Below are 225,484 nucleotides of genomic sequence, written 5' to 3'. Positions count from 1 at the left end.
AGTTGAAAATTTTATGTCATCCATTGAAGCGTATGTCCTCTCTACGACAGGTTCACTTTCCTGAGAAAAATCAAAGGACATTTCTGCAGAGAAATCCGATAAGAGGTATACACTGCATCGTTCGCATTTTAACAGCTGCTGAGCATCAAGCATAATTTTCTGCACCAGTTGCTGAAGACGTGTTTGTTCCTCGAATATCCCGCGCGCTAGATTTAGCAAAAGCTGATTCCTCTGGTATTCTTTAATGGACATCTCAAAGAGTTGTGCATTCATAATGCCAATCCCACAAAAGGTAAGGTACTGTTTGAAAATGTCAATATCTTTTGCAACAAACTCGTGGGAACCATAAATCTTGTTGATGATCTGCGCAACACCAATGACGTCTCCGTGTTGGTTTAGGATGGGCATACACAAAATGCTGTGTGTACGATATCCAGTCTTTTTGTCAACGGCTTGATTAAATCGTGGATCGTCGTACGCTTCTTTGATGTTTACTGTTTCTTTTGTTAGGGCAACATGGCCAGCAATACCTGTTCCAAATGGAACCTTAATTTCAGTTTCTTCAGTATGAAGGGACTCTTCAAGAGTTGAAGTCTGCGTGACATCAAATAGCTTAGACACTAGGTATTTGTTGTCAGCTGTGCCTCTTGCAAGAAACAAACTTCCTCTATCACTCTTGGTAAGCAAGCTGACATTTCTGAGAATCTTGTGACAAAGAACATTAACATCCAGTTCGCTAGCGATATCTCGCACGAGTTCCATGAAAACGTCATTTTCGTTCATCCCATCAAGTTTGCTCGCAGCAATTATGTTGGAAGCAGCTTTATTGATTTCTCTATCTCCATTCAAATACTTCTTCAAAAGTTTACTTGCCATGACATTTTTGGCAACTAAAGATAACTTGCCTGGGTCGCTGGCCCTTTTCAGTCCAAGACTGTTTACGACGTCATCAGGCGCATTTGCAATGTACTTTGACAGGAACGAAGGGTTGGAGTCCAACCACTCCCCCACATTTTTATCCGTGAGAGACATTCTCTCTGTTGATTATAGTATCTGTCTGAAACATATATGATAATATGCATCAGGCGTTCACGTCGACATGATATACAGAAGTGATATTTCGGATCTGCATATAGTTAAAATGTCATTAAAATATGTACTGTCAAATTCTTGTTAAAATCTTGCATTAAACCATAAAACCAACGCATCATTCCGGATAAAGCGTAATGTTTCAGACCAGTTGATATTCCATATACACTAAATTATGCCTGATGGTATCAGTTATGACTGAGTGAGGCGTAACAAAGTAAAACAAACACCATGCTGACATGTAATGAAACAATGTGGCGATGAAATAGAAATGTCGCTTTTCAAAGCCAAATGCAACAAAATAACAAAATAGTGTGTTTGTAATGATCGTATCGTTTTGTTACTTTGTTTCTCAATACAAATTGACAGTTATTACCAACATCAGTGTTTTTCTGGTGATAAAGCAAATCGACCAAAAGTACATAAAAAGTCAGAATTGGTAAAATGATACTGTATGAAAATGAACGAAAATGAAAATACACGTGCATATCGGACCAAAACTTCCAAAGGAAGCGAGTCCCAAACCAAATGATGATAATTGTTTCTCAAAATAATAATAAGTGAATAAAAATAAATAATAAAATAAATGAATAAAAGGAGTTAGCAAGCACCTCAATCTTGTTTCATTCTGTGGAGATGAAACCTTTCCGGACTACATAAATGTACGCGTCGCGTGTACAAAGAAAGTAGCAGATGTTTCATCTTGTATTGAAAGAGGTTTTACTAACCTGTGGGTCAATCTATAAACCTGGTATCTTTATCCGATGCTTCGACCACATTGCTATTCGCGTTCGCCATTCGCCTGAGAAGCAGAGGAAGCTTCGGCCGAAACACCATCACTATGGCCGTTTGAGACTCGCCACCTGTGACGTCATGTCATTATGACGTCACTTCCCTATGTATTGTTTGGCGTACAAGGTAGCAACGTTCGACATAATATGGTCCACTGTTCCCCTTGCACACTACGAGAGACGGGTCCATCTTATATTCACATGCTTGTTCCAATGAATATGGCTTTGTAACACCATTGACAGTAAAATGCATACTAGGAGCAGGCATTTTACCACTGGCGTGATGTAGATTTGTCGATGTTGAATTACATTTACTATACAGAAGTATAGAATTCACTCTCACCTTGACATGCATGTACCCAGTTTCACCCACAAACAAGGATATATACAGTAGTTACTGAACAATGAAGTCCAAACAGACTGAAAGAAGGAGTTGGGTTTTACGCCGCTTTGGGGAATGCCCCTGCAATATCACGGCAGGGGAAGCCAGAAATGCACTCATGGGAATCGAACTCTGGCCTTAGGCGAGACAGAACGCTTTAATCACAAGGCTACCCCATCGCCCCAGTAAATAGAAGCCATTGTGGAAAGAGAGCATACAAAGATGGTTATACTCAATTTTACACGTCGACATTTACACATCGCCTTAACAAAGTTGTCAGTGCAAAGTATTCATATCATGTACATGTTTTCCATACGCTCCAAAAGCTGTTTTTCATCCCTTCAAGGGTTGAGTGATGTAAATAATCTGTGTAATGTACCAGCAGGTTTCAAGTAAAAGACATCCCTATCCTGCAAATGTGGAAATATGCATGTCTCCGTGAACGGGTTTCCTTTGTTTGTTCATCGCCATCTTTCCAGATATAAGATAGAATCTTTGTACTCAGTACCAATATTTTAAGATTTAAACGTAGTGTAGAACTGTGTCAAAAACATAAAATAGGAAGTTGATGTAAGAATGACAACTTCTTGGAAATGTACGGTCATTTTCAATACTGCAGTTGACAAAGTTCCTTGCAGATATATCACGGTCCGATATAACAATCGAATCTGGGCGTGATAAACCAGTGGTTCTACCATTCAACTTCTGGGCCTACCTGCACAAAGCAATCTTAGCGCTACAATAATTGTAACTCTCTTTCTGCAACATTGGTTTAAGATAGTTGATATGATACTGATATGGATAAATGGAATGAAACCTGACACTCAACAGAAAGAAACTCCACTTCCCATTCTTGTACTTTGTTGGCGTTTGATTTGTGGTAAAATGTCAGTGAAAGCAAGGATGGGTAATCCGCTATCGCGAGAACTTGGGAAATGGATAGATTGGTTAGTGTGGGTTTAATGAAATGAGATCGACATGTAGATCGATATAGAGGGGAAAAAAATCAAGTTTCGAATATGGCTGCCATAGCAGCCATTTTGTACGGAAGACCAGAATTGCATGACACATTGCCTGGATCACAATCATAAAATTCCAGTTTCAGGCACCCAGATTATTCCTCAAAGATGTTGAACAAGCGGCAAAAGTGGATAAAATGCAATTGCATAGTGTGACGGACAAATATACAATTAAAACTTGACTTCAAATGGTGTAGACACACGAAGAGAGGCTTGCGAAAGGGGAACATTACGTATTTCATACCCTTGTATGATATTTGAGCAAACGTGATCGTAACTCCTTGCCTTAACATAGACTTACGACTGTCGCACTGTTAAGGCTGCTATATGCACTGACATCCAAAACATTTAACATATGGGAAGAGTGTCCAAAACCACAATAGATGGGCAAATTGTCGTAACTTTCAGGCGTCATCTTTAAACTGTATGGGCGTCTTGGGCATTTTGATTATATAGGTCTAATGATTGCTGTGACAACTTGGCCATAACAAAAATAATTATAATGATGATTATGTGGATGTTAATGCAGTGACGGATTCACTGAAGGATCTCAAGCGCTTCAAGATTACTTTGTGAACTGACAGTATGAACATGAAATCCACACTCAGCTCTATGGGGAGTGTGCCACCGAGGCTGTCTTCCATGGTGCAAGGTAGCTAACAACCATATTACCGTCACTCATGAAATCCGGGTATAAATAGATCTTCAGTAACTCAAGCTTCAGGTGATCAAGTGGTCAGGCTAGCTGAAAAGGTTGATACATGTAGATTGATGCTCATGCTGTTGATCACTAGATTGTCTGGTAAAGACTCATTTATGTACATAATACCTTTATATAGCTAGAATATTGCTGAGTGTGGAATAAAACTAACTCATGCTTAACTTCTGCTACTTTGTTACACCTGTATAACACACTGACTCCCCGCTCAGTAAATTTATTGCAAAACTGAGTGAGTGAGTGAGTGAGTGAGTGAGTGAGTGAGTGATTAAGAGATTTACACCATTTGTAGCAATATTCCAGCATTACCTTGGCAGGGGACACCAAAAACAGGCTTCATTGTGCCCATGTGACCAATGGAAGCGGGTCTTTCCTGTGAGGGGGCAAGGCTACAACACCATACTGTTCAAACTGAACATCACCTTTTCTTTTGACACACAGTCTTCAGTTGACAAAACACATCTGAATAAATATTAAGCAGTTTTATTATCAAACAATTTTCTTTTGAATCAAAAAATTGTACACATATTTGTAAAACAATGAAAGCTAACAGTACTAACATCTGATAAAATTCTTCACACATATCAAATAATATCATGTCATGTTTTTACCAAAACAAAAAAGTGCAGTGTAGTTCACCTTTTATTTCAACAGCTGACAGCATACAGCTGACAGCATACAGCTGACAGCATACAGCTGACAGCATACAGCTTGCAGCTTGCACAACACATGAAGTTAACACCTACCATGATTATCATAGTCAACAGACCCTTGGCAACTTATCGGATTGTCAACTGATAAAAAACATCCTGAAAATAAATTGATCATTTATATTCCAAACAAAACCATCCTGTGAACATCTAGAAAACCTTATATGTACACATTCATATTTTCTGAGACCCACTTGCCATTTCGTGTGTTGGACATGTGTTTAGCAAATACCTAGGATGAAGAGATTGACTGATGACGAATCCCAGAGGGTCCAATGGTTACTGAGCTGTTTTGCAACTATCATGAAAAACATATATTTCTGCCTGTCACAAATGTACTGAAATACTTGGAAAATCCATTTCATATTTTGTAACATTGGAAAAATGTCCATAAAAATGAGATTAAGCAGTATTCAGTTTTTGGTCTATCTGATCTAATCACACAAATAAAGTAGTTCTTAGTTTTAAGTCAAGATATGTTTGAACACAATGTGGGTTTGAATCTCATGAGTTTTCAATAAAATTTGAAAAAAAATCTGCTTTTTCAAATTTCCAGTTAGGATGAAAACATGTTTTCATTGTTTCAGAACAGAACAAATAATGAAAACTTTATATTCATAAATATAAAAATAAGAGACCTTATGTAAAGTAATTGGGGAAGAACTGTTGACTAAGTTATCATTTGAGCCCAAAAGGACTATTGTGAACTAAATCAGAATTACTGGACAATAACAGATAACATTAAAGGGGCACTGATGCAGAGCGAATAATGTTTCTCGCCAATGGTCTAATTACGGAACCAAGCTGCAAATTGGTCAGCACCCGCTCCCTCGACCGTGACGGTCATGGGGACTGGGATCCTGCCCGCATTAGCAGAATTTCTTCACCCTTAACAGTGAGGATGACCATCACATGCCATTACATGAAATTATCCCTGGTATTCCTTGTCTGTTGGTAATAAAATATCCCAGCAGTGTAGTTATTTCTGATACCTGGATGGTATAGTGACTGATCCAATTTGATCCCATTTCCGTGTTTTTGACCTCGATATTTGATCATGTCATGTAAAAATATGATGTCTATAGGCACGTAGCTAGCAAGCTATTTGTTTCATACAAGTCCAATAGATTACAAAACTTTATATTTAAATAGTTTTGAGGACTAGCCCAGCTGACATAGCAAAAATCATGTGTAAATTTGGGTAGCTGCGCCCCTGGTTTATTATCTGTGATAATAAAAACACATAATTAATTTATTTGAATTGGTAGAGAAATCTGAAAATTTCTGAAAAAAAAAATGATTATACCTATTTACCCAAGTACATAGCAAATGCCTATATGTATTTCTTATGTAACAACGAAGTTCTGTTGGTATCCTCAAAACAGTTTTGGCCCATTAGTGTAGGTAGTGGTAACCCCACTTGGATTACCTGACAGGTGCCCATTTGGCATTCCTCTTGTCTGGAGTAAATACTCAACATTTTAAATTAAGGTCCGATGTGGCAAATGTATTGCATGTTATGTAATATGTGCATGTAAGTGATGCAAGAGGGTTTATCAGCTGAGTTACAAAAACAAAAATTGATCTAAGGATTAACTGATAACACACTGACTGATTAATTACTTCCACAGTGGATTTGTCAAAAGGTAGTGTTTAAGTGTGTGGATTTACTAATCTATACTGACAACACCCTGTCTTAAAGTACGAGTGTAAAAACAATATCCTTACTTCAAAGAATTGACTGCCACTACCCTGATTGATTGATTGATTGCTCATTATTGGCTAACTAATGGCAGACATCATGCAATTAGTTGACAGGTGTGCTATCTTACCAATGAGACTATAGTGTGAAAAATTCTCAAACAATGTGTCACTTTTTCGCATATTAGACAGTTGAAAGACACATAGAGCAGGATCATATACCAGCTGCAGATGAATATCATTCTTGCATGTGGATGTTGATGGATACATTCCTGAACGAGGTAACAGCCTGACATTGTTGCTATAACTTTAGTCTCTTTTAAATTTAATATCTGCATTTTGTTTCAATTTATTCGTTGCAGCATTCAGCATAATCTGTGTTACAGAAAACATGCACTAGGTCGCTAATAGCTGGTGTGTGAAATATGATTCACGTTAGCTATCTATACAATGCTTAGATATTACAGTCACGTTATAAATTCACTATAAGTATAAGCCGAACATGTGGGTTTTTTTACTAACTTTCAAAATACATACAAATGTATTAAGAAACTAGTTATGGTTATAAGACAAACTATTAATATGTACACAAAATATTTGAAAGCTTTTAGAAGTTGTGGAATCCCTAAAGATGAAGGTTGTATACAGTCAGCAAGTGAGTGAGCATGGTTTTTATGCTGATATTTGCAACATGACGTGGGACACCAGAAATTGTCTACATTTATGTGGGAAATCAATCCTGAGTCTTCAGCTTGACGAGACTAACACTTGGTGTCTGAATATATACATTTTTTATGGCAACAAACAAACCCATTTCAACTGAAAAGAAGCCCCACTGAGATGGGAGATTAAAACTTGCTTCATTTAAGGCTTTAGCATTGCAGGGAGAGCTAGGCAGTAGAGAAAATGTGTGGGTCAGTGATTGAGTGACAAACTAGTATACCACCTTACTGAAAACCATGATTGTTAACAAATTGGAAAGATCATATTTGTGATTCAAACATGCGATCACAGATTTCTGATATGCCCAAGGGAGGCAGTTCTATACATTCCTTTGAACACCTGGGACAAGTGTGGCCACAACTTGCTGTGTTAATGTTTTAGGACAAATATCATCCAGTTGATGTGGGATTATTTGTTCAGCAGCTGGGCTGGTGTCATTGATTGAAACTGAATCTCCAGCCCTTCACAAAAAAATTTACTGGGAGGAAGACAACTGTAGCCAGATGTACACTCTTAAATTTACAAACAAGTAGCAATTAGTCACAATGTTGCAACATAATGCTTTAAATGTACCCATATTATAAAAGACTACAGATTTTTAAACTTTTTCAATCAATACAGCAAATGTATTGATATGTTACTAAGAGCAATTGCTAATGTGATCACATCTGAAATTATACATTGCCATTCACAATACAATGCCAATCTTGATACTGGACTGAAGTAACTCAAAATGATAAAATGGGACAGCCTGTCCTGGAACGTATGTTCTTTATAGACAGACATGAAGCCGCCATTGCCAATCCATGTATATAATCAACACTACATGTATGACAACACCTGTCAACAACACACTCATTCTCTAAACGGACATATCCAAATAAGCTGTCGAGTAGCACATAATGTACATGCATCATGTTCATCAAGCATAATAAATACAGCACAATCACTAGTCACATGTTAACAAAACAAGGTTAATCCCTGAAAAAAATTTTGAACACATTTTTCAGGCACACAGAATCCTGGGTCCCAAATGTTTGTAACATTACGACTTGTCGTAGCTCTGTAGTTTCCCACAGACTTGTGAATGTTGTAGCACTACAAATGTTTGTAACATTACGACTTGTCGTAGCTCTGTAGTTTACCACACACTTGTGAATGCTGTAGCACTACAAATGTTTGTAACATTACGACTTGTCGTAAGCTCTGTAGTTTACCATAGACTCGTGAATGTTGTAGCACTACAAATGTTTGTAACATTACGACTTGTCGTAGCTCTGTAGTTTACCACAGACTCATGAATGCTGTAGCACTACAAATGTTTGTAACAGACTTGTCGTAGCTCTGTAGTTTACCACACACTTGTGAATGCTGTAGCACTACAAATGTTTGTAACATTACGACTTGTCGTAGCTCTGTAGTTTACCATAGACTCGTAAATGTTGTAGCACTTCAAATGTTTGTAACATTACGACTTGTCGTAGCTCTGTAGTTTACCACAGACTCATGAATGCTGTAGCACTACAAATGTTTGTAACATTACGACTTGTCATAGCTCTGTAGTTTACCATAGACTCGTGAATGTTGTAGCACTTCAAATGCTTTGTTGATCGGGACCCTGATCTACCAAGCACTACAACAGTCCATTATATACATGTACTATAATGCTACGATACAGTCACTGAACCACCACGTTAGGACAGCTCATAGCAGACTGGCATCCTGAAATATTCATCTGTTCTGTAACAAAATGGAATACAAAAAAACACATTCAGCTGTTTCCTACAAATTACCATGGCCATGAAAATATATACAGTAGAGAGCATAATGTTACAATAGGTAATAGGGAGTGACAAATAATAATGCATTAATAATGATAAAATTGATTTGTCTCAATTACCATATGGAAATCAACTGTATAATGTATTAGGGATAAATGATCCACTGCTCTGCTCATCAAAGCCATCTCACTACATTGGCTTAAAACTGTTTAATGTTTTATGACAAAACTAGGTTAAAGAGTCAGATGTGACAAAAGAACAATGTAGAGGCATTAGATGTTAAGGCATTCAGTGTGAAAATAAAGAAATCATTAAAATGGCAGCAGTATTTACTATCATACAAATAAAAGCATTAACATGTCAAAATGTGATTCTTTATATGGAGGAAGGGAGAGGGGATGATCTTATCATGCCCAGTTCATTTCCTTCCTAGATGTCAATCAAAACAAGATGTACCGTGAGTGAATTAACTTATATTGCACACTCAGCAATATTCCAGCTATATTGTGGTGGTCTGTACATGAAAGTCTTGACCAGACAATCAAGTGATCAACAGCATGAGCAGAGATCTATGCAAATGTGATGTAATGACATGTGTCAACCCTCAGTGAATCTGACCACCTGATTCCACTGATTGCCCCTCATGACACCCATGCGTTACTGATGATCAATTCTAACTCTGATCTTCACGGGTCCAATCTAGCTTGAACCCAAACACTGGATCTCATTGAGTTGGAACACATAGTCTCACAACACAGTGTTTAATGGGCACCTCACGCAACTGGCATTATGGCATTATGTGCAGAGAACGTGACTCATTAATCAGTTGAAATCCAACACAATGACTAAATGATTGAAAATATACATATAAACTCTGCACATCTAGTCATTTTGTTGCAAGATGCAAGAAAACTTTATGCACTAACCCTTTTCTTCTTTCAAATAAGCCAAACGGTTCACTTCACACCCCTGCTGCTTTATCACAGCAGTTGAAATGACTGCTGCACTGAATGGTGCCATTGCACCCTGATGACATACACAAGGTTACAAGGCAGTAGACAAAATAATCCTGCCACAACAGCTTGATTCAGACACACTTCAACAGTCTTCAACTGCCACTCTGAGAGAATATTTGCAGTCTTTATTAACAGTTCTAAAGACAGAATAACTGAGCTGTATGGCGACAGTCTGTAAATAATTGAGTCTGGACCAGACAATCCAGTGATCAACAACATGAGCCTCGATCTATGCATTTGGGATACGACGACCGGTGCCAACCAAGTCAGTATGTTTAACCACCCGATCCCGTTAGATATCTCTTTCTACAAGCATGAGTTTCTATAGATCAATTCCTGGACTTTCACAAATCTTCCTCTGCTGTGAAAATGTCATCTAGAAAACATCAACAAGTATGTAAATATTAAAACTGTTTGCTTTTTCAGCATCATGAAGCAAGATTAATTTTAATTCAGTATTATCATGGCACTACTGAAAACAGAAATACAAAACTCTTGCAGTGTCAGAAAAGGAAAGCATGTGTAAGGTTTGCAATTTTTCACACACAAAAAATAGCAATTCAGTACCTGTCTCAGTTGAAAAAAAAAATACTTTAGCTCCAAAATATCAAAAAACAAAACCAGAGATGATATTACGGAAGGACCCATCTGCCATTGCTGGTTAGTGTTTAAGTGGCTGAAAACAAACGTATCACCTCATGTACAATGAGGAACAATACTGCCGTTTTTCATAGCTATCATTTATGTTTTGATATCTGAAAATATATGACAATATACACTTCAGCTAGATTAGCACCATCTTTGAAACACACAAATGACTATTCTAACACAAATATGAAAAATATGTTACCATGGTTACAGGAGAAAGGTGGGTCATATGTTTGTACCATTATCTGACATGAACAGTTGGTTTGCAAACGATACATTATCTTACATAATATCTAATTATTCTACAGATACTTATATTCCACATGCTTCAATCAGATACACATATTCTTTTATTCACAAAGTGTAAAAAGGCAAGCAAAACAAATGATGAGTGCTAACGTATCTATTTAGTTTGCTGCTTATGACAGCACTCAGCAAAATTCAATTTGTATAACAACATTCTGTAACTGAGCCTGGAGTTCACAAACCAGTGATTGACATCATGAACATGAACAACCAGCCCATACAAAAATAATGAAATACATATGTACAGGGTAGAAATGCTAATGTTTAAATAATAAAACAAATGTCATTGATTTAAATTTATATTTCATTCTCCTCACATTTACGGCAGATAGTCAGTTTTAAATTACTAAAACAAGCACACAACTCCATCACAGAAATAACCCATATTTAGATTTTAATGTTATCCTATCACCCTCATGCTAACAGACCAGTGATATTTGAAAGATCTAAAACTGACAAAATTGTTCTGTAATTCACAGGATTCGTCCAAATGAAAATACCTAACCTTACACAGGTTCTTGTACATTCAATAACAAATCTACCTAAAGGTACCTAATTCTAGTTACCATACTGAGACACTCGCTCAAGACCTTGGGAAAAACACTGAAGTTAGCAGCCATGTGTGTAATCATAGCATACATGACCTTTTGATATGGATTATAAGTTGCTAGGTAACAGAAAAGGCAACATATTTTGAAGAATGTGGGTTTAGTTTTATACCATATTAAGTAGTGTTCCAGCAATATGATGGCAGGTGACACCAGAAATGGGCTTCATACACTGTACATATGTGGGGATGGCACCCCAGGTGTTTAGTGTCAGATATTGAATTGATCACAAATTTTTGCTCAGCTTGACAATGTTATAAGGCCTTTTTCTTCATTAGTTGGTTTATAGATCCGCCAACCCAGAATGGGAACAAAATGTGGAAAAAAAATGCTCTTACATTTTTTTGCTATTTTATGCTGCCAAGCTGATAAAACACAAAGAAAGCAGAAAAAAGGGATAATATAGCAAATTTAAATTTTAAAATATTCTATTAAACTGAGTGGAAAAGAGACTAGCTGTTGAGCTGGCATGCTGCGCCTGGCATATATGATATACGCAAGTGTGTTAAAAACATCTCCCCTCACTACTCACCATATTTTTTGTTAAAACATCTGTAAACCAGGTAATTAGAAAAAGGTATAACGACCTCGACAAAAAACACACCATAACAACACAAAGTTTACATCCATAAAAAAAGTTGCCTTCACAAGGTATTCATGCAAGCCATTCTGTAACTTTGTAAATCAAAGTTTTTGTATACTTTAAGAAAACCTTATCATCAGAATTTTTATAAAATACTGCTTTCTGCAATAATACAGCAGTATTACAAAAGCTTGACTGACAGACTGACCAAGATGGTTTGTAGTACCAGAGTGCTATCACATCTGGTACAGCGATCACATATCTTAGATCACAGAAATGGCAAATCAGAGATTTTCAGTAAGTGAGTGAATGACTGACTAGTCTATTAGTTCTGAGTCATGTCATTTATGGTCTATCAGACTGGCATTTAGAATCTGAATGGAAGCAATGAAGGCACACTATTACTGATGGCAACTTCTGGACTCCGACATAAAAATGACGTAAGGATATAGACATGTATGTATATCAATACTGAAATGTTGCATCAAATACAATAAAGGAGTTGTCATGCATATAGTATCTTGCCTTTTGTTGATTATTCAGGGTGGTGGTGATAATGGTGATTTGGTGAGTGAGTTATAGGAAGCTGCCACGGTCACCTATAACTATAATCATAAACTTAAATCCCAAAAAGTAGCTGAGGCATGCTGTGCTTTAGAGCTATTGTGTTTGGGTTTACACCACTTTTAGCAAAGTTTCCAGTCATACAAAGGCAGGGGACACCAGAAATTGTCTTCACATTGCACCCACATGGGGAAATGAGCCTAGGTCTTCAGCATAATGAATAAACCTCGCCATGAAGCTATCCCACCAACGCCACTTTTAGCATGTGTTTTGAGTTCTTCGCAATGTTTCTGTTCAAATGACTGTCTGGAAAAAGTAACTTTAAAAACATTTAGACTTGAGGTGAAACTTTGTATAAGAAGATAGTTAACTACAATATTTCACAAACTTAAATCAAGTCAACAGGTTAATATCAAAAACATCAATTCCCACCTTCAATGTCTAAATATCACATCTAAACACTTGAAAAAACTAACATCAATTTAGAGCTTGTGGTATTTAATCAACAAATATATTACAGAGAACATAATACCCCCCTGAGTCTCCTGCAAAAAATGAATAGTGTTGAAACAGTGTACGATCGATGTCCCCAGTCTGTCTTTTGTTGACACAGAACAATAGGAGTCAATATGCTCTCAGCCAGGTGTGTGTTGACATGCAGCCCCATGACAAGTGCTTAACTCTCTTCACAGAAATAGGTATTAGACAAAGGAAATGCTTTTCTTTTCACTTTCGCCAAAGGGTTCAATAGGGAGTTTTACATCATCATCATCATCCTCCTAATATTATTTACAAAATTTTATTCTTTATTTCATTTACAGATTCTGTGACCTCCCTAAATGTAGTAAAAAGTATAAACTCTAAAAAAAAAGAAGCAAACTCTAAAAATAGATTGCATACATAGTCTACTAGTAAGAATCAGCCAAATGGCCGCCTTGATAACAATATAAACAATGACTTAAGTAAGTATGTATCGCAAATTCTATAATAATGCTGTTGATCTAGGGAAAATTCTCACAGAAAATATGAAAATTAATGCCTCCTTTCACTGACAAGAGGGACGTTGGATCTTACCTTACCTCACACATAAATGTTGTTTTCTGATTTGCAGGGCACTTTTCTATTTTTTTCAATATACCATGCTAACAAGTGAGTATAGGTTATACACCCAGTTGAGAATGCCAAACTCATTTGGTACTTCGTTTTAGAAATTCTTTATCTCAAATAACACTGAATCACGTATGATGCATGGAAATTACCAATATTTTGCCACTGTACATTGATGGAAGGGAGAAAACTCTAAATCTGTTTTCCTAGATGTCTACAAAATCTATCGATGGTTACAAAAAGACTTATACCCATGCCTCAAACAATTAGCATTGAGGTATTCAGTAAGATAAATACATTGCTCACTGGTCCTTGGGTTGATGTACCCTCGATGTTTGTTTATGTTCCCCTCGTCTTTTGGGCTCAGAGAACATTAACAAACATCGAGGGTACATGAGCCCATGTTTCCCTCATGACCAGTGAACAAGTTATAATGCTGATAGGAGACAGTCTTTGTGTACACTGAGTGTGTTACAATCAGGGCAACATATACATGGGTCACTAGACATGGCTGTGTAGTGATGTTGCTGGTCATGTTGAAACGGTCACACTCTCTGATGTTGTTGGTGCAGCATGAAGTATCATACTAGCTAAGTGAGTGAGTGAGTGTGTGAGTGAGTGAGTGAGTTTAGTTTTGTGACGCTTGTAGCTGTATTTCAGCAATATCACAGCGAAGGACAACAAAATGGCCTTACACATTGAACAGGTGTAGAGAATCAAACTCTAGTCTATAGCATGATGCTTAAACCACTAGGTTACTCCAACCTCTAATTTCCATAAAGCACAGGCGAGGTTTATGCCAGTTATCTGTTGTTGAAAACTGTTTACAGTAACTTGGCACATATACTGGTATACATAACCAGAAATAAATCTGCTTTGGTATTTACATGATAATATATGAATATTCAACACATGACATGTTTTTTTGATTATTTCCTAATCTATTCCAGCAGTCAAACACTACAGTGTCAGGCTTACAGTTGTCTGGAAGTAAAAGTTTGGTCCCAGTGTTGGGTTGCCTTGAATCTCTATAACTTGATGTATTGTCCTAAGTCACTTCATCATCGACACAATGGCATTTGACTGCATTTTCCTTCAAGAACTAAACTCATAATAACATGATAATAATAACAATTAAAGCAAAATGCCAGTATTAATGTCACATCTTGTGACGAAGATTAATCTGACAGTGCAAATGGTATCAACATGGTCATCGTGATATGAGAGAGGCCATGTTTAAATGGCCGACATCCTACTCAAGGCTTATTTAGTGCAATATCAATTTGACTAAAGCATTATCACAGAAAACAATTTTAAGAAAATTCACGCCACCATAAATTCTGGCAATAATGTTTATACAAAACAAGAACATAGACTCCCATCCCCACCCCAGTCCCAATATGATTAAATCCGTCCATTATCAGGGCTACAATCAAATACATTTTTGGCCCTGAAAATGAATATTTCAATGTTCAAAGTTAATACTAAGATGATGAATGAGACCAGCCTCTTAAAACAAAACATAACATTGACATCTGACGGAATGACTATGATGCACTATCCTTTTGGTGAACTGTATTTTTAGAGTCTACAATAACATTTTTATCCATATGACTTATTGATTTACTTTCCATACGTTTATCTACTTTAACATCTATGTGTTGATGTTGTCCAGACGGGGCAAGTTGTTTTGTGTGTTGTAACGGAGGCTCAGCATCCACCTTGGTCAGCTGTGCCTGTTCCTTGTTGTCGGGGCACTGCTCCACAACACTGATACCAAACGGCTTCAAGTGGTAGATCATGTACTCCATGATGTACATCATGTTGGGGGAGACGTAGTGGAAGGTGATGGCGTAGTCACTGCAGCAGTCCGGGCCCTGTAGCAGTGAGTGAGTGAGTGAGTGAGTGAGTGAGTGAGCGAGCGAGCGAGTTTTGGGTTTGGTATAATGCTGCTTTCATTGAAGAAGTGAGTTAGGTTGTATGCTGGTCTTATCAATATTCAATCAATATCATGGCTTACGACACTAGTAACAGGCTTCATCGAGTATTTCAGCAAGTGAGTTTAGAATGTGACTGCTTTGAATAGCATTCCAGTTATATGTCATCATATTGTTTGGTTTGTTTGGGCATGATATGTGGCTGCTTTCATCACTAAGCTACCACACATGAGAGGAATGCATGATGTCAGCACTAGCATGAGATGCTAGGCTATATGATATATGCTGTGACAAGATGTGATAGATGTGACAAGAAATGAGAGTATGTGATACATGATGTGAGAGTATTTGATGCATTATGTGAAAGTAAGTGATGCATCAGGTGACAGGATGTGATGCATGATGTGAAAGTATGGGATACATGATGTGAGGGTACATGATACATGATGTGAGAGTATGTGATGCATGAGGTGAGTATGTGATGCATGATGTAACACACACAGTTACTCAAACCAGCATTTTGTTTTTATTCCAGTCTGTCATCTTGCAGAAATGTAACCCTTCATAGTACTTTTAGCAGCCGTTGTTTAATTGGTTAATTCCATTCCATCTCACAGGACAGTCATAAGTTGCTCAAGGGTTAGCTGCCGCGAACTTTGTTTGTTTGACTCACCATTTACCAGTGTTAAAAATAATACATTTACTTAGACTTGATGTGATGTATGGTGTGACAAGATGTGATGTATGGTGTGACAGGATGTGATGTGTGAAGTGACAGGATGTGATGCATGTTACAGGATGTGATGTATGATGTTACATGATGTGTTGCATGATGTTACAGGATGTGATGTAGGATGTGACAGGAAGTGATGTAGGATGTGAGGATATGATGTGTGATGTGACAGGATGTGATGTATGAAGTGACAGGATCTGATGTATGATGTTACAGGATGTGATGCATAATGTTACAGGATGTAATATATGTATGAATGAGTGAGTGGGTTTAGTTTTACTAGGCACTCTACACTATTCCAGCTATATGGTGGCAGTCTGTTGAATCTGTTCCAGATAATCTAGTGATTAGCATCACTGTGGGTAATTGGGAACCGATGACAGCAAGCCTGACCACCCAATCCCATTAGTCGCCTCCTACGACAAACACAGTCATCTTTAATGGCAAGCATGGGTTGTTGAAAGTCCATTCTACCCCGGGACCTTCATGGGTCTGTGATATATGATGTGACAGGATGTGATGTATGATGTTACAGGATGGTATACATATGATGTGAGAATGTGATGTATGTGACAGGATGTGATGTATGATGTGCCTGGATGTGATGCATGATGTGACAGGATGTGATGTATGATGTGACAGGATGTGATGTGTGAAGTGACAGGATGTGATGTATGATGTTACAGGATGGTATACATATGATGTGAGAATGTGATGTATGTGACAGGATGTGATGTATGATGTGACTGGATGTGATGCATGATGTGACAGGATGTGATGTATGATGTGATGTGTGAAGTGACAGGATGTGATGTATGATGTTACAGGATGGTATACATATGATGTGAGAATGTGATGTATGTGACAGGATGTGATGTATGATGTGACTGGATGTGATGCATGATGTGACAGGATGTGATGTATGATGTGACAGGATGTGATGTGTGAAGTGACAGGATGTGATGTATGATGTTACAGGATGGTATACATATGATGTGAGAATGTGATGTATGTGACAGGATGTGATGTATGATGTGACTGGATGTGATGCATGATGTGACAGGATGTGATGTATGATGTGATGTGTGAAGTGACAGGATGTGATGTATGATGTTACAGGATGGTATACATATGATGTGAGAATGTGATGTATGTGACAGGATGTGATGTATGATGTGACTGGATGTGATGCATGATGTGACAGGATGTGATGTATGATGTGACAGGATGTGATGTATGAAGTGACAGGATGTGATGCATGTTACAGGATGTGATGTATGATGTGACTGGATGTGATGCATGATGTGACAGGATGTGATGTATGATGTGACAGGATGTGATGTATGATGTGACAGGATGTGATGTGTGAAGTGACAGGATGTGATGTATGATGTTACAGGATGGTATACATATGATGTGAGAATGTGATGTATGTGACAGGATGTGATGTATGATGTGACAGGATGTGATGCATGTGAGGATGTGATGTATGATGTGACAGGATGTGATGCATGATGTGACAGGATGTGATGTGTGATGTGACAGGATGTGATGCATGATGTGACAGGATGTGATGCATGATGTGAGGATGTGATGTATGTTACAGGATGTGATGTATGATGTGAGGATGTGATGTATGATGTGACAGGATGTCATGTGTGAAGTGACAGGATGTGATGTATGATGTGACAGGATGGTATACATATGATGTGAGAATGTGATGTATGTGACAGGATGTGATGTATGATGTGACAGGATGTGATGCATGTGAGGATGTGATGTATGATGTGACAGGACGTGATGCATGATGTGACAGGATGTGATGTGTGATGTGACAGGATGTCATGTGTGATATGACAGGATGTGATGTATGATGTGACAGGATGTGATGCGTGATGTGACAGGATGTCATGTGTGATGTGACAGGATGTCATGTGTGATGTGACAGCATGTGATGTTACATGTGTTCATGTGATAGGATGTGATGTGTTAAGATGTGATGTATGATCTGACAGGAAGTGATGAATGACGTGCGGATGTAATGCATGTGACAGGATGCGATGTATGATGTGACAAGATGTGATGTACGACATTATGACGTGATTGGATGTGATGCATGATGTGAGATGTAAACTTACCTGTTTTGCCGGGTAATAGCTGTAACTCCAGTACCACATATCAGCCGGCAGAATCCCCGGAATTAGGTGATGCTCCGGAACAAACGGATGGAACCTTTCACGCCCAAGCTCATCTCGTGTGTCCTCAGCCAACACCCCAACTTTCTCCAAACACCGCCCCATCTCTAGATCTTCAGCCCCGCCATTGTCATTCCGGCATTTACCTGGATCGTTCACGGCTTTGTCGACAAATCGTTTCAAGGCATCTTTACTAAGGACATACCCAGCCCCTCCACTCATATAACCTTGGCTAACATATGGCTTAAACCTTCTGCCATAGTACAGCGGTTTCTGTGTATCTTTATCGCTTAAAAAGTGTCGTAAATTTTCCAGAATAACATATGTATCATCATCAGCTTTCAGAAACCAGTCAGCATCATTAAAATGGTTGGTGTAGACATATTTAAATGCTTCTTTCGTCTTTGCCCAGAGGTTATTGCGACCTTCAGAAACAGGAAGTTTGATAGCAGGTAGAGTGGCGTCTACCTCTGAACTCATAAAGAGCAACACGTTACAGCGCTTGCCCCAAGTGGCCTTAACATGCATGGCCTTGGTTTGGATGTTGGATGGGTTCGTCATCACCCAGCACAGCACACGGATCTTCACTGCCAGCTCATGGGCGATGGCACTGGACTGCTCTGAAATACAGGGACATGATTTATTATCTGTCAAAAAGTGCATCAAATATAGTGTGGACTATGTGGAATATAAAAGATCATTTTTCTTTTAAAAAATGTGTCCCCAGACTTTGGACAATATATAGATAATAGTCCAACCTCAGAGTCAAACCATGTATTCAGTCCCTTGACAACAGAACCTGATGTTCGTATTACACATCATATTCACCATATAGTGCATTTGTTACAGCTCCAGCACACAGACAAACAGACAGACAGTATACCTTGACACTGGATGGCCTATTTATCTCCATTCACTGATACAAGAAGATTCTGCTTTTTGTATCATATTACAAAAGTCTAACTTTCCTAATATTACTGATTTACACATTAGGAAGTATTTTACTATCTAACTGTACTAGATAGTCACTTGGGAGAAAACATACAGTTTCATCTATGTAAAGATATGTCAAATTAGACACAAGTTAAGATGTAAGCATGGTGAGTTTCTACTGAATTCCTAAAGCAAAACTCATTAGAAATTGAAGTCCACTTCATTTCATTTGTGACTAATGAATTGCTCACTGACAAAAAAATTAATATTTGTAACAAAACCAGATTTTGCAATCATATGAAATCGTCAAACTCTCATGATCTGTCTCATAATTTTGGAGATGGAATCCAAAAGTTGTTTAACAAACAATCACTGTTTTTTATGAGGAGGAATAAGTTGCTTGCAGATGAGCTGGTGTCTCCCCATTTGTGAGAACACCTAGATGTGAGACATTAATTAATGGTTCAGTGCACATAGGTGGTGCTTCCCCATCCCTACAACGAAAGTGGGAACAGCCATGTTGCTATAGGGTACCCATAGGTGGCATAGTTCATTAATGAGCTAATTAACACAGAAGCCATCCTTCGCTGATGAGCACTTATTTTTTTCTATTAAAAGCACTGTTACAGAAATAATGAAATAGATTATCAAAGATATGGAACCGCTTGGTCAACATCGGTCCTTGCTAAAGGCCTGAGCTGAAAAGGTTAAGAAACAGATTTCCATAAATTATATGGTTACTGCAATCAGGTTTTATGATCTACAGTGAATTAGATAGATATCACAACTGTACATCCATAAAAGTAAGAATTATATCAAACTGAACTAAAACTGGACTAAAATGTTGTAATGGCAAATTAAATACCATTTCCTTGTAATGTCATGTACAATTTATATTCTTCAAATGCTGTTGTTGATTTTCCATTGTTATCAAGTGTCAAGCGTATTGTAGCCTATCCCAACGGGATACTGGATTGTATTGTATTTCGCTCACCCAATATATACTTAGCACTTTTGGCTTAAAAATAATGTACGATCAAATCTCCTTGATCAGTTTAAGCAGTGAAAGGTTATCACTATATACTGTATAAGCATTCGCTTTGTAGAGCTTTATTTGTTGCAATTACCTTATTACTATAGACATGGGCTATCAGTGAAGGGAAGTGTCCACTTACAGGTGGTGAGATGGGGTGAACAGCTCTTAACAAATACCTCCACTAACGTTCAACTCATCTGTCCACCGTCAGAGATAAGGATTTCGCGTCAAGGAAAGGGAGAACAATGCTGCCGAATCAAGCACTCTGACGTGAGGAGCTATAATGGCTGTATTGTATCAGACTGCAAATCTGGATCAGACAGTACATATCGAGCAGTTCGCCATGGTCACAAGGGATCCTTGACTTGCATGCGTTGGTACTTTAGCAACTCCATCGACACCTGCAGATGTGCATCTTTCCCAACTGTATCAGCCACCTCCCTAATCGCTTCAATGAATAAAGTTCTACCTGATCAGGGAACAGTCAGAACAGGTCAGTGAGGTATGTATCCTCCCAGGAGGATATATGTGAGGACCTCAGTGAATGGCTGTCATATAGGAGAAGAAGTGAGCCAGCTGGTTGAGGATGGATTGAAATTGCTCAATCATAACCACTGTCACTCGAATATAAACCTGCTGATGTGAGAATGCCTTAGCAACCGCTTTAGATGCTGTCAAGATCATGTTCAGAGGGGCAATAACCTTCCTGATAGCATCGTCCAAATGTAAAAGCTCCCAATCTTCAACTAAAAACGGTGAATATACCCACTGTTTGGATCCCAACCAAGCAATGTCATCATCTACTGGAGGGGAGACAGTCAGCGATGAGAAGCTGTGCACATGCACTGCAGCCAAACCATCTTTGATCTTCCAAAGCTGCGTAATGTAAGGCCGTGGAGGGAAGGTAATGAACACAAAGTCTCCCAATCGCATTCCAAAGCAGGAGAGTAAATCAGCAGGTGAAGTGCTTCGAGGAAGTGGAAGATTGTTGGCGATCCATACTAAAAGCTGTGGTTTGACCACTGCATCAAAACTAGCATCAGAGGCCACTGTACAGTCTGGGGAAGGAGATGGAGTAGCCTGATGACATGTACGAGGGGATGTCAATAAGTTTTGAGCTTTGAGCATTTTTCATACCCAGGTGTCACAGCCTATGGTACGACACTGAACCTTGGGGTGTAGCTGATGTGATATATAAGTTTTGGTATCCTACTCTCAGAAGTTATTGAACAGCTCACATTGGCAGAAAGAGACCCCCCTCACGGCAGTGAAAATGAATAAAACTGAGTATAGAGCAGTAATGAAGTTTTTAGTTCTTGAAGAAAGACTTTCATCAGTTTATGGGAAGTCTTCCCCTTCATCTGCTACCATCAAACGATGGGTCAATGAATTTAAGCATGGTAGAGAGAGTCTTGAAGATGACCCCCGTCCAGGTCGCCCAACAACAACACTAGTCAGGAAAACATTGACAGAGTGCATAGACTTGTGCTGGAAAATCGTCGAATCACACTCCACTAGTTAGAGGAGACCACAGGCATTTCACACGGATCCATCGAGACAATTCTTTACGAACACCTCGTCATGTCTAGGGTGTGCGCAAGATGGGTGCCAAGAATGCTTACAGATGAAATGAAGCAAACAAGGGTCACAATAAGCAACTCCATGCTAACCAGATACAACTAGAATCCAGAAGGTTTTCACTTTAGGCTAGTAACCTGTGATGAAACCTGGATCCACCATTATGATCCTGAGAGCAAACAAGAATCCATGGAATGGAAACATGTCACTTCTCCCAGGAGCAAAAATTTCAAAGCCTCCAGATCAGTGCAGAAGGTAATGGCGACAGTCTTCTGGGATAGCAAAGGCGTCATCCACATAGATTACTTACCAAAAGGAAGAACAATGAATGGGGAATATTACGATAACTTGTTGAGGCAAGTGCGACAGTCAGTCAAGGAGAAGTGCCGCGGCAAGATCAGACTTGGTATTCTTCTAGTTCTACATCAAGACAATGCTCCAGTACACACCTCTCGCGTTGCAGCTGCTGCTGTCCAGGAATGCGGGTACGAAATCTTGCTGCATCCCCCCTACTCTCCAGACCTGTCACCAAGTGATTACCATCTGTTCCCAAATCTCAAGAAACTGTTGCATGGGCGTAGATTTCAGGATGATGACCTTATTGCTGCTACTGAGGCTTGGTTTGAGGACCAAAATGGCACCTTCTACAGAGATGGAATCAGCGCCTGGCAGAGAAGATGGAACAAGTGTCTTGACTCACAAGGGGACTATGTTGAAAAATAAATGTGGTTCATACCAATATTTTGTGTTTTTCTATGCAAGGCTCAAAACTTATTGACATCCCCTTGTACTTTGAAATAGCTTGCATAATCAAGTGTGAATCATACCCTCGTAAATTGTGAAACACCACTGGGACATGAATAAGATTGGGGTTTATGCGTAGCTTCAAGTTACATGCATTGTGAGTTGCACCTGTGTATTTCCCTGTCACATGACAGTGGTCTCGCACTGAATTTGATGTGGGCCTCCCTATCTGCTTGGGTCATGTGTATCCTTTTTCCTTTATTAATTCAATGAGCTCAGATTTCCTCATGCATGAATACCCTCTCATACCACGCTCACATGCTTCTTTGATTAGTTCTTTCACAGTAGGGGTGGTTTTATATTTTACCCCTAATAAAGTTAACAATTCAGACTTTCTCATACGGGAATAACCCTGCATACCACTGTCACGTGCCTTTTCAACTCACACACTGTAGCGAGGGTTCATACTATATGTGAATCATTTTTCTAATTGTCATTTTATCGATCGTGCATGATACCCAGTCAGTATCGATTGATTCACATTTAGACATTTGATTAGTCTAGTGAATAGGCCAGCCCACAGCAGTCAGTTGTCTGCTGTGGGTTTGTGTGAAGGCAGACGGGTTGTGTTTGTGTTACGGGATTTGTAAAAATGGGGGGGTATAGATACATGTTATTGACAAATATAAGGCTTGTATAAGATATGGCAAAAAACCACCATTACTAATACTACTATATGCAATTATCTAATGTTGACAGCTGGGGGCGGAAACTTTGCACCAGGTAAACTGTAAGGAAATGCTGAAAATGTGTGCATGGATCTTGGTGTTGTACTCGGAAGCCGTGAATTGTGAAGGGAAAGCATGGCACTGGAAGTAACTAGTGCTCCAAACAAAAGCACAGCACTAGGAGTAAGAGACACATTGGCTGAAGGTGCTGCACTGGGAGGGAGCAACACACTGGTATAAAGCGCCGCTCTGAGTGTAATCGGCAAACTCGCTGTAGACGAAGTGTATGGGTCAAATGGCACTCCAACATCATGTGCAAAGGTGATCACCGTTGAAGAAGTAAGTGTGGCACTGGAAACAGGTGGATCACTCAGTGGGTGCAAAGCATTATGAAAAAGCTGTCAAGTCACTCAGTCCCCCCTCTAGGTCGAAGCGCTGCACTGAACTACAGAAGCAGAAAATGTCGCAGCAGTCTCCGATGCATATGTCCTGATGACAGACAGCAAAAGTGGTGGATGTTACTGATCAACCACAGGTGATGGCCGGGAGTGAATCTCCACCAAGAATAAAACCACCACTCGAGCAGGCAATGGATCGTTGAAGGGAGTTGGAGTTAAAGAGAAAGAATGAAATAACTGCCGAAGACTTTCACTCAAGTCTGAAGCTGCCTCCAAAAAATCTCTGTTTGAACAATGAGATTTAGATTGATGGGCTGTCAATTCTTGCGAGAATCTGACTTTGCCTTCTTGGAAGACGATAGACTGTCATCAGTTCTTTGTCAATCCCTGTCAGCCAGATTATTGATGGCAATCATTCAGGAATTGGCTTCACAGCTCCTTCGTCCACTGAATGGGTCCATCCACCCACATCGCTGTGAAGTAGTCCATAAATCTGATGATAGCAGTGCCTTGAGAAGCATCGGCAATGGCCTGTACCCAAACATCCTTAACTTGATCAACAGGCGGTAGAGTAGTGAATCTAACATCCATGTAGTTGTGGTGTAGGAAACATTGTTGACATGGCGTTGTGGGTAGCCTTCTCAAAATCCATCTGAATGATGTCTGGAGAATGCTCAGGTATATGTGTCCTTTTTTTTGTCAGGCAGAACGAAAGTACACGAGTGAATAAATGTGGCCTTGAACTGCAGTATGGAAAGAGTACAGCTGGCGAAAAAAAGGTCAGCAGAGTAGAAAATTCCATTAGCACAGATAACATCTGAGTCGCGCAGGAACTCAATATTGGTAGGACTGTAACTGTTGTCTCCATCATCACTTATGAGGAACTCTTCTCAAGACTTCAGTCTGGCATCACTCTATCTAAAATTGGATGGTGACTCCATTCTTGGGTGAGCTAGGGAATGGTCTTGTGCCTCGCTTGAAACATGGATGTTCTAACACTGTCAAACAAAGGAATGTGCTGTAAGATATCTGGCAGGGACTTTGCATTTCTTCGGATCAGTTCTTTATCAAAGATCACGTTGATGGTTGTTGTTTCGGTTTTGGACCAGTGAATCACTGAATGAGCATAGACTTGAATTGGTTGACATGAAGAAGGCATGGTTGTGAAGATGGTTTCCAAAACTGGATATGACATCATCTCTGGTCTGAAGGGTAGCCTTGCACATTTTCTCCACACAGCACCAGTATGTGACATCATTCTTTTCCTTGTTCTTCTTGTGCTTGTAACCTCCATCAAGTGAATTTCTATGACCGTAGACGTTGTATGAGAAGGTAACCTGAACTTGCCATATTGACATCATTTATGTTACTTACCTAGCTTCCGGAGTTTCATACGTACCTGTGAGAAGGAAATGTGACAATTCTCATATAAATCTAGTTAATGTTTCGCATTTCAGCAACAGCTGTGTACTTCCAACTGTATCTGTACCTTGGAGAGGAAAATGTGACCAATCTAGTTAACTCAAACTCTTAGTAGGATCCTTCTGCTATTCGCAGGATCATGTTCTCCAAGTCAGTCAACACTCCAGGTGTAATTAGGGGGTATGCACAACAGATTAGTGAAGGATTATCCCATTACCCACCAGAACATGTTGGTGGACAGTTCTCACCTTGTCATGTTGGTGGACAGTTCTCACCTTGTCATGTTGGTGGACAGTTCTCACCTTGTCATGTTGGTGGACAGTTCTCACCTTGTCATGTTGGTAAACAGTTCTCTCCTTGTCATGTTGGTGGACAGTTCTCTCCTTGTCATGTTGGTGGACAGTTCTCACCTTGTCATGTTGGTGGACAGTTCTCTCCTTGTCATGTTGCTGGACAGTTCTCTCCTTGTCATGTTGCTGGACAGTTCTCTCCTTGTCATGTTGCTGGACAGTTCTCTCCTTGTCATGTTGGGGGACTATTTTCCCCGAACAATTATAATACAATAATATGCAATTAACAATAATAAGCAATTAACGTTTCCTATAAATGGGTTCATTTCCAACTTTATGGCTCCAAACCTTACCTGATATGCCACAATACAACTGATGTCATCAAGTGACCAACTACGTCACCACCACTTGGATCGAAGGTAGTCTCCCGATGACATCATAGAACCATTACCTGACCCTCAGCCCCAAAACCAACCACAATTTGGAGGGTTGGCATGGGCAAGTTAAGAAACTTGTTGAGCAAGCCCATCCTAACGCATTCAAGCTGATTGACATTTTGTTGAATGGACATAAGACAATAGAAGACTACCAGGACATGCAAAGAAAGCTGGATGAAACTAGGTTGGACTCCCAAGACCTTGCCGTCTTTGACTACACTTTCAGACTCAGAGCATCTTATGCCCTTAAAGTTGCTAAAATATTGTGATCTGTACATTGTTTAATGAGTATATGGTAAGAATATTTGCAGATGACTCTTCTCACAACAGTGCTGTTTCTCCCTATTTATCACCCCGATATCTACGGACACCAACACTCCCACCCGGAGAGTCTTTATACCTTCTTTAAATAAATACAAACAAATACTACAAGATATGTTTTATTCAAGAAGTGTCACTGTACAACGTTCTCTATATAAAGGCACGCACTCACACACCCTATCTTTGTCAGATGAGCACCCCCTCATATGAAACTCGTAACAAGATACACTCCACACCGATATGGCCCTGTGTAGTCGCCCTAGCATTGCACATTAGTTTAAGAGAAGTTTGGTTTTTAACCTGTTCGAATTATCCTCTCGCCCTTATCGAAGGCGCTTAAACAAACACTCCTATTGTTTGTGTTAACTGGGAATGGACCGCTATTCACATGAATGGCGAAGACAAAATTCGCTCAATGTTTATATATCCCAAAAAGATATGCCTTCATGCGAATAAACAGTAATTAAAGTGGTGTTGAGCATTGCCACGCTCCACTGTTTTTCGACAGTCTGGGTGTGTATTCGATAAACATAAAATATTCAACAGTCCAGGCGTGAACCATTCAACCAGCAAAGTTCTCAAATAACCGAACCTCAAAGCAGAATAAAGTATTCTTACACTGGGACAAAATTTGATACCAATCTACAACCAGTCTCATCGCCACCTCCTTCATTTAATACTTAATGCCTTACTCTATGATCTGAAGTCTTACATTCCACAAACTAACAGTGTCTAAGACAAGCCCCACTGATGGATGGTATCTGAACACACTGTGTATGTTACTGGCTAAATCGTGGGACGTTAACTGGTTATCATCATTTAATACATGGAAAACAAAGGGGATTTAATCTCAGAGAATCAACACATAGTTTAGTAGCATGAAGAGTTTAAACTACATTCTATAATAAACTTGATGAACTTGTTTGGAAACATTTTTTTCACATGAAAAAGATTTTTTCTCTGTCCATTTCAACATTTGCTTGTAGAAACTTACAAGATATGTAAATGTATATATGTGAATCCAACATGACTGGTTTGGTTTTCCTCTAAGTCATAGTAAGTGTTTATCTGCAACTGTTTTGAACATGGCTGAAAGATAAAAACCACATGAACATTATGAATAATTATTCTTTGGATGCACGCTGGTCCCTACATCCAGTCACAGCCTAGCAGGCAGTCTGGGTGCTGCAGGCAATTATGTTGTTGAACTGCAAAAATGTAAACTATCAATAACACAATATATTTTTGTAACGGGCAAATGACACGAACTGACTTTTTACAATATTTACATATATATTAACAGACCATGGGTCAAAATGATTGCATTTATAACTGTCACAGTTTCAGTCAACTGGTTAGAATTTGTTTCCCTAAGGTTTGTCTTGGCATGTTTGACTGTCCTTTGTTGATACAATCTTTCATATCACTTTATTTATTTTCAATGCATGGCTTGTTTTAGTGATGATATGGCTGAAATATTGATGATGTGACAATAATATCTCTCACTCACTCATTCACGTGTTAAGCAGATAATCAACTTGCCAAATGTTAGGACATGGTATGTTAGACCATATATATACTACCCATCAAAAGTTTAGACTCACTTAAAACATGCACTGTATGTTATGTATATGAATTGTTACATTGAAGATAGATTTCTCCACTAACTAAGGGGAGTCAATGGCACACCTTGAACTGCACTAGGATCATTCATCAAATTGCTGAAAAGCACATGCAAATACAGTGTTCCCAGAAATTATTGAGAAAATCTTTGTTTTTTTTCTAATGATGCTAAGATTGGAAAAAGGGCTTTCACTATGCACTAAGCATACTAAATAAGGGAGAAAACTCTTGAAGGCTTAGAAGGCAGCTCATTACATCAAGAGTTATCTCCCTTGTCTGAGCAGACGGCTTCCTGTGTTGACATGGCAGAATTTACAGCAAGAGAGATAAGAAAGCTCATTCTAGATGATTTTGAAAGGGGTGAGGCTGATGCTAAAGTGTTAGCTTGTAGACATGGTATTCCTCTGTCTACAGTATACAGAACTTTGAAGAATATTCAAACAGGAACCGGGATAGAGCACAAAGCAGGGGCAGGTCGGCCTAGGAAATTCAGTGTTGTGGATCGCCGAAGACTTGGGCAGATTGTGAGTAGGGGCCAATTGAAAAGTGTTGAGAACATCAGAAATGAAATGATTAGCAGAGGAAGTCCTCAGGTATGCAATGAAACAGTTAGGCAGGAATTACACAGAGACTTAATTGGGTGAAAAAAGCGTGGAATTCCCTTGCCGTTGATGAAAGATGCACAAAAGGAAAAACGTTTAAACTGGTGTCAGGCTCATGAAAATCAAGATTGGGATAATGTTTTCTTTTCGGATGAAAGTTCTGTTTGGCTTTTCCCTAATTGTGTGAAAATTTGAACCAAAGATACTGTCAAACCTATCTACCAGCGACCAAAACATGAGAACTGAGAAATATTGAAGGTATGAAGGCCGAGGTGGTCCAATATTGGGATACCCTGTCACACGATTACCTACAAACTTAGATTGGGTAGTGTGCCTAGGCGTATTCAGGCATGCATTGCTGAGCAAGGAGGTCTAACAAAGTATTAAAACAAGACTGAGGCTGTAAAAGGATGATGTTTTAACATGTTTATGTAAGTAAAACGCCAGAAGTTAATAAACGTAATGAGTTACATGACGCAACATGATTCTCAATAATTTCTGGGAATACTATATTATGCATGTGAACAGGAGCGTTTTGGTATGATGTTTTGTTAGTTAAGAATTTGCCAATTTTCACTGATTTTTATCATGTATTTACCTCATGACAATAATCTTTTAATGTTACAAATTTATTTTACAATACATTCATTTTTAGGTCATGTGTAAAACAGTGCCTTTAAACAGTTGGAAAATTTTGCAAAATTTAGTTCAGAAGTTGCCTTAAGTACTTGGCTATAGTTACACTAACGAGTTGAAACTTTTGATGGGAAGCATGTCATACTGCAAATGAATCATTCAGTGCGATGCTATTTTTTTTTTATTCGACAATTTCTCTCAGATAACCGTTTGAGTACAATGAATATAAAAAGAGGCAAATACCTTCATGAATATTTTATGGTTAAGATCTATTAATCAAAAACAAACATGTCATGCAATTGCTCATGTTGAAACATTAGATGATATTTTCTTTAAAAAGTACTACATTACTGCCATATACTCTAATGATGGTTAGATCACAGGGCAGTGGCAACATGAGTTATACTACTGCAATACCTTGATATATTCCATGAAGTATGTCTTGTGTAGAGAAACAACAAAACTAGTTCCTAGGAAAAACACTCTCTTAAACATATTCAGCAATATATTACATTAAGGTGACAACAAGTAATGAACTGTGTTTGAACTCAACAAGTCAGTGAACCCATTTCAGTTATTAAAATACCTTCAACCAAGAAGACACAAAGTGGAAACATTTTATATGTTGTTTCACATTTTTCATATCGATCCAACTGACTATACTTTGAACCAGTTGAAAGGATCACTTACGTTCTATTCCTTTATTCCTTTGCATGGTCTGATGCTCAATGAATGCTTGTCACAGATAACTGAACCCATGATACACATTATCTAACCTCATGTAAGAATGTCGAGTTTTGATTGGTCCACATGACTCTGATAAAATACCAGGTACATCCATAACGATCCGCGAGCGGGAGTATAACAGTCGTGTACTCCCGCTACGAAAGTCATATCACCCTGCTACGCCTCGGTGATGATGCGAAGGGAGAAAAGCATGCATCGACAAGCCTTTAGTATTGAGGTCAAACGATCAGCTGGAGTCAACATGGCAGCAAGTCGATTCGATGCGTGTAGTTTTGTTTTGATTTAGTAAAAACATTCAGCTAGATAAATGCGTTATCACATCGTGTCGAGGGAAATACAGGGTTTTATCAGTCCCGAGTAAGGTTGGGGAATACAACCTTACTCGGGAATGATAAAATCCCATATTTCCCTCGACACGTTGTCATAACTCACATTATCAAGCACACAACAGGGGCGCTAGAGTAGCCTAGTGCCTAAAGCTTTTATCACGCCATAGACCCAGGTTCAATTCCCCACAGGGGTACAACATGTGAAGTTCAGTGCTGTTGTTCCCAGTCATGATATTTGCTGGAATATTGCTATTGTGTAAAAGCTCACTTACTGACTCACTGACTCACACAACACAACAGCAAGTTCACCATGACACTTGCAAGTGGAGCATGAGTTTTACTTTGTTTGTTGATTAAAATTGTCATCAATTCTCAAGAATGGTCACCTCTATTCCCACTATTTGATTCTGAATGACCATTGAACCTCCATGTGCAATATATCTGTATATATATTTATGTTTCAGCAATGTATACTCAAAAACTACTACATGTCCGTGAATCATGTATTTAAGGGGGAAAAAAATCCTGTGATCAACATCATGAGCATCAATCTATGCAACTACAATACAAGACATGTAGTCAAATAAAGTGATCCCATCAGTTGCCAACTCTAACCTGGATCTTCACCATGAGTTTATGGTACTGAACCATCATGCATAGATCTAAAATTTGTTAGTGATTATACATATGGTCACACTTTTTGTAATCCAGATCTTCATGGGTTACAAGCATCTATGGAGCACCTTATCTATTATTAACCTGAGTGGGATTGAATAAGTTTATCAATCCACATTTAAGAGCTGCTGGAAGCATTGACAATGAACGCATGCTGATGGCATATTAACTGAAGTGTGGCAAGCTGGGTAATTACTGATTGTATGTAAATTGTAATGTATTGATCAATACTGATTGGGGTTCACTACAAAATCAACCTTTGTGATTAAGACTCAGAATTAATGAAGGCCACGGGGATGTTGTCTTCAGGGATTAAAACACAGGGTAGTAGTGGTGGGAATTGGTTAAAAACTCAAAATGGTTCATTACAACCAATCAATTATCCAAAATAATTGGTTCATTTATAAAATTTTCCATGTTGTTATTACTATCAGTTCACAAATAACATAAAGAAAACACCCCATAATTCTCTGAGGTTCTTCCAGCAAATTGCATATCTTTAAATTATGTCTAGTATGTTAGGAACATAAATATCTTGGAACAAGCATAATGTGTTCATGAAATGTACCAGACAAATCCAACCTTGTGAAAAATATTGTTAATGCAAAAAGTGATCCAGAATAGTTTGTGTTTGATTATGAGAAAACATGACTAATTGCTTGGTTGTTTAGTCACTGCAACCAATCTTTGATTATCTCAAATAATCAAACCACCACTACCGAGTAGTGAGAAAATTTGAAATGTATTAAGAAAGAGTTAACTCATTAAAATAGGGAGTTTGACTTAGAGGTATATTTCAGTCAAACTGGGAACTGGCTTAAATGAGGATTGAAATTACAGGGAGTAAAGCACTTACATTGGGTGTGAATTCACTTAAACAGGGAGTAAAGCACTTACATTGGGTGTGAATTCACTTAAACAGGGAGTAAAGCACTTACATTGGGTGTGAATTCACTTAAACAGGGAGTAAAGCACTTACATCGAGTGTGAATTCACTTAAATAGGGAGTAAGCACTTAAATTGGGCATGAATTTGCTTAAATAGCACATGAATTCATTAACTGACTTCAATGAGGAATGAATGCATTTAAATAGAGGAGATTATTTAAATAAAGGAGATACTGCAGTCTCACATTTTTACAGCAAATGTTACACTAGTGTAGTACCGCTAGACGCATGACGTCATAACGGATCAGAGTTGTGACGTCACAATGCTAATGTCGCTGTCACAATAGCACTGGACCTTGTTTGACTCGGGGAAAACTGGGAGTCCTCACACTGTAGCTGCAGTTTCTATCAATTTGTGTTGGAAGTAATAAACAGAATACTAAACTCGCTTCCGTGAAGTACCATTTTCCTTAAACTCGTGCAAGATTTCGTACCAACTCGCTTTCGCTCATTGGATATCAATCCTTTCACTCATTTAATAAAAATGGTATTACACGTAAGGTCGTTTAGTATCCTCTATGAATGCATTGAAATAGGAAGTGAATACACCTATGTAAGGAGTCAATATACCTAAATAAGGAGTGAATAAACATAAATATGGAGTGAATACACCTAAACAGGAAGTGAATATACCTAAATAGGAAGTGAATAGGAGGGACAATCAACAATATTAACAAAAGTGATTTTATCACAAAATATCTCAAACATATCTTCATAAAATACACAAACAAGACCCTGTCAACAGAAAAGTTCTTTGAGATGTTGTCATGCTGATGAACAGACCAGAAGATCCATAAAGTTGATCCAGTTCAGAACACTGCTTGACTGTGTTGAGATGAAATAAAGGGAAGTAACTGCAATGTGGTATGCTGAGTGCTGATTTTCAGTTCAGTGAGTGAGGATGGTTTTATGCCACCTCTAGCAATATTCTACAACACAACGGCTGTGGACATCAGATATGGGATTTACACATTGTACCCTTTCAGGGAATTGAACCCTGGTCTTCTGTATGATGAGCAAACGCTTTCACCTCTATGCTTTCTCCCTGCACCCTTTCAGCTCAGCATGAAGGCAGAAGAGCAGATTATGAACACAGATCTAAAGAATTTGAAAGGCCATAAGCCTGTGTTACTACAAGTTGTACTGTGAAAACACACCTTTAGTGACAGACCAACTTGAAATCTGTAAGAGCTGAAGTCAGTGATAAACGCAACTAGGATATAATGACATGTGTGAAACAAGTCAGTGTGTCTGACCACCCAGTCCCACTAGTCACCTCTATTGACTAGCATGGGTTGCTGAAGACCATCTGAATAACCGTATTGCTCCAGAATTTATTCAGAAGAAATTACACACCTTGTCGATCTGGGATACTACTGCATCAAAAGAATGCTAACATACTTACAAAAATCTCTTCAGAAATCTAACAATGAGTTTTCAACTGACCCTGAACTTTGTACAATAAAGTGTGGGTGTGTATATCTCTGAAGACACATTCACTCACACAAAGTTCCACACATGAAAAGTACTCCATGGTTGAACAACTTGGCTTTCTCAAGGACTCAAGGAATCTGTTCTGTCAACCAGTCTTGTCATAAAGTAGAGGTGAAATGATACATTCTTACCATGGTTTCTCTTGGTTCGGTATATGACTTATTTATGAGTTGTGATCAAAATCAAAAAGCACAAATGACCAGAGCCTTAATAAGATGGGAAAAAATACCACACTAAAATCTTTGTTACTTTGAATGAACAAAACTGTCATTTTATGACTATTTAGAATGACAGTATGAAAACTGAAAATACTAAATGTTTCTACTGCAATATGTTATATCAAACCAAAGCCAAACGTTGCTGTTAGACATTCCGCGGTATCTCATTTTTTCACCCCCTACCATTCAGCCTGATTACAAGCTGGTGCAGCCACCGAGTAACAGGACTTCTGATTGTACAATGTCTCCTGGTGTACATGAGAGGTCCTCAGTTAATTCTCCTTACTCACAAGCCAGAAATTATACATCAACAATTGCAATATATATTTTTTATAAAGAGCAACTGAAAACAACTACCGCATTAATAGTTTTTGTAAGGAATTAGAAAATTAGAAAAAAGCACAATGATCAAGCCTGGTGTGCCTGTTACAGAATATTAAATCATTTATTAAGTTAATTTTCTGTTAATATGTTTCTTTCCAACAGAGACCTGTCCTGGGATATATACTTGAGCAATGTTAGGGCATTTAAGTCAAACAAAAGGAAAAGAGCCCAACTAACAATGATACACAATACGACTGCAAATTCCCTCCAAGGTGAATATGATACATATCCTGAATATTGGGAAATAAATACAGTAGCTGATCAAAAGTCAGCAGTAGATGTAATATTTAGTATATCTAGGGGAACAAGTACAAATACAGTATTTGACATTGCTTTTACTAGGGCTGGGACGATATACAATGTCATGATATGATACATATTGCGATATTTTACCTGCAATACAATACATATCATGATACATATCCACCTTGTCATGACACAATATTGACATTTAACATGATGATTTGTGTGGAACATACACAATGCTGCACTAAACAAACAAGTAATCCTATCATACTTGCATGTTTTTTGCTAAATAAGTACTTAAACATGTTTAAGAAAATACTGTTTTTAAAGAAAGTCATGTTTCGTTTTGTATCAATACAGTAGTCGCCAATATGAACGCTGAGAGAGGCTTGTCTTGAACATTGTGATAGTTATAAATAAACTACATATGAAGTGACAGGAAGTGGTGGTGTAGCTTCATTTTGTTCAGTGATAAACAACTGAAAATCATAGAGTAATAAGGTTACCCAACAATATTCCCAACCATATGTCATATACACATACAAATTACAAACATATGTCATATACACATACAAATTACAAACATATGTCATATACACATACAAATTACAAACATATGTCATATACACATACAAATTACAAACATATGTCATATACACATACAAATTACAAACATATGTCATTCTCAACAAGCACTTTTAGAAAAGATTAGTCATGTGGTACTGATCCTAATATTTTTAGTAGGTTCAGAAGACAAATTGGGAAATTACTAAAGATGAGCATAAATCTTCATATATGTGTGCTTCATGTTCCCAAATCACAACTTTCACCATTTGACTTGAATCACATGAATGAGAGATGAAGCATTCATAATGGCAGATAGTTTGTTGACAATATGTAAAATGAGATGCCAAGAGAACAATAAGTGATCACTGAAATATTTGGTTCTTGACATAATTAATAAAACTGAGTAAGTAAGATCACTAAATGAAATTGCACTAAACCTTGAGTTTTGACACCTCTTGCAAACCAATCAGAACATACATAATCTAAAGTGGAAATGTGGAACAGAGATTATCCCAAAATGACCTGCTTTAGGGTTCTCAAATTCCAAATGTATCTGTTCTGAATAAAATGCAGTTTACAGGTATCAAATCTATGCTATAAACCCCTAAAATGAAAAACACAGCAGCTGTTACACAATAGTTCAAACCATGATTTGCCTGCAACAGTGCTCGGCATGTAACCCAAACATCACTCTATCTCAACAGATAAAACAGAATACCTTTGTTCCCCAGAAGACTTGAGATTAAGATAAGTAATCATTAAGTTATCTTTCTTCCAGTAAGTATGGACTAAAACTGACTGTTACAAACAAGGGCAGGATAAAACTACATTGTTTTTTTAGTTTCAAAAATGAAAAACACAAATTATTTATAGGGAAAATATTTTTCAGTGCAGAACTAGTTTACAGAGGCTTATAATGCAAAAACCCCCATCAAGTTATATATCGTCTTTGACAGGGATTGTAAGAACCGTCTGTAACGGTATATTACTTGATGGTTTAGAGTTACCTGCACCCGTGGTTATAGGACATATCGTTGCTTTTGTAGATGACGCCAATCCGGATTGTAATAATCAGAGATGCTGCAAAACCTTTGATGATAATCTCTACATACAAACAAGTCACTCAAGATTGAGAGCAGTAGGTGCATTGACTAATACTATGGCTCCCTAACTGTCCTTGGCAACAAGCCTCACACATATTTGTCTTCAAGTTGATTCAAGCACATTTCAATGCAGAGCAACTTTAGTCTGATGCTTAGTCTCCGATTATTATTTAATTAATAATGACTGATTCATAATCAAATCACTCCGAATATTTTGTTAAACGGTATAAAAACTCGTTAAGTTATCACAACACAGCACTATGACAAACACATACCTGTAATACAACCGGCATTGTTTCACAACCTAAATACGCTCGACTACCTTATCGTGTATACGTCTTTTTAAAATGCACACACCCACGTGTCCTCACAATGGAAAATACTGGAAGGTTTTAGAAAATTCACCATGGCAAGTTTGTCTGTTTTTATTTACCATTTTCTAAAACTGGCTTGACTGATAATCAAAGTACGGAGCCCTACCGGTGTGTCTGTGAGAATGCTCATCTGCCCAGTTCACAGACTGATCGGGGCCCTTCACGTTGTCCATCTCGCCATGACTGTGTGGGCTGTCTGGTATCAAACCTCCAGCGTATGATACCTTCTGTCGGGGAGAAAACTTCAGCCGGGTAGATATTGAAGTTGATATGGTAAACATGTAAGTTATGGCAAATCCAAACAGTAATCCAACTGCGAAAGTGATGATGCCTCGCCGCGTTACAGCCATGTTTACCAAAGGGACATAACTCTAATTCGAGGTGCCAAAACTTAGTATCGATTCCACTCAATGTGGGCTTGTAAATGTTGGGAAGCTTACGTAATGTTGTATAAGCGTCCGACTGGTTGATTGGTCCACGCCCCAAACGAGATGTTTATTTGTGTTCTGCTTTGCGTTTTGCAAGATAGCGTCCTTCTCTGTATCTTTTCTTTTAAGCACGGATACTCAACAACACATATATAGGCTCCCAGTTGAAAGCGAACAATATGCATGCATTCATGAAAAAGTATACGTAAAAAGCTTATTCAGATAAATATTATTCCTGCACATTCACAAACCGAGTTAGTTTGGGAGTGCGGTTTTACGCCGCTATTAGCAATCACGACGTGTGAAAAAAGAAAATGGGCTTCATGCATTGCACCCATGTGGGAATCGTACCTGAGTCATGGAGAGACGAACGAGGACTCTTAACACCATCACAATGCACTTTTATAAAATACCTTATTTTCTTTGATTTTCTTATAAAGATGTAAATCAGTTAACCAACGTTTAGATAGACTATATATATATATATCTATCAGAAGGGAAGAATAGAAATAGTCTGCGTCCGATATTACATCGCAAACAAATGGGTATAACAGAAAGAACTGAGGTGTTTCATCTAACCGCCGTTGTTCAGCATATAGACTCAGACTCTTGTTTTAATATTATTGAATTATTAATTTTCAAGAAAATTTCAAGTTATTATTATGTTGATGTTTATGCTACCCGGAGTGTTTCAGAACAAACATAGGCGTTTAATTAGAAGAGTGACAAAGGTAAATGAACGCGTGCGTGCGTACCAGCCGTGTACATGACCTGGTCACTCTGCTGTCTGTAGACAGCAGCAAAAGCAACATAGGTAAATGCTAAAAATTCTGACATTTCTTTCCATGGTTTGAATGACCTCGGTCACCTTGTCACGTATGTGTTGCGTTTGCACATGTGAAACCATTTAGCTTTGATCACATGACATGCGCAGGATAAGTGACTGCAGAACACACCCTTTTAATGTCCGTTTCGTAAATAAAGTGAACGTCACTTCATTGATGAAAGTTGGCAACCCGCCTTGTTTGACCGTTGTTTACAAAACTGTTTAATTTAACCTTGCATATAGCACATGTCTGCTTTGAAATTTGTTGTTGAATGCTTGAACTCACAGCTCTACGGAAGCCTACTAGGGCTTCTCTCGCTGTTATTGGGCTTCTTGTATCTTGAAAATTCAACATAGTAGCTCCAGCTATGTGACGGCACACTATTATTAATCTATTCTGGACCAGACAATCCAATGATTGACATGGAGAGCATCGACCACGCTGTAGTCAGTACTATGAGTGAGTATGTTTAGTTTTGCGCCGCACTCAGCAATATTCCAGCTATACGGCAGCGGTCTGTAGATAATCGAGTCTGGGCCAGACAATCCAGTGATCAACAACATGAGCATCGATCTGCACAGTTGGGAACCGATGGCATGTGTCAACTAAGTCAGCGAGCGTGACCACCCGATCCCATTAGTCGCCTCTTACAACAAGCGTAGTCGCCTTTTATGGCAAGCATGGGTTGCTGAAGGCCTATTCTACCCCGGGACCTTCACGGGTCAGTCAATACTATGACACAGTACTTTTGGTATTATGGTGATCATGAGTTTTATGGTGTGCATATACAATGTGAACGACCCCATATGATTAATGTACACCCCCTTAAAATCATCACCACCCCACCTTACCATAACTTATGAACAGTGAGTGAGTATGGCGTTACTCCGCTTTTGAAAATATTCCAGCACCATCAGGGTAGGAGACACCAGAAATGGGCTTCACACATTTTACCTATGGGGAGAATTGGGTTCTATGACATGACGATTGAATGCTTTAACCACTTGGCCACTACCACCTCCATGTCGAAAGATAACAAAGCATGATCTTTATATTGCTTTGTACTAGCGATGTTGATTCAGTCATATGGAAAGCAGGAAATTGAAGGGCAGACATATTTTAAATACGACTGATGTCATGACAACGGGATGATGATGTATCACAATAAACGGTGGGTACATAACAGAGAGAGCCACCATTCTTAAAGAATGAGGACTGTCTTAATGGATATACAATTTTTTGTTCTTATTCAAATCAATTAGAGAGCTTTGAGGATAGTTCTGGGTTACTGTAGTCAAAGGATATTAATTACGAGTTCTTCAAAAATGTTTACTGTCAACCTTAGATTTGCAGCTAATTTGGACTTGTTTATAAACACCTGTAAATATTCTGGTTAAAATCAGTCTTCAGCAATCCATGCTCTTGTAAAACGCTACTAAAGTAAGGAGTGGTCAGGATTGTTGACTTGCTTCGTATCCCAGTTGCGTAATTGATGCTCATGCTATTGATCACAGAAGTTTAAGATCCTGACTTGATTATTAACAGACTGCCATATAGCTGGAATATTGCCGTGTGCAGTGATAAACAGAACCCTTAACTGTCTTTTGGAAACAAACCACGAGTAGTCAGAAGAAAAAGGATTCGTAAGAATAATAGTTGGACTACTCCTGAGAGCTGGTTAAAAAAAAGAGAAACCTATTATGGTTATTGTCATTTTCCAAGAAGAGACCCCACTCGTGGTTTGTTGGTAGTCGGTAACATTTTCACTGTAAATCTTCATTGTTTACCAACCTAACACTGAAAATGAAGCCCAGAAAGGTTATGTTGGTTTGGGTGTGGTGTTGACAAAAACCTTTCATGAAAGCTGTCAGTTTGTTAAGCAAAAGCAACATAAACACCTTTGATCATATTTATTTGTGTGACAACAAGTGACATAAAATGATAACAATCAACATTTACAAAGAGACATGAAACTTCCCTTAGCACAGTGACCAGTAAACATAATATCTAACAGGGCAATCTGAATTCTAACCTGGATCTTCACCTGTACTGAATACAGTGAATTTTGTCTAGATTTACTCATTGCATCTCTGTCAAATTCTAGCTACATCAGACCATGATGATCCTCATCTTCAGTAACCAATGCCTGTTGTGATAAGAAATTTACGGATCGGGTGTTCAGACTTGCTGACTACATGTCATGTCTGTGGAGATCGATGTTCATGTTGTTGATCACTGGATTGTCTGGTCCAGACTCAATTATTTACTGATCGCTGTCACATAGCTGGGATATATCTGAGTGGGTTGTAAATCTAAACTCACTCACTCTAACAGTGCAAGGGGTGAAAAGTATCATAAGTACTTTCATAGGATGGGACTGAACAGGAAGTATAGACATGTTTATATATCAACTTAAAGTTGTATATCTAAATCTCCATAGTGCTGTAAAGATACAGTATCAGCTTGACGAGTATTATTTTGGCCATCTGCACAGCCATGTGCTGGTCAGCTGCGTGTACTTCTACCTAAGGCCAGTCGGCCTGGGAATTCCCATTATGAAGGAGATAGGCTAACCACAGACATACCATAGTACCACACAGGTTTGCCTCATAGTCAGTATTATGCATGTATATGATAAAGTCTAGTTGTAAGAGGACACCTCGCACAGCAGCAATTCACAACAATTCACCTCACCGCTGTCTGACCTGGTGTCTGCAATACTTGAATGTAGTTTTATATGTAGATGCCAAACATAGTGTTGTGGACCCACTGATGGACTTCTGTATTTGAAGAGACAGTATCTCAACTATCACTGCTATGGGAGCTCACATGTTTGATGATGTGTCAACTTGCTGTTTAGGCTTAAAACTATATGATCTATCACCAAACCTGTGACCATCCAGATTAGAATAGCAATCCATGCTAAGAGGGCACTAACAGGAAGTCAGACTCGCTTGGTTGACACATTCTATTGCTTACATTGATGCTCATCACTGGACTGTCTGATCCAGGCTGGATAATCTACTGACAACCGTCATACAGCTGGAATATTGTTGAGTGCAGTGTTTTAACAACAAACAAATAAACAAAGTAAATTATTTGGATAGGAGGTGGTAGTCACATGGTGTTGTTGCAATGTAAAATAACAAGCAATGAAATAATGATGCTAGACACCAGCAATACTGAAACAACCTGGTTGGAGAATTTCAAAATGGCTTCCTCGCTGGCCTTGTATATTCGTGGTTAAAGCTTTCACTTGTCCCGAAGATCTGCGTTCAATTCCCCACATGAGCACTATGTGTAAAGCCCATTTCTGGCATCCCCTGCCGAGATACTGCTGGAATATAGCAAAAAGTGGTACAAAACTAAACCCATTCCCTCACTCACTAACATGACGAATTACCAAAGACTCTGGACTACCCTACCACTCCAACTGAGTGAGTGTGGTTTTATGCCACTGGAAATACAGCTGGGGACGCCAGAAATGAACATGGGCTTTATACATTGTACTGTCACAGGATCTAAACCTAGTCCTTTGGAAAATGACCAGCAAACACTACCCACCAGGCTACGCCTTAATAACAATATGACACTAAGAATCAAAGCCTGAAAATAGCATCAAAGATATAGTATGAACAGAAATTATTAAGAATTTAAAGACTGTAAATTTTTAATTTTTTAAACTCATTACTCACAAATTAAATGGGATATCAGCAAAATATAACTCCCGATTCAAAGACAGGGGAACAGTTAGTATTTTGACAAGTCGCCATGGGCAGCAATGCAGACTTCAAAGTGGCAGGGCATATTACTGATAAAAAAAGTTCGAAAGTCTTGGTGCATGCTGTCCCAATATCAGACCACACCCTCTTTCATCTCAACAATATTTGTCAGATTTTTCTAAATGACACTTTCCTTCATAAGTCGACTCATATTTTCTACTGGATTTAGGTCAGGGCTACAGCTTGGCCAGTATATTAATGTCATATTTTGGGTCCAAAACCCAGTCTGTGAATGCTTTGAACGAGGTTTGGGGTCATTGTTCTGCTGGAACATAAAAAAAATCTTCATAGAATACGAGGCCAGATGGAAATAAATGTCCCTCGAGAATACCTGTGTACCACTCTCTGTTCATATTCCCTTCAAACACACAGAGAGAAATTGCCCCTAACACAGACATGCCACCCAACACACTAAATTTCAGACTGTACTTTGGGTGATACAAAGGTTTTTTCCGTTTGTTTGGTCCATAATTTCAGTGTATTAGGAAACAGCCACACAGAACATTCAGCTGAGAAAAAATCGCATTGTCCCAGTTATATGCTATCAGCACCAGGTTCAACCTTTGCTATTTTGGTTAAGGTTACTGATTGGTAATATAAGTCCTTGACTTTTCTGCCAACCCATTGCATGCAGCTGAGTCCTAATTGTCACCTTACAGACAGCCACAGTTCCTGTATCAGTCATATCCAGACTTAAGTTTCCTTAACTCATTTGTTTGTTTTTAGAAACAAGAATACCAAGCCGCCTCCTGTCACTGACAGTCAATGTTCTGGGCCTATCCGCGCCTCCCTAGCTGGTGCTCAGTGCCATATCTATGTGCAATTTTTCCAAAACATGATAAACAGCATTCTCTTCCCTCAGTGGTTACCTGTCACATCTTCCTACGTAACCTCTGTTCTAATACGACCCTTTCATGGTGCGAGTGTTCAAGACAATCAGATTCAGTAGTGCAATCAGCGACCTTGTTTCAAAAGTGATCATTCGAAAGATCTCGGTAATTTCCGGATGCATCTTGAAAACTAGAACCTCTTCCCGAGCACGATACTCAAATGTTTCTTCTAGACAGAACTCAGTCATGTTATTTTTGTTTCTCCACATTGCTTGCATTGGTCGAGTTGAATCTAAGTTGAATCAATGTAACACCTGTTCTGATGGGACAGAAAAGAGGGAGATAAATCTGCTGCCATTTTTTGCCATTAGGGGATTTTATGAGAACCGCGAAATATGGCTGTATTAGAACAGAGGTACATAGGAAGATATGACAAGTAACTTCTGTGGGAAGAGAATGGATAAACAGTGGACAAAGGGATGCTTGAAATCACTAACGCTGATCTGATGTCCTTTTCATAATACTCTAAAATCAACTTCCTCTTCTCTAAATCATCCATACTAGGGATCACTGGAAACTAAACAAAGGGGGACAACTCTAAACAAACTAATGAAAAAGGATTAACAGAGTTATCTCTCTTGAATGAAACCACACACTTGATAACTGGTCAAGGTTGTTTATACTAGAAATCCAATTAAACATATTCCTCAAATTCTCAATAATTTCTGGTCACACTCTACATATCATACAAACTTGTCCCATGTTATATAATGCAGTTCTGACATAAACATTTACTTCATAAAATAATGTCACATATAAAAATGCAACTTACATGGTAATTATTATTCTAAAATATGCTTTCTAAAAATATGAAAACTATATTTTCAGTTTAGACAAATCAAGATAAATTGTGTTTGTGAAAAAGATACAAAAGAAGAAGTCAAAACTATCCTATATCATGAGTTGTTTGTGTGTGAAAAGTATGCATGAACAAATTAAATCCGAAAACCAATACTATAAAAAAAGGTGCAAAATTGCTCAATGTGTCCACATCAGCTGCATAAATATACATCCCCAACTACTGAATGAGGACACTGAACGACTGCAACTGGTTTATTATGTATATAATTGTTTAACCTGAAAAATAACATGAAATAACATACTGCATGTTTAACAAGATATCTGAAGCAACAACATATTACAATCACTTGTGCATTATAAGTTTATTTAGTCGCGAGTGGCCATGGGTTGATGTACCCTCTATATTTGTATTAGTTCCCTCTGAATGTATTGGCTCTGATAATTTTCATTTGGAACTGCCTTACATATTTGGTTTCTGGACATAGAAATTAGCTATGCTGCTCTCAAAGTAGACAAACAAATAGCTTCTGAATACATATATTTTTGAAAGGAACAAGAAATTACATTTAAATTGAAAAGGAGCTCGAAGGAGGCATCCTCGATGTCTCCAGGGTATACGTTCTGATATGTCTCCACTATATCGTGGATGCATCTACAGGTCAACCTGATAATTTTATTACCTGCCTTTGCTGGCCACCATTACAACCGAGCTTGCAAGTGTCAACAAAGATAGCGATTGCAGCTGTAATGGTTTGTTCATGGTGCGACTCAAATTTGGGGGAAATGATACAGACAAATGTACAGGTCCGAAACTTTAAAAACATATACATAAGGACCCCTTCTACGTCTTTCAGAGAACCTCTGCATGGCTTGTGCTGCCAAGTGTAATCTGCTAGATAATTTAAAAAGTGAGTTGTGATTGCTATGTTCAACTTCCCAGCGTAGACACCTGATTGGTTGAAAAGCCACCCAAGGGAGGTAAAAACTTCATTGGACTTCAATGCATCCAGGGTATAGGAGAGATTCATCAAGACATATGCCCTGGAGATATTGAGGATGTGAAGGAGTGGTAGATTCAGAAACTGAACTTGAAGAAAAAATACACTAGTTTAATCTTTTGGATTGCAGAAATGGCTGCTTAGCTGGGAAAGTAATGTGGTTCAGAGATTGTGAGACAGACTTCTCTTAATAGTTCTCTGTCTCATACTGTCTGAAACACTGATTGCTTAACCAGACATGACCTGACGTGACCTTATTTTGTGGGGTTGTGGTATTCTCATGTTGACAGGTACTGGCACAGCATGGGTTATGATTTAAAAAGGATTCAATAATAATTTACTGCTAGAATAATCTAATAATGAAACTCCACTGATGAGTGACCAACTGTTCCAGTAAGCCCCAGGTTTGCTCCTTATGACAAACAAGATTCCCTCTTGACCAGGTTGAAAGGCTTTCTTTGATCACATTCCTGGAAGTCAATGCCAGCCTTCTTCACAGAGGGATAACGTGTATCCAGAAGATGACCTTGGAATTAGGTCAATATGACCCCATGTTGTTTCAGTGCAGACAATGCAAGGTCTGCGACAATCTCTCGAGATCCAGATGCGTCAACCTCGGTGCACGCTGGATCACTCATTCTCTTGTAAGCTTCACATAATCTGCATGCAGAAAAAGATATTATCTTAAACACCATTTCATTCTGAAACCTTGGTTCTGTGATAAAAAATCTACAAAAAAAAGTATCAAGAGGACTGTCAGGATGAGACAGATTCAAAAATATAAAATATCATGCAGTCTAATTGAGTAAGCAAGTAAGTGTATATGTTTTTATGGGGAGAATCGAACGCAGGTCTTCTGAAGTAAAACAATACACATGGGCTGTCTGATTTTGTAAGAGTAAGTGGGTTTAGTTTCACACCGCTTTTAGCAATATTACAGCAATATCATGGCAGAGGACACCAGAAATGGGGTCCACACTTTGTAACCATTGTGGGGAATTGAACCACTTTTCATTTCCTCCAGAAACTTCCAAAGAAAAAAACAGATCTATGAATGCCCTTTTGGTTGTGAATGCTACTGAAACTAGTCTCCTAAAATGATCTAACATATGTAGAAAACAAAGAAAAACATTTTGCTTTCCTAACCTCTGTCTGAACAAGGCATCAGTGTCAAGAATTTTTTCTTCGTATGTCATTGCTTCATCTCGAAAGTTCATCCTCTGTTTGCGAACTTCCTCTGTCACATTCAAGAACAAAACCACACTTGGCCGAAGTAGGTCACATGGCCAGTTGTAGGTCACATGACCTAAAGGAGGCAGATCACTCAAGGACGTCTCATTGGCAATACCATAGGCAGCAGTGCTGTGCCAGAATCTGAGGCAGAAGAATTTCCAGTGCATCAGACTGAAAGTACTTAATAGAACAGTGATTAAAGGCACAATTTCACACATTTTCAACAATATTTTGGCCAATATTAAAATATAGGAGCAAATGCACTCACTTAAACTTTCTATTGATGCAATAAAAGACTACTCCCTAAAAACTTTCCTGAAATTGATTACTGAAACTTTGAGGTGAACAGATTACAAACAGTCGAAACTTGATACTGTGCCTTTAAGTTAGTATGGTTTTACACAGCAACAATCCAGCAATATCACAGCTGGGGGTCACCAAAATTTGGCTTCACACACTGTACCATATTGGGAACCATACCTGAGTGATCTCTAAAATACCCCAAAACCACTTCTAGATTATTTAAATAACTTTAGTTCTTGGTTTTCCAGATTAGTCCAGCAATCACGGAAAAGTGCAGATCAACTTGAATTTTCCAGCAACTTGATATGCCATAAACATAGAAATGATGCAGGTTTATCTTCTGAGCATGTTACCTGTCCATGACAACAGCTTTTTGTTGACATTCCTTGGCAATCTGAATGGCCACGACATAGTTTCCCAGTGAGTAGTAAGCCCTGCGGACAATTTCCGGCATGGCATCAAAGAATTTCCTTAGATGTTGAATACATGGGGGTGGAGTGTGGTATCTCACTGCTTGCATCTTGCGTTCCAGAGTTTCTGTCAAAGTTGTCTTTCCTTGAATGCAAGAACAGTTAAATCAGCTGGTTGTTTCATGCTTACAATGCCATGCAAAGTTACATTTCAAGGTGCAGTTTTACCAATTGCACTAGTGTATGTTAGAAATGGCTGGTGCAGGTTACCTTCAGTAACAGGTTGCACTTAGAACATGTATTGAAAAAAATACATATATATCAAAACTGTTAATGATCATAAATGAAAGGTTTAAAAATATTTTCTCATTTAACCAAATAAAAAAAGCACCAAAATAACCCCAAAACCTAAGAATAGGAATTACAACAAATCTTTTTGGCTATATGTCTGTACCAGATAAATCATGTGATCAACAGTATGAACGTCAATCTTCACAACTGGGATATGATGACAAGAGTCAACCAAGTCAGCATGACTGACCACCTGTTAGTTGCCTCATACGACAAGCGGTTAGCCGAAGATTCTAACCAGTAACTTTGAAGGTCAGGTTAGGGAAGAGTACATGTAATTCTAAACTGGGACTTCACTGGCTGGACACACAAAGGAGGACCAGACAGTTCTTGAAGTACCTGCTGCATCCATTCCTTCCACCACAACAAAAGGATGCTTCAGCTGAGACTGAAGTGATTCAATGCTGAAGTTCCCAGGTAGTTCCTTTCTTCCAACTGCTAATAACTCCTGGACTTCTGGCATGTCAGACACCTGGCAACACATGATCATGTGTCAACTAGGGCTGTATCATCCTTGTCATGATAAATTTAGTTACATTTTCAATATTAATATTTCATATTTTATAACAGTCCATGAAAAGATCAATATTTTTTTTATTCTCTGACATTAAAAAGTCATAAATTCCCATCTCTGTGCATGAAAATTAATCATTTATAACTCTGATAACAAAAAAAAGAACCATGACACAATTGCAAAAATGTAAACGATACATAAACACATCTAAAATGATATCTTAAAATATCAATACAGTTTTGAATTTATTGATAATTTTATCATCTACAAAAAGTATTGATGCATCAATGCACATGGCTTCCCTGGTGTCAACACTTAAACATGGGATTCAGTCTCAAACTCATAGAAAATACCAGTGGAAATGTTGGTAAAAGTTGTTCTCATAGCACACTGACTGACATTTCCCCTTATCAACTCTAAAGGCCATTCAAAGAACAGAAATTCTAGAAATGCCAGAAAACAACATTTTTACGCCATGTTTTTGTTGTTATAACTTGCATTATGATTTCCAAGCCCCATGCTGGGATTCAAACCACAGACCTTGTGATCCGACCTGGTGATTCCACGCCCTGCTACTTACTCCAAAGACAACAAAAGGCATGTCCTGAGCTGCATTGCAGGGTACTGTGACTTGTTTTGCTCAAACTGAGTGAGTGTGAGTGATTATGCTTTTACACAGCTTTTATTTCAGCAATATCAGCACTATTTCAGCAATATGACAGTGGTGACAACAGGAATGTTCTTAACACATTGTACCCATGTGGGCAATCGAAGCTGAGACTTCACTGTGATGAGTAAATGCTTTAACTATAAGGCTACTATACTTTCAACTTTGGTAGATAATTTAGCCAAGTATATATGGTAACAACTTTTAAACTAACCCAATCACTTTCTACTAATCCTTAAAGGTAACTTAGTCATGTAAATGTGTTCTTTGTTGTCTAGCACTTAAGTATATCAACATTTCTCTTCTCTGGTAACTGCTGCTATTTTATACTAATGCTCAGTATATACTCATGGTAACAAATAAGGGAACACATGAATGTACAAGTGTTCCATTGTTCTTTCTTCACAAGGTATGTATTGGACTGTGGGAGAAATTTTGGAAATATATGAAGGAACACTTGTGCCTTCCCTTCTTTGTGTCGAAGAGTATATATAATTTTGTTAGAAACAAACAATGACTTCTATGTTGAAAGAGAGACCCAATAAGAAAGGGGAGACTCAGACTACACTTTTTTCATTTTGGGCTTTAGCATTTCAGAAGGAGCAAGGCAGCAGGGAAAATATAGCTGCTTGGCAATCGTGAGACAAATTCCTGTCTTCTCAACTATGTATGAGAGTCATTAGCAACGTACTTACTGCAGCTAATTTAGATGTCCTTCTTATTTCAATTTACAGGAGGTTAGGGTGTTTCGGTTAACAATCTAATTATTATTTTGATTGTATATCTGTAGAACAATGTGTAAATAAATCCACCAGATATGCAATGCTTTAAGTACATTGTATACTTAATGTTATGACACTGGTATGGATTATGATTTCTAATAACTCCAGTAAACTGTTAAAATGATTTGGTAGGCAGTGTCAGTCGTATTTCAGTATACTATCATGTTTGAGTAGATGAATTAGTGTGTACTTAGTTCTATATGTTTTACATATCTCTACAGACTTTCTGTAGTTATCAATATGAAAGTTATGGACACATTGTAGATAACTTTATGCTGTTGAGTGCATAGCTGTTCACGAATATTCCTCAGATTATTTAATTGTTAGTTTACTTTATACAAGTGTTATACTTAAACAACAAAATTCTGATAAATTGGAAGTATGTTTCTACAATTGAAATTAACATATTTTGAAACCTTCATTTGACTGATTTTGAAAATAACTAGATGTGAAATTCAGAAACAAGTTTTTTATGTGAGCGATGTATAATCATTGGATTCTTCTACTTTACAAGCAGAGGTTATCAGTAAGTGTACCTGCATTTTTCACTCATGAAAAACATAGTGGAGGGTAGGTGCAACAATGTAATTTTGAAGTTAGTCCAACTGATTTCCATATTTACTTGAAGGAAACTATCTTAAATGACAAGCATGGGTTTGCTGAAGACCAGTTGTAAGATCTAAGGGTCTTGAGAGAATTTGACAATTAATGAAACTTTATTACAAAAACAATGCTCCGTGATGTTAGACTGTTATGTGCTCCTCTCAGTATTCAGTCATCTCTATCTATGCATTGTCATTGAAAAAAACTGGTGGTCCAAATACAGAACCTTTAATCTCTTCAATGCATGTCTTATTATACTTACCCTGTTTAAAACATCCATTGTTCTTTCATAACTGTGAAACACGGGGCTAAACGTTGTGTTCCTGAACATGGGAGGAATGCGGTATTTCTTTGTACTGTCAGTTGTGGGACAGTCAAGACGAAAACAACTTTTGACGTCTGCTGCATCAGATTCCATTATCGTCTGCTCTAAAACGTTCGTCCGATCTCTTTGAACAAATCTGTAAACACGCAAATCTTCTGTTTTGCTAATGTCAGCGAGAGATTGGCTCTTCTTTCCGGGTGTATTCTGTTTAGAACAAAAAAATAAACACCTTTTGAGATCTGGAGATTTACTGCTGTCCTGTCGTGTTCCGAGAACAAGATAGTGATCGTCTGAAGAAATCGATCGCTTCAGTCTGTATAAAGCAATACATGATTTTATATATCCTGTGACTGAATCAGAACATTGCAACGTTGTTGTCTCCACAACAAGGAGAGAATTTTCTGTAACTGTGTCAGGTAGACATGACGATATTTGAATTCTAATTTCGTGCAATTCTGAAGCATGTCTCATGTCAGCACTTCCCGTTTCTTTCAAATAAGCAGGTTTGTCCGCAAATGGCGCGTAATAAGTAATATTATCCATGCTTAGACGATCATGCCCTGATTTTGCCAAGAGACACAGGCACCTGCATGATTTTTTAGACGCCCGACAGAAATTCGTAAACACATTCATTGACAGCCATATAAGGGGAAGTCACTCTCGTTTCTTGGAACTCGCACTGCAGGTTTTACATGGAAAGGCAATTTAAGCAGATCGTTTTCAGTGAATTCCATTGTTGAGTTTCGAACATTATTGATCATTTCAGTTTTATATTCGTTTCCATTTTCTATTGAGGGTTACCCCCCAAAAAAAATAAATAAATAAACAAGAGTTAACAAAATCTGAACAAAACGCACAAGCTGAATAGGGAATTTAAAATTAAGATGAAAAAATTCAGAGCAAATTAAGATGGGCAAGGGGGTCATTGCTTCCGGACATTGCATGAGTTGTGGGTGAGGGGTTTTACTTACTGCATACAGAAGTTTTAGTGTGTGTGTTTGTGTGTGCTCTCTCTCTCTCTCTCTCTCTGTGTGTGTGTTTGTGTGTGTGTGTGAGAGAGAGAGACTGAGAGATTCCCTTCTCCATAATAAACGATTTACCAGCAACAGTCCCACCCCTAGCCATAAATTATTATCGGTTCCTTAATGAACATTTACACATTTACTAGTGCATTCAGTCGATCGTGTCTCTATAGGGCCTTTAACGAAATTAATTCTCTCTTCCTCATTGTGTAATAATAATGTATTAGTTCTCGCTGAACAGTGTGTGTCTACGCTGTTGTGTGCAAAACCGATCAATGACCTACTTTTAAATAGTGGGAAGATTGCAGAGCAGCGTTCAATGCAACTGAGTATGGACTCACGTCGCACTTAGGACTGGTTCATCAATAGCACGACGGGGCACACCAGACATGGGTCTTCGCAAATTATAGCCTAACCATGCGGGGAATCGAACCCGGTTTTTGCTTCGTGACGAGTGAAAGCTTTATCACAAGGCTATCCCGCTGATCCAGTGCAACTGTGCGATGTGTATTTACCTGTGGCTGCTACATCGACTTGCTGCTGCTCTAGTTTTATGACCAAAAGCTTTTTTGCATCAACACACGATGACAGACAAACCGTTCTATTTCATAAGCCGAGAAGACCAAATACGTAAAACCAACGCTTTTCAGGTGCTGGAAGTTTCGCTTTCGGTTCCACAAAACATAAGGTATTCCCGTCATTCGGTAACCACGTGATCACGTTTCGCCGAACATGTCATTCTGCGATAGCATAAAACGTAAAATGCACACAACTAGCTGTCAGATGCAAGCTTGCCGGAAACATTCGTCGACAACATGACAGGTTTCTTAATAGTGATTGCATCTCTCTACATGCTCCGATCATTCATACAGCGGTTTTGGGAATGGCTTACGGGAACTGTAAACACGGGTAGACTAACCGACACGGCAGGAGGCGAGCCGGTGGCATGTTCCCGTCTCAACTCAACACTGACCCCTGTGAGCGTCAACTACCACTTCACGCGACGATGCAACTACAAATGCGGATTTTGTTTTCACACTGCCAAGACGTCGTTTGTTCTCCCTTTGGATGAAGCTAAGAGAGGACTCAAAGCTCTCAGGGATGCAGGTAGAATCAATGAATCAGTTTTACTCACATCAAAAATACAACCAGCAGTCGTAAAATTGTCCATTTTTAGATAATAATGGTGCTAAAAATACATTTTTACTCCATTATGTGACTGATCCTTCACTCATTTGCCTGCATTATGGAGGAATTAAAATACACTCCGAAACGTATGCATGTAGATATATATGTACGCACGCACGCACGCACGCATACGTACACACACGTAACCAATTCCCCGTAAAGTGCAGCATTTATTAATATTGCTGTGGCACTTAAACTGTAGCCTCAGGAGTTGGGATTTGTATTTAAAAATACGTTTGCTGTTAAATAGCAATCCAAGGGCATCGCAAACAAAGTTACATGACACACCTTCATGCTTATCTGACTATTCACAGATGTTCATATGGGCTGACTTCATGACAAAATGCTTGTCGCCAGACGAGGTACCTATCTGTACAATGCAGCCCACGATAGAGTATCCTGAAAAAGTCTTTTTAGTATCATTTATAAATATTCTATAATTTTTTTTTCTTTCAAGAGAAGATAAAGAATGGCGAGTAAATATACTTTTAAAAAATAAACTCATGGGCAAAAGAAACTTATCACCCGACATTATTTGTGTTAAAAACGACAAAAACAAAAAAATGTCAGAAAGAATGTTTATATAAGAAAGATAAGCCATTTACACAGCAAAAACTGTATTTGTTGATGCCCTGTCAATGTTCATGCATGCAGGAAGTGAGGTAGATGACACATGGGGTGGACGTGAAAGTTTACACAGAGGATTGCATTCACAGAGTGTGTGGAAAACTGAATCTTGGAAGTGTCTGAGCACTCAGTACCTAGTGTGTCCACCCCTTGAATCAATGCACGCTAGTACACGTCTCCGCATTGATGTCGTCAAACGCCTGATGACGTCAGGAGGAATCCTCTGCCACAGTTCCAAGAGAACTTGCTCCAATTGTTGGCGATTTGCTGGTGGTTGCTGTCGTTGTCTTAGCTGTCTGTCGAGATGATCCCAGAGGTGTTCAATGGGATTCATGTCTGGGGAACGTGCTGGCCAGGGCAAAACGTTGATGTTGGCGTTGTTGAGGTAATCTTCAACGATTCTGGCAGTATGCGGACGTGCATTGTCCTGTTGCAAAAGAACACCTCTTGGCTGTTGACGCACAAAGGGCAAAACAACTGGCCTCAAGACTTCGTCCCTATACCTTTGGGCTGTCAGATTTCCATGCAGGATGACAAGCTGTGTCCTCTGATCAGCACAAATCCCACCCCACACCATGATACCACCTCCTCCAAATGGGTGCACCTCTTGAATGCAGTTCCTCGCCAATCGCTCACCTCTACGTCGGTATACACGGGCTCGGCCATCATTTCTGTACAAGTTGAAACGACTTTCATCAGTGAAGAGCACTCTCTGCCAGTCACGTCGCTGCCACCGACGTACTGTTCGTGCCCACTGCAGCCGACGTTGACAATGTTGGCGGGTCAAGGGCATTCCACGGAATGGACGGCGAGCTCTGATACCAGCAGCACGGAGACGTCTTAGTACGGTTCGTCTGCTGATGCGGTGTCCCAAGGCTGTGGTCGCCGTTGACGTCGCTGTGACGAATCTGTTCCGTAGGTGTATCGTACGGATATGGCGGTCTTCGGCGGGCGTCGTAACCCTTGGTCTACCTGATCTTGGACGGTCAGTGGTCTGACCTGTCTGCTGAAAACGTCTCAGGAGGTTGCTGATTGTTGCCTGGCTGCAGTGGAATGTTCTGGCAATCTGAGGTTGTGACGCCCCCATATGGGCCATACCGATGGCCCTATTGCGTTGCTCCGATGACAGTCGTGGCATAACTTTGATATGCTTTTTGATAATGCATGATTGCACTGTCGAACAGCTGTATTTATGCAACCAATGTGCACGAGAACTTTTGGTTACACTCAAAAAACCTTTTTCACTGTTTTTCGTGCTTTCACGAAAATCACAATATCTCGGGTTTTTTGCTTGCTACTCAGCTTAAAAATGTGTTTTAGCGAATGTTTTCTCAGTATGTTTTACCTAGTTCAGTTTTGTTTAGAAGCGTAAATGGAAATTTTAAAGTGATAAGTTTCTTTTGCCCATGAGTTTAGATTACCATTTTCACATTGTCGCTGGTATATGCGTAATCTACTCTACTCTTGAATTAACAGTATTTAGAACACGCAGATACACGGTTAAAGTTAAAATGATGCGAAATAGCTGAAGAAGTAATTAGGAACATGTGTTAAAGCTAAACAGCCGATAACTCCAGATGTCTTTTCAATAAAAGCAAAGTTAGAGTTTATATCTTTCAGTTTTAAGGATGTAATCTATGTGACCTACAGACATAGATATACAACATAAAATTCCGGAAATAACCGGCAACAGCGGGTCAACTGCTTCAACGGGATGGCGCAAACTGCAGTAATATGTCACAGATAAAACACACAGAGAGTCTGTGACACTCAATACACGTAAATGTAATCCCTGTCATGAAATATACGTGATGTGATCCACTTGACAGCTACAATGCATTCTTTTCATAGACAACTAATACCTATCAACAATACAATACTGATCATACAAAGTCCGGCTAATGTTATATCAATGACTTTGCTAGGATATGTTTGCACGTTGTTTTGTAATAGTTAATGATAATCAGTCATTGTAAGCTACAGAGCTATTATACAATGACGGGTAACGTAGATGACCTACTGTCATGTTTCTGGAAGTTCTTCAGTTTCCTCATCTGGCGCCCTTTCTTAACAGGAATATTACATGGATTTCTGGTCAGTGGTGGATAATATTATGTGAAAGACACAATTTTATTCCAGACTTGCAATTAAAGAGACTAATCACTTCATCTAAACCAACATCTTGCTCGCTAGACCCACCACCCACAAAATTCCTATTGGGATTAGTGGACGTTCTTCTTCCCGTGATAACAAAGATTGTAAATACCAGCTTGGCCACTGGAAAGGTGCTATCATGCTTCAAAGAGGCAGTTATCAAGCCACAAATCAAGAAACCAGCTCTTGACGCTCTTGACAGCTCAGACCTTGAGCAACTACCGCCCGGTATCCAACCTGACATTCATGTCAAAGATTCTAGAAAAAGTTTTTAAAGCACAGCTCGTGGAACATCTTCAAAAGTCTAATCTGATGGACAACTATCAGTCCGCATATAGAGTGGCACTTAGCACTGAGACGGCTCTAAACTGTGTTATGAATAACATAAAAATGTCTGTTGATTCTGGAGACATCGCCATGTTAGTCCTGTTAGACTTATCAGTCGCTTTCGACACCATCGACCACGCAATGCTGCTGAGTCGTTTGGAACATGACTATGGCTTGAACGGCACTGTCCTGGAGTGGTGTTCACCACACCTTACAGATAGGAAACAGTGTGTCCAAATAAATAAAGCTATGTCCCGCTGTGAAGTTCTGGCCTGTGGTGTCCCTCAAGGGTCCGTGCTAGGTCCGATCTTTTTCACCATGTACACAAGACCTCTTGGACACTTGATATCAGAGAAGCATGTGGCTCATCATTTCTATGCCGATGACTCGCAGCTGGTAGACAGTTTCAGACCCACCTTAGCAAGTCAGATGGAATCTTTGCATAACATGGAAAGTTGTCTCAACAATGTCAAATCCTGGATGTCAACCAACATGCTTAAATTAAATGACGAAAAGACAGAGGCCATCATCATCGCTCCACCTTCTAGAAAGCAAAAATCCCGGCTAACCCACCTGCAAATTGGACAGTCTCTCATACCTCTCTCGCCTCATGTAAAAAATCTTGGTGTTTTTATTGATTCTTCTCTTACTATGGATAAGCAAGTGGGCCATCTCTGCAAAATATGTCACTTTCATTTGAGAAACATAGGATCAATCCGTCATCCTCTTAATGCTGAAACCACAGCCACTCTGGCTAGATCGCTCATACTTTCTCGTCTGGATTACTGTAACAGCTTACTGGTGGGAATATCAGGAGATCAGCTGAACAGACTGCAGAGGATACAGAACAAGGCTGCCCGTATCATAACCAGGACTAAGCTCCATTCTCACATCTCCCCAGCTCTAAAGTCACTGCACTGGCTCAGGATCCGTGAAAGGATTGACTTTAAGATCCTTTCTTTAGTCTACAAGTCTTTTCAAAACACTGCCCCTGTCTATCTTCAGGACATGTTTGCCCACTGCAAGCCCTCTAGAAATCTCCGATCAGCTGACCAACTGCTCTTGACTGTACCAGTATATAAATTTAAATCTATTGGGGCTCGATCCTTCTCACGTGCAGCTGCCTCGTTATGGAAATGTCTCCCATTTATCCTCAAGAGTGCACCTACGCTATCTTTGTTTAAATCTGGACTAAAAACATATCTCTCCCAACGCTATGCACAGATGTCATACGCGCTTTGAGCATGTCCCTCAGTGATGTGGAACTAGCGCTTTATAAATACCCTTATTATTATTATTATTATCTTACAATATAATAATTGAAACAATATGGTCAGGTAGATTACATATGGTGGTGACGCTGATTGCATGATTTCAGTTTTCTGCATTACCTACGTTCTAAGTTAAAAGCTGTATCCCACCAACTGATTTTGATGGAGAGAAATGTACCTTCTCTAGGTGAATATCAACATTACTGTGATTGCATTTATGTTTTTTCAGTATGTGCTGTTCGTTTTGTCACAGGGATTACAAAACAATACGATGTCTGTCTTCTTACGACTGTAACAATCCAAGGGAGTGTTCCCTAATCTTGGTTCTTGCACACCACTAAAACATTCACAGAAAGTCAAGACTTTATTTTTCAAAAATATGTATAGCTATTGGCTCCACTTTACCGAGAATTGGTGATGCATGTAGTAAACGGTAACTAATCCACACGTAGGTGGGTGGGTGGGTGGTTGCGTGCGTGCGTGCGTGCGTGCGTGATTTCCTCACAACTGCCCGTCAGCAACCACCGGTCAAATTAAGACCACCCATTAGCTCTACCTTAAGGTGATAGCCTAATGCTTACTCTCTGAAAAGGATCCCCAAAGAAAAGAGGCATTAAGACTAGACTTGCTTCATTTAGGGCTTAAGCATTGCAGGAAGATTGAGTGCGTTTAGTTTTACGCCGCACTTAGCAATATTCCAGCGATATGGCGACGGTCTTCTTCCTAAAATACTTCCTAAAAGCATATTCGCCTTTTGTTGTTTAAGACTTATTGTACAATGAGCAAGGCAGAAGGGAAAAGTATATGTTGTTCAGCAACCATGAGACAGATCATTACCCTCTTATCTCTGCATGATTGTCATACTACTGCACTTGAGATAGCACTGTTTGAGTATTAATATCTATTTAAATCTAAACATTTCATGGTCAGTAGCACCACTAACTTAGGAAAAAAGCGGAAAAATTAAAATATAATTCATTCAGTGAAGTTACTGTCATGATCAACAAGCATCGAGGGTACATCAACCCATGACCCCCTCACGATCATTGAACAGCTTATAATGTGTGTTGGTTGGTATGTCGTATATTTGTGTCGTAAACAGTTAGCTAAACATTCACATTACTGTCAGTAAGTCAACTGTGTAGAATACTCACCAGCTGGTACACTCCCTGCATATAACAATATGATTTGCGTGGAGCCCGTGCTGAATACGACATAAATGTTAATTGTTACACAGGTTGTAACCGAAAGTATGGGGAGCATGTATGGTTTCAACATAATGCTGGTTGCTAGCGTGCTGTGCTTTCAGCTAGTGCTGGATACTCACAGTGACTGTAATATTTGAATGTGTCCATGTACCGTCCGTCGGCCCTTATCCCGGAACCTACTGAATAGAACTCGGACCCGCAGCTTTTGTTTTCTGCGGGTTGTTAATTATGGCCGACAGTATTTGTTTCATCACCAATAACTAAGACCATTATTTTTCAGAAAATATCGCCCGGCTTTTTCTAGTTTTATCTGGATCAAATATACGCTGTGAAGGTAATGTTTCGTGGTTTGCTTGCAAAGTTATTCCACGAGCCATCCATGACCCTTTCCAGCTAGTCAGTGTGGCATAGCCGTAGTATTGATTTTGTGACATTGCTGGCTGACCTCTGACCCATATTGTACCGTCAGTGACAAGGACATAAGTATGCTGCTCGGCCATCTTGATAATGTCAGTATCAACCTATAAAATTGACAGGCTAACGTTATATTGTTACATTTTCAATTTTAGAAATACTTTTAACAATGCACACTTTCTTCTCGAATCTAGAGATCTGGTGAAAACCAGGGTTAGAGCTGGTCTTCCAACAACCCATGCTTGTCGTAAGATCCGACCAACAGATGTCGGTGGTCAGACTCGCTGACTTGGTGGACATCGTATCCCATTTGCCGAGATCGATGCTTATGCTGGTCATCACCGGATTGTCTGGTCCAGACTCGATTATTCAAAGACCGCCGCCATATACGTGGAATATCGCTGAGTGTTGTGTAAAACTAAACTCACTCACTCGTATCCGGAAACATGTCTTCAGGGAGAACCTGGACATTGTTGAGGCACCTGCACATTTCGAGCAGTATGTGGCCCGGCATCCTATAACTGCAGAATGGCTCCCTGAGACAGAGCACGTTTGAATGAGAATACCACCGGTTGGAAGAACCTCATATCGATACCTTTCTGAGTTTTAGGTTATTGTAAATGATCACGATGCACGTTTACTGATCAATGATGCCCCCCCCACACCATAACACAACCTCATCCACTGAGTGCCTTTGGACGTACCAAGGTGCCAGTCGCTCGCATCGATTTCTGTAGACATGGATCCATGCATCGGCATGATGGAATAAGGAATCATTCCACAGTTATCTCCCTTTACCAGTAGATGGCGCAGATGTCAACTCTTGTTTGAAGTCTCTTTTACGGTCAGAAACCGCTAAAAGGTCATAGTCATAGGACTTTGTCTCACCGGGTATCCATTGTCTGCTGGGTGAACAGAGGCAAATTTCAACAAACTAACTTGCTTAAGGTGAGACCACATGTTTCCCATGTGCTTCGTTGTGGTGCAGGACCGAAGTCCTAGAAACTCTCAGGAGTCGAACAGCCAAACACGGTCACCGTGTCTGTCCGAGCTCGACGGTGCGTAACTTCAACTGATGGTGACTTGCGCTCTACGCACAGGACCACTCGCCACCACATAGTGTTGGCATGGCTGCAACCGCACTTATTGAAGCATATTCGTATGAAGTCAAGTTAGGCAACAAAAGAAACAAAAATAGTGATAATCATCTTGTAAGGCGTAAACAAGAAGAAGAAGATATAATAAATACTGAAGTAAAGACCGTTTTAAGAAAGCTGAATCGTATATGGTGTCATTATATATATCTCTACTGCCAAGTTTATCACTGAGCCGCAAATGATGACACTGAGAAACAGAATCCCCACCGCGAAGATAGGCGTCCTCCCATGAGTGTAACACGACGTTACTTGTTTTTACCCTGCCTGGCGTTCGGTAGTAAACTGCAGAATATATCCCTCGGCTCGCGCCATATCGCTTCACGTCACCTTTTGTGACATGCATGGGTTTCCGAAGACCAGTTCTTACCAGGATATTCACGGATCATGTTCATAAGAACTATATCGCCGCACTCTGCAGCGATAGTCCAGCTATATGGCGGCGGTCTGTAAATAATCGAGTCTGGACAAGACAATCCAGCGATTAAGAGCATGAGCATCAACCTGCGCAACTGGAACCGATGACATGTCAACCAAGTCAGCGAATCTGACCACTGAAATCTGTTGGTCGCCTCTTACGACAAGCATAGTCGCCTTTTATGACAAGCATGGGTTGCTAAAGACCTACTCGTATACCCCTGACCTCCACGGGTTCATAACAACTACATAATTGCTTTCATAGTATATGTAAATCGGTTACTCGTTCACTGTTGTACTTTCCAGGCATGGAAAAGGTGAACTTCTCGGGGGGAGAGCCTTTCCTGGAGGACAGGGGACATTACGTAGGTGACCTGGTGACCTACTGCAAACGTGACCTTCGCCTTCCCAGCGTCTCCATTGTCAGCAACGGGAGTTTGATCAAAGAATCATGGTTCGAGAAATACGGTAAATGTTTGGTTTTCTCATTACTATTATCATTACTTGATCTTATTGCTGCTGCTGCTGCTATCAAATTTCGAATCTTACAAAGAGTGGTCTATAGCAGGAACGTCAGTCAATGCCAAACATTGCTGCTCCGACTGAGTCACGGCCAGGTTTTAGTATTAAGTGTATTGAGTGCGTGAGTGTATTTATACGCCACTACAAGTGGTCTACTTTAGTCTCATTCATAAGTATTTACGTGTAGAGTTTACACATTCCTTGCTGGTCTTTACACATTCTAGGCAGGTCTTTACACATTCCTTACTGGTCTTTACACATTTCAAGCTGGTCTTTACACATTCCAAGCTGGTCTTTACACATTCCTTGCTGGTTTGTACACGTTCCAAGCTGGTCTGTACGTATTCCACGCTGGTCTTTTCGCATTCCAAGCTGGTCTTTACACATTCCTTGCTGGTCTTTACACATTCCTTGCTGGTCTTTTTGCATTCCTAGCTGGTCTGTACACATTCCAAGCTGGTCTGTACACATTCCACGCTTGTCTTTTCGCATTCCAAGCTGGTCTTTACACATTCCAAGCTGGTCTTTACACATTCCTTGCTGTTCTTTACACATTCCAAGCTGATCTTTACACTTTCTACGAATATCTCCTGTCATCATATGTAATCATAAATTGATAGTTTCCACCTGGCGCTTAGCGTTGTGTGTATCATTTATACAACTGCTTGGCAAACCACCCAGAGTACCTCTAGTCACTAAAAATAATTACAGTTCTATGGGTCTTTGCAGGCAATATGAAACCCCTGTAAAGTAACTGTTTAGAGAGCTATGTGTTGCGATGATTTCTTTAGAGCCTGGGGTGCATCATTGATCATGTGGACGGATTGGTGAAGTGATGCAGATAGCTGCTCTGAGAAACTAGCAAACACGTAGCAAAGTCAGTGAATCGAACCCAGGTCTGCAGCGTTACAAGTGAGCATTTTGACCACTAGAGTACACCCCCACCCCGATCCACACCCCTGATTAGCTCCATACCTAAATATGTATCTTATCTGCCATATGTCTTCATACAAAGCTCGACCTTGTTCTCCCCTCAACTCGACCTACCAATCCCACACTTCGTAATTTCAAAATTAGATCTGTCTGACAGGGTCCCAGGGGTATCTACCGACTGTTCAGCTTCACATCAGTCAGGTGCGGCGGGCTCCTTGTCTTCCTTGACTGTTAACCTAACCTGAACATTTACTGACCCAGTCGTCAATGCGTCGCTCGTCACGCTGAAACTCCGGGTTCGATTCCTCACATGGTTACAATGTGTGACGCCCATTTCCTGTGAACGATTTTGCGTATATTGTCATAGCAAATATCTCTTTCTTGCAACAGATGAGTATAATGCCTTGATCTATCAACTCCATGAAGCTAAAGAAGAGAATGTTTTCCCAACAATATAAGAAGTAGCCCATATATGGACAATTTTGTTCGAAACATTATGTCAACTACTGATACAAATGTAACGTTAAGTTTGGCAAGGTTTCTGTATAAAGTTCTTAGGATAAGAAGTGTAGCATTTTGGATTTTGGTTATTAAGAGAGGTCCCCGGTCTTGTCCAGTGACCAGAGACCTGTAACAAGACCAGCTTGAGTAAATATGTGAAAATTATGTGTGTAATATAGACCATGAATACTGATATTATTCTGTCTGCCTGCCTGTCTGTCTGTCTGTCTGTCTGTCCATTAATGCCGAGCTTCAGGCAGGAACCAGCAAGTACCATATTTAAAACGTCTTTTAGTATGATATAGCCGGGTATCGAAGCCGTGACCTTCAGGTCTCCTGGTGGAACTACTGCACCACTTACGAGGTTCCCTGATATCAGAAATGTATCCAAAGCCAAGGGGAAAGGCAGCGGCTGGATTTTCCGTTGGATCGAGACTCGGGTTCGATTCCCCACAAGGGTGCATTGCGTAAAGCCCTTTTCTGGGGTCCCTCGCGGTGATATTGCTTGGATATGTCAAATAGTGGCGTAAAACCAAACACACTAACTCTGTGCGATCTTTTGTTTCAGGCGAATATTTGGACATACTGGCAGTATCATGTGACAGCTTCGACCCAGAGACGAACCAACTGATTGGTCGACAACAGGGAGGGAAGAGCCACCTAAACTCCTTACTGCGAGTCAGGGACTGGTGTTACAAGTACAAGGTGAGTGATGTGATTTTATGCTACAGTAGAGTGAGTATGTGAGTTTACGTTTAAGCTGTCTTAGCAATATTGCAGCAATATCAGGAATGGGTTACACCCGTTTTATCCATTCGGGGAATCGAACCCAGATCTTCGACGTGATGACTGAACACTTTAACCACTAGGCTACCCACCGTCTCGAGACTACACTAGAGGACATGCGGTGAAGCAAGTTGCTAAATGTCCACGCTTGTGGTTTCACTGGTGGTTTACACGCTCGGTGGCCTTATCCGTCATATACTGAGCAGCAAAAGAATCGCAGCCCAGGCTTTTATCAGGTTCTTACATGGAAGACATAAATACTTTTATGAGATTTCATTTCTGCTTTTCTTTTGTTGTTCAGTACAGTATAGAACATTGAGCAAGAAGCTCGTGTCTCTATCATCACGTATTGCCTTCAGTGATACCAGAATACTAGTATATATTCACTACTGTGAAGAGAATATAATTCACATCACGAATATTGGTCAATGGATGCAATAACACGCCAGCAGTTGATGTAGTGTTCATTATATACCGTCAACCAGGGACATAAATACATTATTTGTAGGGGCGGGTATTGCAGAGAATTTCAATCTTGTGATATATGCGTAAGCATATATTACGAAGCGTGTTGCAGTATATTACAAGACCTGTCGTAAAGCAAAAAACCAACAAAATCACATTGTGGCATTAGGAAGGGCGTAACCCCATCAAATACACTCCTCCGTCAGTGGCAAGGCTACGTTTTGGTTGCTCATGTCTTTTCCATATAGATGATAACTTTGTAGGCTAACTCCCTGGCCTGAAAATGAACAATTTGCTTCCCTATCCTGGACATGTTAATTTAACCGAAAATCTGCAAACTCTCAAATACTGACTCATGTCGTGATGGTGTCTTGCTGAACTAAATCGCTGTAAGAGACACGTGTTAAACAGTAGTATTGATTTCACGCCACGGTCAGCATGTATTGCACGTGTTTAATCTCCACTCTACCGGTAGCAACCAAGTGTATTCGTCCAGATTACTTGCCCCGCCAGCTTGTCACAAACGTATTCACTGGGTATCTTCCCATTATGATTACTCCCATTATGACTACTCCCATTATGACTACTAATTAAAATACACATATAATGGACCACCCCTGCACTTAATAATGAACTGTACCCGTATAGCTGATAAATACTCAACATTATAAAGCAAGGTTTGATGTGGCAAATGTATCACATGTTATGCAATATGTACGTGGAATTGCAGCAAGAGGAATTATCAGTCGAGTTTCAAACAAAGACAAACATCGGTACAAGGATTCGTTAATGAATGACGGACATCTTGCAGTTAGTTGGCTGCGAAAGAGACTATACACCACTGCGTAAAACCTGAAACGATGTATACACATATTAGGCTGGTTAAAAGACATATGGCATGAACAGGATTCTTTGTCAGCTGTAGATGGATGGCATGTCCTGTATTTGTAAGGATATTGATGGATACGTCCCTCCAGCAAGGTAATAGCCTGACATTGCCGGTTGCTATAACTTTTAATCTCTTTTAGTTTTAATACTTGCAGCATTCAACATGATCATTTGTATCGCTGCGACTGAGTGAGTGAGTTATAATTTAACTTCACATTTTTAACAGAAATGTTGTACCTAAACCAAAACGGCAATATTTCAGCCTTATAGTGAAGGGAAATGTTGTACCTAAACCAAAACTGCAATATTTCAGCCTTAGAGTGAAGGGAAATGTTGTACATAAGCCAAAATACAGTTAGTTACATAACCAGTCATCGACGGACGGAAAAATAACCAGAGTATCACAAAAATAGTTGAAACTTGCTAGACTAAGACTGACTATTGTTTGGTTTCCATGGTGAGCAAGTACTCCATTTGAGTTGATTTAGTCAAGCAGACAATGGGTAGATAGCTCCCCTACGTAACCATGTAACAAAACACTGATCGATTCCGGTCCTGGCGAGTTTTGTAAATGCTCACATCCTAAGTTGCACATACTTACCTCCCTTGAGGCTGTTGCTACAACGTAACTACTTTCACTTTACCCACGTCAAACTTTACTTGGAAGGTCAAAATAAAATTGTAATATACTCATGGAAAAATTTAAGGGAACGCATGTTTCTTTGGACAATTCAGTATTTCTGTTTACTAACTTCAGCGTCGTGTATTATCGTTTTCGTGAAGAGCAGTTCACTCAAACTCACCATAATGCTTTCCATGCATGTGCACTACATGCTCCTAAAGTTACATGCACTTAGATTTACACGTGACGTGTATGTGCACTGTCAAACACAACGGTTAAAAACATTGTTAACATGGCGAGACAGTACTTAACTTTGGCATAGAAATGGGAGGCAATTGGCATGGTTAATGGTGGAAGCTCATTACGACAGGTTGCAACAACTTTTCACAAGTCTGTTAGCGTGATATCCAGACTTTGGAATCTATACAGAGCGACTGGTGACGTCAAAATGAGGCGTGGACAGGAAAAGAAAACCACCCCACGAGATGACCGGACCCTACTCCTTATTGCTCTGCGAGACAGGTTCAAATCCTCCTCCAAAATCAATACGGAATTCAGGCGAAGAACAAACGTCAGAATTTGTTCACGTACAATGCGTAATCGTCTTAAATCGGCTGGTCTAAAAAGTCGTAGTCCATTGGCTAGAATCAACATGACTGAGCAACACAAGCGCTTGAGACTGCAGTGGGCACGGAACCGTGGAGGAAGAACCGTACGTCAATGGAGAAACACCATGTTTAGTGATGAGAGCAGGTACACCCTTGACCATAATGACGGTCGAATTCGAGTTTGGAGACGCGTTGGGGAACGTCACAGTGCCTGCACCATTAAACAGCATGATCATTTTGGAGGGGCTCTGTTATGGTGTGGGGCGGGTTTCCCTTTAACCACAAAACAGATCTTGTGCGTGTTGATGGCAGGATAACAGATGTACGATATCGTGATGAGATCTTGAATCCGACTGTGATCCCTTTTGCGCGTACAGCAGGTCGAATGTTCGAGTTCCAGCATGACAATGCCCGCCCTCATATCGCTCATGTTTGTCGGGACAGACTGAGGGCTGCAGGTGTCCGGGTGTTGCAATGGCCGGGTAAAAGTTCTGATCTTAACCCCATCGAACATCTTTGGGATGTTCTTGGCCGCAATGTTCGGGAAAGACCTGTTCAACCCAACAATTTGGCTGAACTTTTCGTGGCTCTCCAGGAAGAATGGCGTAGAATTCCGATTGGTACCATCCGTACACTCATTCGCAGCATGCCACGACGATGCCAAGCAGTTCTCCAGAGACATGGGGGACACACCCGATATTGATTTTCATCACTTGACATAAGCCTTTTCTTTTACTGTTTCAAAGATTAAAAGTCACAGCTATTTCATGCGTTCCCTTAAATTTTTCCATGAGTATAGTTTGTTCAGTAACTTTTTTTTCAGTTTGGAGACAAACGTTATAAAACTTACTGGTCTGATGTTTTTATTACAGTCTGCGTTGAAATGAATGTTGGATCATGAACCCATTTGGAGTTAGATTGTGAGTCTTTGGTATCATTTTTGACCCAAACAGACTTTTGTAACATCTGACGCTTTCCATTGTTTAGAGTAATGGTACAGCCAATCCCTTGACCCATTCCACAAAAAAAATATCACTAGTGAGCCTATGGCTAAATAACACCTGCAAATAAGATAAGAGTTCACAGTTACAACATTTAATCACCCCAGGTCCAACTGTACCAGGTTCTGGTGCTTTTCCACCACTGACAGTGTTATAGTCAATACCTTAAAGAATGTTACCCTTCGATATTCCACCGTTAAAAGTGATTAACGACATGATAACAAGTTTTGCCATCAATTTTTTTCACAAATTTATCAGCGTTATTGAGACCATCTTGATTGATGTACATACTTACGGTATTGAAAGCTGTTCCAAAATATGACAACCATTAAGTCGCTGATACAGAGTTTGATGTATTCCTTTTTGGTTTTGTCAGTTGTGGGAAATGTTGTGGGATTCCAACAGCTTGTAACATGCTGTGTTAGCCTGTTCCTCTGCATGTTGGTCTTCTTCAGACGACATGGATATCGACACGAGTTTCATAATAAACATTCAAGTAAGTCCAATATGAAGAGATTCAGTTTTCCTACACGTGTCCACGGTTGAGTGTTTATGGTGTTTTATGGTGCGCGAAAAAGCCAATTACTCGCTAGTCTGTGACTACTAAAATTCCATTCGGACCAGTAAATCTTCACAGTCACTACTCCGACCAACTAGTGAATTTTCTTGGGATGAATTTGTAAATGCATGTATATCACTCCGACTCGTCAAGTTATAGTACACTTTTAAATCACGCAAGTTTAATAATGTCGTTATAGTAATGTCGTTATGATAATGTCGTTATGATAATGTCGTTATAATAATGTCGTTATGATAATGTCGTTATTATGATGTTATAATAATGTCGTTATTATAATGTTATGGTAATGTCGTTATAATGTCGTTATGATAATGTCGTTATTATGATGTCGTTATAATAATGTTGTTATTATGATGTTATGATAATGTCGTTATAATAATGTCGTTATGATAGTGTCGTTATTATAATGTTATGATAATGTCGTTATAATAATGTCGTTATGATAATGTCGTTATTATTATGTCGTTATAATAATGTTCATCATATTAGCAGGATAATAACGAACACCGTGTTTATATTCAAATTTCGCGATAGCGAATTATTCTCGGGGCTAGTAACTTTCAGTCGTAGCTATTTTGGTCATTCCATACAATCAATAAACCTTTTCCAACCTTGGGTTGAACAGCAACACCTCACCTGCCATTACATCCCCTTGGTTAATAAACACAGCAACACCTCATCTGCCATTACATCCCCTTTTTAATAAACACAGCAACACCTCATCTGCCAGTGCATCCCCTTGGTTAATAAATACAGCAACACCTCATCTGCCATTACATCCCCTTTTTTAATAAACACAGCAACACCTCGCCTGCCAGTGCATCCCCTTGGTTAATAAATACAGCAACACCTCATCTGCCATTACATCCCCTTGCTTAATAAACACAGCAACACCTCGCCTGCCAGTGCATCCCCTTGCTTAATAAACACAGCAACACCTCATCTGCCATTACATCCCCTTGGTTAATAAACACAGCAACACCTCATCTGCCATTACATCCCCTTTTTTAATAAACACAGCAACACCTCGCCTGCCAGTGCATCCCCTTGGTTAATAAACACAGCAACACCTCATCTGCCATTACATCACCTTTTTTAATAAACACAGCAACACCTCGCCTGCCAGTGCATCCCTTTTTTTTAATAAACACAGCAACACCTCGCCTGCCAGTGCATCCCCTTGGTTAATAAACACAGCAACACCTCATCTGCCATTACATCCCCTTGCTTAATAAACATAGCAACACCTCATCTGCCATTACATCCCCTTGGTTAATGAGCACAGCAACACCTCATCTGCCATTACATCCCCTTGGTTAATAAACACAGCAACACCTCATCTGCCATTACATCCCCTTGCTTAATAAACACAGCAACACCTCGCCTGCCAGTGCATCCCCTTGGTTAATAAACACAGCAACACCTCATCTGCCATTACATCACCTTTTTTAATAAACACAGCAACACCTCGCCTGCCAGTGCATCCCTTTTTTTTAATAAACACAGCAACACCTCGCCTGCCAGTGCATCCCCTTGGTTAATAAACACAGCAACACCTCATCTGCCATTACATCCCCTTGCTTAATAAACATAGCAACACCTCATCTGCCATTACATCCCCTTGGTTAATGAGCACAGCAACACCTCATCTGCCATTACATCCCCTTGGTTAATAAACACAGCAACACCTCATCTGCCATTACATCCCCTTGCTTAATAAACACAGCAACACCTCGCCTGCCAGTGCATCCCCTTGGTTAATAAATACAGCAACACCTCATCTGCCATTACATCCCCTTGGTTAATAAACACAGCAACACCTCATCTGCCATTACATCCCCTTTTTTAATAAACACAGCAACACCTCGCCTGCCAGTGCATCCCCTTGGTTAATAAATACAGCAACACCTCATCTGCCATTACATCCCCTTACTTAATAAACACAGCAACACCTCGCCTGCCAGTGCATCCCCTTGGTTAATAAGCACAGCAACACCTCATCTGCCATTACATCCCCTTGGTTAATAAGCACAGCAACACCTCATCTGCCATTACATCCCCTTGGTTAATAAACACAGCAACACCTCATCTGCTATTACATCCCCCTGGTTAATAAACACATCGTGCTGTGTAAATTCAGAATTATATCACCAGTGTTTACATTGTTCCAGACGTCAATCAACTGCATTATGTCCAAATGCAATCGCTATCTAATGAATCGCCATGAACGCAAACATTCTATGTAGCAATTGGATTGGTGGTTTTGATTGTGTTCTTCCGCGTACACAGTTCTTGGTTAACATATGTAGAGCCGACACAGGTGGCCATGGAATAAACTACCCACGTGGATACTGTATCAGAAGGATAATGAATTGCATGCTAATTATAGAGGGACGACAGTGTAGTAGTCGATAGGACCGGAAGAGAATTAAAAAATACCCAGAAACTTTAAAAGGAGTCTTACAATTTTAAGTCAAGAGTTACTTCCCTTTCCATATTCAACTTTTTAAAATCTCTACAACTAGAGGCAGATCGAGGGCGTGGACAAGAGGCTTGTCCTGGTGCATCTGTAACTCTGGATCCGCAAGTGAAACCACCACCTTAACTAATTTTGTTTGTGGATATTCGTACACATGGATAGCAAGGGACCTGTTTAACCAACCAGGTCCCCACAGACGTAAAATCCATCAGAGGTTTGTTTCGAAGTAAACGAGGAGTGGAACCAGGGTCCCCAAAGACGTAGTTTATGACCGACATTAAGAACAATTGAGGGGTAAATTTATATTTACAGATGATTTTGTGGTTTAAAAGGTTTGTGTCTAAGAGAAAATGCTGCAACGTCTAAAAACGTGTGCATTGACTGAAACATTATTTTGTAAATGGTGAAAGTACCAGTGTCCTACTGTTCCTCTAGATGAGGTTTGTATGTTTCAGGTGGCGTTCAAACTGAACACAGTAGTAAATACCTACAACAAGGACGAGGACATGACAGGTTACGTGACAGCCTTGAAGCCATGCAGGTGGAAGGTAGGCGTGCTCTTGTAAGCATCTAGCTCTGAACACCACGTGTATGTCGGACAGGGGAGTCAGTGTATGTTGACAGACAGGCAGACAAAGTAGTGAATATACAAATCGATTACAATGACAATAGTGATAGAACATACGTATATACACACAGCAGGCCAGATGGCCACAGGGACACACTGGACAGTACCTGCATGAGATGTATTAAACATAAGATTAAAACACAAAACGGGCGCTATACATATGAAAGAACTAGAATACAATGACGTCAATATTATCGCTGTGGACATGTAATTTGAATGACTGTAGATAATCTGGTCTTGTTAAATCAACCCAGTGGTCTTTCGTCGGGGAAAGAGTAGTGAGGTTGTTTTAAGTTTTACACCGCTTTCAGCAGTATCAAGGCGGGGAGAGACACCAGAAATGGGTTTTTCACATTGTACCCTTATGGGGAATCGAACTTCGGCTTGACGAGCAAACACTTTAACCAGTAGGATACCCCACCGCCCCTTTCATTTCGAAACTCAACAACACAATAATGACTCTGTATCGGTCTTATATTAACTAAGGTGTGTGTCAGTGTATTTACTATAACTTGTTTGAGTGGCATTTTAGAAGTTGGTGTACAAATAGGACAAATTGTATGGATAACAACTTCTTCATTACGTGATTGCGACGTTTCGGTACAGATTCTTGTACCGTTGTCAAGCAGGAATGATGCATAAAATCCAGAACTTGTATAGATATATACTAATAAAAACAATGGGATAACATAGTATATAAAGAAAACACAATTGACAACCGGAGCAACATAGTGCCATGATTGGAGAAGAAGAAAGCTTGAGAAGCCAGTCGTAGACAAAGGATAGTGAATGGAAGCCAGACATGTACAAATAAAGGAGTTAAAATGAATTAATTACAATGGAGGATGAGATGTTTATACAATTGATTGGGCTTGGTAGAGGAGTGCATCATAAGCAGATGGAATGAAGTATCCTTGGTCACAGTTGATGGTGGGCTTGTGGCGTTTGATGTGAATGGCTTCGGTGAGTTTGCGTTTGGTGAAGTCCGTTTGGTTGTTGGCTAGGATTGTGATGTCAGACCACTCTATTTGATGTTTAGGGTTTTCTTTGATGTGGTCCGAGATGGCTGATTTGCTGTCCGAGTTAATAACAGAGGCGCGATGTTCTTTGACTCGGGTTTTGATGGGTTGTGATGTATTTTGTATATAACACATTTCGGGTTTTTCCTGCTTGACATAAAAAATTCAAAAACAATAAAAATATTGCTCCTTTCTACTTTCACCTCTCCAGTCTGCTGCATCACAACACCTTAACACAATACAACACTCACCTCCAATAGCAAGCTACATTCACCACCTCCCCCCACCCAAAACAGATACCACAACACAACACTCACCTCCAGTAGCAAGCTACATTCACCACCTCCCCCCACCCAAAACAGATACCACACTACAACACTCACCTCCCATAGCAAGCTACATTCACCACCTCCCCCCACCCAAAACAGATACCACAATGCAACACTCACCTCCCATAGCAAGCTACATACACCACCTCCCCCACCCAAAACAGATACCACACTACAACACTCACCTCCCATAGCAAGCTACATACACCACCTCCCCCCACCCAAAACAGATACCACACTACAACACTCACCTCCCATAGCAAGCTACATTCACCACCTCCCCCCACCCAAAACAGGTACCACACTACAACACTCACCTCCCATAGCAAGCTACATTCACCACCTCCCCCCACCCAAAACAGATACCACAATACAACACTCACCTCCCATAGCAAGCTACATTCACCACCTCCCCCCACCCAAAACAGATACTACAATACAACACTCACCTCCCATAGCAAGCTACATTCACCACCTCCCTCCACCCAAAACAGATACCACACTACAACACCACATACTAAACACAACCCCTAAACCTGACACTCACACTAAAACAAACATTATCCAAACTCACTTAGACACCAACTATCCCAACCACACACACATATATACAGACGCATCTATCTCACCAAACAAAACAACAGGAATAGGCATACATGTTCAAACAACCCCACCCCTCACCACCAACTTCCACCTTACAAACCATATAAACAATACCACAGCAGAACTACTAGCAATCCTTACAGCCCTCCACACCATCCCTACCTCCCAGCCTCCCACCTCCTCATCATAACCGACTCCCTCCCAGCCATAAATCAACTCCAAAACAAATTCTCTAAATCTCGCCCTGACCTTATCCACCAAATCACCCAACAAATCAACTATCTTCAGAAACACAACAAAATCATAACACTTCTCTGGATCCCTGCACACACAAACAATACAGGCAACAACACAGCAGACTTAACAGCCAAACTAGCAGCTACCCACCCATCCCCACATATACCTTTTCACACTTCAAAAACAGAAACAAAACAACTCATCAAATCATACACATCTACACTTAACTACAATCATAACATAAACTCAAGCAAGTCCATCTGGGTCAAATCCATCATCACAAAACCCATCACCAAAACGCCCACATTCTCAGACACCCCCTATCTAGACACACTTATAACACGACTTATCACCGGCAACACCAACCTAAACTACAATCTATACAGACAAAATAGACACCCAGATGGACTCTGCCCACATTGCAAAACAAAAGAAACAATATGACACATACTCACCGAATGTAAACAACAACACACCAACATCACACAACTACACAACTCAATCCCACCAAAATACCACTACGACACACACCAACTACTCAACCCGGCTAACCCAAAACCCATCTTCAACGCAATAGCAACCTTCATTCTCAACTCCTCCATAGCACACAAAATCTAAAACCGAAAACCCTTCTCCACAATATCTTTCACCTACGACCGCCATCTTACCTCTCACCTGTACCGTAAGCCACCTAACGGACCCACAAGCTGGCGCGAGGTCGTCTCCTCCGACGTCCGCGCCCGGCCACACGCTCTCTCTCTCACTCAAACTCCTCTACCGTCAATCTGCGTACCCCCTCCCGCACCCTCCCAAATCCCAAGCTCAGTTTTAACCTTTTTACCCATCCAAATCCCCTCTCTCCCTTTGTCTTAAATTATCTTATTTTATTCATACAATATATTTATACCAAAAACAACATTTTTAAACAAATTATTTATACCAAAAACATATCTTAGCACACACAACAAAGTGTTGTACACAATCTCACCACTCCCCCCCCCCAACCACTGTACATATACCACCCTAAACCTCTCACACCACCCCCACCTCATCTATACCTTATCTTATCATACACACCTATTTATATACCCAAAACATTTTAATCCCCACACCTCAACATCTTTAGCCAGGCCAACAACCCTATCGCCACAACCACCAACACCATAGGCCCAGGCCTTACCGTCCTTCTTTGCAAGTGGATGTTTTGTCAGACAACTTAAACACATTGTAAAATCCCCGATTTCATGTTTTTGTATGAAAGAATCTGTCTATGTTCCTGTCAAGAAAATAAACAGCAGAACGCTGACTGCTTGCATAGGGAGGGAGCCAATGACCTGAAACAGCGGCAGTGTTATATGTACTAAGGTGTGTGTCAGTGTTATATCTAGTATGGTGTGTGTCAGTGTTATATCTAGTAAGGTGTGTGTCAGTGTTATATCTAGTAAGGTGTGTGTCAGTGTTATATGTACTAAGGTGTGTGTCAGTGTTATATCTAGTAAGGTGTGTGTCAGTGCTATATCTAGTATGGTGTGTGTCAGTGTTATATGTACTAAGGTGTGTGTCAGTGTTATATGTACTAAGGTGTGTGTCAGTGTTATATCCAGTAAGGTGTGTGTCAGTGTTATATCTAGTATGGTGTGTGTCAGTGTTATATCTAGTAAGGTGTGTGTCAGTGTTATATCTAGTAAGGTGTGTGTCAGTGTTATATCTAGTAAGGTGTGTGTCAGTGTTATATCTAGTAAGGTGTGTGTCAGTGTTATATCTAGTATGGTGTGTGTCAGTGTTATATCTAGTAAGGTGTGTGTCACTGTTATATCTAGTAAGGTGTGTGTCAGTGTTATATCTAGTATGGTGTGTGTCAGTGTTATATCTAGTAAGGTGTGTGTCAGTGTTATATCTAGTAAGGTGTGTGTCAGTGTTATATCTAGTATGGTGTGTGTCAGTGTTATATCTAGTATGGTGTGTGTCAGTGTTATATCTAGTAAGGTGTGTGTCAGTGTTATATCTAGTATGGTGTGTGTCAGTGTTATATCTAGTATGGTGTGTGTCAGTGTTATATGTACTAAGGTGTGTGTCAGTGTTATATCTAGTATGGTGTGTGTCAGTGTTATATGTACTAAGGTGTGTGTCAGTGTTGCATCCAGTAAGGTGTGTGTCAGTGTTATATGTACTAAGGTGTGTGTCAGTGTTATATCTAGTATGGTGTGTGTCAGTGTTATATCTAGTAAGGTGTGTGTCAGTGTTATATCTAGTAAGGTGTGTGTCAGTGTTATATCTAGTAAGGTGTGTGTCAGTGTTATATCTAGTATGGTGTGTGTCAGTGTCATATCTAGTAAGGTGTGTGTCAGTGTTATATCTAGTATGGTGTGTGTCAGTGTTATATCTAGTATGGTGTGTGTCAGTGTTATATCTAGTAAGGTGTGTGTCAGTGTTATATCTAGTAAGGTGTGTGTCAGTGTTATATCTAGTAAGGTGTGTGTCAGTGTTATATCTAGTATGGTGTGTGTCAGTGTTATATCTAGTATGGTGTGTGTCAGTGTTATATCTAGTAAGGTGTGTGTCAGTGTTATATCTAGTATGGTGTGTGTCAGTGTTATATCTAGTAAGGTGTGTGTCAGTGTTATATCTAGTAAGGTGTGTGTCAGTGTTATATCTAGTATGGTGTGTGTCAGTGTTATATCTAGTAAGGTGTGTGTCAGTGTTATATCTAGTAAGGTGTGTGTCAGTGTTATATCTAGTATGGTGTGTGTCAGTGTTATATCTAGTAAGGTGTGTGTCAGTGTTATATCTAGTAAGGTGTGTGTCAGTGTTATATCTAGTATGGTGTGTGTCAGTGTTATATCTAGTAAGGTGTGTGTCAGTGTTATATTTATTAGGTGTGTGTCAGTGTTATATTGACTAAGGTGTCTGTCTGTGTTATATTCACTTAGATGTGTGTCAGTGTTATATTAAAAAATGTGTGTGTCAGTGTTATATCTAGTATGGCGTGTGTCAGTGTTATATTTATTATGTGTGTGTGTCAGTGTCATTTTCGCCAAGGTGTGTGTCAGTGTTATAGTCACTAAGGTGTGTTTTAGTGTTATATTTACTAAGGCGTGTGTCAGTGTTACATTCGCTAAGATGTGTGTCAGTGTTACAGTATGGTTCAAAATTATTGAGAATAGCTAAAGCATTTCATATTATTAAACGAGAACAAATCAGATAAAATTGAATGTATTGTGAAAGTGAACTGACCTTTTCATGTTGTGTAGGTAACAATTTAATATTTTATCAAGTCTCCTTGAGCTTCACGGCACAGTCTAAGACGGGTAGGCATACTTCCTATCAGAGAGGTTAGTGTCTCGTGAGTTATGCTGTCCCAGTATCGGACCACTTCTCTCTTCATGTCTTCAATTTTTGTCAACCCCTTTTGATTCACACATTCCTTCATCATCCCCCAAATGTTCTCAATGGGATTTAAGTCAGGACTATATGCAGGAAATGGTAATGCAGTCACATTTTTCTCCTGAAACCACTGCTTGGCATGTTTTGCGGTGTGTTTAGGATCATTATCTTGCTGCAAAATCCAGTCATTTCCATAAAACACATGTGCACTTGGAAGGAGAAAATTATCTAATATGTTAGTGTAGCGTTGACTTGTCAGATTTCCCTCAAACACACACAGCGGGGTCTTTCCTAATAAGGATATCCCTCCCCATACATGAAACTTTGGGCTGTATTTAGGTCGTCGATACAACGGTGCTGACGCAGACTTTGTCCATATTTTCACATTATTGGGATATACCCATATTGAGCTTTCATCAGTAAAAATCACATTTTCCCAGTCAAAGTTTTCATGTGCCAAACACCACTCAACACACCTGTCTTTATGTTCTTGTTTCATGAGAGGAGAAGGAATTCCAGTCTTTTTCTCCCATCCAAGATCAATCAAATTTCTTCTAACTGTAGATTTTGATACAACTATTGATCCCCTTTCTATCAATTCATACCTGATGTTGGAGATGCTTGTCCTTTGCTTTTTAGACGCTAAAATTCCCAGCCGGACGCGATCTGAGAAGTCCAATTTTCTGGGTCTCCCTGCTCCTTTCTGGTGCCCAAAATCCTTTCCCTCTTTAAAATTCTTCCTAATCCTATACACAGTAGAAAGAGGAGTTCCTGTTCTCTCTGCCAATGTATTTACATCATCAATTCCTTGATTACACAACTCAAAAATCAACCTTCTTTTATCTTCAGCAGACATTGTTGACAGTGCTGAGGAAAATGACGTCTGCTACAAATTCAGGGGAGGTAACTCTAATTGTACTATACTCAGTAGGCCAAGATGAGTTACCTCCCTTATACCATTACTTAGTTTTAAGTATCAGTGAATCAGTTGAGGTGTTAGGATAGCTCAAAGTAAGAAGAAAAATTCTCAATAATTATGAACCAGACTATATATCTAGTAAAGTGTGTGTCAGTGTTATATCTAGTATGGTGTGTGTCAGTGTTATATCTAGTATGGTGTGTGTCAGTGTTATATCTAGTAAAGTGTGTGTCAGTGTTATATCTAGTATGGTGTGTGTCAGTGTTATATCTAGTAAGGTGTGTGTCAGTGTTATATCTAGTATGGTGTTTGTCAGTGTTATATCTAGTAAGGTGTGTGTCAGTGTTATATGTACTAAGGTGTGTGTCAGTGTTATATGTACTAAGGTGTGTGTCAGTGTTGTATGTACTAAGGTGTGTGTCACTGCTATATGTACTAAGGTGTGTGTCAGTGTTATATGTACTAAGGTGTGTGTCAGTGTTATATCTAGTATGGTGTGTGTCAGTGTTATATTCACTAAGGTGTTTGTGCTTAATTTACTAAGGTGTGTGTCAGTGTTAGATTTACTAAGGTGTATGTCAGTGTTATTTTCACAAAGGTGTGTGTGTCAGTGTTTTATGAAGTTGTCAGGTTCCAATAGGGTGAAGTGAGTTTACAACGATCACGCTTACAAGGAATGGTGTGTGTCAGTGTTATATCTAGTAAGGTGTGTGTCAGTGTTGTATCTAGTAAGGTGTGTGTCAGTGTTATATCTAGTGAGGTGTGTGTCAGTGTTATATCTAGTATGGTGTGTGTCAGTGTTATATCTAGTAAGGTGTGTGTCAGTGTTATATCTAGTAAGGTGTGTGTCAGTGTTATATTTATTAGGTGTGTGTCAGTGTTATATCTAGTATGGTGTGTGTCAGTGTTATATCTAGTAAGGTGTGTGTCAGTGTTATATCTAGTAAGGTGTGTGTCAGTGTTATATCTAGTATGGTGTGTGTCAGTGTTATATCTAGTAAGGTGTGTGTCAGTGTTATATCTAGTATGATGTGTGTCAGTGTTATATCTAGTAAGGTGTGTGTCAGTGTTATATCTAGTAAGGTGTGTGTCAGTGTTATATCTAGTAAGGTGTGTGTCAGTGTTATATCTAGTAAGGTGTGTGTCAGTGTTATATCTAGTAAGGTGTGTGTCAGTGTTATATCTAGTAAGGTGTGTGTCAGTGTTATATCTAGTATGGTGTGTGTCAGTGTTATATCTAGTAAGGTGTGTGTCAGTGTTATATCTAGTATGGTGTCTGTCAGTGTTATATCTAGTATGGTGTGTGTCAGTGTTATATCTAGTAAGGTGTGTGTCAGTGTTATATCTAGTAAGGTGTGTGTCAGTGTTGTATCTAGTATGGTGTGTGTCAGTGTTATATCTAGTATGGTGTGTGTCAGTGTTGTATCTAGTAAGGTGTGTGTCAGTGTTATATCTAGTATGGTGTGTGTCAGTGTTATATCTAGTATTGTGTGTGTCAGTGTTATATCTAGTATGGTGTGTGTCAGTGTTATATCTAGTAAGGTGTGTGTCAGTGTTATATCTAGTATGGTGTGTGTCAGTGTTATATCTAGTATGGTGTGTGTCAGTGTTATATCTAGTAAGGTGTGTGTCAGTGTTATATCTAGTATGGTGTGTGTCAGTGTTATATCTAGTATGGTGTGTGTCAGTGTTATATCTAGTATGGTGTGTGTCAGTGTTATATCCAGTAAGGTGTGTGTCAGTGTTATATCTAGTAAGGTGTGTGTCAGTGTTATATGTACTAAGGTGTGTGTCAGTGTTATATGTACTAAGGTGTGTGTCAGTGTTATATCTAGTATGGTGTGTGTCAGTGCTATATGTACTAAGGTGTGTGTCAGTGTTATATGTACTAAGGTGTGTGTCAGTGTTATATGTACTAAGGTGTGTGTCAGTGTTATATCTAGTATGGTGTGTGTCAGTGTTATATTCACTAAGGTGTTTGTACTTAATTTACTAAGGTGTGTGTCAGTGTTAGATTTACTAAGGTGTATGTCAGTGTTGTTTTCACTAATGTGTGTATCAGTGTTTTATGAAGTTGTCAGGTTCCAATAGGGTGAAGTGAGTTTACAACGATCACGCTTACAAGGAATGGTGTGTGTCAGTGTTATATCTAGTAAGGTGTGTGTCAGTGTTATATCTAGTAAGGTGTGTGTCAGTGTTATATCTAGTAAGGTGTGTGTCAGTGTTATATCTAGTAAGGTGTGTGTCAGTGTTATATCTAGTATGGTGTGTGTCAGTGTTATATCTAGTAAGGTGTGTGTCAGTGTTATATCTAGTATGGTGTGTGTCAGTGTTATATCTAGTAAGGTGTGTGTCAGTGTTATATCTAGTATGGTGTGTGTCAGTGTTATATCTAGTATGGTGTGTGTCAGTGTTATATCTAGTAAGGTGTGTGTCAGTGTTATATCTAGTAAGGTGTGTGTCAGTGTTATATCTAGTATGGTGTTTGTCAGTGTTATATCTAGTAAGGTGTGTGTCAGTGTTATATCTAGTAAGGTGTGTGTCAGTGTTATATCTAGTAAGGTGTGTGTCAGTGTTATATCTAGTAAGGTGTGTGTCAGTGTTATATCTAGTAAGGTGTGTGTCAGTGTTATATCTAGTAAGGTGTGTGTCAGTGTTATATCTAGTAAGGTGTGTGTCAGTGTTATATCTAGTAAGGTGTGTGTCAGTGTTATATCTAGTAAGGTGTGTGTCAGTGTTATATCTAGTAAGGTGTGTGTCAGTGTTATATCTAGTAAGGTGTGTGTCAGTGTTATATCTAGTATGGTGTGTGTCAGTGTTATATGTACTAAGGTGTGTGTCAGTGTTATATCTAGTATGGTGTGTGTCAGTGCTATATGTACTAAGGTGTGTGTCAGTGTTATATGTACTAAGGTGTGTGTCAGTGTTATATCTAGTATGGTGTGTGTCAGTGTTATATCTAGTATGGTGTGTGTCAGTGTTATATTCACTAAGGTGTTTGTACTTAATTTACTAAGGTGTGTGTCAGTGTTAGATTTACTAAGGTGTATGTCAGTGTTGTTTTCACTAATGTGTGTATCAGTGTTTTATGAAGTTGTCAGGTTCCAATAGGGTGAAGTGAGTTTACAACGATCACGCTTACAAGGAATGGTGTGTGTCAGTGTTATATCTAGTAAGGTGTGTGTCAGTGTTATATCTAGTAAGGTGTGTGTCAGTGTTATATCTAGTAAGGTGTGTGTCAGTGTTATATCTAGTAAGGTGTGTGTCAGTGTTATATCTAGTATGGTGTGTGTCAGTGTTATATCTAGTATGGTGTGTGTCAGTGTTATATCTAGTATGGTGTGTGTCAGTGTTATATCTAGTAAGGTGTGTGTCAGTGTTATATCTAGTATGGTGTGTGTCAGTGTTATATCTAGTAAGGTGTGTGTCAGTGTTATATCTAGTATGGTGTGTGTCAGTGTTATATCTAGTAAGGTGTGTGTCAGTGTTATATCTAGTATGGTGTGTGTCAGTGTTATATCTAGTATGGTGTGTGTCAGTGTTATATCTAGTAAGGTGTGTGTCAGTGTTATATCTAGTAAGGTGTGTGTCAGTGTTATATCTAGTATGGTGTTTGTCAGTGTTATATCTAGTAAGGTGTGTGTCAGTGTTATATCTAGTAAGGTGTGTGTCAGTGTTATATCTAGTAAGGTGTGTGTCAGTGTTATATCTAGTAAGGTGTGTGTCAGTGTTATATCTAGTAAGGTGTGTGTCAGTGTTATATCTAGTAAGGTGTGTGTCAGTGTTATATCTAGTAAGGTGTGTGTCAGTGTTATATCTAGTAAGGTGTGTGTCAGTGTTATATCTAGTAAGGTGTGTGTCAGTGTTATATCTAGTATGGTGTGTGTCAGTGTTATATGTACTAAGGTGTGTGTCAGTGTTATATCTAGTATGGTGTGTGTCAGTGCTATATGTACTAAGGTGTGTGTCAGTGTTATATGTACTAAGGTGTGTGTCAGTGTTATATGTACTAAGGTGTGTGTCAGTGTTATATCTAGTATGGTGTGTGTCAGTGTTATATTCACTAAGGTGTTTGTACTTAATTTACTAAGGTGTGTGTCAGTGTTAGATTTACTAAGGTGTATGTCAGTGTTGTTTTCACTAATGTGTGTATCAGTGTTTTATGAAGTTGTCAGGTTCCAATAGGGTGAAGTGAGTTTACAACGATCACGCTTAGAAGGAATGGTGTGTGTCAGTGTTATATCTAGTAAGGTGTGTGTCAGTGTTATATCTAGTAAGGTGTGTGTCAGTGTTATATCTAGTAAGGTGTGTGTCAGTGTTATATCTAGTAAGGTGTGTGTCAGTGTTATATCTAGTAAGGTGTGTGTCAGTGTTATATCTAGTATGGTGTGTGTCAGTGTTATATCTAGTATGGTGTGTGTCAGTGTTATATCTAGTATGGTGTGTGTCAGTGTTATATCTAGTAAGGTGTGTGTCAGTGTTATATCTAGTATGGTGTGTGTCAGTGTTATATCTAGTAAGGTGTGTGTCAGTGTTATATCTAGTATGGTGTGTGTCAGTGTTATATCTAGTAAGGTGTGTGTCAGTGTTATATCTAGTAAGGTGTGTGTCAGTGTTATATCTAGTATGGTGTGTGTCAGTGTTATATCTAGTAAGGTGTGTGTCAGTGTTATATTTATTAGGTGTGTGTCAGTGTTATATTGACTAAGGTGTCTGTCTGTGTTATATTCACTTAGATGTGTGTCAGTGTTATATTAAAAAATGTGTGTGTCAGTGTTATATCTAGTATGGCGTGTGTCAGTGTTATATTTATTATGTGTGTGTGTCAGTGTCATTTTCGCCAAGGTGTGTGTCAGTGTTATAGTCACTAAGGTGTGTTTTAGTGTTATATTTACTAAGGCGTGTGTCAGTGTTACATTCGCTAAGATGTGTGTCAGTGTTACAGTATGGTTCAAAATTATTGAGAATAGCTAAAGCATTTCATATTATTAAACGAGAACAAATCAGATAAAATTGAATGTATTGTGAAAGTGAACTGACCTTTTCATGTTGTGTAGGTAACAATTTAATATTTTATCAAGTCTCCTTGAGCTTCACGGCACAGTCTAAGACGGGTAGGCATACTTCCTATCAGAGAGGTTAGTGTCTCGTGAGTTATGCTGTCCCAGTATCGGACCACTTCTCTCTTCATGTCTTCAATTTTTGTCAACCCCTTTTGATTCACACATTCCTTCATCATCCCCCAAATGTTCTCAATGGGATTTAAGTCAGGACTATATGCAGGAAATGGTAATGCAGTCACATTTTTCTCCTGAAACCACTGCTTGGCATGTTTTGCGGTGTGTTTAGGATCATTATCTTGCTGCAAAATCCAGTCATTTCCATAAAACACATGTGCACTTGGAAGGAGAAAATTATCTAATATGTTAGTGTAGCGTTGACTTGTCAGATTTCCCTCAAACACACACAGCGGGGTCTTTCCTAATAAGGATATCCCTCCCCATACATGAAACTTTGGGCTGTATTTAGGTCGTCGATACAACGGTGCTGACGCAGACTTTGTCCATATTTTCACATTATTGGGATATACCCATATTGAGCTTTCATCAGTAAAAATCACATTTTCCCAGTCAAAGTTTTCATGTGCCAAACACCACTCAACACACCTGTCTTTATGTTCTTGTTTCATGAGAGGAGAAGGAATTCCAGTCTTTTTCTCCCATCCAAGATCAATCAAATTTCTTCTAACTGTAGATTTTGATACAACTATTGATCCCCTTTCTATCAATTCATACCTGATGTTGGAGATGCTTGTCCTTTGCTTTTTAGACGCTAAAATTCCCAGCCGGACGCGATCTGAGAAGTCCAATTTTCTGGGTCTCCCTGCTCCTTTCTGGTGCCCAAAATCCTTTCCCTCTTTAAAATTCTTCCTAATCCTATACACAGTAGAAAGAGGAGTTCCTGTTCTCTCTGCCAATGTATTTACATCATCAATTCCTTGATTACACAACTCAAAAATCAACCTTCTTTTATCTTCAGCAGACATTGTTGACAGTGCTGAGGAAAATGACGTCTGCTACAAATTCAGGGGAGGTAACTCTAATTGTACTATACTCAGTAGGCCAAGATGAGTTACCTCCCTTATACCATTACTTAGTTTTAAGTATCAGTGAATCAGTTGAGGTGTTAGGATAGCTCAAAGTAAGAAGAAAAATTCTCAATAATTATGAACCAGACTATATATCTAGTAAAGTGTGTGTCAGTGTTATATCTAGTATGGTGTGTGTCAGTGTTATATCTAGTATGGTGTGTGTCAGTGTTATATCTAGTAAAGTGTGTGTCAGTGTTATATCTAGTATGGTGTGTGTCAGTGTTATATCTAGTAAGGTGTGTGTCAGTGTTATATCTAGTATGGTGTTTGTCAGTGTTATATCTAGTAAGGTGTGTGTCAGTGTTATATGTACTAAGGTGTGTGTCAGTGTTATATGTACTAAGGTGTGTGTCAGTGTTGTATGTACTAAGGTGTGTGTCAGTGCTATATGTACTAAGGTGTGTGTCAGTGTTATATGTACTAAGGTGTGTGTCAGTGTTATATCTAGTATGGTGTGTGTCAGTGTTATATTCACTAAGGTGTTTGTGCTTAATTTACTAAGGTGTGTGTCAGTGTTAGATTTACTAAGGTGTATGTCAGTGTTATTTTCACAAAGGTGTGTGTGTCAGTGTTTTATGAAGTTGTCAGGTTCCAATAGGGTGAAGTGAGTTTACAACGATCACGCTTACAAGGAATGGTGTGTGTCAGTGTTATATCTAGTAAGGTGTGTGTCAGTGTTGTATCTAGTAAGGTGTGTGTCAGTGTTATATCTAGTGAGGTGTGTGTCAGTGTTATATCTAGTATGGTGTGTGTCAGTGTTATATCTAGTAAGGTGTGTGTCAGTGTTATATCTAGTAAGGTGTGTGTCAGTGTTATATTTATTAGGTGTGTGTCAGTGTTATATCTAGTATGGTGTGTGTCAGTGTTATATCTAGTAAGGTGTGTGTCAGTGTTATATCTAGTAAGGTGTGTGTCAGTGTTATATCTAGTATGGTGTGTGTCAGTGTTATATCTAGTAAGGTGTGTGTCAGTGTTATATCTAGTATGATGTGTGTCAGTGTTATATCTAGTAAGGTGTGTGTCAGTGTTATATCTAGTAAGGTGTGTGTCAGTGTTATATCTAGTAAGGTGTGTGTCAGTGTTATATCTAGTAAGGTGTGTGTCAGTGTTATATCTAGTAAGGTGTGTGTCAGTGTTATATCTAGTAAGGTGTGTGTCAGTGTTATATCTAGTAAGGTGTGTGTCAGTGTTATATCTAGTATGGTGTGTGTCAGTGTTATATCTAGTAAGGTGTGTGTCAGTGTTATATCTAGTATGGTGTCTGTCAGTGTTATATCTAGTATGGTGTGTGTCAGTGTTATATCTAGTAAGGTGTGTGTCAGTGTTGTATCTAGTAAGGTGTGTGTCAGTGTTGTATCTAGTATGGTGTGTGTCAGTGTTGTATCTAGTATGGTGTGTGTCAGTGTTGTATCTAGTAAGGTGTGTGTCAGTGTTATATCTAGTATGGTGTGTGTCAGTGTTATATCTAGTATGGTGTGTGTCAGTGTTATATCTAGTATGGTGTGTGTCAGTGTTATATCTAGTAAGGTGTGTGTCAGTGTTATATCTAGTATGGTGTGTGTCAGTGTTATATCTAGTATGGTGTGTGTCAGTGTTATATCTAGTAAGGTGTGTGTCAGTGTTATATCTAGTATGGTGTGTGTCAGTGTTATATCTAGTATGGTGTGTGTCAGTGTTATATCTAGTATGGTGTGTGTCAGTGTTATATCCAGTAAGGTGTGTGTCAGTGTTATATCTAGTATGGTGTGTGTCAGTGTTATATCTAGTAAGGTGTGTGTCAGTGTTATATCTAGTAAGGTGTGTGTCAGTGTTATATCTAGTATGGTGTGTGTCAGTGTTATATCTAGTAAGGTGTGTGTCAGTGTTATATCTAGTAAGGTGTGTGTCAGTGTTATATCTAGTATGGTGTGTGTCAGTGTTATATCTAGTAAGGTGTGTGTCAGTGTTATATTTATTAGGTGTGTGTCAGTGTTATATTGACTAAGGTGTCTGTCTGTGTTATATTCACTTAGATGTGTGTCAGTGTTATATCTAGTATGGTGTATGTCAGTGTTGTTTTCACTAATGTGTGTATCAGTGTTTTATGAAGTTGTCAGGTTCCAATAGGGTGAAGTGAGTTTACAACGATCATGCTTACAAGGAATGGTGTGTGTCAGTGTTATATCTAGTAAGGTGTGTGTCAGTGTTATATCTAGTAAGGTGTGTGTCAGTGTTATATCTAGTAAGGTGTGTGTCAGTGTTATATCTAGTATGGTGTGTGTCAGTGTTATATCTAGTAAGGTGTGTGTCAGTGTTATATCTAGTAAGGTGTGTGTCAGTGTTATATCTAGTATGGTGTGTGTCAGTGTTATATCTAGTATGGTGTGTGTCAGTGTTATATCTAGTATGGTGTGTGTCAGTGTTATATCTAGTAAGGTGTGTGTCAGTGTTATATCTAGTATGGTGTGTGTCAGTGTTATATCTAGTAAGGTGTGTGTCAGTGTTATATCTAGTATGGTGTGTGTCAGTGTTATATCTAGTATGGTGTGTGTCAGTGTTATATCTAGTAAGGTGTGTGTCAGTGTTATATCTAGTATGGTGTGTGTCAGTGTTATATCTAGTATGGTGTTTGTCAGTGTTATATCTAGTAAGGTGTGTGTCAGTGTTATATCTAGTAAGGTGTGTGTCAGTGTTATATCTAGTAAGGTGTGTGTCAGTGTTATATCTAGTAAGGTGTGTGTCAGTGTTATATCTAGTAAGGTGTGTGTCAGTGTTATATCTAGTAAGGTGTGTGTCAGTGTTATATCTAGTAAGGTGTGTGTCAGTGTTATATCTAGTATGGTGTGTGTCAGTGTTATATGTACTAAGGTGTGTGTCAGTGTTATATCTAGTATGGTGTGTGTCAGTGCTATATGTACTAAGGTGTGTGTCAGTGTTATATGTACTAAGGTGTGTGTCAGTGTTATATGTACTAAGGTGTGTGTCAGTGTTATATCTAGTATGGTGTGTGTCAGTGTTATATTCACTAAGGTGTTTGTACTTAATTTACTAAGGTGTGTGTCAGTGTTAGATTTACTAAGGTGTATGTCAGTGTTGTTTTCACTAATGTGTGTATCAGTGTTTTATGAAGTTGTCAGGTTCCAATAGGGTGAAGTGAGTTTACAACGATCACGCTTACAAGGAATGGTGTGTGTCAGTGTTATATCTAGTAAGGTGTGTGTCAGTGTTATATCTAGTAAGGTGTGTGTCAGTGTTATATCTAGTAAGGTGTGTGTCAGTGTTATATCTAGTAAGGTGTGTGTCAGTGTTATATCTAGTATGGTGTGTGTCAGTGTTATATCTAGTATGGTGTGTGTCAGTGTTATATCTAGTATGGTGTGTGTCAGTGTTATATCTAGTAAGGTGTGTGTCAGTGTTATATCTAGTATGGTGTGTGTCAGTGTTATATCTAGTAAGGTGTGTGTCAGTGTTATATCTAGTATGGTGTGTGTCAGTGTTATATCTAGTAAGGTGTGTGTCAGTGTTATATCTAGTATGGTGTGTGTCAGTGTTATATCTAGTATGGTGTGTGTCAGTGTTATATCTAGTAAGGTGTGTGTCAGTGTTATATCTAGTAAGGTGTGTGTCAGTGTTATATCTAGTATGGTGTTTGTCAGTGTTATATCTAGTAAGGTGTGTGTCAGTGTTATATCTAGTAAGGTGTGTGTCAGTGTTATATCTAGTAAGGTGTGTGTCAGTGTTATATCTAGTAAGGTGTGTGTCAGTGTTATATCTAGTAAGGTGTGTGTCAGTGTTATATCTAGTAAGGTGTGTGTCAGTGTTATATCTAGTAAGGTGTGTGTCAGTGTTATATCTAGTAAGGTGTGTGTCAGTGTTATATCTAGTAAGGTGTGTGTCAGTGTTATATGTACTAAGGTGTGTGTCAGTGTTATATGTACTAAGGTGTGTGTCAGTGTTATATCTAGTATGGTGTGTGTCAGTGCTATATGTACTAAGGTGTGTGTCAGTGTTATATGTACTAAGGTGTGTGTCAGTGTTATATGTACTAAGGTGTGTGTCAGTGTTATATCTAGTATGGTGTGTGTCAGTGTTATATTCACTAAGGTGTTTGTACTTAATTTACTAAGGTGTGTGTCAGTGTTAGATTTACTAAGGTGTATGTCAGTGTTGTTTTCACTAATGTGTGTATCAGTGTTTTATGAAGTTGTCAGGTTCCAATAGGGTGAAGTGAGTTTACAACGATCACGCTTACAAGGAATGGTGTGTGTCAGTGTTATATCTAGTAAGGTGTGTGTCAGTGTTATATCTAGTAAGGTGTGTGTCAGTGTTATATCTAGTAAGGTGTGTGTCAGTGTTATATCTAGTAAGGTGTGTGTCAGTGTTATATCTAGTAAGGTGTGTGTCAGTGTTATATCTAGTATGGTGTGTGTCAGTGTTATATCTAGTATGGTGTGTGTCAGTGTTATATCTAGTATGGTGTGTGTCAGTGTTATATCTAGTAAGGTGTGTGTCAGTGTTATATCTAGTATGGTGTGTGTCAGTGTTATATCTAGTAAGGTGTGTGTCAGTGTTATATCTAGTATGGTGTGTGTCAGTGTTATATCTAGTATGGTGTGTGTCAGTGTTATATCTAGTAAGGTGTGTGTCAGTGTTATATCTAGTAAGGTGTGTGTCAGTGTTATATCTAGTATGGTGTTTGTCAGTGTTATATCTAGTAAGGTGTGTGTCAGTGTTATATCTAGTAAGGTGTGTGTCAGTGTTATATCTAGTAAGGTGTGTGTCAGTGTTATATCTAGTAAGGTGTGTGTCAGTGTTATATCTAGTAAGGTGTGTGTCAGTGTTATATCTAGTAAGGTGTGTGTCAGTGTTATATCTAGTAAGGTGTGTGTCAGTGTTATATCTAGTAAGGTGTGTGTCAGTGTTATATCTAGTATGATGTGTGTCAGTGTTGTATCTAGTAAGGTGTGTGTCAGTGTTATATCTAGTATGGTGTGTGTCAGTGTTATATCTAGTATGGTGTGTGTCAGTGTTATATCTAGTATGGTGTGTGTCAGTGTTATATCTAGTAAGGTGTGTGTCAGTGTTATATCTAGTATGGTGTGTGTCAGTGTTATATCTAGTATGGTGTGTGTCAGTGTTATATCTAGTAAGGTGTGTGTCAGTGTTATATCTAGTATGGTGTGTGTCAGTGTTATATCTAGTATGGTGTGTGTCAGTGTTATATCTAGTATGGTGTGTGTCAGTGTTATATCCAGTAAGGTGTGTGTCAGTGTTATATCTAGTATGGTGTGTGTCAGTGTTATATCTAGTAAGGTGTGTGTCAGTGTTATATCTAGTGTGGTGTGTGTCAGTGTTATATCTAGTAAGGTGTGTGTCAGTGTTATATCTAGTAAGGTGTGTGTCAGTGTTATATCTAGTATGGTGTGTGTCAGTGTTATATCTAGTATGGTGTGTGTCAGTGTTATATCTAGTATGGTGTGTGTCAGTGCTATATCTAGTAAGGTGTGTGTCAGTGTTATATCTAGTATGGTGTGTGTCAGTGTTATATCTAGTAAAGTGTGTGTCAGTGTTATATCTAGTATGGTGTGTGTCAGTGTTATATCTAGTAAGGTGTGTGTCAGTGTTATATCTAGTATGGTGTTTGTCAGTGTTATATCTAGTAAGGTGTGTGTCAGTGTTATATGTACTAAGGTGTGTGTCAGTGTTATATGTACTAAGGTGTGTGTCAGTGTTATATCTAGTATGGTGTGTGTCAGTGCTATATGTACTAAGGTGTGTGTCAGTGTTATATGTACTAAGGTGTGTGTCAGTGTTATATGTACTAAGGTGTGTGTCAGTGTTATATCTAGTATGGTGTGTGTCAGTGTTATATTCACTAAGGTGTTTGTACTTAATTTACTAAGGTGTGTGTCAGTGTTATATCTAGTATGGTGTATGTCAGTGTTGTTTTCACTAATGTGTGTATCAGTGTTTTATGAAGTTGTCAGGTTCCAATAGGGTGAAGTGAGTTTACAACGATCACGCTTACAAGGAATGGTGTGTGTCAGTGTTATATCTAGTAAGGTGTGTGTCAGTGTTATATCTAGTAAGGTGTGTGTCAGTGTTATATCTAGTAAGGTGTGTGTCAGTGTTATATCTAGTAAGGTGTGTGTCAGTGTTATATCTAGTAAGGTGTGTGTCAGTGTTATATCTAGTATGGTGTGTGTCAGTGTTATATCTAGTATGGTGTGTGTCAGTGTTATATCTAGTATGGTGTGTGTCAGTGTTATATCTAGTAAGGTGTGTGTCAGTGTTATATCTAGTATGGTGTGTGTCAGTGTTATATCTAGTAAGGTGTGTGTCAGTGTTATATCTAGTATGGTGTGTGTCAGTGTTATATCTAGTATGGTGTGTGTCAGTGTTATATCTAGTAAGGTGTGTGTCAGTGTTATATCTAGTAAGGTGTGTGTCAGTGTTATATCTAGTATGGTGTTTGTCAGTGTTATATCTAGTAAGGTGTGTGTCAGTGTTATATCTAGTAAGGTGTGTGTCAGTGTTATATCTAGTAAGGTGTGTGTCAGTGTTATATCTAGTAAGGTGTGTGTCAGTGTTATATCTAGTAAGGTGTGTGTCAGTGTTATATCTAGTAAGGTGTGTGTCAGTGTTATATCTAGTAAGGTGTGTGTCAGTGTTATATCTAGTAAGGTGTGTGTCAGTGTTATATCTAGTAAGGTGTGTGTCAGTGTTATATCTAGTAAGGTGTGTGTCAGTGTTATATCTAGTAAGGTGTGTGTCAGTGTTATATCTAGTATGGTGTGTGTCAGTGTTATATGTACTAAGGTGTGTGTCAGTGTTATATGTACTAAGGTGTGTGTCAGTGTTATATCTAGTATGGTGTGTGTCAGTGTTATATTCACTAAGGTGTTTGTACTTAATTTACTAAGGTGTGTGTCAGTGTTAGATTTACTAAGGTGTATGTCAGTGTTGTTTTCACTAATGTGTGTATCAGTGTTTTATGAAGTTGTCAGGTTCCAATAGGGTGAAGTGAGTTTACAACGATCTCGCTTACAAGGAATGGTGTGTGTCAGTGTTATATCTAGTAAGGTGTGTGTCAGTGTTATATCTAGTAAGGTGTGTGTCAGTGTTATATCTAGTAAGGTGTGTGTCAGTGTTATATCTAGTAAGGTGTGTGTCAGTGTTATATCTAGTAAGGTGTGTGTCAGTGTTATATCTAGTAAGGTGTGTGTCAGTGTTATATCTAGTAAGGTGTGTGTCAGTGTTATATCTAGTAAGGTGTGTGTCAGTGTTATATCTAGTAAGGTGTGTGTCAGTGTTATATCTAGTAAGGTGTGTGTCAGTGTTATATCTAGTAAGGTGTGTGTCAGTGTTATATCTAGTATGGTGTGTGTCAGTGTTATATGTACTAAGGTGTGTGTCAGTGTTATATGTACTAAGGTGTGTGTCAGTGTTATATCTAGTATGGTGTGTGTCAGTGTTATATTCACTAAGGTGTTTGTACTTAATTTACTAAGGTGTGTGTCAGTGTTAGATTTACTAAGGTGTATGTCAGTGTTGTTTTCACTAATGTGTGTATCAGTGTTTTATGAAGTTGTCAGGTTCCAATAGGGTGAAGTGAGTTTACAACGATCACGCTTACAAGGAATGGTGTGTGTCAGTGTTATATCTAGTAAGGTGTGTGTCAGTGTTATATCTAGTAAGGTGTGTGTCAGTGTTATATCTAGTAAGGTGTGTGTCAGTGTTATATCTAGTAAGGTGTGTGTCAGTGTTATATCTAGTAAGGTGTGTGTCAGTGTTATATCTAGTAAGGTGTGTGTCAGTGTTATATCTAGTAAGGTGTGTGTCAGTGTTATATCTAGTAAGGTGTGTGTCAGTGTTATATCTAGTAAGGTGTGTGTCAGTGTTATATCTAGTATGGTGTGTGTCAGTGTTATATGTACTAAGGTGTGTGTCAGTGTTATATGTACTAAGGTGTGTGTCAGTGTTATATCTAGTATGGTGTGTGTCAGTGTTATATTCACTAAGGTGTTTGTACTTAATTTACTAAGGTGTGTGTCAGTGTTAGATTTACTAAGGTGTATGTCAGTGTTGTTTTCACTAATGTGTGATATCTAGTATGGTGTGTGTCAGTGCTATATGTACTAAGGTGTGTGTCAGTGTTATATGTACTAAGGTGTGTGTCAGTGTTATATGTACTAAGGTGTGTGTCAGTGTTATATCTAGTATGGTGTGTGTCAGTGTTATATTCACTAAGGTGTTTGTACTTAATTTACTAAGGTGTGTGTCAGTGTTAGATTTACTAAGGTGTATGTCAGTGTTGTTTTCACTAATGTGTGTATCAGTGTTTTATGAAGTTGTCAGGTTCCAATAGGGTGAAGTGAGTTTACAACGATCACGCTTACAAGGAATGGTGTGTGTCAGTGTTATATCTAGTAAGGTGTGTGTCAGTGTTATATCTAGTAAGGTGTGTGTCAGTGTTATATCTAGTAAGGTGTGTGTCAGTGTTATATCTAGTAAGGTGTGTGTCAGTGTTATATCTAGTAAGGTGTGTGTCAGTGTTATATCTAGTATGGTGTGTGTCAGTGTTATATCTAGTATGGTGTGTGTCAGTGTTATATCTAGTATGGTGTGTGTCAGTGTTATATCTAGTAAGGTGTGTGTCAGTGTTATATCTAGTATGGTGTGTGTCAGTGTTATATCTAGTAAGGTGTGTGTCAGTGTTATATCTAGTATGGTGTGTGTCAGTGTTATATCTAGTAAGGTGTGTGTCAGTGTTATATCTAGTATGGTGTGTGTCAGTGTTATATCTAGTATGGTGTGTGTCAGTGTTATATCTAGTAAGGTGTGTGTCTGTTATATCTAGTAAGGTGTGTGTCAGTGTTATATCTAGTATGGTGTTTGTCAGTGTTATATCTAGTAAGGTGTGTGTCAGTGTTATATCTAGTAAGGTGTGTGTCAGTGTTATATCTAGTAAGGTGTGTGTCAGTGTTATATCTAGTAAGGTGTGTGTCAGTGTTATATCTAGTAAGGTGTGTGTCAGTGTTATATCTAGTAAGGTGTGTGTCAGTGTTATATCTAGTAAGGTGTGTGTCAGTGTTATATCTAGTAAGGTGTGTGTCAGTGTTATATCTAGTATGGTGTGTGTCAGTGTTATATGTACTAAGGTGTGTGTCAGTGTTATATCTAGTATGGTGTGTGTCAGTGCTATATGTACTAAGGTGTGTGTCAGTGTTATATGTACTAAGGTGTGTGTCAGTGTTATATGTACTAAGGTGTGTGTCAGTGTTATATCTAGTATGGTGTGTGTCAGTGTTATATTCACTAAGGTGTTTGTACTTAATTTACTAAGGTGTGTGTCAGTGTTAGATTTACTAAGGTGTATGTCAGTGTTGTTTTCACTAATGTGTGTATCAGTGTTTTATGAAGTTGTCAGGTTCCAATAGGGTGAAGTGAGTTTACAACGATCACGCTTACAAGGAATGGTGTGTGTCAGTGTTATATCTAGTAAGGTGTGTGTCAGTGTTATATCTAGTAAGGTGTGTGTCAGTGTTATATCTAGTAAGGTGTGTGTCAGTGTTATATCTAGTAAGGTGTGTGTCAGTGTTATATCTAGTAAGGTGTGTGTCAGTGTTATATCTAGTATGGTGTGTGTCAGTGTTATATCTAGTAAGGTGTGTGTCAGTGTTATATGTACTAAGGTGTGTGTCAGTGTTATATGTACTAAGGTGTGTGTCAGTGTTGTATGTACTAAGGTGTGTGTCAGTGCTATATGTACTAAGGTGTGTGTCAGTGTTATATGTACTAAGGTGTGTGTCAGTGTTATATCTAGTATGGTGTGTGTCAGTGTTATATTCACTAAGGTGTTTGTGCTTAATTTACTAAGGTGTGTGTCAGTGTTAGATTTACTAAGGTGTATGTCAGTGTTATTTTCACAAAGGTGTGTGTGTCAGTGTTTTATGAAGTTGTCAGGTTCCAATAGGGTGAAGTGAGTTTACAACGATCACGCTTACAAGGAATGGTGTGTGTCAGTGTTATATCTAGTAAGGTGTGTGTCAGTGTTGTATCTAGTAAGGTGTGTGTCAGTGTTATATCTAGTGAGGTGTGTGTCAGTGTTATATCTAGTATGGTGTGTGTCAGTGTTATATCTAGTAAGGTGTGTGTCAGTGTTATATCTAGTAAGGTGTGTGTCAGTGTTATATTTATTAGGTGTGTGTCAGTGTTATATCTAGTAAGGTGTGTGTCAGTGTTATATCTAGTAAGGTGTGTGTCAGTGTTGTATCTAGTATGGTGTGTGTCAGTGTTATATCTAGTATGGTGTGTGTCAGTGTTGTATCTAGTAAGGTGTGTGTCAGTGTTATATCTAGTATGGTGTGTGTCAGTGTTATATCTAGTATGGTGTGTGTCAGTGTTATATCTAGTATGGTGTGTGTCAGTGTTATATCTAGTAAGGTGTGTGTCAGTGTTATATCTAGTATGGTGTGTGTCAGTGTTATATCTAGTATGGTGTGTGTCAGTGTTATATCTAGTAAGGTGTGTGTCAGTGTTATATCTAGTATGGTGTGTGTCAGTGTTATATCTAGTATGGTGTGTGTCAGTGTTATATCTAGTATGGTGTGTGTCAGTGTTATATCCAGTAAGGTGTGTGTCAGTGTTATATCTAGTATGGTGTGTGTCAGTGTTATATCTAGTAAGGTGTGTGTCAGTGTTATATCTAGTGTGGTGTGTGTCAGTGTTATATCTAGTAAGGTGTGTGTCAGTGTTATATCTAGTAAGGTGTGTGTCAGTGTTATATCTAGTATGGTGTGTGTCAGTGTTATATCTAGTATGGTGTGTGTCAGTGTTATATCTAGTATGGTGTGTGTCAGTGCTATATCTAGTAAGGTGTGTGTCAGTGTTATATCTAGTATGGTGTGTGTCAGTGTTATATCTAGTAAAGTGTGTGTCAGTGTTATATCTAGTATGGTGTGTGTCAGTGTTATATCTAGTAAGGTGTGTGTCAGTGTTATATCTAGTATGGTGTTTGTCAGTGTTATATCTAGTAAGGTGTGTGTCAGTGTTATATGTACTAAGGTGTGTGTCAGTGTTATATGTACTAAGGTGTGTGTCAGTGTTATATCTAGTATGGTGTGTGTCAGTGCTATATGTACTAAGGTGTGTGTCAGTGTTATATGTACTAAGGTGTGTGTCAGTGTTATATGTACTAAGGTGTGTGTCAGTGTTATATCTAGTATGGTGTGTGTCAGTGTTATATTCACTAAGGTGTTTGTACTTAATTTACTAAGGTGTGTGTCAGTGTTATATCTAGTATGGTGTATGTCAGTGTTGTTTTCACTAATGTGTGTATCAGTGTTTTATGAAGTTGTCAGGTTCCAATAGGGTGAAGTGAGTTTACAACGATCACGCTTACAAGGAATGGTGTGTGTCAGTGTTATATCTAGTAAGGTGTGTGTCAGTGTTATATCTAGTAAGGTGTGTGTCAGTGTTATATCTAGTAAGGTGTGTGTCAGTGTTATATCTAGTAAGGTGTGTGTCAGTGTTATATCTAGTAAGGTGTGTGTCAGTGTTATATCTAGTATGGTGTGTGTCAGTGTTATATCTAGTATGGTGTGTGTCAGTGTTATATCTAGTATGGTGTGTGTCAGTGTTATATCTAGTAAGGTGTGTGTCAGTGTTATATCTAGTATGGTGTGTGTCAGTGTTATATCTAGTAAGGTGTGTGTCAGTGTTATATCTAGTATGGTGTGTGTCAGTGTTATATCTAGTATGGTGTGTGTCAGTGTTATATCTAGTAAGGTGTGTGTCAGTGTTATATCTAGTAAGGTGTGTGTCAGTGTTATATCTAGTATGGTGTTTGTCAGTGTTATATCTAGTAAGGTGTGTGTCAGTGTTATATCTAGTAAGGTGTGTGTCAGTGTTATATCTAGTAAGGTGTGTGTCAGTGTTATATCTAGTAAGGTGTGTGTCAGTGTTATATCTAGTAAGGTGTGTGTCAGTGTTATATCTAGTAAGGTGTGTGTCAGTGTTATATCTAGTAAGGTGTGTGTCAGTGTTATATCTAGTAAGGTGTGTGTCAGTGTTATATCTAGTAAGGTGTGTGTCAGTGTTATATCTAGTAAGGTGTGTGTCAGTGTTATATCTAGTAAGGTGTGTGTCAGTGTTATATCTAGTATGGTGTGTGTCAGTGTTATATGTACTAAGGTGTGTGTCAGTGTTATATCTAGTATGGTGTGTGTCAGTGCTATATGTACTAAGGTGTGTGTCAGTGTTATATGTACTAAGGTGTGTGTCAGTGTTATATGTACTAAGGTGTGTGTCAGTGTTATATCTAGTATGGTGTGTGTCAGTGTTATATTCACTAAGGTGTTTGTACTTAATTTACTAAGGTGTGTGTCAGTGTTAGATTTACTAAGGTGTATGTCAGTGTTGTTTTCACTAATGTGTGTATCAGTGTTTTATGAAGTTGTCAGGTTCCAATAGGGTGAAGTGAGTTTACAACGATCACGCTTACAAGGAATGGTGTGTGTCAGTGTTATATCTAGTAAGGTGTGTGTCAGTGTTATATCTAGTATGGTGTGTGTCAGTGTTATATCTAGTAAGGTGTGTGTCAGTGTTATATCTAGTATGGTGTGTGTCAGTGTTATATCTAGTATGGTGTGTGTCAGTGTTATATCTAGTAAGGTGTGTGTCAGTGTTATATCTAGTAAGGTGTGTGTCAGTGTTATATCTAGTATGGTGTGTGTCAGTGTTATATCTAGTATGGTGTGTGTCAGTGTTATATGTACTAAGGTGTGTGTCAGTGTTATATCTAGTATGGTGTGTGTCAGTGCTATATGTACTAAGGTGTGTGTCAGTGTTATATGTACTAAGGTGTGTGTCAGTGTTATATGTACTAAGGTGTGTGTCAGTGTTATATCTAGTATGGTGTGTGTCAGTGTTATATTCACTAAGGTGTTTGTACTTAATTTACTAAGGTGTGTGTCAGTGTTAGATTTACTAAGGTGTATGTCAGTGTTGTTTTCACTAATGTGTGTATCAGTGTTTTATGAAGTTGTCAGGTTCCAATAGGGTGAAGTGAGTTTACAACGATCACGCTTACAAGGAATGGTGTGTGTCAGTGTTATATCTAGTAAGGTGTGTGTCAGTGTTATATCTAGTAAGGTGTGTGTCAGTGTTATATCTAGTAAGGTGTGTGTCAGTGTTATATCTAGTAAGGTGTGTGTCAGTGTTATATCTAGTATGGTGTGTGTCAGTGTTATATCTAGTATGGTGTGTGTCAGTGTTATATCTAGTATGGTGTGTGTCAGTGTTATATCTAGTAAGGTGTGTGTCAGTGTTATATCTAGTATGGTGTGTGTCAGTGTTATATCTAGTAAGGTGTGTGTCAGTGTTATATCTAGTATGGTGTGTGTCAGTGTTATATCTAGTAAGGTGTGTGTCAGTGTTATATCTAGTATGGTGTGTGTCAGTGTTATATCTAGTATGGTGTGTGTCAGTGTTATATCTAGTAAGGTGTGTGTCTGTTATATCTAGTAAGGTGTGTGTCAGTGTTATATCTAGTATGGTGTTTGTCAGTGTTATATCTAGTAAGGTGTGTGTCAGTGTTATATCTAGTAAGGTGTGTGTCAGTGTTATATCTAGTAAGGTGTGTGTCAGTGTTATATCTAGTAAGGTGTGTGTCAGTGTTATATCTAGTAAGGTGTGTGTCAGTGTTATATCTAGTAAGGTGTGTGTCAGTGTTATATCTAGTAAGGTGTGTGTCAGTGTTATATCTAGTAAGGTGTGTGTCAGTGTTATATCTAGTATGGTGTGTGTCAGTGTTATATGTACTAAGGTGTGTGTCAGTGTTATATCTAGTATGGTGTGTGTCAGTGCTATATGTACTAAGGTGTGTGTCAGTGTTATATGTACTAAGGTGTGTGTCAGTGTTATATGTACTAAGGTGTGTGTCAGTGTTATATCTAGTATGGTGTGTGTCAGTGTTATATTCACTAAGGTGTTTGTACTTAATTTACTAAGGTGTGTGTCAGTGTTAGATTTACTAAGGTGTATGTCAGTGTTGTTTTCACTAATGTGTGTATCAGTGTTTTATGAAGTTGTCAGGTTCCAATAGGGTGAAGTGAGTTTACAACGATCACGCTTACAAGGAATGGTGTGTGTCAGTGTTATATCTAGTAAGGTGTGTGTCAGTGTTATATCTAGTAAGGTGTGTGTCAGTGTTATATCTAGTAAGGTGTGTGTCAGTGTTATATCTAGTAAGGTGTGTGTCAGTGTTATATCTAGTAAGGTGTGTGTCAGTGTTATATCTAGTATGGTGTGTGTCAGTGTTATATCTAGTAAGGTGTGTGTCTGTGTTATATGTACTAAGGTGTGTGTCAGTGTTATATGTACTAAGGTGTGTGTCAGTGTTGTATGTACTAAGGTGTGTGTCAGTGCTATATGTACTAAGGTGTGTGTCAGTGTTATATGTACTAAGGTGTGTGTCAGTGTTATATCTAGTATGGTGTGTGTCAGTGTTATATTCACTCAGGTGTTTGTGCTTAATTTACTAAGGTGTGTGTCAGTGTTAGATTTACTAAGGTGTATGTCAGTGTTATTTTCACAAAGGTGTGTGTGTCAGTGTTTTATGAAGTTGTCAGGTTCCAATAGGGTGAAGTGAGTTTACAACGATCACGCTTACAAGGAATGGTGTGTGTCAGTGTTATATCTAGTAAGGTGTGTGTCAGTGTTGTATCTAGTAAGGTGTGTGTCAGTGTTATATCTAGTGAGGTGTGTGTCAGTGTTATATCTAGTATGGTGTGTGTCAGTGTTATATCTAGTAAGGTGTGTGTCAGTGTTATATCTAGTAAGGTGTGTGTCAGTGTTATATTTATTAGGTGTGTGTCAGTGTTATATCTAGTATGGTGTGTGTCAGTGTTATATCTAGTAAGGTGTGTGTCAGTGTTATATCTAGTAAGGTGTGTGTCAGTGTTATATCTAGTATGGTGTGTGTCAGTGTTATATCTAGTAAGGTGTGTGTCAGTGTTATATCTAGTATGATGTGTGTCAGTGTTATATCTAGTAAGGTGTGTGTCAGTGTTATATCTAGTAAGGTGTGTGTCAGTGTTATATCTAGTAAGGTGTGTGTCAGTGTTATATCTAGTAAGGTGTGTGTCAGTGTTATATCTAGTAAGGTGTGTGTCAGTGTTATATCTAGTAAGGTGTGTGTCAGTGTTATATCTAGTAAGGTGTGTGTCAGTGTTATATCTAGTAAGGTGTGTGTCAGTGTTATATCTAGTATGGTGTGTGTCAGTGTTATATCTAGTAAGGTGTGTGTCAGTGTTATATCTAGTATGGTGTCTGTCAGTGTTATATCTAGTATGGTGTGTGTCAGTGTTATATCTAGTAAGGTGTGTGTCAGTGTTATATCTAGTAAGGTGTGTGTCAGTGTTGTATCTAGTATGGTGTGTGTCAGTGTTATATCTAGTATGGTGTGTGTCAGTGTTATATCTAGTAAGGTGTGTGTCAGTGTTATATCTAGTGTGGTGTGTGTCAGTGTTATATCTAGTAAGGTGTGTGTCAGTGTTATATCTAGTAAGGTGTGTGTCAGTGTTATATGTACTAAGGTGTGTGTCAGTGTTATATGTACTAAGGTGTGTGTCAGTGTTATATCTAGTATGGTGTGTGTCAGTGCTATATGTACTAAGGTGTGTGTCAGTGTTATATGTACTAAGGTGTGTGTCAGTGTTATATGTACTAAGGTGTGTGTCAGTGTTATATCTAGTATGGTGTGTGTCAGTGTTATATTCACTAAGGTGTTTGTACTTAATTTACTAAGGTGTGTGTCAGTGTTATATCTAGTATGGTGTATGTCAGTGTTGTTTTCACTAATGTGTGTATCAGTGTTTTATGAAGTTGTCAGGTTCCAATAGGGTGAAGTGAGTTTACAACGATCACGCTTACAAGGAATGGTGTGTGTCAGTGTTATATCTAGTAAGGTGTGTGTCAGTGTTATATCTAGTAAGGTGTGTGTCAGTGTTATATCTAGTAAGGTGTGTGTCAGTGTTATATCTAGTAAGGTGTGTGTCAGTGTTATATCTAGTAAGGTGTGTGTCAGTGTTATATCTAGTATGGTGTGTGTCAGTGTTATATCTAGTATGGTGTGTGTCAGTGTTATATCTAGTATGGTGTGTGTCAGTGTTGTATCTAGTAAGGTGTGTGTCAGTGTTATATCTAGTATGGTGTGTGTCAGTGTTATATCTAGTAAGGTGTGTGTCAGTGTTATATCTAGTATGGTGTGTGTCAGTGTTATATCTAGTATGGTGTGTGTCAGTGTTATATCTAGTAAGGTGTGTGTCAGTGTTATATCTAGTAAGGTGTGTGTCAGTGTTATATCTAGTATGGTGTTTGTCAGTGTTATATCTAGTAAGGTGTGTGTCAGTGTTATATCTAGTAAGGTGTGTGTCAGTGTTATATCTAGTAAGGTGTGTGTCAGTGTTATATCTAGTAAAGTGTGTGTCAGTGTTATATCTAGTAAGGTGTGTGTCAGTGTTATATCTAGTAAGGTGTGTGTCAGTGTTTTATCTAGTAAGGTGTGTGTCAGTGTTATATCTAGTAAGGTGTGTGTCAGTGTTATATCTAGTAAGGTGTGTGTCAGTGTTATATCTAGTAAGGTGTGTGTCAGTGTTATATCTAGTAAGGTGTGTGTCAGTGTTATATCTAGTATGGTGTGTGTCAGTGTTATATGTACTAAGGTGTGTGTCAGTGTTATATCTAGTATGGTGTGTGTCAGTGCTATATGTACTAAGGTGTGTGTCAGTGTTATATGTACTAAGGTGTGTGTCAGTGTTATATGTACTAAGGTGTGTGTCAGTGTTATATCTAGTATGGTGTGTGTCAGTGTTATATTCACTAAGGTGTTTGTACTTAATTTACTAAGGTGTGTGTCAGTGTTAGATTTACTAAGGTGTATGTCAGTGTTGTTTTCACTAATGTGTGTATCAGTGTTTTATGAAGTTGTCAGGTTCCAATAGGGTGAAGTGAGTTTACAACGATCACGCTTACAAGGAATGGTGTGTGTCAGTGTTATATCTAGTAAGGTGTGTGTCAGTGTTATATCTAGTAAGGTGTGTGTCAGTGTTATATCTAGTAAGGTGTGTGTCAGTGTTATATCTAGTAAGGTGTGTGTCAGTGTTATATCTAGTATGGTGTGTGTCAGTGTTATATCTAGTATGGTGTGTGTCAGTGTTATATCTAGTATGGTGTGTGTCAGTGTTATATCTAGTAAGGTGTGTGTCAGTGTTATATCTAGTATGGTGTGTGTCAGTGTTATATCTAGTAAGGTGTGTGTCAGTGTTATATCTAGTATGGTGTGTGTCAGTGTTATATCTAGTAAGGTGTGTGTCAGTGTTATATCTAGTATGGTGTGTGTCAGTGTTATATCTAGTATGGTGTGTGTCAGTGTTATATCTAGTAAGGTGTGTGTCAGTGTTATATCTAGTAAGGTGTGTGTCAGTGTTATATCTAGTATGGTGTTTGTCAGTGTTATATCTAGTAAGGTGTGTGTCAGTGTTATATCTAGTAAGGTGTGTGTCAGTGTTATATCTAGTAAGGTGTGTGTCAGTGTTATATCTAGTAAGGTGTGTGTCAGTGTTATATCTAGTAAGGTGTGTGTCAGTGTTATATCTAGTAAGGTGTGTGTCAGTGTTATATCTAGTAAGGTGTGTGTCAGTGTTATATCTAGTAAGGTGTGTGTCAGTGTTATATCTAGTAAGGTGTGTGTCAGTGTTATATCTAGTATGGTGTGTGTCAGTGTTATATGTACTAAGGTGTGTGTCAGTGTTATATCTAGTATGGTGTGTGTCAGTGCTATATGTACTAAGGTGTGTGTCAGTGTTATATGTACTAAGGTGTGTGTCAGTGTTATATGTACTAAGGTGTGTGTCAGTGTTATATCTAGTATGGTGTGTGTCAGTGTTATATTCACTAAGGTGTTTGTACTTAATTTACTAAGGTGTGTGTCAGTGTTAGATTTACTAAGGTGTATGTCAGTGTTGTTTTCACTAATGTGTGTATCAGTGTTTTATGAAGTTGTCAGGTTCCAATAGGGTGAAGTGAGTTTACAACGATCACGCTTACAAGGAATGGTGTGTGTCAGTGTTATATCTAGTATGGTGTGTGTCAGTGTTATATCTAGTAAGGTGTGTGTCAGTGTTATATCTAGTAAGGTGTGTGTCAGTGTTATATCTAGTAAGGTGTGTGTCAGTGTTATATCTAGTATGGTGTGTGTCAGTGTTATATCTAGTAAGGTGTGTGTCAGTGTTATATCTAGTATGGTGTGTGTCAGTGTTATATCTAGTAAGGTGTGTGTCAGTGTTATATCTAGTATGGTGTGTGTCAGTGTTATATCTAGTAAGGTGTGTGTCAGTGTTATATCTAGTATGGTGTGTGTCAGTGTTATATCTAGTAAGGTGTGTGTCAGTGTTATATCTAGTATGGTGTGTGTCAGTGTTATATCTAGTAAGGTGTGTGTCAGTGTTATATCTAGTATGGTGTGTGTCAGTGTTATATCTAGTATGGTGTGTGTCAGTGTTATATCTAGTAAGGTGTGTGTCAGTGTTATATCTAGTAAGGTGTGTGTCAGTGTTATATCTAGTATGGTGTTTGTCAGTGTTATATCTAGTAAGGTGTGTGTCAGTGTTATATCTAGTAAGGTGTGTGTCAGTGTTATATCTAGTAAGGTGTGTGTCAGTGTTATATCTAGTAAGGTGTGTGTCAGTGTTATATCTAGTATGGTGTGTGTCAGTGTTATATCTAGTAAGGTGTGTGTCAGTGTTATATCTAGTAAGGTGTGTGTCAGTGTTATATCTAGTATGTTGTGTGTCAGTGTTATATCTAGTAAGGTGTGTGTCAGTGTTATATCTAGTAAGGTGTGTGTCAGTGTTATATCTAGTAAGGTGTGTGTCAGTGTTATATCTAGTATGGTGTGTGTCAGTGTTATATCTAGTAAGGTGTGTGTCAGTGTTATATCTAGCAAGGTGTGTGTCAGTGTTATATCTAGTAATGTGTGTGTCAGTGTTATATCTAGTATGGTGTTTGTCAGTGTTATATCTAGTAAGGTGTGTGTCAGTGTTATATCTAGTAATGTGTGTGTCAGTGTTATATCTAGTAAGGTGTGTGTCAGTGTTATATCTAGTATGGTGTGTGTCAGTGTTATATCTAGTATGGTGTGTGTCAGTGTTATATCTAGTATGGTGTGTGTCAGTGTTATATCTAGTATGGTGTGTGTCAGTGTTATATCTAGTAAGGTGTGTGTCAGTGTTATATCTAGTATGGTGTGTGTCAGTGTTATATCTAGTATGGTGTGTGTCAGTGTTATATCTAGTAAGGTGTGTGTCAGTGTTATGTTTATTAGGTGTGTGTCAGTGTTATATCTAGTATGGTGTTTGTCAGTGTTATATCTAGTATGGTGTGTGTCAGTGTTATATCTAGTAAGGTGTGTGTCAGTGTTATATCTAGTATGGTGTGTGTCAGTGTTATATCTAGTAAGGTGTGTGTCAGTGTTATATCTAGTAAGGTGTGTGTCAGTGTTATATCTAGTATGGTGTGTGTCAGTGTTATATCTAGTAAGGTGTGTGTCAGTGTTATATTTATTAGGTGTGTGTCAGTGTTATATTGACTAAGGTGTCTGTCTGTGTTATATTCACTTAGATGTGTGTCAGTGTTATATTAAAAAATGTGTGTGTCAGTGTTATATCTAGTATGGCGTGTGTCAGTGTTATATTTATTATGTGTGTGTGTCAGTGTTATTTTCGCCAAGGTGTGTGTCAGTGTTATAGTCACTAAGGTGTGTTTTAGTGTGATATTTACTAAGGCGTGTGTCAGTGTTACATTCGCTAAGATGTGTGTCAGTGTTATATCTAGTAAAGTGTGTGTCAGTGTTACATCAAGTATGGTGTGTGTCAGTGTTATATCTAGTATGGTGTGTGTCAGTGTTATATCTAGTAAAGTGTGTGTCAGTGTTATATCTAGTGTGGTGTGTGTCAGTGTTATATCTAGTAAGGTGTGTGTCAGTGTTATATCTAGTATGGTGTTTGTCAGTGTTATATCTAGTAAGGTGTGTGTCAGTGTTATATGTACTAAGGTGTGTGTCAGTGTTATATGTACCAAGGTGTGTGTCAGTGTTATATGTACTAAGGTGTGTGTCAGTGCTATTTGTACTAAGGTGTGTGTCAGTGTTATATGTACTAAGGTGTGTGTCAGTGTTATATGTACTAAGGTGTGTGTCAGTGTTATATCTAGTATGGTGTGTGTCAGTGTTATATCTAGTAAGGTGTCTGTCAGTGTTATATCTAGTATGGTGTGTGTCAGTGTTATATCTAGTATGGTGTGTGTCAGTGTTATATCTAGTATGGTGTGTGTCAGTGTTATATCTAGTAAGGTGTGTGTCAGTGTTATATCTAGTAAGGTGTGTGTCAGTGTTATATCTAGTAAGGTGTGTGTCAGTGTTATATCTAGTAAGGTGTGTGTCAGTGTTATATCTAGTATGGTGTGTGTCAGTGTTATATCTAGTATGGTGTGTGTCAGTGTTATATCTAGTATGGTGTGTGTCAGTGTTATATCTAGTAAGGTGTGTGTCAGTGTTATATTTATTAGGTGTGTGTCAGTGTTATATCTAGTATGGTGTGTGTGTCAGTGTTATATCTAGTATGGTGTGTGTCAGTGTTATATCTAGTAAGGTGTGTGTCAGTGTTATATCTAGTATGGTGTGTGTCAGTGTTATATCTAGTATGGTGTGTGTCAGTGTTATATCTAGTAAGGTGTGTGTCAGTGTTATATCTAGTATGTTGTGTGTCAGTGTTATATCTAGTAAGGTGTGTGTCAGTGTTATATCTAGTATGGTGTGTGTCAGTGTTATATCTAGTGAGGTGTGTGTCAGTGTTATATCTAGTAAGGTGTGTGTCAGTGTTATATCTAGTATGGTGTTTGTCAGTGTTATATCTAGTAAGGTGTGTGTCAGTGTTATATCTAGTATGGTGTGTGTCAGTGTTATATCTAGTATGGTGTTTGTCAGTGTTATATCTAGTATGGTGTGTGTCAGTGTTATATCTAGTATGGTGTGTGTCAGTGTTTTATCTAGTATGGTGTGTGTCAGTGTTATATCTAGTATGTTGTGTGTCAGTGTTATATCTAGTAAGGTGTGTGTCAGTGTTATATCTAGTATGGTGTGTGTCAGTGTTATATCTAGTAAGGTGTGTGTCAGTGTTATATCTAGTAAGGTGTGTGTCAGTGTTATATCTAGTATGGTGTTTGTCAGTGTTATATCTAGTAAGGTGTGTGTCAGTGTTATATCTAGTAAGGTGTGTGTCAGTGTTATATCTAGTAAGGTGTGTGTCAGTGTTATATCTAGTATGGTGTGTGTCAGTGTTATATCTAGTATGGTGTGTGTCAGTGTTATATCTAGTAAAGTGTGTGTCAGTGTTTTATGTAGTATGGTGTGTGTCAGTGTTATATCTAGTAAGGTGTGTCTCAGTGTTATATCTAGTATGGTGTGTGTCAGTGTTATATCTAGTATGGTGTGTGTCAGTGTTATATCTAGTAAGGTGTGTGTCAGTGTTATATTTATTAGGTGTGTGTCAGTGTTATATCTAGTATGGTGTTTGTCAGTGTAATATCTAGTATGGTGTGTGTCAGTGTTATATCTAGTAAGGTGTGTTTCAGTGTTATATCTAGTAAGGTGTGTGTCAGTGTTATATCTAGTAAGGTGTGTGTCAGTGTTATATTTATTAGGTGTGTGTCAGTGTTATATCTAGTAAGGTGTGTGTCAGTGTTATATCTAGTTTGGTGTGTGTCAGTGTTATATCTAGTATGGTGTTTGTCAGTGTTATATCTAGTAAGGTGTGTGTCAGTGTTATATCTAGTAATGTGTGTGTCAGTGTTATATCTAGTAAGGTGTGTGTCAGTGTTATATCTAGTATGGTGTGTGTCAGTGTTATATCTAGTATGGTGTGTGTCAGTGTTATATCTAGTATGGTGTGTGTCAGTGTTATATCTAGTATGGTGTGTGTCAGTGTTATATCTAGTAAGGTGTGTGTCAGTGTTATATCTAGTATGGTGTGTGTCAGTGTTATATCTAGTATGGTGTGTGTCAGTGTTATATCTAGTAAGGTGTGTGTCAGTGTTATGTTTATTAGGTGTGTGTCAGTGTTATATCTAGTATGGTGTTTGTCAGTGTTATATCTAGTATGGTGTGTGTCAGTGTTATATCTAGTAAGGTGTGTGTCAGTGTTATATCTAGTATGGTGTGTGTCAGTGTTATATCTAGTAAGGTGTGTGTCAGTGTTATATCTAGTAAGGTGTGTGTCAGTGTTATATCTAGTATGGTGTGTGTCAGTGTTATATCTAGTAAGGTGTGTGTCAGTGTTATATTTATTAGGTGTGTGTCAGTGTTATATTGACTAAGGTGTCTGTCTGTGTTATATTCACTTAGATGTGTGTCAGTGTTATATTAAAAAATGTGTGTGTCAGTGTTATATCTAGTATGGCGTGTGTCAGTGTTATATTTATTATGTGTGTGTGTCAGTGTTATTTTCGCCAAGGTGTGTGTCAGTGTTATAGTCACTAAGGTGTGTTTTAGTGTGATATTTACTAAGGCGTGTGTCAGTGTTACATTCGCTAAGATGTGTGTCAGTGTTATATCTAGTAAAGTGTGTGTCAGTGTTACATCAAGTATGGTGTGTGTCAGTGTTATATCTAGTATGGTGTGTGTCAGTGTTATATCTAGTAAAGTGTGTGTCAGTGTTATATCTAGTGTGGTGTGTGTCAGTGTTATATCTAGTAAGGTGTGTGTCAGTGTTATATCTAGTATGGTGTTTGTCAGTGTTATATCTAGTAAGGTGTGTGTCAGTGTTATATGTACTAAGGTGTGTGTCAGTGTTATATGTACCAAGGTGTGTGTCAGTGTTATATGTACTAAGGTGTGTGTCAGTGCTATTTGTACTAAGGTGTGTGTCAGTGTTATATGTACTAAGGTGTGTGTCAGTGTTATATGTACTAAGGTGTGTGTCAGTGTTATATCTAGTATGGTGTGTGTCAGTGTTATATCTAGTAAGGTGTCTGTCAGTGTTATATCTAGTATGGTGTGTGTCAGTGTTATATCTAGTATGGTGTGTGTCAGTGTTATATCTAGTATGGTGTGTGTCAGTGTTATATCTAGTAAGGTGTGTGTCAGTGTTATATCTAGTAAGGTGTGTGTCAGTGTTATATCTAGTAAGGTGTGTGTCAGTGTTATATCTAGTAAGGTGTGTGTCAGTGTTATATCTAGTATGGTGTGTGTCAGTGTTATATCTAGTATGGTGTGTGTCAGTGTTATATCTAGTATGGTGTGTGTCAGTGTTATATCTAGTAAGGTGTGTGTCAGTGTTATATTTATTAGGTGTGTGTCAGTGTTATATCTAGTATGGTGTGTGTGTCAGTGTTATATCTAGTATGGTGTGTGTCAGTGTTATATCTAGTAAGGTGTGTGTCAGTGTTATATCTAGTATGGTGTGTGTCAGTGTTATATCTAGTATGGTGTGTGTCAGTGTTATATCTAGTAAGGTGTGTGTCAGTGTTATATCTAGTATGTTGTGTGTCAGTGTTATATCTAGTAAGGTGTGTGTCAGTGTTATATCTAGTATGGTGTGTGTCAGTGTTATATCTAGTGAGGTGTGTGTCAGTGTTATATCTAGTAAGGTGTGTGTCAGTGTTATATCTAGTATGGTGTTTGTCAGTGTTATATCTAGTAAGGTGTGTGTCAGTGTTATATCTAGTATGGTGTGTGTCAGTGTTATATCTAGTATGGTGTTTGTCAGTGTTATATCTAGTATGGTGTGTGTCAGTGTTATATCTAGTATGGTGTGTGTCAGTGTTTTATCTAGTATGGTGTGTGTCAGTGTTATATCTAGTATGTTGTGTGTCAGTGTTATATCTAGTAAGGTGTGTGTCAGTGTTATATCTAGTATGGTGTGTGTCAGTGTTATATCTAGTAAGGTGTGTGTCAGTGTTATATCTAGTAAGGTGTGTGTCAGTGTTATATCTAGTATGGTGTTTGTCAGTGTTATATCTAGTAAGGTGTGTGTCAGTGTTATATCTAGTAAGGTGTGTGTCAGTGTTATATCTAGTAAGGTGTGTGTCAGTGTTATATCTAGTATGGTGTGTGTCAGTGTTATATCTAGTATGGTGTGTGTCAGTGTTATATCTAGTAAAGTGTGTGTCAGTGTTTTATGTAGTATGGTGTGTGTCAGTGTTATATCTAGTAAGGTGTGTCTCAGTGTTATATCTAGTATGGTGTGTGTCAGTGTTATATCTAGTATGGTGTGTGTCAGTGTTATATCTAGTAAGGTGTGTGTCAGTGTTATATTTATTAGGTGTGTGTCAGTGTTATATCTAGTATGGTGTTTGTCAGTGTAATATCTAGTATGGTGTGTGTCAGTGTTATATCTAGTAAGGTGTGTTTCAGTGTTATATCTAGTAAGGTGTGTGTCAGTGTTATATCTAGTAAGGTGTGTGTCAGTGTTATATTTATTAGGTGTGTGTCAGTGTTATATCTAGTAAGGTGTGTGTCAGTGTTATATCTAGTTTGGTGTGTGTCAGTGTTATATCTAGTAAGGTGTGTGTCAGTGTTATATCTAGTATGGTGTGTGTCAGTGTTATATCTAGTTTGGTGTGTGTCAGTGTTATATCTAGTAAGGTGTGTGTCAGTGTTATATCTAGTATGGTGTGTGTCAGTGTTATATCTAGTATGGTGTGTGTCAGTGTTATATCTAGTAAGGTGTGTGTCAGTGTTATATTTATTAGGTGTGTGTCAGTGTTATATCTAGTAAGGTGTCTGTCTGTGTTATATTCACTTAGATGTGTGTCAGTGTTATATTAAAAAATGTGTGTGTCAGTGTTATATTTAGCAAGGCGTGTGTCAGTGTTATATTTATTATGTGTGTGTGTCAGTGTTATTTTCGCCAAGGTGTGTGTCAGTGTTATAGTCACTAAGGTGTGTTTTAGTGTTATATTTACTAAGGCGTGTGTCAGTGTTACATTCGCTAAGATGTGTGTCAGTGTTATATCTAGTAAAGTGTGTGTCAGTGTTATCTTAAAACGTTTGTCTTCACTAAAGCCTTCCAGTGACTCTTCTTTTCTCCTTATACTTAAGTTTCCAGTGCCATGAGCAACCATTCGTGGGTGGACACTGTCGCTTTAGAAATATCCCTCTTATTATTATGTATTATTATATTCACTAATATGGGTGTCAGTGTTATATTCACTAAGGTGTTTGTGCTTAATTTACTAAGGTGTGTGTCAGTGTTAGATTTACTAAGGTGTGTGTCAGTGTTATATCTAGTATGGTGTGTGTCAGTGTTATATCTAGTATGGTGTGTGTCAGTGTTATATCTAGTAAGGTGTGTGTCAGTGTTATATCTAGTATGGTGTGTGTCAGTGTTATATCTAGTAAGGTGTGTGTCAGTGTTATATCTAGTATGGTGTGTGTCAGTGTTATATCTAGTAAGGTGTGTGTCAGTGTTATATCTAGTATGGTGTGTGTCAGTGTTATATCTAGTATGGTGTGTGTCAGTGTTATATCTAGTAAGGTGTGTGTCAGTGTTATATCTAGTAAGGTGTGTGTCAGTGTTATATCTAGTATGGTGTTTGTCAGTGTTATATCTAGTAAGGTGTGTGTCAGTGTTATATCTAGTAAGGTGTGTGTCAGTGTTATATCTAGTAAGGTGTGTTTCAGTGTTATATCTAGTAAGGTGTGTGTCAGTGTTATATCTAGTAAGGTGTGTGTCAGTGTTATATTTATTAGGTGTGTGTCAGTGTTATATCTAGTATGGTGTGTGTCAGTGTTATATCTAGTATGGTGTGTGTCAGTGTTATATCTAGTATGGTGTGTGTCAGTGTTATATCTAGTAAGGTGTGTGTCAGTGTTATATCTAGTATGGTGTGTGTCAGTGTTATATCTAGTAAGGTGTGTGTCAGTGTTATATCTAGTATGGTGTGTGTCAGTGTTATATCTAGTAAGGTGTGTGTCAGTGTTATATCTAGTATGGTGTGTGTCAGTGTTATATCTAGTATGGTGTGTGTCAGTGTTATATCTAGTAAGGTGTGTGTCAGTGTTATATCTAGTAAGGTGTGTGTCAGTGTTATATCTAGTATGGTGTTTGTCAGTGTTATATCTAGTAAGGTGTGTGTCAGTGTTATATCTAGTAAGGTGTGTGTCAGTGTTATATCTAGTAAGGTGTGTGTCAGTGTTATATCTAGTAAGGTGTGTGTCAGTGTTATATCTAGTAAGGTGTGTGTCAGTGTTATATCTAGTAAGGTGTGTGTCAGTGTTATATCTAGTAAGGTGTGTGTCAGTGTTATATCTAGTAAGGTGTGTGTCAGTGTTATATCTAGTAAGGTGTGTGTCAGTGTTATATCTAGTATGGTGTGTGTCAGTGTTATATGTACTAAGGTGTGTGTCAGTGTTATATCTAGTATGGTGTGTGTCAGTGCTATATGTACTAAGGTGTGTGTCAGTGTTATATGTACTAAGGTGTGTGTCAGTGTTATATGTACTAAGGTGTGTGTCAGTGTTATATCTAGTATGGTGTGTGTCAGTGTTATATTCACTAAGGTGTTTGTACTTAATTTACTAAGGTGTGTGTCAGTGTTAGATTTACTAAGGTGTATGTCAGTGTTGTTTTCACTAATGTGTGTATCAGTGTTTTATGAAGTTGTCAGGTTCCAATAGGGTGAAGTGAGTTTACAACGATCACGCTTACAAGGAATGGTGTGTGTCAGTGTTATATCTAGTATGGTGTGTGTCAGTGTTATATCTAGTAAGGTGTGTGTCAGTGTTATATCTAGTAAGGTGTGTGTCAGTGTTATATCTAGTAAGGTGTGTGTCAGTGTTATATCTAGTATGGTGTGTGTCAGTGTTATATCTAGTAAGGTGTGTGTCAGTGTTATATCTAGTATGGTGTGTGTCAGTGTTATATCTAGTAAGGTGTGTGTCAGTGTTATATCTAGTATGGTGTGTGTCAGTGTTATATCTAGTAAGGTGTGTGTCAGTGTTATATCTAGTATGGTGTGTGTCAGTGTTATATCTAGTAAGGTGTGTGTCAGTGTTATATCTAGTATGGTGTGTGTCAGTGTTATATCTAGTAAGGTGTGTGTCAGTGTTATATCTAGTATGGTGTGTGTCAGTGTTATATCTAGTATGGTGTGTGTCAGTGTTATATCTAGTAAGGTGTGTGTCAGTGTTATATCTAGTAAGGTGTGTGTCAGTGTTATATCTAGTATGGTGTTTGTCAGTGTTATATCTAGTAAGGTGTGTGTCAGTGTTATATCTAGTAAGGTGTGTGTCAGTGTTATATCTAGTAAGGTGTGTGTCAGTGTTATATCTAGTAAGGTGTGTGTCAGTGTTATATCTAGTATGGTGTGTGTCAGTGTTATATCTAGTAAGGTGTGTGTCAGTGTTATATCTAGTAAGGTGTGTGTCAGTGTTATATCTAGTATGTTGTGTGTCAGTGTTATATCTAGTAAGGTGTGTGTCAGTGTTATATCTAGTAAGGTGTGTGTCAGTGTTATATCTAGTAAGGTGTGTGTCAGTGTTATATCTAGTATGGTGTGTGTCAGTGTTATATCTAGTAAGGTGTGTGTCAGTGTTATATCTAGCAAGGTGTGTGTCAGTGTTATATCTAGTAATGTGTGTGTCAGTGTTATATCTAGTATGGTGTTTGTCAGTGTTATATCTAGTAAGGTGTGTGTCAGTGTTATATCTAGTAATGTGTGTGTCAGTGTTATATCTAGTAAGGTGTGTGTCAGTGTTATATCTAGTATGGTGTGTGTCAGTGTTATATCTAGTATGGTGTGTGTCAGTGTTATATCTAGTATGGTGTGTGTCAGTGTTATATCTAGTATGGTGTGTGTCAGTGTTATATCTAGTAAGGTGTGTGTCAGTGTTATATCTAGTATGGTGTGTGTCAGTGTTATATCTAGTATGGTGTGTGTCAGTGTTATATCTAGTAAGGTGTGTGTCAGTGTTATGTTTATTAGGTGTGTGTCAGTGTTATATCTAGTATGGTGTTTGTCAGTGTTATATCTAGTATGGTGTGTGTCAGTGTTATATCTAGTAAGGTGTGTGTCAGTGTTATATCTAGTATGGTGTGTGTCAGTGTTATATCTAGTAAGGTGTGTGTCAGTGTTATATCTAGTAAGGTGTGTGTCAGTGTTATATCTAGTATGGTGTGTGTCAGTGTTATATCTAGTAAGGTGTGTGTCAGTGTTATATTTATTAGGTGTGTGTCAGTGTTATATTGACTAAGGTGTCTGTCTGTGTTATATTCACTTAGATGTGTGTCAGTGTTATATTAAAAAATGTGTGTGTCAGTGTTATATCTAGTATGGCGTGTGTCAGTGTTATATTTATTATGTGTGTGTGTCAGTGTTATTTTCGCCAAGGTGTGTGTCAGTGTTATAGTCACTAAGGTGTGTTTTAGTGTGATATTTACTAAGGCGTGTGTCAGTGTTACATTCGCTAAGATGTGTGTCAGTGTTATATCTAGTAAAGTGTGTGTCAGTGTTACATCAAGTATGGTGTGTGTCAGTGTTATATCTAGTATGGTGTGTGTCAGTGTTATATCTAGTAAAGTGTGTGTCAGTGTTATATCTAGTGTGGTGTGTGTCAGTGTTATATCTAGTAAGGTGTGTGTCAGTGTTATATCTAGTATGGTGTTTGTCAGTGTTATATCTAGTAAGGTGTGTGTCAGTGTTATATGTACTAAGGTGTGTGTCAGTGTTATATGTACCAAGGTGTGTGTCAGTGTTATATGTACTAAGGTGTGTGTCAGTGCTATTTGTACTAAGGTGTGTGTCAGTGTTATATGTACTAAGGTGTGTGTCAGTGTTATATGTACTAAGGTGTGTGTCAGTGTTATATCTAGTATGGTGTGTGTCAGTGTTATATCTAGTAAGGTGTCTGTCAGTGTTATATCTAGTATGGTGTGTGTCAGTGTTATATCTAGTATGGTGTGTGTCAGTGTTATATCTAGTATGGTGTGTGTCAGTGTTATATCTAGTATGGTGTGTGTCAGTGTTATATCTAGTAAGGTGTGTGTCAGTGTTATATCTAGTAAGGTGTGTGTCAGTGTTATATCTAGTAAGGTGTGTGTCAGTGTTATATCTAGTAAGGTGTGTGTCAGTGTTATATCTAGTATGGTGTGTGTCAGTGTTATATCTAGTATGGTGTGTGTCAGTGTTATATCTAGTATGGTGTGTGTCAGTGTTATATCTAGTAAGGTGTGTGTCAGTGTTATATTTATTAGGTGTGTGTCAGTGTTATATCTAGTATGGTGTGTGTGTCAGTGTTATATCTAGTATGGTGTGTGTCAGTGTTATATCTAGTAAGGTGTGTGTCAGTGTTATATCTAGTATGGTGTGTGTCAGTGTTATATCTAGTATGGTGTGTGTCAGTGTTATATCTAGTAAGGTGTGTGTCAGTGTTATATCTAGTATGTTGTGTGTCAGTGTTATATCTAGTAAGGTGTGTGTCAGTGTTATATCTAGTATGGTGTGTGTCAGTGTTATATCTAGTGAGGTGTGTGTCAGTGTTATATCTAGTAAGGTGTGTGTCAGTGTTATATCTAGTATGGTGTGTGTCAGTGTTATATCTAGTATGGTGTTTGTCAGTGTTATATCTAGTATGGTGTGTGTCAGTGTTATATCTAGTATGGTGTGTGTCAGTGTTTTATCTAGTATGGTGTGTGTCAGTGTTATATCTAGTATGTTGTGTGTCAGTGTTATATCTAGTAAGGTGTGTGTCAGTGTTATATCTAGTATGGTGTGTGTCAGTGTTATATCTAGTAAGGTGTGTGTCAGTGTTATATCTAGTAAGGTGTGTGTCAGTGTTATATCTAGTATGGTGTTTGTCAGTGTTATATCTAGTAAGGTGTGTGTCAGTGTTATATCTAGTATGGTGTTTGTCAGTGTTATATCTAGTAAGGTGTGTGTCAGTGTTATATCTAGTAAGGTGTGTGTCAGTGTTATATCTAGTAAGGTGTGTGTCAGTGTTATATCTAGTATGGTGTGTGTCAGTGTTATATCTAGTAAGGTGTGTGTCAGTGTTATATCTAGTAAGGTGTGTGTCAGTGTTATATCTAGTAAGGTGTGTTTCAGTGTTATATCTAGTAAGGTGTGTGTCAGTGTTATATCTAGTAAGGTGTGTGTCAGTGTTATATTTATTAGGTGTGTGTCAGTGTTATATCTAGTAAGGTGTGTGTCAGTGTTATATCTAGTTTGGTGTGTGTCAGTGTTATATCTAGTAAGGTGTGTGTCAGTGTTATATCTAGTATGGTGTGTGTCAGTGTTATATCTAGTTTGGTGTGTGTCAGTGTTATATCTAGTAAGGTGTGTGTCAGTGTTATATCTAGTATGGTGTGTGTCAGTGTTATATCTAGTATGGTGTGTGTCAGTGTTATATCTAGTAAGGTGTGTGTCAGTGTTATATTTATTAGGTGTGTGTCAGTGTTATATCTAGTAAGGTGTCTGTCTGTGTTATATTCACTTAGATGTGTGTCAGTGTTATATTAAAAAATGTGTGTGTCAGTGTTATATTTAGCAAGGCGTGTGTCAGTGTTATATTTATTATGTGTGTGTGTCAGTGTTATTTTCGCCAAGGTGTGTGTCAGTGTTATAGTCACTAAGGTGTGTTTTAGTGTTATATTTACTAAGGCGTGTGTCAGTGTTACATTCGCTAAGATGTGTGTCAGTGTTATATCTAGTAAAGTGTGTGTCAGTGTTATCTTAAAACGTTTGTCTTCACTAAAGCCTTCCAGTGACTCTTCTTTTCTCCTTATACTTAAGTTTCCAGTGCCATGAGCAACCATTCGTGGGTGGACACTGTCGCTTTAGAAATATCCCTCTTATTATTATGTATTATTATATTCACTAATATGGGTGTCAGTGTTATATTCACTAAGGTGTTTGTGCTTAATTTACTAAGGTGTGTGTCAGTGTTAGATTTACTAAGGTGTGTGTCAGTGTTATATCTAGTATGGTGTGTGTCAGTGTTATATCTAGTATGGTGTGTGTCAGTGTTATATCTAGTAAGGTGTGTGTCAGTGTTATATCTAGTAAGGTGTGTGTCAGTGTTATATCTAGTAAGGTGTGTGTCAGTGTTATATCTAGTAAGGTGTGTGTCAGTGTTATATCTAGTATGGTGTGTGTCAGTGTTATATGTACTAAGGTGTGTGTCAGTGTTATATCTAGTATGGTGTGTGTCAGTGCTATATGTACTAAGGTGTGTGTCAGTGTTATATGTACTAAGGTGTGTGTCAGTGTTATATGTACTAAGGTGTGTGTCAGTGTTGTATCTAGTATGGTGTGTGTCAGTGTTATATTCACTAAGGTGTTTGTACTTAATTTACTAAGGTGTGTGTCAGTGTTAGATTTACTAAGGTGTATGTCAGTGTTGTTTTCACTAATGTGTGTATCAGTGTTTTATGAAGTTGTCAGGTTCCAATAGGGTGAAGTGAGTTTACAACGATCACGCTTACAAGGAATGGTGTGTGTCAGTGTTATATCTAGTATGGTGTGTGTCAGTGTTATATCTAGTAAGGTGTGTGTCAGTGTTATATCTAGTAAGGTGTGTGTCAGTGTTATATCTAGTATGGTGTTTGTCAGTGTTATATCTAGTAAGGTGTGTGTCAGTGTTATATGTACTAAGGTGTGTGTCAGTGTTATATGTACCAAGGTGTGTGTCAGTGTTATATGTACTAAGGTGTGTGTCAGTGCTATTTGTACTAAGGTGTGTGTCAGTGTTATATGTACTAAGGTGTGTGTCAGTGTTATATGTACTAAGGTGTGTGTCAGTGTTATATCTAGTATGGTGTGTGTCAGTGTTATATCTAGTAAGGTGTCTGTCAGTGTTATATCTAGTATGGTGTGTGTCAGTGTTATATCTAGTATGGTGTGTGTCAGTGTTATATCTAGTATGGTGTGTGTCAGTGTTATATCTAGTATGGTGTGTGTCAGTGTTATATCTAGTAAGGTGTGTGTCAGTGTTATATCTAGTAAGGTGTGTGTCAGTGTTATATCTAGTAAGGTGTGTGTCAGTGTTATATCTAGTAAGGTGTGTGTCAGTGTTATATCTAGTATGGTGTGTGTCAGTGTTATATCTAGTATGGTGTGTGTCAGTGTTATATCTAGTATGGTGTGTGTCAGTGTTATGTCTAGTAAGGTGTGTGTCAGTGTTATATTTATTAGGTGTGTGTCAGTGTTATATCTAGTATGGTGTGTGTGTCAGTGTTATATCTAGTATGGTGTGTGTCAGTGTTATATCTAGTAAGGTGTGTGTCAGTGTTATATCTAGTATGGTGTGTGTCAGTGTTATATCTAGTATGGTGTGTGTCAGTGTTATATCTAGTAAGGTGTGTGTCAGTGTTATATCTAGTATGTTGTGTGTCAGTGTTATATCTAGTAAGGTGTGTGTCAGTGTTATATCTAGTATGGTGTGTGTCAGTGTTATATCTAGTGAGGTGTGTGTCAGTGTTATATCTAGTAAGGTGTGTGTCAGTGTTATATCTAGTATGGTGTTTGTCAGTGTTATATCTAGTAAGGTGTGTGTCAGTGTTATATCTAGTATGGTGTGTGTCAGTGTTATATCTAGTATGGTGTTTGTCAGTGTTATATCTAGTATGGTGTGTGTCAGTGTTATATCTAGTATGGTGTGTGTCAGTGTTTTATCTAGTATGGTGTGTGTCAGTGTTATATCTAGTATGTTGTGTGTCAGTGTTATATCTAGTAAGGTGTGTGTCAGTGTTATATCTAGTATGGTGTGTGTCAGTGTTATATCTAGTAAGGTGTGTGTCAGTGTTATATCTAGTAAGGTGTGTGTCAGTGTTATATCTAGTATGGTGTTTGTCAGTGTTATATCTAGTAAGGTGTGTGTCAGTGTTATATCTAGTAAGGTGTGTGTCAGTGTTATATCTAGTAAGGTGTGTGTCAGTGTTATATCTAGTATGGTGTGTGTCAGTGTTATATCTAGTATGGTGTGTGTCAGTGTTATATCTAGTAAAGTGTGTGTCAGTGTTTTATGTAGTATGGTGTGTGTCAGTGTTATATCTAGTAAGGTGTGTCTCAGTGTTATATCTAGTATGGTGTGTGTCAGTGTTATATCTAGTATGGTGTGTGTCAGTGTTATATCTAGTAAGGTGTGTGTCAGTGTTATATTTATTAGGTGTGTGTCAGTGTTATATCTAGTATGGTGTTTGTCAGTGTAATATCTAGTATGGTGTGTGTCAGTGTTATATCTAGTAAGGTGTGTTTCAGTGTTATATCTAGTAAGGTGTGTGTCAGTGTTATATCTAGTAAGGTGTGTGTCAGTGTTATATTTATTAGGTGTGTGTCAGTGTTATATCTAGTAAGGTGTGTGTCAGTGTTATATCTAGTTTGGTGTGTGTCAGTGTTATATCTAGTAAGGTGTGTGTCAGTGTTATATCTAGTATGGTGTGTGTCAGTGTTATATCTAGTTTGGTGTGTGTCAGTGTTATATCTAGTAAGGTGTGTGTCAGTGTTATATCTAGTATGGTGTGTGTCAGTGTTATATCTAGTATGGTGTGTGTCAGTGTTATATCTAGTAAGGTGTGTGTCAGTGTTATATTTATTAGGTGTGTGTCAGTGTTATATCTAGTAAGGTGTCTGTCTGTGTTATATTCACTTAGATGTGTGTCAGTGTTATATTAAAAAATGTGTGTGTCAGTGTTATATTTAGCAAGGCGTGTGTCAGTGTTATATTTATTATGTGTGTGTGTCAGTGTTATTTTCGCCAAGGTGTGTGTCAGTGTTATAGTCACTAAGGTGTGTTTTAGTGTTATATTTACTAAGGCGTGTGTCAGTGTTACATTCGCTAAGATGTGTGTCAGTGTTATATCTAGTAAAGTGTGTGTCAGTGTTATCTTAAAACGTTTGTCTTCACTAAAGCCTTCCAGTGACTCTTCTTTTCTCCTTATACTTAAGTTTCCAGTGCCATGAGCAACCATTCGTGGGTGGACACTGTCGCTTTAGAAATATCCCTCTTATTATTATGTATTATTATATTCACTAATATGGGTGTCAGTGTTATATTCACTAAGGTGTTTGTGCTTAATTTACTAAGGTGTGTGTCAGTGTTAGATTTACTAAGGTGTGTGTCAGTGTTATATCTAGTATGGTGTGTGTCAGTGTTATATCTAGTATGGTGTGTGTCAGTGTTATATCTAGTAAGGTGTGTGTCAGTGTTATATCTAGTAAGGTGTGTGTCAGTGTTATATCTAGTAAGGTGTGTGTCAGTGTTATATCTAGTAAGGTGTGTGTCAGTGTTATATCTAGTATGGTGTGTGTCAGTGTTATATGTACTAAGGTGTGTGTCAGTGTTATATCTAGTATGGTGTGTGTCAGTGCTATATGTACTAAGGTGTGTGTCAGTGTTATATGTACTAAGGTGTGTGTCAGTGTTATATGTACTAAGGTGTGTGTCAGTGTTGTATCTAGTATGGTGTGTGTCAGTGTTATATTCACTAAGGTGTTTGTACTTAATTTACTAAGGTGTGTGTCAGTGTTAGATTTACTAAGGTGTATGTCAGTGTTGTTTTCACTAATGTGTGTATCAGTGTTTTATGAAGTTGTCAGGTTCCAATAGGGTGAAGTGAGTTTACAACGATCACGCTTACAAGGAATGGTGTGTGTCAGTGTTATATCTAGTATGGTGTGTGTCAGTGTTATATCTAGTAAGGTGTGTGTCAGTGTTATATCTAGTAAGGTGTGTGTCAGTGTTATATCTAGTAAGGTGTGTGTCAGTGTTATATCTAGTATGGTGTGTGTCAGTGTTATATCTAGTAAGGTGTGTGTCAGTGTTATATCTAGTATGGTGTGTGTCAGTGTTATATCTAGTAAGGTGTGTGTCAGTGTTATATCTAGTATGGTGTGTGTCAGTGTTATATCTAGTAAGGTGTGTGTCAGTGTTATATCTAGTATGGTGTGTGTCAGTGTTATATCTAGTAAGGTGTGTGTCAGTGTTATATCTAGTATGGTGTGTGTCAGTGTTATATCTAGTAAGGTGTGTGTCAGTGTTATATCTAGTATGGTGTGTGTCAGTGTTATATCTAGTATGGTGTGTGTCAGTGTTATATCTAGTAAGGTGTGTGTCAGTGTTATATCTAGTAAGGTGTGTGTCAGTGTTATATCTAGTATGGTGTTTGTCAGTGTTATATCTAGTAAGGTGTGTGTCAGTGTTATATCTAGTAAGGTGTGTGTCAGTGTTATATCTAGTAAGGTGTGTGTCAGTGTTATATCTAGTAAGGTGTGTGTCAGTGTTATATCTAGTATGGTGTGTGTCAGTGTTATATCTAGTAAGGTGTGTGTCAGTGTTATATCTAGTAAGGTGTGTGTCAGTGTTATATCTAGTATGTTGTGTGTCAGTGTTATATCTAGTAAGGTGTGTGTCAGTGTTATATCTAGTAAGGTGTGTGTCAGTGTTATATCTAGTATGGTGTGTGTCAGTGTTATATCTAGTAAGGTGTGTGTCAGTGTTATATCTAGCAAGGTGTGTGTCAGTGTTATATCTAGTAATGTGTGTGTCAGTGTTATATCTAGTATGGTGTTTGTCAGTGTTATATCTAGTAAGGTGTGTGTCAGTGTTATATCTAGTAATGTGTGTGTCAGTGTTATATCTAGTAAGGTGTGTGTCAGTGTTATATCTAGTATGGTGTGTGTCAGTGTTATATCTAGTATGGTGTGTGTCAGTGTTATATCTAGTATGGTGTGTGTCAGTGTTATATCTAGTATGGTGTGTGTCAGTGTTATATCTAGTAAGGTGTGTGTCAGTGTTATATCTAGTATGGTGTGTGTCAGTGTTATATCTAGTATGGTGTGTGTCAGTGTTATATCTAGTAAGGTGTGTGTCAGTGTTATGTTTATTAGGTGTGTGTCAGTGTTATATCTAGTATGGTGTTTGTCAGTGTTATATCTAGTATGGTGTGTGTCAGTGTTATATCTAGTAAGGTGTGTGTCAGTGTTATATCTAGTATGGTGTGTGTCAGTGTTATATCTAGTAAGGTGTGTGTCAGTGTTATATCTAGTAAGGTGTGTGTCAGTGTTATATCTAGTATGGTGTGTGTCAGTGTTATATCTAGTAAGGTGTGTGTCAGTGTTATATTTATTAGGTGTGTGTCAGTGTTATATTGACTAAGGTGTCTGTCTGTGTTATATTCACTTAGATGTGTGTCAGTGTTATATTAAAAAATGTGTGTGTCAGTGTTATATCTAGTATGGCGTGTGTCAGTGTTATATTTATTATGTGTGTGTGTCAGTGTTATTTTCGCCAAGGTGTGTGTCAGTGTTATAGTCACTAAGGTGTGTTTTAGTGTGATATTTACTAAGGCGTGTGTCAGTGTTACATTCGCTAAGATGTGTGTCAGTGTTATATCTAGTAAAGTGTGTGTCAGTGTTACATCAAGTATGGTGTGTGTCAGTGTTATATCTAGTATGGTGTGTGTCAGTGTTATATCTAGTAAAGTGTGTGTCAGTGTTATATCTAGTGTGGTGTGTGTCAGTGTTATATCTAGTAAGGTGTGTGTCAGTGTTATATCTAGTATGGTGTTTGTCAGTGTTATATCTAGTAAGGTGTGTGTCAGTGTTATATGTACTAAGGTGTGTGTCAGTGTTATATGTACCAAGGTGTGTGTCAGTGTTATATGTACTAAGGTGTGTGTCAGTGCTATTTGTACTAAGGTGTGTGTCAGTGTTATATGTACTAAGGTGTGTGTCAGTGTTATATGTACTAAGGTGTGTGTCAGTGTTATATCTAGTATGGTGTGTGTCAGTGTTATATCTAGTAAGGTGTCTGTCAGTGTTATATCTAGTATGGTGTGTGTCAGTGTTATATCTAGTATGGTGTGTGTCAGTGTTATATCTAGTATGGTGTGTGTCAGTGTTATATCTAGTATGGTGTGTGTCAGTGTTATATCTAGTAAGGTGTGTGTCAGTGTTATATCTAGTAAGGTGTGTGTCAGTGTTATATCTAGTAAGGTGTGTGTCAGTGTTATATCTAGTAAGGTGTGTGTCAGTGTTATATCTAGTATGGTGTGTGTCAGTGTTATATCTAGTATGGTGTGTGTCAGTGTTATATCTAGTATGGTGTGTGTCAGTGTTATATCTAGTAAGGTGTGTGTCAGTGTTATATTTATTAGGTGTGTGTCAGTGTTATATCTAGTATGGTGTGTGTGTCAGTGTTATATCTAGTATGGTGTGTGTCAGTGTTATATCTAGTAAGGTGTGTGTCAGTGTTATATCTAGTATGGTGTGTGTCAGTGTTATATCTAGTATGGTGTGTGTCAGTGTTATATCTAGTAAGGTGTGTGTCAGTGTTATATCTAGTATGTTGTGTGTCAGTGTTATATCTAGTAAGGTGTGTGTCAGTGTTATATCTAGTATGGTGTGTGTCAGTGTTATATCTAGTGAGGTGTGTGTCAGTGTTATATCTAGTAAGGTGTGTGTCAGTGTTATATCTAGTATGGTGTTTGTCAGTGTTATATCTAGTAAGGTGTGTGTCAGTGTTATATCTAGTATGGTGTGTGTCAGTGTTATATCTAGTATGGTGTTTGTCAGTGTTATATCTAGTATGGTGTGTGTCAGTGTTATATCTAGTATGGTGTGTGTCAGTGTTTTATCTAGTATGGTGTGTGTCAGTGTTATATCTAGTATGTTGTGTGTCAGTGTTATATCTAGTAAGGTGTGTGTCAGTGTTATATCTAGTATGGTGTGTGTCAGTGTTATATCTAGTAAGGTGTGTGTCAGTGTTATATCTAGTAAGGTGTGTGTCAGTGTTATATCTAGTATGGTGTTTGTCAGTGTTATATCTAGTAAGGTGTGTGTCAGTGTTATATCTAGTAAGGTGTGTGTCAGTGTTATATCTAGTAAGGTGTGTGTCAGTGTTATATCTAGTATGGTGTGTGTCAGTGTTATATCTAGTATGGTGTGTGTCAGTGTTATATCTAGTAAAGTGTGTGTCAGTGTTTTATGTAGTATGGTGTGTGTCAGTGTTATATCTAGTAAGGTGTGTCTCAGTGTTATATCTAGTATGGTGTGTGTCAGTGTTATATCTAGTAAGGTGTGTGTCAGTGTTATATCTAGTATGTTGTGTGTCAGTGTTATATCTAGTAAGGTGTGTGTCAGTGTTATATCTAGTATGGTGTGTGTCAGTGTTATATCTAGTGAGGTGTGTGTCAGTGTTATATCTAGTAAGGTGTGTGTCAGTGTTATATCTAGTATGGTGTTTGTCAGTGTTATATCTAGTAAGGTGTGTGTCAGTGTTATATCTAGTATGGTGTGTGTCAGTGTTATATCTAGTATGGTGTTTGTCAGTGTTATATCTAGTATGGTGTGTGTCAGTGTTATATCTAGTATGGTGTGTGTCAGTGTTTTATCTAGTATGGTGTGTGTCAGTGTTATATCTAGTATGTTGTGTGTCAGTGTTATATCTAGTAAGGTGTGTGTCAGTGTTATATCTAGTATGGTGTGTGTCAGTGTTATATCTAGTAAGGTGTGTGTCAGTGTTATATCTAGTAAGGTGTGTGTCAGTGTTATATCTAGTATGGTGTTTGTCAGTGTTATATCTAGTAAGGTGTGTGTCAGTGTTATATCTAGTAAGGTGTGTGTCAGTGTTATATCTAGTAAGGTGTGTGTCAGTGTTATATCTAGTATGGTGTGTGTCAGTGTTATATCTAGTATGGTGTGTGTCAGTGTTATATCTAGTAAAGTGTGTGTCAGTGTTTTATGTAGTATGGTGTGTGTCAGTGTTATATCTAGTAAGGTGTGTCTCAGTGTTATATCTAGTATGGTGTGTGTCAGTGTTATATCTAGTATGGTGTGTGTCAGTGTTATATCTAGTAAGGTGTGTGTCAGTGTTATATTTATTAGGTGTGTGTCAGTGTTATATCTAGTATGGTGTTTGTCAGTGTAATATCTAGTATGGTGTGTGTCAGTGTTATATCTAGTAAGGTGTGTTTCAGTGTTATATCTAGTAAGGTGTGTGTCAGTGTTATATCTAGTAAGGTGTGTGTCAGTGTTATATTTATTAGGTGTGTGTCAGTGTTATATCTAGTAAGGTGTGTGTCAGTGTTATATCTAGTTTGGTGTGTGTCAGTGTTATATCTAGTAAGGTGTGTGTCAGTGTTATATCTAGTATGGTGTGTGTCAGTGTTATATCTAGTTTGGTGTGTGTCAGTGTTATATCTAGTAAGGTGTGTGTCAGTGTTATATCTAGTATGGTGTGTGTCAGTGTTATATCTAGTATGGTGTGTGTCAGTGTTATATCTAGTAAGGTGTGTGTCAGTGTTATATTTATTAGGTGTGTGTCAGTGTTATATCTAGTAAGGTGTCTGTCTGTGTTATATTCACTTAGATGTGTGTCAGTGTTATATTAAAAAATGTGTGTGTCAGTGTTATATTTAGCAAGGCGTGTGTCAGTGTTATATTTATTATGTGTGTGTGTCAGTGTTATTTTCGCCAAGGTGTGTGTCAGTGTTATAGTCACTAAGGTGTGTTTTAGTGTTATATTTACTAAGGCGTGTGTCAGTGTTACATTCGCTAAGATGTGTGTCAGTGTTATATCTAGTAAAGTGTGTGTCAGTGTTATCTTAAAACGTTTGTCTTCACTAAAGCCTTCCAGTGACTCTTCTTTTCTCCTTATACTTAAGTTTCCAGTGCCATGAGCAACCATTCGTGGGTGGACACTGTCGCTTTAGAAATATCCCTCTTATTATTATGTATTATTATATTCACTAATATGGGTGTCAGTGTTATATTCACTAAGGTGTTTGTGCTTAATTTACTAAGGTGTGTGTCAGTGTTAGATTTACTAAGGTGTGTGTCAGTGTTATATCTAGTATGGTGTGTGTCAGTGTTATATCTAGTATGGTGTGTGTCAGTGTTATATCTAGTAAGGTGTGTGTCAGTGTTATATCTAGTATGGTGTGTGTCAGTGTTATATCTAGTAAGGTGTGTGTCAGTGTTATATCTAGTATGGTGTGTGTCAGTGTTATATCTAGTAAGGTGTGTGTCAGTGTTATATCTAGTATGGTGTGTGTCAGTGTTATATCTAGTATGGTGTGTGTCAGTGTTATATCTAGTAAGGTGTGTGTCAGTGTTATATCTAGTAAGGTGTGTGTCAGTGTTATATCTAGTATGGTGTTTGTCAGTGTTATATCTAGTAAGGTGTGTGTCAGTGTTATATCTAGTAAGGTGTGTGTCAGTGTTATATCTAGTAAGGTGTGTTTCAGTGTTATATCTAGTAAGGTGTGTGTCAGTGTTATATCTAGTAAGGTGTGTGTCAGTGTTATATTTATTAGGTGTGTGTCAGTGTTATATCTAGTAAGGTGTGTGTCAGTGTTATATCTAGTTTGGTGTGTGTCAGTGTTATATCTAGTAAGGTGTGTGTCAGTGTTATATCTAGTATGGTGTGTGTCAGTGTTATATCTAGTAAGGTGTGTGTCAGTGTTATATCTAGTAAGGTGTGTGTCAGTGTTATATCTAGTATGGTGTGTGTCAGTGTTATATCTAGTATGGTGTGTGTCAGTGTTATATCTAGTAAGGTGTGTGTCAGTGTTATATTTATTAGGTGTGTGTCAGTGTTATATCTAGTAAGGTGTCTGTCTGTGTTATATTCACTTAGATGTGTGTCAGTGTTATATTAAAAAATGTGTGTGTCAGTGTTATATTTAGCAAGGCGTGTGTCAGTGTTATATTTATTATGTGTGTGTGTCAGTGTTATTTTCGCCAAGGTGTGTGTTAGTGTTATAGTCACTAAGGTGTGTTTTAGTGTTATATTTACTAAGGCGTGTGTCAGTGTTACATTCGCTAAGATGTGTGTCAGTGTTATATCTAGTAAAGTGTGTGTCAGTGTTATCTTAAAACGTTTGTCTTCACTAAAGCCTTCCAGTGACTCTTCTTTTCTCCTTATACTTAAGTTTCCAGTGCCATGAGCAACCATTCGTGGGTGGACACTGTCGCTTTAGAAATATCCCTCTTATTATTATGTATTATTATATTCACTAATATGGGTGTCAGTGTTATATTCACTAAGGTGTTTGTGCTTAATTTACTAAGGTGTGTGTCAGTGTTAGATTTACTAAGGTGTGTGTCAGTGTTATATCTAGTATGGTGTGTGTCAGTGTTATATCTAGTATGGTGTGTGTCAGTGTTATATCTAGTAAGGTGTGTGTCAGTGTTATATCTAGTATGGTGTGTGTCAGTGTTATATCTAGTAAGGTGTGTGTCAGTGTTATATCTAGTATGGTGTGTGTCAGTGTTATATCTAGTAAGGTGTGTGTCAGTGTTATATCTAGTATGGTGTGTGTCAGTGTTATATCTAGTATGGTGTGTGTCAGTGTTATATCTAGTAAGGTGTGTGTCAGTGTTATATCTAGTAAGGTGTGTGTCAGTGTTATATCTAGTATGGTGTTTGTCAGTGTTATATCTAGTAAGGTGTGTGTCAGTGTTATATCTAGTAAGGTGTGTGTCAGTGTTATATCTAGTAAGGTGTGTGTCAGTGTTATATCTAGTAAGGTGTGTGTCAGTGTTATATCTAGTAAGGTGTGTGTCAGTGTTATATCTAGTAAGGTGTGTGTCAGTGTTATATCTAGTAAGGTGTGTGTCAGTGTTATATCTAGTATGTTGTGTGTCAGTGTTATATCTAGTAAGGTGTGTGTCAGTGTTATATCTAGTAAGGTGTGTGTCAGTGTTATATCTAGTAAGGTGTGTGTCAGTGTTATATCTAGTATGGTGTGTGTCAGTGTTATATCTAGTAAGGTGTGTGTCAGTGTTATATCTAGCAAGGTGTGTGTCAGTGTTATATCTAGTAATGTGTGTGTCAGTGTTATATCTAGTATGGTGTTTGTCAGTGTTATATCTAGTAAGGTGTGTGTCAGTGTTATATCTAGTAATGTGTGTGTCAGTGTTATATCTAGTAAGGTGTGTGTCAGTGTTATATCTAGTATGGTGTGTGTCAGTGTTATATCTAGTATGGTGTGTGTCAGTGTTATATCTAGTATGGTGTGTGTCAGTGTTATATCTAGTAAGGTGTGTGTCAGTGTTATATCTAGTATGGTGTGTGTCAGTGTTATATCTAGTATGGTGTGTGTCAGTGTTATATCTAGTAAGGTGTGTGTCAGTGTTATATTTATTAGGTGTGTGTCAGTGTTATATCTAGTATGGTGTTTGTCAGTGTTATATCTAGTATGGTGTGTGTCAGTGTTATATCTAGTAAGGTGTGTGTCAGTGTTATATCTAGTATGGTGTGTGTCAGTGTTATATCTAGTAAGGTGTGTGTCAGTGTTATATCTAGTAAGGTGTGTGTCAGTGTTATATCTAGTATGGTGTGTGTCAGTGTTATATCTAGTAAGGTGTGTGTCAGTGTTATATTTATTAGGTGTGTGTCAGTGTTATATTGACTAAGGTGTCTGTCTGTGTTATATTCACTTAGATGTGTGTCAGTGTTATATTAAAAAATGTGTGTGTCAGTGTTATATCTAGTATGGCGTGTGTCAGTGTTATATTTATTATGTGTGTGTGTCAGTGTTATTTTCGCCAAGGTGTGTGTCAGTGTTATAGTCACTAAGGTGTGTTTTAGTGTGATATTTACTAAGGCGTGTGTCAGTGTTACATTCGCTAAGATGTGTGTCAGTGTTATATCTAGTAAAGTGTGTGTCAGTGTTATATGTACCAAGGTGTGTGTCAGTGTTATATGTACTAAGGTGTGTGTCAGTGCTATTTGTACTAAGGTGTGTGTCAGTGTTATATGTACTAAGGTGTGTGTCAGTGTTATATGTACTAAGGTGTGTGTCAGTGTTATATCTAGTATGGTGTGTGTCAGTGTTATATCTAGTAAGGTGTCTGTCAGTGTTATATCTAGTATGGTGTGTGTCAGTGTTATATCTAGTATGGTGTGTGTCAGTGTTATATCTAGTATGGTGTGTGTCAGTGTTATATCTAGTATGGTGTGTGTCAGTGTTACATCTAGTAAGGTGTGTGTCAGTGTTATATCTAGTAAGGTGTGTGTCAGTGTTATATCTAGTAAGGTGTGTGTCAGTGTTATATCTAGTAAGGTGTGTGTCAGTGTTATATCTAGTATGGTGTGTGTCAGTGTTATATCTAGTATGGTGTGTGTCAGTGTTATATCTAGTATGGTGTGTGTCAGTGTTGTATCTAGTAAGGTGTGTGTCAGTGTTATATTTATTAGGTGTGTGTCAGTGTTATATCTAGTATGGTGTGTGTCAGTGTTATATCTAGTATGGTGTGTGTCAGTGTTATATCTAGTAAGGTGTGTGTCAGTGTTATATCTAGTATGGTGTGTGTCAGTGTTATATCTAGTATGGTGTGTGTCAGTGTTATATCTAGTAAGGTGTGTGTCAGTGTTATATCTAGTATGTTGTGTGTCAGTGTTATATCTAGTAAGGTGTGTGTCAGTGTTATATCTAGTATGGTGTGTGTCAGTGTTATATCTAGTGAGGTGTGTGTCAGTGTTATATCTAGTAAGGTGTGTGTCAGTGTTATATCTAGTATGGTGTTTGTCAGTGTTATATCTAGTAAGGTGTGTGTCAGTGTTATATCTAGTATGGTGTGTGTCAGTGTTATATCTAGTATGGTGTTTGTCAGTGTTATATCTAGTATGGTGTGTGTCAGTGTTATATCTAGTATGGTGTGTGTCAGTGTTTTATCTAGTATGGTGTGTGTCAGTGTTATATCTAGTATGTTGTGTGTCAGTGTTATATCTAGTAAGGTGTGTGTCAGTGTTATATCTAGTATGGTGTGTGTCAGTGTTATATCTAGTAAGGTGTGTGTCAGTGTTATATCTAGTATGGTGTGTGTCAGTGTTTTATCTAGTATGGTGTGTGTCAGTGTTATATTTATTAGGTGTGTGTCAGTGTTATATCTAGTATGGTGTGTGTCAGTGTTATATCTAGTAAGGTGTGTGTCAGTGTTATATCTAGTATGGTGTGTGTCAGTGTTATATCTAGTAAGGTGTGTGTCAGTGTTATATCTAGTATGGTGTGTGTCAGTGTTATATCTAGTATGGTGTGTGTCAGTGTTATATCTAGTAAGGTGTGTGTCAGTGTTATATCTAGTAAGGTGTGTGTCAGTGTTATATCTAGTATGGTGTTTGTCAGTGTTATATCTAGTAAGGTGTGTGTCAGTGTTATATCTAGTAAGGTGTGTGTCAGTGTTATATCTAGTAAGGTGTGTGTCAGTGTTATATCTAGTAAGGTGTGTGTCAGTGTTATATCTAGTAAGGTGTGTGTCAGTGTTATATCTAGTAAGGTGTGTGTCAGTGTTATATCTAGTAAGGTGTGTGTCAGTGTTATATCTAGTATGTTGTGTGTCAGTGTTATATCTAGTAAGGTGTGTGTCAGTGTTATATCTAGTAAGGTGTGTGTCAGTGTTATATCTAGTAAGGTGTGTGTCAGTGTTATATCTAGTATGGTGTGTGTCAGTGTTATATCTAGTAAGGTGTGTGTCAGTGTTATATCTAGCAAGGTGTGTGTCAGTGTTATATCTAGTAATGTGTGTGTCAGTGTTATATCTAGTATGGTGTTTGTCAGTGTTATATCTAGTAAGGTGTGTGTCAGTGTTATATCTAGTAATGTGTGTGTCAGTGTTATATCTAGTAAGGTGTGTGTCAGTGTTATATCTAGTATGGTGTGTGTCAGTGTTATATCTAGTATGGTGTGTGTCAGTGTTATATCTAGTATGGTGTGTGTCAGTGTTATATCTAGTAAGGTGTGTGTCAGTGTTATATCTAGTATGGTGTGTGTCAGTGTTATATCTAGTATGGTGTGTGTCAGTGTTATATCTAGTAAGGTGTGTGTCAGTGTTATATTTATTAGGTGTGTGTCAGTGTTATATCTAGTATGGTGTTTGTCAGTGTTATATCTAGTATGGTGTGTGTCAGTGTTATATCTAGTAAGGTGTGTGTCAGTGTTATATCTAGTATGGTGTGTGTCAGTGTTATATCTAGTAAGGTGTGTGTCAGTGTTATATCTAGTAAGGTGTGTGTCAGTGTTATATCTAGTATGGTGTGTGTCAGTGTTATATCTAGTAAGGTGTGTGTCAGTGTTATATTTATTAGGTGTGTGTCAGTGTTATATTGACTAAGGTGTCTGTCTGTGTTATATTCACTTAGATGTGTGTCAGTGTTATATTAAAAAATGTGTGTGTCAGTGTTATATCTAGTATGGCGTGTGTCAGTGTTATATTTATTATGTGTGTGTGTCAGTGTTATTTTCGCCAAGGTGTGTGTCAGTGTTATAGTCACTAAGGTGTGTTTTAGTGTGATATTTACTAAGGCGTGTGTCAGTGTTACATTCGCTAAGATGTGTGTCAGTGTTATATCTAGTAAAGTGTGTGTCAGTGTTATATGTACCAAGGTGTGTGTCAGTGTTATATGTACTAAGGTGTGTGTCAGTGCTATTTGTACTAAGGTGTGTGTCAGTGTTATATGTACTAAGGTGTGTGTCAGTGTTATATGTACTAAGGTGTGTGTCAGTGTTATATCTAGTATGGTGTGTGTCAGTGTTATATCTAGTAAGGTGTCTGTCAGTGTTATATCTAGTATGGTGTGTGTCAGTGTTATATCTAGTATGGTGTGTGTCAGTGTTATATCTAGTATGGTGTGTGTCAGTGTTATATCTAGTATGGTGTGTGTCAGTGTTACATCTAGTAAGGTGTGTGTCAGTGTTATATCTAGTAAGGTGTGTGTCAGTGTTATATCTAGTAAGGTGTGTGTCAGTGTTATATCTAGTAAGGTGTGTGTCAGTGTTATATCTAGTATGGTGTGTGTCAGTGTTATATCTAGTATGGTGTGTGTCAGTGTTATATCTAGTATGGTGTGTGTCAGTGTTGTATCTAGTAAGGTGTGTGTCAGTGTTATATTTATTAGGTGTGTGTCAGTGTTATATCTAGTATGGTGTGTGTCAGTGTTATATCTAGTATGGTGTGTGTCAGTGTTATATCTAGTAAGGTGTGTGTCAGTGTTATATCTAGTATGGTGTGTGTCAGTGTTATATCTAGTATGGTGTGTGTCAGTGTTATATCTAGTAAGGTGTGTGTCAGTGTTATATCTAGTATGTTGTGTGTCAGTGTTATATCTAGTAAGGTGTGTGTCAGTGTTATATCTAGTATGGTGTGTGTCAGTGTTATATCTAGTGAGGTGTGTGTCAGTGTTATATCTAGTAAGGTGTGTGTCAGTGTTATATCTAGTATGGTGTTTGTCAGTGTTATATCTAGTAAGGTGTGTGTCAGTGTTATATCTAGTATGGTGTGTGTCAGTGTTATATCTAGTATGGTGTTTGTCAGTGTTATATCTAGTATGGTGTGTGTCAGTGTTATATCTAGTATGGTGTGTGTCAGTGTTTTATCTAGTATGGTGTGTGTCAGTGTTATATCTAGTATGTTGTGTGTCAGTGTTATATCTAGTAAGGTGTGTGTCAGTGTTATATCTAGTATGGTGTGTGTCAGTGTTATATCTAGTAAGGTGTGTGTCAGTGTTATATCTAGTAAGGTGTGTGTCAGTGTTATATCTAGTATGGTGTTTGTCAGTGTTATATCTAGTAAGGTGTGTGTCAGTGTTATATCTAGTAAGGTGTGTGTCAGTGTTATATCTAGTAAGGTGTGTGTCAGTGTTATATCTAGTATGGTGTGTGTCAGTGTTATATCTAGTATGGTGTGTGTCAGTGTTATATCTAGTAAAGTGTGTGTCAGTGTTTTATGTAGTATGGTGTGTGTCAGTGTTATATCTAGTAAGGTGTGTCTCAGTGTTATATCTAGTATGGTGTGTGTCAGTGTTATATCTAGTATGGTGTGTGTCAGTGTTATGTCTAGTAAGGTGTGTGTCAGTGTTATATTTATTAGGTGTGTGTCAGTGTTATATCTAGTATGGTGTTTGTCAGTGTAATATCTAGTATGGTGTGTGTCAGTGTTATATCTAGTAAGGTGTGTTTCAGTGTTATATCTAGTAAGGTGTGTGTCAGTGTTATATCTAGTAAGGTGTGTGTCAGTGTTATATTTATTAGGTGTGTGTCAGTGTTATATCTAGTAAGGTGTGTGTCAGTGTTATATCTAGTATGGTGTGTGTCAGTGTTTTATCTAGTAAGGTGTGTGTCAGTGTTATATCTAGTATGGTGTGTGTCAGTGTTATATCTAGTAAGGTGTGTGTCAGTGTTATATCTAGTAAGGTGTGTGTCAGTGTTATATCTAGTATGGTGTGTGTCAGTGTTATATCTAGTATGGTGTGTGTCAGTGTTATATCTAGTAAGGTGTGTGTCAGTGTTATATTTATTAGGTGTGTGTCAGTGTTATATCTAGTAAGGTGTCTGTCTGTGTTATATTCACTTAGATGTGTGTCAGTGTTATATTAAAAAATGTGTGTGTCAGTGTTATATTTAGCAAGGCGTGTGTCAGTGTTATATTTATTATGTGTGTGTGTCAGTGTTATTTTCGCCAAGGTGTGTGTCAGTGTTATAGTCACTAAGGTGTGTTTTAGTGTTATATTTACTAAGGCGTGTGTCAGTGTTACATTCGCTAAGATGTGTGTCAGTGTTATATCTAGTAAAGTGTGTGTCAGTGTTATCTTAAAACGTTTGTCTTCACTAAAGCCTTCCAGTGACTCTTCTTTTCTCCTTATACTTAAGTTTCCAGTGCCATGAGCAACCATTCGTGGGTGGACACTGTCGCTTTAGAAATATCCCTCTTATTATTATGTATTATTATATTCACTAATATGGGTGTCAGTGTTATATTCACTAAGGTGTTTGTGCTTAATTTACTAAGGTGTGTGTCAGTGTTAGATTTACTAAGGTGTATGTCAGTGTTATTTTCACTAAGGTGTGTATCAGTGTTTTATGAAGTTGTCAGGTTCCAATAGGGTGAAGTGAGTTTACAACGATCACGCTTACAAGGAAGTATTTGCCTGTCAATGGCCCTTGCTGTATATTCATTACAGCTGCAGGTTACGGCATCTCTATTTTCTCCATCGTATGATCCCAATGGTCATCACGAAATATGTTTTCTTGATGCGGTTACCACATATCCAGCTTGTAAGTAAGTGGCTTTAGTTTCACGTCGCTTTTAGCAATAGTCCAGGATAGAATCGAACTCGTGTCTTCGGTTTAACGAACGAACGCTTCAAGCACTAGGCTATCCCAACACCCCTTTCCGATTTTAGAAGACTTTCTTCAGCGCTCATAGAGTCGGTGATTGGGTTGTCTGCTTCAGATCTGACTATCCGCATGATCCAATCATCTTAAGAGCAGATCATGTAAATACGTGTGATAAAGCCACGTCACTGACTAACTTCCTCACGTGCTCCAGGTGTTCCAGTGTCTGGTGCTAGAAGGGGAGAACGCTGGGGAGGATGCACTCCGTGATGCGGGGAAGTTTGTTGTCTCAGATGAGGTGTTCCAGGATTTCCTGTCGCGGCACAAGGAAGTTCCGTCACTGGTGCCCGAGTCCAATGAGAAGGTGAGATACTCCAGTCTGCAGTTAAGAAAAGGAGCGGGAGAGTGAGTGAGTCGGGTTTTACGCCACTTTAAGTGGTATTCTAGCGGTGTCACCACCTGGAACATCAGAAAGGAGCTTTCTGCATGATACATTTGTGGGGAATGCGGACCTTGGGTGTATCGAGTAGCCCCTTTCACTCATAGGATTACAACAGGTTGTGTGAAGTGGAGATTCACTTTCGGATGATTTATCCAAATAGTGGGTCACAGAGAGACTAGGCAGGAGTTTTACTTTGGTAACTGAGTGAGTGAGTTTAGTTTAGGCCGTTTGAAGCAGTATTCAAGTCGGGGCATGTCATGTTTCACCTGTAACAGAGGGATTTCATTCTATAGTATCCTCCTGCAATGTTGGGATAGAGCTTGGGTTTGGGATATTTCTGTGTGGGCTCTCAGGAGATTTTCAGTAAGAATACAGTATCCTATCATAAGGTGCTCGACCCAGGAAGATCCTGGTTACAATTGGTCTTCAGCAACCCATGCTTGTGGCAGAAGGCGACTTACAGGATCGGGCGGTGTTCGGCGAAAGAGGCAAGTCGCTGACATGGTTGACTCATGTCATCATATCCTATTTCTGTAGATACTCACGCTGTGGATCAATGGATTGTCTGATCCAGACTCGCTAGCTGGAATACTGCTGATCGCAGCATACAAACAAACCTAAGGGGCATGATTTTAAGGACTGTCGTCATGCATGTGTGATTTTACTGTGTGTGTGGCGTTCTTCCTTTCTCTTAAGACATATACTTCTATTCGTTAAACAGAATTATAATTTCTTTTTCAGATGCAGAATTCGTATCTGATTCTTGACGAATATGTAAGTATATGAATCATTGTTTCCATTTGCCATTAAAAGCTTCACATTGGAATCCGGGTTCGAATCTTCATTGAATGCTCATTTATTGTCTCCCCTCGTTTGTTCAGCGTGACTGTAGGGTATTGCTTCGACCCTATCCACAAAGCGTGTCATATCACTGCGACAAAAGTTGATAAGCCCATCACTTTGTGAATCTAGACTCGTGAATATGGGCAGTGCTCTCTAGTTTCAGGTAGACCAGACATACCGGCTAGGCAAGGGTTAATATTATGATTTTATGTGGGGAAGACGGATTACCCATGAAAATAATTACATCCAGGAAAAAAAGCTGAATTAATTATTTGATTTTACGCCGTTGTAGCAATATCCCAGTGGATATGTCAGCATGGCGGACACCAGCGGTGGTTCACGCCGGAGACTCCGGTTTCAGGTTCGCCGCATCGGTTCCATGTATAAAGCCAGTTTTGCTGGAATATTGCTCCAGGAGTTAAAGGAGTGCTGGTATATGCACGGTGGAGGTCACCTTTGACAATGACTGGGTCGGGTTGTCCTTTCCAGATGCGGTTCCTGGATTGTCGAGATGGTTCTAAACGTCCATCCAAGTCACTGCTGGATGTAGGAGTGCAACAAGCCTTGGACTTCAGTGGTTTTGACGAGAAGATGTTCCTCGCACGCGGAGGTCGTTACAAGTGGAGCAAAGCTGACATGAGACTGGAGTGGTGACATTTGACATTCGTTACCACTCGTCCCTTTACGTCATCTCTTAGGAGTTTTGTTACGAATGGAGTGTTGAAAACAAGCACTCTGGCAGGAAGGGAGAATGCTCGAGCTATTGTTGGTATCTGTGCAGCTGATATAAGATTGAGCTTAATTGTAGCATAAAACTTTTTAAATGTTCAAACAATATATTGTTTCCCATTCTCTACCTCTGTTTTATAGTGAACTCGATTCGAAATACAGGTTAGAAATAGCTGTCCAATCAAAACGTTCTGGACCAATCGGATGTTAGGGCCGGATCATTTGTTGTTCGGGTGTGGCGACACAATATAATTATATCTTTCTATAGGAGCTGGTCTTAAAACATACGCATGTTTAGGAGGTGGCGCATCGTGTCTTTTTCTGGCAGGTATTTTTTAATACAATTTTGCATCACAGACTTTCTGACTAGTCTCACCTAATGACCGCTGCCTTCTGAAAAATGTATGTCACGGTCTTTTCCCTAACAGTTCTGTTTTCTTGTTTTCTTCTGTTTATAGCCCTCACATATAAAGACAATTTCCCGTTCCGCGAATATCAAATTACAGATCGGCCCGAAAATCAAAGGCTCATTAACAGTTAATTTCATGATTAGATCAATGTTTACCAAAGGCCCTTGAATATTCATGGAAGGTGATACGCACGTGAAACCTTATCACTGTATGGTTGTAAATATGTTGTTGTATTTCAACTTGATGTTTCTCTTTCTTTTTTGATGTGTCCTCGTGTTAGTGTTATTCTTGACTATCGAAGCAGCTTGATGTTAAACATGTACCAAGGCAGCAGATGTTTGTATAATATAAAATATAACCCATAAACATAGTTTAGATTCATATGCTTGTAGATTCCTTGTGACAGGCGCGTCGTGTAGTGTCTAGATAGCGGGACGTGTTCATGAACTAGACTGCCATTTTAGAAGGATCCTGTATCGGAAAGACTGTATCAATAGGATTGAAGGCTTTTGTGTATATCGGGGACCGTATTCATGACAGACTGTAAAGACAGGAGGACCCTGTATACTAGCAGTTTAGGCTACAAAAGTTTCTTGTTAATTGTGTGTATATATTTTGACTCGTATTTATAAACCAGACTCTTTCTTGTTAAAGACTCGTGAGTATATATTTGAGGTCGCACTTACAACCAGAATGTCATAGCAGGAGGACGCCGTATTTGGATTGTAAGAGCTCATTTGGGTTATTGCATTTGGATTGTAAGACCATTTTTTTCAACTGTGGAATTGCATCAATGTGCATTTCGTTTACCTTGACAGTTTTAAGCCATGCCAGCCTGCTCACAGCTGTAAATTATGTTCGGTGTGAACGTGTGATTGAAAGATGTTTTGATTTGTTTGTGTAATGTCGTTATTTACTGTATTACTCAAACAAACCTTCGTCCCATTGTCCATTTTGGGGCGGTCGATAGCCCACTGATTAAAGCAACCGCTCGTCACACCGGGGGCCCGGGTTCGATTCCCCACCTGGGAACAGTGTGTGAAGTCGATTTTGTGTGTCCCTCGCCGACATAATATTGCTGGAATAGTGTTAAAAGCGACGTAAAGCCATACTTACTCACTGTAAAAAAATACATAACTCTATATAAATTTACATAATATTTTCAAAATTGTACCGTGGCTTATTTCTCTAACAGGCTCTCGGAAATAGTGAGTTTAGTTTCACGCCGCATTTACCAATATTCGAGGGACAATACTATATATGGTCTTCTAACATTGTACCCATGTGGGGAATCGAACCCGAATCTTCAGTGGTACAATATTTAATGTCTTCTGCGCGCATCGTGGCGTGCATATTTTCGGGACTGGAACATCCAATGGGAGGACATGCCCTGAGCGGTTACCGCTGTGGGAACCCCATCAAGCCGGTCTGTGGTCATTGTCAACCTGGAATTCAAACTCACAAAGAACATGTAAGATGGAACCAGAAGTCTCTCGTCTCTGTTTACCATATAACCGGTTTGAATGAAAATAACTCCCACAAATTTGTATATTTCTGAACGGGTAATCCCTAGAATACTCACACACAGTAGTGTTTCGAGTGGTAGCTGTAGCGGCGGTTGTAGAGATATCCTGGTGAAATGTTATTCAGCTAGAATATTCTCACGTAATAGTAGTTGTAGTCGCAGTAGTCGTCGTCGGCGTAGCAGCAGCAGCAGCAGCAGCAGTAGTAGTAGTAGTAGTAGTAGTAGTAGTAGTAGTAAAGGTAGTCAGCACCATCGACCCCTGAAGATCCGAGGTAGAATAGGTCTTCAGCAACCCATGCTTGCCACAAAAGATGACGGGTCCAGACTCGTGTATTTACAGACCGCCGCCATACAGAACATTGCCGAGTGCGGCGTGAAAACAAACTCAATCACTCATCAGCAGCAGGTGCAACATAAGAATAACGCTTAATCTCTGCGTATATATAATTTTGATAGTAACAAAAACATCCACTTTAAATCGAAAGGGATCCCGAGTGAGATGGGAGATTCAGAACATTAAGAACTGTAGACTTGCTTCACTAATGGCTTTAGTATAGCACGGAGGGTGAAGCAGTAAGGAAAGTAATGTGGTTTAAAGACTCGGAGACCGACTACAGCGACATTACGTATGACTATAACTGTCATCTCCTAACTATTATCAGCCTCGGTTTAGGCTGGTTTCTTATTTAACGCCGCACACAGCAGATATCTCCCCGAGATTAATATAAGCTGTCTTACCACTAGCTGGCTTATTGGGACACTGTTTAACTGTTTAACTACTGCCTTAACCCTTAAACATTCATTTCACACTTTCCAGTACCAGTGTTTTCCTATATTGCTGTGATAGTTTCATGTATTCTTAAATTTTAACGTATTTAACACTTTTGAATTTACATTCCCACTGTGAATAATTTGTTATTTTAAAAGTCACACAGATTTTGTTCTATAAACAGTAGAATATGCATATTCTCTCAGTAACTTTTGCTACTGTTCGTACTTTCATATATTTCTAAGAATTTGAATGTATTCAAAGTGTAGATATTGAAGCAAATAAAGAATTCACTTCTAATAAGTTATGTTCCTTGTTTGTTTTAATAACAACAAATATCTGATAGTGATTAAACTTGTGCATGCGGTGTAATTCTATGTATGAATTATTGTATGGGGTTTTGATTCCCCACCGGCTACAGTGTGAGAAGTCCATGTGTGATGTTCTCCGTCGTCATTAGAATATTGCAAAAAGCGGCGTGAAACCAAACTCACTCGCTCACTCATTCACTCACTCACTAACTGAGGTAGCCAAATGGTTAAAGCTTTCGCTCGTCATGCTATAGAACCGAGTTCGATTTCGATCCGGGTTTGGTGGGGTTCAATGCTCTTGCGACAGCTGACAATCTTAAAGGACAAGGTATGATAGAGGCCCTTATTGGCCCACAACATGTCATGATTATCAAAATTTTACAACACGATAATTTTAGCATAAATGGAGCTAAATTAATTGTTGAAGTTACCTCCAATTGCTTTTTCATGTTTCTAGTGTTGTTAGTTTTCCTCTTTGAAGACCTCAAAGTTAACATATTTTACAATATCTTCTAGAAACCTACATTTTCTGATTTTCAGAGTGATAGAAAAGCAAAAGCGTGACCCATCCCAATTTTTTCACCACATATGAAGCGAGTAAATTAGAATTTACACCTAAAAAATTGTGGTGGGTCACGCTTTTGCTCACATCAAAATCTTTAAAAAGTACATTTTTTCGGTTTATGAAATTGCCCCATACAACATCTCAGAAAATAAACATTGACATAAACTAACATCTTTAAAAACAATCCATCACATTTACACATCTGTGCCATGATACATTATATTTTGAATGGTTTTGTGCTCTAAAATACACATATCAAATATCGTTATTAAAATTTTCAATATCATATTAGGCACTCACAAGGCAGATATATGAGAGGTAAACATTGGTGTTTGGTTGATGGTCTCTGCTAGAAAAGTAAGAAGATGTCTGAAGATTTTCAAAATATGATCAAGCAGTACTGTAAAGGTGAAAATCTTTGTTATTATGTAAGAATTTGATCATAGTTTTTCTATCATCTGTGTATCAGACACCCTTGAGTCACCTGTCACTGTCAAAATAACAGTCATTCAACAGGATTGCCATGTATACATATAAACATATGCATTTTCCAAGAACGTATGTACCTTGATGTTTCCAATGACATATTAGATTTCATTTAACCAAAATGACTACACTTAACTGTATGAAAAGGATGTTTTAGCTAGAATAAGAACATTGTATCAAGGTCTAGCAGGTGATGAACACAAGCAGACGTCGTCATACATAGTTGTGAAGTGTAATATATAAGCTTAAATTCACACTGGGAGGCAAAGGAATATGTAGCCTAATGGTTGCAATAGTGAACTGTAGGTTTCTTTTGTTATCAGACATGCAGGTTCAAATCCATGTAACTATTCTTTCTTTTTTTTCAAAGTTTGTTTATCAAGTCTACATTGTTTAACTAAACTGTTTCACATCAAATCCAAATGTTGTAATTGTTTTTCTTAAGTTTGGTAATCTATGTTACAACACTGGTGAAACAAGCTTTAATTAACATCATGTAAATCTTTTCTTAAGACACTGACCATTCACCTTTTCAAGTCGGTCTAGTTGCCCAAATATTTTGTTCCCAATATTTTAAATTCATATTTTATACATTTTGATCTACTTTAGGTTTATACACTTTTGAATACTGCAGTTCTTGAGAGTGAATCAGATACTGAGATTGATGACTGTGTGAGTGAAGAGTAATAATGTATGTTTTATATCTTTAAAGTGGATAAGTTGTGAATAATTACTCTGTGAAGTCTTTTGAATACTTTAACATGTGCATGGTGTTAATATGAATCTGCATTGACAATGAAATTTCACACGAAATGGGCCCCTTTGAGGTCAAGACCAGTGATTTTTAGTGCAAAATGGTTGGCTATTGTAATAACATATGATGACTGAGATGGTAACTGTATATTTGCTAAAACTGGTGGTAAATGCTGACTCCTCTTACTTGTTAGAATGAAGCTGTGCCCAAAATATAGCTTCACCCAAAACAGGCCCCTGTGATTCTTAGTGCAACATGATTGTTATCATGCTTACATGTTGTACAATGGACCCATGGATTACATTTGCAAAGATTGCTGTGAATAATGACTGAGTTTTGGGGACACAATTGGCAAGTAATTGAATTAACAATGTTTTGCAACCCTAATTGGGCCCCTTGAAGTTAAAACATTATTACTGACATTGACATGTTTTTCAGCATGACTACCTGTCGTAAAACTGCTGTAATATGTATGTAAATAAAATAACAGTTGTAAATAAGCCATTATGGCACAATGATATTTCAGACTTGTTGTTATTTTTCATGGGAACTGATAAAACCCATTTTGGGCCCCTCTGCAGAAATATTACACCTCAGAACATATAAAATATAGCATTTTTATGCAAAGCTAACTTGTCTCTAAACAAGTAACATGTTTTCAGCCAATTTTGTTAGTGGGCCAAAAACCACCCTTATCATACCTTGTCCTTTGGTGTTAAAGTCATGCTTAGACTTACTGAGGCTCAGCGCAACAATGCGATTGGTCATTTTGGAGGCTGGGGATTCTTAGTCTGCGATTGCATGGCAACTGACTGCGTCACAGAGAACCATAGCAAGACTTTGGCATCGCTACCAGCAGCAAGGGTCAACACGTGATCGCCCCAGGTCAGATCGACCCCGTGTGACCACGCCCGCTCGGGACAAGTTTACTCGGCTTCGACATTTGCGGAACAGGTTCACCACAGTATTCTCCACAACATCGGTAGTGCCAGAACAATTACTGATCAGACTGTGAGGAACCGCTTATGTGAGGCTGGTATTCGTTCCAGAAGACCTTTGTGAGGACCTCTCCTTACACGTCAACATTGGCAACAACGCAGACAGTGGTGTCGCCAACATCTCCCATGGCCACTGGTGGAGGAAAACTATCACGTGATGAAATCATCAGGCCTCATGCCCTTCCTTTCATGAACCGGCCGATTGTCATTTTGCAGTATTATAACGCTCGCCCGCATACAGCAAGAATAACCAGGGATTCCCTTGCCCAGAACAATGCTCAGGTTTTTGATTGGCCCTCACGATCACCGGATCTTAACACTATTGAAGATTTGTGGGTCGGATTGGATCGTCGTATGCCACAGCGTGGCCCCCCGCTACAGACGTTACCTGCTCTGTTTGTGTTCTTGAGGGAAGAGTACCAACTCATTCCCAGGCGGTATAGGTTAGTGCGCTCTGTACGCTCGGGTATATTCTGGACCCGGCCAAGGTACACGCCTCCAGCCCAGAGTGTACTCATCAAAAATTATGTTGACAACTCACTGAATACGAGTGCTCGGGGCAATGATCTCTGTGTCATTTAACGGTATTTGGTATCAAAACTACTTCATTGTCATTAAACATAGTAAATAATACAAAATTTATGTATTTGTTGAGTCCCCAAAGGCGACTGCAGGTGTCATGACAGCCGGACGGGATATCCGTGGACGGCAACTGCTACTTTCGCTGCATCAGTAACAGCCAGTTGGGATCCGAGGACGGTAACTGCCACTTCCGCTGCATCAGTTACAGCCTGTCATGATCCGAGGACGGCAAGTGTTACTTCCGCTGCATCAGTTACAGCCTGTCAGGATCCGAGGACGGCAAGTGTTACTTCCGCTGCATCAGTTACAGCCTGTCAGGATCCGAGGACGGCAAGTGCTACTTCCGCTGCATCAGTTACAATCTGACGGGATACGGGGACGACAAGTGCTACTTCCGCTGCATCAGTTACAATCTGACGGGATACGGGGACGACAAGTGCTACTTCCGCTGCATCAGTTACAATCTGACGGGATACGGGGACGACAAGTGCTACTTCCGCTGCATCAGTTACAATCTGACGGGATACGGGGACAGGCACAGCAACATCTGAGATCGAATTGTTCAGCAGATACACAATGACGCTGATGACGAAATAGAGCATTTCCTGAACCAAACTGTCAATGGGTACGTCACTAATTCAGGAATATCACGAGATGGAGTGTGGGCAACAGATGTAGAAGTAATGCCAACAGCCAGTCTGTTAAGATGTGACGTTTACAGTGCTGTTGGTCAGTCAGTGCAATTGCTTACACACATGTCCTGCCAGTTTCAGCGTGAAAACCAAGACTGATTATGCTTTACATCTGGAGAATGCACCGGACCATTTCAACGGTGTAACCAAAAGTACAATAAAATTATACCAGGATAAACAATCTGCCGTTCCATTTTTGGGTTGGAGCCAGGATGAGCTCTGTCTGTGTCCCACCTGTAGCCACAGAACCTTCCTGGAAGCAGCGAGACTTAGGACGTCAAAAAGGTCCTGCCATCAACATTTGGCTACAAGCCACGAGCGTGCTGGCCTATGACCCAACAAATTAATGCTGACGGCGGTGCGTATTTGTGGAAATGTGAATATGATGCAGAAAACTTGCATTTAGTTTGACAGATTTTGATTTTTGTAGAAGCCTGAACATTCTTGTACACAATTTCTTTCTTTTGACCCATTTTGAACAGTTCCACCACAGGCCCTTATGTCTTTACAGGGGTTGAAGATTAATTGTTTTTGAGGTAGCACCGACTCGCTCACTGTACAATAAAACTTTATGACCATACCTGGCACTTCAGTGTACTCACCCGCCTGCTTTGCCGATCGCTACGTTGCCATCGGCTGTAATCGAGTAAAGCTTCAAATAGACATCTTCATGGATAACTGGCCAATAAACAATTACACGCAGGGTGGATACAACTGACAAAAATCTGTAAAAAGCAAAAGGCACTACTTTTGGTTCTGTTTGAAACATACACCAACCGCTTAGTTATGCTCTGGAAATACAGTGGTTATAATGGTTACGGACAACGTGTCGACCATATCCCGGTTAATAGTTCGTTAAATGCCGGGGGATAACAGGTTACTAAACCATACTTACTTCCACGGGTCAGCAATAAAGAGAAAAAAAAGCTTACAATCATGTATGGAAGTTTAACGAGGGAAGTGATGAAGTATTCGGCAATACCTGTCAGCTTCTTCTTTAAGTCTTTGAAGGACATTTAGAAGTGGAATACATAAGAATTACGATTTTTATAGATATCAACTTCTTCATTATGAGAACATAACGTTTCGGAGTTAATGCTTACTCCTTCATCAGGTAATTGAGAATGGGGTACAGAGCTATATTTATATGTACAGGTAAAACAATAACAAAGTAACAAGTGGAATGAGTTAACAAGAGCTGGAAGCCAGTATAAACAAGCACTGATAGGGAGCCGACAGTCATGATAACAATGATGGAAGCCAGTGGTAATTACATTACACATGATAGGATTATGTTTACATAACACAGATTGAGGATTAAGGACGATGTACATGATTGGGGATTAAGGATGGATTTATCTTACCATTAAATGTGAAGTAGGAGGTGTCAAAGTTACTTTGTTATTGTTTTACCTGTACATATAAATATAGCTCTGTACCCCATTCTCATTCACCTGATGAAGGAGTAAGCATTAACTCTGTAAAGGTGTGTTCTCATAATAAAGAAATTGATATCCATAAAAATCTTCATTCTTACCTTCTTCTTTGTTGAAGCTCTCGTTAGAGTAGGCAGTCTATAATCTGTTGAAGCTCTCATCAGAGTAGACAGTCTATAATTTGTTGAAGCTCTTGTCAGAGTAGACAGTCTATAATTTGTTGAAGCTCTTGTCAGAGTAGACAGTCTATAATTTGTTGAAGCTCTTGTCAGAGTAGGCAGTCTATGATCTGTTGAAGCTCTTGTCAGAGTAGACAGCCTATAATTTGTTGAAGCTCCCTTTAGAGTAGACAGTCTATAATCTGTTGAAGCTCTCCTGAGAGTAGACAGTCTATAATTTGTTGAAGCTCTCGTTAGAGTAGGCAGTCTATAATCTATTGAAGCTCTTGTCAGAGTAGACAGTCTATAATCTGTTGAAGCTCTCGTTAGAGTAGGCAGTCTATAATCTGTTGAAGCTCTTGTTAGAGTAGGCAGTCTATAATTTGTTGAAGCTCTTGTCAAAGTAGGCAGTCTATAATCTGTTGAAGCTCTTGTCAAAGTAGGCAGTCTATAATCTGTTGAAGCTCTTGTCAGAGTAGGCAGTCTATAATCTGTTGAAGCTCTTGTCAAAGTAGGCAGTCTATAATCTGTTGAAGCTCTTGTCAGAGTAGGCAGTCTATAATCTGTTGAAGCTCTTGTCAAAGTAGGCAGTCTATAATCTGTTGAAGCTCTTGTCAGAGTAGGCAGTCTATAATCTGTTGAAGCTCTTGTCAAAGTAGGCAGTCTATAATCTGTTGAAGCTCTTGTCAGAGTAGGCAGTCTATAATCTGTTGAAGCTCTTGTCAAAGTAGGCAGTCTATAATCTGTTGAAGCTCTTGTCAAAGTAGGCAGTCTATAATCTGTTGAAGCTCTTGTCAAAGTAGGCAGTCTATAATCTGTTGAAGCTCTTGTCAGAGTAGGCAGTCTATAATCTGTTGAAGCTCTTGTCAAAGTAGGCAGTCTATAATCTGTTGAAGCTCTTGTCAGAGTAGACAGTCTATAATCTGTTGAAGCTCTTGTCAAAGTAGGCAGTCTATAATCTGTTGAAGCTCTTGTCAGAGTAGGCAGTCTATAATCTGTTGAAGCTCTTGTCAAAGTAGGCAGTCTATAATCTGTTGAAGCTCTTGTCAAAGTAGGCAGTCTATAATCTGTTGAAGCTCTTGTCAGAGTAGGCAGTCTATAATCTGTTGAAGCTCTTGTCAGAGTAGGCAGTCTATAATCTGTTGAAGCTCTTGTCAAAGTAGGCAGTCTATAATCTGTTGAAGCTCTTGTCAGAGTAGACAGTCTATAATCTGTTGAAGCTCTTGTTAGAGTAGACAGTCTATAATCTGTTGAAGCTCTTGTCAAAGTAGGCAGTCTATAATTTGTTGAAGCTCTTGTTAGAGTAGACAGTCTATAATCTGTTGAAGCTCTTGTCAGAGTAGGCAGTCTATAATCTTCACTAGACAAGTCCATATCTCGTATCCATACTCATTATGTTGATAACAAGTCTCTATTCCATTTAGTTATTAGCAAATCATATATTATTTGATTGCTTACATCTAGGTGCAACTACATGGGACCCTGACTTATACAGTCATGGCAAAATGATATTTTAAAGAAAATGATAAATTCCTTGTGAAAGTTATAGGTTTTGATAAGAGAACAACGCTAAATATGATCTACACTCTTTGCATCAGTCCTCAGTTTGAATATGCGTGTGAATTATGGGCTGGATGTCCAGCTGATCAAACTAACTCCTTAGAACAGATAGAAGCAGCTCGTATAGTCCCAGGAGAAACAAAACTTTGCTTATTTAGATGATTTTTACAATATTGCACCATCATATCTTCAGGAACTACTACCTACATATGTTGGCCAAAAATCATCTTATATCCTTCGTAACTCTATAAACTTTGTCCTTCAATTTACGCGATTGAACCTTTCCTTATCATCATTTAATCCATCCACTTTACGAATAAGGGGCAATGTTGCCTTAGAAAGATCACGGTTGACATGTGTCCCAAGTTTGGTTAAGTTATCACGAATAGTGAGAAGTGGGAACATGTGGGAAGTGGGAACATTATGTGAGAATAGGGAACAGTTGTTTTGCTGTCCTTCCGAAATGACGGAACTTTTCACAAATTGACTGATTTCGCCATCAGACTGTAACATAGACACACTGCACGAAAGCTGCACATTCCACTAAGTAAGGTCCGATTATGGCCAAATAATGTACGACTAAATACCCAACCTCTAAGACAGATGGGAATTCGACGTTACACTCTAGTATCCTGTGGAAAATAGAAAGAAAGTGGGCACACTTGACAGGAGACATTATGTAGGTGTTTGTACCAATACCACTCATGGTATTATTGGTTCAGATGTTATATTCAATGAGTGTGGTTGTATGCCGCTTTCAGCAATATTCTATAAATATGACGGCTCGGTACACCAGAAATGGGCTTGACAGATTGAACCCATGTTGGGGTGAATATTCTGACCACGTCACTTGAACGAATACTGCACTGACAGACTTCATACCAGCTACTTGTTGATGAATGTGTTGTTCAAATTCCAGTCTGGTCACTGTTTTTGACCGAACTCCGGCATATGATTCCACACACTATATACTCAACTATCACATGCTGCCAGAAATGTTTTTATTAGCCATCATTGTATCATTGTCTTTCTTACATAGTGCAGGCAAGAACACGGTTCTTTGTAAGAGGAAGAGAGAGAGAGAGAGAGAGAGAGAGAGAGAGAGAGAGAGAGAGAGAGACAGAAAGACAGACAGAGAGACAGAGGGAGATCAAAGTGTTAGGTTTTCAGTTTTGTGAAAACATTTAATTCTTCTCATTTATATTAAAGGTTTTCACGAATACAAATAACATGCAGCATCCTTTAACGGGTTCTGTTGATGCAAAGCTGTCCATAGGTTCAGACAAACACGACGCCTCTTGACTGATCTGAAACACAGAAATAGGTTCAACCATCAAACACCTGAGACCCTTTTTTTAATGTGTATAAACAATGAACCTGATGGTGTGAATCAGTGAGCTACTGTTATACCAAACAGTCAACAATACTGTAATAATATGACCAAGGTGTGTGAATAAATAAGTCTGCAGCAATCAAACCAATGCTCCATATAATGAGGCTACCGAATCACTAGGGCTTCAAGGATGCTTCGAAATCGACGACTGCTAACTGTGGCGTCTCCGATAGCTATTAATCGATGGTAGAAACAATAAAACTATCGATTCATAGATAGTATTTGTGACTATCGATAGTTTAGTAGTTGACTTCCGTTGATAATGCACAGCGCAAAATACAGGTACCAGATTCGGTCACTTTGATTTACAAATATCCTCCCCTGTTGCTTCTAAACTAACATGACTTGTTTACTTGATTTCAAGATACTTGTCAGTTAGTGAAAGGGATTGAAACTACTTCAGTAGCTATACATTTCATACACATTCTATAAAACTATACCTTCATTTATCAAATGACTTCAAATGAGACAATTCAAGAAGAAAAAAATATTGCAATACATGTTGTTGGCCGCAACAGTTTTTACCCCTCAGTAGTCTCCCCTACCAGACTCTCAGCATGACAACTTTTCTTACTTGCCTCTTTGACAGACACAGTCTACTGGAAACCAATCCAATCGAACAATCAGTCATACCCAATTAATAATATACCGTCTGTAATCTACACCTCTTACCCGTGAAGGTCCCGGGGTAGAATATGCCTTCAGCAACCCATGCTTGCCATAAAAGGTGACTATGCTTGTCGTAAGAGGCGACTAACGGGATCGGGTGGTCAGACTAGCTGACTTGGTTGACACATGTCATCGGTTCCCCATTGCGCAGATCGATGCTCATGTTGTTGATCACTGGATTGTCTGGTCCAGACTCGATTATTTACAGACCGTCGCCATATAGCTGGAATATTGCTAAGTGCGACGTAAAACTAAACTCACTCACTCACTCACACCTCTTAATGTTTTCGTTTTGTAAATTTAGACACAAAAAAACTGGCGTTTGCCCTCTTGCATTCATATCAGAAATATTTTTGTAATATCTTAAATGATGATAGGACATGTAAAAACACGGTATAACTATATCCTATACTTTATAATAAATACCACATTGCTGTTGCCGGTAGGGACCCGTGACGAGCCGGGTTAGAATTTGTCTTGAGTAACCCATATGTTGTAGTAATACTTGTTGTAAAAGGAAACAAACAGGATATGTTGGTCTTCAGCTACCCATGATTGCCACAAAAGCCGATTAAACTTGGCGTAAGAGGCGACTAACGGGATCGGGTGGTCAGGTTCGCTGACTTGGATGACCAATGTCATCGTATCCTAACTGCATAAATCGATGCTCGTGCTCGCCATCTATCTGGAATATTGCTGATTGGGGAGTAAAACAACATACAACCATATCACTTACCTGTTGGTGGAGCCAGTTTGTTGACAGTAGCGATCAGAGCTTGGGTGGTCTTGCCGAGAAACTGAAACATCTTTGGGGTGAATCGGCTGAGAGTGTCACAGGGGTGATGGTAACACTTCTCCATGTACCCTCGGAAGTTAGCTGCATATGAAACAGCAGTGCAGAAGAAGAACCGGAACTGACTGAACTCACATTCCAGCACGTTTGGGGCAATCATATGACTGGATCCCTGTCATTGGTAGCAACAGATGTTTGCGAACAGATAACTACGTCTTTGCAGAACTGTCGCACCATCATTAGGCCGATGGAGTTGATAGGGTAGTGGGTATCCTTGTGGTTATAGAAGACGCTCGTCACGGAGACCCAGGTTCGATTCGATTCCTCGACAGTACAATGTGTGAAGCCAGTTTCTGGTCTTCCCGGTTGCGACATTATTGGAATGATGCTGAAAGCTTCATAAAACTAAACTCACACACTCAGTGGAATGAAAGTCCATTGACATCAGTGCACCGTGCTAAATTTAAAAACGGTCATTCCAATTTATGCACATTCGTTGCCCTCTGGTAATGGACAAAGGAAATGTCAATTTCAATTGTGTCATGCATGTTGAAGCTAAACGACGGGAATGCGCTCAGTATTACACCCAATATAAAAATATTTGCCTCTTTTAGCAATATTCCAGCAACATCGAAACCAGCGAGAGAAACCAGAAATTCTCTTCATGCATTGTACCCATGTGGAAAATCCATCCCAGGTCAGGACTATTGCGACAAGTGGACGATCTCACCATTTGACTACCTGACCGTCCGGGATCCTTTTAATCTACTCTCTCAATTATTCCACAAACCCTCTTTTCCAATAATTACTCTTTAATTAGTATCTAGTACTGTACCTGTGTCAGTCAAGAATATTGCCCTCATGCCATTTTTCCAGAAAGAGTAATGGTCACTCCTTATAAGGTCATTGAAGATCAGGAACTGCTGCTGTGTTAGTGTCTTGTCGGTCAGGACGCTGATGTTGATTTTCTCCAACTCAAACTCATTCTGACCCAAGGTGGCGTAGGATGTGACGAAGGCGTTAAGGACGTCGGAGTCGTAGGCACGCCCAATCGCGGCGAGGAAGTCTCCTTTCTTGCCGTCAGAGTTAACGCTGTTCACAACGCCCGGGGCAAACTGGAGAGAGACACGTGATTGTTAACATAGCTTAAATGTGGCTAACTGCATACCTCTCTATTTCTACTCATTTCTTCCAGCTAGGCTGCTCACATGCTCGATCATTAGATGTTAATCTCAACGGCACATTGCACTATTAATGACTATTCCATGGGGGTCATACAAATCTTGCTGCCACGAGGCGCATCAAGTTAATATGGCTCTCTCATCCTTACGAGGAACCCATTCACATGTGGGTGGACTGGGACTCGTAGTTACAGCACTTTGTCCACGTTTACTGCATGTTGCTGTAGCTGTAACTAAAGTTTTGTTGGTTTTTTAATAAGTGTTTGCACGTGTTCATGTGGTCACCATCTGGTCATTTCCAACGGCGTCGTTTGTTCTTTTAAGTGCACAGGGTTGTGTACTGTACACTCTTTGCTGTGACAACAGTGAAAGTGTCTGCACACCAAGTTGATTTCAAAGTTTTTACACTCGGTCACAGATGGGTTCGATCCCGGCACCTTAAACTCGCTGGATCTCTTGCCTTAGACAGCTCCCCCATCACGCCCAAAATGACCATCCAACGGCTTTCAGAACGTACCCGTGGGACTTATGGAGAAGCAACGGGTTACAGTGATGTAATAAAGTTTAAAGTGAAACTTGACCATCAGATGGAAGGCAGAGAGGCCAGGCATAGTAAGAAAATGATCGTACTTAGATGGTTGAAGTGATCGAACACGTGGGACATGAGATGTATAACAGATGGTTCTGTAGAGGTGCTTTAATATTAGAATACTACCAGCCCCAGTCCCACTGGGAGTTCTTGGGTGTCTGCTGCTTCCTGTATATTTGCAATGGTGTCCATGACGATAAACCCCCTGAAATCAGGAACTGTGGTCCAGAAGGACGGTATCCAGTCACTGACGAACTTCCTGCTTCCACAACTTAGGTACGTACACGCTTCTTGTGGAAGGTCTTAAAGAAGAAAATCAGAACAGAAACTCGTGTTTGTTTGAATTCAATATGGTTCCATCGTTAAACACATTTCAGCATTCGTGACCAGCTCGTAGTATTCAGGCACAAGCACAGGCACTCGTTTCATTGCGAGAATTATTTTTTTAAATATATGAAATTTTGAGGTAGCCCCGAACTCGAAAGACTTCGCGGTACGGTATAACGACAAGGCAGGACACTTCGGTGCACCCATCGCATGCAATCGATTAAACCTTAATGTAAAGATAATCATGGGAAGTTCCTGCCGGGCACCACTCATGACACCTACCAGTCCCTTATTGTTACTTTTACAAGTCTATTGAAACCCGAGTTGGACTCCTAAGTAAACGATCTTAACGCGGATGGATGGCGAGCTGTCCTTGCAGCAAGCCTTTTGATTGGTCGACTTGTTAAGGATACATTTACATCTGCTTCTTTCTTTAGAGAAGCCATTGTTTGGGGAAAATCTTATATTTCATAGTCAAGCAGTCGATGAAAGTACAATTCCTCGCAACTTTATAAAGAATGTGGAGATATACACTTATTGATTTCGTTAGACACAAGCTAAGCTCGAAACACAGCGACTGCATAATCTCATTTATATTTTAGCCTAAAAATGCTTTTTCTGATTGGGTGAAAGACGTGTAAAAATGTTTAAAATGACCAAATGATATATCAATTATAATCCCTGACTGTTCAGCTAATAAAACAGGTCGATTTTATTAACATTTACCTCTTGGGAAGATCAAAATCTTACGCAGTTTTGGATTTACTCCCTACCGGCATCGACTATCTATCGAGGACATGGTGGTTGATGACAACAAACTTCCGGCGGACATGGGCAGGGCTTACTCACTGTGTGTTTAGTACGTCATTATTGGCAAGAATTGCGGTAAACTAATCTATAATGGTGGCTTTCAAGACTGGAAGTGAAAAGTAGTTTTCATTGAGACATTCATTAATAGGTCTACCTACTTTGCTCCCACTCTTCAAAGTCGAAGGCCACGAAGATCACTGTGAAGTTGCGCCTGGACTTGGCCATATGTTTGGCAGTCTGGAGCATAGCCACCACAGCAGCGCCATTGTCATCTACACCTGCATGGGTGAAATCACTGCATGGGTGAATCACTGCATGGGTGAAATCACTGCATGGGGAAATCACTGCATGGGAAATCACTGCATGGGGGAAATCACCGCATGGGGGAAATCACTGCATGGGGGAAATCACCGCATGGGTGAAATCACCGCATGGGGAAATCAATGCATGGGGGAAATCACCGCATGGGTGAAATCACTGCATGGGTGAAATCACTGCATGGGGAAATCACTGCATGGGGAAAATCACTGCATGGGGAAATCACTGCATGGGGAAATCACTGCATGGGGGAAATCACTGCATGGGGAAATCACTGCATGGGGGAAATCACTGCATGGGGGAAATCATTGCATGGGGGAAATCACTGCATGGGGAAATCACTGCATGGGGGAAATCACTGCATGGGGGAAATCATTGCTTGGGGGAAATCACTGCATGGGGGAAATCACTGCTTGGGGAATTACTGCATAGGGAATTCCTGCATGGGGTAATTGCTGCATGGATAAACATCACTGCATGGGGGAAATCACCGCATGGGTGAAATCACTGCATGGGTGAAATCACTGCATGGGGAAATCACTGCATGGGGAAAATCACTGCATGGGGAAATCACTGCATGGGGAAATCACTGCATGGGGGAAATCACTGCATGGGGAAATCACTGCATGGGGGAAATCACTGCATGGGGGAAATCATTGCATGGGGGAAATCACTGCATGGGGAAATCACTGCATGGGGGAAATCACTGCATGGGGGAAATCATTGCTTGGGGGAAATCACTGCATGGGGGAAATCACTGCTTGGGGAATTACTGCATAGGGAATTCCTGCATGGGGTAATTGCTGCATGGATAAACATCACTGCATGGGGGATGGCGGCGGACAGCAAATAATCAAGTCCAGGTCAGATAATGCAGTGATGAACAACAGGAGCATCCGCCTACGCAACTCGGATTCGATGACATGTGTCAACCAATCAAGCGAGCCGACCACCCGATGCCGTTAGTCGCCTCATGATCACGACAAGCCAGCTTACTGAAGACAAATTCTAACCCGGATCTTCACGGATTGGTTATAGAAGGGGTTGTGTGTGGCTTATGCTTTATGTCATGAGACTTTTTACCTGGTGTGTTTCTCATCGTGTCGTAATGCGCAGCGACTCCAACTATCTGATCTTTGTTTGTATTGAAATCTTTTCCCTTCGAAATACCGATGACATTCACCCCTTTCACCTGAAACACATCCGAATATGAACACGCATATAACGTAACTGTTTGATCTGACTGGTTGATTGTAATCATCACAGCTCTGTGCAGTCACAAGACATTGTTATCCTCAAGGTTGTGTTGGCAATATGATGTTATGTGCTTTATAGGCATCTTATGAAGGAACACACAGTTTTATTGTGCAGACATTATGCCAACGACATGGAAACAAACTAGGAAAATAATTATTTCCGTAATACAACAAATGGCGAAAAGCGACAAATAAAAGTCTAGGGTAACTTAGTCTCAGTACTTTTCGTTTCACTCCACTGGTGAGTCTAACAAAGCCTAGTAGAAGGTTGCGTCAGGTAACCTTGGAAACCTGTGACCGTCCAATCAAACGCGAGAAGGCCGAACGACTTTAACCAATCAGGCAGCGGCTACTGTTTAGCGTTTGGCAAGACAAAAAGAATCGCAAGTCACTGACACAGCTGAAAAAAGTGCGAAAGTTATGTGCGGATGTCGACTTTCCAGAATTGTCAATCGTCAATCCGAAAGGTTACCTGACACGACACGACCTCCTTCTAGGTCTTGTTAGACGCAGTAGTGGAAAAAAAACAACCACCCCCCTCTGTCATCACATGGTTGTATACTGCTCCTCTGAACATGACATCATAAGGCGGTTGTATACATCTCCTCTGATCATGACATCAGAAGATGGTTGTATACATCTCCTCTGGACATGTCACAATAAGATGGTTGTATACTTCTCTGAACATGACATCAGAAGATGGTTGTATACATCTCCTCTGAACATGTCACAACAAGATGGCTGTATACTTCTCCTCTGATCATGACATCAGAAGATGGTTGTATACATCTCCTATGGACGTGTCACAATAACATGGTTGTATACTTCTCCTCTGATCATGACATCAGAAGATGGTTGTATACATCTCCTCTGGACGTGTCACAATAAAATGACTGTATACTTCTCCTCTGAACATGACATCAGAAGATGGCTGTATACTGCTTCTCTGGACATGACGTCATAAGATGGTTGTATACATCTCCTTATATCAACGCTGTGGAAGGAAATTAGGAAAATATTGTTTCCATGACATTACGGTGCTCTATGACTTAAACTTCAAAAACAATTAATAATTATGAGATATACAGCGGTGCATCAGGTAAACACATCCCTGTTTTGAAAATCAGTTGTGATGCTAGAGAAACGTTAGGCTATAGCTGTCAATTTAATCAACCTGCAGTAGAGAAGCTCTAACCATCTCAAAAACCCTTTTCTCTATTTTATGAAACAATATGTTGAATTTCTACTCAAAATAACTATTCCTTTCCTGCTGAAAGTTCACAATTAAATTAAATTTTGACCACAAAATAACAATTATGTTATATACCAAGATCACATTTACACATCAAGTAAGCTTTAATTACTAATTTCATCCATTCACAATAAATAACGTATTTATAGGCCACTTAAAGGTCACATGCAACGTAAAACACAACATTGCAGATTTTGGTACCTTTCGGTATGCACTTATCATAAAAAATGCCAATTCAACCTATAAAGTTGAAAAAAACGCGATGAAAAAAAGCCCGCGAAATCGGAGTTCAAACGTTTCACTAAATTCCCCCCAGCGCTGGGCGAAAAACTGGTTTCAACAGCTGTGCTGCGCTGCGTCCATAACGCATGCGCAGTGAATAGATTCGCGGAGCTTGAAACAGTATGCATGCCCAGCGTCTGAGGTCGTGGGCAGTAGTCTAATCTTGGTTGTGTACACAAACAAGTAAATAATCTACTCGTTACGTGAAAAAACTTGTTGATGGTGGTAAGCAGTCTCTGCCACAGAGAAAGCTCAGTGTCTGGTTTATTCACACCTATATGTCTGCCTGCCTGTCTGCTGAAGACAACATGCAGTACACAGCTTCAATCATTGACCACGTGCAATTTGAACTTAACACCTATCAGACTACACGACATAAAGAAAAGAAGTTGATTTATGACTCGTGCACCCGAGTCCCGTGTCTGCTACATTATGTAATTAGGCACGTATGATACACATGACATGTTATATGTTCTGTGGGTTGCAAACAAACTACATTCATTTTTTTCGGATGACTGGATCTGACGGAAACTGGTGCAAACTCTTGTCAGTTTCAAGTCTTGTTTTGTACACGGACGAATGACAGATTCCAGCCACGCAGTAGTTTGTCTCTACTGACATGGTTTTTGATTGGATCGAGCGCAAATTCAGAGAACATGTATTTTCAAAACCCAACATCTCTAAATACATTCTTTATGGATAAAGACCCTCAGCATATCAACAAATGAAACAGCCAATCAGAAGCCGTCGTTACACTTGAGTGCACGTCCACTCGCTATGACTGGGTTCGGTCTCCCGAGGGCTTCGTTTCGGGGGAAGTAAGCCCAAGTACAATATATTGCACTTTTGAATCGCAATTGTACGCTTATAATTTTGTTTATTTGGGTTTTTTTTAAATCAGCAATTATATGTCATGAATAAGTGATAAATGTGTTTTAATTATGTTTGATTTTTTGTTGCATGTGACCTTTAACAATCAATTAGTACGTTCACATTTCAAAATAAGGTAACTTGTTTCAGGACAGAAAAAGAGCTGTTTTAGATATAGACAATTATCTTAATTAAAGTATATGGTAATTTCACTGATGTTTCCGTTTGTGTTAAATGCTTGCTCTTTCAAATTCTAAGGATTATATTTTGGAAAGACTTTAGAATTACGAACAAGTTTGGTAAAAATACAGGGTGGTGCTTAATTTATGCACGGATGCATAGTTATCAAAAGCATAATATGTACAGCTCAAATGATATCTGTATGTTTTTAATCGTATGTTTATGAAACATTCTGAGAAGTGCTCTGGTGAATTCTTTCAGACTGACAGAATGAGGGAAAGCGAAATTACCGTCACAAGATTTGTGTCGAAAGTATGACTGTATACATCCAATCCGTAGCTTTGGAACTCGTTCATGATGAAGTCCCTGGCTGCAGTTTTGTATGTCGGGTTGGTCACGTGGTGCCGGGGCTGGGAGAAGTGGTTTTGCAGAGTAGTTTTCATCCAAGTCGTATCTACATCAGCATTCGAGGTCCCCAACCCTGAGCACAATGAACATGAAAAGAGTGTGGAGTTTTACCAACGAAGGCCAAGACATGTGATTGCTGTAATGTACATATTGGTATTACTCTGGTTATATTTGGCCACTACCGATGTATGAATTGGATGCTACAATGTCTATAAGTCACGACCTTCACTTTCATTAATGTGACTTGATAATTTGCGCGCGGTACGTCACCTTAGCGTCAGTTGCTTGTTTTTCGTTTAAAACAGTTTTCAGCAATATTCCTGCTATATAATCGATGGATGAAATGGCGCCTGTTCGGCTGCCTACTGCTTGCCAGTTACATGGCGGGTTTATAACTTTATTTTATAGCCAGCCCTGTGTGCCAATACATTTTACAAGGGTACATATGTGACCATATCACTGACTTCGGGAAATATTTCGAAAATATTTTTCAATTGTGGTAGCTAGACAATGTCTGTGTAGTTCGTGATCATTCAAACCGAAACTTCCACAGATCAGCCTACTCATTTATCTAGAATGTGATTGTTCTAGAGAATGCTTTCACCCAACGAACAATTTTCTGATTCAGATGACAGTGACCATCACGTTATGTTTTTATCAAATTTGCTTTTGCACATGTTTAAGTTTACCTCACTACAAGTAACTAGTCAACTGCATTAGCTAAACAGCATATCTCAGTTTCCTATTTTTAATACGGGGCTTGTTACATGTTAATAGGGCCAGCAACATTTTCCCGTCGCCAGCCATGCGGGCTTCCTGTATTTTCAGGAGTTTTATACACTGCTATATATGTGTGGTCTGTACATAATCGAGTCAAACTCAACATCGAACTACTCATTTAAGATTCGATGACAAGTGTCAGCCAAGCCAGTCAACCTGACCGAAAAATCCCTTTAGTGGCCTCTTACTAAAAGCATGGATTACAGTGTGCTTGAACCCCTCCATCCCTTGAGTGGCCTCTTACTAAAAGCATAGGTTACAGTGTGCTTGAACCCCTCCATCCTTTGAGTGGCCTCTTACTAAAAGCATGGGTTACAGTGTGCTTGAACCCCACCATCCCTTGAATGGCCTCTTACTAAAAGCATGGGTTACGGTGTGCCTGAACCCCTCCATCCCTTGAGTCGCTTCTTACTACAAACATGGGTTACAGTGTGCTTGAACCCCTCCATCCCTTGAATCGCCTCCTAATACAAGCTTTGGTTACAGTGTGCTTGAACCCCTCCATCCCTTGAGTGGCCTCTTACTAAAACCATGGGTTACAGTGTGCTTGAACCCCTCCATCCCTTGAATCGCCTCCTAATAAAAGCTTTGGTTACAGTGTGCTTGAACCCCTCCATCCCTTGAGTGGCCTCTTACCAAAAGCATGGGTTACAGTGTGCTTGAACCCCTCCATCCCTTGAGTGATACGTGTTCGTGAAGAAAGGCAAACTTACCCATCACCAAAAGGATGAGACAGGACGTATACACCATCATTATACGATTCCGATGGCTGCCTGGACAAATGCCGTCCTCGCAGTTACAAAGTGAATGATGACAACTCTCCGCTTTATATCAGCTGATAAAGAAGTGGGTCACCTGGTGGACCAGGTACAGTAAATGATTTCAACATTCCCGAAGTACCTCGGACAGAGCAAACGTAGGTCAAACTGCTCCTCGGTAGCTGAGGTATGGTTGATTAACAATCTTCAAAAACTGAATCTTCACATCAGAAAACCTCAGTTCAGTTGTAAAGTTTTAGGTTCAACACTGGTTGGATTACCTACATCCATGACTGGGAGAGTCGAACCCGGACATTGGTTGTGACGTGGTAAACCTCTGGTATGGTCGCCTTACCACCTGGCAAAGATCAAGTTGTTACTTTTGTCTTTTCTCGGTATTTACATAGCGGCAGCTCTTCATTTTTCTGCAAATAAACGGTAACGGCTGAGAGAAAGTGGGTATTGGACTACGTTGGTGCATGACCTATCTTTAGCGTAATGAAGTTCAACAAACGAAATGGTATGATTGAGTGAGTATGGTTTTACGCCGCTTTTAGCAATATTCCATCAATTACAAATTTATAATATATCTAATTGCCGCGCCATTCTGGCGACGTTGACCTCTTAATATTGTATGTCTCTATTATCTTGTCAAGGACCAAAGTCTGGAATCAAGTTGGGAATCAAACAAGCATAAATCTACCACCATAACCAGGAGCTGTTAGAATATTGGTCGCCATAAAAGGGAAGTTAACTATTGGAAAGCTGAAATAATCTTTTGTCATACAGCCTTGTGGAGAGTTTTCTGCCACTGAATCTTCGTGCATTGATCTATATTGCCCATCAAAAGTTAAGACTTACTTCAAGTCTTCACTATAGATTTTAAATATGCATGTGGTTAACATCGAAGGCGATCTATTCCACTAACTTGAGATGAACCAACAGTAAACCTCATGCAGGTGAATTGCACAAGGATTATGCACCAAATTGCTGTAAAACTTTGGCAAATATCGTGCATGTGAACTGTTGCGTTTGGACGTTTTTCAAAGAATTTGCCAAATTTCACTGCGTCTCATCAGTTATTGAACGGATGACCATAGTCTATTTAACTTTACGATTTCGGTTTCCCATACATTTGTTAATGTGTAAACAGTACCTTGTAACAGTATGGAATATTTTGCAAAATCTAGTTGAGAACTGATGACTGAAGTGGCTACATTTCCACCAATGAATCTAAACTTTTGATGAGTAGTATAAACATGACACAGTTGAGGCGGCCTCCTAAATTCTCCTTAGCTGGATAAAGGAGAGGAGCCAAATGTAGGGGAGGGTTGGCTATTTTTGGTAACTGAACGATAGTATATCCTGGATACACCGAAACGTTTTACTCCAAAATTATGCCAAGATTTTATCGGTGAGAAAGTCCAGCATTTTACATCCATTTTTCTCGTTAAAGTTCAGTTGTCATTTGAAGTTTAACGAGAAACCATTATGTATTTATATGTGCAACCATCGTTGCCAACACCGCCAGGTCGTTTAGCCTCATAATGACGTGAATACATAGGTGGCTGTTTGTTGTAACCCAGACCAGCTAGTTTTATAGTGCTGTCTCACTGAGATACCGTGTAGCAGTTAAGCACAAATATCCCACTCAGGCAAATTATACCAAATCAAACCAGTCAAATCGTAGTAAAATGTAAAGTGATGCTTCCATCTGTTGAAACAATTCCTTGAGGAATCACAAAACAATAACAATTCAAACATAAAACAATAACAATTCAAACACAAAACAATAACAATTCAAACATAAAACAATAACAATTCAAACATAAATACGAACTCTCCAAATGTCAATACATTCATACTGGGAGTTACACGCACCTAAACTTGTGTGCTGGCAATACGAGAGTGCAGGTTATAATCGCGGCCTGGGACTCTTAAATACCTCTACTATCTGTAATTTACTGAAAGTAATCTCAAACATAACATATTTTTGTGACAGGATGAAATATTTGTAAATATTCTGCGTTTTTATTCTTTAGTTTTAACTGAATTAAATATTCAGTTTAGCATATTTTTAAACACTATATACTTCACTCTCCAGTTTCTCTAACCCCTTTCTCTCAGCTTACAATCACCCTGAGCACTGCCACACAATAGCCAGCCAAGCGCGCCACTTAGCGTCCCTTTGTCATAAACTTTGTCAGCTTACTAGCTGTCCCCTGTTTAAAGTTTATTGTCTATTAGCAGTTGAGTTTTAACATTTCTACTGGTCACAAAGCACATTTGGATGATTTGATTTGGACATTTAGTTTATTGGAGCTGTCGGGATCATTTCCAGAGGTTAGTCTCTTTCAATACTTTTTATGGTTGTACATATTCATGTCATGCGTACAGTCTATATATGTTTTGATAATTTGGCTGCTTTGTCATATTGTAGGTATTGAGTAGTTTGTGATAATTAGTTGTTTTGCAGATTGCAATAAACCATGAGTTTAATTATTTACAAATGGTAAATAATTCGGTAAGTGATATAATGTACGATGTGTAAATGCGTGATGCGTGAATGTGTATGTTATGTGTAAATGTATGAATGTATAATGTGTAAATGAACGAATGCATGTAAGAATGAAGCATTGTTTTACCAATAAATATATTTTAAGTGTTTCCCATTGATCAACAATTCCTAAACGTACTTGTTTGCATTGTTGTTGCTGCCATTCGCTTAGTCTGCACAGTGTGTATATATGTTTCATTTATTTGTGCAGATGTAGCTGTATTGCTCGTGCAGCTGTAGTGTCTTTCAGTCAGCAGACCCAGGTCCACATACTTGGTGGGTTCAGTGTATTTAACGCATTATGTAATGATTACTTGATATATTCAATGTACGATATAAGTTTGTTTCTCCATGTGATATGATGTGTACATAGATATTTGTGTTCTATGTATGAATTAAAGTATACTAGTATATGGAATCTGCTATCAATTAAGTGTTGAGGCAATGTGTATGAAATGGCTCAGCAACGATAATATTCTGTAAATGGTTATATATATACACAGATTGTATTAATGACTGATATTATCTATCAGCATATACTTACGTTGTACTTAAAGGATGCTTTATTTGTTTCAGGGTTTTTTCTACATGAGTATAAATAAAGGCCATATTGCGAATACCACCGTGTCTGTTCATATATTGAGACAGTTCCGGTTTCAATGGAGCCCCCAGTGAGGAACATGGCCTACTAAGACACCATCATCTGCGTATTCATCCCGCGTTCACGACAAGTGTTATGACGTCACTCTCGGAGACCTAAGATGCTGTTAAAGGCGCGAGAGACATCTTTGTGTGTTATTCAGAAAGACACTTTATACTGTGCTTCATGTGCTTCATGTGAACTGCCAGTCGGCACATAATCAAAGAACGTGCCGGTGCTCAGTTCTTTGACTGTACAATCATATTTCCTAACTTTGCTTTATGCATACTATTGATAGTAATGTAGCCTTAAGGTACACCACCCGGGTTTAGCTATACTGTTTACCTTGTTGTAAACCTTGTCAATTGATATCACTACATGTTGTACGTACAAATACTGTAGATTCGGGCCCTAGTTGAACTTTCTTGTGTATAATATGCTGATAATTATGCCGTGCCTCAGAGCATATACTGGTTCATATACATTGTAGTGTCTTTCAGTGAGCGCTCACATTTGTGGTATTTTGCTAGAAAGAAATTTACATATTCCTTTTCTGTGTGGTGCCCTGTGAGTGAATGAACAATGACTGAGAATATGATGTTGGTTTGTGTGTATGAATGATGTGAGATACAAAACTTCACATTGAAAACCTTGCCAAAATAAACAACTAAATATTTAACCAGATAAGTTTCTTCATGTAGGGTTGGTGTTCTGTTCCAAGGTCAGTAGTGGTATTATTATTGTCTTTTGCAAGTGAAATTATACCATATCGTTCATTTACTTGCATTACTGGGTCTATTCTTAAGGCATTGCCATAGTGTTCCCTCCTTTCTGTTTCCATGCCCTGCGCGCGTAAATATACATTGCATATAGACTCAAGCACAACCGTCAACTCTGTTCTTTATATTTGGTCTCTTTGATTTGTGTGAAATATTAACAGCTTGTTAATGGTTTAGTTATTCGGCCATTATATTCCAGGTGTCTCGCCCATCTTTCGATGTCATTACCCCAGGTGTACGCTCTCATTTGTATCATGCGCTTGTTGTTCAGTACATCCTGAGTGTACAAGGACATTTTCATATTTCCACCTGCTTTTATCGGCATATCCCGATTCCGGGTATTTACACAACATTAACGTTGTTTTCCCACATCACTTGTCTTCATTTTTTTCTTTCGCCATCATGAGTAAACCACTACCCGAAGAGTTTGAGAAACTTATATCATCCTTTCAGGCTCTTGGTACCTGGCCTACTGTTGATAATGCAGAGGACATGGTGAAGTGGATGCGAGCATACACTCAGACCAAGGTGAAGGTTGAGGATGGTGAATCCACCCTGCCTTCTAACTCTGGTACTCCGTCTAATTCGAATAGTTCAGGCGCTCAAGCACCTGTTACATTAGCTCAGGCGGCAAAAGTCCCATCCTTTTCTGGTGACAAGAAGGGCAAAACATCTTTTGATGTTTGGAAGTACCAAGTCGAGTGTTTGATTCAAAACAAGTCTTTTTCATCACAAACTGTTGCAAACATAGTCCAGCAATCCCTGCGTGGTAGGGCAGCCACGGTTGCCATGTGTCTTGGTCCTGAGGCTGACATCAAACAACTTATTTCCAAGCTAGATTCTACTTTTGGTAGCGTAGATACGGGTCAGTCACTTCTGGCTAATTTTTTATAGCTCACGTCAAGAGACCACAGAGGAAGTTACGGCATGGGCATGCAGGTTAGAGCATTTACTCATTCAAGCAGAGACACAAGGCCCTCTTCCCCAGTCAACCAGGAATGAGATGCTCCGTACACAGTTGTGGTCAGGGTCCAAGCCAGAACTCAGAGATCAGACAGCTCACATCTATGATCAAGGAAGCACTTTTGATGACCTCCTCAGAGCACTGCGGAGAGCTGAAGTGGACTTGCAGCAAAGAGGAGCTGGAGCTAAGAAGAAGATTTCAGTTCCTAGTATGGCCGCTGTAAACCCACAGGACACTGAAATGAAGGAGATCAAAGGGATGCTCAGACAGTTGTCTGGTGAAGTTGCGGAACTGAAGAAGCAACAGAGTCACCCATCGTATGTTTCCCCTGATCCTTGGATGAACCAAAACCCAGGACCCATAGGACCACAGCAGCCTCAGTCTCAACAGTATTGGTCACCATCTCCAGGATTGCCACCACGGTACCAGGACTCCAGGAATCAACGACCATCTAAGGATTCCGTAACTGGAGAGCCAATTTGTTTCCGATGCAACCAGCCGGGACATCTACAGTATGGTTGCCGTGTAATACTTGACCACAGACGCACTTTAAACAGGAAGAAACCTATGGGACAGGGCAGGCCATAGGTTATAGGAAGACGCGCCCCATCACTAATCAGCGAGCTGCCAAGCTGGTGGGTCAACCAAATGAGGGGATAGTTTTCATTAATGGAGTTAAAGCCACAGCTCTTTTTGATACAGGCTCCACTGTGTCAACTGTCTCCCACAGCTTTTATACAAAGCATCTATCGGATATTCCCATTAAACCTTTGGATGTATTCTTGCAGATTGATTGTGCAGATGGACAACGTCTCCCATATTATGGCCACATTGAAGTTGAATTGAGAGATACAGGAGCCATACACCCACTTCCATGTATCCTACTAATTGTTCCAGACACATCCTATAACTCAACAGTCCCTGTGTTACTTGGTACTAACATCTTGTCCTCTTGCATGGACACATGCAAACAACAATATGGAACTCGTTTTCTCCAACAGGCAGATATTCATACAGCCTGGTACATGGCTTTCCGGAACATGATGCTCCAGGAGAAGGAACTGGCAAGAAACGATTACTCACTCGGAAATGTTAGAAGCGCTAAGACTGAACGACTGATAATACCACCCAACACTGAAAGACTTATTGAAGGATGTGTAACCAAGCCTCTTGTTTATAAGGATACGTGCGCAATGATACAGCCGAGCATTGGATCCGCAATACCATCTGATCTCGATATAGCGCCAACTGTCATCAACTACCATTATGACGACACAATTATGGTACAAGTACACGTTGCTAATGTAACTACAAGGACTGTGGCCATTCCACCCCGGGCAGTTTTGTGTGAACTCCAAGTCGTCAAGGTTGAAGATCTTCCCCATAGTGAAAGCCAAGGTGAAGGCCAAGATGTAATGAATCTCATGGACTTCAGGGAAGCAGCAGTGACACCCAAAGAGTTGGAAATTGGCAAACATGTTATCTCACAATATTTGGACGTATTTTCCAATGGTGAGACAGACATGTCCCGAATGTTAAGCACCGGATTGACCTTGAGGACGAGCGACCTTTCAAGGAGAGACACAGAAGAATTGCACCATCAATGTATCAAGAAGTCAAAGAACACCTATAACAATTGCTGGCATGTGGAGTTATCCGACATTCGTACTCTCCATGGTCATCTAATGTGGTTCTAGTCAGGAGAAAGAATGGAAAACTACGCCTATGTGTGGACTTTAGACAGTTGGACCGTCGGACCATCAAGGACTCATACTCTCTACCACGAATAGAGGAGATGTTCGATGCACTAGCAGGATCAAGATATTTCAGCACACTGGACATGAAATCGGGATATCATCAGGTAGAAATTGACAAAACCCATAAGGAGAGAACAGCTTTTACTGTAGGTCCTTTGGGATTCTTTGAGTATAATCGCATGCCATTTGGTCTCTGCAACAGCCCTGCAACATATCAACAAGTCATGAATGAATGTTTTGAAGGACTACACCTTAGAATATGTCTTATCTATATGGACGATATTATCATCTTCTCCAGCTCATACGAAGAACACCTAGAACGGCTTGAACAAGTCCTCAAACGATCCAGAGAGAAGGGAATGAAGCTAAGCGCTGACAAGTGTTCTTTCTTTAAGAAGAAGATTAAGTTTCTTGGCCACATTGTGTCTGAAGATGGAATTGAGGCAGATCCTGACAAGATACAGAGGATTAAGGACTGGCCTACACCCGTGAACCCTGATGAAGTGCGCAAGTTTCTTGGGTTTGCCGGTTACTACAGGAAATTTGTCAAAGATTTTGCTAAGATTTCCAAACCTTTATCTGCTTTGATACCAGCTACAAAGACCAAGGCACGAAGGAAAACCAGTCAAGCCCACAAACCAGACAAGCCGTGGCAATGGGGACCACAACAGGATAGTGCTTTCAAGACACTCAAGACATGCCTGTTAACACCACCAGTCCTTGGATATGCAGATTATACTAAGCCCTTTGAAGTTCACACTGATGCCAGTAGCCATGGAATGGGGGCTGTCTTGTAACAAGAACAGAATGGATTGAAGAAAGTCATCGGTTATGCAAGACGTGGGTTGAACAAGGCAGAGAGCAACTATTCAGCACACCGTTTAGAGTTTCTAGCTTTGAAATGGGCAGTGACGGAAAAGTTCAAGGATTATCTGTATGGTAACACCTTCCGTGTTTATACTGATAATAACCCTCTGACCTATGTGCTTACTTCTGCAAAGTTGGATGCTACAGGTCATCGCTGGCTGGCAGCCTTATCAGCATACAACTTTGATATCGTCTACAGACCAGGACTCAATAATGCAGATGCTGATGGTCTTTCCAGGCTACCAGGAATAGAAGCTGAAAGACAACAGATAACATCGGAATCAATACAGGCTGTGTGTAACGTTTCACAGGACCATCCTTTGGTGCACAGCCTTTGCTTTTTAGCAACACCAGATCTATCAAGCCTAGAAGATCATCCCGGAAAGGACCTTGAAGTGATGACAGACAGAGACTGTAGAAAGGCCCAGGCTGCAGACGACAGCTCCGGTTTCATTTTCCCATTTGATCACTTACAAAGCATTCTGTATTCTCGGCCAGGAGAGCCGTGCCAAGTTATATTTATTAGGGAGTTTACACAAGTCCTTCATCTTCACACTGCTGGTGTGCCAGCAGTTAGGTTTTCATGTCAGGAAATGTATCAAAAATCAGGCATTCAAATCAGGAAGTGTGTAATTTGTTTTTGAATAGTTTGGACATGTGCACACTTCCTCATTCATTCAGTAAATGCTCACATTTCCTGAAACTTTCAGAAACCTTTTCCTAATTCGTGGGTCTGATGGGTCTTTTGACACATTTCCTGATAAGAGATGTTGCTTATTTTGCAAGGTATTTGTCATATTTAATGCCAAAGCATAATTAAAAGGTCATTGTTTATTTCACATTGTTTATGCAGTGATTGAAAGCCATCGTATAGAGTGAGTGAGTGAGTTGCGATTGTACGTCCCATCAGCATCATGTCAGACGTCACTCAAAGAGAGTGTTCATACACAAGGTTCAATTATTAAAATCCGTAATCAAGTGGACAGGGATAGCTAAATTACCACAAATATATGTAAAACTGAAGGTAGGTCAACATGGAGACTTACAATACTTTTGCTTCCCGCATGGACCTTAGCTGGATTTACACCATCACCTCAGCCACTGGCGATTGGTCTTTTTAACATTTACAAATCATATTTATCAAAACATTTCAAGCGATTTAATTCTTTTTTTAAAACTCCAATTAATTTTGGAAATGATACTTAACCTGGTTAAAAAGATTCTTAATTGTTTTCACACTAAAATATTGATCCAACAAGTGTTGTAGGCAACATATCATTTGGCTTCCAACAAATGTTGTAGGCCACATATCACCTTGGCATCCAACAAGTGACTGGTGGCGATGTAACCATAAAACCATAAAATGAGCCTTTGAGGGAAACAGAACTCATTTTCTAAAAAGTAACAACCAACAATTTGTCAACCTCATTTTGCAATGAATATATTTATTTATTTATTGCAATCACATTTACAATGAGCATTTGTTCCAGCAATCATGACGATGACAAACAGGTCAATATATTCAAGTTAAGCTGGACACAAAGCAGTAGAATAAACATGACCATGAAAATCTCAAACCGTAATTAGAACGACAGTACACATACAAAGAGACAGAAACAAAACCCATTTATATCAGGTTTGCCCCAAGAAAATGTGTGTGCAGTTGTTCTCGTCGAATTTGTATTTTCGCGTTCACATACAGTGTGACAAAAGCTTGCCACTTGTGGCAAAGTCGAAGTATTCGTCTCCATCTAATATTCCACACTTTTCAAACCTATGACCAACACTGATAATGATGTATAAACTAGTGCTTATCACATCGTAGTCGAAATTAACTCGGATCACATTCGGTCATATGTTCGCCGCAGATCAAAGAATGACAAACATAAGATTCCACGATCGCAAAGCAAAACGTTTGATCTTCTACACATGCGGCATCACAAACTCCTGGTTGAGAAGACTTTTTATGGATATCAACTTCTTTATATGAGAACACAACGTTTCGGAGTTAATGCTTACTCCTTCATCAGGTGATTGAGAATGGGGTACAGAGCTATATTTATATGTACAGGTAAAACAATAACAAAGTCACAAGTGGAATGAATTAACGAAAACTGGAAGCCAGTATAAACAAGCACTGATAGGAAGCTGACGGTTATGATAACAATGATGGAAGCCAATGGTAATACATTACACTTGATTGGATGATGTTTACATAACACAGATAGGGGATAAGGACGATGTCCATGATTGGGGATAAGGATGGAAGCCAATGGTGATACATTACGCATGATTGGATGATGTTACATAACACATGATTGGGGACATGATTTACATGAGGGTTGATGGGCATGTTTACATGAGGGTTGATGAGCATGTTTACATGAGGGTTGATGAGCATGTTTACATGAGGGTTGATGAGCATGTTTACATGAGTGTTGATGAGCATGTTTACATGAGGGTTGATGAGCATGTTTACATGAGGGTTGATGAGCATGTTTACATGAGGGTTGATGAGCATGTTTACATGAGGGTTGATGAGCATGTTTACATGAGGGTTGATGAGCATGTTTACATGAGGGTTGATGAGCATGTTTACATGAGGGTTGATGAGCATGTTTACATGAGGGTTGATGAGCATGTTTACATGAGGGTTGATGAGCATGTTTACATGAGGGTTGATGAGCATGTTTACATGAGGGTTGATGAGCATGTTTACATGAGGGTTGATGATGTACAAACACAAGTAGAAAGGATTACAGGGGTAGACTGGCTATACATGAATTACATAGATAGAATGTACACAGATAGATCAGATTAATTTATCAATAAGTCCCATGGCACTTGGTAGGTGCACTCCTTGGTCACGGTTGATGACTGGTTTCTGTCTCCGGATCTCGATGGCCTCTTGCAGTTTCCTTTGGCGCCAGTTGTTGTTACATAGTATCCTAGTGTCCTCCCATCGAATTGAATGTCCAGGGTTCTTGAGAATGTGTTCAGAGATGGCCGATTGCTGACTGAGGTCTGGCGTTCCTTCATTCTGGTGTTGATTGGTCTCAGCGTTTCTCCAATGTATAGGTCGCCACAGTTGCAAGGGATCTGGTAGATGCATCCTCTCGGGTTAGAGTGTTCACAGCTGGGTCCTTTACCGGTGGCTTTTAGGTAGGTCTTGATGGTCTTGCCACTGGAGAAGGTGACATCGATGCTGGCTTTGGTCTTGATGAGGCGTGATATTTGATGACTGATGGGGCCAAGGTAGGGTATGGTTACTCTGATGGGTGATGCAGAAGGCTTGAGGGGTCTCCAATGTATTAAGCGATACGCCAAGGACATCAACCGACAAGCGATACGCCAAAGACATCAACCGACAAGCGATACGTCAAGGACATCAACCGACAAGCGATACCCCAAGGACACCAATCGACAAGTGATATGCCAAGGACATCAACCGACAAGCGATACGCCAAAGACAAAAAATGACAAGTGATACGCCAAGGACAACCAACAAGCGATGCGCCAAGGACAACAACCGACAAGCGATACGCCAAAGACAAAAAATGACAAGTGATACGCCAAGGACAACCAACAACTGATATGCCCCGGACAACAACCAACAAGTCATAAGTCCCATTACAACAACCGACAAGCAACACGTATACGCCAGGGACAACAACCGTAAAACGTCTGCAGTTTCCTTTAGCGGAACCAACCTTCACCGACGAGTCCTGAAGGACGAACAAAACCTACTGGATGTAGTCGGATTACTCTGACTTAAGGTAAGCCTAACCCTAACACTAACCCTAAACCTTAACGACCGTATACTGGCAGTGAAGGGGGACGATCAATGGTGGCCGTATACCTAAACAGTGGAACCTGTATGATCATCCGACAATCTCAGTTATCCGAGAATCTCTGACACATTCCGACACATTTTGTTGGTCCCGGTAGTTTTCATCACTTAAACATCGAAGTATCCGATATCTGTACATGTACATTCCAAATTCCAACACCATTTTCTAGACCCAATGACAATATCATCCTGTACCATCCGGTATCCTGTCCCATAGTGGACTGGAACAGTCAGTGTAATTCTAGCCTTGATCTTCTCGAGTCTCGCGTTTGAAGAAGGCTCACGAGCAAAGTTCTCCAATATAAAACACTGAAACAAACATGCGTATAATTAAACAATAATCGTACCTTTTGAGAGGTGAAATTTATATACGTGCCATTTTGGAAATACTCCTTTTGTCACTGCAAAAAGTGACGTGTCGCTCCATACACTTGTAAAGCTTCCCGACCAAACCTTGGGAATTTTGATGAGAACACGTTCACAATTATTAACATACTCGATCAGGAAGAAGTCAAAACTATTGCAGGCAAAGGCCAGTGACCCGTCTTTATTCCATTTGATCTGAGTAAATGCACAGGCAAGATCGCTCTTTAGTGACTCTTTCAACGTAAATCCATCCAAGCTCCCCTCAATTAGGTACTTCCACATTTTGCCAGATTTCTTGGTATACACTGCTTTGCCAAAGATCCTGTTGCACACGAATAAACGTAAATTTCCTAGTTTTGCGTGGTTTCTGTAAAATAAAAATGTAATCTCACAACCTAGAACAATTTGGTCCCATTCTTATTGACCGTAATGTTACCACTGATGATGAACACAGTCTAATGAAAGCGGAAAAGCAATCATATCACAGATACAGATGTAAACCCATCAGGTGACTGTAAAACCATAGATAATACAACATATAAAACAAGCTTCAAATAGTCAACAACTAAAGGTAGATTCCATTCAAGGGAGCATGAGGAATGGCTGGATAACTAACATAGCTGGACTAGTAACAAGACCGTTGAATAATTCATTCATTTCAAAAGCGCATACCCGAAGTGTTTTAGACAATCAGTTGGTTCGTTCCTCACATCAAATACCTTGCAGCAACTTGGTCCATGGTGAACCACGTGAACCACGTGAGAACTAGCTATCCGACGTAAGGTCTGACGTGGTTTGTGCACATTAAAATGGTTAAAAATGCGTTTAACAAGTCAAAACACATTCAGTAATAAGGAAAACCACATCAGACCGCTGTTTATTAATACACATTTACAAAGACGCATTTTTTAAACATTTAATATGTGGTGAGAAGTTCGGGTGGTGATCGAAAATAGTATCAAGAAACTGGGCTTCCTGTACAACTAAAAAAGTTTTTTCATCAAAACTTTGGGTTTTATGTGGTGTCCACTTTAGCAGAAATGAATCAATTTTAAAGGTTTGCAAAGGAGACAAGAGTCCATTGCTCACTAATTGATTTCACGTTATGTAGACGCTGAGGAAAGGTCAAAGGCATTAACCCTGAAGGCTCATTTCCAAGATCAATCAATCACAGGATGTACATACCTTGTCATTACTGGCCCTTCCTTTTCCACGGCCAGTCCAGTTGTTTTGTTGTCGGTTTCAAGAAAGGAAAGTAAATACAGCTGACCCGTTTGGGTCTCGCCAAACAGATAAATGCATAACAAATAGGTGTCATTCATACACAGTCCGGCGTCCAGCGTTGTTAACCATCCTAATTTCAGTTTTGAAGGACTAATGGATGCAACGGGCCTCTTGGTATTCTGTCTCTGAGACGCATTTGTGTTTAAAATGTAGATTCCGATATCCTCACCACGATGAGAAGGCCTAAGAAAGTAGAAGGTGCTGGCAGTAGTCGGGCTCCATGTTAAACACAATACCTCACCTTCCACATGGTCTTTCGCTGGGATGGTTTCCCAGTTGTTTTTGAAATCTGTAATGAAGAATGTTGACGTTGTAACAGGCCGCAATTCTTTTCTATTTTAGTATTCAGTCCATATTATTGATGATGTTTATTGTGTTTGTGCATTTAAATATCTCTAACGCTGTATATTATTTACTTTGGTTCACAGGCAAACTGTAGCGCAAATAGGGTTGTACAGGCAGAAAAATGACCAGTCTTACGTCTAACGTAGCGGCTGAATGAAAGCAAAGGAGGTAGCTCAGCAAATAGTTTATGGGAAATACAGGAAGGTAAATGACATACGACCGGAGTCAACCACGGAGGGGGCACCAGAAATAGTCTTGACACATTGTATTCACGTGGGATATTGAACCCGGGCCTTCAGCGTGACTTTAACCATTAGACTACCCAACCCAAGCTCCAACGTGTAACCAAAGGGTTTACATACATCCCATTGCTCGGTATGAATTTAACACACGTCACTTACAATCTATCACAAATGCAACAAACAGTTACCTTTCTTTGTTGTGTGAAATGACTGCCGCACAGGTGTTGTTTCGTTCTTTGGTAATTGCGGTTCTGAAAATAAGAGCGGAAAAATATTTATTATCCTGAGAAATATGTTTTGAAAGAATCCCTTTTATGTCTTGAAAATCAAAAGAGCAAACACTGGCGATGCTAATGCATCGTGTGTTTAACTCAAGGTAGATATTTGAAGCGTACTTCAACCACGCGAAACTTTACTGTAGTTTGTAAAGTGATAACTTGCAGCACGAGATTGCCCAGCTAGTCGGACAGGGACAGCCATAAACTGATACTGTTGATAGCGGATATTCTCCTAAAGTATAATGTTATATGTCCGTGACGAGTCATTCTCTTCCCACAGAGGTTACTCCTGTCATATCTTCCTACGTAACCTCTGTTCTAATACGGCCATATTTCCTGGTCATCGAGAAATCCCCTTGCGGCAAAAAAATCGCAACAGGAATTTTGTCCCTTGTTACTATCCAATCGGAACACGCGTTGAATAGACTTAGTTCAATATGGCGGCCCCCATGGTGTTGGTTCATCAAGTGCGAAGGGAAGATTCGGTATTTCATGTTTAACTGAAAATCAGAAACTGGCAATAGAGAGTGCAGGCATCAATCGCCAAGATGTGTTTGTAGAAACAAAAACTGGTAGTGGCAAGTTTTCCCAAAGCATTCGGAAATTATCGAGATCTTGCGAATGATCACTCTTGAAACAAGGTCGCTGATTGCACAATTAAATCTGAATGTCTCCAATCGCGAGTCTTGAACACTTGCACCATGAAAGGGCCGTATTAGAACAGAGGTTACGTAGGAAGATATGACAGGAGTAACCTCTGTGGGAAGAAAATGATGATTAGATTAATAGGTGATAAATGACTGACCAAATAGGGGCCAAAAGTAGATCACGGCACTTCGCCAGACCCTACGTTGTTTGGTACTTCCTTCCGGTGACAAACACCTTTTATGCCTTTTTGGGTGGTCTCATGGTTGTCCGATGACAGTAAGTAACCGATAATCCGTGCAGAAATAACAAATTTCCGATATAAACATCCCCAGATTAATCAACTATTACGACTGTTATCAACTGTGACAGCCAAGCATGAATATACACCTTGGCCGGTCTAGTAAAGTCCTATTTGGCGATCGTGCAATTTGGAACCAGAACTGGTTCTTGAATATGCGCTTGTCATCGGAAATCTGGTACCGGGAGTAAACATGTAGCAAGTAGGCTACGATGCTCATGATGTTGATCACTGGTTTGTCTGGTCCGGACTCGAATATTTATGGGCTGCCGCCATATAGCTATAATATTGCTCAGTGCAGCGTAAACTAAACTCACTCACTCTATAAACACTCCCCAAAAGGTCGTTGTCACTCTAATTTCGACTACGCTACACTCTGTTGCCCCGGTCAAGTCCAACCTAAACCTTGATCCATCTGAAAACATAACGTTACCGTTTTCCCAACAACAAGTGGCGGAACGCTGCAGCTCTTCACACTAACGTCATCTTGTATTCACTCGTGACAGGTAGTATGCCATATCTTTTCTGTGTTTCACCGAGATTTCCTTTTTCCATATTAACCCAACATGAGACGTCAGTCTGCAAAGGTATTAACTTTCCAACATACCAAGTTTCGGAACGCTGTAGCTCTTCACACCAACGTCATCATGCAGTAAAGTGACATGGACATCGGCCATTCGATTTTCAATATGGAATTCGCTAATTAATGATTAAATCGTTAAGAGCTTGTGTCACAAAGCTCTGTCTTGTTCAGATCTTAATATGCCAAAGGTACCTAGGCGGTCTTGACGTCATAGACGATATATTTCAAAATCATCCATTGGAATTTTTCCCAGTAAAGCTCAAGAACTTACAATGTATTCACTCGTGACAGGTAATATGCAATATCTTTTCTTTTTTTCATCGAGATTTCCTTTTTCCATATTAATTGAAAACATGAGACGTCAGTCTGCAGGGTATTAACTTTCCAACATACCATAGGGGACACATTTTGATTCGCCACTTCGAGACAATAGGCAGTTGCACTTGGGCTGACACCCCGAGCAAACATTCTGAGCCTGAAATAGAAAAGGTCTGGTAAATATTCGTTGAAAGATTTGTCACAACGGCAATCGCTGTTATGGTAGAACTCTTTCATAACTGAGTGTGAAAGCTCGGGTATTGGACTAATGTAGTGTTTACATGGTAGTGCAGTAGTGCAGTAGTCCTGGAATAGTTTTACATGGTAGTGCAGAAATTCTGGAATAGTGTTTACATGGTAGTGCAATAGTCCTGGAATTGTGTTGCATCAGAGTTGGCACAGTGCTGGAATGACATTGGATTACTTTGACATTAGGGTTAGAAGAGTGCTGTGGAATGGTGGAATAGTGCTTGAATGACATTGGATTACTTTGACATTAGGGTTAGAAGAGTGCTATGGAATGGTGGAATAGTGCTCGACTGACATTGGATTACTTTGACATTAGGGTTAGAACAGTGCTTGCTGGAAAAGCATCAGAACAGACCCGGAATTATGGAAATGATAAACTGGAAAATTAAAGCAAGTGCATATTTGTACAATGTGACCCTGCTCAAAAGATACAAATATTCCGTCTTGCCAAACTTGTTTTCTTCCAACAAATCCAATCTTCACTACTCTGGTGATCCTTGGGTTTACCCCCTTTCGTTGGAATGCAGATCCTGCAAGCTAGGTCCTTAGAGAGGAACCTTACATGGCTGCAGTATGTAAGGTTCAAACATTTCGTGAAGCACTGAAAACTACCGTATGGCTTCAGTTCAAGAACAAGAGAGTCGTCCCCACATTGCCGTTCTTGTGCATATGTTCTGAAAGCAGTCATATCCTTGACCACATCTATCCCGTGCATTGATACCATCGTCCAGCTAAAATACACCCAGTGCACTTGAGATACCATTTCGTTCCAACATGCGAGGAAGCAATACAGTAAACTTACAATGAGTATCTACATGACCATGTGGTTGAGAGAAATACAAATCGAAAGATATTAAAAATACATACAGTGAAAGCCGAAAGTGTGATAATGTAAATAATATATTCATGATACAGTTAATGTTATTGGTCTGCGCTTTTATTACCTAACATTAAGATGAAGTGCAAACGGCGTCAGTTAGTAAGTGTGATAAGGTACATGTGTGTGTCTGGGACTGGAGATACGAGTCTTAGACATACACCTAAACTACGTGACTATTTTATCAAAACGAAAATCGTTAGTACTTAGGGTTTGTTAACATATACATTACCAATATTATATAAATCGCGCGCGACTAATGACTCTGTGAAAGTTTCCATCCATAATAGTGAACACGACTTCTTACAAATTCCAACATATTATCTTATATTTAATGAATTTCTGAAAACTGCAGACGATATAGAGCATTATATATTCGGGTTAAAGTGGGTGAGTGAGTGAGTTTAGTCGCTGACTTGTCATCGTATCCCAGTTGCGTAGATCGGTGCCCATGCTGTTGAGCACAGTATTGTCTGGTCCAGACTGGTATTATTAGCAGACTGTGGCCATATAACGGGAATACTGCTGGGTGCGGCGTTAAACGACCAACGTCAGACATTGCAACTTTGGACAGGACAGCCACATTGAACAGATGGCGTCAGATCCTAACGTCAACCCCTGGTTGGACAGGGCAGCCACACTGAACATTGTCAGATCCTAACGTCAACCCCTGGTTGGACAGGGCAGCCACACTGAACATTGTCAGATCCTAACGTCAACCCCTGGTTGGACAGTTCCACTGGTTGGATGTACATTTCCATTCATTATGCCAATAATTTGTGACGGCCAACATTTCCCATGCATGTTTATATTACCGATTTAATCTCAGCACGTTGCTTACCTTAATTCATTACTCAGCTCTAAAGAGATCATCAGCAAAATAGACGCCATGTCTATCACACGTAGTAAAATAATACCTATCTATTACGGGATTAGTTTTATAAAACACTAGAGCTGCATAACCACCCAACACAGACACCTCAAGCCCATTTGTTCGACAATGCACTGTAAACATATCCTGTCAAGACTTTAGTTTGAAGTGCTCAATATCTGCTGACAGGGGACACCAAGAACTCTCACTTAGCTGAGCTTGACAGATGTCAAGGCGTACCTCTATAGGTCAGGTCATCGTGTGTCAGGGTGTACCTCCACAGGTCAGGTCATCGTATGTCAGGGCGTACCTCCACAGATCCGTTAATTGTGTGTCAGGGCGTACCTGAGTGTCACCAAGTGTCAGTGTGTACGTGTACTGTTCACTGAGTGTTAGGATGTACTTGTCCTGGTCAGTAAAACCAAAAGGCGCCTGTATTGTCAATATGTGTTTAAAGTACATCACATACGCATGTTTAACTTCAAATCTAGACACACCCAGGGAAGATCTCGACGGAAACAAGAATATGTTTATTCAAGTGAGTGAGTGAGTTTAGTTTTACGCCGCCTTTTAGCAATATTCCAGGAATATCACGGCGGGGGACACCAGAAAATGGGTGTTTATTCAAGAAAGTAAGGTCAGTGCATAATGCCTTCATGAAACCACCGAACACGAGTAGCTGAGATCGGTGAGGCGTACGATGGACATATTCAAGCAGTCACAAGCTCGACTGACTCCGAGTTTGTCAAGAACAGAGTACTGACTCGAGGATGCATGTGGCAGACAGACTCCGAATACTGAAGAGGACAGATGTGACAAGAGTACTTTAGGAGGTACAGGAGACGCTCTGTATCCTCTGTCTGAACCAAGGATGACTTTATGGATTAACATTCTGTGTAACTTGAGCCTCTTCACAAGTCTGACTACCTGGTCCAGATATGGTTGGTTACAGACCACGTGGAAAATATGTCATGCTGATGAATGCCTCTTAGCCGAGTCAGGTAGCCTGACCACTTGTTAGTCGCGTCTTATTACAAACATGGGTTCCAGCCCGGGTCTTCACTGGTGGCTACAACATTCAGTAGAGCTATCAAAACGCTGAATCGGTTTAGTAAAAGAATCTGTTTTGTTTTCATCCACTAAAAATGATAAAAACATTTATTTCAGCAGTAGTAAGTTAAACACTCACGGAGAACTCACGGAGAGAGTATGAAGATATAGTGTACGCGATATGTGATAACTATCTGAACTTGCATATAACCTTTGCCGTCATACACACGATGGAATTTATATTTTTACCATGACTACGTGAAAACCTCGCATTTGGACAATACATAACATTAGACACCATCAATTTGTATTGAAAATGCCTTTGCCGAACTACTTCAGTTTGACCACCAACATGGCTGGTATCAACACAACAGGCGTCATAGATATAGTAATAACAAAACTCGAAAAATACAGTTACATGTATATGAATTTGTCCTCAGTGGGGAACTCCACATAACCTTCTATTAAAAGAATATTCAAACGCAATTACAATGCAAAGCCAGCGCCGTAAACAAAACATATGTAAATCCTTGTTAAAATTCATCCATATTTATACAAAATATAAAAATACTTAGCAAGATTTGCCTACCTGGTGGAAACGGTACATAACAAACGGTATTTAATAAACGGTATATAATAAACGGTATATAATAAACGGTATATCATAAACGGTATATCATAAACGGTATATGATGAACGGCTACGAGTCCTGTTTCAAATAAGATCTAAGTCTAACATTCATCTAATTTCCAAACACAGTACGTTTATCTCCCAAATGGATTCGCGGAAAACAATACAAAGGACACCAGAAACATCAGAATAAAATACCGTAAGTTAAGTGTACGCACAGGGTGTAAGGTGATTAGTCGAGTAGGTCATGTCCATGACTGTCAACAGTTGCATGTGTTGCTGTAGGTTAAACACAGGCTGTAAGGTGATTAGTCGAGTAGGTCATGTCCATGACTGTCAACAGTTACATGTATTGCTGTAGGTTGAACACAGGCTGTAAGGTGATTAGTCGAGTAGGTCATGTCCATGACTGTCAACAGTTACATGTATTGCTGTAGGTTGAACAGAGGCTGTTAGGTGATTAGTCGAGTAGGTCATGTCCATGACTGTCAACAGTTGCATGTATTGCTGTAGATTGAACACAGGCTGTAAGGTGATTAGTCGAGTAGGTCATGTCCATGACTGTCAACAGTTACATGTATTGCTGTAGGTTGAACACAGGCTGTTAGGTGATTAGTCGAGTAGGTCATGTCCATGACTGTCAACAGTTACATGTATTGCTGTAGGTTGAACACAGGGTGTATGGTGATTAGTCGAGTAGGTCATGTCCATGACTGTCAACAGTTACATGTATTGCTGTAGGTTGAACACAGGCTGTAAGGTGATTAGTCGAGTAGGTCATGTCCATGACTGTCAACAGTTACATGTATTGCTGTAGGTTGAACACAGGCTGTTAGGTGATTAGTCGAGTAGGTCATGTCCATGACTGTCAACAGTTGCATGTGTTGCTGTAGGTTGAACACAGGCTGTTAGGTGATTAGTCGAGTAGGTCATGTCCATGACTGTCAACAGTTGCATGTATTGCTGTAGGTTGAACACAGGCTGTAAGGTGATTAGTCGAGTAGGTCATGTCCATGACTGTCAACAGTTACATGTATTGCTGTAGGTTGAACACAGGCTGTAAGGTGATTAGTTGAGTAGGTCATGTCCCTGACTGTCAACAGTTACATGTATTGCTGTAGGTTGAACACAGGCTGTAAGGTGATTAGTCGAGTAGCTCATGTCCCTGACTGTCAACAGTTGCATGTATTGCTGTAGGTTGAACAGAGGCTGTAAGGTGATTAGTCGAGTAGGTCATGTCCATGACTGTCAACAGTTACATATGTATATGCTGTGGGTTGAACAGCTTCTTACTGACAGTTCGTAATGTGTCAGGATGAATTCAACTAAATCATCTACGCTAAAAACAAACACTGGTAGACTGTGTTCTAACGCCTGTATTATTTATCTGGTACACCAATGACTTCATCAGCCCCTAATTTCTAACGGTCAAGTTTGCGGATGATGCATCACTGATAGGGATCATGTAAGAATGAGCAGCATTATAGAGAGAGATTATATACGGGACTTTGTTTCATGGTATGAGCATATCTTCAAGTGAGTGTGAAGAAAACGAAGGAATTTTTTTATTGACTCCAGAACTAAGAAGAACACCAGGTTGCCAGTCTTGATTAACCAGAAACCTGTTGAAACCGTTACTCAATACAAGTATCTGGGTACATATATTGGTAACAAACTGAATTTTGTACGTCAACACATATGTTATATTTTGAAGAAATATGAACAAAAGTTACATTTACAAGTTACAAATTCAAATCTTTCAATGTTAATCAATTATTTATGACTCTTTTCTATAAGTGGTTTATACAGAGTGTTTTGGCTTTGACCGTGCAATGCCTTCTCCTTGTCCCTTAAAAGCAGGAACTGGCTTGCTAGAATAGTTTCATTAGCCAGTAAAATTACAGGTGTATCTTTTTCTAACCTAAATGAAATATATGAAGAAAAAGTTCTCAAGTCGGCCCGCCATACAAAGTACTGCCTTCTGGGCCCTTCGTTATAAATCCAATCGTGCCATGAGATCCTTTGTTCCCGAGAGTTTTCATCTTTTAACCTCATCTTAATTCCTAACGTTTGTCTTACCGTGTTAGCGTATTATATGTGTGTTATTCATTGCATGGAAATAATTTCATCATGTTATCAATGTTTAAGCTTTATCCTTTAAACAAGAATTCCCTCACAGGTAAAGTATAGTCATTGTCAAACATATTGCTTTGAAACTTCAAGTTAGTTAAAATAATGAAATTCTCTAAATGTGTCTTAAAGCGCACGTAAAATCTCCGAAACAAACCAGGAAGATGATCATAGAAAAAGCCCAGCTGGAGATATAACAGCTGTTATGTAAACAAATGTTCGACTTTTAGTATTCCATGCACTTTGAATAAAATAGTCAATGCGATTTTCTTTCCTAACGGAATCATAGTTCAGGCGAAAATCGATTCTACGTTTTATTCACCCTTAGTACGGTTTCCGCTTCCGCTGAGATTCCGACTAAACATGGCGGCTGACGTTCTGTGGGAAGATAGAGATGTTCGATTTGACATCAATCCTAGGTACAGTCATGCCATGTATAGCATTATACGAGAGCTCAAAAGAATGCCTACACCTATTTCTTTTCAGTGATATAACTGACTTCTAAAATCAGTTCTCGGGCTTCTTCTTGTTTGGTGAATATTTTGGTAACTAACGCAAACACAGTTTGTCACTGTCAGTTTGGCATTCCGTGGAGAACATTTGTCCAAAAACTTTTTCTCAGAATTTTTAAGGATCTAGCAGGGGGGTGCCCAAGGGCTAAGGATACAACAGCACGCTCATTAGCAAGCGCTCAGCAGTCCCCAGGTAGCGCGCCCGGTAAACATATTTTTACCCTACTCTTTTTACGTGATTATTTCCACCTTCCCCGATGTAACGTTCCAACTCTGAAATATGTTCATTGTTAATAAAGTTAATGTTTTGGGACGGGGGTGGCCGAGAGCCACGATCTCGGCTAGGATTATATATGAACATTAATTATTTGTAATGTGTTTGCTAATTCATCTCATGAACCAAGCTCAGTTTTAAGCTGTCATATTTTTAAGTCCCTTATATACATTATTAACTATTATTATATGTATTGATGCATTCCCGATACATCGTTATTGTAACTTATGTAAGTTTTGGTCTCTATGCTATTTACATTGCATAACGTTGTCACCTGTTCTCTTTCTAGTCAAATGCGAATGCGACCAGGAGAGAAACTTATTGACAGACTTGATGCAGTGGAAGACACAAAAGGAAACAATGGCGAGAGGGGTAAGAGCCGAAATATTTCAAGGAGCCATTCTTGTTGTAAGAGGCAGCTTGTGTGATCAAGTGGTCGACATCACTGACACAGATAACACGTCATCATACCACAATTGCATTGATCATCGCTTATGATGTGAGTCAGTGGATAGTCTGGCCTGGACTTAATTATTTACAAATCGTTGCCATATATCTGGGATACTGCTGATTGAAACTTGATTATACAGCAAGGAAATAATCAAATTTAAAGCCAGAATGCCAAAGACTAAAATTGAAATCATCATATATTGTGAGATAAATACATCAAACCTGAAGAAAATTATTCACCATTTGTGTACTCCGTATGGTATTATCAGTTTAGATTATGACAAAGGAGACAGGGAGTAGTGACGCCATGACTTTAAGATTGAAGCAGTCAGTGTACCACCAGCCACCGTATCAGTCGTATGCATATTTCCTTCCATTTTCCAAGTACACTGTTATGATGATAACCTTGACTTTCACCGGGCTGGTTATGTGTCAAATGATAGAGATTGTTGTTCATGCAGTCAGCCTTTGGCTAGCGTAGGTTCGACCTATTCGTTACAGTCTGACATGGAGTGGCTGAAAGGCTGTGACTGAACTATGAGCGAGTGAGTATTGTTTATGCTGCTTTTAGCAGTATTCCAGCAATATCACTGTGGGGGACACCGGAAATGGACTTCACACATCCAACCCATGTCTGCAGTGTGACAAGTTAATGCTTTACACACTGAGCTACCCCACCATCTCTGACTGTAGTATGAAACAAAATCCATTCACTTTACAATATTTTGGGGATTATACCTTCTCAGTAAAGCACAGAGTTAAAGTCCCATCCAGGATATGAACACACACTCGCATACAGAAGAAGCGATGTAACAAGATACATTACTCTGTTTTATTTCAGATCAGATGGGAAGAACTTAATGTAGCTGATGTTTGGCTTTACATTGTGTAAGTTACTGTAACACAGCAGTACACTCAGTCAAACAGTTGAAAATGCTATCAATTATATCCTGTTTCTTTTCAGGTCGATTGCTGGTGTCTAACCTGCGTATTATCTGGCATTCCATGTCCGTCCCAAGAGTCAACCTGTGTAGGTAGCAACACTCAAACAAGTCAGTCAGAGTTTGTCAAAGACAGTATTCACGTATTTCTACCATTTCTGTTGTCATCTTTCAGTCGCACGAGTTAATAATGTGGTTCAAACAGACCATTGTCATGTGGCTGGACTGGTGCTGAGTCTTGCATTAAACAAACAGCATATTCAAATGTAGATATACATAACTGATTAGCACCAGGTATTCAATAGTAATTTTTGATGACATTATTCTGTTTTAGCAATTGGTTTCAACTGTGTCATCAACATATCATCCAAACAAGCACAGTCAGTAAGTTGCATTCATGTTTTCACACTTTTTTTGTTGATGGGTTAACAGGAATATAAATATCCTAACAGAACTGCATGTCTGCTTTACACTCAGATTGCTACAAACAACATCAGAAACAGTCTTTTTTTCTTTTTTTAAAAAAATGTTTTGGTTCTTTTTTTTTTGTGTGTGTGTATGTGTGTGAAATAGCGAGAGACAGTAAATGAACAGCACATTAATAGTGTTTGTACAATATTCAGTGACACAATGTTATATTGCCCATGTATGATATCTCCAGTTATCAATGTTTCTAACCAGCTGATATATATGAGAACCTTCATTGTGTTAATGATAATATTCTTTTGCAACAACAGTCTGTTCTCCATTAATTATGACAAGTACCCTTGATTGTGATTTAGATAATATTCTTCTGGAACAATAGTCTGTTCTCCAGTAATTATGAGATTCAGCTTGACAGTGAATCCCAGTGTCTCAGAGTAAACTATCTGACTTACACTATGCAGCCCGTGTGTTTATTCACCAAAACTAGGACTCAAGACGACCCCCACAATTACTATTGTTCAAGGCTCCTCCTTACTTACAGTTATAACAAAGTTGCACAGTCACTAGTGATTATTTTAGACCTGAGATAGTTTTGAAAGATACAGGAAGTAGGATATTCCGCCATTTGAAAGACTTGGAAAGTATGATATTCTACAATAGCAGATGATTAGATCAAACGGAACTTACAATCTATAGCAGACAGATATAATTTTGACTTAGGTTTAAGTCAGTCCAGCTTCCTGTAAACTGATAGTCAGTGACATGCACTGTACAGTATGATGATATTCATTACAGGTATTGTGTGTTATGCATTTGGTGCAGTTAAATATATTGGACATCCCTCAAGATGTACTTCTGCATATTGAATGCACATTTTGGTATTGCATAAAACCTAACTACTCTTGTGACAGCCATTTCTTCTGCAGTGATGTTGTTAACTGACTGTGACATATTAACAGCTCGTTTTACCTCACACATTAATGTGATTTTCAGATTGGCTGAGCACTCTTCTGTCAGTTTCAATGTACCCACTTACAAGCGAGTTACATTTCTTATGTCATCTACTGAGAATGCCAGGCTGTGGGAATTCATTTGGTACTTCATGTTAGTAATTGTTTGTCTCGAATAATTGGGTCACCTATGACATACAGAAATTACTGATGTTTTGCAAATGCAAATCGGAAGACAGGAGATCAATCTAAATTTATTTTTGATATCATCCACGTCATTAGATAGATTCCACGTCATTTGAAAACCTATTATTCACTAATTGCCAAACTCTTTTACTGCTTATTTTCATGGGAGATGGGCACAGTAGGTGAGCAGTGCCAGCTAGTATTTCATATAGGTTGGAGGTGCCTGGATCAAGCCTACCTGTGACAGGGTGCAAATACCTTGGAGTCAATTTCATGTGCAGACTCTTTCAGTATAGTTGCAGTCCTAGTGTACAGTAAACAACCCTGTGCACTAAAAAGAACCCACACATCCATTGGTTGAAGACCAGATACCTAGATACCTAGTTGGGGGTACAACAACATGTAGTAAACTTGGACAACGTACTGTGACTATGTGTCCGGGGGACTGTCCCAGTCCACCCAGCCATTAATGGGAATCTCATAAGGGTGGGAAAGACACATTAGCTTGGTGCGCCTTGCAGGGATTGGGATAGGCAGGGGTCATAGGCCATTTTGCGCATTTAATTTAGAATATAAAATTTTGGCCCATTAAAATTTTGATGTTTACTATTGATGTATGGGCAGTGGCCCATTCTAAATATGTAATAATCCTGAAAATGTCCCAGTTCTTTATACCAATCCCTGGCTTAGTAGACTACAAGAGTTGTATGATCCCAAGGGATTTGAGATTGAAACTGAAAATATGATGTGGCATTGTGATGGTCATGCAGTGATTGTTGGAAAAAAAAGCGCCTTTGAGCAGTTGAACTATTGAACTTTTAACTGGATGTCACTGCTATACAAATGTTGGTAAACCAAGCTTTATATGAAGTTTCAGAGTGATGTAATTTATTGTAAACAATTATAGGTCAATGCCTTTAAATCTTTTGGCCCAGGCATCAGAAATATAAGGTCAGTGAACATACTGCTCAGATTTAGCCAAAGTACACCATGTATCTTTTTTCAACACGCTCAAGACAGTTTCAGATGCTGTTTTGTAGGTTGAAAAAGACTGTGTTAATGTTATAATTTCCTCTGAATATTCTGGTAGCCTAGAACATATACAAGTTGTGTGAGATAAGGTCAGTTTTCATGAGTTTATCCTTTCCTTTCAGAAACTTCGTGGCACGACAGAGGCATTGTTTGTCTTAACAAAAGCTGGTGCAACACGATTTGAATTCATTTTTACAAACTTGGTAAGTGTGATTTTTGTTTATCTTTTGTTGATGATATCTAAATAATTGGTCATAATAATTTTATTTTCTCTGGCCCAGACTGTTTAGACTGCCATCTTGCAGGTGGAGCCTTGCTGAGTTCAGGTGTTAGACAGTGGCTGACTAGAGCAGTTGTTATGTTTGTACATCCATGTTTGAATTGTGTCTTAATCAGCAGTCATCATGGTCATGTTTGCTGATTTGGTTGACACTTATTGCTGAGTGAAAACTAAACTCAATCACCCACGTACCTTGTGATGTGCAGACCAGTGAAGACCTATGCTTATTGTTTGAGGTGAGAAACATGATTGGGTGGTCAGACTCGCTGACTTGTTTGAGACATGCAAGTTTACACAGATTGATGTTCATGTTGTTGATCACTGGATTGTCTGGCCCAGACTGCCACCATATAGCTGGAATATGCCTGTGTGCGACCCAAAACTAAATTCAGTCAGTTACTTATTCACAGATTAAAGTATTGGTAGGTCTCATCCTTACGGGAGTGATATGAGAGCTTTTGGTCAAGGTGTTCACTTGTCACACCAAAGACACCTAATTTTCCTGGGATATTGCTAACTGTGGCACATGACCATACTCACTCACCCTTACAAACAAAAGAATTCGTCATCTTACATAACATGTCATGTGGAAAATGTGATGAAATAGCAAAACACATTGAGTCAGAGGGCTCAGAATGTCTCCAGCATGAGCTTTATGTATTAGCAGGTCTTAAGGCAACCACAATGTTGAATTGAAAAGTCAACAGTTATGAGTACTTAGGGTACTCAGATTTGTTGTGATGTGGTGACTGTTAGGAAGGCTGATCTATTCAGAGTTGCCTCCCCTGTTCAGGCCAATATCAGCTGATCATTCATTTGAACCTCACATTTGTCCTGATTATGAACTCTCCTTCACTGCTCTTACAGCTTTGCCTCCACATTCAGTAAGGTCTTCAGTATGACTGGAAGGGTGTCTTAGACAGTTCATCAGTTGGTTTAAAACAATTCCTAAACTTGAAGATGTGGTAAGGTCGCCTTGTGGTTGAAAGCATGCACTCATCACACTGGAAAACCGAATTCGATTCCCTTCATATAATGAGTGCCTCCTGTAGTAATATTGCCTAAAAATTGCTGAAAGTGGCAGAAAACTAAACTCACTCACTCACAATTTAACTTGAGGTTTAACATGTTCATCCAGAACTGAGGAGGAATGCCTGTGCTAACTTTTGAACTATCTAAAAGGTCTATACCAGGGGATGATATGAAAATATTGGAATATCATAAAGTTAAACTATATTGTAGGAGGGTATAAAACTCCCCAAAATTTCTGCCATACCACAGCGCTGGTTAGTTGAAAAATTTGCCGGCCCTGACCAAATTTACAATGCCAACCATCACATACAGCCTTATAATTTGGTTTACATCATGGAATTTGCTTTTGAAGATAATTGTGACTCTAAAAGATTCAAAATAAACATTAAATGCACATAAGAAGACTGCTTGTACAATTTAGATGAGGAAAAACATGCCTACTAGTCAAATTTACAATCATTGAGCAGTTTTCACTTGACTTGTTCGTACAAGATTCCTAGGAGACAACTAAATATCCACTGTTGGCAAAAGGGGCAGTAGGGTTATTATGTTGTTTAGGCTTAGTTGGTCTTCCCTCACTTGTGTATGTGTTGTGTGTATGGTTTCCTGTTTAAAAAGTCTGCAGAGTTATACTGAAGATTTGGTGTTTCAGATTCCAGGATCTCCACGGCTCTTCACCTCAATCATAGCAGTTCACAGGTAGGTTAAGACATGTCACAGGTAGATTTAGACATGTCAGAAGTAGGTTGAGATACGCCACAGGTAGATTTAGACATGCCACAGGTACATTTAGACATGTCAAGGTAGATTTAGACATGCCACAGGTAGATAGAGACATGTCAGAAGTAGCTTGAGATATGCCACAGGTAGATTTAGACATGCCACAGGTAGATTTAGACATGTCACAGGTAGATTAAGACATGCCACAGGTAGATTTAGACATGTCAAAGATAGGTTTATGGGTAGGTTGCAACATGTCGCATTTGACAGGTTTAGACATTTGACAGGGGGTTTACACATGCCACAAGTAGGTTTAAACTTCCCACAGGTAGGTTTAGAGATGTGAGATCATCCCCTTCACCAGGAACTATACTGGCATTCTGTATGAGAAATACTCAGAAACCATCGATGACCATAGGTGAACTTATATTGGGACAAACTCATAGTTCCATCAGTAAGTGTTTTCTGCCGGAAGTGTTCACATGTTTTTCTAAAATAAAGCAGTAGATAATTGAGCAGCTGGGTTATACTGTGATTTGCATCAAATGTTATCCTCAGTCATTAGGTGCAATGGCACAGTGATTATTTGATCATGCGAACACACATAAAAGAGCAATGTGATTATTTCTAACATGTAAATACAGCAGTAGTTTTATTACTTGATCATTCTTACACATAAGGACCTTCTATAATGTGACTGCAACTTTCACTTTTAGAATATAGATGTATTGCTGTGAGAAATCCCAGCCTTAATGTGTCTTCATAAATCTAAACATGTCAAAGTGAAAACGTGAACAAAGGCTTTTCTCCTCAACTGGTAAAGTGGTCAGTAGTGCTGGTATATTGTGTTGAACAGTATAATGTTCCTAACATGACTGATCCTCGTTCTCTTCCAACAGAGGCTACTCAAGTCATGTCTTCCTAAGTTCTGTTTTAATATGGTCATATTTCCTGGAAATCAGAAATTAGCAAGTAGTATAGGGAATGACAGTTCTGGCTCACTTTCAAGAAATGTCTCTACAAAGCCTTATTTAGTAAATAAGGCTTTGGTTGGGTCATTAGCTCTTGCTACTATTACCCCTACTATAAAAAAGTTGGCGGTAATTACTGTGCCTTGGTAGGAGGTAACACTGTGCCGTACGGTACGATCAATAATTCTTCTCTTACAAATCCCCTACCCGGCCCATCCCTCAAGTAGTATAAGTTAGGTTCGTCGGCTTTCATATCCACTTTATCTATGTTGTAAGTTTTGACTGACCATATAGGATCGGTGGCTCGCTTACGGCTATCGCCCTCGTGTTCCCCCGGCTGGTATAGATACCTCACTAGGGCCCTATCTGGTATCTGTTTCTCCTTCCCACGCAATGGAGCGGCCGACTCTGCAACTATTGATTTTAGTTTGATAGCGTCTGCCGGTTTCTTACCGGTGAGACGGGTGACTTCATGGTTGATTGCCAACACCACCTTGGGTAACCTCGTGACCCATTCAGTCGATCGTTTTCCAGGGGTGGCTATCTCCCTAGCATACTGATAGCCGAACAAGCGCTCAGCCAAAGTCCTATTAAATCTCTCAACTATGGCTTGGCTGCGATGGGCTCCGGCCGTGCCACGCCTGACCTTTGTATCGTGTTTGGCTAGCAGTTGTGACACGGCACCCATGAACTCCCGTCCGGGGTCAACTTGCAGCTCTGTTGGCCACGTCAGCGGGCTGCGTTTGTATATGCGTTCGAATCCTCTGGCTACCTGGGCCGAATCTTTCGTGGTCAAGGGTTCGGCTTCCTTGTAACGACTGGCTACGTCCACTACGGTTAAGGCATACTTGTACCTCTTGTCGTGGGGTAGGAACAGTAGGTCTGCCTGGTGAACGCTATTAGGTATGTTAATACCGAACCTCCTTCTAGGCACGTAGCGTGGTGCCGGCAAATAGATCTGCCACAGGGCTTGTTTTTCAAGCCACGCTTTGGCTTCCTCCGGGGGTACTCGCGCTATTTTAGCTAGCTTATCTACTGCGCTAGCTCCTTTCCAGTACCCACGCGGGCTGTAGTAAATAGCCTCAAATTTTTTCATGTCCATACGCGTATGTGTTTATCCCATCAATAGCTATCCAACGTTTCGTGTCCATAGGCGACAGGGACGTCTTGTTTATAGTCAGTCCGTATATCTTATGTCCATCACTTCTAAGTGTGTTCATTTTATGTCTAAAGGTACGGGTCTTGAACAGGGCTTCCTTGAATCTGGCGTGTTTGATGTGTTGTTTCACCACATACTTCTTAACCCCCTTAGCCTTCCGGATCTCACTATTGTCGGCTTTCAGTATGGAGTACATCTTAGGTCTCAAACCTATGTACTCGGCTATGGGCGTGCCAGCACACTCGTCCTTCATCTTACCTAGGACCTTTTTATTTACCGTGCTGTGTAGGGTATGGGTCTTAGGGTAGTCGCTGGTGTCGTATAAATCGAGGTGTTTTTTCATGTCCTCGTACACGTCCTCGGTTCGAATCTCCATCAGCAGGGAATCCGTGTCAGTGTACAGCACTTCACACCTGTCGCCGTACTGTTTCTTGAGCTCGTTGTAGTAAAAGTCGTACATCAGGTGTTTGGATAAATCGAGGATGCTCATCCCCACGTAAACAGGCCGGTTGAATTTTATGTGACTTTTCTTCATGTGTAGGGCAACCAGGTTGTCTGTGAATATCTTACTACGGTTGAATGCCGGACTGGCTATCAATCTCCTGAGCTTGTCTTCTTCACTCGACCGAACCAGCTTCACGGTCACGCGTTTCCTCAGGTTCTCCATAGTCTTACCAAACACCGAGTTGTTCATGAGCTTGTAGAGATTTTTCTCAAAATCACTGGTGGCTTTTTTTCGTAGGTCTGTGTTCATTCTGATGTAGGGCTCCATCCATGGACTCTGGTCGAACATGAGCACCCTGTGTATTTTGGTCAGCCTCATACCCAACGACAGGTACAGCTGTAGGTTGCGATAGTGAACGATGTACTTGGTCTTATTCATTAAGTTAGGCACGAGTTTTTCAACGTCTGTCACACGCCCACCTGACAAGTTATGTTGGTACTCAGACATCCAGTCTGTGTTAACCCTCATACGTTCGGGTGCAAGGGGATAGCTGTTGTGCGATGTGTGTAATTCCTTGGGATACTCTAAGTCAACTTCGAGGATATACCCTTTGTTCGAATCTGGTGCAACCTCCATAACATCAACGTGGGGTACCCATTCGAATCCCCCTGTAGGTAGATACTGGCTCATGGCCCAGCCGTACAGGTTGTTTGCGTCGAGGTAGAGAATGTGATTGGTTGGCTTGTTAGGATCGTAACCTTTCACGTATTGATTATTTGCTTTCGCGTATCGTTTGGATGCCATGGAAATCCCACCTCGCAAGCCTTTCTCAATGAATAGGTGCATGTCGTAATCTGTTAGCAATTCCAAATTAACTCCGGTCTTTTTAAGCAAGGCGTCCCACGACAGACCTGGGCTGGTGTAATACCATGCGGGGTCGAGTTTATACTGCTTTAAACAGGTCTGCCTGAACGTTTCAAACACGTCGGCTAACAGCAGTACATCTGTCCTCAAGTACAGGTCGTGATAATCACCCAGGTTCTTACAACCCAGTTTATTCCATACGTTAGTCGCGTGCGAGTAATCATCTCGTGAGACGGACGCCTCATTCAGCTTGCTATAAAAGCAGTCAATAGGGGGTAGTCTGGTCTCGGTGAACTTGGCCCAACTATCCATGTACTCATAGGGGTACACACCCTTCCTCATAAGCAGGGGTCTAGTCTCGGCGTCTGTGTATCGATCGGTGATAGGGAAGGTATTGTTGGCCTTGACCAGACTGTCGAGTGACGACAGGAGGAACTGAAACGAGTCAATGAACCTAAGTCCGTTTAAGCTGAAGGAGATGTATCTCTCCATGTTGTTGGGGATGCACGTTATATTACCATCGATTTTCGCGATGGCCTGCATGATCAAGTGTGAGTCGTACCCTCTCAAGTTGTGAAAGACAACGGGGATGTTTATTGTCTTAGGGTTGATTTTAAGCTTGAGGTTGCACGCGTTGTGAGCGGCGCCTCTATACTTACCAGTTATGTGGCAGTGATCTCTCACCGAATCACCGTTAAGTGGTGAGTCGCACACGTGACAGTGAGTGCTACTAGCGTGAGCTAGCCTGTCGGCTAGGGTCATACGCATGGGAGCGATTTTATACAATGCATTCCTAATAATTTTTTCTTCCTCCTGCAAACACTTTAGAAACCTTTCAGCCGCGTCAGGGCCCCTATACACTACCGGAGCTTTCGTTTCCCCGTCACAACGGACGACAATGTATCCAAACGAACAGGCTTTATGCTCTTGTGTCTTGTGGGTGAAGCTACCCCCACTAGGGAGTGTGGGGGAATCCCCACCCACAACTAAGGCTTCGAAGTCGGCGTATATAATATAAGGCACAGACATTTGGTTCTTGTGGTTATTGAATTTTAGGATATTGTCACCTTCCTTAGGCATGTCGACTCGTATGGCCGTCTGCCCCACACCTTGGCAATCATCCCGGTGGGATTCTAATAAATCAGCTCGACTGAAACCGTGTAGGCATCGTACACAAAAGTGTTTTTCCCCATCGTGTTTCGACTGGTCGTGCAACAACCGGCTGAGATGTTTTATCCACGTGTAGTGATACTTTTCACCTAGTTGGATCATGAATATATTGATAACTTGGCGATCCTTCACCGGGCTGACCCTGTGTACTATTGTTGTGTTACCTTCGTGCCCAAAGACATTTATAGCCAGATTATTCTGTTTTTCTACTTTAGTGATCTGGGATATGGGGGTGGGTTCATCTATACCATCCCAATTAAGCCCATCGTCTTGGGGATAACTAGAAAGCCTATCTGAATTCTTGCCAGCTGGAAATAAGGCTGACCTGATAGCTAACCTAAGGCAATCGTTTCCTCTATTCTTAACGTTTACTATGGCATGTTTGTTCCTATAGTAGGGAGGCAAGGCTAGGTATGACCCGCCTCTGAACGGCACGTAGTTAGCTATGTCTAGATAGACATTATCGATTTTATCTACAGCCCACCCGGACCCCAAGTGTGTATAGCGTTCTAGGTATTCTCGTATCTGCTGAAAACTTGTATCGATTGATGCGTCAATGGTCTCTGCATGTGTGACGACCTCTTGTTGACCTCGGAAGTAAGGCTGAACATACTCAGTGGCCCCTGTGGGGCCCCCAACCTGCTTATCGAGCGACATTTTCACTGTGATCTGAAACTTGATACTTCCTAGATTATTTAGTTCCTGGTTGACCTTATCAGCTATCAGAGGCTTGATATCTATAATGTCTATGTTTCTATCAACGTGCATGCGCCAACCTCTCAAATAGTTACCTACAGCGCGCTCAGTGCTCACGAACTGTAGGTCAATAGCTCTATTCTGCCGTAATAATTCTAAAAGCTGTGGTTTTCTCATATGGGAATACCCGCCTAAACCCAAATCGTGTGCCTCGGCTTTCAGTTGTTTTACAGTGGGACGTGCTACGGGGGCATGTGATAACAATGCGGTTAACCCGGCTCTCCCCAGGTTTGAATAACCCGTGTGTCCAAGCTGTTTTGCTTGAGCTTTTAATTGTTTTACCGTAGGAGGGGCTTCTAAACCTAGTAATCTCAACAATGCTGACTTCCGCATTCTAGAATACCCGATAACACCTCTCTGTTTTGCGACCCTCTTGAGCTCGCTTACAGTAGACATCGTGTTTACACCTAAGAGAACCAATGTCTAATTGGTTCACAGTAAGGGGAGGTAACCCTTTCACGCACTGGAGTCTATCTTGAGCAGTCGCCTACGTTCTTTTATGTAGCCTTTTTTATTCTCGTAGATGAGTTGATGTCTGACTACGTTCGCTCCGTGAGCTTTACATAGACAGTAGTGTCCTTTAACCCCGATACCACACACAGAACACGTGTAGTTAGGACTTCCCATATGGAAACAACAGAACCCCTGATTCCTGCATTTCCTACCACAGGCCTCGGTCTTCCCCATAAGTATGTATTCGCATCGGTATGGAGCGGGTCTCATGTTTACTTATAAAGGTATTTTAGTTTAATTGCTTCGCAACCAACGCAGTAGCTGCTATACCCAACACTATGAAGCCCAGTTCACGATTCATTTGTCCCTTGGATGGTGTGTAGTACTGAGCGAGTGTGGGTTTATTGAGCGGTTCCAATTGTTTACCAGTGAGTAGATAGTATTCTTTCATTGCTTCATCGACATCGTTGAATGTTTTAATGGCATGGTTTTCACGCTTGAGTTGTTCGTTAATAAAATCGATCCTCTGGAGGCGTTTTTTAACGTACTCAGCCTGTGCCCTTTGTAATTTCTCAGTAGCGAGATCGTGTCGCTTCCTTTCTTCCTGTATTTCAGCCGCGTGATCATCTCGTAGTTTCGAGAAGAGGAAATTACTCCCGGAAAATGCCAGGGCATTCACTAACGCCCCACCGACCATCATAGCTATCGTGGCCATCCTATATTTATTTCATTATATTATCAGGTATTATTCCTTGTTTTACTAGGATGTCTTTTGTGGCCATCACCATACCAAGGTTCATTATGAGCATACCCATATCCTGCAGGTTGAAATCTAGCTTGATAGTTGGTTGTTTAAGCACCATTTTAGTCAACCGAGCGTACCCTACGGCTAGACTGGCGACCACTGTGGCGTGGTATGCGTCGTTGACGAACGTTTTCCCCTCAGACATTATGTATATGATATAAAATATTAAAATTATAACATGATATGCGGGTCAATAGTGGGGCCTGCCGGCGGCGTGGGGGGCTCACTGTTGGGTGGTGGCTCACTGTGGGAGGGTACCCCCACGTATAACCATGTTATAACCACGGCAGCAGTTACACCTACAGCCAACAACAGTCGGGGGTTGGTCACTTTATGTTGGTTACACCACCGTTTTTTACCGGCAGCTACTCTCTTAGGATTCTTCTGCCTGGTTACTGTTGAAGTGGTTTCCACCGTCACCTCGGGGCTCACTGTTGGGGGTGGGGTCTCCACCGTCACCTCGGAACTCACTGTTGGGGGTACCTCCACTGGGGTTTCCTGTGCAGCATCCATCTATACTATTATTATTATTCTTTCTCTCAAATTGACAATGTTTTGCCGTGATAATCGCCGCCGTCACTGGAGCCAACAACATACCATATTTGTGGTACAGCCCGCAGCTGATAGAGCTCACGGCGTGTTCGATAAAAGGGTCTTTCTCGAGGTCCTCCCACAGGTAAAGTCGGCGCTCTGGTGGAATGGGAAGGAAGTGTGATACAATACCGGTGTATATCTGGGTCATAGCCGATCCTATTGTCTTTGTCATTTCTGCTCCGAGCCGGGACTCGTATCTAGCGTACAGCTTATCGATTTCTTCGGCTGGCATTTTGTGAATTTTATCCGGAGTGTAGTCTCCAAAGTAATGTTTGGCTTTGCCGCCAACAGCCAACGCCACCAGTTTCTCTCGCTTGGGGGAATCCAACACAGTGGGGGTACCCCCCAACTGTTCGAGCAATTCCTCACACTCCATCTTATAATATAACAAGTAAGATTTAGTTTTAACTATATAATACCCGATACAGACAAAACACAGAGAAATGAAGGTTAAGTTGCACACGACAAATACTTCAAATATCATAGCTATGCTTAGCTTTTGCTTAGCTTTGCTTAGCTTTGCTTAGCTTTGCTTAGCTTTAGCTTAGCTTTGCTTAGCATACTATATATGCTACTGGTTGGTCGGTTTTTAGAACGAGCTTAGCGTGTTTAGTTTCAGCGAGCTGTTTCTTCACACGTTCCCGTTCTAATTTACTCATCACATCGTTCTCTCTCAAACACTCCTCAAACGAATCCCTGTCCTTGCAGTGAAATAAGGCCACCCATCGCGTCTGCTCCCTGAGGTCTTTCAACACCGAGTTGAACTTCTGCATTAGCACCCAGACGCTGTGATTTGCATGCCGGCCGGAGAAGGCCAGGTACGATAGCATGTCTCTCTTTTTTGTTATCTCGCGATTAGCGCTGCAGTCGTCCAGTATAAACAGCGTCGGTTCCCCTTTAAATTTCTCGTGAAGAGCTTTCAACCAGTCCTGCAGGCGTGTTCCAGGGTCGATTTTGTGCACGTCCGGGTCCGTCATCACCCAAGGTCGCGCGTACGTTTTATTCATGCTCAGAGTAGGGCACATGATAACGATGTTATCGAACACATCCTTGTAGTAACCCTCCAACATATCCAACACGAAAACGGTCTTCCCACAGCCAGTCTGCCCGCACACTATGGCGCAGTGTGGGTCAGTGGGTAGTGGGGGGTACCCCCCATCAGTAGATGGCTTGCACGAATCTCCCATTGTCTATATTAAGTTGCGCGTCCATAATTACGTACAGATATAATTTCAACTTACCAGCGGTTTGAGCCTTCTTAGTAATCTGGATGGTTATCCCTTCGCTGCCGTTATCTATACGGCGCCCGCTACCGTGCAGTTTATCATCATCCGTGGATCGCATGTCCAACCATAGGGCGTACTTGGTGGTCAGGTATTCACCGATCTGCACGGAGCCGAGGTCCAGGTCCTTTGTTATGTAGTCCCCCACTGGTAGCTTTTTTATCTCATCCCACTGCTGGTGTGGTCTCATACCATGACTGAACAGCTGGTTGGGCACGCCCTCGATGGTCACTTCCACCTTTTCAATCTCGGGGTTGAAAAACTTCTCGCTGTCCCTCCGGAATGGCTCGTAATCCTCCACGGGGACGACCAGGATACCTTTCATCGATCGCGCCGGCACGTTCAGGTTGATATTCCACACAGTGTCGCTCTTATCTCGCACGACTGATCTATGTCTCAGTACGCGATCGTACAGAATGGCCATCTTCCCAGAGTACTGGCTTCGAACCTGCCTGGCCAGCTCCGGGCTAGTGACCATGTCAAACTCCAGAGAGATGTTGTCTATGGCATAACTGGCCTCATCACCGTTCGGCGTACGCACTACTTTGCTATAGTCGTTAAACGTGAGCTCGTATTCTAGCCTATCACCCAGCGCGGCCTGGTAAAACGGCGCGTGTCCCGTGAGCAACTCGAAGTCGAGCGGCACGCAGAATCGATTCCCGTATGCTAGAGCGATGGCCTTTTCACCGGCCGATAGCTTGTCTTGCTGGTCTGTCGTGAAGACGTACCCTATGCGCGCCCGGGTTGATTTGCTGATACCCTGGTACACATCATTGACTCGTTCTCCCTCGCTTTTCCAGAGATCCCTGTAGCAGTGAAACACGTCGCTGTCGTCGATGCTCAGCACCTCGTTACCGCTGATCTTGACGGTCGTTTTCTTAATGATAGCTCGACCCACGTTCCGCACTAGCTCGCGTTTGTCGTTGTCGGAGGTCAACGTGATATTGAACGCCAGTCGAACAGTGCCTGGTACAATGAGGTCATTCTCACCAAGGTTTGGAAATCTAACCAGCAGAGTTTGATTCTGGTCTATCTTGCTGGGATTGTTGGTGATAGTCACCGACTGGCGCACGGCTCTGGCACCTAATGGCTCTCTCAATTTTCTGAAAGGATCTAATTTTCTGCCGTACATTGTTATATATAAATAAAATATATTTAAATACTAATGGATGAAGACATACCTATGGATGAGATGCCGGGCGCTAGTGCCCAGGCATTCGATGATGAGCAGGAGACCTCATTTACTAGTTCATCATTGAACCAAGAACTTTTGGCAACAACGGTAGATGATTATTACGAAAGTTTAAGAAGTGATAAAAACTACGTTGATCCACAGGGCCGATACCTTGATAATTTTTTTATTGATACAAAGGGTGTTCTACGCCTTAAGTCTGACCCAGGGGTTGACCTCGTTAACAAGCGCAATAAAAAACCACTGGCCTTGTCAACTCTAGCCAGCCGCCATGGTGTCGAATTTATCCGTAAAAATCTAAACATGAATGATTACGGTGGTGCAATACCTAAGGCCGTTAAAGAAGATCTGCAAGCTACCAGATCCCACCTCACCACTAGAGATGAAATGACACCACAGCGTGCCACAGAAGCCTCAGACAGCATAGAAAAACTGTTGAGCACCTACTGGGACAAACCGTTACCGGGGTTTGACTTTCCGGTAAGGGAACTGCGCGGCTTAGACGAAGCCGTGAAACGCGTGCGTGGAGAACTCGTGAACAACATGGGGAAACTGAACGAAATCGACGAGCACATCTCTAGGGAAAAAACCGAACTCAACGAAACTGAAAACGATGATATGAAGCGTCGTATCAATGAACGAATACGTGATTTAGAAGACGAGAGACGTACACGATTGGAAGCCGCTTCCTCGAATCGTGAACAGCTTCGATCCCAGATCAGTCGTATTCGGGAAACAATCGATAGAATACTGAACGAGGATACAACTTTAGCCAACAGGATTCGGATATTGTTCCGGGAGCAAGGGATCACCATCGCCAGTATTCTGACTGCATTGGGTTTCATCATATCAACCCTGGCGGTGTCACTGACAGGGGGAACCCCTGTGGGGCCTGCCGGCGGCGGGGGAACTCCAAGTGGCGGTGGGGGTGTTAAAGACTGGATTAAAAAAACTCGGGGAAGGCCTAGCTAAACTGGCTGGTAAAGCCGCCGAAGCCCTTCCCGGCATCCTGGGTAGCATCGTCTCGTGGTTGTTGGGCGCTCTGTCTAAAACTGCCATGTGGCTCAGTCAAAACCTGTGGGCAGCCATCGTCGCCGTGGCGGGTCTGGTGTACGTAGCGGCTAAGAAATCTTTAACCAAATAAGTCCCAAAGCTACCCCGCCAACCACTAGGGCTGTTTTATTATCAATATGCTGCTGATAGGGGGGTACCCCCACATGAATATAGGGGTGTGTGGGGGACACATGAACTTTAGGCTCCGGGGGTGGCGCCACTATACCCGTTTCACGTGGTTGGGTGTGTGGGCTAGGGGGGGTGTTAATATCGGGGTTGATACCCAATTTTTGATCCTTCGTGGCTACGACTATTTTGTTGTTATAACCCACCACTTTTTTTATTCTCAGTTGCATATCACTCGGAGCCATGTACAACCCCACGCCGAACACGTAATTGACTTTCGATCTGGCGTTTTCTAACGCTTTTTGGTAACGGTCGATGGCCCGCGGGAGATCAACTGGAGAATTGATAGTATCCTCAACGTTGTCAACGAACTGTTCCTGAGCTTCGAAAGCAGCTCCCTTACCGATGATGTTGGAACGCGTTTGCGACTGCGCACCCAACAGCGCCCACACGTACGTTCGAATCGAGTCGTTCAAGCGTATTGTGCCAGCACGAGTGAATCCTTTCGACGTGTCCAGCATGAACATTTTCCACCCGTCTGCGGTTGACTGCTCCACTTTCTGGACTGTGAAAGCAACACCACCTTTAAAGTTCATACGATCATCCCTCCATTCATTACTCGACAAAGCAAAGTCCGGGCGTAGTTTACCTTGTTTCAGTACAAGATCACTGAGTTCTTTCACTGATCGCACGCCATCAGAAGGAATACCCAACCCGTGGTTCGGCCCCGGCAAACGCCAATCCGTCTTCGGGTTTATTTCGAATTCATTGCAAATACGTTCATAGGCCCGTCTATCGTATGGGTTGTTTGTTGCGTCCCACGCTTTGTCCTGTGGGAGGGGGGCACTGATCTCTTTAAGGATACGTCTGACCTGGTAGTACACGTGGAACTTGAACACAGACTGACTCAGCGGTCCACGCTGAGAGTCGGCCAATGCCACACCACACCCCGTTGTAGCGCACCACACAGCAAAGTTGAATTGATTCTGCCAGAACTGCATAGGGTTGTTGAACCAAGCGTGGACTGCCTTGATGTTAGTCACCGAAAGCTTATACTTATCGAACACATCTAAAAGCTGGGCATTGAAATACAACCCAGGAGCAACCACAATCTTCATGGTGGAGAAATCAACATCCAGTTTAGGGTAAAACACACCAGGGGAATACATTTTAAAACTATTATATAATAAATATATATGTAATATGTACATAACACTTCCAGGAATAACTAGCGGTGAGGCCGTTCAGCTGACGCACGCGATCGATAACACGTCAGGTCAACTCGAAGTCGCACTCTGCGATATCACCTACCTACCGCAATGGACTAACATTAATATCAGCAACAATAAGCTGTTCGTTAGTGGAACTCGCAGCCAGATAACTGACGGCTACTACAGCGTGTGCTCTCTAAACGACGAGGTCTTCAAACCCCTGGGAGCCGAACTCAAGATGAACGACTCAAACGGTACAGTGGTGTTAATCAACAACGGAAGAACCTCCTTGAGGCTCGGCCGACCATTAGCGAGGATACTCGGTATGTCTCCTGACGAGATAAAACCAACAAAAACCGTCACAGGCACGAAGTTACCCGACCTAGTACCGTACCGAGAGCTGTACATTCATCTCGATCAGGTGAGCACAACGTACAACATTCAAGGAGGTCACCCTTCCACTATATTGAGAGCAGTGCCGGTGAAAACTGAGAAATTCAACGACGGTAGAACCGAGTCATTTTCACCACGGCAGTATAAGAGATTAACCCAGGGCAACATACCTGAGCTGACAATATCGGTGTTAGATATAAATCATAATCCTGTAAATATAGGATACCTCAGCTTAACACTTCATGTAACATGACCAGCGCACAAGGGCCCGGAGTGAAAAAATGCGTCAATATCGGGATCTCCGACCTCGGAGACACACGCGGTTTCGACGCTCCCGGAGTAGATGGTAAATCGTACGCCTTGCAACTGAAAAACAACATTTACAAACGCGTTGAAATCCCCTCCGGTGGAACCCTAAGTGATATGATAGATACCACAAGAGCAACAGTAAACACTAAGTACTCCCTTGTCAACACCGGTGATAATAATTGGGTAATATACCCATCGTTCGGAGGTAAACTGTTCGACTTAGACGATGTTGAGAGCACTACCGTCGTCAAAAACAAACCATATATGCTCGTCTTCACCGAAGATGACAAGTGGGTGTTGTTACCCGAGAACGACTGGTTTATCAATATTAGACTCGTCTCCCCCTACGTGTTCACTGATAACAAAGACAACCACCTAAACAAAGTCGTGAACAATGGAATTCTGCTCGTGGCTTACGTACCAACTCAGAGACGTAGTATAGTCGTCAGCCCAGTCAACACTATAGCAGCCCACATGCTATCGAGTAAACCAACCATACAAAACGTGAAATTGCAGTTGGTGTCTGAATTCGAAGGCGTGGTCAAGATACTAGAGAGTCTGCCGGCAAACTCAACACTGATCATCAAAGTCTACCTAGGGGAACCATCGGTGAATGATGTCGAGATCGTGAAGGGGATCAAACTCGGGTGGGTGAAACAACACCAGTTTCAAGTTTGCAACGTTTACGTGCGGGTGGGTGTCGACTCCAAGACCAGTCTGCAGGGGGTCAACGTGATCGTGGGAAACAAGATATCACTAATCAATATCTTCCTGCCTGACAACATACACTTCATGGGTATGAAGTTAACCCCTGAATTATTATCAGAAAACCAGTTGGAAATTATATCGTAATAGTATAATAATGACCAGTCATCACCCCAACACTACACTTAACGACCTGGGAGATACGGAGGGATTCGATCAGCCTGGTGAGGAAGATGAATTATACATCCTACAATTCAAAGACAACGTGTACAGACGGGTACCGTTACCAGATTTTAAAAAACCTAAATGGCTGATCAACTTAATACCCACCTCACCTTATATCACATTAAACGAACATGGGGATATCTCTAAGATTAGGAACAACGGTATCTGGCCCGGGGATTTCATTCCAGAGATTCCATTAACACACACAGAATCTTTGGGTTACGGGAAAAAGGGGTTAAGTGCTCGTCCAGGCCATAAATTAATATTTAGCAGTGATCTTGATAGAATATCTTCCCCTTCCACCCTCATCATAGAAGTCTTCTTTTCCTATTTAGGTGATGAAAACACCTCAATAGTACACCAAATTTTACCCGGGGTGTCAATACACTGGTATGAAGAACACCTAGGCCAATATTGTCGTATTGTTATACAATGGGGTACCACGGGTCCTATAAACCACTTAATAAGCCTTTATGGGGTTTCTATTACAACAGGAAATTTTATTAACCTCTCACCTATTGCCCTGACTAGTAGTCTAGAACTTGTAGACTTCAAATTCATTGATAGACTTTTAATTGAAACCCAATTAAAAAATCTTTCAAAATATATATTATAGGATGGGTCTGTACCCAGTCGTAGAGGAAGTAGCGAAGACGTTGGAAACCATAGATGGGTTCCGCTTGAGGCAGTTATGTGATGTGAAACGCCAACTAGAACAAGACCGTGACACGCGGAAAGCACTATGTAAAAAATACAATAGAGCTTTCAATATCGTGAACGGGGCTGACACTACCCTTATGGCAACCAGCATGGGACTAGGGGCGGCAGGCGTTGGGTTGTTAACCACCATCGTGGCTGCACCTATAGTGCTAGGTATTGAAATAACGGCTGGGGTAACAGGGTTGGTAGGGTTGGCGCTTAAGTTAGTATCACGCAGACTTAATCGTAAGGCATTGAAACACGACGAGATCAGGGTTCTGGCCGAAGCAAAGCTGAACACAGTGAGTGAGCGAATTTCCACGGCACTCTCTGACAGTAAGATCTCAGAAGAGGAGTTTCGTTCAATCCTATCTGAACTCAAAAAATATAACGAAATGAAACAAGATATTCGGTCCAAGTCTCGTAAGTCTGCTATCAGCGAGGATGAGAAAAAAAAGTACATAGAACAGGGGATACAAAAAGCCCAACAAGCCTTTATTACGAACACCAAAGAGATCATAGGCGGTTCACGTTAAACTGTTTCCTCGATATAAACATGACATAGGGGAACACGAGGGCGATAGCCGTAAGCGAGCCACCGATCCTATATGGTCAGTCAAAACTTACAACATAGATAAAGTGGATATGAAAGCCGACGAACCTAACTTATACTACTTGAGGGATGGGCCGGGTAGGGGATTTGTAAGAGAAGAATTATTGATCGTACCGTACGGCACAGTGTTACCTCCTACCAAGGCACAGTAATTACCGCCAACTTTTTTATAGTAGGGGTAATAGTAGCAAGAGCTAATGACCCAACCAAAGCCTTATTTACTAAATAAGGCTTTGTAGAGACATTTCTTGAAAGTGAGCCAGAACTGTCATTCCCTATACTACTTAGCAATAGAGAGTGCAGGAATCAATCGACAAGATGTTTTTGTTGATGTGACACACAAGACATTTAATGGCTAGCTTGTCCATTGTCAACCATGGAGATGACAAATGACATTGATCTGTCAATTAAAGAAATGTTCCCACATCATGAATGAGAAGAGGCTCTGGCTTCCCAGAAGCATACAGAAACTACCGAGGCTTTGTGAATGATAACTTTTGAAACAAGGCAGTGATGCACTACGAAAATCTGATTGCAACAGATGATGAATCCTGAACACTTGCACCATGAAAGGGTCATGTTAGAACAGAAGCACGAAATGATCTTCCTAACTTCTTTTCACACCACAACACACATGCAGATGGACCTGCACACACCCACACCACACCCGTCTCTTTAAATATTGCAGGATTCAAACAGGACCAAACATCACTAAAATATGCAGTTATGAAACATTTTGTAAGAAAATGTCTTCTCACCTCCCTCCTTGAGTGTCAAACACAAGTGAGTCAACTGAGAATACAGTAAGATGCACCCAAACATCAAGAACTTTATGATATTATGATTCCTGCCCTGCTTGTACCCCAGGGCATATGAGACGTCGAAGCTGTACCGTGACCTGAAGCTTCGAGGGGCCCTGATACAAGAGAAGCACCTGCGGCTCCTCCCGCAGGAACAGATCTACAACCAGGTCAATGGCGTGTGGAACTTATCCAGTGATCAGGTACAGTGCTGTGTCTGAGTAAAATAATATTTTTTGTGTGTGTGTTTCATTTCAGCTTCATAGGCAAAAGTTCACAATGCAATAACAAAATGAATTGTTTTGCAATAAACTATGTTTATATAGAGCATACTTATTACTGACGGATATGCAGAAATGTCTATTTCTGTCCTGGCCTCGTGCTGCATATTTTAGTTAAGATGCATATAGTTGCCCAACTGGTGATTAACAAACTGAATATTGCATCATGGACTGGCTTGTTACTTGAAATGTCAGTTACAGGAGTGTCTGCTCCAGATCGGATTATTTACGTGCCACCATCATATTACTGGAATATTTATGGATGCTGCAATCAGCAAGGGGTTCCAGGTGTTGAGAAGTGAAGGAGTTCTCGGGCTTAATGAGTTAACTTTGATGAGAGACAAGCCACCCGTGTACCATCTAACACTGAAGTTATGGGTGGAGAAGATATCTGGTAATCAATACATCAAGACTCACTTTCAGAAGTGGCAGCTTGTGTTATTTTCAGGTTTTGTTTGTTTTACTCTTTTTTCGTTTTACTTGTGAAATGCTTATGAAGACAAGACACCATTATTTAGAGTGTATCTCTGCTTAACAGGGGAACTTGGGAACATTCTACATCACAAATGTGAGACTCGTCTGGCATGCCAATGTAAATGAGTCGTTTAATGTCAGCATTCCATATCTACAGATGGTAAGTCATTTATTGTCAGAATAAGTATTTTACCAGCATTCTGTTTGTTTGTTATTTCTCAGTTTTGTAAGCAAGATCTGCTAAACAAAAAGCTGCTAAGATAATATCAAGGGTCATGTCAAACATCATTCATTCATCCAGTCAGATTATTGCTTACCAGGTCACAGAAAAGATAGTCAGAATGTGTTTTCTGATAATACAGCCTTAAGTAGTACCAATATAGTTACTGAGTTGCCGGCTTTTTGGCTGATTCCGTCAAAACCTGTTGTATCTCTCAATTCAGTCAAATAAACATCTGGCAAGTAAGTACTGCCATACCATGTCACCAGTCGATGACATACCAGGGTCACAATCCACTGTGTTCTTAACCTAACGACCTGTCAGAACTCTGTTGTTTATCACAGGCTTGCAAATGTTGTAGTGTTATCTACGCTGTGTGGATCGGAACCCAGAACTTTTTTTTTGTCCAGTTATCAAAATTGAACCAATGTTTTACAAAGCTGAATGGAAGTTGTCACTTGAAACACCTGCTCTGTGACTGGCACATCTTGACTTCTTTAGCTGTTTAATTGATCAGTGTTGCTGATTCTTATGTGACCATTTCATGTCTGTTTAGTGGTAATGAGATCTGAGGTCTATTTTTAATGAGATTTTTTGTAAGAAGCTGTGAAGTAATTTCAGATTTGAAGAGAAAAAGAAAGAACAATGACTGAGAAAACTTGCTACTTTTGTGCATGCGTTATTTCAAACCTATTTTTTAAATATATTTGTTCAGTGTTAAATTTATGAAAAAAAGTACTCATAGACTGTTCTTCACAATCTCTTTCTTCAGAAAACTGTGAAAATCCGGGATTCCAAATTTGGACTAGCTCTTGTTGTAGAGACATCCACAATGGTAGGTACTTCATGTGTGAGACTGTGTGATAATGTGGAACTCAGAATCCATGGGTAAAACCTGCATTGTCACTTTATTGTCCCCAGAATGAAATTTTGATTAAACCTGGAAAGGTCAGGGTTAGAATTAGTCATCAGCTATCGATGCTTGTTTTAATTGACGACTGTTGGGATCTGGTGGTCAGACTGGCTGACCTGGATGACACATGCCGTTGTATCTGAATTGCCTTGATTGTTGGAATGTTGCTGACAGTGGCATATGACGTCCCTCCCTCACTCACTTATCATGGAATGTAAGCCAAGATTGTCCCAGTGGTGTTGTAAAGGATTAAAACTGTCTCTGAGTGGCAGCTCACACCTTGCCTTGCACATGCAATACAGATGATCTGCATGTTCTACCCATGTCCTGCACACGCGTGCTCATACTGACAATCTCCTTCTTGACAGCAATCCTTTGTAGTCTAGGGGATGAAACCGCCAAGCTAGTTAGCGAAGGGTTGCAGGCGCGACACCATCTATCGGCACCAAATGTTGGAAGTTTTCAATCATATGATATTTTACGATCATATTCAGTGATAGCAACTCAAAGCAATGTCAAGTCATAATTCAAATTCAAGGGCTATTCCTCAGAAAATCCATGGGATTTTGGCAGTCCTGTAGGAAATCCAGGGGTTTCATGGAGACTGCCCGCGAGACAGCTTGTAGATATTTACTGAGTAAAAGGATAACTGGAGGGTCATAATTCAGCATCATTTCTGTGTTGATAAGTTCCAAAGTGACAAACCTGAATCATGCGAAGCCCTTCAGTCTTATCTCCCTTGTTTACCCATCTCATAATTTGAATAACAGCCTTAATCTCATTTCACTGTTGTTCTATGTTCTGCTGACAGAGTGGGGGTTACGTTCTGGGGTTCCGTATCGACCCGGTGGAAAAGCTCAAGGACACAGCCAAGGAGATACAGAACCTCCATCGTGTATACAGCTCCTGTCCTATATTTGGTGTGGAGTTTGAGACAGACGCTAAGGTAGGAAGCAAACACGAATGTGTCTGTTCTTGCTTAGATCCACAGCCACTGATGCTGGTTGCACGAGGCAGTCAGAAGGATTATCATTCAGATCAAGGAGCAGATACCAGGGGACAGGATCAGGGGTAGAATACAGGGGTCAGGAGCAGGATCAGGGGCAGGATACAGGGGTACGTTACAGGGGATACAGAAACGGGATAAAGAACAGGTCGGGGCAGGATCAAGGAACAGGATACAGAGACAGGATCAGAGGTGGGGTAAAGGGTACAGGATCAGGGGCAGATTCCAGGGGACAGGATCAGGGGCAAAATCAGGATATAGAGACAACATATGGGGGGAAATCGGGATAGGATTCAAGGAACAGGACTGCATGGCAGCCAGAAGGATCATCACTCAGGATCAGGAGGCAGGATAAGGGGAAAGACGAGGGGCAGGAGACAGGAGGCGGGATTGGAAGGCAGGAAGTGGGCAGGATTGGAAAGCAAGAAACCGGGGGCAGGATTGGGAGCCATGATATGGAGGCAAAATCAGGGGCAGGATTCAGGGAACAGGATGAGAAGGAAGGATGAGGGGAAAAACGAGGAACTGGATCCAGGGGACATGATTGGGAGGGCAGGGGAAGTGGGCAGGATCAGGCAAACTCCAGAGGTCAGGATTAGGAGGTCAGATGAGCCAGTTCCATCTGGCTCCACTTGTCATGTTGTTGTTTACTGCTTCACATGGCAATATTCCACCTATACAGTGGTATTCTGGACCAGACAGACAGTCCAGTGACAACATCAGTGTACACAAATGGGATATATGATATGTGTGAAGCCTATTTCTGGTGTTCTCTACTGTGATATTGATGCTAAAAACAGTGTAGAACCAAATTCACTAACTATTCAGTTGACCGTTTGTTTCTATGTGATGTAGAGTAAATGTGGCTAATTTCAGCCTGAGACAATGTTTCTATGTGTTATGGAGTAAGTGTGTGTTTCAGACCGAGACAACATTTCTAGGTGTTGTGGAGTGAGTCTGTTTCAGCCCGAGACAATGTTCCTATGTGTTGTGGACAAAGTGTGTCTGTTTCAGCCCCAGATGATTTGTCTATGGACTGTGGAGAAAGTGTATCTATTTCAGCCAGAGGCTGTGTTTCTATGTGTTGTGGAGTAAGTGTGTCTGTTTCAGCCCCAGATGATTTGTCTATGGGTTGTGAAGAAAGTGTATCTGTTTCAGCCCGAGACAATGTTTCTATGTGTTGTGGAGTAAGTGTGTCTGTGTCAGCCCGAGACAATGTTTCTATGTGTTGTGGAGTAAGTGTGTCTGTTTCCGCCCGAGACAATGTTTCTATGCGTTGTGGAGAAACTGTGTCTGTCTCCACCCGATACAATGTTTCTATGTGTTTTGGAGTAAGTGTGTCTGTTTCCGCCCCAGATGATGTTTCTATATGTTGTGGAGTATGTGTGTCTGTTTCCGCCCGATACAATGTTTCTATGTGTTGTGGAGTAAGTGTGTCTGTTTCAGCCCCAGACAATGGAAGAGCTCACTCTTGAGAGAGTCACAGATGACGTGGAGATCGAGAATGATGGAGGCACCGATGCATTTGCTGTAAGTATTTGAAATAAAATAGCACATCAATGTTTTTCAAACATTTACCATCCCTGTCCAAATCTCTGGTCTCCTTTTGAGTAAGTGGTGAGATTTATTAATTCTCTGTATCAGTTAGAAAAACATTTTGAGCAGCAAATCATATATTTAAATTCCTCCAACAAATGTAATTATGCAGTTCCAATTGGAGAACAATAATGGTGATACTGTCTTGTCAGTTTTTGATACGCTGTTGTTGCAGTTGTTTCCAGACTACAACAATACAAAGTTCTTTTGCTGAAACTTCATTTCTTTCACCCCCCAAAACTGGGAGTTAGTTGCGCCTTGTCTGATACTTTGAAAACAAAGTAGATCTGACTGGCTCAGAATTCAATTCAGGTTGTCTTAACATCACCACATGGAAGGGGCATGTCAGATCTCGATAGTTGTGTGTCAATTTGAGGTGTGTGGTTTTGATGACCTTGAAACCACACAGACTCTACCATCCACACCATACAGTAGTTTTTAAAAACTGAAATAAGGTCAAACCAGTTTATTTCTTCTTGTATGGATTTTTGTCTTCAGAAAACCTAAACCTAAATGGAGAGTATGTCACTTATATCACATGAACATTAGGATATTGTGTTTTGAGTGGGGAAAATTATTATTTTCTTTCATATTCTCACAAAAATATGATCGTCTGATCCATAAAACAAGAAATAAAACTGGTGTGACTTTAGTTAAAACATTTATGATTTATATTCTCTGTAAGATTTCTATCCACAAGTACAGGACAAACTGACCATACAGTATTATTCGAAGAGATAAACTCTGCCATATTGTAATGGTAAGAATTGATCTGCTCTATCTGATGTCTGTCCAGCTTAGCCAACCCAGCATGTGTTTCAGGCCTACTTTGCTGATGGGGAGAAGGAACTGGACCGCGATCCGGTATACTCCGAGGAGCTTGGTCTGGCTGTGGAGAAACTCAGGGACGGCTTCACACTGTCTGGACTCTGGGAGGTGTTAGCATGAGGCTCTGGTCATTTTGTTTTTCGCCATAGCAACTGCCTGGAATCTGTTGCCATGCCAAATCAGGTCTCAATTTGTCACCACATTGACTGACTGGTTTTCTTAGAGGTGATAGCATGAGTGGTGTATCACTGTCACCATGGTAATGTCTCATTTCTGTTATGATGATGCCTGCCTGGTCTGTTACCGTGGCAACTTGGGTATCACTGAATGTCAAGTTTCAGTTACCATGAAAATCAATCCATTTGGAAGATGGTGGTGTAATGGCCTAGTCTTCATCACTATGGCAACAGATGTCTGTAATGATGAAGCCTGGTTTGGTTTCTATTACCACAGTGACTGTCTCAATGAGGTGATAACATAATATCTGTCTTTAGGAGATGTCAGGATATGACTTAACTGTTATCATATTGACAAACTCTTAGAAGGGGAATAACCCTGACTTGATCTTTAAACAATGTGTGCCAGTGATGACAGCATGGCCCTGTTGTCTGGTGACAGTGCCACTCTAAGCCTCAGGTTCCTAAAATAAGGATGACATTAGGAATAGAAATATCATCAAACTGAAATGGACTGAGGTTCACCAAGTGTCTTACAGACAGAATACAAAATGTGTGATATAAGTAAATATATGTATGACACTGAAATGTATGTTGTTCATCTACAGACAACTTTTGTTACAGTATTTTGTATTTTACCAAACTTTCTTGTTACATATGTAACATGCTATATTTGGGTTTTCACTTTCTCAGTACATGTGTTATATTTGAACACTGTCTAATTTGCTTAGTGAATTCATTCTTGGTACACATAATGAAGGAATGTGTTTAAACTTGGTTAATATTTTGTAACGTGTTGATGAAAAATGTAAAATGATTAACATTTCTGTTTATGTTATTTACTTCAGTAAAGGAGGATGGATAGCCTTGGAGTTAAAGTTCGAGCTCATCACACCAAGGGTTTGAATCTCCACATGGGTACATGGGGACCATGGGTTGATGTACCCTCGATGTTTGTTTATGTTCCCTGAGCCTGAAGGAACATGAACATACATCAGGAGTACCTCAACCCATGGGCCTTGACTGACCAGTGAACACAGTATTTATCTTACCAAACACCTTAATGTTATTTTTTAACTGTTTGAAGCACGGTTATCGGATCATACACTTCAGCCAACCTGTGTGAATCAAACGATTCGAATCATTCATCTTGTTGTTTTTCTCACAGATAGTATCTAAGTAAAATCACTGTGGAGTAATTCCTCTTCTTAATATTCACAGGGACTACATTTGAATGTTTTGTCAATATGTATTTATTGGAATCTGAGGCAAAGCTTTTCATAGCCATCGCTAGTTTTTGCAGACCACACAAGATAAACAAGTTTATCTCCCTTGCATCAATTTGCATTTGCAAAGCAGCAGTAATTTCCATCCATCATGGGTGATTCAGTGTTATTCAAGGTAAAGAAGTACTACCACCAAGTACCAGTTGAGTTGCCATTGGCAACAGGGTACATTGCAATGTACATGCATCATTTCACCCATCAGTCCATCAATGATTCATTTCAGACTCTGAAGAAATTATCAAACCATAGAAATCTCTACTCCACAGGACCATTGTTATCCCTGCAAGGACCCTTAGAACTAATAGTTAGGCTGCCATGGGCCCCATGTTTATAAGTCAAGTTAAAATCCTGGTGTTTAAGGCAAGACAATCATGTCTTGTTAATATCCCAATTTTAACATCTGTATTGACATTATGACTTTTGGTCAACTTACTTGAAAAATGAACATAAAAAGGGTTACAATTTTTATGACAAAATGAAACAAAAAAGCAGGTTTTGGTTGCATTCATGAAAACTTACTAACAGATATTCTGCCATATTGTTTCCTGTAAATTCTTTGACTGATTTTGAAATTGATTTTTAGAATTCAGTGTTTTGCTTCCTGTCTTTCAGAATGTTAGAGATAAGTGTGTCTGATTTTTCAGACATTTAGGTAAACATTGTACATTCATGGTATCTTGTTGTTTGTTAACTGAATATTCCGTCCAGCAAATCTACTCTGTGTGAAGAGGTGGTGATATTGTGTATGAGCTATCTGAATAAACTTTGTATAAATCTCTAACAGCTTGCTGAAATCTCTCTTAGCAGGGCCAGGATTCACTGTATCACGGTTTGAATCCCTTATGATGTTACAGAAATACTTCAATAACCAACCCTCGGTACTCTTTGTCAGTCAGTCTGAATCTGGTTCTGAGCTGGAGGAGCCAAAGTTTTGTTCAGTCATTCTGACCAGTTTAATGTCTAATGTTGAGATGTATTGATATCACTTGAGTCTGGTGTTTATTGTGACCCATGTTTAACTTCTAACCATTGTACATAAATGAAGACATTAATGCAGTGTAAGAAACGTATCAGCACTGCTAAGTAGGAGATACTTTCATCTTCATATGTAAGGAAGTAGATATAGAAGCATCGTGTAAGAAGAAGTGAAGTATCCTCCTTGCAGATTTAAGTATCTACAATGTGGAGGTAGGTATCCTGTAGGTAGATAACTGTAGCCGGAAAATGCTTCTGCATCAATCATTAATTCTCGCACGTCAATATCTAAGGTCTGGATGATTGAAAGAAATCAAAGGGAAATGCTCCATTCACCATTGGAAAGATGGAAACCAGTTGTTAACTAGTAGAACCGAAATTGCAAATAAACTTGGTGAAACTTTAGGAAAACATTCTTCTTCGTCCAGTTATGAACCTAAATTCCCAAAGTTCCAAAAACAGCAAGAAAAGAAAACTATTAATTTCAGTTCAGATAACGGGGAAGATTACAATGAAATATTTTCTATTCATAAGCTGTATACTGTTGTTGACCAGGCTCACGATATTGCTACAGGAATTGATAATATACAATATACATCTTAAATGACATCCCTGTCAAAGTTGTAAAGGATACCAAGTTCTAGGGTTCTAGGCAATATATTCAATCGGTTAAAGTCAAATGCCTGAAGGAACTAGATTTGCTGAAAGCTATTTCCAAGTCAAAGTGGGGAGGGGATCAAGCTACCCTCCTACACCTCTATTGATCATTGGTCTGCTCGAAACTTGATTATGGCTCTGTCTTATACTGAGTCCCAGCATGATTCGCATACTGTGATGTTGACACAAAATGTACTTCAAAGCGGTAGAATCAACGTCATGGACTGGTCTTCAAGGTCTATGACCTTAATCCACAGATATCAGCAATGAAATAATAACAATTTAACCATCTTGCCATCTCTTGTTCTTTTATAGTGCCCTGAAGAAAGAATGTGAATTTTTGACTCAGTATATAATAATCTTGTTTCTGGCCGACTTGACATTGTCTTTGTTGGTTACCCAGCCACGTTGGCATTTCTGGAAACACTATGTCTGATCTTGTTAAAGGCAGCACTCAACAAATCTGTGACGCCATCTCTTAGTCCATACACTGATTATAAAGCTACCATTAGATTTTATATTTGTCATCTGATTTCTGCATGTTGGCATATTTGGAAACATAATGACTCTCAACAAATCTGTGACACCTGTACCATTCCATACTCGGACTATAAAGCTACAATAAGGTTGTATTTGTCACTGTTTTTGGACAAGGATCGTTTCAACCAAACTCAACATTGAAAGCACTATGCACGTGCATCTCATGGTCATCCAGGGTATAAATTGCCAACCTTACTGCTCGCACATCAGTCGTTTCCTGACTACAGCAGCTATGCCGCGGTTAACAAGCCATCGAACCTCTTCATGCTGGACAACGCGCTTCTGTCATCGCTATTGATTTCAACTGTTCTGTTAGAACGATTGAACGTCTCAGAGTGCGATTCAACGCCACTAACAGCACAGGTGACCGACCACGTAGTGGTCGTCCCCGGGTGACCACACAACGCCAAGACCGTCAAATCGTCCGTCAACACGTGCAAGATCGCTTCAGTAGGGCAACAGACACAGCTCTAGGCACCATCGGCATCCATCAGATCAGCGACCGTATAGTTCGGCGACGCCTTGAAGCCAGCCATCTGTTTTGTAGACGTCCTGCTCATGGTCCAGTTCTTACACAACGTCACCGACGTGAACGTCTTAACTGGGCACAACTGCGTCAACTCTGGCATCAGAGACGTTGGAGAAGAGTGATCTTCTCGGTTGAAAGTGTGTCCGTAGCCGATGGGAGGACTAGGGTTTGGCGTCGTAGGGGAGAACGCTTCCAAGATGCTTGTGAGATGGAGAGAAACGCTTGGGGTGGTCCCAGCATCATGGTATAGGGTGGAATCAGGCTTAACCAGAAACTTGGGCCTGTAATCTTCCAGAACCTTGGACCAGGACGAGGGAATGGTGTGACAGCCGCCCGGTACATTGATCAAGTCCTGAGACCCCACGTTGCGCCGTTTTTTTTTGCACATCATCGGAACCATGTTTTCCAGCAGGACAATGCACGCGCACATACCGCCAGACTCACCAGAGCATTCTTGGATCAACACAAAGTGGAAACCATGCCATGGTCAGCCCTGAGCCCAGACCTAAACCCTATTGAGCATTTGTGGGATGAGATCCAAAGACGCCTCAATGACGTCAGACCACAGCCGACAACTGGAGACCAACCATGGGCAGCATTCCTGAGAGTGAGGCCACACATTCCTATGGCCTTTGTGAATCGGCTCGTACACCCCATGGTCAGGAGGTGCGCGGCGGTTGTCACTGCCAACGGTGGTCACACACGGTATTGACTCTCGCTCCCTTCAGTGACGTCATCGATGGTTACGATGTTTCAAGTAACCAGAAATGCAATTATTGATTATCCAATAACAGTTTGTTGTCTTTTCATTGTAGCCTTGGTCCTCATAAATATGGTGTGTAAAATTACACCAGTTAGTACCACGTTTACAAACGACGTTTCTTTTGCCTTTCATTGAATATTTCATTATTTGAGCATGTGCACTCTTTCGCTTCGTATTGACGCAATACAATACTTAGTATCCCTTACGACTTGTCTGAAATCGATAATTGAAACTTCGAAACAAACTGCTTTCAAACAGGGGTCACTTGCCATATATGGAACGTAAACAATTCCAATGTGTATTTTAAACTGTTGCACTCGGGTGTTGTCGGTATTTGGCGATCACAAATTGTACGAGGGAAATTCGAAAAGAGTGCTCCAAGGGACATAATTCTGTGGGGTTCGCTTGATTAATGTTAGATCGTAGGAGGGTGGGATTTAGTGCAACGCAATTCATTCGAAATTTTTCATTTAATATTATAATCGAAACACGTAATTATTTTGGGAATAAATCCTATGGTAGCTTCCATTAGAGCTGACAGTATTAATGAGAGAAAAATATTATTTCTTTTTAGGGATGAGTGATGTGAAATAGAGCCTTGAAACCTAGTGTACCTTGTAACTCTTTACGCTAACTAGGCCAGGTTACATCTTTTATCGCCATTAAAGCGAAACCATATTTTGCAGCTATCTTTGTTTTTATTCACACCGGACTTACAAGTACATACTGGTAGCGTTCAGTGAATGGTATTTATCATATTAGAATGGACATACCAAACGCAATATAACCATCAGTGTGTGGTAGTGAAAGTCTGGAGCAAGCCAACTAAGAGCATATCTGCACGTTCAGAAATGTGTCAGCAGACCATACACGAAGCATAAGAGCGTTGTCAGGGTCGTTAATGACAAAGTCTTGGCGACCAGCGCACATGAACCTGAGTCCCAATCTGAAACCAAAAAAAATCGGTTCGTTTGATACAAGACATACAATTTATTATTAATTAAAGTTTAAAAGCTCCTATTGTGTATTTATCCAGCAGTCCCCAAAGATTCGGGTTTAAACGGATCTTTAGCAGCCGGTGCTTGTCTAAGATGCAACTGACAGGAGCGGGATGTTTGGCTCGTTGACTTGGTTGACACGTGTCATCGAATTCTAATATGCATATGAATGATCACTATCACTGGATTTTCTGGTCCATACTTGATTACTATAGTTCAACACCCCACGCTGCAATACTAGGGGCGGTGGTGTAGCCTAGTGATTAAAGTTGGAATACCCACATAGATGCAATGTGTGAAGACCATTTCTGGTGTTTCCATGAATATTGTTAAAAGCGGCGTAAATCCAAACTCGCTCACCGAAATATTGAGGCATTAAACAATAAACAAACAATAATATGTGCGAAATCAACTCCCAACAGTAGACGTGAATCTTCACTCATTGAACACTCACTTGTGACCGACGGCGATGTTGTCGAGGCGTTTTGGAGAGTCCCGTTGTTGACTGCATTCACCAACGGAGTTGTGTCGACCATGATGGACCGTGTAAGAGCTAAAGTCGGCCTTGGTGTTGTTGTAGTTGTCGTCGTTGTCGGATCTATTTATGGAGATGAGATTTATGTGAGATCACTAATATGCAGTGCCCAGAAAATTTTTCGACCAACTGTTATGATAAAAGGGTAAATATTTAACCATATATTCAAGTAAACAATTGTCTTCTGAAGCTATAGACTCTTGTGCCACAACATAACTTGCCACTTTCAGAACCAGAGGCGGTGGGGCAGCCTAGTTCGCTCGTAAGGTCCGGTTTCAATTTTCAATTCCCAACATGGTTGCAGTGCGTGAGACATTTTTGGTGTTCCTTGCCCTGATATTGCTGTAGCATTGCTGAAAGCGGCGTAAAACTAAACCTACTCCCTCAGTGACGAAACAGCATGTCCAACACGACGAAGGCAAAATCTGTATTTACACTGAAAAAGTGCTCCTACAAAAGTTGAAATTGGAAAAGCACTAATACGTTCCAGGATAACAACGTCTTGCCATGTGTTTGTTGACCTGATGTCCAGCAAGGAGTAGTCCATAAAGGACATTGCTAACAATAGGAAAACAGACGCGCCAAGATCCGAGTTAAAGTTCACCTTTAAGTAAAGACTCTTTGTCGGAGGAAGCCACGGACGGGATCGGCTGGTCAGACTTGTTGACACTTGTCATCGCATAACATTTGCGCAGATCGATGCTCATGGCATTCATCACTGGATTGTCAGGTGTAGACGTGAATATTTACAGACCGCCACCATACAGCTGGAATATTGATATATAAGTGCGGCGTAAACCTAACCTCACTCACTCACTCACGAATCATTCTTGTCGTGGGGTATTCGATGGTTTCTTGACTAGTAGGTTTGTTGTTGAAAAGCAAAATTTAATCGAGAACTGAGTCCTAATCGCTCTCATTAATCTTCACCGGGTATCCATTTCCGTCATTGCAGTTGGGGTTGGCTACATGTGATTTGATGTCACATGACCGGAAGCTAGCGCCATGTGTACGTCAACATTACGTATGTGTGAATTATATTTACCGTTATTTTATATCATGTACAGGTAGCAGTGACAGTTTTCATTTTCTTCATAAGTCAGTTTGGTATGTTTGGTATGTTTGCTTAGAACTATTTTATTATTATCTTATAGAAAATGTGGTTACATTGTTTTATTCTTTACAAGTAAAATAAGAACAAAAATATAATATAAGTCATAAAACGATCACTAAAAATATTGAAGGTTGGTGGTAGTGTTCTAGAGTTTGTGTTTTTATGCATATGTCAATCATTTGGTTATGTATGTCAAGCATTTCAAAAGCATTTCATTCATCTGAAATGTTTCTGTTATGTTTATGATTCAGAAAAATGCTGGATCAAGTGTATAGTCTCATTCTGGATTATTGTTTGTCAACTGACCCTAAATCATAGCCCCAATTGGCTTATTTACAAATTTCCCATATTTTCCCTTGCACCAATCTAAATCCCCGTGTAATGACACTTCGGTATAGCACAGTAACCAGGGAACGAGGTCCACCCGTAGATTACCAACATCAGACAGGTCAGTTAAATACTTTAACACTAAAATATGTTCAAGTGTATTGTTCTTTCATGACTTCATTAAATTGCTTGCATTTTACGTGTTATTTGGTAATTTGTTAAGTATGATGATGTTTTAAACTAGCTAAGTTGTCCAGGCAAATTACGTTATTGTCAAAGTTCATGACTTGTTGTATTGAATTATAACTCATATAAAGGCAAATAGCATAATTTTTTCACAACCATTTTCTTCAGTCTTGTAAATGTACGTATTTGCAATTGTTTTCCGTATGTTGTGTGAGTGGAAGGCAGACAAATGGTGAAAGCATTGTCATGTTGCGGAATGTTCCGCATGAGCAACCAACGTGCGCAGCTCTCCCCGTATATAGACACTTGCTATGGATTTCCTCGCATAATGAGTACGTCAATGATGGATAGAGAATTGACCACAACAGTAAGTGATGTTTGCTTCAGGCAGGTCATGAAACCTTGATCATGACCTTGAGGTAAGATATATATTCATGTGACAATATATTTAAATCGTATGTTAATCTTCCGGGTAGCCTTGAAGGATCACTGGAGAATTATCTGGTCATATGATGCTGATTGTGAATTTTATTGTCTGTCGATGTATGTGTACATATTGTTTAAATTTAACATTATTTGGGCAAAATGTCTTATATGGCAATGGATTATCTCCCTTGGTGGCACAACCAACATTGTGCATGTAGTTTCATGTGATTATTATTTCCCATGACAATTTATGATGTCATATAATCTACATGTGTAATTGTTACGCCACAGAATTAATTGTGATAAACTAATAATTACTCTGATACCTATGCCAAACAGTATCATTATGTAATGTGTAAATGTTTCTGAAAATGTTATGTTTCAGGCTGGTGTATGACTAAGGAAGTATTTGAATAAACAACACCTCACCGCTACAGCCGGTCATGTGTCACTGTGATATTACTTGGCCATTTAACCAAATGTAACACTCATATCAGACGTGTTTAAGCTAAAAAATCTTTTGATACCCCTCGTACAGAATGAACGTCATTTTTGCAGCCACGCATAAATGGCAATGTTATGAATCATTAATATTAGCAAAACGCCGCTAAAGTTTTGAGAAAGGAAAAGAATAAGGTGTTTTTAGATAAGCCAAAAGATTGTAAGGAGCCGACATACTAGTGTCTCCAACCGTCATGTTGCTAGAATATTATAACTGGCAGCGTAAACCATAACTTTCCACTTAGTCCACGCAAACACAACGTATTCAGCGTGTGTTACTGGTACGCAGTGTTTACGGGAGTTGGGGTAGCCGAGTGGTTAAAGGGTCCTTTCGTCACGTGGAGGACCCTGGTTCGATTCCCCATATAGGTACAGTGTGTTAAATCCATTTCTGGTGACACCGCTGTGATATTGCTGGAATACTCACTTACCTAGCATTTCACAGATATAACGAATTTTTGGGGTTCCGTCATTGACGCTCCACTTGTACTGACTGCAGTGGTACTTGACGTACACCATTGTCGAGCCGAGTTGTCTCGGTTGACCCGAGCCCCAGCCACTAGTGTACGTTAGTGGATGGTCCTGGAATTGGAAGGTTACTCCCCCATCCGAGCTCGAGAGGCCGAAGTAGTAAGACTCGCCTGTAAAACAGATAAATAAATGATCACATCTTAGGACGGATGGAGGTACGCATGGAGGAAGTAGGGTGGGGTGTGTTGCCATGAAGGGAGGGATTAATGTATGGATAAATAGAGGAAGGAGAATGGGAGGGATTAATAGAGATAGGGAGGGGTAAAGGAGGGATTAATAGACGGAAGGAGGGGCAAAGTGAGGAATTAATAGCTGCATGGATGGAAGGAGGGAGAGGTTAAGGAAGAGAGGAGTTGATGTACGGGGGAAGAGGTAGTGGAAGGGATTAATAGATGGACGGAGCAATAGGTAAGGGAAGGGATTAATGAATGGACAAGGGGAGAGGTAAGGGAAGGGATTAATGGATGGACAGAGGAATAGGTGAGGGAGGGATTAATGGATGGACAGAGGAATAGGTAAGGGAGGGATTAATGGATAGACAGGGGAATAGGTAAGGGAGGGGATTAATGGATGGACAGAGGAATAGGTAAGGGGAGGGATTAATGAATGAACAAGGGGAGAGGTAAGGGAAGGGATTAATGGATGGACAGAGGAATAGGTGAGGGAGGGATTAATGGATGGACAGGGGAACAGGTAAGGGAAGGGATTAATGAATGGACAAGGGGAGAGGTAAGGGAAGGGATTAATGGATGGACAGACGAATAGGTGAGGGAGGGATTAATGGATGGACAGAGGAATAGGTAAAGGGAAGGATTCATGGATGGACGGTGTGAGAGGTAAGGGAAGGGATTAATGGATGGACAGAGGAATAGGTGAGGGAGGGATTAATGGATGGACAGGGGAATAGGTAAGGGAGGGATTAATGGATGGACAGAGGAATAGGTGAGGAAAGGGATTAATGGATGGACAGAGGAATAGGTGAGGGAAGGGATTAATGGATGGACAGAGGAATAGGTAAGGGAAGGGATTAATGAATGGACAGGGGAATAGGTGAGGGAAGGATTAATGGATGGACAGAGGAAGAGGTGAGGAAAGGGATTAATGGATGGACAGAGGAATAGGTAAGGGAGGGATTAATGGATGGACAGAGGAATAGGTGAGGAAAGGGATTAATGGATGGACAGAGGAATAGGTGAGGGAAGGAATTAATGGATGGACAGAGGAATAGGTAAGGTAAGGGATTAATGAATGGACAGGGGAATAGGTGAGGGAAGGGATTAATGGATGGACAGAGGAATAGGTGAGGGAAGGGGTTAATGGATGGACAGAGGAATAGGTAAGGGAAGGGATTAATGAATGGACAAGGGGAGAGGTAAGGGAAGGGATTAATGGATGGACAGAGGAATAGGTTAGGGAGGGATTAACGGATGGACAGGGGAATAGGTAAGGGAGGGATTAATGGATGGACAGGGGAATAGGTAAGGGAAGGGATTAATGAATGGACAAGGGGAATAGGGAATATGCTAAAATGAGTTCAAGTTAAAAGTGACCTTCTCCTATACGTTCCATTTATCCATCTTCTGTGTGACAATCAAATGGAGGAGGTCATGTTATATTTGTCGGACCCTGAGATTTTGTGATAGACTATTGTAACTGCAGATGTGGTAAGCTGTGCACAGAGGTAACTCCCATGTGACAAAATGATGACAACAGTATTAAGTACAATTGATGTAGCTTTTAATAAAGTTTTGGATCGTTTCATATTGTTATTGTTTTCATTCGTTCTTGTAAGGCTGGTGGAAGTTCTGAAATGAGGCTCAGAACACTCAAAGGGTGTTCTAAATCTGTTACAGTGTTCGAGGAGTCCGGGGGTGTTCTGAACTGAACACATGCAGAGTGTTCTGAAATCTAGAACACGAGCGTTCTGTAAGCGGAACACTAGTGTTCTGAAGTCAGAACACATAGTGTCAAAATCAGAACACTCCGACTGCGTTCTAAATCTGTTAGAGAAAGGGTGTTTTCATAGTGTTCAAAACTAGAACACTTAGGTTTAGAGTGAAGAGAAGGGATTAATGAATGAGGGATAGGGAAGGGAATGGATTCATGGATGGACGGTGGGAGAGGTAAAGGGAAGGATTCATGGATGGACGGTGGTAGAGGTAAAGGGAAGGATTCATGGATGGACGGTGGTAGAGGTAAAGGGAAGGATTCATGGATGGACGGTGGGAGAGGTAAAGGGAAGGATTCATGGATGGACGGTGGGAGAGGTAAAGGGAAGGATTCATGGATGGACGGTGGGAGAGGTAAAGGGAAGGATTCATGGATGGACGGTGGGAGAGGTAAGGGGAAGGATTCATGGATGGACGGTGGGAGAGGTAAGGGGAAGGGTTCATGGATGGACGGTGGTAGAGGTAAAGGGAAGGATTCATGGATGGACGGTGGGAGAGGTAAAGGGAAGGATTCATGGATGGACGGTGGGAGAGGTAAGGGGAAGGGTTCATGGATGGACGGTGGTAGAGGTAAAGGGAAGGATTCATGGATGGACGGTGGGAGAGGTAAGGGGAAGGGTTCATGGATGGACGGTGGTAGAGGTAAAGGGAAGGATTCATGGATGGACGGTGGGAGAGGTAAGGGGAAGGGTTCATGGATGGACGGTGGTAGGGGTAAAGGGAAGGATTCATGGATGGACGGTGGTAGAGGTAAAGGGAAGGATTCATGGATGGACGGTGGGAGAGGTAAGGGGAAGGATTCATGGATGGACGGTGGGAGAGGTAAGGGGAAGGGTTCATGGATGGACGGTGGGAGAGGTAACGGGAAGGATTCATGGATGGACGGTGGGAGAGGTAAAGGGAAGGATTCATGGATGGACGGTGGGAGAGGTAAAGGGAAGGATTCATGGATGGACGGTGGGAGAGGTAAAGGGAAGGATTCATGGATGGACGGTGGGAGAGGTAAGGGGAAGGATTCATGGATGGACGGTGGGAGAGGTAAAGGAAGGATTCATGGATGCACGGTGGGAGAGGTAAGGGGAAGGGTTCATGATGGACGGAGGGAGAGGAAAGGGGAAGGGTTCATGGATGGACGGTGGGAGAGGTAAAGGGAAGGATTCATGGATGGACGGTGGGAGAGGTAAGGGGAAGGATTCATGGATGGACGGTGGGAGAGGTAAGGGGAAGGGTTCATGGATGGACGGTGGGAGAGGTAAGGGGAAGGATTCATGGATGGACGGTGGGAGAGGTAAGGGGAAGGATTCATGGATGGACGGTGGTAGAGGTAAAGGGAAGGATTCATGGATGGACGGTGGGAGAGGTAAAGGGAAGGATTCATGGATGGACGGTGGGAGAGGTAAAGGGAAGGATTCATGGATGGACGGTGGGAGAGGTAAAGGGAAGGATTCATGGATGGACGGTGGGAGAGGTAAGGGGAAGGATTCATGGATGGACGGTGGGAGAGGTAAGGGGAAGGATTCATGGATGGACGGTGGTAGAGGTAAAGGGAAGGATTCATGGATGGACGGTGGGAGAGGTAAAGGGAAAGATTCATGGATGGACGGTGGGAGAGGTAAAGGGAAGGATTCATGGATGGACGGTGGGAGAGGTAAAGGGAAGGATTCATGGATGGACGGTGGGAGAGGTAAAGGGAAGGATTCATGGATGGACGGTGGGAGAGGTAAAGGGAAGGATTCATGGATGGACGGTGGGAGAGGTAAAGGAAGGATTCATGGATGGACGGTGGGAGAGGTAAAGGGAAGGATTCATGGATGGACGGTGGTAGAGGTAAAGGAAGGATTCATGGATGGACGGTGGTAGAGGTAAAGGGAAGGATTCATGGATGGACGGTGGGAGAGGTAAAGGGAAGGATTCATGGATGGACGGTGGGAGAGGGTAAGGGGAAGGATTCATGGATGGACGGTGGGAGAGGTAAGGGGAAGGGTTCATGGATGGACGGTGTGAGAGGTAAGGGGAAGGATTCATGGATGGACGGTGGGAGAGGTAAGGGGAAGGATTCATGGATGGACGGTGGTAGAGGTAAAGGGAAGGATTCATGGATGGACGGTGGGAGAGGTAAGGGGAAGGGTTCATGGAATGGACGGTGGGAGAGGTAAGGGGAAGGATTCATGGATGGACGGTGGTAGAGGTAAAGGGAAGGATTCATGGATGGACGGTGGGAGAGGTAAGGGGAAGGGTTCATGGAATGGACGGTGGGAGAGGTAAAGGGAAGGATTCATGGATGGACGGTGGGAGAGGTAAAGGGAAGGATTCATGGATGGACGGTGGGAGAGGTAAGGGAAGGGTTCATGGATGGACGGTGGGAGAGGTAGAGGGAAGGATTCATGGATGGACGGTGGGAGAGGTAAGGGGAAGGTTCATGGATGGACGGTGGGAGAGGTAAGGGGAAGGATTCATGGATGGACGGTGGGAGAGGTAAGGGGAAGGATTCATGGATGGACGGTGGTAGAGGTAAAGGGAAGGATTCATGGATGGACGGTGGGAGAGGTAAGGGGAAGGATTCATGGATGGACGGTGGTAGAGGTAAAGGGAAGGATTCATGGATGGACGGTGGTAGAGGTAAAGGGGAAGGATTCATGGATGGACGGTGGGGAGAGGTAAGGGGAAGGATTCATGGATGGACGGTGGGAGAGGTAAGGGGGAAGGGTTCATGGATGGACGGTGGAGAGGTAACGGGAAGGATCATGGATGGACGGTGGGAGAGGTAAAGGGAAGGATTCATGGTATGGACGGTGGAGAGGTAAAGGGAAGGATTCATGGATGGACGGTGGGAGAGGTAAAGGGAAGGATTCATGGATGGACGGTGGGAGAGGTAAGGGGAAGGATTCATGGATGGACGGTGGAGAGGTAAAGGGAAGGATTCATGGATGCACGGTGGGGAGAGGTAAGGGGAAGGGTTCATGGATGGACGGAGGAGAGGAAAGGGGAAGGGTTCATGGATGGACGGTGGGAGAGGTAAAGGGAAGGATTCATGGATGGACGGGTGGGAGAGGTAAGGGGAAGGATTCATGGATGGACGGTGGGAGAGGTAAGGGGAAGGGTTCATGGAATGGACGGTGGGAGAGGAAAGGGGAAGGATTCATGGATGGACGGTGGGAGAGGTAAGCGGAAGGATTCATGGATGGACGGTGGTAGAGGTAAAGGGAAGGATTAATGGATGGACGGTGGGAGAGGTAAAGGGGAAGGATTCATGGATGGACGGTGGGAGAGGTAAAGGGAAGGATTCATGGATGGACGGTGGGAGAGGTAAAGGGAAGGATTCATGGATGGACGGTGGAGAGGTAAGGGGAAGGATTCATGGATGGACGGTGGAGAGGTAAGGGAAGGATTCATGGATGGACGGTGGTAGAGGTAAAGGGAAGGATTCATGGATGGACGGTGGGAGAGGTAAAGGGAAAGATTCATGGATGGACGGTGGGAGAGGTAAAGGGAAGGATTCATGGATGGACGGTGGGAGAGGTAAAGGAAGGATTCATGGATGGACGGTGGGAGAGGTAAAGGGAAGGATTCATGGATGGACGGTGGGAGAGGTAAAGGGAAGGATTCATGGTATGGACGGTGGGAGAGGTAAAGGGAAGGATTCATGGATGGACGGTGGGAGAGGTAAAGGGAAGGATTCATGGATGGACGGTGGTAGAGGTAAAGGGAAGGATTCATGGATGGACGGTGGTAGAGGTAAAGGAAGGATTCATGGATGGACGGTGGGAGAGGTAAAGGGAAGGATTCATGGGATGGACGGTGGGAGAGGTAAGGGGAAGGATTCATGGATGGACGGTGGGAGAGGTAAGGGGAAGGGTTTCATGGCATGGACGGTGTGAGAGGTAAGGGGAAGGATTCATGGATGGACGGTGGGAGAGGTAAGGGGAAGGATTCATGGATATGGACGGTGGTAGAGGTAAAGGGAAGGATTCATGGATGGACGGTGGGAGAGGTAAGGGGAAGGGTTCATGGATGGACGGTGGAGAGGTAAGGGGAAGGATTCATGGATGGGACGGTGGTAGAGGTAAAGGGAAGGATTCATGGATGGACAGGTGGGAGAGGTAAGGGGAAGGGTTCATGGATGGACGGTGGGAGAGGTAAAGGGAAGGATTCATGGATGGACGGTGGGAGAGGTAAAGGGAAGGATTCATGGAATGGACGGTGGGAGAGGTAAGGGGAAGGGTTCATGGATGGACGGTGGGAGAGGTAGAGGGAAGGATTCATGGATGGACGGTGGGAGAGGTAAGGAAGGAAGGGTTCATGGATGGACGGTGGGAGAGGTAAGGGGAAGGATTCATGATGGACGGTGGGGAGAGGTAAAGGGAAGGATTCATGGATGGACGGTGGTAGAGGTAAAGGGAAGGATTCATGGATGGACGGTGGGAGAGGTAAGGGAAGGATTCATGGATGGACGGTGGTAGAGGTAAAGGGGAAGGATTCATGGATGGACGGTGGGAGAGGTAAAGGGAAGGATTCATGGATGGACGGTGGGAGAGGTAAAGGGAAGGATTCATGATGGACGGTGGTAGAGGTAAAGGGAAGGATTCATGGATGGACGGTGGGAGAGGTAAAGGGAAGGGATTCATGGATGGACGGTGGTAGAGGTAAAGGGACGGATTCATGGATGGACGGTGGGAGAGGTAAAGGGAAGGATTCATGGATGGACTGTGGGAGAGGTAAAGGGAAGGATTCATGGATGGACGGTGGTAGAGGTAAGGGAAGGATTCATGGATGGACGGTGGTAGAGGTAAGGGAAGGATTCATGATGGACGGTGGGAGAGGTAAGGGAAGGATTCATGGATGGACGGTGGGAGAGGTAAGGGGAAGGATTCATGGATGGACGGTGGGAGAGGTAAAGGGAAGGATTCATGGATGCACGGTGGGAGAGGTAAGGGGAAGGGTTCATGGATGGACGGAGGAGAGGAAGGGGAAGGGTTCATGGATGGACGGTGGAGAGGTAAGGGGAAGGATTCATGGATGGACGGTGGGAGAGGTAAGGGGAAGGATTCATGGATGGACGGTGGGAGAGGTAAGGGAAGGGTTCATGGATGGACGGTGGGAGAGGTAAGGGGAAGGATTCATGGATGGACGGTGGGAGAGGTAATGGGAAGGATTCATGGATGGACGGTGGTAGAGGTAAGGGAAGGATTCATGGATGGACGGTGGGAGAGGTAAAGGGAAGGAAGGTTCATGGATGGACGGTGGGAGAGGTAAAGGGAAGGATTCATGGATGGACGGTGGGAGAGGTAAAGGGGAAGGATTCATGGATGGACGGTGGAGAGAGGTAAGGGAAGGATTCATGGATGGACGGTGGGAGAGGTAAGGGGAAGGGTTCATGAATGGACGGTGGTAGAGGTAAAGGAAGGATTCATGGTATGGACGGTGGGGAGAGGTAAGGGAAGGATTCATGGATGGACGGTGGGAGAGGTAAGGGAAGGATTCATGATGACGGTGGTAGAGGTAAAGGAAGGATTCATGGATGGACGGTGGGAGAGGTAAAGGGAAGGATTCATGGATGGACGGTGGGAGAGGTAAGGGGAAGGATTCATGGATGGACGGGTGGTAGAGGTTAAAGGGAAGGATTCATGGATGGACGGTGGAGAGGTAAAGGGAAGGATTCATGGATGGACGGTGGAGAGGTAAAGGGAAGGATTCATGATGGACGTGAGGGAGAGGTAAAGGGAAGGATTCATGGATGGACGGTGGGAGAGGTAAAGGGAAGGATTCATGGATGGACGGTGGGAGAGGTAAAGGGAAGGATTCATGGATGGACGGTGGGAGAGGTAAAGGGAAGGATTCATGGATGGACGGTGGGAGAGGTAAAGGGAAGGATTCATGGATGGACGGTGGTAGAGGTAAAGGGAAGGATTCATGGATGGACGGTGGGAGAGGTAAAGGGAAGGATTCATGGATGGACGGTGGGAGAGGTAAAGGGAAGGATTCATGGTATGGACGGTGGGAGAGGTAAGGGGAAGGATTCATGGATGGACGGTGGGAGAGGTAAGGGGAAGGGTTCATGGATGGACGGTGTGAGAGGTAAGGGGAAGGATTCATGGATGGACGGTGGGAGAGGTAAGGGGAAGGATTCATGGATGGACGGTGGTAGAGGTAAAGGGAAGGATTCATGGATGGACGGTGGGAGAGGTAAGGGGAAGGATTCATGGATGGACGGTGGGAGAGGTAAGGGAAGGATTCATGGATGGACGGTGGGAGAGGTAAAGGGAAGGATTCATGGATGGACGGTGGGAGAGGTTAAGGGGAAGGGATTCATGGATGGACGGTGGGAGAGGTAAAGGGAAGGATTCATGGATGGACGGTGGGAGAGTAAAGGGAAGGATTCATGGATGGACGGTGGGAGAGGTAAGGGAAGGGTTCATGGATGGACGGTGGGAGAGGTAGAGGGAAGGATTCATTGACGAATGAGACGGATGCGGAGAGGTAAGGGAAGGGTTCATGGATGGACGATGGGAGAGGTAAGAGGGAAGGATTCATGGATGGACGGTGGGAGAGGTAAGGGGAAGGATTCATGGATGGACGGTGGTAGAGGTAAAGGGAAGGATTCATGGATGGACGGTGGAGAGGTAAGGGGGAAGGATTCATGGATGGACGGTGGTAGAGGTAAAGGGAAGGATTCATGGATGGGACGGTGGGAGAGGTAAAGGGAAGGATTCATGGATGGACGGTGGGAGAGGTAAAGGGAAGGATTCATGGATGGACGGTGGTAGAGGTAAAGGGAAGGATTCATGGATGGACGGTGGGAGAGGTAAAGGGAAGGATTCATGGATGGACGGTGGTAGAGGTAAAGGGAAGGATTCATGGATGGACGGTGGGAGAGGTAAAGGGAAGGATTCATGGATGGACGAGTTGGGAGAGGTAAAGGGAAGGATTCATGGATGGACGGTGGTAGAGGTAAGGGAAGGATTCATGGATGGACGGTGGTAGAGGTAAAGGGAAGGATTCATGGATGGACGGTGGGAGAGGTAAGGGAAGGATTCATGGATGGACGGTGGGAGAGGTAAGGGGAAGGGATTCATGGATGGACGGTGGGAGAGGTAAAGGGAAGGATTCATGATGGACGGTGGGAGAGGTAAGGGAAGGATTCATGGGATGGACGGTGGGGAGAGGTAAGGGAAGGATTCATGGATGGACGGTGGTAGAGGTAAAGGGAAGGATTCATGGATGGACGGTGGGAGAGGTAAAGGGAAGGATTCATGGATGGACGGTGGGAGAGGTAAGGGGAAGGATTCATGGATGGACGGTGGTAGAGGTAAGGGGAAGGATTCATGGATGGACGGTGGGAGAGGTAAGGGGAAGGGATTCATGGATGACGTGGGAGAGGGTAAGGGAGGTCATGGATGGACGATGGGAGAGGTAAAGGGGAAGGATTCATGGATGGACGGTGGAGAGGTAAGGGAAGGATTCATGGATGGACGGTGGGAGAGGTAAAGGGAAGGATTCATGGATGGACGGTGGGAGAGGTAAGGGGAAGGATTCATGGATGGACGGTGGGAGAGGTAAAGGGAAGGATTCATGGATGGACGGTGGTAGAGGTAAAGGGAAGGATTCATGGATGGACGGTGGAGAGGTAAAGGAAGGATTCATGGATGGACGGTGGGAGAGGTAAAGGGAAGGATTCATGGATGGACGGTGGGAGAGGTAAGGGAAGGATTCATGGATGGACGGTGGGAGAGGTAAAGGGAAGGATTCATGGATGGACGGTGGTAGAGGTAAAGGGAAGGATTCATGGATGGACGGTGGGAGAGGTAAAGGGAAGGATTCATGGATGGACGGTGGTAGAGGTAAAGGGAAGGATTCATGGATGGACGGTGGGAGAGGTAAAGGGAAGGATTCATGGATGGACGGTGGGAGAGGTAAGGGGAAGGATTCATGGATGGACGGTGGAGAGGTAAAGGGAAGGGTTCATGGATGGACGGTGGGAGAGGTAAAGGGAAGGATTCATGGATGGACGGTGGTAGAGGTAAGGGAAGGATTCATGGATGGACGGTGGTAGAGGTAAAGGGAAGGATTCATGGATGGACGGTGGGAGAGGTAAGGGGAAGGATTCATGGATGGACGGTGGGAGAGGTAAGGGGAAGGGTTCATGGATGGACGGTGGTAGAGGTAAAGGGAAGGATTCATGGATGGACGGTGGGAGAGGTAAGGGGAAGGGATTCATGGATGGACGGTGGGAGAGGTAAGGGGAAGGATTCATGGATGGACGGTGGGAGAGGTAAAGGGAAGGATTCATGGATGGACGGTGGGAGAGGTAAAGGGGAAGGATTCATGGATGGACGGTGGGAGAGGTAAAGGGAAGGATTCATGGAATGGACGGTGGGAGAGGTAAAGGGAAGGATTCATGGATGGACGGTGGGAGAGGTAAGGGAAGGGTTCATGGATGGACGGTGGGAGAGGTAAGGAGGGAAGGGATTCATGGATGGACGGTGGGAGAGGTAAAGGGAAGGATTCATGGATGGACGGTGGGAGAGGTAAAGGGGAAGGGATTCATGGATGGACGGTGGGAGAGGTAAGGGGAAGGATTCATGGATGGACGGTGGGAAGAGGTAAAGGGAAGGATTCATGGATGGACGGTGGGAGAGGTAAGGGGAAGGGATTCATGGATGGACGGTGGGTAGAGGTAAAGGGAAGGATTCATGGATGGACGGTGGGAGAGGGTAAAGGGAAGGGATTCATGGATGGACGGTGGGAGAGGTAAGGGAAGGATTCATGGATGGACGGTGGGAGAGGTAAAGGGAAGGATTCATGGATGGACGGTGGAGAGGTAAAGGAAGGATTCATGGATGGACGGTGGGAGAGGTAAGGGGAAGGATTCATGGATGGACGGTGGGAGGAGGTAGAAGGGAAGGATTCATGGATGGACGGTGGGAGAGGTAAAGGGAAGGATTCATGGATGGACGGTGGGTAGAGGTAAAGGGAAGGATTCATGGATGGACGGTGGGAGAGGTAAGGGAAGGATTCATGGATGGACGGTGGTAGAGGTAAAGGGAAGGATTCATGGATGGACGGTGGGAGAGGTAAAGGGAAGGATTCATGGATGGACGGTGGTAGAGGTAAAGGGAAGGATTCATGGATGGACGGTGGGAGAGGTAAAGGGAAGGATTCATGGATGGACGGTGGGAGAGGTAAAGGGAAGGATTCATGGATGGACGGTGGTAGAGGTAAAGGGAAGGATTCATGGATGGACCGGTGGGAGAGGTAAAGGGAAGGATTCATGGATGGACGGTGGAGAGGTAAGGGAAGGATTCATGGATGGACGGTGGGAGAGGTAAGGGGAAGGATTCATGGATGGACGGTGGTAGAGGTAAAGGGAAGGATTCATGGATGGACGGTGGGAGAGGTAAAGGGGAAGGATTCATGGATGGACGGTGGGAGAGGTAAAGGGAAGGATTCATGGATGGACGGTGGGGAGAGGGAGGTAAGGGGAAGGATTCATGGATGGACGGTGGGAGAGGTAAGGGGAAGGATTCATGGATGGACGGTGGGAGAGGTAAGAGGGAAGGATTCATGGATGGACGGTGGGAGAGGTAAAGGGAAGGATTCATGGATGGACGGTGGGAGAGGTAAAGGGAAGGGATTCATGGATGGACGGTAGGGAGAGGTAAAGGGGAAGGATTCATGGATGGACGGTGGGAGAGGTAAAGGGAAGGATTCATGGATGGACGGTGGGAGAGGTAAAGGGAAGGATTCATGGATGGACGGTGGGTAGAGGTAAAGGGGACGAAGGATTCATGGATGGACGGTGGGAGAGGTAAAGGGAAGGATTCATGGATGGACGGTGGGTAGAGGTAAAGGGAAGGATTCATGGATGGACGGTGGAGAGGTAAGGGAAGGATTCATGGAATGGACGGTGGGAGAGGTAAGGGAAGGATTCATGGATGGACGGTGGGAGAGGTAAGGGAAGGATTCATGGATGGACGGTGGGAGAGGTAAGGGGAAGGATTCATGGATGGACGGTGGGAGAGGTAAAGGGAAGGATTCATGGAATGGACGGTGGGAGAGGTAAGGGGAAGGATTCATGGATGGACTAGGTGGGAGAGGTAAAGGGGAAGGATTCATGGATGGACGGTGGGAGAGGTTAAAGGGAAGGATTCATGGATGGACGGTGGGAGAGGTAAGGGAAGGATTCATGGATGGACGGTGGGAAGAGGTAAGGGAAAGGACGTTCATGGATAATGGACGGTGGAGAGGTAAGGGGAAGGTATCATGGATGGACGGTGGGAGAGGTAAAGGGAAGGATTCATGGACTGTAGACAGGTGGGAGAGGTAAAGGGAAGGATTCATGGATGGACGGTGGGAGAGGTAATGGGAAGGATTCATGGATGGACGGTGGGAGAG

The 225,484-nt window shown here is 40.4% G+C and overlaps 6 protein-coding genes across 7 annotated transcripts in view; 2 read left to right on the top strand and 4 right to left on the bottom strand.

The window, feature by feature from the left end:
- Nucleotides 1-1,032, bottom strand: part of LOC137256217 (cGMP-specific 3',5'-cyclic phosphodiesterase-like) — a 2,652-nt gene extending 1,620 nt beyond the window's left edge. The window contains exon 1 of the mRNA XM_067793938.1: nt 1-1,032. This exon is cut by the window's left edge and continues 1,620 nt beyond it. Coding sequence (XP_067650039.1) covers nt 1-1,032 — 1,032 coding nt within the window.
- Nucleotides 1,033-13,436: 12,404 nt separating this feature from the next.
- LOC137256146 (glycoprotein-N-acetylgalactosamine 3-beta-galactosyltransferase 1-like) lies at nt 13,437-36,810 on the bottom strand. Its single transcript, XM_067793850.1, has 3 exons — nt 36,550-36,810; nt 18,555-19,231; nt 13,437-15,623 (listed from the first exon to the last, which is right to left on the bottom strand). The coding sequence occupies exons 1-3, from the start codon at nt 36,791-36,793 to the stop codon at nt 15,294-15,296; spliced, it is 1,251 nt and encodes a 416-aa protein (XP_067649951.1). The 5' UTR covers nt 36,794-36,810; the 3' UTR covers nt 13,437-15,293.
- Nucleotides 36,811-39,593: 2,783 nt separating this feature from the next.
- Nucleotides 39,594-51,081, bottom strand: LOC137256437 (UMP-CMP kinase 2, mitochondrial-like). Its single transcript, XM_067794280.1, has 6 exons — nt 50,895-51,081; nt 49,295-49,561; nt 46,806-46,938; nt 46,059-46,260; nt 45,316-45,543; nt 39,594-44,829 (listed from the first exon to the last, which is right to left on the bottom strand). The coding sequence occupies exons 2-6, from the start codon at nt 49,448-49,450 to the stop codon at nt 44,703-44,705; spliced, it is 846 nt and encodes a 281-aa protein (XP_067650381.1). The 5' UTR covers nt 49,451-49,561; nt 50,895-51,081; the 3' UTR covers nt 39,594-44,702.
- Nucleotides 51,082-51,116: 35 nt separating this feature from the next.
- Nucleotides 51,117-134,961, top strand: LOC137256436 (S-adenosylmethionine-dependent nucleotide dehydratase RSAD2-like). The gene is made up of 7 exons (XM_067794279.1): nt 51,117-51,486; nt 59,446-59,607; nt 61,664-61,800; nt 68,980-69,072; nt 130,158-130,307; nt 131,127-131,159; nt 131,718-134,961. Exons 1-7 carry the CDS (start codon nt 51,195-51,197, stop codon nt 131,880-131,882), a joined length of 1,032 nt encoding a protein of 343 aa, XP_067650380.1. The 5' UTR covers nt 51,117-51,194; the 3' UTR covers nt 131,883-134,961.
- Nucleotides 134,962-143,187: 8,226 nt separating this feature from the next.
- On the bottom strand, nt 143,188-154,512 carry LOC137256435 (uncharacterized protein YfbL-like). Its single transcript, XM_067794278.1, has 8 exons — nt 154,025-154,512; nt 152,414-152,604; nt 149,367-149,475; nt 148,124-148,243; nt 146,955-147,130; nt 145,894-146,173; nt 145,002-145,142; nt 143,188-143,510 (listed from the first exon to the last, which is right to left on the bottom strand). Exons 1-8 carry the CDS (start codon nt 154,062-154,064, stop codon nt 143,482-143,484), a joined length of 1,086 nt encoding a protein of 361 aa, XP_067650379.1. The 5' UTR covers nt 154,065-154,512; the 3' UTR covers nt 143,188-143,481.
- Nucleotides 154,513-175,988: 21,476 nt separating this feature from the next.
- On the top strand, nt 175,989-206,441 carry LOC137255700 (Bardet-Biedl syndrome 5 protein homolog). 2 transcript variants are annotated; one of them, XR_010954529.1, is made up of 13 exons: nt 175,997-176,071; nt 176,728-176,810; nt 177,853-177,918; nt 178,164-178,213; nt 180,546-180,626; nt 182,388-182,434; nt 198,349-198,484; nt 199,101-199,196; nt 200,029-200,091; nt 200,981-201,115; nt 202,622-202,705; nt 203,594-204,693; nt 204,774-205,839. XR_010954529.1 is itself a non-coding variant. In XM_067793190.1 (12 exons), the coding sequence occupies exons 1-12, from the start codon at nt 176,016-176,018 to the stop codon at nt 203,717-203,719; spliced, it is 1,023 nt and encodes a 340-aa protein (XP_067649291.1). In that variant the 5' UTR covers nt 175,989-176,015; the 3' UTR covers nt 203,720-206,441. The 2 variants fall into 2 exon arrangements, 1 of the variants encoding a protein (XP_067649291.1); XM_067793190.1 differs by having other exon boundaries at nt 175,989-176,071; nt 203,594-206,441.
- Nucleotides 206,442-225,484: the final 19,043 nt, after the last annotated feature.

The sequence above is a fragment of the Haliotis asinina genome, chromosome 11, assembly GCF_037392515.1.
Source record: "Haliotis asinina isolate JCU_RB_2024 chromosome 11, JCU_Hal_asi_v2, whole genome shotgun sequence".
Taxonomy (NCBI): Eukaryota; Metazoa; Mollusca; class Gastropoda; order Lepetellida; family Haliotidae; genus Haliotis; species Haliotis asinina.
This window is presented reverse-complemented; position numbering and strand designations above follow the sequence as displayed.

What these genes read in the sequence shown, in the direction of transcription:
- LOC137256435 (XM_067794278.1), bottom strand. Translation starts at nt 154,064, where the DNA reads ATGATGGTGTATACGTCCTGTCTCATCCTTTTGGTGATGG. An exon ending in CTTTGAAGAGTGGGAGCAAA is followed by an intron (nt 147,131 to 148,123) that starts GTAGGTAGACCT and finishes TTCTTCTTTAAG; the next exon opens with ACCTTCCACAAGAAGCGTGT. An exon ending in AATATTCTTGACTGACACAG is followed by an intron (nt 145,143 to 145,893) that starts GTACAGTACTAG and finishes TTTCATATGCAG; the next exon opens with CTAACTTCCGAGGGTACATG.
- LOC137256146 (XM_067793850.1), bottom strand. Translation starts at nt 36,793, where the DNA reads ATGGCTGTAACGCGGCGAGGCATCATCACTTTCGCAGTTGGATTACTG. An exon ending in GCATTCTCACAGACACACCG is followed by an intron (nt 19,232 to 36,549) that starts GTAGGGCTCCGT and finishes CCTGTATTTCAG; the next exon opens with AGCAGTCCAGTGCCATCGCC. An exon ending in GCTATTACCCGGCAAAACAG is followed by an intron (nt 15,624 to 18,554) that starts GTAAGTTTACAT and finishes TCACTGCTACAG; the next exon opens with GGCCCGGACTGCTGCAGTGA.
- LOC137255700 (XM_067793190.1), top strand. Translation starts at nt 176,016, where the DNA reads ATGGCGGCTGACGTTCTGTGGGAAGATAGAGATGTTCGATTTGACATC. An exon ending in CGTCCCAAGAGTCAACCTGT is followed by an intron (nt 177,919 to 178,163) that starts GTAGGTAGCAAC and finishes ATTCTGTTTTAG; the next exon opens with CAATTGGTTTCAACTGTGTC. An exon ending in TTGTAGAGACATCCACAATG is followed by an intron (nt 200,092 to 200,980) that starts GTAGGTACTTCA and finishes TTCTGCTGACAG; the next exon opens with AGTGGGGGTTACGTTCTGGG.
- LOC137256436 (XM_067794279.1), top strand. Translation starts at nt 51,195, where the DNA reads ATGACAGGTTTCTTAATAGTGATTGCATCTCTCTACATGCTCCGATCA. An exon ending in CAAAGCTCTCAGGGATGCAG is followed by an intron (nt 51,487 to 59,445) that starts GTAGAATCAATG and finishes TGTACTTTCCAG; the next exon opens with GCATGGAAAAGGTGAACTTC. An exon ending in ACTGGTGTTACAAGTACAAG is followed by an intron (nt 61,801 to 68,979) that starts GTGAGTGATGTG and finishes TGTATGTTTCAG; the next exon opens with GTGGCGTTCAAACTGAACAC.
- LOC137256437 (XM_067794280.1), bottom strand. Translation starts at nt 49,450, where the DNA reads ATGGAATCTGATGCAGCAGACGTCAAAAGTTGTTTTCGTCTTGACTGT. An exon ending in AAAGCTGTTGTCATGGACAG is followed by an intron (nt 45,544 to 46,058) that starts GTAACATGCTCA and finishes CTTCTGCCTCAG; the next exon opens with ATTCTGGCACAGCACTGCTG. An exon ending in GATGCCTTGTTCAGACAGAG is followed by an intron (nt 44,830 to 45,315) that starts GTTAGGAAAGCA and finishes TTCTGCATGCAG; the next exon opens with ATTATGTGAAGCTTACAAGA.